Genomic DNA, 225,945 nt, shown 5'->3' with positions numbered 1-225,945 from the left:
TGCCAGACTACTGTGATAAACCAAATAATAACGATTGTACTGACATACAACCCGACATAGATGTTGCAGAATGCGACAGTTACTGACAAGGAAAGTACTTGGGCTCGAATGGGTGAATACGCACAAAAAGGAAAACATGTGTAATCAGTGGTGCCGACGGGGGCTATGACGCAAACTGCGTCATTGAAATTTGGGGAGTTAAGAGGGGGTGTAAAAATTAATCGAAGTTTTTTTTTCATGGAAGAACACCTACGAATAGACAATTGGGGGGTGCGTCATGGACATAAGGGGGGGCACCACTGAGTGTACGGAAGCAAACACCTATTCGTTTTTCTGCAAGATGCTATAAACGTCCACACGAGCAGGGCAAAGTACAGCACGTGCCATAATCACAGGGTGCTAGCTCCCATACCTCGCGCTTCATCGAACTTTGTTATGGTACCCTGCTTGATTGTCTTTAACTGTAGTGAACGATTTGCTTTGAACGCAGCCGTGTTTTCCGTTTTTTTGCTACGTTTTGTAACACGCATTTAATATTGTTTTTTTTCTTAAGTTTCGGGTATCGTTGCAGGAGTTGTTTTTGCGTTGAATCCGTGCACATGATAATCCTCGAATATGTTATCTAGTGTGACATCAGTAAACTGTGTGATCACACTGTCGACATTACACCTTTTCGGCGACGGTTTGTATTCATTTTGGCTACTTTCATTGTCTCTTGCAAGACTTACAGTGTCATTATACGTTCTCATTTCTTCCTCTTCATTCTCTTTACAATCTTCACCACTGCATTCTAACATTCGGAGACTTTCGGTTTCTAACTGACTTCCATATTTTTGCATCATTATTTATTCTAGAAAACATGCAAATGTCTCATCTTCCAGACCAATTCCTTCCTAATGATGTACCTTGCGTCACACTTTCACTCCAACCAATCGCACTACATTCATTAGCTTGATCACCACTTTCCGCGCCATATGACGTCTCACTACATATTCAATCTTTCCTCGTGCGAAGAACTAGCGTTTGCAGCTTCACCGTTGGGAGTAGTGTAGCGGTAGATATGAGGTGGGCTCTCTATGTCACTATGTAGCGCCATCTATTGGTCAAATTTGTACCATCTTGCAGTCAAACTGACATCACCTATCGTTTTTGGGGTACTAACATTATTCATACTCTTATTTCTATGCGCATTTGTTAGGTCTAGTACGTGAGCAAATACGCACAAAGATGAAAGCATGTGTAATGATAGCACCCATCAAGCAAACAGTAATGTCCGGTTTTCTGAAAGCTGATGTAAACGTCCGCAAGAGCGTGTACCATGCCGTCTAGAAATTCTGATCCCGGGCAATTTTTGCTGAAACATTTGGGTAGATGGAAACATCGGCGCACATGTATCCCATTATTTTTCGGGGCACACATGCTTAATGAAAACATATTACCCCAGAGGCCCTTGTAGATTTCCAGGGGGTACCAATTTTCAAATGGTAAGGTGGGTGAAGTAGTATTTCGTGAAAGGTATTGTGGAAAGAAACAAGCGCAACAAGTCCCAAGTCTATATGCGCACCCTATGCAAAACGGTGGTCATAGACGATTTCATGACAACTGTGTTGACATTTTGACCGTCTACCATTTTGTACAGGCTGAGCGTAGAGACTCGGGACTTGCTTTATCTTGTCTTCTTTCGCAATACCTTTCCAACGATACACTACTTGACTCCTCCTAACCACTTGAAAATTTTGGTTGGACCTTGTCTGGGATCCTTCGGGAGACCCTGGGATAACTTTTTCATTCAATATGAGTGCAATAAAAATAATGGGATTTGTGTTCGCATCTTTTTCAATTCACCCAACCCTTTTGTGCAGAAAATCGCCCGGAGTCGAACAGTATAGACGTCCTGTAATTATGGCATGCTCTACCTTTCTCTGCTCTTGCGGACGTTTACAGCATCTTGTAGAAAAACGGATATCACTGTTTGCTCCCGGGGCGCTAACATTACACATGCTTTCTTTTTTGTGCGTATTCACCCGTTCGAGCCCAAATACTTTCCTTGTGGTGCTCGGAGAGCGAAAGTGAACCTGAGAAATGCATTGCCTGTTTTTTAAAATGCCAGTCTTATAAGATGTGCAACGAAAATAATCTGTGTAAGCAGTGTTACTTGTGTTGCTATTAATATATCCCTTAACACACCAATCGGGGTCCTCTAGGGACACCAGAGGGTGATATTTTGTGATACTGCTGCAACTATAAGAACCAATTTATTCTCGATTTTTATATGTGCCCTTCATCCTTTTGGGATATCTGCTACATAAGAAGATCAATGTTACGTTCGTTAAAAACGTACAAAAAATAAGTTGAGAAATTAAAATAATACTTGGGGCTCTCATAAGACCCCAGCTTGGTAAACAACGTTGACGATTTAGGCTTGGTACGTTAAGGGATATAACATGCATATTTCCGCTTTTCAAACACCATTTACTGTATACAAATATTGATAACTCTTTCAGTTACTCATGTGAGCGAGCATTCAGTTATATTCTGGAATCATTTATGCTTATGCCCATTTAAAGGGATGCTCTATTAAAAAATCTTTAATGATGAAATTATCGATGAAATTGGGAAATTTTCCTCTGTCTTTAGAAAAATGGTACTGTAAAAGTTGGTTTGATAAATGAACTTCATTACTCACGCATTTTATAAGAATTACAGAACGCATCAAAAACATGACTGACAAATGCGTTATCACCTCTGTGTTGTCAATAAATATGTGAATTTTTACATCAAAAGTTCGTGCTATTCGTTCCATTTTTCTTAGAAAAACATTAGGCTGTGATGCTAATATATTGTAGAAATGTTGCAATTTAATTAGTGTTTAAGAAGTCAACCAGAAATTATTTCTTATCAAACTCAGCATGCTTTATCAGAAATGTTTTAAAACCGTTTCTCTAAACTTTCTGTGTTTTGTTACGTTCTTTTTTCTCAGCTACATAATTGGATGGTAACTCAATGTTATTCATTATATATGATGTAAACAAATCTACAAAGATAAACTATTATTTTATGCAATAAAATTAAGTTTATTATAATTTATTCACTCATTTGCATGTACCGTTCATAAAAATTGAATTCCTCATAATTTTGAATTTTGAATCTATCATACTCAGATCTCTTTCAATATAAACAGTCACTGCTTTGAAGTCACATATACGATTCATTGCAAATATTTTCAGGCTGTAGAAAATGAAGAAAGCGAAATACTTGGCTATAGATACGCATACACAACTTTACATTTCGGGCGGGGGTTTTGAGATCTAAGTCAAAGCTAAGGGCTTATTCCTAAAAGGGCAGTCCAGACTCCAGACCAACTCGCTATTCATCAAGGCCCTTAAGCATCATTCTTCAGGTGGGCTCTTGTACTCCCAGTCCCCCTCTGTATCACGCAAATAATACGTTCCCTAAAAGGTAAGGTCTACTGCGTATCTATCTATCTATCTATCTATCTATCTATCTATCTATCTATCTATCTATCTATCTATATATCTATATATCTATATATATCTATATCTATCTATCTATCTATCTATCTATCTATCTATCTATATATATATATATATATATATATATATATATATATATATATATATATATATATACAGTATAACCTCATTAACACGAACTCGCTTAAGCCGAACACTCGGTTAGGACGAACAAAATTTCGGTCCCGGCATCACTGTACGTTATCTTATAGGAAGTTTTATCGGTTAACACGAATTTCGGTTAGCACGAATTACGAACTAATTTTTAGTCCCTTGATTCAGTAAAGGTTTTCATTTAACACGAACTTTCAATCCTTTTTTTTTCTTTCTTTTTGGATTATTTTTCTTATTTCAGATTTCATTCCAGATCGGTTTTTGTCATACAGTATTTATACAGACAAAAATTGCCTTGTAAATAAGAAAAAAAAAAAAAAAACAGAAACAGGTATCTTTCATCTTTCCTCTCTTATGAGGTGTTCATTCTGGCCTCCGCCAAGCGCTGAACATGCAGGTGCTTGGCAGACGAGCTGCTGGCGACAGCTCGAGGCAAAACATATTCTCTCCCCTGTAACTCCAAACTGGTGACAGCAGTCATAAATACCTTTCCGTTACTAGCGGTACCCAACCTGCTAGCAGAGTTATCAATTTTATAACTTGACCTGGATTTTCTGCGTGGAATTTTTTTTTTTAAATCTTCGAAGATATAATAATAAACTTACTGTACTGTTTTCACTTTTCAGAGGATAATACCGAGACCGAAACTAGTCTCGATCTCGATCTTAACTCGAATTTGAGACCGAGTCGTGCTTTTCGAAATCGTGACGAAACCGAATCTCTCAGTCTCGTCTCGATACAATTCTGTGGATAGTATCAAGACGGAGAATAGTCTTGGTCTTGTCTTAAATTTGGAACCGAGAGGAGACCAAGACTACTCAGTCTCGTCTCGATACCATCTCTAGTGTTTTCTATGACATACATAATAAACTGTAGTGCGTATATATGGAGAAAATGTATTCGAATAATAAAATTTGGATCCCCGGTTAACACGAATTTTTTTAACACGAACTCCTGATTTTTCAGTCCCTTGGAATTCGTGTTAACGAGGGTTTACTGTATATATATATATATATATATATATATATATATATATATATATAGATAGATAGATAGATAGATACGCAGTAGACCTTACCTTTTAGGGAACGTATTATTTGCGTGATATATATATATATATATATATATATATATATATATATATATATATAGAGAGAGAGAGAGAGAGAGAGAGAGATCATTGTAGACACAATAGTTCGCTTGATTTTAGGTATTAACAGTGCTTTTTTTTTTTTTTGATAATTCGAATCTTTTTCGTGTCCCCTTAGACTTCGAATTAAAAGACTCTGCTACATATACAAGGTAAACAACAATTCTTGCCGATTTAGAGCAGTGGTAAGCAAAGAGCATTAAAGTCAACGGTATGTAGTACCTTTAGGTTTCGAAATAATCTCCATCAGCATCCAACACCTTTCGGCAACGTTCCTGCAGCTGCACAATGCCTGAATGTTAAAACTCGGTGGTCGTGGATGCAAAGAAGTCCGTTGAGTGGGTTCCCAGGCCTCCCTCATTTGCGAAGGGTGGTTGTTGAGGGAATGAAACAGGCGACAATCGACTGGTGCAAATTACGGTGAATATGATGCATGTGTCTCCGAACCAAGTTGCTGAAGGGTCTTCCGGATCCTCATTGGCTTGACATTGTCGTGCAGGACCATCATACCCTTTCAATTCCCCAATGCCGGCTGGCTCCTGCAATGCACGGTGCACTCTTTCCAACTGCTTAGAGTAGAGGTCAACAGTAATGTTCTGACCAGGTGGAAGGAGCTCGTAATGCATCACTTGCCGAAAATTCCACCATACAAAGAGCCTAACCTTTCGTAGGTACAGAGATGGTCTTGAGGTGTGAGAAACAGGTTAGGTGAAGACAACCAATGTCTGGTATGCATAGGAGTGTCATAGAGGACCCACGTTTCGTCACCAGTGTGCAAGCGATCAAAGATGGGTTTGTTCAGGTGCCGACTGAACAATGACAAACAGGCTGTTACTCGTTGTTCCTTGTTGGTTGCCGACAATGTGTGGGGTATCCACTTCCTTAACTTCTACGACTTCCCTATCCCATGCAGGTGCAGTCTGACTATTTCAGGAGACACATGGAACCTTTCTTCAAGTTCATCACACGTTTGACCACTGTCCTCGATCTCTGCGTTCAGAGTGTCGTCATCCAACGTACGCGAGGTTTATCGAAAAGGTTCACATATCCTGAACGGAATTTCTGGAACCAACGCCTGGTGGTGCGTTCGTTCACGGCATTCACTCCAAATGCCTGGCATGTGCGGTGACTTGATGCCGTAACTGGCACGCCCCTTTAAAGTCACACGTGAACAAGCTGCTTCGATACCTCTATTTCTCTTCGACAGTGGACGAGCTATGATTACTATGTGTGCACAATGGAGACACCTCCTAAGGGGAAAGAGGTGTTCAAAAAAATATACAAAAACTAGAGTATGTCACGAGCCCATATGTTAGAGAATTGTTTGAAATAGAATTCCTTGTTAAAAATAAGTGAACGTGCCCATGTTTTCCGAAAACTCCGCTTCTAACTAGGAGAGGAGGAAGATGCAATTTCTATGATATTTTTCTCAATATATTAAAATGATATTGACGTTGTCTCTATATCACGGAATAACGGTTGAACTGTTTGAGATGAATTTTGGAAAACAGCACTTCAGTCTAGTTTGGTTATTATTTCATTTCAATTCAAAAATGTATCCTAGGGAAGAGAAAAAGAGTTCAAATATACCTTTTAAACATTTTCCATAAACCTATTCTGCTCGTGGAAAGAACAGATATTTCACTAGTCTTTCTGTATTGCTTCCTGTTCGAAGGTATACAGAGAGAGAGAGAATTGTAATTTTGTTTAGGAAATGTATATTATGAAGAATTTCCTAAATGAAGCATTTTTTCAGGAGACTGACAAATATGTCATTGAAAAATATAATTTATACCGAAGTAGCTTATTTCTCGTGATAGCAAGTGGATCCTTTTCCTCAAAACTCGCGTTTATTTTTTTACTTCTTTATTGGTATAGTGGCGTATTACCAATTTGGTTTGGGAGAGGTTTTGCTAACTTTATTCGTGGAAATATGAAAATTCTGCAATGTATTTCATTTACTTTAAAATAGTAAATAAAATTTCCGGGGCTTAAGCCCGGAAGCCCCCTTAAATACGCCATTGTACATATATATTACAGAAAGAGAGAGAGGGTAATTCCCGAAATCCATAACAAGGCCTTAACGTAATTCCAGTTCGCAGAAATCTTCGAAACAAAAAGTGTTAATACCAAAGTGCATATGCGCCGAATCACGTGGTGATTTTGAAGAAATCAGGAGTGTCTCGGAATACGTCTACTGGGACAACTTTAAGATTTTAAATGAAAACAGGGGTTGATTTTGGCCCCATTGAAATAATCAGTACATTTTGAACAACTTCGTAAAGAGGAAAGATTTGGCGCATGAACTTCAGTATTAACATAGTATTAATATTTTGTTTCCAAGATTTCTGTGCACTAGTAGCTGCGTCAAGGCTCTGTTACGGATTTCCTGGATCACCTTGAATATATACTGGGTGTCCGGTGAGGAAAGTCAAAGATTTTGGGAGGTGATAGGGAAGGTCATTCTAAGCGAAGATGCTTATGTGAACATAGGGTCTACTCCCCGTCGTTCCGAAGATAGGGGTGGCGGTAACTTTTTTGCCTCTTGCACTTGCCGATTTTCGTTTGAAACATTCTAGTACCCCCTGTAGTTGGGGTTGTGTTGCATATTATACCTCGTTTGAAAGCTTATGAAACAGGCTTGCAGATGGTTTACAGATTGTCCCAGTGCTGCATACAAGAGGAAAACAACGGAGGGAAATTTTTCAAATTTCTCTATAAAATTTCCTTTTTAAAACCATTTTGCACTGTTCTTGAGTGGAAACACTGTCGCTAGAGGAACAGTATCTGATTAAGCAAAAATGATACTGTATTTCAAAGATCCAGGCGGGGTCAAATTTTTAGCTTCACTAGAAACAGTAATAAAAAAAAAAAAGCGCATTCTTCATAACTCGTAATTCTAATAAAATAATAATGTTCCAATTTCCCATAGATGACAATGGTTACGAATATTAATAAACGAATGTTTTTATGCGAAACTGGAAATATAATACTATTCTCTAACATACGATTTCTCGACATTTCTATACGGGAACACTAATTACAATTTTGAACAACAGATGGCAGTGAAACAAAATCCACTTGAATTAAAGTTTTCGTACAATATAGCCTACTATACCAGAATGTCCATTGCAATAGGGTTGTCAAAATCATAAATAATAACTTTGTGGTGGACAAACGCTGTGTGCGTGGGTTTCCTCGGGGTTCTCCCGTTTCCTCCCACTTTCTTCATTCCACCATTTCATTTATTTCACATCTTCACCGTCTCCTTTATCCTAACCGACATAACCGTGGGACGTAAAACTCAAAGATTTCATTTCATTGCGACTAATTTAAAATCGGATTCCTGTTGAAACCAGGTTTGAGTCAAATGAGAATCCTGCGCCCTTACATAATCACCCCGAACAGTGACATGCCCCATTCAGTGTTCGATACATGTAGGAATCATATTGTTTCCCTATAGGCCTATAAATGAGTTATGGACCATCATTTCTCGAGGAACATATCTTCTCGTATGTGAATATTACGCGATCCCAGTTACGATGAATATTTGCCTCAGTAAATATGAGTTACTCGATTTTATGGATATCTTAATTGTTTCTTACGTCCTCGTTCAATATACCTTAAGAAAAGCAGCTTTGAGGCTTCGTCGAGCAATAAGAAACCCGAGAAACGAGATGCCACCACTAACAATCCGGAAGTCATGAAATGGTTTTGAGAGCTGAAATTAATCAAGGCCACATCTTGTTGCTGAGTAGAAACCCTTTGAAGACCGGTGCCAGTTTTCCGAGCTACATTGGCTGTTTCTTTCTACTTCCTCCATCAAGTAAATGGTGTCGCAGCGGGAGCATCGAGTTATTCACCAGCCAATGTTACGCTTGTACTACAATATTCATAAGTTCTTATGAATTGTTTGACCACATACTCCGTGGTTTCTGAATGACGCGAAGAGGCATTGTGGCGAATCATCTGCTAGTAATATCTCCGCCAGCATATACGTACCTCGATAGTACACTAACTTTTTACGAAAACAAAAGCATGCAACAGTTTTTATCGTGCATATGTAACAAACTTGACATAAAGAAGTTATCCAATTTCCCAACTTCAATGTTGAACTTTCGCAGAAGGATTTGACACGCTTCAAAGATAGAGACTGGATAACTTCTCTATGTCTCGGGAGTTCATTACGATTGGGGGCCGTATTCAGGACACAGTAATTTAAAAATACTTATTGTAAAAAGGCGAATTAAAGTATCTTTAATATTTTGTTTAAAAAAGCATAATTTTTTGTCATATTTTACTAGGTGAAATGTTTATTCTTCGCAAGAAAAGAATATTTTTACGAAAAAAATAAAAGGTACATTAAAAACCCTTTCACCGCATTAGTGTCTAATTATGCATTTTAATCGAAGTGAAATGAAAAAAGTTTGTATCGTTAATTACGTTTAAAAATTCATTTTAAACGGTTTAACTATTTCACTACTCTGGGCATTTTATGAATACAAAATAGGAAATTAAAATATAGAAATGGTCCACTATTCGCACTTAGAAGCGGGATTTTCGTATTAAAAAAAAAAAAAAAAAAAAAAAAAACTGGGACACGTGTCAACTTATTTTTAATAGTGAGTTTCATCCACCAAACTTCAGGGATAGTGAGATACTCTATATATTTCCCATGCATGTTGAATTCCCTCCCTCTGAACAATCACTTAAATAAGGGGGGGGGGGAAAGAGATAAACAGGTGACTCGGGAATGGTGTTATGTTCAAAACTTAAGTTCAAGTGGTTCAGTTGTCTTCCCCCATGATGCATAGAACGTCTATTTGAATATGACGAAACAAGTTGTACAAATTACCCCTTGACATCTTAAAAGTGGCAGAAAGACTGGGGAAGTATTTTTAATGAGCATATATACTAAATTCAGTTCCGCTAACTTTAGGGACTCCTACTATATTCTATTTTTGACATTAATTTTGAAGCCTCTTTCCCCTTTAGAATATGTACGAGCGTTGATCCAGAAATAAGGTTCGTATGAATTTTACTAATAGACAATATTTTTTATTCCCATAGCAATGCACCTCATTGGAAAGAAGACACTTTGCTCTATTTTTCGACATAATCTCCATCTTTTTCTACGCATGTTTGTAGATGGTGCTTCAATTTTTGTATCCCAATGTCGTAGAACTCCGCCGCCAACCCGTTAAGGAAGCGTTTCAGCTCGTCTTTGACTCTATTTTTCACTCGATGATGCAGAGGCAGGGATTACTCTTGATTCCAGTAGCTTACTTTAGGAACAATTCGTCAGGAAAAATAATGTATAATAATAACCGCATGCACATGACTGGCGATAGTTCGTGTTGGCCCCTTCGCGATTCTCCGCGACGAATCGAAGAAGCGCGGACCAAAATAAAGCCCTCACTGCTACGCGGTGGTAACTTCAATACTCCGACTCTAGATATCTCTTTCGACTCGACGATCGACATTTACCAGCAAGTGGGCAATAGGTGGGCAATAGGTATTTACGGCATGGGATTGTCAATAGGTCCTGGGTTTGACGGGAGATGTGATGTTTGGCGTTGTCGTGAAGCAGCGTTACACTGGCTGTCAATCGTCCTCGCCGACGGTTCTGGATAGCTCGCCTTAGTTTTGTTAGTGTTGCACAATAACTGTATGAGTTCATTGTCCCAGGTTCCATGAAATAGATCAGTAGATTCCCTTACGATCCCAAAACACACTGGCCACGACTTTGCCATCAGAAGGAGTTTGTTTGAACTTCTTTGCGACTGGTGATCCTGAGTGACGCCATTGTTTGGACTTCTGTTTCCTTTCGGAAGTGAAATGAAACTCCCACGTTTCGCCTCCCGAAACAATGGAGTCCAACAATCCTTTCTTATCTTCTTGACACTTTTGATGAAACTGGTGAGTACAGGCAAGGCGTTTCTTCTTGTGTTCTCCTGTCAACATACGCGGTACCCATCGAGCACAACACTTGTGATACTCCAGTTTTTCAGCCAAAGCTCTTTCCAGTGTTCCGTAAGAACTCCCAGGAATCTGAGCAACAAGTTTACGGACGGTGCTCCTCCAGTTTTGAAGCACTTCGCATTGGACCATCTCGACAATGGCCTCCGAAACTGACGGCCTTCCACTCCATTCTTCATCGTGAACGTCCTTCCGACCGGCACTAAACTCCCTGCACCACTTTCGGACGTGTTGAACGGACATACACATGCCACCATACATCTGTCAACTGACGATGAATATCCATGGGTGGACTCTCTTTGGCGTACAAAAAGTGAATTACGGGACGAATCTCGCACTTGGCGGGAGCAAAAATGGATACCTCCATCTCGGACGGCTGTTGAGCCAAGACTGAGCGGCGCAGCGAAGCGCAAGCGGGCGGAATCGAGAGTGGGGGAACAGCCGCGCACAGCGGTGTTGCTGGATTTCCTGTGGGACTGGAGCTCTTTGAGAACCTTATTTCTGGATCGACCCTCATATTTTATTAAAAGTAATATGATAAATATCCGGGCAAAGCCCGTCTTCAAAAATTCATCTCAATCGTTTTGCAATATTGATGAGACAACCTCGATACCAGTATATTGAGGAAAAAAAATAAAAACACAAATATTGAGAAGTATACAGTATATTAAGAAAGATTAAAAATTGCACTCCTGGCGTCTCTTGAAAACTACATTTTCAAAAATGGGGTATATCTGCTTTTTCTTATGAGGTCATGTACAAAGTTTCACCTCCCTCACATGAGATATTCTATTTTTGGCATATATTAACCCTCCCCTCTTAGGAGACGAATTTAACAAGGTGAGGTGACAAAAACAGTCAAAACCTCAATTCGTTTAACCCTTTTACCATTACAATGTAACAGAAAATGTATTTTTAATTTACATAATATACTAACTAAAATTCCCGTCCCTCGCACGGAATAAGTTTATTGAAAATATTGGAACCTACTTGTCTCTTATGATACGCGTTACAGTGAGTTTATGATAAGAAGCCGTAAGGTATTCCATGTTTGACATATTTTAGAAATCGCTATCTCCTTTAATCAAAGTGGGGTGGTAGAAGATACTTAGTAAGTCCCAAAGGTTATTCAAACGGTTCTGGCCGTTTTCCGGTGATACGATCACAAACAATAGACATTAACTTTTCTTTGACAAAACACAGCAAATATACTCTTCCCTCCTCGTAAATTCGGAATTTTACTAAACGCTTGGACTCGTGTTCACGTATCTGTAATGAAAAGTTTATATGCCGTTTCATCTTCTTGATTTACTCGTGATAAACTGATTATTATTATTTTTTTCGTAAATTTTTAATCGCCCCTAATTCATGTTAAACTGTTAAGTCGTTTTCCCCTGATAGATCACAACCTATCATAGAGTCAGGGGCGGCGATTAGGGGGGGCAGTTGCCCCCCGCTTTTTTGAAATTACCCATTAATGTATATAGTTTCATCTGAAAATATAAAGTTCTGTATGTATTATTGGTTCATAAAATAAAAATGGTGCCATAAAATATTTGTCGTTCCATGAGTACGTATTGGTTGTCTTCTCGTGGAATTAAGAAAGCTACAGGAATTGCGTTTGAACTGCCACTAAAAATGGCCCAAAAATTAACCTATTGGAGCGCCACAATTCGAGCGTACTTTCCAGGGGCGGATTAAAGGGAGGCGAGGGGGCGATTCCCCCCCAAGAGCCCTCCAAAATATTAAAATTACACACACTGTTGCTTGTAGCTTACCGCCACACGAACGAAAGTTTGGGATCGTTCTTGCGTTATTTCAAAAGAGGTTTAATTCTTTAAATTCTATTTAAAAATTTTCTCTGTCCAGCATGCCGCGTTTACGCTAACGATAACTTGAGTTATAAGATAAATTTCAGGAAGAAGGACGATTTTACTTGAGGCCATAACACCAGGAAAACTATCCATGGCTAGTTCTTTCCCATGAGAGGTTTTTTTTTTTTTTAATTATAAATATTGCTTTTTTTTTTTTTTTTTTTTTTTTTTTGCAACGGGTTTGGTTGGGGGCTATCGAATAAACATGCCTTTCCAAACTCTTGTGATTAAACCTTTGAAGAAATTCGCTACTTTCTACGGTATTTTAGAAACTCACAAGACATAATAGTACATTAACGCTGTTGAGGTCGGAAAAACGTTTCTGGAAAACTACTGGGAACCAGTGAAACCAGTCGAGAATCAAATCAACTCGTCAAGAAGACAAGTAATCCTAAATCGCGACAAACTGAAATTAATGTTGTAGAATGTGATATCCTTGGAAGACAAGACATTGCTTTTCAAGACCACAGGAAAGATGCTTGTGCGGAGAATTGGACCTCACAAGGGAACCTTCCGAAAATGATAGTTACAGTGAAAGATGTTACCTATGCCAATTGAAACAGCTGTAACAGAGATGAGCATTCCCAAAAAATTAGCTGCCCATGGCAATAAGTTCAAGAAATATAAGGGGTGGAAGTTCGGGAAACAGCAAGGTTGGACTAGAGGGGAGGAGTGCAAATTTCGCAAAAAAGGGGAGCACGGCCAAATACAATGCTGACAAGTGATGTATAGAAAGAGACTTGCCACAATAGGGAACAAATGAAGGACACAAGTGGGGTTAACAGTGTTGCCAACTGCAATGAAAAGTATATGTTTGCAAAGAGCACAATATGAAGTGAGTGCAATATTCAGTGTCAACCTGTCATGTAGAACATAAGATATGACGTCTATAATCAGTGGTACAATCTAACAAAAGAAAATAGAAAGAACAGAAGTACGAAAAATATACAGGGTGTCCCACCAAATTTTGTGACCTGAAAGATTTGCGAAACCAACAAAAACGTGACGGATCAAGTTGTGCAGGAATGTACTAATGTCAGGGGGCGATAAAAGTCTGTAAGAAGCAAGTGCCCCCAGGATGCCCATTATGGGGCCCCAGGAGCCAGCTTCAAACTTTCAAATGGCAACAGGGACCGAGTGGTGCCTCTTTCGATAGATCATGGAATGTGCAACAACACCTATAGGAAACATTTGCTATCTACGAGCGTGTACCATCCGGAGTGAATTTCAAAGTTGAGCTGATCCCTTCTGGTTGCACGGGTCTGATACAACCACTTGATGTTTATTTTTTTTTTTTTTTAGACCATACAAGAACTTTGTGCACTACGTTACAGAGCTTGTGTTATTAGATACTCACTTTAACATTTGGTCCCGCGAGAATTTTCTGAAACTTCAAGCCTTAACCCCTTACCAGTTTACGGCATGTTTATTCAAGCCTTTGATTATGTTTGCTTTCTACAGGTGTGAATATGTGATAGAAAGACCACCAAAGGTTCCGACACCTCTAGAATACTGTTTCGAGACATTCACAGCGATCATTGTACCATGTGTTACGGATTGGCAGTATTCCGCTGTGCTCACTGCAAATGTATCTTCTGTTTGGACCATTGTTTCATCGAACAATTGCACGTACAATGTTGACGAGCATGCACAAATGATGCGAAGGTTAATTAATGCCTGTTGCCGGAATTTTCTTTTTGTGAAGCGAGTGGCCTAACTATATTAGACTTGTCTGGATTTTCATGGTTAGTGTTGCCAACTTTGTAACTCGATTTTCCTTTTTACTCTAGGTACGTCGGTTTCCTGTATAGTTGGTGCTTTCTTGTTTTGTTAATTCTAATATGCACAGCTCGTGATCAAATGTGGCGCATTATGGCCAACTCCGTCTTTTCCGTATTTTTCGTACTTCTGTTCTTTGTATTTTCTTTTGTTAGATTGTACCACCGATTACACACGTCATATCTTATGTTCTACATGACAGGTTGACACTGAATATTGCACTCACTTCATATAGTGCTCTTTGCAAAACATGTACATTTCATTGCAGTTGGCAACACTGTTAACCCCACTTGTGTCCTTTCATTTGTTCCCTATTGTGGGAAGTCTCTTTCTATACATCACTTGTCAGCATTGTATTTTGCCGTGCCTTTTTCTTTTCTTTTTCTTTTTTTTTGCGGAATTTGCACTTTCCCTCCCTTGTCCAACCTTGCTGTTTTCCGAACTTCCACCCCTTATATTTCTTGAACTTATTGCCATGGGCAGCTAATTTTTTGGGAATGCTCATCTCTGTTACAGCTGTTTCAATTGGCACAGGTCGCATCTTTCACTGCAACTATCATTTTCGGAAGGTTCCCTTGTCAGATGGTGACAGTGTAGAAACTAAGTTCAACGAGGGAAATTTTCGAGAATTGGGCAAATTTAGAATGACTTGTGGTAACGTCTTAAAGAATCACTGGAAAAAGCATCGAAAAGGTCAAGTTTTGCCAATAAAACCACACAAAATGCCCTCATTGTGGGTTGTGGATGAGAAATCACGTCTATAATATTGCCAATCGAGTACGGGAGGGTCAGTTTTATTCTATTATGTTTGATGAGACTACGGACGTTTCGCACACATCTCAGCTGTCTTTGATTCTAAGGTACGAACACATGGGTGAAATAAGAGAAGACTGCTTCAGTTTCATTGATTCTTGATCAGCAGAGCTGAAACGTGAGGATATTGGTTCGAGCTCGGAATCTGAAGACGCAGAACCGCCCGAACTCTCACTGACTGGAGGGAAAATTGGAAATATTGCTCTATCTTTGCTACCAGACTTCTCACTCGACCCGAAAAACTGCGTTGGTATTGGTACAGATGGTTGCACCGTCATGACCTCTCAAAGTCGCGGGGCAGTGCAGGAGATCCAGAAGGAGGCTTCAAACGCGCTGTACTGTTCATATTGCAATCACAGCCTCAACTTGTCCATCTTCAGGTCATCGTCAGTATAGTGCGTGAGGAAATGTCTGGGAACAATGAAAGAGATCATTGTGTTTTCCACCGCATCTTCGAAACATAATACTGTCCTTAAGCTTACGCTTGGTGGCCAATTGGAGACATTTAGTGAAACGAGATGGGTTGAACGGAACGACATGGTGTTACAATTTTACTTGAAATTAAAAAAAAAAAAAAAAAAAAAAAAAAAATAGTGAGGCTCTGCAGTGTGTTCCAAGTGATCCAAGTTAGATACAGCCAAAGCACGGACACTTCTGCCATGCACGACAGCGAGTTTATCGTAACTATTACTTGTCTTCAGGATGTTCTCGCGATAACTCTCTCCTTCATCGACTTTTGCAGAAGACAGATTTAGATATGAGCGCAGCGTCAGATGTCATTCAGGACACTATCGCAGCATTAAACAAGAAGCGTTCAAACAGCAAAGAAGAATTCAAGGCAATTTTCGAAGCAATATCCAGAATGGCTGCCAGTGTCGACGTGCAGATTCGATCTCCTCATCTCACCCAAAGATAAACACATCGTACTCACTTCAGGGCAGATGACACATCTTACTACTGAAGAACTGTCTACATTCCGTTGATAGAGAAAACTTTGTGCCCATTCGTGCCAATAGCAACAAATCCTCTCTGCCAATCACACACAGCAAAAAATCAAAAGTATGAAATGGAAAGTGAGACCTGGCCCCGTTCGATTTCTTTGTTTGGTCGCCTAAAGGCCCACCTTCATTGTATGCGGTATGCCAGTGACCAAGAACTCAATTGGGTATCTGAAACAGTGGTGTAATAGTCAGCGTCCGGGATTTTACCAAAGTGCATTTACGGCATCAAAAGCACAATGGGCTAAATGTGTCACAGCGAATATAAGATACACTGAGTAACATGCGTATGTACTTAAAAGACAACTACACATACAAAATTTCACGGTCCTAGTGCAACTATTATCAGTTATGCCCAATTGTGGAAAACTTTTTGAACGCTCTTTGTATATTGGAATATTGTCTTGGCTCCGGTTGCCTCAACTTTATCCGCAAAATTGCGGTCGTGGGTAACTAACGATGATGCGTTTACTGCGAACGGTAAAGTGGTGGTGTGCCAAGTGTGATAATATATATAAATGGATGTTCAATGAAATCTCAGAACAACATGTACGAAGTGCACTCCATGCAAGAAATAAAAATTTGCGAACTGCAAAAAAACAAGTACTCTTGACACAAATGTATCAAAATACTTCAGTGAGTGAATTTTTCAAAAACTTGTGCCAAGCAATGATAGCAGCAAACATTCTTTGGAATAAGTTCAAGTGCCAAAATACCGTGATTTTCTGAAGAAGTACTGCGGGTGTCGAATTCCTGACGAAGTGTTGTCTCAAAGTTTGTTATAGGGAAGTTATAGTTAGGGCAGAAATAGGTATTTCATATATATTTGGATTTCTGTGAACGAAACAACAGACGTTTTGGAACGTTATGTAGCAAATTTAGTGATTGGAAAGATAAGTGAAGATGCTCCATCTAAATCCTATCTTACTGCGAGTAAATTGCTGGAACGTACGAATCATTCCATGATTGCTCGCTTTGTAAACAATGGTCTTAAAGTGTTGTGGCCGGGAGTAGTTCAAGAAGAACAAGTCCTTGTTCTCTATACAGACAGTGCAGCGTACATGTTAAAAGCGGCTAGAGTACTTAGTTTTTTCTACCCTCCCTTAATTTATTTCACCTGTATGGCCCATGCTCTTCAGTGTGTTGCTGTAGAGGTGAGGGATAACTTTCGCGAAGTAAATCAACTAGTTTCTTTCATGAAAAAATGTTTGTTAAGGCGCCACAACGTGTTCAAGTTTACAGAGATCAACTGCCAGACATGCCACTTCCTCCGGAGCCTGTGCTAACGCGATGGGGCACTTGGATACAGGCAGTACATTTCTACAATGAACATTTTCAAAAAATGAAGCCTGTTGTTCATTCATTTCCATCGGAGTTTGCTGTGTTAATTGGCATTGCTCAGGCTCAGAAACTGTTTAATGACTCAAAAGTAGCGTGTGGTATCGCATACATAGAAAGCAATTTTGGTTGGCTACCTACAAGCATTAAAAAGCTAGAGACTGTTGGGTGGCCTCTTCCGGAATCCATGGAAATCATAGATGATGCAAAGAGACTGCTGCAAGGTGTGTGTGTGTGTGGAGATGTAGGAGAAAAAGTTCGAAAGAAACTAAGTGCAGTGCTGAAAAGAAACCCGGCTTACGACACCCTATTGCCAATGTATGAGATTCTCAGTGGTGAAACAAGAACCCCCCTGAAGATATTTCCCTCAATTACATCCCCCTGTTACCTCATGTGATGTGGAGAAATCATTCTCTGCATACAAGTATATTTTATCCGATCACCGACAAAATTTTACTTCTGATCATTTGGAAATGTACCTTGTAACCCATTGTGCAACAAAACACAGTTGAACTGCAGGCACATCTTTTGTAAGTACTTTATTTCAAATTAAAAATGTTCATTAGTGGAAATATTCCTCAACCTTAATTCAGCTGGTATTGTTTAGAAGATATAGGACTGTTTTTCCCTGCATGATATATATATATAAAAAACAATACATTTCGTCTTAAGTTGCTTTTAGTATTTAAATTTGTATATTGCGTATAATTCATTTCAAGATTGGGCCGTGGTGACGGATGCGCATTTAGTGTAAAAGGTTCTAGATTTGAAACGGGACCACACCACACCACATGAGATTTCTGACGTATGCCGTATGCATTGCTTTTCTTGGGGCTTTCCTGTTTCTCTCTAGCTGATTCACATCTTCCTTCATTCGCGTTTGATTTTTATCATCTTGCGATCAGTCACGTCAGTGACGCATGGCTGTCTCAGCTATTCAAACATTTCACTTCATTGGGGGACTTGCATTAAGCAGGATAAAGTGTAGTAGATTTTCATTTTCATAATTCGTTTAAATATTGCATACTCATACGCGTGTTAACATTACGTTTTCATAAATATGTACCATATGTAATATTACATATTTCTTACATTTTGTTATTTTTGCATATTTAGGGGGTTGATATTACATAAAAGTCCGGACTCTAGTCATGACTTCATCGATACCACAGAACGGAACGATAAACATAACGCTCGAAGTTGTACGAGTGGCATCTGGCGAACTAAGGTGGGAGGTATATCGCTACCTTCGAGGTGGTGTGGGTGCACCTTTCCGACTGGAATATCAAGAACCATCATGTAGAATAAAGGCGCGAATCACTTCACAAAATGGGTCCGAGCGTACAATGAAGTTTTACCAAACCGGTTCATGGTGGTTGCTGGCTACTGCCACCAAAGCATACTGATGATTCGTAGGGTGAAGAACTACAAAATCAACTCGCAGCACTACCAGAAATGTGCAAATGAACATAGTTCGCATCTACCCCAAGATAGAGCTCTCACATATCCCTCGCATTCTACCAGAATGCATAGGAGACTACTGGAATATAGGCTATACTTTTCAATGATACACTTGTGAGAACTCCAGACGTAAGTCCAATGGATATTTAGGGACCTGGACTGTTTAAATGAGATTTTGATAAAAAGCGTGAGACAATTCTGTCTGGATTCTGAAAAGAGAAATGGGACAGAATCCCCCCATAGTTCTCCAACATAGCTTTCTGGAATGGAAACTGCATTGCCGGACCATCATTCGCAACCACGTGACACACATCTGGATTTTCGTAACTAATTGATCACATAATTCGCGGAACAGCCTCTATCAAATCCCGATATATATACGTCATATAATTTGGTGCTCTTTAGAAGTAATTAAGATGTAAGATGCACTAAACTTTTATACTTTCAACTTCAATTCCCTATCAACGGCGGGTTCACGCGAAATCATTTCCAAGGACATAGGGTTTCTATATCACACCTTGACAATTAAAACAATCATTCTTGAGAACTTTTCTGACAAGTGTTAATATCAGATCGGAATGTGAAATACACTAACAATCAAGGGTACTTACACATATATACAGTGTTGTAATGAGAACGTTTTAACTAGAGACCGGATGTTTCGAGACAAAAAGGTGAAAAATATGCGGGTAAATAGACATCAAATCTTAACTAGAAATAACGAAGATATATATTTAGTGGGAAAAAAATAGTTATTACTGTTTAAAAAATCTAGAAACATCCTGACTGATGTTTGTAAGACAGCAGCTTTTGAAGGAGCAAAAAATTTTTCTTATGTAAATCTAACAACGTATTTGCAGCCTATTACCACACAGCTGTCCAAAGTTTTAGAGCATTTTACGCACAGCACTTCAAAGAAATAAATTAATGGTTACTTTTGAATGAGTATAAATTATTAAATATTTTATTTAGCAACATAGGGTTCCTACTGATCTGGAGAAATCTATTTTCCTAACTTCTCCCTGACCTTGTCTGACTTGCATGACAGATGTCGGATGACGTTTACATATAAATAAGGAATAAATAACGGTGAATATATATATATATATATATATCGGGAAACATTTATTCTGCAGAGACAAATAATAATCAATTGCTCATACGTACATTTCACTTACCACCCATAAAAATCTGAGCAACGTTCCATACTGTGATCATTAATGGTTGACTAGGCTGAAATTGGGATGTACAATTAGTTAGAAAAAATATATTTTACAAAATTTCCCTGATTTCCAGTCTTTTTCCCCTGACTTCCTGAACAGTAAGAACCCTGCAACAACGTTACGCTTAACGGAAAGCGTTACAGAGGCAAGCTCACAGATTCAGTTTTTCAGCAGTTGTAGCACTAGACGTGGAAGAGCTTTGGGTTCGGCTGGATGGCGCTACGGGCCACACAAGCTGTCCCATAATTGCTCTTTTGCGCAGTATGTTCATTAATCGTGTCATTTGGGCTGCGCGCAGTTGTGATTTGACGCTATTAGATCTCTTTTGTGAGGTGCCGTTCAAGATCGATGTTATGCTGACGAACCAGAAATGATTCCGACACTTAAGCATAATACTGATCCAGCTATTCGTGAAACTGCGCCATAAAGCATGAAGCATGTACCGCAAAATTGGGTTGACGGTATGGTCTACTGCGAAGCAGCCATTCAAATTAAATTATCCTCTATAGCTAATAGGAAGGGTACTCAATAAAGCAACAAATCTTGAGCCATGCTGAGCATGTGGTGTTTCTAACTACCACTTTTAAACAAAAACCAGCCGATGATCCACCCTTTACAATATAACAAGGTATTTTCTCAAGTTGTTAATACATAACTTACGTCTTCATTAGTACACACGTAGTTTAAAAACGTAATTTTTTTTTTTTTTTAAATTTTATTTCGACGGTTGTAATTAGACATATTTTAAGCGCATAAAAAATGTGTGACTCAAATTCACTTGGTACACACTGATCTTCGAGCACTGTCCAATTGTTTCGATTTGTCCTTGTCAGCCATCCTTGTCACATTTCTTGCGGCGACACTGAAATAAAGACATCTCCCAAATAAAACTTTTTTTTTTTTTTTTGACATTAAGAAATAGCTTTTTGCCTGACATCCGTTCTCTAGTTATATAACCCTTGATGATATACTCCCTAGAAGTATTTCAGAAACTAAGAATAATGATTAAAATTTTCGCACGAAACAGCTTTCGGTACTAAACAATTTTAAGCAGGGAGTTTTGTGAGACCACAAAATAACTTCTTGTTACATTGTACATTATTATATTGAATTGTGGTAACTGCATTCCCTGTTTGTAGTCCAAAAGAGAATGGGAAGGGGGTAGGAATCTATATGGAGAACACTACAAGGAGAGTCGGAGGGGATTTTACTTTTGATAAGAGAATGGAAGAGGTTAAGGATCTTTGAAGTTCTAATGCAAGAAACGTATGATTGAAATAACACAACGAAATAATACTGCATGGCAATTTTTGTTGTTCAAAAAACAGGTCGTTGTAACATACAATTTTCACTATCACTTTGTCGATTAATTTCTCTTTGGAAACATGTGTGTTACACTAAAACTTCACAGTAACACCGAATCACACCTGTTTCACTGGAGAAAGGCGATTTGTTTTCTACTAAAAATCTGAAAATAAATATGCAAAATTCACATGCTTTGTTATTGTTGATTCTGTACACAAGTAGTCAATGACATTACAATCATGGTAATCACACTTCATTCACTCTCTCATTCCACCTGTACGATATCTTTTAATAAGGATTTTTATTTTTTATTCTAGGCCTCCAAAGGTGGAATATGTAAGAAAAAAAATGTCCACATTTGAAACAATTTCCTATAAAAATATATTTATAATACATACAGATATACACAGCTCACACATCCAGTCTAACACCCCAATATGGGGTTATTGAACATTTACATATTACATTGACAAGTATACACTTACTAGTCACAACTACAAAAGAGACTGTGGCAAAATTTACGAATCCAAATCAATTGGATTCACCTCGTATTTTTAATTCTCAGTGTAATGTAAAACTACAATGTTTACATAGAGAAGGACGTTATGCTCGTTACACAAAAATGTTCCTCATGTGCTGAAGCCTTCTACATTATCCTTGTTGTTTTTACAGTAGCAAGATTTCTGTTTTTAATATTTTAAATATAATAATAATAATGACATTAAATATATATAAAAAAATTAGACATAACAAGGTTAAGACAGCTACTCTGCAATCACCATCACAGCATGCAAAGGACATTTTTTCTAAATAAATGTTTTACAAAGAAAAAAAAAAAAAAAAAGAAGAAAACTGAGACAACAATAAACAGTGACCACATTAACTTTGTCAGACAAACTTATCTACCAACAACTAACGCATCTGGCGATGCCATCATATTTATACTTGGTTTACTTTCATTTTTTAAAATCATGGATACAGAAAAGTCGCACAAAAAATTACTTTATATAAATAACTTACAACATTTGTACAGATTCCTGATTTGGAAAGAGTCAATAGTGTGTGGCTCCTTGAACCCTTTATGGCTACCCTTTGCCACTAAGATAAATATATATTTATAGATATTATTATTACATACCCTGCTGACCAAATTTAATGATGTATATAAATATTTCCAAAATAAATAATACCCCATTTTTAAATAAACAATATTCAAATTTCTATTAACAATATTATTCTGTTGCGAAACGTCGGTAAAGAGAGCTTCCAGAGCAATGTACGTATATTAGCAGGATGTAAGTTAAAAGCACAATTTCCACAAATGGAATCTAATTTGATACGTGTATACATTCTATTATATAATGCAAAAAGTCTCTGTAAGTATTTATTTTCCAGATATTACTATTGATCCATCAGCATATTGTTTTCTTCTTATTTTAACTGTATACAAGCATGCTGTTTTACTTATGCCTTTTGGCACGTATTAATATCTTTATGGCAAGACTTTTAAGTATTATCGAAAATAAAGAAAGAAAAACTGGCCTTCTAGAAAATTCAGTCCTTAAATACAACATACTTATCACCGAAGTCGAGTTTTGACCAATAAAGCAACAACAGAAAAATCAGCAGATTCTCTGAACAAATATGCATAATGCATTTCGTTTTCATTGTCAAGAATCCCTTACAATGCTGTGCATGGTAAAGTTTCCTAGATACGATTTTATACTGTTAGCAATTGATGTGTTCTGTGCGGCAATCGATGTAAATATAAAACCTCTTCCCTCGTATATGCAGGAATGTTCAGTAACCATCTCAAGCATGTACTTTTTGAAATATCGAACTGATATTATGCTGACTTAAAAGAAAACCATACGTTTAATTATATTTTAATATTAATTTTTCCAATTATGCATTTTCAATTTTAATATATATTTTTTTTTAATTCTGCATTTTAAATTTCAGTATATAATATGGTAGATTTTACGTGAAGGCCAATGTACCTTTGAACACTAATTCTAGTGAGTGTTTCACATTCGTAATAGTGAAAATAGTAAGCTTATACTAAACTTGGGATTCGTATATACATTATTTTAACCGAATTTATTTGAGCGAAACTACTTCTTTTTATCTCAAATCAATACGACTGAATGCAAGTCAATACGTAATATCCCACTGCAAGATGTAAGTGATTGTTGTGTATAGTTTTCTCTAAATTTAAGTAATTTAACTCTGCAATTTTATTAATATTACAAGCAATATTTTTTAAAAAATTACAAAAATACTTTAATATATAAAGCATGCAATCTATATTGCTCACAAATCAACGCACCAAACTGATGTCACGATTATTTTCCAATCAAAACGAGTAAATTTCTATCCTTAAAAATTGCCAACACACAATGATTGTTCTACAACAGCACTTTTGTTTCTCAATCATTCAAGTACGCTTATTTAAAAAAAAAAAATCATGAGATCACAGTTAAAGAAAATAATGACTTAGTTTTATGTTGGCATCGTAATGCTTATTGCAAAATAAATATGTAAACATCAACGAAAGGAGCCTTTTGTCTTAACCTGTTGCAATTGTAAAGATAGCATACTTTGATCTTAGTTAAGTTTTTTTCACAACCGGCAAGCTGTAATTATAATTCATTTAGAGGTGGTTCTTTTTTTTTTTTTTTTTAAACAAAAGTTAATACTTACGAACTGTACAAGGCATTCATTGTTAATTTTGTTGCAGCCGTACCTTACGTTACAGTGGTTCACAACGAAATTATTATTAAATCTACTTATATTGCTAAGATGGTGAGTCTGTCTGAGTTTGTGTTGATATAGTATTTGTCATAATAGTTTGTGGTGGCACACTAGCTGTAAAACCACTGGAACACGTATTAACTATATTTGTTCCATCACTAGTAGAAAATACAACAGGAGTCTCTACGTTGTTTACTATATCACTTTGTTTCACTTCTGTTGCAACTTGCACTGGAAGTTTAGGGTTCGTTACAACAGTCTGCGCCTGTTGAATTAAGTGAGAATTCACTATGTAACCATTCTGATATGCTGGCATTTGGGGAAACACTGGGCTCACAGTGTTGACAATAATTTGTCCAGGACTCATGGTGTTCATCGTAATACCTTCAGATACAGGAATCCCAGGTGTGATGACTTGGGGTATAATCGTACTAGGAACTTGAGACACTTGCGATATACCACTAGGGAAGTTAGAACCCGCAGACACCTCACTATTAAAAGTGGTACCAGCAGCCACTAACTGAGGAGTCAATACAAAATTCCCAGCTGCTGGAATCAACTGGGTTTGAACAAGGTCTGGGACAAGTTGAACACCTGGGGCAGTAGCAATACTACTTTGAAGGACAGTCCCGTCTGCTAATTGTTGCTGCAGAACGGTTCCTTCCGGAAATATGTTGCTCGATACTACCTGACCCTCCGGACTTTGAGCAAGCGTACTAGCCAAGTTTGCAATCACAGCGTTTTGGCCCATCCCACCTTCCAACGTTGTTGCTACCTGAATCATCCCTGTTTCGCGGTGCATGAGATTCTGTCCAATACTGTTCGTCACATTGTGATTATTTCCTATAGTATTGTGCATCATACTTCCAACAACTGTTGGCTGGCTAATACTCGATACCATACTTGGAGCATGAACAAAGGTATTCTGCACACCTTCCGTCAATGCAGTATTCACAATTGCACTTTGCACCACAGGATCTGAGTTAACACTACAATACACTTGCGACATAGTAGTCAATTCCCCTGATGGCATTGAAGTAGATATGGAATTTATATTTTCCACTGGCATATTTCCCTGTGCTATTTGCGAAAGTGTATGCTCGTCAATATTAGCATTTAATATACTTTCCTGCAATTCCAAGTCTGACAGTCCCTGTGTCTGTGAAAGCTTTTCTAAGGATTTCACATCTTTATCCACAGCCTCCAATGCTCGTTCCAATTCTTCAGTCTCTTCTTTGGTAGGTTCATACTCCCCATTTTTTCCTTCTGAAAAAGAAACCACACATTAAGTAAATTCAAAGCGTGAAAAAGTACGACTAGGCCAGTATCACTATTACGTTATCCAGTCCGCTTCCTGATTCTTCTACAAACATTCATTCTTAAGGTCGATGCTACCCATTCAGCCCATATGGACTGAATTTAACAAGTTCTGTTTTGTTTGGAAATCCAGTACCTATGTTAATGAATGCTTATAATCCATGAATCAGATATTATGTGAGAAATGAAGAAATCGCTCGATTTAGATGCAAATTTACCGAAATTAATAGAATGAAAAAGTGTGATTAAGTGAAGACTCAAACCGCTACCAATTTAGTACGTCTGATGAGTCACCAATTTGTTGGTGGTCAGACATTCAGACAGGATGGAACAGACAGCCTAGTGGTCAGCTCACTGACACAGCAAGCCGGAGATACAGTTTAGATTCTTGGACCAATCTCACTGAATTTTTTTTTAACTACTAAGGATGGCAAAAAAACGGTCCTCCACGTCTCACCTTACACATTTCAACTAACTTCCAATGTCATCAATCGCTAAAGGCATACTATTCCATGCAATGTTTGTTGCTTACCCAATATTATCGGCTACTTTTAGGAGGGGAACTTGAGAAGTTATTGGCTGGCCCAAGAAGAAAAGAAATGGTTAAATGCCAATAAAAACTTTCTGCTGGACACGGGAAATTTCCCTGCAAGGAGTACATCCAAACAGCTAATAGTGTAATAAAGATATATTAAAACTTCGAAGGCTGCTTAAACTTTAACTTCGATTTTCTGGTTACAGAAATAAGCAAACTTGATCGAAGATCATAATATTGATTAAATCAGTACACAACAGTTTGTGCCTTTCTAACAACCTAGTACAATCTGAACTCTTATTCTGCAGAAAGCTTTCTTGTGTTTAATAAAACCTATTGGGATTTAACAGTTATTTGTGAATTATATCGCAAGAGGTTGTTACATTATGTGGACTTCTCTTCTTATTTTTGACAGCATGTAGTATGCAGTTGGAACTAAAGTCTCTATATGAGTATGGAAAAGAAATTACTTACCAGAAAACAGAGAGAAAATATTAAATTTTGGTATAAGCTCACAAATAGCAACTACACACAAAATAAGTCCATGTGGTAAAGAGATCTAAGCAGAAGAATGGTTTTTGTCACAGATTTAGTTATTTATAACCTTGCTTTTCTTAAGAAACTTAAGAGAACAGCCAATTTTTAACTGTTTTTCTCTGCAACAAGACTTACTTAACAGTTATAACATTATGATTTTCACCCATTCATATAATTCCTTTCGCTAAAGTTTTTTCAGATATGGAGAAGAAGAAAACAAAAATTAAAGAACATGAGTCACTCATAAGCCTTCAACTGGTATCTGTATGGAGTCAGATTCCTAAGAACTGAAATTAATTCAAGTATTCTGGTTACTTGAATAATCACTCCTGCACATAAAAAAAAAGCAGTGCCTTAAATAAGGCATGCGTCAGAAGGTGGACAAAAGCCAATACACCTTCAATTTTTTTTTCCAAAATAAACAACTACAAATATGAAAAAAAAAAAAGCGGAAGAAATTTCTACTTTTACGTACCTAGAAATAATAATAATAATAATACAAAAAGATTTCTGTTGTTATTGTTACTGGTACACGGAACTGACATCACGAATTTTTTTTTTTTTTTTTTTTTTTTTTTAATATTAGCTTTCGTTTCATGTACGTGTATATATTGGGTGTCTGCTGTATATACAATATACCTTGGTGGGAATGTTTAAATTTTCTACACATGGCTAAGTCCGGGAAATTTACAGTTATTCAGTTTCCTTTGTTTGTTGCTTTGTCATCAGGGCGTGTAGAATTTAGACTGAGCCTCTTCCCTACATAAATCACATCGTCTACGAATCGGTAGTACTAAATCTTGTAATTCGGGACGGTCTCAAAATGATTTAGTACTGACTTTGCTAAAAGTAAGGATAAGGAGTTTCCCCAATGCTAATCCATCAGTCTGCAACATTCGTTCGAAATGGGAAGCGTTTTTTAGACAGCACTCAAAGAGACTTAGAATTTTTTAGGCTTCAGTCTTATGAACTTCGTGTTTATTAACAGAATTGGATGCAATCTACAGCTAAAGATAAGGGAATTGAGATATACATATTCTTTCAAGGATGCCAACTTTGCTTTAATTACCTCACGTTTATTAATACTTTCGTAACAATTCAGATTCTCGTAATACGTAGTTCGAAAAAAAAAGTACTAAGTTCTTTCGTGGCTAAGCGGTTAGCATACGCGCCTCTGGCGAAGGAGACTTGGGTTTGATTCCCGGCGGGAAATTTCGGATTCCACGTTAAGCTGTAGGTCCACATCTCATGTAGTTTCACTACTGAAAAGGACGCTAAATTTAAAAATCATATCAAATTAATCAACAAAATTACATATAGAGGAAAATATTTAATGTATCACTTCTGAAACAGGGTGATTTCCTCTCATTTCATTCATATGATTTTCTTTGAACAGTTTTGTATTGCTTCTGTAATGCTAACAGAACTACTTGCAACGCACTCAAATCAAGGTTAGCAATAGCCTCTCTTTTTATTTTTCCTCTGACTTCTGTATGTATTAAGAATAGGTCCAGGTTTTTGGGTTTGATGCGGTCTCTAGTGAGCGTATTACTACTTTTCTTACTAAGGTTGGAATATTTAACGCGCTCTGAGCTTTTTTTCTTTTTAAAAATTTTACTGTCATGTGTTTCTATTATTATATTTTTGACTTATTTTCTAGTTATATATATATCTTATATTTATTCTATTTATTCTTTTAACAATTTCAAATCAGAGATGTATCGGCCATTAGTCTTACCTTGACGGGGACAAATAGCTTCGCTGTGCTGACCCCATTAAATATCGAACAGTAACACCAATCTTCTGATTTCTTGCTTAATCAATAACGAGTGCTAAAACACATTAAGACGAAAAAAAATATATTTTCTGTCATCCCATACTTTTATATGGATTTTGGCGACTGGTCAGAAATGTAGGGTAATCGTTTTACGAAGAATATGTACCAGTTTTATAATAATCAACATTTAATTGCATTACCGTTAAACTACAGACGCTAACTGCATTTCTCCCAACAGTCAGCTAGTCAGAATGAGTTAAAAATGAGATCAATTCCCCTCGCTCCTGATTTAATTTCAAGTCCACCAAATAGGCCCTATAAACAAATTTCAAAGAAAGTATACGGTATTTTTAATTAAAATCAATGAATTTTAGTATAAAATTATTTTAAACTAATTCATTAAGTGTCAAAGAAATATATAGTGGTGGAGTTTATATATACAGGTATTTGGAAATTTCATTCCTTCTTATTTGAAGCTCTATTTAAAATACAACTACATTCCATCAAAATAAATTTCATTTTGGTCAAAAGGTTCGTTATTATACTAGCTATATATGCAAATTTCAACGTCTCAAGTAAGAGTTTTATTTCGGAAGTCTCACAGAAAATACACAGAAGTTATCGTGGAACAGATACGACACACAAATGCGTGGCATTTCGAATAGTAGACGCTTAGTTATGCTCGCTTCAATTAGAAGCATACGAATCAAGTCCAAGAGCATAGTTAAGTCATTAAGTTGATAGGGGACCACTTTGACAGAGCAGTAATGCAGGAAGTTGTTTCGCTCTATCTATGATTAATGAGTAGTAATGTAAAGTATAGAGCAGTGAAATATGAAGTAATGGTAGTCACACGGTTATGAAGTACTAAAATCTGCAAGGGTTGTATTCTGTAAAGAGAGGGTTTGGCTATTATTAAACAAGTTATATGTCATTTATTTAGTTTCTGTGATAAGTGTTTCAGGCTATGATAGGATTGTTTGTCGGGAAATGTATTATGTTTTACGTTTTATTTAATGGTTGTTATGGACTAACGAATATGAGTTCTGTGTGTTCACTGCTTTGCATCTGGAGAGACAGAGAATAACAACAGTAGCGGTTCTCAAAATGATCTCTCTGCGACAATGTAAGGATAGTCACTATCATTTAGTTATTAGAAATGTTTCGAAAGGTCAAAGTATGAACAAGAATGCAGGGATATTATGGTAATTCAGTTTCAGCAATTAATATATGAAACTTTAATTTTATCAAACCACAAACGTACGTTATATTTTGAACATCCACAAAATAAACCAGATGTTGCCAACTGACAGATATAATGAAAGAGAGAAAAGAAGTTTTCGTTTTCAGAAGTACTTTAAAACGAAAAGTAAGGTGAAGATCAAGTATTTCACATCATCTGGTTTTATTACAGTCTCAAAAAGTGCTAGGTCTAAAAGAATTTTCACACTTATTTAATGTTTTACCTTGTATCTGGAGTTGAAAGTGTTTTCTAATGAGGATGCAAAAGACTACGAACAAGCTTTTCAACATTAAATTGCAAGTCTCTATTTAAAATATATATAAATTAAAAAACTGTGTTTAGAAAACTACGGTGTTGTCTAAACACTATATCTTCGGCATAAGATCTTACCGAATATCCAGTTATTTGGAGCAGCTGTAACCTTGACAAATATTAAAGATATCATCTTGTTCTGTCAATTGAAGGCTTAGGGGAATACAATAATAGTAACTCTTAGAAATACAATGGAAACATATGAACTACATTGTGGAAGAAGTTCAAGTAAAAAGTTGCCAATATACTGCCATTGTGCTTGAATTCTTTCCAAAATATAGTTCATATAAATGTTTCCATTGTGTTTCTGTACTCAACTTACTTATCAACTTTATTTTAATGAGTGTTACCATAGTTTTTCTCCATGCCTTTATATTTTGAATATGCTGTTTATCATGTAGATTCCGTATGATGCCTTAATGATTCTTAAGTTACACATTTATTACCGGCACTTCATGATTTGAGATAAAATTCACCAAATGTCTTTTTTTCTTTCTCTCTCGGCAATCACACTAAATTTTGATTTACCTTTAAAAACACTAATTCATCTATCTTATAAACAATTTGTACACTAAACAAGACTAGTCTCTCTCAAACGAATATTACACTGCTTACCTATTTCTGCAATATTTCAATATATCGAATTTACGCATTGTAAAGTGCACAATGTCCATTAACGAACTGGTTTCTTTAGTCATTTATTAAGTTGCTGCTATGTAGCCGAAGAAGGAATAGTACAAGGTAATTCCTAATCAAATTCATGTGTTCGTCTATTGATATTTACAGATTTTGAACAGAATCACGACTGGTGCAACTGGCAATGCACAAACTATCATGCAAAATTAGTACTAACAGTACAGGTCATTCCCACCACCCTACCACGATCTCAAAAGATCTGTATTCCACGTCACTGGTCTCGACTATTTACTGGTTTTAAGCAGTGACTTAGTGAAATTACAATCACAAAACTAGTTAATTACATTATTTACTATTAGTGTCTGGTTGTAAGATACATATTTAATATTGTATATTGCAATGCGAGAAAATATTTGTTCATTTTTTATGCATCTATAGGTAGATGAGAGTAACAACTATTTCAAGAATACGTTAAAATATTACTCGAAGTTTCATAAAAGTCTAAAACTCGTCAACCATTATCGTATTTTTCAAAAGTGTCATATTTAAGAAAAACGACTCTATTTGGTCTAGGAATTAATTCGTGCGGTTGGTACGCACACATTGAAGCTGTAGTACAAACACAAAATACATAAATACCTTAAGAAAAATATTGTCCATCGCTAGCCACCACTTTCGCCCATCTGTCAGGCAATGTACGGATTCCGTGGCGAAAGAAGTCCTCATCCTTGGAAGCGATCCAGTCAGAGACCCATGTTTCGATATCTTCTGAAGAAGTAAACCGCTGTCCAATCAAATCGTTGTTCATGCAATCGAACAAGTAGTAGTCCGAAGGAGCAACGTCTGGTGAATACGGCGGGTGGGGTAAAACTTCCCATCCGACATTTTCTAAATAGGTTTTGACCGGTTTTGCGACATGTGGGCGAGCGTTATCATGTTGAACAATAAGTTTATCATGTCTGTTCTCCCATTCTGGTCGTGTTCTGGCCAGAGCTTGCTTCAAACGCATTAATTGTCGATAACGTTCTCCATTCATAGTTTCACCCGGTTGCAGCAGCTCATAGTACATCACACCTTTCATATCCCACCATATGCACAGCATAACCTTTGCACAGTGAATATCTCGTTTTGGTTGTGATGGACCTGGTTCACCTGGTTTCACCCAGGCCTTTTTTCGTTTAGGGTTCTCGTAATGGATCCACTTCTCATCACCCGTAATAATTCGATGCAGAAACCCCTTTCTGCTCTGTCGTTGAAGCAGCAATTCGCAAATGGTTTTTCGTCTTTCAACGTCTCTGTCTTTCAATTCATGTGGAACCCAATGTGACATCTTTTGAATCATTCCCATGGCTTTCAAGCGTTTGGAGACTGTTGTTTGATCAACGCCTAATGCTGCTGCAAGTTGTTCCTGCGTTTGACACGAATCCTGCTCGAGCAATGCTGTCAATTCTTCGTCTTGAAATTTTTTTGGCTGTCCAGCTCGCTCTTGGTCTGCCAAGCCGAAATCACCACTTCTAAACCGTGCAAACCACTTCTGACACGTTCGCTCAGCTAGAGCATGGTCACCATACACTTCCACCAAAATACGATGACTTTCAGTCGCACTTTTCTGTATGTTAAAGTAATGCAGCAGGACACCCCGCAAAAACACTTTATCAGGCACAAATAGCGCCATGTTCACTTAACTACAAACTGGTGTTGTTGACGCTTTAATCCACTGCCCTATACTACGAACGATACGCGATGACAGGGGTTTGCAACACGTGTGTGGATACACGGAACTGTGGGACGCTCCGTTCGTTGCGCCATCTCTTGTCCACCCGCAGGAATTAATTCCTAGACCAAATATAAAAAGGACGGAATTGATATACATATTAACAGCCTAGCAGCGTAGATGATGTCACTGATGAAGTTACCAGAGAGCAACGAAGATTTTGGAAAACTATTTGTTTATCTCGATACAAGGTTACGATATTTCTATCTCCAACAGTTGATCAGATAACGAAAACCTAATATTATTGTGACGAATATTTCCGAAAATGGAGCAAAATTGTACCTCTCCTTAATAGCACGTATACTGTTAATACATCTTATTACCTACCTGTGAAAAGGTCGTTAAAGGCATCTGCAGGTATTTGGTTCAATACATTCGTAAAATCATGCTCCTCTAACAATCGAGATGCTTGACTCGCTAACTCAGCAGTATCCAACGGTAATTCTAAACCTCTGTCGTCACTCATGGTATCTGGAGACAATGGTTCCTCTGGAAGGCTGTTCTCAAACTCTTCAGTCCTTGTATCATCTTCTGCTTCACCTGTAAGAATTTTTGTTCCATTTTACACTATAATATTTTACAGAAGAAATGACCTTTTATTATTTCGGTGGAAAATGAACTTTCAAAAAATATCAATTCTTTTTTCACCGAAGGAATAAATGATTGTCTTGTGATGAGAAAGCTTCAATTCGATTCCTAGTACTGACTATTTCTTCAATTCCATCATGTTTCTTTCCCACACTCCTCTTCCAGAATTGTGTTTTCACCAAGGAAAGCAAATGTTTTTCTTCTAACATAAGCCAATTTACACCTGATAATCAGTTACCGTATAACCAGAAATTGAAATTAAAATACTTCATCTAATTAGTAACAACCATATGTATATACATTTGTTAAACAAAACTGTTATATGAATATAGACTTAAAATAATATTTGGGAAAGCATGAAAAGGTAAATACAAATTCCATTTTATGATACATTAATATATGAGTGCGTCCATGCAATATGAAAATCATACAAATTTTTTGCACAGCAAAGTATACGGCAAGAAAAACTTTCAGATAAAATGACAGAAAATACATCTTCGTAACAACAGAAGTTCAAAAGAAAATATCGAGAGATTAAGCACAGAAGTTTCAGACTACATAAAACCACAACTATACCTAAAGGTTATTATTTCTGAAAACACACTGAATTCTGATAAAGGAATAATGGTGGATTGGTAACAAAGAATGTAAAGAGAAAACTATTCGTAAGTATAAATGCGTAAATGCATTAATGAAGAAACTAGCTACCCTAGTGAGTATACAGTTTTGTATGGTGAATATGAAATGTAATTCTGTTGTTGATATGGTTTTCTGTGAACATTAAGATATCATTTCACTGGAATAATCATTGCATTCTGAAGCATATTCTTAAGCTGGAGCTTACATGATGACCTTATACACTTACGATATTATTTCTGCATCTGGACGTGTGTTAACATTTAAGAGCAGCTGAACAGTTAATATACAACATATAGTCAGTGCCATCTTTTCTCTGATGTTACTCTGTGATAAGATATAACTCAGTATAATCTCGAAAACTAACGCTATATACATAATACATTTAAATTCGCATTTAAGAAAAAAATATTAGTAAATTTCCCGCATTTAACAAACAAACAGAACAAAAATAAAGAAGAGTAACATAGTAAATTGAAAATATTCACGCACATCGCTCATGGAACGTCATATTTACTAGAATAGATAGGCCTACTTGTATATGAGTATTAGATTCATTTGCATAAGCATTTGGATAACTTTTTGTTAGTTTAACATCCCATGATTATGCACAAAGGCTAAGGGAGATGATGATAATGGTGGAATTAAGGTAGTGGGCAGAAACGGAAGAACCCCTAGAAAACCCACATTATGGCGTTTGTTCACTACGAACTACACTTGGTGGAAGTTGGGATCGAACAGGAACCCCGTGCACCAGAAAAATAATGACGTTAAGAGACATGAATATAGTAGATAGCTGGAGTGAAACAATCACGAAGCGGGCATGAAAAAACGTATTACATACCACAAAATACTAAAAAGCATTTCATCAAACGGTTTATCACATAGGTAATATATGTTTGTTTGAAAGTGTTATCTCATTATAAAACTCACTAAAAACGAGAGCGTTCGTTTACAACGGGAGCAGACATTCACAGTATAAAGGCTCAAACTGGTTGTCCAGAAACAAGGAATAAATATAAGCATTTCAGAAAAAATCCATGGATAAATTTTGGTTCTTTTGTCGTTTTATTGCATTAGTTATTCTTGCTGCTACTTTTGCAGCTACCTTTATACTCCTTGATGAGGACAGATAAACAGGATATCAAAGTAACACCAGAAGAAGTTATAACTTATCAGCTTAATATGGCATGAACCACCGTTACTATGCAGAACAGCTCTGATTCCTCGTGGAATGGAGGAACATGTCATAAATGCTTTAAAGAGGAGTAGTGTGCAGCACTCAGTTCCATCAGTGCGGATGTAGGACAATATTTGCTCCGGAATCTGAGCTCCAGAACTGATTAGAGGTGTTCAATAATATTGAGGTCTGGAAATAGAGCGGACCAGGGGGGTTTATCTCAATGTTCATGAAACCACGCCTCAACAGTTCCAACAGTGTGGATTGGCGCATTGCCATCTTGGAATTTGGCCGGAAACAACATCTGACTGAACCCTTAGATGCAAATCTTCTATATATATAAAAGAGAACGCACAAAATCCTTTGTCCGCTCATCACGCTAATACGGCTGAACCGATTTCTTTCATTTTTGGGGGGTTGTTAGGATTTGGACCCTAGATGGTTTTTATCATATCACTTTAATTTTCAATTACCAGTGTCTTGAGATAATTGACCAATCAGGTGTCAATACGTACAAAAAATCCTTTGTCCGCTCATCACGCTAATACGGCTGAACCGATTTCTTTCATTTTTGGGGGGTTGTTAGGATGTGGACCCTAGATGTTTTTTATCATATCACTTTAATTTTCAATTACCAGTGTCTTGAGATAATTGACCATTCAGGTGTCCATACGTACAAATCCTTTGTTATTAGTTCATCATAGGTATAAAAATAAACGTATTTATATGCAACCCGCATGACCCTGTGACTCGGCGGGTTAACATAACTGACAGGCGCTATAAATCACTTGAAAGCGAAAAAGTAAAAATTATCTAAGTAACAAAGTTTATTGCGTTCCGGGATGACCGCAGCGAAGCGGGGCGGGTTGGGGTGACCGCAGCGAAGCGGGGCGGGTTAACATAAATGACAGGCGATATAATGTTAACATTAGTGCAATCTTCTATGGTTTTTATCATATCACTTGAAAGCGAAAAAGTAAAAATTATCTAAGTAACAAAGTTTATTGCGTTCCGGGGTGACCGCAGCGAAGCGGGGTGAACGCTGCTAGTGGTCACATAAAATATCTACATAATCACTAGCAGGACCACGGAATAATAGAAAATGCAACCCTTACAATCTCTGCCACATTTCACGGCAAACACGAGACAGTTCGCATCACAGACTTCTTTCGGTATCTGTCAAATATAATCACATCTTGCAAATAAGGGGAAGAGGACTCATCGAACCATATTATGCATTTTCAATCATTGCGATCCATTCTGCATGTTCTCGGCACTATTTCTTAGTTGTGATCAATAGTTTGGAAATTGCATCAAATTGTGGAGGATATTCACGTTATACAACTCCTGCAGACTGTGATTCCCGTAATAGGCTGTTGCAGGTGCAGGTGCTGATGAGTTTTACAGTCCTCTTCAATGCTCCGCATCCTTGCTGCTGAGTCTTCTTTTCCATACAATATTACTCTTTGCAGATGTTGTTTTGCCTCGTGTTATGTAGGCCGTTATCACACGTAACACACTGGCCACCATACATCTAGACTTGCGCCAACTAATCACGCACCCACAAACTGGACTCATGAAACTCAAGCAAAATCTTTCATTTTGCACCACCAATGTCTGCCGGATTCAACACACCACGAAAAACGACCAAGCACTGCACATACATCTTCAGTTATTATCTTACAGACCTTACGTGATGCGAATTACAGGTGTTTCCATTATTTAGATAACCACTTGTACTTCGAGATTTTCTGTAGGGGAATTTACATCTGTAGCACATTACATATTGAAAACAGTGGCTCTTCACACGTACTAGTAAACCTCACTCATGGTTCTCCAAGAACAATTGTTACAACTGCAGTGCAATCCAATGGATTAAATGACTGGACACGTGTGAAGAGTAGAGATGCCAGAGGCAATATGGTTAGTGCACACGACCAAATCTGTTCCAGGTGGGCATTGATGTGGTTCGGATCCCACGTTAAGATGTAGATCTCTCATATCAGGGTGTCTACTAAAATTCCTAAATGAAATTTCGTGACCTTTTATTTGCCAAACCATAAAATTTCGTAACATCCTCAAAAGGGAATTTGGGTGCGAATTATGCTGAATTTTCATGCATGCGATAGAAGCGTGCTTTGCTAGCGATTTGGTAATGTCTAAAGCCGACCACGGACATTTTTGGTGGTGAATTTTGATGTTTTATAGAACAAAATTTTCTAGTCTGTACTTATGTTCGCACGGGTAAAAAAAATCGTGACCCAAAAATTAAATTTCGTGACTTTTTCTTGACTTTCATGACCATTTTCTGATTTCGTTACTTTTTCGTGACATTCCTGAATTCGTGACCGATAGACATCCTGCATATGGTCTTGGGTGTTTGAAAGTACAATAAACACCAAACCACTAACTAATAATATGAAAAGTGAAAAAAATACGGCTGGTGTATGAAAGACCTAAGTAGCGGTTAGCGTATCTATACTGTAAGCTAGCTTCTATTCTCTGACAAATCAAACACACTATTTTGAATTTCATTCCGACAATTTTGAAATACAAACTTGGCGCTAAAAGGTATGGAGTGACGAATACGAATATTCGTTAGTTTCTTACATATTGTTCTGGCATATTATAATAGGAAAACAATTTTCAATAAAAGTGAAAAAAGAAGTCATAGTTTTACTTTCTACATCCTTGAGTTGTAACAAATAAGAATTTCAATGATACCTTGTTCTTCCTCCTCGGCAGTTCCTGGGTTTTCAGGTCCGCTAAGCCTATCGATGGATTCTTCCAAACTATAATGGCTTGTATTGTCCGCTGGCGATAACACTTCTTCAACATTCATATCTGCAATAATTAATTGAAAAAGCGTAAGCAGACATACATAGATACATACATACATACATACATACATACATACATACATACACACACACACACACATACATATATATATCGATCAAATACTAGAAAATGGGTTTATAATCTCTTGGACATTTAAAGAAAACCCGTAAAAATACCAGCTGTACTAAAATAAAAACATAAGATAGAATCAGATGGAGAACAAGGATCCGAAAAGCCGACCCCAGCTAACTGGGAAAAAGACTTAGAATACGACTACTTAAAATACAAACATGAAAATCGAGCAGAACGCCTATAACAAATGCTCATGAACGCAATAGAAAAATTTATTGGTTGATCTATTTCTAAACACAGATATAATATTAACTGGAGATAACTGAGTTTTTTAGTAGTAATCAAAATGCAGAGTGGTACTGTGTTAGCATTATATAGTAAACTAACAGGAAATTACTCAAGGCACACGCGCTAGTCATAGGACCAGTGAGAAGGGCTAGACACACAATATGGAATTTGCACTTTATTTACTTTTCTCCCTATTTTAATATTGTTAATTACAATTTCTGTTTGGGCATTTTTCTTGGAAGAGGGTTAACGATTTGGACCACGACAAAATGTTGGAAACTAATATTACAGGAATTTGTAAAGTACTCCTTTATTTACTACGTCTAATATTTAATGTACCAGCTCAAAAATTTGCGTTAAGTCCCTTTAAGAAAAAAAAAAAAAAAAAAAAAAAAAAAAAATCTCCGTAATTTTTCACATGAAAAAGATTTTTGAAAGAAGAGGATTCAAGTACAAGGAATTTACATTATCATATTAACAAGTGTTTAACCTCTTATTGTTTACAGTGAACACGAAACACTGCACGGAAGTCTTTCTGACGTGAGTTGCCCAGATGCTGAGGAAGATGTCACTGAATATCGAAACGGTACATGTAAATATTAGACGCAGTAAATAAAAATGTACGTTTACAACTATAAACACACATCAATTCACATCTTTAAATAATTATTACTATAGAAGTTTCACAAACAAATATGAAATTAGTGCAATTCAAATATATATATATATATATATTTTTTTTTTCTTACCAGATTCTTCAGGCTGCTGTGAAACTGCGAGATCCACTACGGACGACGATTCAGGAGACCTGGGGCGGGTATTATTTATACGACGCTTCTTTTTGCCTCGTTTGCTTGGACGGGTCATAGCTGAGGGTTTGGCCTTTTTCCGGGCCTTCTTTGGTTTAGTTTCTGCACACATTTTATCGTAGTTGTCCTGAAACAAGATATTTATTAATTTCTCTACAACACCTAATCACACATAGAATCTTATCTATTTACATTTTCAAACAACTTTTTATCTAACATACTTAATATCTAGGTTAATTCAATATTATGATATATATATATATATATATATATATATACATACAGTGAAACCTCTCTAAAGCGGACAGCCGTGGGGAATCAATAATTGTCCGCTATAGAGAGGTGTTGATATTTTCTTACGTAAATTAGTAAAGAAGGTAATATGCAATTAGTAACAATATTTTTGGATGAATCATGTATTCACGAATATTACCAAAATGTTACTGTACCTGTGTTGTTCTCTGCTGTCCAATACTCTATGTTCGAGGCACAAGATGGAAATAAGATGTTATAGTTCTCGGCACTTTACACTTACGTTTTAAGTATGTCGCTTTAATTTATGAGTTAATTGCAGTCCAGTAGTGTCATTTTGTAACAATATGCGTACCCGCGGGCAAAAACTACCGAACTTGTCTTCTGCTTGGTTAGATTCCAGCAGGAAAGTAGAATAACGTGTTATTCCAAACGGCGGGCAACTGTCAATCACTTTTGTGTCTTAAACAGCTTGGGTGGGAGTGGAATGCAAGTAAAGGACATGAGAGTGTTGTTAAACCGAGACTCTTCGTCTGGATTGCTGAGTAGACAGTTGAGAAGACAAAATGTCACAATGCTTTCTTGGTGACACATGTATGAATTACTATAATTTATCTTTTACAATACTTTTCAACTTATTTATAGAGAAAGTGTCCGTAATACGGAGGTAAGTGATACCTATAAAGGACAGAAAAGACTGTCCGTGTCCGTACTACAGTGTCCGCTTTAGAGAGTTTGCCAATATGTTTTATCCTATTACAGTGTTTGGGAATTACAAAATATGTCCGTTACGGGAGGTGTCCGCTTTATAGGGGTGTCCGTTAGTAGAGGTTTCACTGTATATATATTCTCTCTCTCTCTCTTACTCACTCATACATTAAATTAAAGACAATTTTATGTAGAATACAAATCTACTCACAGAAGTTACGTATCTTATTGATGATATTTAACAAAATGTGTGGGAAAGGAAACACAAATCCGTCATGCTAAATGTTTATCTAATGGATGACTCGATTGCTTTCAGTGAGGTCCGCGCTCAATAAGGTTATCCACGTTCCAAGCATGCAGTATGGTTTCCGCTTCCTTACTTGTTATATGGGTACTCTGGGTTATGTAATTGTGTTGTTTTAGTAGTGTTACTTTTATTGACAAATTTGAAAATGATAGTTTTACCCATAAATACTGATTTACCGTTTATAAATTATTGATATCGGACATGGGTAAAACGTGTGACATTACACCACAGAAAACCATTAGAATTAAAACATTAAGTGAGTGTGGCAAAACTAATGCTGAAATAGCTCGGATTATGCAACTGCATAAAAGTACAATGGATAGGCAGCTGGCCAAAATTCGGGAAGCAGGGTGCATAAAAAGTGGATGAATTGGCAAATGTGGTCGAAAAATGAAATCCTTGCCTAGATAGAACAGTGCAGTGCGACGGTTGTGTCTTGCAGACAGGTCTGAGTCATCAGCAAATCTTGTTAGAAGTTAGAGGGGTAACATCTGGTGTCGACGTTTGTCCGCGAACAGTGAGAAACAGGTCAGAGTGTCTACTATAATTCAAAAATGAAATTTCGTGACTTTTTCATGACTTTTTTTTTTTTTTTTTTACCAAACAATAAATTTCACAACATTCTCAAGAGAAAATTTGGGTGCGAATTAGGCCGTATTTTTATGCATGCGATAGAAGCGTGCTTTGCTTGCGATTTGGTAGTCTAAAGCCGACCATACACGTTTTTGGTGGTGAATTTTGATGTTTTATAGAACAAAATTTTGCAGTTTATACTTATATTTGTACAGATTAAAAAAAAAAAAAAAAAAAAAAAAAAAAAAATCGTGACCCAAAAGCTAAATTTCTTGACTTTCGTGACTGTTTTCTGATTTCGTGACTTTTTCATGACTTTCGTGACCGATAGACACCCTGCAGGTTAAAATCAATGGGTTTACGTTCACATAGGTCGCCATATCTTACATCGGAACAACGTAAAAGGCGCATAGAATGAGCCAAAACACACAAGGATTGGACAAGTGACCAGTGGCGCAAAGTTCTGTTTAGTCATGAGAGACGAAAATAACCATTTATGGCAATAATTCACGCGCTAGAGTTTACTGTATGACTGGTGAAGCACTTAATTCTGCGTATACTGTAAAAACTTCCAGGTACTGTACCAGTGTAATGATTTGATGTTTTTTCTTTTAGTGGAATTTTTAAAATTCATATTTGTGATGGTGTTGCTAATGCACAAACATATATTCTTGAAACTATAATGATACCTGCGGTAGATTTATTCAACGGTGGTTCCTTTATTTTTCAATACGATTCTGCCCCCTGTCATCGTGCCCAAGTTATAATAGACTATACGCTGTCCTTACGTCATGTTATCCAACTTTCTTGGCCTGGTAATTCGCCCGACTTAAGCCCAACTGAAAATTTATGGAGCGTTTAAGGTTAAGGTTCGTGCAAGATATCCTACGACGAAAGCTGAGATAATTCAAGCAATAAACGACGTCTAGCAACACTGAATTTCAATCGACACACAAGAAAACTTAGTAAACTCCATGCTACAACGATGCAAAGGCGTTATTACTAAGCTTGGACATCCAATCAAGTATTAGCTTGAGCCAAAATCAATTGGGTACGTTTCACTTAACAATTGACGTCATAGTTTGTTGAATATCATCAATTGTTGTAAAGATACGTATATATCTATCCTAATTGTTGATACATATATATATCATTATATGTTTATGCATATTTACGTAGAAACTTCTTTGAAATTCTTATAAACGCGTAAAATTCCAAAGAGTTCCAATTCATTTTTCCATGACTATATATATATATATATATATATATATATATATAAAATTTAATGGAAACACGTCAGATGTTTGGATTGTCACCGGTCAGGAGGGAGCTGCGTCAGGAAGTTGGTTGGTGATGGTGTGTTAGGGCAAACTTTGTACTACGTAAGATGAAGTAAGACGGCAGTGTGCAGTGAACTGAGCAGACGGTGATACTTTTCGGATTTTCAAAGAGAGTAAGCTGTTGGCACTTGAATTATGTAGTGAAGAAAGTGTGTGTTGGTTATATTCCGAACCACGTGTCCAAGGTGATGACAGCCTATAAAACTGTCTTGCAACTATGGCGCAAGTGACGGAGGAACTCAAGCAGCGCCTTCAACAGCCTGAGACCATGTGATCACAGTCCGCTGCGATTTAAAAGATATGGGCATACGAGGTCACGATGTACGTTCGAAACTGTTGGTATGGGACCATAACGCTTAGTATGACGCCAATGGTGCCGCGAACATGCAATACACACTGGTGATGACTGAAAATGTGTAATATGGTTGGATGAGTTAGGTTCATCTTATTTAAAACCGTGGCCGTGTCTGTGTGACATAGACGCCGGAAAAAGCGTATGATTCGCAATGTCTCCACCTAATCATGAGCGGCGGTGACTTTCTGATGCTGTGGGCTACACTATCCTGGTTTTCAGTGGGTCCTGTGCTTACCCTGACCGGTCACGTCACTGGCCGTGATTACATCGCCATTTTAGGTATCATCTGGATCCTATGGTCCAGATCTGGTTTCTGGATAATATGGTCCGATGGTTTCAAAGATAAGGGACCAATCACACAGTCGGAGCTGTTGTAGCATGGTTTGAGGAACATCGGGATGAAGTTGAACGCCTTCCTGGGCAGCTCCACACTTGCACATAACTGAGTAGCTGTGGTCAGTTCTGGAGACACGAATCTGGCGCAGATTTCCGTGTTCTTTCACAGAACTGGCTGATGCACTGCACGCTACCTGTTGTAGTATTTAAACTGCTATCATTCACGACCTTCATGACTCGATTCCATGTCGCATCAGAGTTGTTCTGAGGGACAAAGGTGGTCTCAGCCCATATTAATCTGGTTAGTTGAAGTTTGTTGAATGTTTCCATTAAAATGACGAATGTCTGTACCTCACCTAATTATTCTGGGTAGAAAATAAAAAAGCCTACTACTACCGAAGCAGAACTTCTATATTGTAATATCCCACGTGGTATTGTGTACAATCCGCGGCAAAAAACCTGCAACATGAGGATGTAAGTTTATTGTGAAACTACGCCTAACAGCACAGGGAATGAACATAACGTCTAAGTGGAATGAATCACGCCAGGATAAAGCTTGGCCTCCTCCCGTGCACACTTATTTTGGAGCAAAAGACTTCGCATGTCACAATAAACTTATATGCTCATGTTGCAGATTTTTTGCCGCGGATTGTACAAACAACACTTGACGCTTATGATTATAAACACCACCACATGCTGTTACGTGAAGGTACTACGCATTACGTGGATCCACTACAACCAGCAGACGACGGACTTCTGGTTCCTCACACGGAGACGACATCGGAGCAGCAGCGCCACCGCCGTCTGGGGATCTATACATTCGGCAGCCGACTGTGGACCAGTACCAGTTCACTGGTGTCCCTCCTACTGTTTGCTTCGGAACATTAGGAGTAACCTAACCCCAAGCCTCTAGTCTGCTTCGGGACCCTTGGCTTTTCCTTTCACCTGGCTTAACCAGCTTCGGGACTCTGTAATCACTAACCTCCTCACTGCTTGCCACGGAGCTTTGGGAAAGCCTTCGCCACTCTGCCTAGCCTGCTGCGGGGCTATGTGGAGATCCTGTCTGCGACCTCTCGGTAGTGGGAGTCGATTCCGGTCCGGACACTCTTTTTTTATTACCTCGCTCTACCTACATCTTATATGGGAGGGACAGAGTTTTACAATATGCACAGATTTTTCAAATGAAGTACACTAAAGACAGAAAAAAATGTATTTATACTCAACTCTTTTTTTCGAAATTCATTTCATAAAATACTTACCCTTTTTCTTGCGTGTTCTATACAAAGAGGTAATTCATGACAGATATCAAAAACAGGTACACAGCATTGGGTATTATCGGAAAATTTGGCTGTACAATGTTCAAATAAAAGTTGGTCAACGTTATACATGATGTGTCGAACACAATGCCACGTACACGGAAGAGCTGGGTTTGTACATGCGTCATTCTCTCCTTTCCTATAGCAACATATCCTTTTTACTAACATCGTCAGTTTCGACCTGTAAAGAAAAACACAATCAACATGACATAATTTTTAAACGATTTCATTCACATTTGTAATTCCTAGAACATTTCGACATAGGAAGTTCTTTGAATCTATGTAAACTGCACAAGCAACTCAAGTGTCATTTAGAGGCTATGACTGAATATTATATTGACAGTTATACGTATATTTAAAATAATAATAATAACGAATACTTGAGAACAGATATTGATGCATTTCCTGCAATTACATACACATATAGTATCAAATAGTTATCACGTTTATTAAATTCCAAATCGAACAACAGTTGGAAACAGTATTAACAGCGGTACTTTCGTGTAATGTCCCAGTGATTTTACTTCCTGTTGGTTAGAGACGATAATATATTTACATGAATTATGGAATCTTTGATGAAATGATAAGTTACGAGAAACATGAAAATTCTGAAAATAATAATACCGGGGATACCAATGAGGTTCGGATTTAACGTTAAGCTGCAGGTCCACATTCTACATAGCCTCAATACTGAAATGATATTATTTAAAATATTTGTTCACCAGAATATAAATTGGATCGATAGAAATACATTCATTTCTCTATATCACAAAGAGTAGAGAAACGAACTGGGACTCTATGTATTTTTTCTTTATTCTTCCTTGGAGTCAATATCTAAAATTACCGAGTCAATGGCAATGAAATAATGCTTTCCTTAATTGCTGCAATTATTACGAGAGATATTACCTATTTTTGACTTTTCGGTGGTCTTCTTTTCCTTTGTTTTGTAAGAAAGCAGCTGCTTTGTTAGGATGTTTCCGAGCTGCCTCTACAATAGCTTTCACTAAACTTTCTTTCACTTTCTGATGTACAGATGTAAATTCTGCACGGCAGAGTTGGTTATATCTTCTCCGGATTTCAGCCCTAATTTGACTAAGTTTGTTTTGACGTATTAATGAAGACAAGTTGGTCCCAGATCCATCTGATTCCAAACGAGAGTTTTTTGTACACTCACTTCGTCCACTTTGAAGACACAATTCAGAAAAATGACCTGAGTCTTTGGTGCTATATGGGAAGAGTGCTTGTGAATCCGACAGAAACACTTCATTTTCCAACGAACTGTAAAACCAGTGCCGCTGCACCACACACTCAGATTCACTATCACTATCATCACTTTCTGATACTTCCAACCCTGGAAAATAAAAGATGAAACACCCTGTAAATTAATGTAAATCATAATGTACGTACATATATCAAATTGCTCATGAATTGTAACTGATTAATGATGATCTATAACATGTTATAATATGTCAATCTCCACTAGCATATTAGGAAGAATACGTTATTTATCTATCAATATATATATATATATATATATATATATATATATATATATATATATATATATATATATATATTTAATGAATTTTACGACTCTGACTTTAACACTAGAGGGGAATCCTCACACAAAATTTTCAGCAATTGACTACCAAACTCAGAACGTTGTCTTTCGTAATTACAATTTTTATGTGGATTATTTTTAAAGCTTTATCAGGCACAATTCCAAAACAGTCTAAGGAATGCAAAATCATAATACCAGACTATAACTACCTAGTAATATGGAATTACTCAAAAATACATAAATAAATAAAAAATACTACAGCTTGGGAATAAATAAAATATAATTTCTATAGCCTGAAACTGAATTATCCGTAATTTGAGAAAAAAAAAAATATCTTGTTTTTCATGATTAGTAACCGTAACGTTTGATATGCAGTAGAAACTATTTTAAATGCGTTTCTACGAATTGGAAGTAAGAAACTTAACCGCTGAGTGATTTTCACGGGCTTATCTCTTATTTTTCTACACGTATTTCAGCGAAATATAAACTACACCCTTTTTTACGAATATATTTTAACAATTTCACACTTACTGGATGAAACTGTTTAAGTTCTACTTTTGTATATTCGCACTCCTTTTATAGTGAACTAACAACATGTAAAGTATTGAGTTAGATATATAATACTGCAAAATGATCTATCTGTAAATTTAGAAGCACGGGTAGAATCACTTATAATTGTCATCAGAACTTTACGAAAATTCTAAGACCGGTTACGCTTAGATACCGTATGTTTGACCCAAAATTGACATGCTGACTCATATTCCCCTCTCTTATTTGCGCCACTTTCTGCTGTTTTACTTCGACGTAAGGTGAATTTCTACTTCCACTAAGTGGGACGAACATTAACAAAGCGAAAAATGTATATCAATTTCGGTTACATATTATCAACCATCATGCGAATGTGGGAAATCGCTACTCCAGGTCAACACTAATATTGTATAATAGAAGATTTCTAGACTATTTTGGCCAAAAACTTGGAAGTGTAGTTGGGAAACTAAGAGCTTAATGCATCTGGTTCTGCAGATTAACGCTTCTCGCCAGAAAGTCTAAAATAAATGCAGCTTATTACCAAACATGTTTTGAAGCCATTGTATCACCATAATATTCCACCCCCGTATGGCAGCGACATATCTCGCGTTGTCACTCACCAAGCGTCCAGTCACGCGGCGAAATCAACGGTGACGTACATGGAACGGATAGCACGTGAAAGAATTTATGCAATTACTTTTAAAGACAATCCTGTGAATTCCCCATGGATTTCTGTGGGTTCCCACTGTTGAAACGAACGTTCTGCCGCTGACAGCCGCGCACACTCGACAGTCTTTGAAAAGTCTGTCAAGAGAAATGGAACAGGTTTGATCAAACTATGCTTCAACGCAGCCTTCTTGAGTGGAAACTGACAAGTAAACCTTACGTTTGGGTGTTGCTGACTGAGATACATATAAGAAAGTAGTACTAATTGTGGTCAGTATTTCAGTGAAGTTATAGGTGCGAAGCTCCAGGGGCTTAGGAGATATAGCTACCAGAACATCACATGGAAGTACAGAATAGTCTTCATACAGTTGGAGGTAAAAGCTCTGTAAGACCTCTTGTAACGACAAAAGGTGAATAAAAAATATATGGGTACATATTAGGACTAGGGGGAAGTCATATAGTAAGGGTATACCTGACGGCGGCCATCTTGAAATCCGCCATTTTGAATTAAGGTTAAGTTTTTAAAATAGGAATAGGGTCATGTGATACATTATTTAAGGCGCAAATTTAATCAGAAGAACAATGGTGACGTTAATTTTGATTTACACGCAATTGGTAAGAAGTTACAGGGAAATTAAATTTTGTTTTAGCACATGTATTAGTCCTTTACCCCACCTTGTAAATTTTGTGTTAATGATAATAATTAAATAAAAAGCAGGTGGATAAATATTAGGTCTATGGTAAGAGTTGCCTTGATGGCGGTCATCTTCAAATCCGCCATTTTGAATCAGACAAAAGTTTTAAACAAAACGCATAACATTGATACCTTATTAATAGCAAATTTTACCATAAATCTAACGGTATAACAATTTTTGGTTTATCATTAACCAGCATTTATTATCGCATAAACAAGTTGATAATTTAAGGAAAAATGACCAAAGTGGAATTGAGTCATAATTGAGCTTGGGTCTTTCTTCCAGAAAAATCCTCAATTAGTACAATCAATATGTAGTTCAGAAAAGAGAGCATGACTTGCACAAATGCTCTGCTCACAGTGAGCACACCTGACAAAGGCAATCGAGTTACACTTGACACATTTGTCGTTAACATTTCCGTCAAAGCAGTAGTCGTAAGGAGCGATCCATTTAATTTTGTGGTGGTTAATGATAAAGCAAAAATGGTTATACCGTTGGAGTTATGGTAAAAATTGCTATTAATAAGGTGTCACTGTTATGCGTTTTGTTTAAAACTTTTGTCTGATTCAAAATGGCGGATTTGAAGATGGCCGCCACCAAGGCAACTCTTACCATAGACCTAATATTTATCCACCTGCTTTTTATTTAACTATTATCATTAACACAAAATTTACAAGGTGGGGTAAAGGACTAATACATATGCTGCAACAATATTTAATTTCCCTGTAACTTTTTACCAATTGCGTGTAAATCAAAATTAACGTCACCATTGTTCTTCTGATTAAATTTGCGCCTTAAATAATGTATCACATGACCCTATTCCTATTTTAAAAACTTAACCTTAATTCAAAATGGCGGATTTCAAGATGGCCGCCGTCAGGTATACCCTTACTATATGACTTCCCCCTAGTCCTAATATGTACCCATATATTTTTTATTCACCTTTTGTCGTTACAAGAGGTCTTACAGAGCTTTTACCTCCAACTATATGAAGACTATTCTGTACTTCCATGTAATGTTCTAGTAGCTATATCTCCTAAACCCCTGGAGCTTCGCAGCTATAACTTCACTGAAATACTGACCACAATTAGTACTACTTTCTCATATGTGCCTCAGTCAGCAACTCGATTCACCCAAACGTAAGGTTTACTTGTGAGATGCTAGACATGCATATCGAGCACAATCACTAGTGGCGTCGCGTACTTCTTAAGCTGATAGGCGTCCCAAATTCGTTACCATAAATCTGAAACGATCTGCAAAATGTTCACGTAATCATTAGCAGTAATTCCTTCTTCCCGGGTAATAATACGGCCACAATAACACCATGAAATTGTGATCTACACCGACAAAGAACTACTGTTGTGTCTAACGATTAGAAGTAAGTAGAGTGGAGCAAACGCCTCTTTGAGTGTCCGGTATATATAAACCAGCCCTGCTATTGGAAACAACAAGAGGGATGTCTAGATTACTCTGTTCCAATCATCGGCGGTTCTTGTATCACCTTCTTGATTTCATATTTTCTGCGCTGGAAACGGTATTCAGAGGTTTCGAAATCATGACCCGACCGCAGTTTTCCCCACTCCCCTGCGTATTACTATTACCCAACACAAGATAAGTAAATTGCACGAAGGTTCAGTAGTATTTAACCCTCAACTTCATACATTGCAGCACACTATCGCTTCCATTATTCTGACAACTACTGCACGCACGCACGCACGCGCACACACACACACACACACACACACACACACACACACACACACACACACACACACACACACACACACACACACACACACACACACACACACAGATGATACGTAGAACTCCTTCGTGGCTGTATGGTTGGGCGTAAGTGGCTTTGCCGCGGGAGACCCAAGTTCAATAGTCGGTGGAAGCTCACATGATTTGGATACCAGGTTAAACTTTAATTTTCGTCTCATAGCCTCGGTGTCGCATGGGACGCTAAATCCAAATCAACTAACGTATAACACGTATAAAAATAAAGGGTGTGAAGTAGGAAGAAATGACAAAAAACAAATAAGAAACTAACAGTCATTTTGGGGGGACGCCACGATGGTAACCTCCATCACGTGACAATGTGTTCAGATTAAAAGTGAATCTACTACAACGGAGGAAGTTAGTTTAACGTCCTAGGTTAATGATCCGAGGGTAGGAGACGGTGATGATAAGAATGAATGAAATGGCGGAGTGAATAAAGTGGAAGGAAACAGCTGAACCTCTCCAAGAAACCCATACATACGGTGTTTGTTCACTTCAAAGTCCACTTAGCACGAGCTGGGATCGAACCAGGGATCTCGCGCACCAGAGATGAGCGCTCCACTGCTTAGCTAACCTTGTCCACAATAGAAGTTAGAACTGATAGAACAGGGTGTCTACTAAAATTTCAAAATGAAATTTCATTACTTTTTCGTGACCTTTTCTTTACCAAATCACAAAATTTCCTAACATCTTCAAGAGCGAATTTGGGTGCGAATCAGGCCGAATTTTCATCCATGCGATAGAAACGTACTTTGCTTGCGATTTCGTAGCGTCTAAAGCCGACCACAGGCATTTTTGGTGGTGAATTTTGACGTTTTATAGAACAAAATTTTCCAATTTGTACTAACATTTGTACAGTTAAAAAAAATCGTGACCTAAAAGCTAAATTTCGTGACTTTTTCGTGACATTCGTGACTTTTGTGACCGATAGACACCCTGTAGAACGCCTGATGGATAAGAGTACAGGAAGAAAATAATAATAACAACCAATGGTGAGAAAAAAATGTTACCTATATATACTGGAGGAAACGTATTTCACTCTTTATCTGGACATGTAGCTTATGATTGACACCGACGCACGAATGATAACTTCAGTGATCGTTTAATAAGTAATATTGCTTTCATACAACAATTATATACATTACTTGCGGATCACATGTTTAAATAGCTGTAATCTTTGTCAATAGGGAGCAATCAAATTTAGTACTGCAGAAGCTTTCCCGACTGCTACGGAGTGTTTTATTTGTGGTTACTTGTTCTGTAAGAAGATATTTCAACGTAACTTTTGCTAATTATTCCTTCTGAGAAATATTCCTAATTACAACTGTCTATATTACGAGCAACGTTATTCAGTAGCAATACATGACTAGATATTTTGCGGGGCAATTTGCTTGGAAGTAAACACCCTGTACTCTTTATATATATATATATATATATATATATATATATATATAAACAAATAAACCTTTAAAAATTACGAAATCATGATCTGGAAAACGTGTTTCAATCATAAAAGCAAACCAAACTTCACGAGAATTTTTCAATGCTTGCCGAATAAAGGGTTAAGTATGGCACTATACACTGTACGATGTGAACAAATTTTCATACTGCACAATGTGTGTGAAGGGCATGCTGCTAGTGCTTTGAAGTCGATGGACAACATGTGTATGGAACATATTCTGTTTGTAATAATAGGATGACGCCAGCATACCCGTTTTTTGGAAAAGCCCAACCCACCTGGGCCCATAAGTTTTTTTTTTTTTGGTATTTTCGTTTTTTTTTTTTTTTTTTTTTCGAAATATTTTAATGTCTTTGGGATAAAAGTGTTAAAATGTGATTTATATTTCAAGATTATCATTGTCACAATTTGCAACAATTCTATATTCACTGCTGTTTTGAAAAAAAAATGGCCGCCATTTTGATATACATTGGTATGCCGCCAAAATCTGTACAGGAAATTTAGTGTGTCTCGTGATTGTACCCTGAAAATTTAAACTTAACACGTTCGCTCCCAGGTGGACATAAACTTACGATGAAAATAAACTATCTGGCATATATATGTGCCACAATAACACCATGAAATTGTGATCTACACCGACAAAGAACTACTGTTGTGTCTAACGATTAGAAGTAAGTAGAGTGGAGCAAACGCCTCTTTGAGTGTCCGGTATATATAAACCAGCCCTGCTATTGGAAACAACAAGAGGGATGTCTAGATTACTCTGTTCCAATCATCGGCGGTTCTTGTATCACCTTCTTGATTTCATATTTTCTGCGCTGGAAACGGTATTCAGAGGTTTCGAAATCATGACCCGACCGCAGTTTTCCCCACTCCCCTGCGTATTACTATTACCCAACACAAGATAAGTAAATTGCACGAAGGTTCAGTAGTATTTAACCCTCAACTTCATACATTGCAGCACACTATCGCTTCCATTATTCTGACAACTACTGCACGCACGCACGCACGCACACACACACACACACACACACACACACACACACACACACACACACACACACACAGATGATACGTAGAACTCCTTCGTGGCTGTATGGTTGGGCGTAAGTGGCTTTGCCGCGGGAGACCCAAGTTCAATAGTCGGTGGAAGCTCACATGATTTGGATACCAGGTTAAACTTTAATTTTCGTCTCATAGCCTCGGTGTCGCATGGGACGCTAAATCCAAATCAACTAACGTATAACACGTATAAAAATAAAGGGTGTGAAGTAGGAAGAAATGACAAAAAACAAATAAGAAACTAACAGTCATTTTGGGGGGACGCCACGATGGTAACCTCCATCACGTGACAATGTGTTCAGATTAAAAGTGAATCTACTACAACGGAGGAAGTTAGTTTAACGTCCTAGGTTAATGATCCGAGGGTAGGAGACGGTGATGATAAGAATGAATGAAATGGCGGAGTGAATAAAGTGGAAGGAAACAGCTGAACCTCTCCAAGAAACCCATACATACGGTGTTTGTTCACTTCAAAGTCCACTTAGCACGAGCTGGGATCGAACCAGGGATCTCGCGCACCAGAGATGAGCGCTCCACTGCTTAGCTAACCTTGTCCACAATAGAAGTTAGAACTGATAGAACAGGGTGTCTACTAAAATTTCAAAATGAAATTTCATTACTTTTTCGTGACCTTTTCTTTACCAAATCACAAAATTTCCTAACATCTTCAAGAGCGAATTTGGGTGCGAATCAGGCCGAATTTTCATCCATGCGATAGAAACGTACTTTGCTTGCGATTTCGTAGCGTCTAAAGCCGACCACAGGCATTTTTGGTGGTGAATTTTGACGTTTTATAGAACAAAATTTTCCAATTTGTACTAACATTTGTACAGTTAAAAAAAATCGTGACCTAAAAGCTAAATTTCGTGACTTTTTCGTGACATTCGTGACTTTTGTGACCGATAGACACCCTGTAGAACGCCTGATGGATAAGAGTACAGGAAGAAAATAATAATAACAACCAATGGTGAGAAAAAAATGTTACCTATATATACTGGAGGAAACGTATTTCACTCTTTATCTGGACATGTAGCTTATGATTGACACCGACGCACGAATGATAACTTCAGTGATCGTTTAATAAGTAATATTGCTTTCATACAACAATTATATACATTACTTGCGGATCACATGTTTAAATAGCTGTAATCTTTGTCAATAGGGAGCAATCAAATTTAGTACTGCAGAAGCTTTCCCGACTGCTACGGAGTGTTTTATTTGTGGTTACTTGTTCTGTAAGAAGATATTTCAACGTAACTTTTGCTAATTATTCCTTCTGAGAAATATTCCTAATTACAACTGTCTATATTACGAGCAACGTTATTCAGTAGCAATACATGACTAGATATTTTGCGGGGCAATTTGCTTGGAAGTAAACACCCTGTACTCTTTATATATATATATATATATATATATATATATATAAACAAATAAACCTTTAAAAATTACGAAATCATGATCTGGAAAACGTGTTTCAATCATAAAAGCAAACCAAACTTCACGAGAATTTTTCAATGCTTGCCGAATAAAGGGTTAAGTATGGCACTATACACTGTACGATGTGAACAAATTTTCATACTGCACAATGTGTGTGAAGGGCATGCTGCTAGTGCTTTGAAGTCGATGGACAACATGTGTATGGAACATATTCTGTTTGTAATAATAGGATGACGCCAGCATACCCGTTTTTTGGAAAAGCCCAACCCACCTGGGCCCATAAGTTTTTTTTTTTTTTTGGTATTTTCGTTTTTTTTTTTTTTTTTCGAAATATTTTAATGTCTTTGGGATAAAAGTGTTAAAATGTGATTTATATTTCAAGATTATCATTGTCACAATTTGCAACAATTCTATATTCACTGCTGTTTTGAAAAAAAAATGGCCGCCATTTTGATATACATTGGTATGCCGCCAAAATCTGTACAGGAAATTTAGTGTGTCTCGTGATTGTACCCTGAAAATTTAAACTTAACACGTTCGCTCCCAGGTGGACATAAACTTACGATGAAAATAAACTATCTGGCATATATATGTGTCACCTGGGAGCGAACATGTTAAAAAGCCGAAACTGGTACCCTGTAGTATGTATGGTACAGGCAGACCAACGAACAAATGTAGATCGAATCATCCCAGGAGCCTCAGTGATGTTCGCCAAATATGAACACCAAATAAATTAATTTAAAACAAAGATATAATTCATGTTTTATAAAATAAATGTTTCAAAATGTCTTATACGACATAAATATTTTCCAGCGTAAAATAAGTGGTTTTATTGTTGAAGTTCATTTCCGATACTTTGTGTGTTCAATTACGGGAATTTCCCGAGCACTTTTGCAAGACGGTTCTTACCAGCACCTATGGCCTTAAACCCATCGAACGTATGATGGATAACGTCCCTCGGCGTCACTGAGTCGACGAACATATTCTTCACGGAAAGTATTTTCTAAAATATAAAATTCCATATTTTACTTCAAATAGGCTATAAGCAGAATCCATACATTAATTTGTTCTATAATTATCTCAAGCTGAAGTATTTTTTTAAATTCATTCAGTATTGTATAAAGGTCTTATGTTGAATGTTGTTGACGTGAAAGCATCTAATTCGCCCAAGGAAAGTCCAAAATCTGATAAAAATCACTTTCAATATGATTACCTTAGTTGTACCAATAGTATATTAACAAAAAGCTCAAAAACCCAGGTGGGGTTTTTCAGATGGGTCCAACCTGATAAAACCCACCGGACTTTTTCGGGCTGGGCCCACTTGGGCAAACCATGCAGCAAACGCCTAAAGAGCAATTAAGTCATTTCAAGCGTTCCTATATAATAGAGCTGCAACAGGCCACGTAGTTGTTCAGCAGAATTGTAGCTCGACTGGGATGCTTGTTCATCGCTTGCGAAGTTTTCAGTTGTTGTCGGAAGGCAATGTAATAGTAAGGCAAGTGGAGGACGTAGGAATTCAGCAATTCGACTGATTTCTTATCTCGGAAAAAGTGACGGCTGTGTAAGTTAGCGAAAATTCATTATGATATACAAGATTTACACTTAGCACTCTGCAATATCAAGCCTTAAGTTATATATCCCTCTTACCTATAGTCTTCATTCAAGTGAGTATGACTAATGCGTGTACATTTGTGATGTTGAAATCATGCTCTAACAACGTTACCAAGAGCCGATTTTACAGCAGGAAAAAAAAAAAATCTCCATACCGCCAATACAACCAATGTGTTCTACTCGATATACATATTTCATACTAGTCTGATAGGCCTCCGTACCTAAAGCGCTATTGTCCCACGTCAATCCATTTGAAAACATTTACTAAAGATACCGACTTTAAAACTTGTGTAGACAAAGTTATATTTAGAGAGTTGAAAACAAGTATTTATTCATTTTGTTTGAGAGGCTATTTTGTTTAAGAGCGTCAGCATATGCTGCTCTTTACAAAAGTTTGCGGTAAAACGTAGATATGTTATTTTTAAAGATATTGAGTTCAAACAAAAAACATTTGAGCCTAATACACTACAAAATACCTTAAAAAATTGTTCGAAGTTTGGAAAACGGGAATTGTAATTTTTAAAATAATAAATTTTAAAGAAAAAAATTTAGATTCACCGTTAATTTTTTCGTAGATACTTTGTGAAACTACTTCCTAAAATAAAAAGTTTGATACCTGAAAGTCTTATCTTTTGTTTTTATGGGTCTTCAACTAAACTACAATATATATATATATATATATATATATATATATATATATATATATATATATATATATATATATATATATATATATATATATATATATATATAACATATAGTTCAATTCAATTGTGTATGTTGTTTTATTCAAACAATATTTAGCTGAAACAAGCTAATTGTTAATTATGTTTTGAAGAAAATAATTATTAAAAATATAACGGTGTTCTGTCTTATGAAGTTTTTCAGTTTATGCAATTCAAAAAGCAGTCAAGATCAGTTTATCAACACGAGGCTCTATTTAGCTTACTGTTTAACCAAAATACAAAAGAGTAAATACAGAAAACGCTTTCCTTAAAGTCATAGCGCCCAAACGATTTTTCATTGTTTGATTATCTGGTAATAATATATTCCTATGTTTTATTATAGGAAAAGTGATGATACAATTTACTGCAAGTTCATGTGTGATCGTGTACCACACTACTGCTCTAGTATGACACTGGTCCTGTTGTTGAATGGATTTAGGATTTAGATTTCTGGGCTTTCGGCATCTATGGCCATGTTAGCTCGTCACGTTTGAGGGATAACGTCCCTCGGTGAGCACACTATTCGGGGAAAAGGAAGGAAGCGGCCTGGGACATATATATATTAGGTACCACCCCCCGCCATTTGCCTCGTGTGAACGAAAGAACTCAGGAAAACCTAATTCAAAATGGCTGGCCTGAAAAAGCTTTTCATACTTTTTCACCGAGTGCTGATATTGAATGGAATTTGTTTCCTTATATGGGAAAACCACAAGTGATGGGAATAAGTGGTACCACAACAACCACGTAGGGATTCAATTTTAACAACTGAGGACACCGTCATGAGAATGTATCAGGCATCCATATTGTTCATGTACTATCGGAAGAAATGTAATGAAACAACATGACATTACTGAGGAGATTTGATTATTTCAAGCAATTTCCATAGACAAGATCATTTTAAAACAAAAAATCAGAAGTTATGTATATTTACATTGAAAAGAATTTACTGATTCTAGAACTAAAGAAGTTCCAGAAGAAAGTGTGCTGTCAATGAAAATATAACATGTAATTTGCATTTACAAGAACTGGTCGGTTGGGAAACTGAAGAAACAAGTGAGGAAAACAGCGACCTTTTCATCCACATAGCAACATAACTTCTTTCTAAATCTCTAAAGATGACAAAGTTTGGGCGCCAATCAGTAAGGTCCTAAGGAAACTATCACCAAGAGAGTTCACAGCAGCTACAGGTTGAAACTATAATATCAGCGAAAATGATGTGCAGATATCAGTCAATATTTGTCAGCAATGACAATTTAGGAAGGTAAAAAGAGAAGGATTATCAATTGTTTGTCATTTTCCTTAAAATATTTAATATATAAATAAAGTATATATTAAAATAGTGTTATTAATGCATTATTTTGCTTCACGACGCAGTTTTTATCATATTTGCGCAGCGCACCACTTCTTGTTATTTCACCACATAAAAAAACACTGTACTAGTCAAATTTTAATAATAAACTTTTAACTACCTCTTATAACACAAGCAATAATCGTTTTGTGAAAATTAGAGATTTTAAGTGTTTCTTTTAGATATTTTAGTTTGAACAAGCCGATTTTCGAAAAATCTCAATGGCTGAAGACCAATAAAAAACAAAGGATAAAACTCTAAGGTATCAAACTTCTTTTAGGAAGTAATATACCAGTCTATACCTAGAAAAAAAGTTAACAACGAGTATCATTCTTTCTTTAAAATTCATTGTTTCAGAAATGAAGATTTCCATTTTTCAAACTTTAACTTACAACATTTTTTAAAAGGTAGTATAGTAGGCTTCAATATGCATAGGACATAAACTGTTGCATATTTAATCCTTTTTCAAATGATTTTTGTTTGATAACAATTATCTTCAGGAGTGCAAGAGCTATAGCGTTTACAGTAAATCTTGGTAAATTACGGCTCTCACAAAATTTGAACATCTAAAAAATGAATGAATACTTCTTTTCAACTCTCTAAGTATAGCACAATTTTTTGTACAAACATTACAAAATAATACATTTTGCCAGCAACTTACTGGGTTATTTTAAATGGACTGACCTGCATGTATTGAATGGCACCTGATCTACAAATAGGCTTCGGCACCGACCATCGTCCAGCTAATCTACGATCTATGGTAAGCGTCGATACTATACCGTAGGAACACTCAGAATCTGTAATGGTGGATATCTGCTTGTACGGTCGTTCAGAATGGTTAAATGTGCAGTTGAGTACTGTATGTTCTTTGAACAACCTGTATTACATGCTTACGATGTTCCATGGGCATAATGTGACCTACCATCACTTTTTATTTACTTTTTTGTAGTAGCAACATTAGGGCAAACCAGTAATTCTTCCTGGAAATTTTTAATTGAGTTCACCACCATCTATGAACAACCTGTGATATCTCCACCTCAATGGCTTCAATTGTAATCGTTTCAAATATTCCTTACCCTGTATCATAAACATTCGGGGAAAATCTAAATTACTTCAGCTCTTAAAATAATTACCTCAAGAACGTTTTTCACGTACCTTCCAATTCCCAATCTCATCTACAAACAAACAAATCCACTGCACAAAAAAGTAAAATCCTCCGATTCGAATTTCCTCACTCAAACGTAAAAATTTACGTAACACAACACAGTCTCAATTCTCCACAAGAGCTTATGAACCCTGTATATTATATACCCACTATATTACAATCAAAAATTCCATTCAAAATCATTTACCGAAAAGCCCCACATCTCGGTATAAGAACAAATTCTGAAACAACTCTTCGGACAAACAACGTTATCTACGACAAAAAATACCAGTAACTCAGATGTAAAATCGGTCATAATATTCAACACGAATCCTATTCTACTGTCCAACATTCATTCAGAAACGTTTTACAACTCTGTTCTTATTTGTATCTACCATGCATCTGTTTTAACTCCTCTTATTATGAATAACTATCACTGATACTTCTAAATGTTCCGATATCTATAACGACTCATCTTACATCAGTCTCTCCATATATATATATATATATCGGGTGTTCTAAAAATGGCACCCACGGACCACAGAGCACTATTCTACAAGTCAAAATAAATATATGAAAGTCTTGGAGCATTGTTAGTTAAGAATTCAGGAGGAAAAATAATATTCAAAAATATATAATCTTATCTTACCTAAAGGATACAGGTCCTGTTTATATTCGTGTATCGTAGCACAGATCCGATGCAATTTTGACAATGCGGATGGGAGCACCTCAGACTTGGAAGAGTCTTTCTGAAGTGTGCGTTCTGAACCCTGAGTTTGTGGACCTTTGGTACGACCTCGTTTGGCTGGAATGGTGACAAAGCTAGCTTGGGAAACACTATGATGTGATCTGTATGTTATTGGATGACGAGATGGTTTCATTATCTGAAGAGATGGTGAGTGTTGTGCAGGAGACGATGATGTCTTATGAGATGATGATGGTGACTGAAGTGGGGTTCGTGGCTCTTTCTTCAATGTAGAAAGAGATGAATGGGTTGAATGTACAGACTTATTTGTATATATACTTCTACACGCCGAGCTTACATTAGCTTCCGATTTCAAACCTAGTAATTGTTCTTCTAACAAACTCCGTTCCCGCCGTGGTTGCATATCTGAAGTAGTCCTCAAGTACGTTTGGGGAATACTTGAACTTTTCTTGACATGGAGATGTGTCGAATTTGGGCCCTGACTAGATGAGCATATTTTCTTATGTTTTCCTATAACTTTGTTCTGAGCTATCTTCGCTTGAAGTCTATTCATTGTCTTGGAACTTTCGTCATCAGATACTTTGGTTTCACTGGTTCCAACGGTCATTAATTTGTGCACTGGCGAATTCGACGATAGTCCAACTTTAGCATTCGTTACATGCGAATTGAAGTTTGGAGAACCAGCTCTCAAAGGCAAAGAATGTCCTAAAGACGCAGATAATGCAGGATATAATGTGGCCATATTTACATTGGGTATTTGACTATTCGCATTACTGCTTATCTTAACACTTTTAACCTCAGTCTTATCACTGTTGTACACTGGAGCTTTAACACTTTTAGCAGACACTTGATACACTTTTGAATTTAATGCCAAATTTTTCTTGGAATGCACTGCAGAGGCATTCTGATATAAGCGTAGAACTTCTGGCTTAGCAACGGGTTCTGGTTCACTGAAGGCATATGGGTCTTCAGGCTCGTCACTACTATCCACAAGGGTAGCATTGGCATTGCTCCCCGATTTCAGAAGAGCCTTCAGTCTGTCACAAAATTTCAGTCTTCCATCCATTGAGGGAGGAGGTAGTTCTTCTTTACTGGGAACCATCTTGTCTTTTTTACCCCGACGTTCCTTCTTTGGTGCCATGCCAGCCACCTGCATGTGGCTGTTACAATATCTGTAAGAAATGAAAAACATCATTAGTGTATATTCATTTTTACTCTCAAAGCCTGATCTCTTATCTACTTTAGTAACTACATTACGTTTACTCACAAGGAAGTTCATTTTTCTCTACTTTTAAAACGTTGTTAGTAACTAATACTATACTGTTGTGACGAGGACGCAGACGAAGGTGTACTTTAGAAATTCTGCTAAATTAATGGTTTAAATGACTATATAGCTCCAGTAAGAATCTGAAATATACGGTCACTGGAATAACGACTGCTAAAGGTAATTGTTTAGTACATTCGACCTGTTACAATAATACGTATATAATGCATGTATAGAGTGCAGTTGTTAGTACCAGGCCCTCAACTCAGCACTTACTACACATATAGTCTAGCATAAACATGATACGTCAAATTGTAAGTGCAAAATTTAGTAGTGGATTCTGAACTTCCATAACGGACTGGAAGTAGTCTGTTTCGACCGGAAGTCGAAAATCTTTTAAGTTTTACGTCCCACGGTTATGCCGGTTAGGCTAAAGGAGACGGTGATGATGAGAGATGAGTGAAATGGTGGAATGAAGAAAGTGGGAGGAAACGGGAGAACCCCGAGAAAACCCACGAGCACGATGTTTGTCCACCACAAAGTTCACTTGGCGGGGGCTGGGATCGAACCCGGGACCCCAAGCACCAGAGGTGAACGCTCTACCACTGAGCCACCGCGCCCCCGACCGGAAGTCGAACCTTATGAAAAGTGGCAATTTTTGGTCCCTATTCGGAAATGCACGCAAAAGCACTTTTGATTCAACTTTTTTTTTTCTTCCCAAGAATGCTTGCTCCCTTTGCACTCAAAATGATATTGAAATATGAAGGGTCTAATCAGACTGGAAGTCGAACTTTTTAATTGGAGTAATACTGTATTATGAGACGCGCAAATGGGAAGTTTGAGCGCTGTAGGAATATTGGTGATTGTCGACGCGACTCGAAAGAAGAGTTACGAATGTTGCCAACATGGAAGGCTGGATTACAAGAGATTGGCAGAATTACAACTATCAGAATGGTTGAATATTGGTTATCTTCGTGATGAGGTGATGGAAGGTATGCTAATATCAAATATAGGACAAGTTTTACTCCATTACACGTGGCTTCTGACGTCTATTCAGTGGAGTTACGGAGCATTTGACGGAACCCATTCTAGTAATATGGATGTGAAAGTAAGCTGAACCTGCGCAAGTTAATTTAGTGCAGGTCAAGAAAGTCTTTTGGGTTTTGGATATGGTGATGAGAATGGAGGAAAACAAAGATTCGTTAATTTGTATAGAGATTAGTAGTGTGAGGAAATTCGATACGATTAAGTAAGAACATCCTGAGTAGATAAAGTGGCTTCCTTTTTCCACGACTGAATTGTTTCCTAGTAAGATCTAGGGGGTAATCCCGATTGGAGAGTCTGACACGATGATCTTAAAGTAATGTTGAGGCGTTGTAATGGAACAGATACGGACTTCCCGAATGACCAGGGCATAAGATAGGAAACGTTTGATGTAGAAGGGTGGAAGCTCCTCAAATGGATGATCCACACTGTTGGAATTCTTATATCTGATATCCACATCAAGGTTAAGAGAACAACCAGTTTAATTTGACTCACCATTTGTTATTTACGGACTGAAAGAATAGTTCCAGTGTTGTTGGCTATGAATTTAAGGAAAATATCTGTGAATCAAAGCCTGAAGAAAAGTTGAAAGATGACGAGCGGAGTATTTATTCTTCCACGCAATCCATGAATAGGTTCGCAAATGAAAAGTGGACATGGGAGTATGCTCGAAGACTATGATTGTTTTTTGATGTGAATAGCCCATGGTTATGAAAAACTAGGCACTTCCATGCCCTTCTTTCCTCTGGCTTCGGATCATGGAAATTTTCTAATAATACCCGGCCAACCAGCACTGGAATTCTTTCTAGACTCTAAACGAGTGGCTCTTCTCCAACTATAGTCACCTTCATTGATGTGAACGCGAGATCTGAGAATGTGATGTTTCAAGACTCAGGTATACATCAAACCTACAAACAGTATATATGTATCTCCACTTCAAGAGCTCGAACTTTCACCACATTGAACTTCTCTACCTTACTATTTGGTCATTCGAGAAGTTTGCACTTTTACAATCTTATCTTTAACTATAGTCTTAGAATCTTCTCTTCAACACACTCCAAACGTGGATATTCTTGAACCATGTCAAAATTGACTGAAAGAGAGAAAAATCTGCCACTGCAAAAATTCTCTACTCAACGCCTAATGTAAACTCTTCACAAAAACAAATGAATTTTATTTACCTATACTCAATCTCTCGAGCCCGCACTAAATTCATTTATTGAAGGCCTCCGAACATTCACACCTTCATTACGATATGTTCTATAATCAATATCAGTTTACCATCCAATATGCCATCAAGAAGTAACAGAAAGTTTTAACCATTCCACTATCTGTGATTCTTTCCATTTCATTCACTCTTTACATGCACGTACTGCCCAGCATTCTATGTTGGTAAAACTCTAACTTCTCTTGCGATTTGCACCAGCGATCACCGATGGTTCTGCAACGCTCAAATTCCGCATCTACACAATAATACAAAACCCATCACATCAGTACATTTGACTATATCTACCGCGTTAAGCAACTTCAATATCCTTTCCACAGACCCTTCTATTTCTCTCACAAACGGATGGAAATACATATTACCACCTATCCACTAACTGCTTCTTGTCTTAACCGCCTATAAATACCTTACCTTCAGTATACTCAGTTTGTTTTCCATATTGCTTGCCGATTTATTTTTTTCTCTCGTTATTTCATTATAATTTCATCTGCTATCTATTGTTCTTTTAATTTCTTATTACTTTACTTAATAAATTTTATATTTTTTTCTTTTCTTTCTACTTCCTACCCTCTCTATCTGATGTGGTCTATAACAAGAGCGATTGTAGCGTCGAAGCGGGGCAGTTACAAAAAATCAATTTATGGCAGTTGTTGTTATTTTAAAGTTTTGTATAAATATAATAACGTCTGCTGTTCTAATCCAATCATTTTCCAAATTGTAGATCTTTCCAGGATTACAGTGTCACGTTTAACTCATTCTACACATACACCGAAAGGAAATTATCTACAATAATTTACTACAAAACAACATAAAACAAGAAAACAGCCCAGTAGGAAAGCATGCAATACATATCAAATCTACTCGTGAACATAATTGAAAACAATCGAAAACACTTTGTAATTATGTGAAATAGACTTAATTTTACTGTCATACACTAGAGAAAGTAAATAATTGTTCAATCAGATATGTGGGAGTTGGCAGAGCATTGAACAGAACTTGTCGTACTCAACAGGACAAAAAAGCAAGAAGCTGTAATTTGTTTTGATAATAGTAATGAAACGGTATCTCACAATTACCCTATATCCAAAACGAATTTCCGTTCTTCAGTCATATGCAGACATCTGCAATTATTGTTTATATATATATATATATATATATATATATATATATATATATATATATATATATATATATCATAAATACTGTCACAAGTTTGAATGTGAATAACACAGAGAGTATACCACCAAGGCAATTTATTTTGGTCATGTTTTATATTGATATGTTGTACACCTGAAGCACGAATCATCTTTCGAAATGTCCCCCCTTGGCCTTGATGCAGCCACGAAGTCTCTCCGGCCTCTGGTCAATGGCATTACGCACCACGTCCATGGGAAAATTATGCACTGCTCGGGTCAAGGATTGTTTCAGACTGTCGACAGATGGATGCCGTTTATGGCAGACCTTTGCCTGAAGGACTGCCCAGTTTGTAGTCCAACGGGTGAAGGTCCGGGCTGCTAAAAGGCCAATCAGCGGTAGAAATGAAGTCGGGGACGTTCCGTGCCAGCCAGTCCTGGGTTGTTTTCACTTTGAGACCTAGAGCGGAATCCTGCTCGAAGATCCACCTTTCTCCAGGGAAAATGGTACCAGACAGTGGTTTACTATAGGTGTTAGCACTGTGTCCTGGTACACCTTGGCAGATGTTTTAATACCTTGTTCGCAAAAATGCAGCTGGGTTGTGCCTAAGTAGCTCACTCCCCACCAAACCATCACTCAGGCAGGATGATGTGCCCTCTGAACCCTTGGAGCTGCCTCAGCAGCTGAAGTAGATGACGTGGCATACACACGGTCATTTTGGGTGTTGTAGGCCTGCTCAATTGTGAACACTTTTTCGTCAGTGAACAGAATCTTTCTGTGCCGATTGTTAGCGTAACGCTGCAACTGTCTCTCTGATTTAAGGACCCTCTGCGACATTAATGTTTAGGTCAGAAAGTAACCAGTCCGCCTCTTGTACGCCCGTAGATGTAGGTCACTCCTGAGCACATGAGACATGGAATTTCTGCTGATGTTCATCTCAGCAGCCATCACACTTTGTGTTCGAACAGGATTTCTTCGAATTCTCGCTGCGACTGCTTTCTGGACCTGCGGGGTTCGTACCGTTCGTGGTCTGCCACTCCTTGCGCGGTCAGCTGCCGTTTCAGTCTCGGCGTATCGCTGTATGGCGCGATACACGAATCTCTTATTGATTTGTAGGAGTTTCAGGAGGTTGAAAATCTCACCTGCTGTCCTCCCGACCTTGTGTAGTGCAATTGCTGCTACACAATTTTCGCAATCGCTCCACTCCCATCAGAACTCAGTACAATACCAACGTATGTCATGAACAGTCAAACACACACTACATGCATCTTCCGCTTTATACACAGATGGCAGCTCTGTGCCACTCCGGATGCTTACAGCGCCACTTCAAACTTTGTGGCAGTATTTATGATATAACTAGGTATATATATATATATATATATATATATATATATATATATATATATATATATATATATAAAGCACACTGCGACTTCAGAATTAAAAAAAAAAAGTTTGTTGGACTTGTTTAAAATAAAAATCACTGTTCATATAAAGAAATTAAAATATATCGTCTTGTTTCTACTTAGTCAAATTTATTGAGTATGGCTGCATTCAATGAAATGCCGACCCTTAGCCTTGATAAGAGCTTTACAAATTCCAGACACTTGTTTAATTCATTTATCTAACTTTGTGAAACAATGCGGCTTCAGTAGCTCTGAAGAGCCTTCCACACTTTCAGTATTAGCTGGTATCTATTTATGGTCTGTCCTTTTTGTTGGTGATGCAAGCGTCTTCTTTGCATTGCAGATAATTGCTGCATAGCTTGGAAGAATGTTTGGGACGGTAATACCATTGTAGTACAAAGTTACTGCCCCAAATCCGCGTTCCTGATAGAATTCCATGCATCACTTAAACGTTATGAAATAAGTTTTTGTTCATTATTCCATTAACTCGAACTAAATTGTCAAGTTGGTAGTCTGTAAAGCATCCCCAAACAGTGACTCTACCTTCTTCGTGCCTTGCTGCAGGTATTACACGTTCGGGACGATGACGCACAAACTTCAATCATAGAAAGGCAAAAAGTTAGAATTTAGATTCGTCGGTCCAGAGTGCCCTCTTCCACTGTTCATCGTTTCAGTCTTTATTTTATTTTATTTTTCTGGCCCAGAAGTATCGTTTGTAATGCTTCTTGCTTGAAGAAACTGTTTCCTTACCGCATTCCTATCCCAAAGACCATAGATTTCAAGGTGCTGGGTCACCGTCCTATTTGATACCAATTGGAAATGACTCTTCCATAGTTCTATTGGTTTTTCCGGAGCAGTTAACGTCTATTCCGTTTGCTTGTTTATTCAGTGAACTTGTTCTTCAGAGATTTTTTTTTAAAACGATTAGTGCGTCTCCGTGTAATATTTACACCAGTAAATGATTATCTGTCAAGAGTCCGACGCAATACTCCTCCCGATTTCTGGGCGATTTTTCGCAGAGAACACATCTCTTCTCTCACAATAATCACTTGAGCACGTGCTTCGACTCTTAGTTAATAGTTGCTCTTCCGCATTTTATAGTATCTGCACATTCTTTACACTATGAAACTGGTTTTCGGGAATGGAAACAGTAAGATTACATGTCAGAGATTTGCATCCAATTCTGTCTATATTACGGCACGACTGAATAGCGCATACACAACTGTTCATTGAAGTTAACAGACAACTACTGTCTCGATATTAACGAGACCATGATTTTCGTATTTTTATATGAACAATGTTTTTTTTTTTTTAATGAACGAGTCCAATAAATATGATTTTGTATGGGCACAGTGTCTATTATTTGGAAAATTTTGAAAAATCAATAGTGTGCTCATATGCCATTATTTATTATCAACGCGTAAGAAATATATTTAATTCACGAAAATACTGTTTAATCCTCTTCTAAGCATCAATTAAGTGAGACACGGTCTTATAGGTTTATCTGGGACGGAACCAGAGTCCCCAAAGATATCTACTAGAATAAATACAGAAAGCCATTACTACGTAACCGACTGATTTTTATGAGAGTGTTTTGTATTCAATTCTCTAAAAGGCAAAATGTGATTCATATCTCCCTTTGTTATGTACGTTAACATCTCACCATTGCATATACGAAAAAGGAGCATAAGTACCGAAAGAAGTTGTTACAGGAGGGTAAATTAAAAATAATGTATTTACTTATTTTATGTAAAAAAATCCGTTGATGCAGTTACGAAAAAAAAGCAAATAATGGATCTACACCTAATGAGTTTGCTGCTAAGAAACACTAAAATTGAAACGTATACTAGCTTAGTCTAGCTTCACTAGTAACACTTACAGCTTTCAGTTCTGTTTTTTAAGAGAGACTATAAAAAATATCGCATAACAAAGCTATTACAAATCGGTAAGAAATTAGGGTTTGGGTGATATTTTATTGTTTCGGAAAATCACTTTGTCATTCCAGAAGAACGTATCATTAGTTGCAAGATGAATCTGAAAGCACAAAAATTTACTAGTACTGCATATAATATATAAGCGGTGATGTTTGCGCAATATTAACAATGTTTTGGGATTTAGAGAGTGACAAATGCGAGTATGGTGCGGATTACAGTAAATGGCATAATTATACTCTAAATATGCAATTTGGGGATTTAATTTACAGTACGAATATTTCTCACACCAATAACTTGAGTCTAATGTATGCCTCTGTGTTAACTATTGAGAGTGTTCATGTGAACAATTTTCATATGAATCGAAAAGCTTTTCTGGAACATTCAGAATTAATTATTACAATTAACTTGAAAGAAATGTAGGTAATATATTTTCATAATTATTTTATCAAGTTACATGGAAAACTCAACATAAATTACAATATATAGCCAATACTAAATCTATTATAATTAGTATAACGTTCAATAATAATAAAAAAAAACATACAACACCTACCGTAATACCGGACCATAACTTGGTTCACTTTTTGCTACAGAATACACAAATATCGAAAGAATACTTACCAAAAAACTCAATATACCATTATAGTAGAAATGGTTAGAAGAATAGTATACTGTGTCTTAGAAAATACCCTCAAACTACCCATCATGCAAACCATCGTCATTGCGCTGCTAACACGAGCAGTAAGTTCTCTAACATGCACAGGAAAGTTAGACAGTAAGTGCTATCAGCTTTAAGAAATATATAAATAAATATAAAAAGGAACTTGGTTAATACGTATATCGAGGTCTATCAACTTACAATACTGGTAGAATATTTTTCGTCCGTAAATTTCCACGACTAATTTACGTAAATATTGCAAAATTCCGGTTGACACGTGTAACTTGTCTTCAAATTTATAATTTGCCTGAACTTTCGTTCCCTGCTATGACGCAGCAGAATAATTCTTTCAAAAGTTACGAAAATAAAAATTATAATGACTGGTTGGTGAAAGTAGTCTCCGCCTGAAGCCATACACTTCTGCCATTGGTAACGGCTGCATTCCATGACGATATGAAGATTTCAACCTCACGCTTCACTGTAGGTCATCGGGGAAGTTTTTCCTCGGCAAGAACTGACTGAAATGTCGGAAGAGGTAGCAGTCAGTGGAGATACCACTAAAACATGGTGGGTGAGGAAGGGTTTTAAACTGCAACTCATGGAGAATCTCCAAAGTCTTTTGAGTCACATGTTGGTGTGCAATATGAGCACACTATGTTTGCTAATTGCAGGGTGCTTGAGCAGAAGCAGGAGGTGCATTTCATGAAGTTTAGCAGTGCAAGCGTGATTACACATAGGCGGCAAACTGTCGTATCGGCGTAGCAGATCTATTTTGCCTTCACATGGGCAGTGAAAGGCTACCTGGATACCCGTACGCGCCGCGTCGACAGACGGCACTTCTCGCTCACTCCTAATTGAGTATAGCTTAGTACTGATGCTGTTAATTTATCGAAGATAGAAAATAAAAACAACAATGCGTTTCTGGGTGCATCCAATTATCCCCGATTATATGAGAAAAAAATTATAACTTTACAAGGCTGCCTCGAACATGGTTTATTGAGATTTAAGCGCCATATCAGACAAATTACCTGCAGGCATAATCATAAGCAATAGTATTTGTCCAGAAATATATATATATATTTATATTTGTCTCTGTATGTTTTGTATGTTCCTCTTAACTCCACAATCGTTGCTACAACCAAAAATTGTTGCTGTATATTTCCAAATGGTTTAGGTAAAAACTTGATTGTGCAGATTTAGATTACGTCAGCATTAAAACAAAAAATGTCTTTATATATATTTATTTAAAAAATCCTAATGCCGTAGTATATTATATTTTATCAATGCGACTTCGTGCAGATATACTGTAGATAAGCATAAAGATAATTGCTACAAATAGCATCTGTTCTGTTTGAGTCCGAGAACAGAGTCAATCTCGTTGAACAGAGAACTGGGGTAACGAGGGCAGTGAGGCGAGCGTTCCTTAAAGTCACTTTCCTTTACAGTACATCATACACACACACACACACATATATATATATATACAAAAGCCATTCATAGGTAAGTGCTTCCGTTACGACAATTACGTGTAATTTGATTTATATTGCACAGCAATATATTTTCACGAAAATACAAATATATCATTCACGTACATATATGAAGTATGGTAACACAGACGGGATAGGGACTTGGGGATTTTAAGGTTGGGTTAAAGGATTAAAATAGATATAAAAGCCCTCTTGATACACAATAAATAAATACCATGTTGACTTACGCAAATTTTTGTAAATTCCGCTTGGAATAGGGGAAACTAAATATGCAAAATCAATATGATGGACATAAAAAGAGGGAGAAAACCTTTTTAAGAATCCCTGGGAATACTGCCACAGAAAAAAATACATATTTAATGGTTCTATAGACTTCCAAACTATGCTATTTGTAAGTATGGAAAGTTTTGGAGAATGGATACGTCACTGAAGACGCTAGAAGGGGAAAGGGGACGCACCACACGGTGGCATTCTTCCCCTCCCGAGTGCCCCTCAGGCATGTTGTAATGTAAGTGAAGTCATTTAAAACTATTATTTTTGGTGTATAAAGGAATAGCTGCCCCCCAAGAAAATCTCTACTCCGTCCACCTGCCCTCCCAAAAAAAGATAGCTGGCGTCGTCACTTGACTATGTCTGTTCGCCTGTTTGCCTATTAATATATGTCCGAGCACAAACGCTAAAACATAGTGACAAAACATTTTCTGGTTTATACAGGGTGTTCATTTATTATGTAGCCAAAATCCGCTGGAGAAATCCTCACATCTAAACGCTAAAAAAAAAAAAATAAAAAAAAATAAAATAAAAAAAAATAAAAAAAAATTAATATGAAAATAGGGCAAAGTTTACCTAAATAACCATGATTCAGAGTTGGGTTGTGCCGGCGCACATGAGAGAGAGAGAGAGGTGGAAGAGCGAAACCTATACTGCAGCTCCCTCTATAAAATCCATTGCGCCGATACGTCCCAACTCTGAAACATGGTTATTTAGATAGATAGTGTACTAGTTCCTCTATTACTTCTTTAACCGCCTTTGATCTCCCTCCTAGTTTTCGAGCTAGACAGCCTCAAAGTTACAATTTTCTCGATTTCGGCATTTCGTAACTTTGAAACAACGCGTTTTTCGCCCTATGTTCATATGGTCTTTTTCTTTTTTTAATTTTTTTTTTATTGTTTAGATTTTACCAGTGAATTTTAGCTACATAAATGAACTCCCTGTATAGACAGTGCCCCACGGATAAATTATATCTCCATCCTTATCTCTGTATTACACGAGGAAGTGGTAGAAATCTATCAATTCATGTTTTAATGTCGATCTCCACAGAGCAAAAACGGCAAAAGAGAGCGAGAAACTGTTTTCTAATATGAATTCAGCGTCTCAACAAATGACACCTTATTCACCTTTATCACTCGACTGGAACCGAAGTGGTTACAATCTACTTCAAACTTCCCGTTTTAACATTAATCTCCATAAAATACCAGAAAGTTTCGCTTCACTTTGTGAAAATGATGTAGACTTTCTAAGTCTGGGAATTTAGTACTGAAACCGGAAGCAGTAGGTCTCTCACCAAGAAAATGACAATCCACGATTCTCATCCACCCCTTTATAACAGTATATATTTGTTTCCCAATCCAGCTTCCTTTTCTTGCATTGTAATATTTGTGATGCCCCTCAACTTCATCTAGGCTAAACAGCTGTTATGTGATATCCAATGTCATCGTCATTGGCATCCAACAGCTAAGTGATCAATTAGTAACACCAACAGAATTACTCCATTGCAGTTTGTTATTATTAGCAAGAACTGAAATTTTAATTCAAGCCACAGCGAGTGTGTGTATGTATTTTTCTCCAGTTGTAAGTGAACATACAATATAATTAACTCTTTCCATCACCGAGGAACTGCGTCTTAACGTGAAAACTGAACTACATGAGCTTCAAAAATATGCCCTTCGCATCGAAGACGGTAACAGTCATTTGTTTAGCCATGAGTGAGCTCTACTGTTGAAATAAAATAGCGTAATGACAAGTTTACATTCATATAAGAGTGATTCCACGAAAGAGGGAATATTTTTGTCACGGGCATTTCTTTCATCTACTACTAGAAAGTTTTTTTTTTTTTTTTTTTTTTTTTTTTTTTTTTTTTTTTTTTTTAAGTAACCGTCAGAGAGTAGGTATACCGTGTATAACATTTTGCAAATGCAACACGGAACAGAGATAAAAAATAATAATTTTTATCCATATTTCTCAACATCGTGGGCTGTCACAGAATACAGTTGACTGACTTTAATCAGTAAATTACAATTGAAGTCACAAATCAAACATCATTTAATGGACATTAAATGGAAGAGAACTCATCAATATTTCGATTTTATGGAAAGTAAACCTTTACTACAATCATTTTCGAAGGCTTGACTATGCTTAGTTTCTGTCACTTCTATTTCGTCTCAACTCCATGGCATTAGAAAAAAATGGTATTGCTCTTAACAGATGGCATGGTCGTCCACATTGGCAACACCCACAAGAAGACAAGGCAGACATGTTTGATTGAAGGACAGAAAACATTGTGTGCAAGTGTCTCAAGCTATAGAAGAAATATTTTTTGTGTGGAAAGCAGGTGCGTATATTAATTGTTACTTAACACCATGGTTTTTTATTACTGAATGTATTTGTTTGGTATATACCTAATTTTCTTCAAGAAACCTATGTCTTAACGTATGAAATTCGTACACGTTTATTCACATGTACTGGTTAAAAGGTGTGCCGATGAAGGTAAATTATATTCAATTTTCTCAATTCCATGTCCATCTGAAAACTAAGGAATCCACGGTGTTGAGACAAGTTCACGGAGTTGATAATCCTATAGTGTTTGTTATGCTCATGCTGTTCTAAATATTTATTCTTTCAACATACTGATAGAAATAAAGCTTGTTCATGGTCTAATTACTAACACGCTCGCCTTTCGTGCGTGGTTCTAAGTTTACTTCCCGATGGAAGCTCAAAAATTGATGATGTTTACTTCGCACAGTGAGGCAACTGGAAAACTACTTGTTTAGAGATGTCGTGAAACCTGGTTGCGCAGATCAGCATAAGGGCCGTAGTAGCGGACATGCTGACTACGTGTCATTCACACTCAAAGGCCGGCTGGTAGGTCCTATAGAGGAGCCAGCAAGAGAACGTCTATGACAGCTTGCAGTGGCGTTGCCATCGGTCCATCTATAATGCCAATTTAAATAACGGTATGGGAAAGGTGCTTCCGATGGGGTCGGGGCCACCCTTAAAAGAACTGCCGACTGCCTTATTGCTCAAAGGTGTGATGTAGACAACTACGCAACATTAACTGAACAAATGAGAAAACAATGCGGAGGTGTCAAGATATACAGTAAAGGAAGAAAATTTATCTGTCGAATAGCAGCTTCCTTTCACCACGAAACGTTTTGTAAGAGCAGCAAACGTGCTTCAAGTAACATGGTGTAGTACATCGCCACAGGTAATTAATTTCCACTATCTTTTGTGTTTTACATGTTCAGCAGCAGATATCTGCATTCATTTCCATCTCGGGCAACTTAACTACTATTCTCCACCATGAATGGCAACAATTTCTTCAGATGTAAACGTTTGTAGTGAAGTTCGTTTAACAGATGACAATCCACCAAAAACTGGAAACTGGGTTGCAGTTATATACTCTGATGAGTGATACCCAACTAAAAATCAAATTATTATGTTTTAACATTTAAAGGCACTCTAAAAACTCTCGCATCTATTATTATTTGACCAAAACTTCCTACTATTATCGTATGATCAGCTAACTGTTTTCTCTTCAGGGATCGACAGTCAATTTCATGACGTGGATCGGCAAGAATTTCTCCTGGTTCATTAAACCTGATGTACAAAAAGTGTTGGCAGAGGACATTCTGTGTAGACTATAACAGCCCTTCCCTGTTTCCTGAAGACATTTTTCTTTCATTGGAGTGGAAAATGTAGACTACTGAACACAGAACATCGAATTATCTAAAGAAAACTGAGAAACGATGAGTGCCTTACACTGTTATTTAGTGTTCACTATATAGATACCAAATATACAAATACACTTATCAAATATTGAAAAAGTATTGCGCTTTCTCGACGTGTTGACTTGATCACACGGTTCACATAAGCTTACAAAACAAATGAAGTAGACAGTAACAGATTTAGTGACTACTTCATTTGTTTCCTGAGCTTATGTGAACCGTCTATCCTCTCTGTGTGATCAAGTCAACACGTAAAAAGTGCAATACTTTTTCAATATTTGCTGTGTGTATGTGTATTCCTTTTTTCTTATTACTGCATGTTACATATTCACATATATATGTACACAATTTTGGTACCTTCATTAGATATATTTTCATATGTTTATAAACAGTATTTTCCGTAGTATTTTTGTATAATAAATTACTTGTCATCTATTTTGTTAGTATTTTATTCAACATAAGGATAATATATTTAAACTTACAAAAATTACTGGCAAATTAAACAGATTTTTGTGTGAACTATAACCGTAATCGCTCATAAAACTGATCACGCAGGTGCATCATGTTTCTCAACTCCACAGCAATTTTTCAACTTCGTGTTAACTAATCTCAATTTCGTGACCTATAGTCTCAACTCCGTGGGTGCTGAAAAGTTTATTATTTTTTATTTCCTTCACGAAAACGATTCAGCTCTGCTGAACACCTAATTAGCATGTATTTAATGGTAGTAAGTGCATCTCATATATATATATTTCGCAATAGGCGACCATCAACGAAACAAAAATTTTCGAAGTGAAAATTTCCCTTTTTCGTGGAATCACCCATAAATGAATTAATGGATTATTTTGCATAAACAGAGTGACAAGAAATATACTTCTTCCGTTTCAAAACAAAATATAGTTATTTGCCATTTACACTGTTCCGTAATATACTATAGAAATACTACAGTTTCTTCCGAAATATTGTACCTATGCTCTAGCACTGCTACGAACAGCACTCGTTCATTCGTTGTTCTATATTTTGTTACATATATGTTCTATTACGCAGTACCAAGTCCACCTTAAGTGCTAGTGGTGGATTTAAAGAACATAACATTTATGAACAAAATATACAGAAGTCCATGCAGTGACCCTAACGAAAATGAACTAGAAACCCTCTTGAATGCGAGTATTACGTAGTAATCCTTCTAGGTTAAGCACAATTGCCACAAATTTCCTTGTTTCTAAAATGGGTAATAAAGGAAGATGACATAATTACAGAATTTAGACATGGAGAGAGTCATTATCTCGAGAGGATATTATAGGCAAATTCATAACGAGATTAAATCAGTGTACAAGAACAAAAAACCATGGTATATCCAAGTGAAAAAGCAAAAAAGCAATTCCATATTGTGCGTGAGGCATATCGGATGAATAAATTATGTCACTTTGACGGAAAGAGTGAAAATAATGGAAGAGAGAGAGAGATAATCATAGGAGGGTTTTAATTGTGATTGGTTAGTTGTGATCTCTCTGGGAGCAACTATATCCTTATAAAGTGCCACCACAATGTGTGTGACATTCAATCACTCCTTTCTAGATGAGGATTTTTCTGCTGACTAAATACACTACATGAAAATAAATATTACGGAGTAACACATTAAGTTTTACATACGACCATCGGTTGGATTGTAGTTTCGCGTCCCTTTCAACAAGGACGCTATACTGGTTCGGATCCCGCGTCAAGTTGTAAGTTTACGTCTCATATAGCTTCGGCGCTGAAAGGGACGCTAAACTTAATCCGACCGAAGAAACAAGAAGTTTCTCAGCCCTGAAAAAATTCAAACATCGACCATTAACGTGACACTATTTATCTGCCTTGCGACGGACTCTCGTGACGGATTACTTGCCACAGGTAAACGTATTTATTTCTTTGCTCATTTACATGAAGAAATAACATTGAAATCGTGGGAAACTGCAAACAAAAGGAGTACTGCTGTTGGTAGACAACGCACCAGCCAAATATAAACGGAACTTTAGATGTTGCCTTACCCTTCACATTACAGATCTGACACTGCAACAAACAACTTCTTAGCAAAAAACTCCACTTTAAATAGGGACCGTCATTATCGAGATAGCAGTTTCAGACCGATAGTGCAGTGTTCTGTAAAAACGGCTCACGTGATGTGAAATACTATTGACATATATTCTACCAAGAACAGCAATTATGTAGAAGAAAACTAATTCTACAGGGTGCCATAGTTATCTAAATCGTGGCTGTATTTACTTTTCGGCACCTTCTCATATAATGTAAGATTTTTATCGTACGGAATAGCCTAGAACATTACTCGGTTTTAACTTGTCACCGTGCAAGGTGCAAGGTCCACTTTTTCGTAGTGCTTCTACTACAATGAGCTCACTGAAGTACAAAGTATAGATCTGCTACTTTAAGTGAGTCTATCAGTTCACATTCAAATTTCAGTATGATCCAACGTTATTCCCAAAATCACAATATCGTGACTTTTCAAAGAATAATGCATGCACGTTTGAAACTTCATGCATGAAATGTTTTGAAATACTTTTACGGCAATTTCCACTTCACAAATGTTAATACCATACATATTTATTGTACTGTCGATATAGTTATGTATTCTCCGTGAAGCCATCGTGCTTCAGTATACATGCAGTGAACTTCGATTTACGCACCAAATCACTTCAAGCATGTTAATAACAACAAACAACACTGTTTATCATTGTTATTTGATAAACCAAAAATTACTTTTAATTGGTTAGGCAAAAAAGTACGCTACTGCATGTTAGATTATGTAAAAATCAGTATAATATTGCCTACCCCCTTTCTTCATTTGAAGGAATAGGATTGGTGCATTTCTGGTTGTTGTACTTTGCTACATAAGCACATTGCTTGAATGGAGCAGACTTGTCCTCCAGAATATGCCTGTTAAATACAAACAATTCGATTGAAAGGACAAATTATATTGTGACAAACGAATTCAAAACCACAAAAATGTACATAAACAAAAAACAGTCAGGGAGGAAAGTAACTTAAGATTGTTCTACGAATCAAATAGTGTGTAATCTCCAAAAATTAAAACTGAGGCCCGATAGAGTCGATACATGATCAAATTTATTTTCCCAACAAATTATATATACCGGTATACATTTAAACATACAAGCTGTAACACTATATAGCTTTTTGTTGATTATTGTTCATGTAAAGCTATATCACTCGTGAAATTACTGGCCAACCTAATAATAAGGAATTACTGGTGCACCTAATAATAAGGAATGTTTTAAAAGTTTATTAAAGCTTTTGTACTTCATTTTCAACTGGCACTTTATTTCAAATAAATTCATGATAGAAATGAGGCTGAACGAAAATAACAGTATCGTGGTAAGTGTCCATCCTATATTTCTTTACAATACTTATATCTCATTGTTTATAACTATCTACTATCTATATAAACATGTACCCCTATCAAACAAACACGCTGTTCCTAAAAAATGATATTACTTTTGTGATTTTAGATAAAACATGTGGTTTGTGGCTATCTACAGATAACCATCAAATTTCTTTATTGCAGGTCTCTATTGACATGGCAAGTGTTAGGTTCTGCATGTATGAAACTAAAATTTAGTCCAATATTACAGAATCTATTCGGTGGTATTACAAATAAACTATCAAGAAATAGTTTGGTAAATGTTCCCATATTAAGTACAGGAAAGATCCACTTCGGTGCAGAAAGCGTCAAACAGTATGAAACTCATTAAAAGACATAATGGTTGCGATCCCGTGAAAATCAGCCGGCCACCAATGGTGAAAAGGAATATTTTCATGTTTTCAGTAGTGCAATATCATTCTCTCTTTCTATTAAAAAAAATTGTTGTGCCTTGGTTGCCAATGAATCGCACATATAATCATGTTTATGTTCAGGATAAATGTAAATTTTTCAGTGTGATTTGAATTTGGAATGGAGATTCTGATAGAAACTGATCATATGTCTGATACATGTTTACTTTTTGAACAACACAACGCGTTTCATTTCTCCAACAGCGAAAAGATTATACTAGAATGTGGCTCCGATAATCCAATATTTATGTTCAAGCACGACTGATGGCCATGCTTAGTGCTCTTTAACACATAACGGAATTGTGTGTTCTTTCTCTACGCTACACCTACTATCATAATCATGTGTGTCAAGATCCTGCACACCATTGTGTTTCCGTTGCAAGAGACTCAACCAGAGTAACTCTTCAATAACATACAAAGACCATCCTGAAAGAAATGCCTCCTCTGCCGGGGGAAAAAAGAGTGAAAATAGTTATATATGCAAGTATGTTGGACTGCAAGTATCTCACATACTTTTAAAAGAAATGTATATCGGAGAACAAACAGCCATATCTTTTAAAAAGTTTTCTTTCTCAAGGCGTGTGCAAAATTACAACGTGCTACCGTTTTGCAAAGATACTTCTACAAGATTCCGATTATTCACAAAAATAAACTGCTGAATATGTTGTAAGCATTATATGGAAGTAAAATTACTTTATATACATTACTTATATTACTTTATATTCTTTATTTACAATGTGTCAATACATTTAATACAGAATTATTGGAAATAGCGAAAAAATATTTTGTTCCTTCGCTAATTTTTAGACTTAATTAAATATGACATAAATTCCGTTCGGTCTACGCTCCTACATAAAATCCGATTTTGGTTCTTGACACACTTGACTGTACGTAAGTGGTAATTATTAGGTGGAACTACAACTGTTATATCCCTTCAGTTATTGCCAACAAAGAAATATTTTAACGAAATATAATTATTGTTAAATGTTACTACACGTCACTCATTGGAACAACTTATCGTGTCCACGATTTGAGAGGTCCGGAGCCGACAAAAAAGTCTTAAAAAATCAACTATTTTATAGTTCTTACGATTTTTTTTTTCAGTTTTGTGATTCTATTCATTTACTGGGTATAACTGCTCCTGACAACACATTTCAACAATGCAGAAACTAATATATCAGACAGATTTTACTTAAATATGACCCACGTATGCCGTAAAAAAGGCAGATTAATAAAAACAAACTATGACAATTGGTGATACTGGGAAAAAATGGAAAAACCCTGAGAAAACCTACGTACACAATGTAGTACACTACACGATCGGTTGACCTGGACTGGAGCACATAGTTTTTAATAAACAAGTGCATATACTCTGGTCAGAAGTGTTTATTATTTCTTTAGTGAGTTCCAGAGTCGTGATGGATAGAGTTGCATGTTATTATTCTACCACTGAGCCACCGTTTCTACACAAGTCTGCAAGTAGTTTATTGGTCTACAAAGGGGTCTCTCAGGGAAGTCGAGACTTCTAGGGAAGCCGCAAGAGGAATACATGGGGGTCGCGAAGGGAAATAAAAGCCCATGGATACAGTGCAGTACACTACACAATCACCTAGACTGGAGTGGAGCACAGATCTTGGTACAAGATGTGATTATTCTACCACTGAACCGTTTTCTTCACAAATTTGCAAGCAGTTTATTAGTCTATACAAGGTCTCTCAGCCTGGGAGACCGGAACTCCTAGAGAAGTTGCAAGAGGAAGAACTTGATAACCACTATCTCACAAATTTTACAGGGCTGAAACAAGATCGCCGCTTACCATGTTATTCTTCTGAGAGCATTTTTTTCTTACGTATCTCTGAAATTATAAGATTCCCTTTTATATTTCATCATCACGTAGATCCCAAGTCTACCAACAGAAATTACTACTAAACTGAATATTGGAAAAACGGAGTTATCATGTTCTGCCCCTGGGCCTTTCAAATTTAATAAGAATCTAGGAGCAGAAAAAGATATTTTTAAAGATTATTTTGAATTTTTAATTTTGACACCCTTGTTAAACTGTTATTCCTGCTATCTTTACCCTGACATAAGGCTTACATAATGTAAAACTGTAAGCGATAAATAATAATAATAAAGAAAAAAAAAAGTTTATCACAAACCGGAAACTACTTATGGAGGGCCACTGTAAGAGAATGTTACAAAGAGTGGGAGTCGTGATATGAAATAGCTTGAGAAAGCCTGATCTCCACAATAAAATGGGCCATTTTTAAAGAATATTTTTATTTATTTATTCTTTTATTGAGGAAGGTATAAAAGCAATATGTTGCGAAATACTAAATCGGGTTTAAACAGACATATAATTATGTTTCCAAATTATAAAATCGAGTTGAAGAAGAGATTGGATGATGTGATTTCATTGGCTACATTATGCATGCAATGCCTTTGTTGTTGCCTTTGTAAATTCCTAACGCAGCTGATGGCGTTCATGCCTAAATTTGGGATTAAATATCATCGTGATTGTAACCTAATAGCTTGACGAAGCCAAAATATGGATTCGACCCTAATCTCAGTCGTCTGAGACATTTCATTTTTCACCCTTTCTTACCCCCATGCCGATGAGACTGAACGTGGACTTTAACGCTACTGGGAGTGTAATTATTAATCTCAGCAACACTGAGAACTATGGACACAACACCTTCCCCACATCCTATTGGTACAAATAGGAGTTCAAGTAACTTCAATGGTATAGGGAGTGTCGCCAATCAACATAGGGTCCCCGAAAACTACGGATTCGATACTAATATCGGTTAGTTTTATTTATTACTTTTTTATTTTTTGTTATCCTCCCCCCCCCCTCCCCGAGGTACTAATGGATGGCTAGCTGAACTTAAATGCTATCGGAAGTGTAATTATAGATCTCAACGAAAGTCCGATCGTTTTCAATCATTTTTGTCTCCCCCTTTCTTCCCTATAGAAGCACTAGGAGAGTCTTACTTCAACTAGGAGCTCCTCTCGGATTTAAAGCGCACCAAAACGGTCACGTATCAACTGAGGAATCTAGAAAACTATGGATCTGAAACGGATATTGGTCGTTTTCAATTATTTTTACATGCCACCATTCCTCACCTCAGGAGTACTTTTGGGGGCACTGGAAGTGTCATTGTTAATCTTAGCGACACGGAAAACTACAGATTCGAGTCTAATATCGGCCGTTTTCGATCATTTCTGTGTCTTTCACTACACCATATTATATATATATATATATATATATATATATATATATATATATATATATATAAATTAGAAAAGACATATGTTTCCGAGTTAGGCAATAACTGTCACTTATTTTAATTTCTTAAGACATAAAGCTGCAGTAAGTGCACAAGTCTGACTCGAACTCAAACTCTACTTGATACCAATATCACATCAGTTGGACTTCGATAACGCATCAATATTATTATCATATCAGGCATTTCACTGAGTTTTTCTTCTGGTTTTCGCTACTTCTCTCTTTTTTAAACGAAAGTTTTATCATGTTAAGTGAAAAAGCACAAGAATGTAGTTAATGAAAATCTTTGAGTTAAAAGTGAGAGAGATACTTCTGCTTGGGAATTTAACGGCAGAACTATTAAGCTAAAGAAAACGTGCAATACAAAGAAGAAAAATGAAAGACTACTTCAGTAAAGTTCCTGTTTCGCACAGACAGCTGTACCCGAGATTAAAATTTGGAATATTAGGCAATATATATAGATTTTAACTACATATTAGCAGTATTACACGAGAAATGGATAAAATAAGCGATTTTTTCTTACATCGCGTTCTTTATAATTATGAATTTCATAAAATTCGAGCACGACTGCGCTGGAATTCCCAATTTTTCACTCTTTGAATTTCATTGTCAATACTAACCACTGCTGACATAAACAAAAATGAACTCAGTCAAAGGCGCATAGTGTTACCGTCTCCGTAGTTTTGAAATTATTACCCAACTTAAAATAAATGAACTCAGTCAAAGGTGCATTGTCCAGAACTTTTAGTAAAAATTTACAATCTCATTTGAATTATCCGGGTAAAACGGAATCTCTATGCAGTCAGTGGCTACAGAAATGCCACAACGGACAGAAAACTGTCCACTACTAAAAGGAATTACTGTATTACTATAAACGTGAAAACTTGTTTTCTATTCTAGGTGTCTTTCTTTATTTCTCGTTAATGGTTGGGACCAAACATGTTCTTTCAACATTATATTCTTCTAGGATATACTTTTGTAAGACATAATAAAGCTTGCACTACATTATCTCACTGCTTGGTTCAAGACTTTACGAACTTCTAGTGTTTAGTGTATTTTATTTAGAACAAACTTAAAAATGAAAAATCAATAAAAAGTGAGGGTCCGTATTTATCATATGATCTTAAAACAGAGAAAAAGAATGTTTACCTAACCCAATGTACAGATGGTGATCAGAAAAATGGAAACACCTGTAGTTGGCAACACGTCAGATGTATGGGTTGGCAGTGGTGTCGTGGCGCCCGCAGCGCCGGACCGCTGGTGGTGGTGTGTTAGGTCGGTCTCCATACTACGTCAGGCGCAGTGGAACAGCAGTGTCCAGAAGCTGCAGCAGACGGAAGTAGTGTAAAATGGGAGACCTCTCAGATTTTCAAAGAGGGCAAATTGTTGGTGCGCGGTTATGTGGAGTGAGTGTGACGGCAGTGGCTACTGTGTTAGGTGTGTCGCGTGGGACAGTGTCGAAGGTGATGACGGCCTACACAACACACGGGAAAACCACATCGGGGAAGCGGAACAATGGGCGGAAGAAAATCATGAGAGACAGGTCACGCCGGGTATTAAAGCGCATTGTCACGCAGAACCGTCGTGACACTGCGGAGCAAGTGACGGAGGAACTCAATCAGCACCTCCCCCACCCTGTTTCGATAATCACAGTCCGCCGCGAATTACATGACATGAACTTACGGGGTCGTGTTGCACGGGCCAAACCGCTCATCAGGGACCATAACGCTTTCGCACGCCGCAAATGGTGCCGCGACCATGCAACTTGGACCATTGAGGACTGGAAACGTGTGATATGGTCGGATGAGTCATCCTTCACCCTATTCCCAACCACGGGCCGTGTTTATGTGTGGAGAACGCCCAAAGAAGCTTATGATCTACAGTGTCTCCGCCCAACTGTGAAACATGTTGACGGCTCGGTGATTGTGTGGGCCGCCGTATCATGGTTTTCATTGAGTCCTGTGGTCACACTTAGCGCACGAATCACTGCCAACGATTATGTCGCAATTTTACGAGACCACTTGCATCCTATGGTCCGGATGCTGTTCCCGGACAATGACGCCACCCATTCACACAGCTGGCGTTGTTGCAGCGTGGTTTGAGGAACGTCGGGATGAAGTTCAACACCTCCCCTGGCCCGCCCAATCCCCAGATCTCAACATAATTGAACATCTGTGGTCCGTCTTGGAAACACGACTCCGGCGACGATTTCCACCTCCATCCTTTCTCACAGAACTGGCCGATGCCCTGCACGAGGAATGGTGTAAAATTCCACTTGCTACCATTCACGACCTATATGCCTCCATCCCAGTCGCATCAAGGCTGTTCTGAAGGCGAAAAGTGGCCCGACACCATATTAATCTGGTAAGTTGCAATTTCGTTCAGGTGTTTCCATTTTTCTGATCACCATCTGTATGTGTTATTTATTAGAAGCAAAAGAGATTCACTGAACTATCACCTTTCTCAGTTGCCGAATCTTCGTGCAGAAATACTTCTTACATTCCTGATACCTATGACATTATCTTCATTTCAATTAGGATAATGACAGTTGTCATTAACCTTCCGTAAGGGTAGAAACTTGGGTGTGCTGTTTATTTATTCTAATAAACTACCTAAATATCTTGCTATCACAGCAAATCTTCAACTAAGTATTTTGCAGAAAGCTCCGCAAAATAACATTTTAAATATCAATATTGGTCACAGAACAACCACAGACTCGTAATAATGAGCAGCATGGGTCAATATTTTAGTTACCAACTAAATTCTGCATTCATAATTATACCTGGAAACTTTCACCCGTGGTGCGTACTATCACTATAACCTGTAGTTGTTCTGTAAGCAGTATTATGTTGAACTATTTTTGCAGTACTTTCTATAGAATATTTAGCTGAAGATTTTACAGTAATTACATTCTCAACTGATGCGAAATACTTATAGTTAGTGTATCGGAAGGAACAAAAACACCCAACTTACAGTGAACAAATGTCTGCACTTACATGTATAACCGTTATCAGGAATGCGAGAAGCATTTTGCACGAAAATTCGCGAACTGAGGAAGGGACAGCTTTCACTAAAACCGTTTTGGCTTTCAATAAATAACACGTCGCATTGAATAAGCATACTTCTTTTCAATAAAATTAAAGAGTACTAAGATTTTATCTCATCACCTCATTGGACTTATAGGAAACCCAATCTTATAACAGAGTTTTATTTGTTTCGATTTTTTCTCTCTCTTTTTAAGCATATGGCCGTACGAGACGTGAACCCTGAGATGTTAAATCTTGGATCCAAAGAATATGTATTCCTACTGGGAAAAGACCTTGGGTCTCGATCGCCGAAGGCGAGAGTGTAATAATTTTATCATGATGGTAAACTGTCATCACATGATACAGCTTCTTACGTTACATGTGTTCTAAATTCTTATTAAAGTAAGACATTGTTTGTGTGAAAAAGGAACTTTAGGAACTGAACTGAACTCCTACGTTAAAAAACAAGTATAACAGAATACAATAAACAATTGTTAAAATGCAACACCGCAAACTAACACCCGTTTTAGCTTGTTACCTTTCACACTGCGACGTGGCTGCAAATTTTTACGACTCAAAACAAAACCAACACTTCTTACAATGTCCGACTATAAGCATCTTACCTTATACAAAAGGCATAGCCATTAAGGCGATGTTGCTTGCAAAGTTTATTAGAATAAGAGCACAAAGGTTTATTATCTACTGGGCTGAAATGGATATGTTTCCCCTCAAACATCCTGTACCTGAATCTCCGTATCCATTAGGCTGCAATCCATTAAAGGCTTGTCTACAAATAAACAATAAGCGTCAGATGAGTCAAACATGTACTTAAGAGCAGATATGCACACAAATCATATTAAAAAAAAAAAAAAAAAATCTTGTTCTTGCTTCGTGATTCGCCAATCACGCATCAAGAATATGAAGAACCTATAGCAAAAGTAAAGACATCAGGACCATGGTATAACACGATACATAACAAAGCTTATTAAATCAACAGTACTATCAGAAATACTAAACAGAAGCAAATGAATTTTCCATTTCCTCAATCTCTTATTTATTTACATTTATAACCACTTCCGGCACTAGTTGCAGCCAGTTTACTTGAATGTACAAACAGGACCTGTACGCACAATCTCAAATCTGATTAATAATGAGTAAGCAAAATTTTGGTTACTTCCTACACTTATTATAGAACTTGCTTACAGCAATGGCGGAATTCAATAATGAACTAACGAGAAATTAAGGATAATTTCTAGATTATTAGCGACAAGTTTCTCTGTATTAACCATCACAATTCTATATTGATTGAAACAGAGTGTATACTAATTTACACGCAATAATAAGAATGTATTTGCACTTCTTAACACCTCAACATAAGATACATATAAAAATAAGTAAAATACAATCAAGTTAAGACACTTTCTAAGCATCATAGTTTAAACCGCACAGTTGATGCTGTGTTTAAAATCACTGTCACTCAGTGTTAAGCTAAGGAATGAAAACAAAAGACACGAACTGAAGCTTGAGAGATCCATGTGACTTCGAAGAATTCATTCGTATGAATTACACAGGAAAATAATCATTTACCTTATAGATATATTTTATTTTGTTTATTATTGGAATGTTCATAAGAATTCAACATACAACAATTTAAGGAAAAGCAACTCATTTTTATTACACAATATCCTCAAAAGATGCGAATTTAATGGAACTTAGGACTGAAAAATAGGAGACTGGACAGGGAAAAGAAGCCGGATCTCTAGCAACCATGCTAATGGACTAATAACTACGATACTCAGTCCACTTCCTGGCCAGCCACACGTTTTTCTCTTCAGCTCCGTGTTCAGATCATCCAGATATATGGTTATGTCACAACTCGTTTGTTGTGCATGGACAAAATCTAATGTTGATATTGAGTGCCTATGACAATTAAATAAAAAATGAAATGAAATCTGAGTTTTACGTCCCAAGGTTATGCCGGTTAGGCTAAAGGAGACGGTGATGATGAGTAATGAATGAAATTGTGGAATGAAGTGGGAGGAAACGGGAGAACCCCGAGGAAACCCATGCACACGGTTTGTCCACCACAAAGTTCACTTGGCGGGGGCTGGGATCGAACACGGGACCCCAAGCACCAGAGGTGAACCTCTACCACTGAGCCACCTCGGCCCCCACAATTCAATAAGATATTCCAACAAGCTTTTGTCACACCATCACCCTCAGATGCTGATCACCACGCTCAAGACTGGAAATTTAGGGTTGGCAGGAAACAGACTGTTTAGCGTAGTGGTTAAAGAACTAGCAAGATAATTACAGATCTGGATTTTTCCTAGTGTAGTTGCTTAATTTACACTCTCAATTTTACGGATTGAATTAATTTAATTCATAAAACTCGCTGTAAAGCTTTTAAATACTTCTGATTGTGCACAAGATCTTAAAATAATTTTTAAAATATAATTACTGAAATAGCACTTTTTTTTTCTATTTTTATTTTCACTTACTTTGTAATCCTACTTCAATGCTTGATATAAAATTTACGTTATTTTATTCACAACAAGATTAGAATTGTTTGAAATTTTGCGTGTACGTAAATGTTAAGTGAATTTCACATTGCTTTGTAAACATGCATCTGAAGTGAGTGATACAAAAGTTATAAATGGTATGGCCCTTGTTTAATGGAGAACTCTGAACTACTTAAGCTCTCATAGAGAATGGAACCCGATCTCCTATACTGAAGGAGTGTATACTATCATATAACTGTAACGGTATTTATATACTTTAAAATGCTTGGTAATATTACGTGTTATGTTGCTGATTCTTTACTGTGTGTTTGTTATAGGTCAATACAAAACACATTTAATAAATTTACCATGGGTCTTCATATTATTATTATTATTACTCTGCTTATTAAAAAAAGAAACAAACTTATCAAGGAACTAAACTCCCTTCATGCCTCCAAGTATAATAGGTCCGCTGCTTCGGAACATAAGGTACTATACTTTCGTCGGCACAGGTATCTTTTCTCTTTTACTAGGAAATGTATTATGGTGAAAATTTGGTTCTTTAGTTTCCAATTGAAACCAAAATAAGCGCAATAGGTCAAACAGTAGTGATTGCATAGCAGTTGAAAGACAAGCATATACATGGACCCCTTCAAGAATCATCAAAATGAAACAAAAAACTACCAAAACCAACCATTTTTATTCAGAATCAGCCATATAGAGTACATGTAGATCTTTTTTGAAATAGGTACCATTGGCAGCTAAGCAAGCGTCCATATGCTCCTGCTACTTTATGAGTGTCTTTGAAAATTCATCGTCAGGTAGTGAGCTGAAGAAAACTTGCACTACGGTGATCACGTCTTTGTTCGTCATGAAATGCGACCATGTGAAACAGCCTTTAAAGGTAGAAATACCCAAACATCGCAGAGTGCAAGGTTCGGATTGTATGCTGGATACAGGAAATATCTAATTTGTCTTCGTCGCGTAATACTGAAAAGCTCACGTGGTATGCGTGCGTACGTTATCGTGGTGTAATATGCTGGAGTTCTTTACACGTGGCCTCTCTTTTGCTATGTGCTGGCGCAGTCTCGACGACTCCTTAGTAGTACACTACATTCACGGTTTGCGCCAGAGGGACAGCGTGTTTGTACATTATTCCTCTTCGATCCCAAAATGCGACTAGCATCACCTTACCCGTGCTATTCTGTTACTGAACTTTCTTTATGCGAAGCGACTTCCATGTGCTGCTTTCTTGTTTTGTAAGCGGGTCAAAATCCATGTTTCATTGGTAGTTATGATCCGACCCAGTATGAGAGGATCATCATCCACACGTCTCTTCCACTGGGTGCAAACATCCACATGCTGCTGCATCGATTGTTGTTAAGAAAATGCGCAGATCTTCATTTTCAAATGATCACACAAAATTCGGTGGACGGTCACAGACATATGCCTACTAACACGAATAATTGCAGCAGCAGTATTCTCTAGTGTCTCGTTAATTACGGACGGTCTTCGTCTAGGATGCGGACGCAAGGCGCCTGATTCGCGCCCATCTTCGAACAACCTGTATTATCGGTGCACTGTGATTCTACTCAGTCTGTCTTGATCGGATACGCCTGTTGAAACACTGAATGTTTCCAACGCATTTTTCCCTAAACAACAACAACATTTTATAGCATATCACTGTTCATCTTGAATACTCATCGCGAAAAGCAATCTTATACAAAAAAAAAAAAAAAACCTGGAGAAGTAAATGAAACACATTCCATGTAACTCAACAGAGCTGCTCATTAACGTGGTTTAGAAACACGTGACAACTTGCTACGGACCCAGAATAGTCATCCTACTAGTGCCAAGATCATAGCAACTCTGACTAGAGATACTAACACTTTATTGGTTTGCAAATAGTAAGTCTTACATACTAATACTTCCCTGCAATTATATTTCTCGTATAACAGTTTTTCTACTTAATACAACGATTTGTCCATCTGTGCCATTTACTTCACATTTGACATTCAATACTGCCTTGCATACGTAAAAATTAGGACAGATGTCTAATAAGTTTTTGCCTAGTCATATGTGCTCTTAGGAGTTACTGAGTTCAGCAGAAACACATCTTACATAATTCTGACCTCCCTCTAAACCAATGACAAATATAAAAGATTTTTCACTAGTTCTGCATCCTTTTTTCCTTACAAAGTTTAAGATATCTCTCAAAATTTCTTGCTTCCACAGCCACTAAAGACAACACTTCGATCCGCGACGGCAACAACTAATGCAGTGACCAGACTTCAACTTACCCTCTTTCTTCACGGAAATTCCTTCCAACAGCTCAGCATACAATCCGATGTCAACTACATTAGATATGTAAATTCACGCCAATTAAATTACCACAAACGTGTTTCTAATTTCATCGTGGTGTAAATTACATAAACAAATGGGAACAGTCACAAACATCATTAACAAACAGTTTAGAAATCTGTAGGGGAAAACTGAACGTTACGTAACCCCAAGAATCTCAAACACAGCACCATCAAGACGGTTCTTTAGGCAGATCTCATACCTTCTACAATAGAACACCGATTTAGCAAGAGAGATGTTAACATGTTCTTAAGCCCAAATGTCCATTAATATGTAAATTTTTTGTGCCAAACCTGAAATCATTTTATTGGGAATCACTAACAACCAATTTCAGATTTTGAGATTTCTTCGATAAATAGCACCATCCAAAATTTTAACTTAGTCCTCGAACTGTAAATCTTCGCAACTAGAGATCTTAACTTTATACACAAATCACCGGAGACTTGATCTTTTAATTCATCAAAATTAAAAAGTGATTCATCTTTTTGAGATACAACATTAAGTCAATATATATATATCTGAGGTTCCTATACTTTAACATCCAGCAGATATCTGCTCAAAATTTCACGAATCTGTTTTCAATTTCTGGTAAGTGACAAACTCAAAACCGAACGTCTGCAGTTTCAGAATCATGCGGGTAATGAGGAGGATCCAAGTTCTTTAAAGTCAATGCACTTTACTCCGACATTATCACAATGTATTAATAACTTTTCTTCCTAACAGATAATACGAGAACTGTTTGCATAAGAACAACACTGCCAGCAACTTTAGTTGGAAAATTGATAACGACATCTCATGAGGTTTAATACGCCTGCTAGCGTAATCTATTACATTCATTTCCCGTTGACCTTTAGGATGCTATGCAATATAACTAGTTAAGATTTCGGATAGTGGCATCAGTATAGATATAAAATGTTAAATTGAAATCTGGCTGAGATAATGCAAGCGGAAAACTCAATATGATTCGCAATTTGCCGTAAGATTCTAAGGCTTCAAGTATCCATTCAAACTTTCTTTCTTTAATAGGTCATATAAGGAAGATGTTAATACTGAAAAGTTAACAAAAGTATCTTGAAGTGCTTCTTAGTTTTGGGAATCGGAAAATTTCGAATTGCTTTATGTTTACGATTCACCTGAATCGAATTTCCTTATTGCATGATTTTAGAATTACGGTTTCTAGGAATTTAAATTCACTTAAAGTTCACACAAAAGTTTCCTATTCGAAAAACCTCTAACATTCTTTCCTAGTCAAAACTACTGACAAATATATAACATTTTTCATTAGTTCATTAGCCTTATGAATTTTAAGATTTCTCAATATTACTTGCTTCTACAGTTCCGAAATGCAATGCTACGATCTGACGGCAAAGACTAGTAGCCAACAGACTACAACTTGTTATCTTTCTCCACGGAAATTCCTTCCAAAAGCACAGCATACAACCTGATGACACCTACTTGAACATTTGTAAATTCACGCTAATTACATTACCACAAACATGTTTCTAATTCCATTATGGCTCAAACTGCATAAACAAATGGGAACAAACACAAACATCATTATCAAACTGTTCAAAAATTTAGGGAGAAAAACTGAACGCTACAATACCACTAGAATCTCTCAAACACAGAATTCAGTTTTGAACTCAAAAATGATGTCACTAACACGTTCACTATCAAGGCAAACTCTTTCTAAATCCCAGACTAAAATTAGCAACCTTATGGCACTTTTTTTTTCCTTAATAGTTCCGTTTAGTTTTAGAAATGAAAACTAGAACAGATCAGTCTTTACATGTATGAATAACAGCCGACAAATGTGCAACCTACTGTACATTAACACATGAAAAAAGTAATGTTAACAAAAACCAAAAGGTGTACGAGTATAAGTTAAGTATAATCGTAAATAGCTGCAAGAGGATGTAGTGCATTACTATTTGCATTAATATTACCGTATTGGCCCGAATGAGAGCCGTACATTTTATCCAGATTTCAATTGTAAAAAATTAGGACGTGTGTTACATTCGCGACATAATTTTCAAGAAATTCAATAGAAATATATATATTTTAATAGGTTCTAATCTAAGCTGAAACCAAGCTACAGTCTACAGAAGAATTGTATACCGTGTTTCGATATAAGCACACTGGATAATAAATTATGGAAAGCGAGACTGGAAATTTGCAGAATCATAAATTAATGGGACTTCTGAATCATCTTAGCAATGATAGTACAGAACTGTCAATATCCTTCGAATTTTGCTGCTGTAAAACATCAGTTGGTCATGGGCTTACAAAGGATTTAACTCTATATTCAAGTATTGAAAAATAAAAGAAGCAATCAATAATTTTTGTACGGTGTGCTTACTATATATATATATATATATATATATATGCGTCAAACTTATGACACACTAAGCAAAAGATCGTATTAACAAATAACATGATTTAGAAATACCTGAATTTACGTAAGAAGTTTTGACTGTTTCACTCACTCACCTTTCTACTTGTAAACACTTCATTACTGCGAACAGAAATTTCACTAGTCTCAAAAGCAATCAAGAAGCCTCACACACACACACTCACAGACACACGCACCGAGACTTTCTTTTTACTTCCAGAACGCAAGATGAGGCGAAGTCTGCTACCCGTCCCTGCAATAAAAATAAAAATATAAATGTAATACACGCGTGAATCACAGTAATTTTATCGCAGCAATCACAGCAATTGTTTTAAACTTAAACACACGTGTTCGTTGGCATTAACAGGTCATCCAGTTAGTCTGACGTACTCAGCTCTAATTGTTACAGTACTTCGTTTAATCACTTATTTTGCAACTTCTTGATACTTCATACAAGGCATATTTCCAAAGTTCTGGAAAGCTTGTTTTAAATATTTAACTTTGTTATCTTTTGTTTATGTTACATTGTAATTTCTAACGTAAAGTTTAAATGTATTCGCTTCTCTCAGGAAGAAAGAAAGGTTTTCAGGTTATCTCCCACGAGCTTTTCGAAGTCTTCATTTATTCACTGCTAGTTCTAAAATCGCACCGCATACCGAGTTTACTTTAATTCTAGGAGGAGAAATCCTAGAAGCTAGATTAAGAATGGATGGACATGGACAACAATTCTAGTGCAGCTCATTCCAAAAGTATAACAAATTATAAAAATGTCTTATTTTCTTGTGTTTTGTGCATGATTTTTCTTTCTCTGTTTTCTTTACGGCCTACAGCTAGGGAAAGAATTAAAATTTGGGAAAGCGACAACGGAAAGATATATAACTACGATGAAGAATATTTGTGGATTTCACGAACTCAACTGGCTCGGGAAACCGTGGAAGTAAAAATTCACATCGAGAATTCAGCAAAGTTGACAAAAACATGTACACAGAACAAGAAAATAAACTAAGTTAATCTTTATAGTTAAAACGGTGTGTCTTTTGGAGATATTATGAAATTACGAATTAGATTAACGCTGTCTGCAAATATAGTTCTCCAAGCCACAGCCAAGGCGAAAGTATAAAGGTAAGAAATGTAATGTGTGTGTGTGGGGTGGAGAATCTCACATTTGATATTTAGTTTTTACAAGTATTCAAATTAAACTCCCTAGTACTACAACCAACGATGAGCTATATGATTTTTACCTTATATAGTCGGAAAATGAAATGAAAGCTTAGTTTCACCTCTTTACACTACAGAAGACTCGTTCATTTATGAAAGTGAATGAGAAAAAAAAAAAAAAAAAAAATCTTACCTAACATATTTATAATAAATTATACTAGAAGGCGGAAGTTGATAAAATGTCATCTTTTTCTTGGTATCGCGAACACATGCACATCAAACATACATATTACATACCCTTCGTTCAAAAACAAAAATGTTAACTGTAAAGTGCTTTTCCTTTTTTCAACTTTCAGCTTCTAGGTCATTCTTTAGTCATTTCTCGTAAGCTTCGGTTAATTTTCATTTTCACAATTTTGGTATGATTCTCGACGTTTTGCACCGAGGTAAATGCAGCAGCAGTAATTTTACCAGCAGCAATAACTGTTCTTGAGAAGCAATGAGTGAACATCAGTGAGCTAGCCACTATACATCGATTATAGTCAGTTTTGACAACGCCAGAGGGGCGGGGACTCCTAGTTGCTACGTCTGAAACCCTACAAAACTACCATTTTCGGCATACAAAAGCATAGCTGTCCACGATATACTTTCTTTGCCGCTCCCCTCTTCCTCCCCAGAAAATTTATAGTGTACTATAAAGGAGAGGCAAAACAGAGCATGTCAGTTATGTTGTAATCTTGTAGTATCTTGAACACAACACAACGGTTAAGTATTGCTTCTAGCAGAAACTGTGTTCTTGAGAAACCAGTTTAGACCGAAAAAATACTATGTGATTGATCTAGTGCTCTATGCAAGAACAAAAAGAGCTTTTATAAAGTTATGCTTACACAAAGCTGATTTTAGCACAGGCTGAATGGCGTTTTGCAACAACAGTTCATGGAAAGGGTCCTTGTAATCAGGTTGATGGCACAGCCAAAAGGTTGGCAGCTCTAGCAAGTTTGCAGCATCCATGTACTGTAATAATACAATTCTTCACCCCAAAAGCTTTTTGACTGGGCAATGCCAAACTAGTGAAGAGTGTTTCACATTTGTTGTTCAAGAAGAGTTCAAGAGAAAATTTTAAGAATTATGGTTTTTGAGAACACCAAAGTCAAAATTTTGATTTGATTTTCAAATAGATAAATAAAAATAAAACTACAGTGTTATGCATCATTCGAAAGCTCACCAGACGTTGTTTGGAACAGTGCAGGCGGACTCAACCTAGAATATGACACGTTTCACGTCATTCAACGTCCAGGTTTTATGCTTCTGACACCATAGAATACGCCTTGCGGCATTTGTGCTACTGATGAAAGGCTTCGGTATTGCAACCCTGCTATGGATGTTCGCAAGTATCGACAGACTGTTTTCGTACACACAGGATCTTGATATGTGTATTTACTTCTGCGGTGATTACCGATGCGGTGGTTTTCCGTTCTCGTGCAACAATCCTAGTCAATACCTGTCGTCCCTTTCAGACTACTCCCGTTTTCCCCCTGCAGTTGTTACTACTGGATGTGGTTTGTCCTTCCTGTTCGTAAGCACACATCACCCTGGATATTGTAGCTCGTGAAATGTCACAAAGTACTGCAGTTTTGGACACAGATGCACCTGCCAGACGCGCCCCTATACGATCTGCCCTCTTTTGAAGTCGGATATGTTCCTCTTTATACCGTTCTACACACACGATTTGACGTTCACTGAGGAATCTCTTTCTACTATAGTGACTACCAAAGACCTGCACATGTGACTCATTGCCCAAAAGTACGATATAACCTATCAGGTGGCTCTGGTGAGCCCCGCCGTCATACTATACTATTTCCGCAGGTGTTTCAGTTTCAATGTCCACTATCTGTCTCCTTTGACCTCGGTGAACAACCGTGGATGTTAAACTAAAAGAAAGGAAAAATGTGAAGATGAGAGTAAAATATAATTCTGTAACATACATTGTTAATTAAGAGGTTGGTGGAGATCGACTTTAAACGGTGTTGATTTGGTAAGTTACCACAACTACAGAGAAAGATACAGGGTGTGGTCAGGTTTTAGGGTATCCCCCTTTTTTTTTTTTTTTTTAAAGCACTCTATGCAGATGGAAGAGTGCAGTTTATCTTAAAATATACGGACACTATAAATTTGTGATATAGAAGGCAACAACGTGCAGCACTCGGAGTTCCTATAACCACCTCTAGAGCAAGGTTTTCGATACCACAAATGACGATGATCAATGTGCAAGAACAAGGTGTGATCATCCACTTTCTAGACCTGTGTGGTGCAGGACCTATCAATATTTATCGACAACTCTGTGAGAGACGCGTAGGTGTAACAGATGTGAAGAGTGTGCTTTCGTGGGTATGAAGTTTGAAGGAGGTCGAACGCCGTATTACAAATAACCCAAGTAGCCTAAACTAGGGACAAGCAGCAAGCAGGACCGTCATGAGTTGCAAGTGGAGGAAGTTATGAAGGATCACCCATTAAACGTGCGTGATATTACCTCTATACTTAAGCATTTCCAAGGGATCTGTTGCGACCTGAAAATACGAAAAGTTTCTTCAAGGTGGGTTGCCCGACTACAACGCTGTGCGAGTAGTAATGTCTCAATTAATGCTACCGTGAGATGCTTTCCTTCGGTTATCACAATGAATAAGACATGCGGCTATTGAATCCTGAAGGGAAATGCCAATCGTCACAATGGATGCATATAGACTACCTGCCACCAACGGAATTTTGGATTACCACCAATGCTCAAAAAGTAATGGTTGTATTGTTTTGGGGCAGCGAAGGCGTAATCTCTACTCATTGTGTTCCAGAAGGCATTCCCTTGAAGGCTGCATCTTACCAACATGTTATCAAGCTAAGCTCATTCTAAGATTGTAAGCAAAACAACCTGAGAAGGTTGCCCACGTGCCTTTCCATCAAGGCAATGTCCCTCTAATCGAATACTAGTAACTCAACACTTTTTTTTTTTTCTTTACAACAACTATGAAGTAATGTCTCACGATACCTACTTACTAGACTTAGTTGCTCAGGATCTTTGACTATTTCAGACAATGAAAAACACCCTGCAAGACGTAAAATTTCCAGTGGGGTTGCTCTGGCATTAGCGATTTTCCAATGGTCAATATACACCCTAAAGAATGGTAGGTATGGCATCATGGCGTCGACGTTGCGGGAAATGCGTACCTCTAAAGGGAGATTACGCTGAGAAGTTACATAAGTTCCAACTTCCCGTACCTAGTAAGTAGTAGGTTGTGAAATAAAATACGAGACTTTAGGACTTCTTTCATCCTCTGTCTTTCAATGTGGGAAGAACAATTGGATCACATAATCTCACATAATTATTCATTTATGCTTAGTTAAATGTAACACGTAAATAACAATATTAAAGTCGAAACGGCTAATGAATTTCCAGCCAGTTACCTTCGTACTTAAACGAGCCATAAACGACACCTTCATGGTGCTTTTGTGATGCGTTGTTGCTACAACTACTGAAAGGAAGAGACATCGCTGCAATATCCGTCCCATTTGAGAATAGAATATAGGTCAAATTAATTGTGTACCTCTTTCTTTGACGTCGTCTGGTAGAGTTTGGCCATAGAGACTTGTATTAACTAGCGAACTAAGAAACTGTCCGAAAACTCCTGCGTAATCAAAGTATCGCAAAAATTTCAAGGGTACACGTGAGGGAGATTAGATTTTTAGCTCGCCAGCTGACTGTAATGCCATTACTAACGTTTATAATCAATTAATTATAGACGAATATCTAGTGAGTACACCGTCCTTCGTGCCCCAAGGAATAAGGATGAGAGTAGAAGCGGCTGCAATAAATAATCTTGTACTGTGAGATTAGTTGTATCAGTAAGTTTACACTCTTTTAAATGACCCACAACAATATAACAATTCTCCTACAATATTTAGGTGTATTTCATTAGTTTATCTTTGAATGAATACCTTTACCTACCATAATCGTGTGATACACTTGGAACTATCATACATATTAAAATATAATGTTCCTTAAATGCTCAAGGATTTACTTCCGGTTGAATGGAAACTAGCTAGCGTCCCTTTTCTGGATCGAGACTATACAAGACCTGGACCTAGTTTAAAGGTGGAATACGGGTTACAGCAGTGCGTTCGAATTTTAAGGTCTCTACCGGGAGTGGAACCCAAGATCCCATGCACAAAAGACAAGTGTGCTAGTCATTAGACCACCAGCGAGGGGAGTTTTTAGTTACTTATATGGGCCCACACATCGGTTTGCTTTCGCTATTTCTGAGTTTCAATCAGTTGAGGATTATTTAGAAAAACTTACTTTTGAAAGCATCTTGTTTTAAAATCTCCTTAGTTTCAAAAAGTCCGTATGTTCATCGACGGTTGTAAAATTCATGCTACAAGACGAAATCACGTACTATGATAAAACAATGCCACCTTACACTTTATAATGGTGTCTTACTAATAGCTGATGTTCCAATTTATCCTTTCTAATTTTTTATGTGTACACTTAACTTTCTTATGTAAGTAATTTAACACAAAATATGAACTTTCTAAAAATCCTCTGAAGGTTGTGCAAAATCACTCACCCTATGTTTTAAGCTAGTACAACACCAAACTACGTCTGAACAAAATCGATATATAGCGCAAGATTAAACTACTCTATCATATGATATGATACATATGAATTTTAAAGCAGTCAAAGAGGATTTACTGCAACTGTATGGAGATGTCAAAAAGACACTTAGAGGAAGTATTTGCAAACGTTAACATGTCACAATTTCGTTCTTTCAAGTGATTAGTGGACAATAACTTGCTCATCAGTCTCGATGTATACCGAGAATACGAGGAACACTAGGAAAGTTTTGAGTTGTGACAACTGGAACGCAGGAAGTGATCAATTTTTCCGTTGATGGGAACTCCCCTCATTTACAAGTGAACTCAACCAGTTTCGAAACAATCACGCCACTTGTTAGGAGAGAGGTGTTGCCAAGCAGCTGCATTTGTCTTAGTTGAGCTGCAGACATGGAGCTGTAAAGGAGAGATTTTCGTGCAATGATTTTGTACGACCAAAAAAGTGGTTCAAATGAATCATAGTGCCTTGAACGTTTGTCTGCTGCATTTAAGGACAGTGCACCATTACGTGCAACAGTTTCTCGCTGGTATGATGAATTCAAAAGGAGTCGTGCCTCACTCGATGAGGGGCGCAGTGGGAGGCCGTCCACAGCTACAACAGAACAAACATTGATGCTGTAGAGAAGATGCGCGTGTGACCTACAGTGACACTGAGGTGCCCTTGGTAATAGTTTACCGAGTGTTTCAAACATTTTGCACAAACACTCCTGTGTGAGGAAGGTTTAGTCAACGTTAGGTGCCTCACAACTTCACAGATGCTCAGAAGCAGACTCGTGTCGAATGGTGACAAGATATGCTCAAGAAACAATGGTGATTCTAGGAGGGTGTCAGACATAGTTATTGGTAACGAAACATGGATACATCAATTTGATCCCGAAACAAAGCGCTAATCGTCTGTGTGGTTGTTTCCTGGTGAAGCAGTGCGCATGAAAGTTAAAAGGTCAAGAAGTGTTGGAAAGAAAATGGTTGCAACATTTTTCTCAGCAAGTGGACATGTGGCCACAATTCCTTTGGAAAATCAACGAATAGTTACAGCAAGATGGTACATAGATGTTTGTCTTCCAGAAGTATACCAGAAAAACAAGGAGAGTGGCCTGCGGGGAATCATGCTGCACCATAACAATGCATCTGCTCACTCAGCAAACATCACAATTGAATTCATTGAAGACAGTCGTGTTGAACTTCTTAGCCACCCACCCTACAATTCTGACCTGGCACAATATGACTTTTTCTTGTTCTCTACGACGAATACAATCTGCAATAAATGTGGTGCTATTGAAGTTTCTATACATCACATGATGCAAAATCTACAGGTAAATTTCAATACTCTGCATGGGAAAGCGTGTTTATATGGAACAAACTTCTGCAAATGGCATAATTAAATAGTAAATTATATAACTGTATTTTACGTTTACAAAATACAGTTACCTGTGTAAAAATCACTACGACGATTAACATAAATGACTACATGTGAAAGATGACCGCATTAGATACTGTTTTTCCACCAGCGGGTTATTTCTCCACAGCCTTGCTAGAAATGCTGTATTTTATGTTTACAAGCGTGCGTTAGTAGTGTGAAACAATTACAAGTATTATAGGAACACATATCACTGCGAAGGCCCAGGCGTTGTAACTATTCATGTTAAACACGTTCGCTGCTGAGAACGCCCATCGGCGTCCAGTACTGATTTGGCATATGCGCCGGACGCCTCTCGGCGTTTGTCCCTGCAGCTGATTCACTTTCCCGTCAGCGCTAGTGCAGGTATAGGCGGGAAAGTGAATCAGCTGCAGGGACAAGCGCCGAGAGGCGTCCGGCGCATATGCCAAATCAGTACTGGACGCAGATGGGCGTTCTCAGCAGCGAACGTGTTAAGCACGGGGGCTGCGGTAGAGCGTTCACCTTTGGTGCTTGGGGTCCCGGGTTCGATCCCAGTCCCCGCCAAGTGAACTTTGTGGTGAACAAACACCGTGTGCGTGGGTTTCCTCGGGGTTTTCCCGTTTCCTCCCACTTTCTTCATTCATTACTCATCATCACAGTCTTCTTTAGCCTAACCGGCATAACTGTGGGACGTAAAACTCAAATATTTCATTTTTATTTCCATGTTTAAGCACCGTCGTTGACGCGCCTGCATTGTTTGGGGACACTTCATCAGCTTTGCCCTACCTTGGCTCCGTTAGATAGCATTCATGCTTTTGTGTCCACCTAGCACATGTTGATTTGTGTTTTTTGCACTGTATTCAAGTTTATTGCACATATTTGGACGCTGTATTTATAAGCAGATCATGAAACAATTGTAAATTTTCAACAATTAGTTCTAGTGGCCCATTTCAACTCAATCTACGCTAAATCAGTCTATTGGCAGGGTATTTGTGCCCAGAACAAATCTTTTGGAGGATAATAAGAAGGAAATTAGTGAAATTTTTCAACAATTACTGCGAGTGGTGTGCCTGCCTAAGTTGACCTGCACGATAAATTTTATGACTATCCACTAAAAGTGTGTGCATCACAAAATTAACTCAATGGACTTTCAACGCAATACTCACCTAACACAAGTGTTGGGAGTTAACTGTAATTGCGGGGGAACAAAAGTATGCACGAAACAGAAATTTTACACATGTGAAGCGAATGGAATGGAAATACATTGTGTGCAAAGGAAAAACAACAGTGAAACAAGATAATATAGTGCACACCGTTTTGAAAGCCACTACCCATCTCTACAAACTATGAAGGTATGTAGAACGTAATGTAACGTAACCAAAATTAGTCTAGAAATGAAAAAAAAGTGTGGATATTTACGAAAAAATTCTAACGCCCAGTAATTAGAATTTATCCCAATTTTGTAGGTACTTGAGAAAATATTCAATAACAACTCAAATGCAACTAAACAAGGTACCACAGAATCTGGACTGGGGTTCACTGAAGAAGAACTACTCACAATATGTCTTACTGCAGTATATATAAATTATAAAATTATTGGAATCTATGTGCCTACTATATGGGCACACAACACATCTTTTAAGTAATAAGTTACCCATTTTCACACTTAAGAAACAAGAAATAAACAAAACCTCTTAACAAGATGACATAGCAAGTGAATGTAAACAATTGATCTTACTTTAATACAAAGCCCTCACGTGAAAAAAAGCATGCTTAATATTATTAGTAACATCAGAAAATGTTACATCCTAGCCATTTAAGAGTAATTTAGCGATACCTGAAGGTATACAAACGAGAATTACATGAAATTACCTTATATTGCCATTGCCATGCTAAACATTGTTGACTGTCAACTGTCATTACAGTTCGAAGCGTCTTTTACAAATAATGCCCATAAAAGGCTATTTTCTTAACACCAAATAAACGTATGGGAAAAACACTGCATATTTTACTTTATTCTCTGATCTGTTCGCTATATTCACGTATAATATCTGAATATTCCGTTATTTATATACACCGATCGCACAGATTAGGCTTAAGTCCCTTGTCCAAAAACACACCAATTTACGGAAATGCAATCACATCTGCAGAATACATTCTTCTACGGACAAATATTATAATAGCATACTTTTCTAGTCAAAAACAGCTTGAATTATATTACGTATAATATTCTCTATGCATTATATCACAACAAAGTCACTCCTAGTTGTAAAGCTTAGCAGGTTAGCTAGCTTCACAGGAAACAGAAACAACACTCACACCTCACTATAATTTTTGTATAAGCAAGGAAGAATTCATTTAAGTGATATACAATCACAAAACGGTGCAATGTTCTTCATTAACGTAAGATAAATCACTAAAACACTCGTATAATATGTTGGAAGAACCTTAGCACAGAAATATGCAGCAAAATGGCTGCCGCGCAGGAATCCATTATCATGTGCAGTGTGGCCTCAGGTCAGCCTCAGTACATCAAATTATTACTTCTCCTTTGTCTGTGCGTTTTTATTTGTGTTAATGATACAAGCTAATTGTTTATTATAGGGTAAACAATCTAAAGCAATTAGGTATTCCAACAACTAACAGTTAATATCCTAATTTGGTGTAATAAGGGTTCTACAAGAAACACACAAAAACTACATGCGCCCGAAGAAAATAATTAGTATTTCCCATGGCTTTATTTCGGAGAATCTCACTATCACGGGCTTCTTGATATACAACAGAGTGTATAAAAGAAATAAAATAATCATTAATTTCACGTGTTATTATAAAAACAGTAGTTTTTGAAAAAGAAGTTTGTCGTGCATGAGGGACTATATTTTTAAGGCCTATTCTGAAAATTTTCTGGACAGCCATGCGCGTGTTAGCGGCCTTGGCCCAAAAGGACTCATCAGAAATTGATTCCTTCCGTAAAAAAATAACTAATATTCGTTTTTTATAAACACTTTTGGCATATATTTTATTAATGATATTAATCCTCTTGAGTGACAAGGCATAATTATTTTCTTTTTAACTGGAATCATTTCGTACATATGTAGAATTTAAACTTTAAATATTCAATACCGCCCTTCCATTCTACTCTGCATTATCGGCCATTCCGTATAGCACGCCTTCTTCATGTGACGTAACACAATGGGATATGTCTATTGGCTCTGCTCAGAATCAATAGTTGTATTTTTATCGTGATTGACAGGCTAAAGTTGGCACTCGACGAATCATGTAAAACAAAATAGGAAAAGGCAAACGAGATAAAGACATCAGGAAAATTCAAGTCAAGAGAATTGTGGTTTAGACAGTGCGGGAAAGGAACAAAGGCGAGTACATTAAGAAAAACAACCATGCATTTGGGAATGTCATTCAGATTTCAGAATGTGTAGATGAGTCTTACATGTAGAAGGAACAGTAAGAATCGTTCTAATTTCGTGCTTCGGTTCTGGTTTCTCATAGCCTATTAGAATTATATAACTCCAGTGGACCTGTATTGAAAGCAAACCGAATAACGCATAATCATACTGATTAGTTCTACATTGTGTGTTCAAGTAATGCTGGTTGTGGAGACGTTTTATTTGGGTATTTTCTTAATGTAGTTACGTGAGAAACCTGAGGTGTAAATTATTATTAACCCTAGCACTCTTACAGAAATTCATGTGATCTGAAGGAAAACCTACATCTAAAAATAATTTTGCAGATATCTGTTCGTACTTCAATAAAACTTAACTGAGTATCCCCAAATATTCATGTTTACTTTGGAAAGCAATTAAACACGTGGCTTTCATTATTGAGTAATGAATGTTGAGTGGTAAATTTTCCACATTGTAGCTCGGGCAAAGTAAAACAGAACCCTAGAATCAGATATAGCACAGGGGAATTACTTCCAATTACACTCACGAATTTTGCACCCCATACTTAAGAAGTGCAAGGGCATGGTTTAAATTTCTACCTTTCTCTTGTATGTATGACGTATGAAAAGTTATTTAATAAGTGCTTTTTCATGATGCGAAGCTCCATTCCAAGTAGTATTGGATTAAAATGTATTATATATGTTAGCCCCTTTCATGTGTTAATAGGGTAACACGGCATAAAATAAGTTTGGTATATATGAGGCGTTCAAGGTAGTAATCATTAACGAAAGTACATGCAATCTGAATCTCGGAAATTGTATTTGAGATTTTAAGTATCCTTCTGTGGTAGCTAGTTCTCGTGCTTGTAGTTTGTAGCAGACCTTCCTTACATAATAAAGTTTCAAAAAAAAAAAAAAAAAAAAAAAAAAAAATAAAATTTTGATCGTTCAGTGATAGTACAGTTTCAGAAAAGGAGCATTTGTTGAGCCCTCCCATACTACCTGAAACAACTCAGCATCGTAGGCTAATTTCCTTGCACTCACAAACACTGGGTGGCGAAATACGGTGTTTTTCTTTTCTCTTTCTCGGGGTTATCCTATTTTCTTAATTCCCATATTTCCCTCAGCCTCAATGCTTAAACATCCGGACGTTAATAATAATAAAACGAAAAATTGTCTCGCCCGAAAACTTCAGTGCAAGATACCTTACTCATTCGTGATTTAAGTTCACATTCGTGCTTTGAGTAGCGACCACTCTATGTAATCGCAGACAGAACAAAGAAATAAGGAAAACTTCATCAATCACAAGTATTTTCATTTATCCATCGGAATGAAACAATCTAATGGAAACTCGATCCGAAACACTTAACGCTGTATAGAGGTTATGTGCCGGAGTATAGGTCCATAAATAGCTCTATTGAAAATTTACAGAATGGTAAATCTGATTTTCTTCATATAATTCGTACAAAGTACAGAAGTTCGATGTCCTATTTGTGAATGTTAAAAGATTCATCTTGTTCATACTAGGCCCTATTTTCAGTGGACATTGCCCACGTCAGACATTGGAGTGTAGTGTGTCAAATAGTTCTTCGAATTCAAAGATGGTATCGTAGTTGCATATAATAATAAATGTAACATTACTATTTTCACTTTATAATAACATATGTTGGTAGAGAAGACGGATTATTACGTTTCGTGGGGGCACGGATTATTGAAGTAGAGCAGAAAGTCGTAAATATGGAAAGGTCTGAAAGCAGCTAGCCTAACCTAACGTAGTGTTTTAACGACATCCTTGTTTACGCTTATAGCCTACTCACCTACGCTGACGCGTCTGTTCGCTACGGACTTGCAACCGTATGGGCCCACCAGCTTCATTTTGCCCCTGGTTAGGTGGCATTCCTGCTATTTCAGTGACAATGTAGCACAAGTTGGTTATTGTCTGCGTTTCTTGCTATGTAGCTTTTATGACAGGCTATGGCCGGACACTGCATCTATAAGCAAAACGGGAAAGCCGTGCTAAAGGATTCTGTACCAAGGAATGCAACTCATCAGAGATTCTTTTTAAGGTAGTAATAGTGTCTGGCGAGTCAGTATGGCTTTTTTTCTCCTCCTCTAATCCAAGCTAAGTTAACTTTTTAAAGAATTGTCTAGAACAAAATCCATCAACACATTTAAAGAACATAGTTAGGCCTATCATGTATTATTCTTTACAGTAAAGTACCAAGATAAAATAACGTCTTTCTCATACTGTGTAATCCATTCTTAGAAGAAGAAATTACACAATAAAAAAAATTTGTAACGTCTTTTATGGGCTTCTCAAGGAATTTTTGAGTTGCATTGACTATCTCTCAAAACACTTCTCTTAACGTCTTTTATGCTCTGATCCTCTGTACTATTCGTTGGCTTGCGCTGCGTCATAGTTCTGTGCTCCAAACTGTGTAGATGTATTTCTTAGAATATAAACACGCATTAGGAAGCGAATTGTAACCGGCCAACGAAAATAAGCATCTTTCGGGCAGCTTTCAAACGTTATTGCATACTGGTTACTCAGATGAAGTGGTCATGTAAGTTTGTGTACACATTCCTATTTATTGCGTGACGTTCATCGTCCGTATTGTGAAGATTATAGGCCTATTGTGCCGTTGAGTATTTGTCACATACTTGTAGAATGTCAGGAATAGTCGGAACTCAGAAAACGTTTAGGATTGATTAGTAGTCAGGTGTTGAGGGATGACCTTGTGGTTAATGACCTGACTGTATTCTGCTTTTGTGCAGTTTGATTTTAGATTATTATTTATTTATTTGTTTGTTTATTTATTTGAGGACAAATATCCTCGAGTCTGACGTCCCTATGAAACATACCATACGCACCTCCAGTCTAGATTCCAGGTTCAATTCCCGGTGGAAGTCATGTAATAGATCAAACATCTAAGCTGCAGATCCACGTCTTATATGGCTTTAGTGCTAAAGGAACACTGGACTCCAATCCAACCAATCAAATTCTTTAAACACAACCAGTCAATCAATCTTAGTCTTCAGACGCACACTTTTCTTCCCCCATATTTGAGTTCATATGAGTGAAAGATAAATTGATATTCCCCAAAACAAAAATGTCTTCGTACCAAATTCTGTGATTTTATGTCCAACACTTAAAAATAAGATTTGTAAATAGAAATATACTTCCTCTTAACAGAGGGTCATTCCACGTCAATTCAACCAAACTTTTGTGGAAATTTAACCCAATGTCGCAGATTTGGATGAAATTTATTAGTTATGAAACTTTTTATGCTGATTGCAAGTATGTAAATTTTATTGCAATAGTGTCAGCGGTTCAGAAGTTATGGGATTTCAAAAATGAGAAGAAGCTTCATTTTTAACGGTCGCGACATGATATTTCCGCATTTTGCAAGAACACTATATATATATAAAAGGTTCCTATTAATGTTAGAAACATGATTTTGTTTTTATTCCGATTGTCTTGAAGTTGTTTACCATGAAAAAAATGAAAACTTTTCGTAGACCTGATGCAAAATTTATAGTCATTTGAAAGGTAACATTTTGAGGGAAAAACTAGAACGCCATTTTGTAAATTTCAAACCTTTATTTCTCAAAATCCCCATTATGGATTTCAATGAATTTGTTTTTGTTTGAAAGCTTATTACATCTAGTTTCACATATGCAAAAATTGTGATGGGCCATCCAAGCACTGAGGAGATATCCGTCAGTGTTGCCAACTGATTGCAAAGCAGACTTTTTCCAATAACTTCTATACGATTTAATATATCCACTCCAAAATTGGTATAAGTACTCTTTGGTATCCTAGAAACATGTCTGTGAGCATTACCACTCCTCTCAAGCAACCTAGTTGTTAGGGTTGCTAAGCAATTGCAGGGTTACCTGTCATCGAGTTAGACGTACCTGTGCCGTATTTAGCAGAAGCTTATTGCATCTATCTTCACTTTACAGAAATTGTGATGGGCCATCCAAGCACTGAGATATCCCAGTGAGTGTTGCCAACTGATTGTAAAATAAACTTTTTCCAATAACTTCCATACTATTTATCATATCGCTCAAAGTGGGTGTAAGTACTCTTCGTTATCCTGGAAATACGCCTGTGAGCATTACCACTCCTCCCAAGCAATCCAGTTATCAGGGTTGCCAACAAATTTCAGGGTTGCTTGTCAGCGTTGGACGTGTTGTACCGATTTCAACACCCGGTAATGTCTTGAAGTGTTCAGTATGAAACGAAGTATACATCATCAGAATTCCTACTGACCTGGAAAAGTCGGTGAATTTACGGAAAGTACGAACGTTTACTTTTCAGAGCTCATTTTTCTTTTTGCCTTATCCTACTATTTGCTAGCAGATCTTTTATATAATAAATTAGTTTGTTTTGCAAAACTCTACCTATATACACACTATATACATGCACCTACATCCATAGTAGATGAAGAAAATACAATTGCTTATAGTGACCTGCAATAGTCAGGAAATTCGTGCTCGCTAAATAAATGGGAACGATGATTACTGCCGAAAACATGGGCGAGTGTTGAAATGATATTACAAATTTTTAAAGTGCATACAAAGTAAGAGATTTTTTCCATTAATAAATTGTCAAAGCTTACCTCTGCACCCGTGATCCTCTTCTTTAGATTATGTTGATATTCCGACTCGCTCTCCGATGCGCGAATTTCCAGAATCCACCAAAATTCTTGACTCTGCACTTCGTTTACAATTATTACCCGTCCACTAACACGAATAGGAACTGCTATTTCTAGCAATAATTTTGGTATCAAGTGGTGATTTCTCTGTTTATTTTTACTTGTTACTACGCACACGGTGTTCGTGTATACTTACCAGAAAAGTGTTCAAACGACATTGAATGTCGTGCGTAGCCAGAACATGTTTTTTGTCGACTCCAAACTGTGATAAGTTTTGGATATAATTTTTAAAAAATCTGGAAGTAAACCCGTGAAGCTTTAGTAATAATAATAATCACGTCTATCGCAAACATGACATCAGAGCAAGTCGAAATATAAACAGAAACTAAAAGAACAGGATCACGAATATGAAGATAGGCTTTGCCATTTTATTAATTTAAGATGCACCCCATAACATCTAGATTTTTTTTTTTTTTTTTTTTTAATGTCGATTTCACATTGAAAAACTTCCTTATCCCTATGTCATAAAAGAACTGTGCTATTAAAACTCAAGGTTTTTTAGTACACAGTTTTAGAGGGTTTTAATGAAGAATGTGAACTACACACGAGATTCTAACAATTTGCATATACACATATTAATTTTCTTTTTCAGTAAATTCAATATATGTATATATGTAGAACTTTATTTTCAGAGGTGCCAGTGTGGGGCTTCACTTATCATTACCAAGACCCATGGCAAGTGGGTTCATTGTTATCCCAGATCCCCGTATCTGGGTCCCTGCAGAGCCTCTAACTAGGCCTCGAACTCACGACTCTGAGTTTTGCAGAGAATGACCAACTGGAAAAGACTAACACAGACAGCAGTACAACACTTGGATCACTTACCTTACAGATGTTGTAACAAATAAAACTATGCAAGTGGAGCATATACTTGTATTTGTCTATATTTAGTATTATTTATCACACTATAAGACACACACACTGATAATTTCTTGGAATGATCACTTCTTTGAATTTTAGGAACAAACGCTATTAGACTACTAGACTAATGAATTCACAGTTTAGATTATGTAATTTGATAATTTAGATATCACATGTGTCTGGGCTCTTTTGTTTAACACTTTATTTTCGGATCCAAAACGAGAATCCATCACTTCTCATTGCACAACACACACAGAATAAAGTATTGGGTAGTTTTGGTAATGCCAGCCGATAGTTCAGTCCTCAATGTTCCCTTTGTAATTTCACTTTCTCACTCTGCATCACAGCACTGTGCACTGTTCAACAAAGATCTCATGGATAAGATATTCCGTAATAACTTAGCGTTTTCATTATTATTATTATTATTATTATTATTATTATTATTATATATTACTTCGAGTGAATCATACTGCATTCAATATCTGGTGTAACATTTTATGATCTAACATGTAGTTGGCAGTTCAACAACACTGAATATATTACTTTTTTTATTTTTTTTTAACGATATTACACTCTGTCACTGTGACATACTTTCTTAATTCAGTATTTCAAACTGTATGACCACTTGATACAAAGCAAGTATTAATATCAGGTAGTTCTGCTTCTTTTGGTAATATTTCATGATATGTATCTAAAACAGTGCTACACTGTACTCCAAACAGTATAGCTTAAAATACTCTATATCTTTTCGGCCATCAAACACACTGAGCCTATGTGCCGTTGGTTCCGCTTAACTATCAACTAACTACTTGTTTGGTGTTGGATAGTTTTTCTTTATCCACAAGTAACGGTACTTTTCGAAGATTCGCTCCTCCGTTCCGGCTTTTCTGATGTACCGAGCGGGTTTCCTTTCTTAACCAAAACAAACAATGATAGTTTTGGATATTTAACGATTATTATTGCTAGACACAATGACAACATGAAATACAATTACATATGTATGCTAGGATAAATTTCTGAGTTTTCAAAACAACGATATCAAAATTCCATTGATTCAGAATGCCAAAAGAAAAAAAAAATCTTGGATTGGAGTTGTTTTCATCCCGCGTACATTGACCTTCACGTGATCGGTGGTGCCGCCTGGTAGCGACTTTCCTAAAGCCTCACAGTGGCGGTTGCAACAAATTATTGTAACTTCCAGAAACACACAATCTTGTCTCCAAGTACAGCTTAGCAAACTCAATAATTTTCCTAGTCTTTCGGTAACTCCTAATGTTATAAACGTCTTCTTTTTTGTAAAAAACTTGATTTTTAGGCTTTACTGTACTATGAAGTATGCAACATTGCTACAATAGACATCTGTGTCCGCAGCTGTGTAGTTAATATTTCCTCAAGTCTTTATATCTTTGTGAGTTTAAAAAAAGAAAAAAAAAGACTGTACTGTTTTTGTGACTTCTAAACCATACTTAATATTAAAATAACACTTGATATCTTTTTTTTTTTTTTTTTTTTTTATTTAACTAGATACCAGTAAATAAGATACACTAAATATACTGAACACACTTTGAATATACTAAATTTCAAATTTTCTAAAGCTAAATATTCATGGATATAATTAATACAATAAACAGAAAATGAGACAATATTAAAAAAAAAATAGTTTTATGCAAATAATGAGTATTCAATAACATGGAAATAAGGAGGGGTACAACTGTCCTTCTGCAAGAAATCGTTTCAGTGTATAGATAATGTTAATTTTTATTTTTCCTATTCGTTTTATCAATACCAGTATATACATGCAGAGCATGCCATGTGAACCAGTACGATGTGTATTTTGTATAAGAAAATTTTTCCGGAATTAAAAATACGTAAAAGACGTGACAGTTTTTGTTTTGACTACACGAGTGACAGACAGTGGTTTTAATTCCCATTTTTCATTATTTACTTAGACTGAAATTCGTGCATTTTTCATCCAAATATGAAAGTGATGAGTGGAAACAGTAATTCCGTTGATTGCTTGCTTTTGTAAGTTTTTACTTGACGGTTCCGGCTACTTACACTGTATCCTTGTTCACCAGGAATGTTACTCGCATTAACCTATTTATTTGTTAGTGTCTGCAGGACTCTCATGGTGCCAATCTTAAATTTTACATAACCAATTTAACAAGATCCCTTGTACTGAAAGTGTAAATTACGTATTTATGAAGTGATTTGATCTTCAAGTGACTAACGTAACCAGGTGAAAAAGGCTACAGCTTAACATGTCGAGGCCATCCAGTAAAAATCTTACGGACACAATCAACGGAATTAGTGTTTCCACTCATCATTTCAACATTTTCAGTTAATTATACGAGAGCTGGAAAGAAAAAAGTGGCAACACTGTCCCATCTCCACCAAAAAGGAAATTTTGAGCGAGCTGCAGTTGGCAACACTTGTAGTGGGTGGGTGGAACTATACAACGCGGGTGGTGGCGCTAGTGTAGGCGCGGCAGTGATCGTAGTGAAGTGTGTTGAATACAGGTTGGCAAAGCACACCGCTCTAAATGTGATGTTTTCCAAGTTAGAACAATGTTCATGGATAAAGATCGAAGTGGCCCGTGGTAAAAACGCCACGGAATATAACTTCGGACTACGTGAAGCATGCGGGAATGACGCATTGCCCTATCGGACTGTGGCACGTTGGGTAGCAGCGTTTCGTGCAGGACGTGGTAGTGTGCATCAGGAACCAGGTGGAGGACGCCATGCGGTCGACAACCGAGTCATTGAATTTATGCAATCGTTGCTGCATGTGGAAAGAAGATGGACTGCAAGGGAATTGGCGAACGAGGTGGGAACATCCCATACCACAGTGTTGAATGTGTTGCACAATGCCCTCGGGTACGGAAATATTGCATCCCAATGGGTACCGTACCAACTTACAGACGTTCAGAAATGGCTGAGATACGCCCTGGCAGGTGATTGTTTGGCACGGTACAGACTGGAAGGTCGCGCTGGACAGGATTATCGCACTTGACGAAACAGGATTATCGCACTTGACGAAACATGGGCGCGCTCGTATGAGCCAGACCTAAAGCGCCAATCAAATGAATGGCGTCACCCATCATCTCCCCGCCCCAAGAAGCTGCGTCAATAACCTGGAAATGTGAAGGTAATGTTGATAGTGGCATACGATGTACAGGGTGTCATTTTACGGCATGCAGTTCCTCCGAACCATACCGTCAATGCGGTGTACTGCCGCAGGTTTCCGGAAGAACATCTTCGTCCTGCACTCCGCAGGAAACGACCCAACTTCATCAGGAATCTACCCATTGTTTTGCATGACAACGCCCGTATTGTGAGGGACCTGTTTGCACGATGGGGGTGGGAGGTTCTAGAGCACCCACCCTATTCACCGGAAATGAGTCCATGTGACTTTCCTCTGTTCCCTTTGATGAAAGAACCACTGCGAGGGATGCGTCTCCGCAGCAGAGATGCCATACTTCGAGCTATAGGGCGCTCTCTTGCAGACATCAACAAAGAGGGCACCGCTGCTGGTATCCTGCGATTTTCCCACATCTCGCAACGGGTGCAACATGCTGCAGGGGATTACAATGAAGGCCTGTAGAAATTTCATGATTGTCCAATAAAGGGTTCGTGAACGATTTGTCTGTTGCCACTTTTTTCTTTCCAGCCCTCGTAAGTATCGCGTAAACAAAAGAAAGTGCATCCTGCAATCAGCTAGGATAAACTCACCTCTGTACCCTATAAACATATTTTGTTAGTGTATGTGTCTTTTCTCTGAAACTTCCTTCAGCATCAATTCTCTTTGTAGTACTTGATTCTTTATACAGGGTTCTCACAGACCTAGAATATCAGGGAAACTATTGAAAAATTCTTTAATGTGAGGGAAACAAAGTAGTCGTTCTTGATAATAAAGGCGACTTTGAAGTAATAATGCTGTTTGAGATTTAGAGGTCATACAACTCAAGAATATGGATTTAGGATTTAGATTTCTGGGCTTTTGACATCTGTGGCCACTTAGCCCAACATGTATGACGGATGACGTTAGTAGTACTCCCTCTCTTGGCGCGAGTTTGGACTTTGATCCCGACCTTTGTGACGTCATAAGTCAAAGGTCAATGACCTTGGTCCGGGGTACTTAGGACCACCCCTTTTAGATGTTGACAGGGGTACCTTGGTCCACCCCTAAATTTTGGCAGGGGTACATGGGACCACCCCTTAAATTTTGGAAATTGCCAAATCTAAAAATTGGGTATGGTAGCCTAGGACCATAGATATTTGGTCTAGGAATTAATTCGTGCGGTTGGTACGCACACATTGAAGCTGTAGTACAAACACAAAATACATAAATACCTTAAGAAAAATATTGTCCATCGCTAGCCACCACTTTCGCCCATCTGTCAGGCAATGTACGGATTCCGTGACGAAAGAAGTCCTCATCCTTGGAAGCGATCCAGTCAGAGACCCATGTTTCGATATCTTCTGAAGAAGTAAACCGCTGTCCAATCAAATCGTTGTTCATGCAATCGAACAATTAGTAGTCCGAAGGAGCAACGTCTGGTGAATACGGCGGGTGGGGTAAAACTTCCCATCCGACATTTTCTAAATAGGTTTTGACCGGTTTTGCGTAATGTGGGCGAGCGTTATCATGTTGAACAATAAGTTTATCATGTCTGTTCTCCCATTCTGGTCGTGTTCTGGCCAGAGCTTGCTTCAAACGCATTAATTGGCGTCGATAACGTTCTCCATTCATAGTTTCACCCGGTTGCAGCAGCTCATAGTACACCACACCTTTCATATCCCACCATATGCACAGCATAACCTTTGCACAGTGAATATCTCGTTTTGGTTGTGATGGACCTGGTTCACCTGGTTTCACCCAGGCCTTTTTTCGTTTAGGGTTCTCGTAATGGATCCACTTCTCATCACCCGTAATAATTCGATGCAGAAACCCCTTTCTGCTCTGTCGTTGAAGCAGCAATTCGCAAATGGTTTTTCGTCTTTCAACGTCTCTGTCTTTCAATTCATGTGGAACCCAATGTGACATCTTTTGAATCATTCCCATGGCTTTCAAGCGTTTGGAGACTATTGTTTGATCAACGCCTAATGCTGCTGCAAGTTGTTCCTGCGTTTGACACGAATCCTGCTCGAGCAATGCTGTCAATTCTTCGTCTTGAAATTTTTTTGGCTGTCCAGTTCGCTCTTGGTCTGCCAAGCCGAAATCGTCACTTCTAAACCGTGCAAACCACTTCTGACACGTTCGCTCAGCTAGAGCATGGTCACCATACACTTCCACCAAAATACGATGACTTTCAGTCGCACTTTTCTGCATGTTAAAGTAATGCAGCAGGACACCCCGCAAAAACACTTTATCAGGCACAAATTGCGCCATGTTCACTTAACTACAAACTGGTGTTGTTGACGCTTTAAACCACTGCCCTATACTACGAACGATACGCGATGACAGGGGTTTGCAACACATGTGTGGATACACGGAAATGTGGGACGCTCCGTTCGTTGCGCCATCTCTTGTCCACCCGCACGAATTAATTCCTAGACCAAATAGTATGTACCTCTATTAGTATTGGGGGTCCACCTCGTTCCCTTTCATGGGTAAAAAATTGCCAAAAATTCTAATTTCGGGGGGTTTTGATCTAATTTATCCTCTTTGATGAGGTATTATTACCTTATATAGTTATATGGGCGTATACAGGGGTCCATTCGCTTTCATAAGATATGGGTATATTGATGCACCCCTTTAAATTTTTGGGAAGGGTACCTTGGCCCACCTCTTCAATTTCGGAAATTGCCCAATTTAAACATTTGGTATAATAGTATAGGACCCTAATATGTATCACTATAAATTTGGGTGGTCCACCTCGTTCCCTTTCATGGGTACAACTTTCCAAATTTTAGTACAACCACGTGTTTGGTTTTTGGCCCAATTTATCCCCTTTGATGAGGTCCTATTACTTTATATAGTTATATGGTCATGTATAGGTGTCCATTCCCTATCATAAAACATAGGCACATTGATGCACTCTTTAAATTTTTGGGAGGGGTACCTTGGCCCACCCCCTTAAATTTTAGAACTTCTAGAATTTAAGCATTCGGTATTATAGTACAGGACCTCAATATGTATCATGATAAATTTGGATGGTCCACCTTGTTCCCTTTCATGGGTAAAAGATTGTTGAAAATTAGTATGACCACGTGTTTGGTTTTGACCTAAGTTATCCCCTTTGATGAGATCCTATTATCTTATATGATTATATGGGTATGTATGTATAGGGGTCAATTATCTTACATGGGAGGGATACCTTGGCCCACCCCTTAAATTTTGGAAATTGTTTAATATAAGCATTTGGTATTATAGTATAGGACATCAATATGTATCTCACTAAATTTGGGTGATCCATCACGTTCCCTTTCATGGGTAAAGAACTACCAAAAATCAAATTTCGGAGGTTATTGACCCCCCCCCCTTTGATGAGGTCTTATTGCCTTACATGATTATATGGGCATGTATAGGGGTCTATTCTATTTTTAAAGATATAGATACATTGGTGCGTCCGTTGAAAAATTTGAAGGAGTACATTGGCCCGCCACCGTAAATTTTGGAAATTGCCAAATGTAAACATTTAATATAGCACTATAGGACCCTAATATGTATTAGTAAAGATTTCGGTGGTCCATTTTTGTTCCCCTTTATGGATAAAAAAAATGTTAAAAATTCAAATTTCGGAGGTTATTGACCCCCTTTGATGCGGTTTTATTACCTTATATGAATGTGTTCAGGGGTCTATTTTCTTTTATAAGGCATGAGAACATCGATGCTTCCATTTTAAAATTTGGCAGAGGTACATTGGCTCACCTTTAAAGTTAGGAAATTGCCCAATTTGGTATAATAATATAGGTTCTTATAAATTTCGTTTCCTTTCATGGGTAAAAAATTGTCAAAAATGTAAATTTTGGAAGTGATTATTTCCATTGGTAAGGATGAATGAGTACAGAGGTTTATTACCTTTATATTTTTATTTTCCCTGTTAAATTTTGTTGGAGTACATAGAACCACTTCTTAAATTTGGGAATTATCAAATAACAAGTAGATGTCCATCTTATGGACAAATATTCAAATTTTAAAGGTTATTGATCTATTTTATCTTTCTGGATACGGCTTTCTCATTGAATGAGTACAGGATTTATTACTTTTTTCATAAGACACAGGTATATTTGTGTACTAATCTTAAATTTTGGGAGGGGTACATTTCTTATTGTTAAATCAATAATTGGTAATTGTTCTTAAAATTGGATGGTATCTCATTCTTTGGGTAAATCAGTCAAATATTAGTATAATCACGTGGTCAGTTATTGACCTATGATGGGATTAGGAGTCCAGGAAATTGGTACATTGAAACTTTGTAGGATAATTTGAGAATTGTCAAAATGGAATTACGTCATTAGTTTTGATTATTCCCGCCTATGGACCAAATATAAACGTAAACAATACGATGTACCACGTGATTGACCTTGATCAGGTAGTGTACAGGGATTCATTTCCTTTGTTGTGGTACTTTAAGTTTGAGTACACACTTCTAGAAAACAGTTGGTCCTACTAAAGTAAACAATTGACGGACATTATTGACCTTATTGAGCATATAATGATATGGTTAATTTTAAGACAGGTATATCGAGAGAAGTATTCTTTAAATTTGGGAATTGTGATAAACAGAATTTTAACATAAAGCGCGAAATTTGAAACCATACTTTGAACTTTAGTCACAGCTCATAGTCTAAGATCATTGGTGGTGGTTGATTTGCCTTTGAGCTTTAGAAATCTGATAGCTAACCTTATGGAATCTTATGACTTATAGTCTAAAGGCAATACATGCTACAAAACTGAAATTTAGTAACAAGGTGATGTAATCTGACACTGGCAAAGTTATTGTTGATGCAATTCTATTGAATGATTACTATCTTTCGTGCAGTCTGATTGGTTGATGATTTTCAAATCTTCGCTGCATTAATCTTCCTGCCGAAGGCGAGAGTGTTAGCGACTATGCCACGGCATCGGAACTGTCATTGTTCATCTCAACGACCCCCGAAAAGTATGAATTCGACACTGATATTGGTCATTTTGATTTTATTCCTCCTCTCCCACAATTTTTGCTGGACTGAATTTAGATTTAAATTGCATCAGAAGTGTTACTGTTCATCTCAGCGACCTCAAAAACTATAGATTCGACACTAATATCGGTGATTTTCGATCATGTGTAAATGTCTTTCCCCTCCTTTAAGTTACATCGTCAAAGTGATATGACAAAAATAATCTCATGTTCGAACTTCATATAGGTTGAAAATTTGATCGAGAACAGTCCGGTGGTTCAAGAGTTAAGTTTTATTTATTTTTATATATCTCCCCCTCCTACCTCCTCCCCTAAGTTCTATCGTCAAAGCGATATGATAAAAACCATCCCAGGTCCGAACTTAACCGATATTGAAAATTTGATTAAGATCGGTCCTGTGGTTAAAGCGTAATGAAGTCACAAAAACAGTCACTTTTATTTTTATTCTTTTTACATATATCCCCCCCTCCCCTTCGTTGCACTGTAAAAGTGAAACGAAGAAAACATTGCAGGCCCAAGCCTTGTTGAAAGTTTGATCGAGATCGGTCGGGTGGTTCAAGAGTTACCAAGCTTTATTCATTCCCCTCCCCTAAGATATCAAAATGAAATGATAAAAAACTTCCCAGGTTTGAACTTCATATATGTTGAAAAATTTGATTGACATCGATCGGGTGGTTCAAAGGTAATTAATTCACGAACATAATCACTTTTATTTGTATATTTATTGATTTTTATATATTTTCCTCTCCACTCCCTCCGCTACGTTGCTCTGTCAAAGTGAAATGATAAAAATCATCCCAGTTCCGAACCTCATCTACATTGAAAATTTGATCAAGATCGGTCGGGTGGTTCAAGAGTTATTAAGTTTTATTTATTTTTTCTATGTTCCCCACCTCCCCTCCCCTAAGTTATACTGTTACAGTAAATAGCTAAAAACACTCCTAGGTCAGAACCGCATTTACGTTGAAAATTTGATCGAGATCGGTCGGGCGGTTCAAGAGATTAGGAGTCACAAACATAGTCACTTTCAATTTTATAATATAGACTGTCAAAAGTCTGAGCAGACTAATAATTTTTTCAGAATTTTCCAAATGAAAGACAGTGTTCATACAAACCATGTTTATTGGACCTGTTTTTGAAAAGAACGTTGCTCATATAGAGATACGGAAATTCATGGTCTTGTTGACATTAAGAGAAATTTATTAAGGAAAGCTGCTTGGCAATAGACAGTTACCGGTAACTAGTAAACAAACAACTAACTTTACGCATTGTTTGATGATACATCGTTTCAACGACACTTAGTAGTGTGTCTATAAACCCTTGTCAGTAGTTGTCCCTTTACTTCAACGAACATGTGTGTATGCTCATTTCAATCATGTAATCTGGACAAAATTGGATGCAAATCCAAGAGATGATAATACTACTTCTATTGACATGAACCAGTTGAATAGGGTGAAGAACATGCAAATATTATATAATGCGGGTCCTTAAGTTGTTATTTTGAGAGAAGAGAGTCATTCTGTGCGAAAAATCGCTCAACGATCGGGAGGAGCAATGTGTCGGACTCGTGAAAGTTAGTAACAAGATAGTCTAAATATTGCGCGTTAATGCACTGATCGTTCAAAATAACTTTCTTATGGACAAGTTCCGTGGAAAAACAAGCAAACGGAATAGATATGAACCACTTCGGAAGAACCAATAGAGGTAGGATTACGGTTTAAAAAAGAAAAAAAAAAAAACATTCCTTCAAGCAGAAAATATTACAAAAAGATACTCCTGGGCCAAAAACTTAAAATAAATAAAGGCTTGAACGACAAACAATGGAAAAGGCCACTGTGGACCCACAAATCTAAATTTATGCTTTTCACCTTCCAATGCTAAAATTTTATCCATCTTCACAATGAGCGCTTTCATCGCGCATGTAATAACTACATCAAGGCATGTAGAAGGTGCGTCACCGGTTGGGGGATACAGACTACCAAGTTGATAATTCAGTTTGGAATAATGGACAAAAATGTTTTTCAGAACACTTAAGTGAGGTATGGAATTCCATCAGAAACGCACACTTACGGCAGTATCTTTGTACTACAACAGGATTAGCGTTCCAAACATTTTTCGAAGCTATGCAGTAATTATCTGCAATACAAAGAAGATTCGTACATGACTAACAAACAGAATAGTAATCATATCACTGGATTTGTTACCCATCGTGCCCTCGTAAAATGACCTTGACAGAGCAGTCCGTAAATAGATGACAACGAATACTGAAAGTCTTTGGAAGGCTCTTCAGAGCTAGTGGAGTCGCAACAAATGCCTGGAATTAGTTAAGCTCTTATAAAGGTTAAGAGTAGGTATTTCATTGAGCGCAAACATACTCAGTAAATTTGTCTCAGTTGAAACAGGACCATGCGTTTTAATTTTTTAATGATGTTTATTTTGCAAAATATTGAATTTTCGTATGGATACCGATAGTTTTATTATTATTATTATTATTATTATTATTATTATTATTATTATTATTATTATTATTATATGCGAATGAATTCGATATATGTTCACAGATTTTGGTGATTCTTTTTTGTTTGAAAGAACATACCTTCCCGTTTGTCCCATATATATTTGTTAGGATGTAATTATAGTCTTCGTAGCTAGACCATGAAATACCTCAAGGTGCCGTGTGAAAACCGTATCTAACCGACCTTAATATGTGTATGTTCACGCATAACTTCAACAGAGATGCATCTGTTTTAATTATTATTTTTATGTGAAATATTTTTTTCTAGTAATTTCATATAAATTTCTAAGGATTTAATAATAAGTTTTCGGAACTAGATCATGAAATTTATCACTGGCTGACATTGTTCATATCATGATTGAAGGGCATGGGGGGAAAACAATAACAACACTGACATGACCTGTATTGTCTAAAGAGTTCAAGTTTGAAACAACAACGTATTTAGCATACTTTGTTTCTAACTTGAATTATTTCCACAATTCAGTTCACACGAGTCTTATCATAGTTCTTCTGCAACCAACTTGCTCGTTTTTAAAGTGAGGGTTACTATTATTTTCCCCAATGACCTTCAATTGTTTGCACGATCACGCATACTTTCGACACAGGTGCATCAGTTTTGTTAATTTACTGTTGGTTTGAAAAAGTATGTTCCCATAGTGGTTTCATACAAACTTAATTAGGATCTGATGATTGTCATCGGAACTAGAACATAAAAACTTTTCAGCGGTGGATATAATTAACCAACTTCATTGTGAGCATGATCACGCATAACTTTTAACACAAACATACCGATTTAGATTACTCTTTCTTAGTTTCACACAGTTTGCTTTCTCGAAGGTTTCATATAAATTTCTACAATTCCGTGTTAACAATTGTATTTAAACAATGGGTTTGATAGGATTTTGGTTTTGAATTAATTAAGGGAGCAGAAATATTGAAAGATAAGCATCTCTGCCTGTTCCTAATTCAAATGTGGTGTTGGGTAATATTAAAGTAAAAGGCAAACGTTTTCTATTCGTTTTCTTTCTTTTCCACAAAAGACAAAGCTTTATTTACATATAATTATAGGATTTAGTTCATGAGATAAAGGAAATAGCTAACATAGAAGACAGCTTTTAGCAATTACGAAATGCTTATGGGGACCAAACGTTATGCTTTGGACTCAAAGAGTGACAATGTTTTAGTATACAAAAAAGAAAATCCAAGCTTACATAAAAAAGGAAGGTTGTCTTACGACACCACCAGCTTTGCGATGTCCCATTCATGTTCTCGTCTTTTCGAGCTAGGGTCCGAATGTCCTTTTAGTCTGTTGTGCACCTTTTTATGTTGAACAATTTACATTAGTTTGAACCCTGAGGTTCTCTAGAATTACCTTTTTTTCTTTCTTTCTTTTTTTCTTACGACACAAGCGAATATGTGATCATATTCAGGCTTTTGCCTGAGACCTAATTATCAACACACTTAAACTGTTTACTTATTTTATTTTATTTTATTTATTTATTTTTTGTCGTCTAGATATCCATCACCTAATTAACGAAATATATTCTGATTTTGAACAATTCTCATTTCTAAAAACAGTAAAAAATAACATTGGTTACTACTTGAATGTCGTTTTTAACATTGGAATAATTTATTAATGAGATTTATAAAATGTGATTTTTTTTTTGCTCTGTCCTTATAATTTCATTGCAGTTGATAGTCTTGATACCGTGTGTACACGTATAATTCTGTATCACGTAGACCAAGTAAATATTATTTATTGTACCTTTTCTAAAATCGGATATTTTCAACATCAATTATCTCAGAAAGGCCACACGTGAAAAATCCCGAATTTGCACAATATACACGATAGTTGTGTAGTAACAAGTGGTTAAAATTCCTCACTGAGGCTTAATGTGATAAAGTGCTATGAGGCATAGATTTAAATTTGTAGCAAAAGTAAAAATAACATATTAGTATTGTTCATTAAGAAAATTATGATTAATTTTGAATTACAACTTAAAGAAAGAAAGAAAAATCTTGTTTCTTTTCTTCCTATAGCTCTGCTGTTAAGACATCAGTGATGTAAACAGCTGACTAATTTCTATACGAAGTTTTTCATTGATATTGAAGCTAAGACCGTAACAGTTGTGAATTTTGTTGGTGTTAATTTTCGTAGGACCTTATTGATTGGCACCCAAACTCTGTCATTCTTAGATTTGGAGAGAGGGAACGAAAAGATTGTTATTTTCCTGACTGGTGTCTTCATTTCTCCTATGACACACACTTCCGCAAGTACTGAAGTATTGCAGTCAGAAAATTCTTCTGATTGAGTGCTCATAACATCTGATTTGGGTTTCAGTTACATATCTATGATATGACCTGGTATTGACAGTCCATTTACTCCAAAGTCTTGCTGTTTGACTGCACTTCTTCTGATGAAACCTAGCAAAAATGTAAGTATATTATCAACACAAAACCTGTACATTTATTCAGCTGTTAAAATTTTATTGTCATATGGATGCTGCAAGCATGCCTTTGACACTAGTCTTTTTGTTTTACCGCCAATCCAATCGCACGCATTTTTGCCGTATGGGGATGCAAGGAAATCAAAATCGACCACCAGATCAAAATCAGACGTATAGGGACATGTTGAAGTTTTTATCTATCTATCTATCTATATATATATATATATATATATATATATATATATATATATATAGTGGCCACTGGCACCACCACTTTATATATGAACAAAGTTCTTTTGAAAACTGTTTTTTATTGTTGTGTTCACTTGTAATTTAAAAATTCTGGAACAAAATTGATACAAGCCAATCGCGTATTTCACTTCATTGAAAAAAAAAAAAAAAAAAAAAAAAAAAAAAAAAAACTAATAACTCAGACACTAATAAAGTCTCAGTGATGAAATTTAACCACTTGTTACTACGCAACTATCGTGTATTTTGTGCAAATTTGGAAATTTTCACGTTTGTTCCTTCTGAAATCTCTTTTCGAATTATTGACGTACGTCTAAATGTGCACATAACACACAAAATTACGCATTTCATTCTCTTTCACATGGTTTTAGTTTGAACTCTGTATCTTGAAAAACAAAGTTTCAGAGTTTCACGCACACCTCTGTAAAGTGCAAAATACGCTGACGCGACTATACAAAATGACAACTATTTTTTTTTTAAATGCCTGTTTTCAACTCCCTAAATGAAGTACTAACTTAGGTAAAAGTAAATAAATAATTAAAATGTTGCAAGTGACCATCATTGGTCAATTTGGATTGACTCTTTACAAAAATTATGGGATTCGTGCTTATATAACATCTTCAAGAGTTGTTTTCCTAGAAAATTTAAAGGATAACAGGATGATCAGAAAAAACACTGAACTTACATGTCACTTGTTATCACCTGCACTTATTCACATTAGGAAATCTAACTCAAAATCAAAATTTCCCAGAGTAAGTGCTAGTAGTATCAAGTGATACACAAGTTATCGTGTTTTTGTTTAAATTTTTCAGGGAAACAACTCTTGAAGTTGATTATGTAAGGAATCAAGTACCACAAGAAGAATTGGTGCTAAAGGAGGTTCCAGAGAAAATTGACATCATGCACTAATAATAATAATAATAATAATAATAATAAAAACAAGAAAAAGAAAAAAAGATCACAGGATTCAGAGATAAGTTTATCATTTATGTGATGTATTCTAGAGTGCCGAGTAGTATTTTTTTAAAAAAAAAGAAAACAAAAGAAGTGGAAATGTCCACATTGTGAAAGAATAATGACAAAGATAGAATAGATTCGTCAATAAACCAAGTTTTTACTGAAGTCCGCACCAGTATTCGTTATATAAAATCAAGTTACCGTGTAACGTGCTGTATTTTAATGTGGCTTCATATATCTTTACTTTTTTGTTCCTTATACAGGGTGTCTATCGGTCAGGAAAAAGTGACGAAATCAGGAAATGGTCATGAAAGTCACGAAAAAGTCACGAAATTTAGCTTTTGGGTCACGATTTTTTTTTAACTGTGCAAATGTAAGTAGAGTTTGGAAAATTTTGTTCTATAAAACGTCAAAATTCACCACAAAAAAATGTCTATGGTCGGCTTTAGACGCTACCAAATCGCAAGCAAAGTACGTTTCTATCGCATGGGTGAAAATTCGGCCTAATTCGCACCCAAATTCGCTCTTGAAAATGTTAGGAAATTTTATGATTTGGTAAAGGAAAGGTCACGAAAAAGTTACGAAAATTCATTTTGGAATTTTAGTAGACACCCTGTTGTAATTTAGTTGTAATTATTGTCAGGTGTATTTCGTACGTTACAATGCTGGAAGCCTGTTACGCTCGAACTGCAGAAGTTTTCACAGATTTGAAGTGGTTTATTGCGCAGAAAGCTGCGTTTGAAAATTTTCTGTTCTGTTCGAAACATTTTCTATGTTGATGTCAAATTGTCAGTGGTAGTAATTTAAGTGCTTTTAATTCTTTGAAGAGTAGGTATTCTTGCTTTGATTCTGTGTTAATTATAGTAGTTTGTTCTAAAATATTTCTCGTTTGTTTGTTGGTTACATTCTGATATAGTATTATATCGCTTGTGACGAACGCATAGAAAAATCGTATATAGAAATACAACTGTATTAATATATAGCCACATGGCTCAACAATTTTATTTACGTAACTTTATTTTACAGGTCAATGCAAGTGCAAATAGAAGTATTTTTGTATATGTGAAGAAGTTGAAGAACACTGTAATTCGCCATGCCACAGGATGTGGGCCAGAACACTTCTGGGAAACCGCCGAAAAGTAAAAGAATTAACATACCAAGAGTTCGTAGTGGTACAGAAAGTGATTTGCAGTCATATCAATATTCTTCGTATCGTGGAGATATAGATGGCGAAACACTTATGCCTCCATCGTTTAGGTATTTTATATTTATTATTTATAAAGAATATGAATCATAGAAGACTATGTAGCCTAAATTAAAGTACTAACGTTGTATCCCACCAAAAAAATGTGGTGTTATATTAAATTATTTGAACCCTCTATGGAGATTTCATCAATAGCTCTTCTCCGGTAGCCATGCTTATTGATTGATTGTTAATCCACGTGGACCACATTCTTGAAACACAAACATAAGATTTATTTAGGTATTAAAATATATATTGTTTGCACCATAGAAAAATAGAAGGCCTCATGAGAGTTTTACAATTGGCCACAAAAATACCTCTGCAAGAAGACAAAAATCTGTATCTTTACTCTTATTGCTGGTATTTCTTTGCAAAGTTGGATCAAAGTTCGGGGTTAAGTTTTCTGTAAAATCTGGGACCCTTTTCGAAATCACACTTTCCAAATTTAAAAATTTCTATAAGGACGAGTCAGCAACTTCAGAATATTTTTTTTTTTTTTTAAACTTCCTATATAGATATGGTCTATTAGGCCTTGTTGTCATAAAACAACAAAACACTGGGCAAGGCTATGTGATAAAAATAGTGTGTTGAAATTTGTTACGTGATTATGTTTCTATATATTTCTATCACATAGCTTTGCTCAGTTTGTTGTGTTTTAGGTATGACTTAAAGCAACATTTAAACAAATGAAAGAACATGTGAGTGATTCAAGGAGTGAGGATCTTCCAACTTAAGGTTTTTGTAGGCACTTAAAGATAACAGGGTATCAGATTGATAGTACTAAGATACTTAATCCTTAATTCTTCAATATGTATAAATCGTATTTGAGTCCTTTTTCATCCGGACCAAAAAAGTCTATTACTCATTGTTGAAGAAAGTAATCTGGGCCGTAAATGGAATTACATTATAGATAAATATAACAAATAATTATTTTTAAAAAGTCTCAAATGATCATTTTTTTCATCCATAGCAGTACAATACATTACAAAAAGTTTTTTTCTTTGTACATAAATAAATTTGTTTCTGGTACTCCATTTTGCTCAATGTTTTTCTTGAAGCAGAAATAACATTTTTTCCAAAGTACAGACTACTGAGGCATCAGAACGTTTGACAATAAGTGACTTTGATATAGAGCATGGAAGCGTTTAATGTGCTGTTCATTAATGAAGATAGTATATATTAAAAATTTTTACAGATAAGTTCTTTTTAGTTATGCAGAAAAATTGCCAATACCGAAGTATGTTTATGTAAATATTTTTGCAAAGTTTCGTTGGAACAACGTGTGTGTTTTAACATTACACAAAGAATATGCGATCATGGCACTCGTAAAAAGTCTCACGCTTAGATAAATTTCTAGTTGTAATTTTTATATAGATTTGAGGACGCTGAATCAAAAGCAGCTATTTTAAAACTTATCAGTCTATGGCGTCACGAGAAAAATGACTTCAGAGTTGAAGTCTTGGAAATACCGCTTATGCCAATAGTGAAAGTACAGCTTCGATACATTTCTAATTACACTGACTCTATGGCCTATGGAATCTGGAGGTTCAATGCCGCGTTCACAAAAGCTCTCAATCGACTTCTGTCCTTAGCCAACTGGATACAGTTTCTACTTTGTACTCCTATTCGTGCGAGATACGTCTTAATATTGTCCTCCTATCTGCCCCTAGGTCTTTCTAAAGATAGTTTTCCAATTGGACTTCCAGTTAAAACTTTGTAAGCGTTCCTGCTTCTTCCATTCTGGCTACGTGACCTGCCCACCTGAGCCTCCTAGACTTGATGATCCTAACAATGATTTGTAAACGGTATAAATTATGCAGTTCCTCGTTATGAAGTTTCTGCCGTTCGTCTTGGGTCCGAATATTCATCTCAGGATCTTTTGTACAATCCGCGGCAAAAACCCTGCAACATGAGCATATAAGTTTATTGTGAAATGACGAAGTCTTTTACTCCAAAATAAGTGTGCACGGGAGGAGGCCGAGGTTTATCCTGACGTGATTCGTTCCACTTAGACGTTATGTTCATTCCCTGTGCTGTTAGGCGTAGTTTCACAATAAACTTACATCCTCATGTTGCAGGTTTTTTGCCGCGGATTGTACAAATGTTTTGTCTATGTTCTTCCCTCAGAATAAGCGGCTCTGTTTCGGAATCATATAGCACAACATTCATGATTATCGTTTTTTAGATACTTTAAGCTTCACATTCCTCGACAGAATTCGCGACGACAAAAGATCTTGAACTGAACAATAATACGGATTCCCTGCTTTTAGTTGACATTTAATTTCTTCGTTCCCAAAGGTAGAAGTTAGTGGTTGTTAAGTATGGAGATCGAGGAAGGTATTTCGTAGATTCCCTCGTCCTGTTTATGTATATGAGATGTCGATTGAGAATATCATTAAGTTTAATTACGGGCTTCATGAGGCAAATCAATTAGATCATACAAACAAAACCATCTTGTCTGATGCATGTATAAGAACTATCACAAAATTTCACGTACCTGTCAGGATGATCCTCATATAAGGTATTCAACATTTCATTGGAATGTGCTGTTCTACGTTATACCATCTCGCGAGCGTAATAGCTCACAGATTTCATCGAAGCATGTATGAATTTTTGCTTTATCATTTCATTTTTTTCCTGTCGATATTTTTCTCCACACCGACCCTTACATTTTGCTTAAATTTATTACGGGTCATTCTAATTTATAATTGCGTTGGTGAATAAAATTCGAGATACTTAAGTTGTTGCAGCCATTATCCATTTCTCAATAACACTTTAGTATCCATATCTGTTGTTCAAAGGACAATTCTGTCTCCGCCATGATGTGTTAAAAAAAAATGCATTGCCATTTGAATGGTGCAAGGTGGATTCTATATATATATATATATATATATATATATATATATCAGGGTTCCCACTCGTCCTGGAATTCCTGGAAATGTCCTTGAAAAATGCTTTTCTGTACTCTGAGGGTCAGATTTTTCATAATTGTAATGAAGATTTTAATTGATTGCTATTTTTATTGTTAATCATGAAGGAGATTCTGGTTTTGTCTCATGGACAGACTGCTATTGAACGAAACTACAGCATAAATAAAGATCTGCTTGTTGAAAATATGAAGAAAAAATCATTGGTCCGTTTGAGATTGGTGTATGATAAAATTTCCCGTAAAGACCTTAATTCAATCAACATCACGAAAGAAATACTGCATCATGCCTTCATACAAGGCAGTGCTATATGGCAGAACTGGTGAAAATAAGGACTGTTGAAAGAGAAAGTCAAGCGCAGAGCAAGAGGAAAGAGATAAGTGAAAGTATACAGCAGCTGCAGAGAAAGAAAAGGGAATTGATGGAAACAAGTGAAGCTTTGGAGACTGATGCAAACTAGTTTGCACATGAAGTAGAGCAGAAGTCTTGCTTTACCGTGCTTTATTGACAAAGTCAAATGCTATCCGTAGAGCAGCTTTGCTAAAGGAAGAGATTATATTTATAGATGAGGGAATCACACAACTCCAAACTCAGTTGAAAAACTTGTAATATAATTCCATTTTTTTTATCCTGATTATATCTGTCACACCGTTACTCAGTGAAGATGCCATGTACAAAAAATAGATTTTTGTTATTTGTAAATTCGTTCGGAGCACAATTAAAATCTCATGTAGAAAGAATGAAAATACATGTGCTGGATGTAGATGGATCGGGTGGCTATAGGGGAGTTGGGAGAAAAAGAGCACATTATTTCCGCTTTGTGTATTTAATTATTCTATTGTGTATTAATAATACACTTGCTTTAATATTCACTTCATAAGCTACTGTACTTTTCATTTCACTGTTGAGTTTTGAACCTACAGTTGCAATCCTGTTATACCTTTCTGTGTCAAGTCCTAGAAAATTGGTGATTTGTCGTGGAATTTTTTTGGGGAAAAAAGAGTGGGAACCCTGATATATTTAAGCAAGTAAAAATAAATTCGGACAGAAATAACTGCACCAGAGCTAGAGTATAATGGTAAGGGTGTTTTCAGAATGTAGAATTGGTACTGTATGATTTTCAAAATGTAAAAGAGGTGCCATAAATTTCGAAGATGGAAGCTCTGAAACCAGGTAACATTGTCATACCAGCATCGTAGAACATGACAAAATTACGTAAATGTGCGTTTTTGAAATTTGATACATGTGGGACACATCCATATAGGTATCCCTTTTAGATTTATTTCCTTCCCCCGTTTGCTACTTCAAAATCCTTATTGTGAATTCTGTGTTATGTGAAAAACTTTCAGGTGGTAAGTACAGTCATAGAAAGAAAAAGCATCTGTATAAAGATATGTTAACGATCTGCTACGAAATACCTTGTATGTAGTATACTGATAATATTCTGTGTTATTTTGCTGTTTAAATATTTCTATTCTAAAAGAAGCTAGATTAATGATTGTAGAGATCAAAAATCTTTCGTACACTTATTTGTGGAAATAAAACGCTAGCTAATACCACGTATGTATGTTTGAGACTGGTGTATTTCAGTTCAAAACTTACTGTGATTTTAGATTGAAAGTTTTATTTTCTTTCTTGATATTTATAGTAAATGCAGAAGTAAATATACATTTATTTCAGAGTTTAACTTATTTCTGTTTCAATCTATTGCTTTTACGTGCCTTATTTTTTATTTATTTTATTTTATGCATTTGAACACATTGTAGCAATAAACTGAATTAAATGCGTATAGTCATTGTTTAAGTGACGAAGTCGATTTCTTTATTACCTTTCAAGACAAGTGTATACAAAATTATTTATTTATTTTGCAGGAATAGACTGTATGAGTTGTTTATGCAGATTGAGAAGGAGTTTGAAGTTTTGTATGCTGAAAATATATCACGTGAGTTTTTCTCGAATATTTACATTGAAATTATGAAATAATTTGTATAATAAGGAAACTTTGTTCAAGATAACAACGAACTTTTTCTTTGAACAGAGTGGCGTGAGAGGCCCTCTTCGATTCTCGGCTGGAGTTCCTGTGATTAGGATCTCACATTAAGCTGTAGGTCTATATCGCATATAGCCTTGCTGCTGAAAGAGCTGCTAAACTAATTCAAATCTTTGAACAGAGTTACGTGGGGCAGTTACGGCAGGTCAGCTTAAACCGTAACTTTAACTGCTTACATCCCACAATAATATCCTTTATTTTAATTTTGAAAATACCATAATAAATGTAGGTAACTTCCACATTATTTACCTGGAGAAAAATTCTCTGTAAGGGAAATTTGAGATTTGTTTTTTGAACTCCCTACTGCTAGAATTGCTCCAGCCGTTTGAAATTAACCCTTTTAAATTATGATGGCACGACACCTGTGCCATGGCGTCGACTTTCGGAGTTTGTTTTATAAGTCTCTAGCTTTTTAGATCGTTTTTTTTTTTTTTTTTTTTTTTTTTTTGCATTCATTCAAATATGGAAGCATAATAGAACATATTTTATGGGCATTTTGCAGCCTCGCGTGCTCTGTCTGGGAGCTGTGACGTCACAAACATGGACGATGGGTTTAAAAAAAGGGTATATTTGAGAAGTTTTTTCAAAAAATCCCTGACATATTATTATTTACCCTAGAATCATGGTTTGTACCTCGTTGGTTTCGTTATGAGACAGGCTTTCAAAATGTAGCACTCAAATTTCCCTATCGTGTACTAGAAGCGGGAAAATCTCGTCCAAAATGGAAAAAGGGATTTTTTTTAAAAAATCCCTTTTCCCATTTTTCTCTTCACAGGTACACGATAGCGAAATTTGAGTGGTACTATTTGAAAGGCTGCCTTAAGGCTGAAGAAAATGAGGTATGACTCATGTTGCTAGAGTCAACAGACGTGTGTCAAAAAAATCTCGATTTCTTTATTTTTTTCATTATTTACACATTTTTAGTCAATTACTTTAGTAAAGTATCTACAGTATTATCACTATTTGTTCTATAGTCATGATACGTACTTCGTTTTCTTTGCCATGAACCAGTCTTTTGAGATTTTTGGGGGCTCTGTGGGTTGACACAGGGGCCGGCCAGAGGGGCCCAAAATCGGGGAAAAGGGATTTTTTGACAAATTTCTCTAATTTTCTCCACCATGGTACATGCTAGGGACATGCGAATGGTACCGTTTAAAAGACTGATTTTGGCCAAACAAAACGGTGTATCAATCATGTCTCTACGATAATTAGGGATGAGTCAGGAAACTTTTATATAAAAATGGGTTATCCATTGCTCACATAGGGGAAAGCTGATACTGTTTGCATACGGGGCAATATTTTTTTCCTCTTATTTTTCAAGGTATAACATTGAAGCTCCGTACAGTTATTACACATAGTATGTAGTATGTTTGAGATTTTTTTGGGGCTCTCTGGATTGACACAGGGGCCGGCCAGAGGGGCCCAAAATCGGGGAAAAAGGGATTTTTTGACAAAAATTTCCCTTTTTCACGAATTTTCTCCACTATGGTACATGCTAGAGACATGCGAGTGGTACCGTTTGAAAGACTGGTTCATGGCAAAGAAAACGAGGTACAATACGTGTTTCCACAATGAACAGTCTTGATGATGATAGTATAGAAATTCACTAAAAAGGTATTATCAAGGGAAAATATGTAAATCTGCTGTAGCATCAAAACTATTCATCCCAGGGCCACTCTTTGTATCTCATTCTCTTCACCATAAAGCAAAGTTTTTTTAGTAGCATTCGCATGATCGTATCATATACCAAAGGAGAGATATTCGCGATAAAAAAGGGATTTTTTAAAAAGAAAATCCCTTTTTCCTACTTTGAGCGGAAATTTCCTGCATTTGATACACTTTTGGGAAACTTTACGGACGCAGTTGGAAACACTGCTTTACAAAACGAGGTATGAACCATGATCCTACGATAAATAGTCTTGACGCAGTATATGATTGAGTAAAAGTCTACAAAATACCTCAAAAAACGCCATAATTTAAAAGAGTTAATGGCAAAGTCTCCTAGCTTCTATTGTATTTACAGTGCACTCACTTTTGGGCAATCATTTCATAGGCCTGTTTTAGTCCTTTAAAATGGTGTTCGTAATGTTTTCTATCGATGTTTATAAGGAAGTTATGGATAAAAGTGCCAGATAGTACAAACAACTGTTGTATAGTTATTGTCAAAAATCTGAGCACAATACTGATTTTTCAGAATTTTGGAAGAAAGAAAAAAAAAAGTATCCATTCAAAACCTGGACTTATTCTGTAAAATAAACATCGTTGCTCATAGAAAGAAATTGAGACTATGATCCTCATTCCACTGAGACAAATTTATTGAGTATGTTTGGATCAATGAAATGACTACTCTTAGTCTTTATATGAGCCTTACACATTCCGGGCATTTGTTTGATTAATTTATCCAATTTTGACGAAGTTACGCAACTCCAGTAGCTCTTTTAGGATCTTGGGTTTTTGGGGTATTTTTTAGACTTTCAGTCAAGCAGATACTGCACCGCCACTATTTATCCTAGGTTCATGGTTCATACGTAATTCTCTTCAGAATAGAGCAGGCTTTCAAATGGCACCACTTGGATTTCAAATGGCACCACTTACATGCCCATATCATATACCAGGAGAGGGAAAAAGTGAGGTCAAAGGGAAAATTTCGGGGGAAATTTTTGTTTCACACTTTGGGCCCCTCTAGAACGGCCCTGTGTGAACGTAGAGATCTCAAAAAAATCTGGTAAATACTACTCGGTAGACCGAATGTTTGTGTGGCAAATTTCAAGCTTCTATCTTTAATAGTAAGGGCGGGAGAAATTTTATCATGAATCCCCACAATGCCCCAGATTGCCGCAAAAGACCCTGATCTCAGGTAAAAAAAAAAATCCTGAGACATCCCTATTTACCCTATGATTATAATCCGCCAATCATTCTTTTCAGAATAGAACTGCTTTCAAACAGTATCATTTACATGTCTCCATCATGTATCTGAGGCATAAAAATAGTGAAAAAAGGATTATTATTATTATTATTATTATTATACCTTTTTGCCCCTCTGGACCCCCCTTCTGCTAATGCAGAAATCTGAAAAAAAAATTGGTAAATACTACTCGGTAAACTGAATGTTTGTGCAAAATTTCAATCTTCTACGTGAAAAAGTAAGTCCGCCAAAAATAATGAACATAGGCCTAATAAAAGAAAATATATTGTTTAAAGTTACGACGTCATCACCTCCTATGTCTCGACGCAGGAAGGTGTGAAACCATACGTAACGCGTTCTACAATGGCTCTGGACGTGAAGAAGAAAAAAAGAAAGAGAAAAAAAAAAACGGAAGAAAAAGTTCAAATAGGAGAGTTATAACGCAATGTACCATGAAACACCCTTATGGTACAAATTGTACCATAAGATCCCAAAAGGGGTAGCTCTGAACAGGCTTCCAGAGACCTTCAGCATTCGTTGTCAACTATTTACGGACTGTCCTATCAAGTTCATCTTAAAAGAGCTCGATGGGTAACAAATCCGGTGACTATGACAGTGGCTGCTATTCTATTTGTTGGTGATGTAAGCGTCTTGTTTGCATTGTAGATAATTACTGCATAGCTTCGAAGAATGTTGTTGTTGTAATTGAAAGTTACTGCCTCAAATACATGTTCGTGATAGAACTCCATGTCTTACTTAAACGTTGTCAGAAACGTTTTTTTCCATTATTCCATTAATTCGAACTAAATTATCAATTTCATAGTCTGTAAAGCATCCCCAAATAGTGTCGCTGCCTTCTCCGTGCCTTGCTATAGGTACTACATGGAGGGGATGAAAGCGCTGTTCGGGATGACAAAGCACAAAATTTTTGCATTGGAAGGCGAAAAGTTGGAATTTAGATTCGCCTGTCGAGTGACTTCTTCCATTTTCATCCTTCCAGTCTTTATTTTATTTATTTATTTTGCTCAGAAGTATATTTTTTTAATATTTCCTGCTTGGAAGTGATGGTTCCTTTACCGTAATCCTACCTCCAAGACCATAGTTCTGAAGGCACTGTGTCACCGTTCTATTTGATATCGATTGAAAATGGCTCTTTCGAAGTTCTTTTGGTTGTTCCGGAGCGGTTAACATATTTGTTTGTTCTTCCAGCGAACTTGTTCTTAAGAGAAATTACCAATTTTTGGACGATTAGTGCGTTTCCGTGTAATGTTTACACCACTTTGTGACTTATTTTTCAAGAGTCCGACGCACTCCTCTGTCCGATCGCTGAGCGATTTTTCGCAAAGAATGACTTTCTTCTCTCAAAACAATACTCAAACACGTGCTTCTATTCTTAGCTAACAGTTTCTCTTCCGCGTTTTGTAGTATTTGCATGTTCTTTCAATGTTCATTTTACAATGTTCAGTTGGTTCACAAGAATGAAAAGAGTAAAATCTCATGTCTCAGAGTTGCATCCAATTTTGCTCATATTACAATTGAATAGTGCATTCACAACTATTCGTCGAAGTAAAAAGACGACTACTGACAAGGGTTCACACACTACTACGTGTCATTGAAACGATGCATTATCGAACAAAGCTGAGGTTAGTAGTCACTTCGTTAGTTACTATTTATTGCCAAGCAGCTTTCCTCAATAAATTTCTTTTAATGTCAACAAGACCATGTATTTTCGTATCCTTATATGAACAACGTTGCTTATATTTTCAAAAACAGGTTTAATAAATATTGTTTTCTATGGTCACAGTGTTTTTTGAAAAATTCCGAAAAATCAGTAGAATGCTCTCAAACCTTTTACAACAGAAACAAATAAGTAAAATTTAACCATAAAAACTCAGGAAAAAAAAAAAAAAAAAACTTTGAAACTCTTAGGCTTCAACTTACTTAAAGCATTTACGATTCCTACCTATTTTAGAATATGTAAATAGGCTATATTGTTAGCTACATTAAGAGACTTGCTAAAGGCACAACGTAATTAGCGACTTCTCAGTGAAAATTTGAGTTCGGATCTATTCGGTAAAATTCATTTTGATACCTAGAAATGTATTGTACATTTTCACTACCATTTCGCTATCTTGTACTATAAATAGTCATGTTCATTTAGAGTAAGAGGATGAAAAAAAATCCACTTCACTAGATCGTTACCCAAAAAAGAAATTCTTCAGTTGTAATGTAGCTATCTGTCACAGATATTTATAGATACATCCAAATTCAGCAGACCTTAAATGGAATAAAAATAAGCGTTGTTTTGATACATTTTCTAACGCTGCCATAATTACACCATCATTATTATTATTATTATTATTATTATTATTATTATTATTATTATTATTATTATTATTATTATTATTATTATTATTATTATTATTATTATTATTATTATTATTATTATTATTATTATTATTATTATTATTATTATTATTATTATTATTATTATTATTATTATTATTATTATTGGCATAATTGCCCTATAACAGAACAGAATGCGGCAATTCTAGCACCCCTCGTAAATTATATGATTTATTGTAATAGCCTTTTATAGTACATCTTACATTACGAAAAACATTTTTTTTTAATTGCTAGCTTAAAAGTTCACCCCAGGCAAAGTATTACGAAATCCCCATCCGGCAGATGGAAAGAGTTTCTTTTATTGCATATAGCAGCTGCTAAAACTTTTTTTTTCTAACAATTGTGGTTGCCTTGTATGTGTGTTTTTATATGTATTATAATGGTGTGAGCTTTAAACTAAAATATGTAAAATTTATAGGCCCTTATGAGAATTAACTCCAGGTCTCTCTAAGTATTATTATTATTATTATTATTATTATTATTATTATTATTATTATTATTATTATTATTATTATTATTATTATTGCCTATATTTAGTTGCAGTAGAGCAATATATAATTTCTTCAAGGTGGCTATATGGTTAAATGAAATAAAAATTCATTCATTCAAATTAAATGAAATGATATTTTTAGTTGAACATCCCACGTTTATGCCGTTTAGGCTAAAGTAGACGGATGATTAATGTCAGTGCATTTTTGTGTGTTTTCCCACCGAGAATCGAACCCGAGCCAACGAGCGTCTAAAGTTTCTTGATAGACTATTTCAGTATAGTATTGTAGTGCTCTCTTGTGGCTATATGGTTAGCGTACACACCTTTAGCGCCAAATTGCCGGTGGGAGTTCTTCTGGATTCCACCGTTAAGCTGTAGGCCCATGTCTTATGTAGCCTTGGTGAAAAAAAAGGAACACTATAAGGCCGGTAAAGCCTAGTTTATAGTTTAGTATGGGTGTCACATCTAGGTTATGTGGAGTGATCAGTTGAAAAATAAAATATAGTACTGTAAAGCGAAGAAATGTGTTTCCAAATATATTTAAACTGCTGATTCGGCACTAATTTTCAACATGAAGAGATATAGAAAGTAAGTTTAAAGATATAAGGAACGATATGCAGAATTTAGCAGTTTTACCAATAACAAAATAATAGTAGTAATGTAATGAGGTTCAACGCACGCACGGCTAAAAAGGTATTTGTGTTATGATTGGTCCTGGTGATTTGGTGTTCGGACTTGGTAACTTCTTTTAAATATAAAACTAACTAATAACTCATACTGTATCCTGCTTATTTTATTAATATGAATATTTTAAATGTGTCTTCTAACTTCTGGTTAATACACAATAACACCCTTTCACTTTTACCTTTTCAGTACAAGAAAAGATAGATAATCTGAACGAAAGATTGGAGCGTGAGTCGTTTATAAGTGATAAACAAAGCTACGATTACGGTGATTTTGATAATACGTCTTCTAAAGGACTCGCTAAACAGAAATGTAAGTAAAGCATGATTTTATTGTATGGTTATGTAATTCTGAATACATAACAATATTGAATTTTCAGTATGAATTCAAATGAATTTTTACAGTATTACAGGAAGGAAAGTTTTTTTTTTTTTTTTTTCTATGGGAAAATTAATAAATACGTGAAATAGAAACCAATAAAATTTGAAGTCGAGATCAGACCGAGTCATGTGTTCGAAGGAGAGAATCTTGAAGTGTAATTGTAGAATATTTTGCATAACGAATTCTTTTCTTTTTGTGATGTTAGTAGAGAAAAACTCTGTTAAATTTTAATGTTTTGTATAAAAGTAATAAAATGAGTCATTCAATAGGTCTTTATTTTCATTTGGTGATAGTGTATTTCGCTTATTTCAGCTGTGTCTCATTCCTCACAGAAAGTTAAGACAGCTCACAAACTAAAGGCACAAACTAGCAAAATCGTGTCGAGCTTCAAAGGCCCTACAGTTAGTTGCTCACTAGTACGAGAATATTTGGGACATAAGGATGGCGTGTGGGAAGTATCAGTATCACGACTTGGTCACCCCATCATTGGAACGGCGTCAGCTGGTAAGTTTATCTGTAGATACTTCTACTAATTAGACTTTAAAATTTCAGATATTTTTTAAAGATAAGAGAATTTACTGGACAGATACTTGCGACGAGTTGGTAATGTAACTCGCTATTTGCATGGCTTAAAAGATGTGATGTTCATTGCCATGGCTCAAACCCACCACTAGGTTTTCTTCAATGTCAAACCAATCATTGTACACGTATGATTTTCTATCTTACCACATATATTTTCTCAAGGAGATTCCTGGTGACTATATAACTTCAGGGTGGGAGATCCGGGTTACATTTCCGGTAGGACCCAACGTGGTTTGATTCCCTGTTAAGCCGTAGGACCATGTCTCTTTGTTTAAGTGCTGAAAGAAACGTAAACTTCAATGTAGTCAGCCGACTCCTGTAATCCAGCTTCTTGGGGGGTGAAATAGTGTGGAGAGAAACGCTTAACCGTGAGAATTAATATTGCATGATGGTCTGTGCACTTACTATCTACAACAGATTTAAGCGTCGGTTGCCCACGTTAATTCAAGCGAGTATAGCGAAGCTTTTACCATTCGTTTCGATGGGCATTTGTATTGTGTCCGTCCGTCTGTTCCACGATAACTCACGTAAAACGTATCCGATTTTAATAATACTTAGTATTTGTTTTCCTTCAACTAGCAGAAATAACTCTTATTGTTTGGATATAAATAAGAAAATAACTTCCACGTACCTTGCGTATGTTCCTTTTTATTTAAATCGTAATAATTTCGATGCCTGTTTGAGCAATCTGACATCATCTTTTGAGGACTTAAGCTTTTAGTGTATAAATCGAGACTTCACATGATTATTATCTCATTTATTTGACAAATACACTGCTAAAATCCTAATATTTTAAATTGTCGCAATTTAAATACACTCGAAAACTGCTGCGAGTAAAGTCATATTTTCTTCCTCATGTATACTCAAATTCAGTTTTTCGTAGATTACAGTTGCTAGTCACTACAATTAGACAGTGCTTATGAACAATTTTTAAAAGTTTTCTGCAAATATGAAAATTCTTATACCTATTCTTGACAACATAAAGTTATTTATTGTAGTGTTGTCTAGCTTAATGATATAATTCCAACTTCTATCAAGCGATTCCTGAGCAAGTTTTGGTTCCGGACCCCTAGTCCTAATGTAGTATAATTCATAAGTGGTACTCTCTATTTGTGACGAAGTCTTTTGGAGAATTTAACCTCATTTATGATGTACTTGCTCAAGACAAATGCTTTGATAATTTTGATACCGCCTGGTCTGGAAATTTTTCGTCTCTTTCTTGCTTTTTAGTTGAAGTTCAAACATTTCTTTATCTTATTCTTATATAAGTTTGTTTGCATTGAAAAATTGCCAGAATCGTGCTTAAAGAATTGAGATTATCTACATAATAATATTCGTGCTTGAAGAACTGAGATTATCTACATAATAATAATAATAATTGTATCCTGTAAAGTTACTTTCTAATTTCATCGGTGACTGTAGCGCTACTTTAACTTTATACTTATTGGCAACTTTTCGAAGTCTTTGTGAGAGCTTGTGCCACAAAGGGAGAGAAATCCATTTTGCTGGATTATCTTAATCCTTTATTATATCTTGATTTTTTTCTAACGTAACCTGACGTATCCATTAAGTACAGCTAGGTTGTGAACCAATTAGAATAACAGTTAAAATGGTTAAATTGCTTCATAGAACTTAATTGCAGATTGAAAGTGCTATGTATTTACATCATAATAAAGAGCTTGGCGAAGGTATATTTCAATATCAGTTCAATATTATTAAGAACCTCAGTAAGTGGTAGGGTTCTAATATGGCATCAATTTTTAGGTTTACAGATTTTATTATTTTTATTTATTTATTTGCTTATTTACTTTCTTTCTTTCTTTTTCTTTTCGTTCGTTCGTTAGTTAGTTTCATTTTTTATCATTTGCCCGAAAGTTGCACATTAGCTAGCACATGTTCAGTTGATTCATAGTTCAGTTAGCTGCAAATAAAAGATAGTATTATTATATGTGTGAATTCTATTGCAGTCAGATAAAAATTCAGAAGTTATTAAACTTGAGGCAACAATTCCAGTATTTTCCTTGAGCACTTTCTGTTAGTAGCTAGGGTGACACCCCGGTAATTGACAGTGCACCAGTAATTGACACCTTTTGAAAATTTTGTCTGTAATAAGATTATGAAGAAATGGAAGTTCCTTTACTGCCGTCTGTTGGTAGCCACTAGACTTCTCTATGCCCTGGTAATTAATGTTCTGGCCAATAGATTGTCCTGCTTGTTTATTTCTGTTGAGTCACATGGTGCTGCAAGGAATGTCTGTATACTATGAATTCTGCTCCTGATAATGTCACGGTAACTATCAATTGTATCCATTACTTTTTGTTACAATCTTTGAAGTTACATCACTGTAAATTGATCGATCAGTACTAGAGAGTATTTGTCACATTATTAATTAAGTATTTAGTGGAAAATAATTATTCAGGGGGGATGTAAATCACTGGAAGAAAAAAGTCATAATTTTCTAATAATTGACACACCATGCCAACTACTGGTTTTATCACAGACATATATGACATACTTTTAGAAGCAAGTACAAGCATTAATAATGCACATAAAAACATTTAAGGTTAAAATGTGCAAGTATACCATAATTGACATAGCATTGTCAATTACTAGATCCAGCATATCAACCACTGGTGTAAGATCTAGAAAACCACATTCAGAGGTATTGCATTTCATTAGTACGGAATCTTTTATCTCTCCAGAATTATTGACTCGATTTCAAGACAAAATTATTGATGGCAGTAAGTGGGATGGTGCTGAAAGTGCTCAAGAATTGTACAATGTATGGAGGAAAGTTAAAAAGGCAACCATTACAGACCCACAATAAGAAACTAATAAACAATTTATTTCCATCTAGTAAAATGGAAATTGAACCTTATTGCTCTGTTGAAGAAAGAGAGAGAGAGAGAAAAAAGCCAACCATAACTCAAGAAACTGAGTTCAGTAGGCCTAAGGGGACAGAAAGTGTAGAGACAAAATTTGTTGTCCAGGATTTTTAATATTAGTTGTATAGGTGGCAGTCAAGTTGTTATAATGACAGATTAATACTATGGAGTCATTATTCACTCATCAGGAAAACGTTGTTTCATCTAGCACAAAATCTTTGCCTGCAGGTGAAACCACTGATTCAGGTGTTGGTTTTCCTTTCAAAAGAGCTTTATTTTGGCCAGAGCCGAAGCAAAAGGAAAGAAAATAGGGCAGGAAACATGGAATGAAAGTGCCAGCTGTGGCAACATCTGATGAATGGAGGAAGTACTATAGAAAACTAGAGGAAGAAGAGGAGGAAAAAGTTACAACGCAAACTACAAAGGGAGGAAAAGAAGAAGGAAAAAGAAGCCAAGCAAAGACACATCCTGCATTCCAAATGTGATTAACAAGCCAAAAAAAATATAAGGTAGAAGATAAACATAAAATTCTTGAATCTGATTCTAATAGTCTCAGCATTACCTATAATATTTCTGATTCTTGTCCTAATATTGATTCACCACATAGTGAAGAGGAAGAAAATGAGGCATTGAAAAGTGGACCAACACCTCCTAAAAGTTTAGAAAAAGAACAGTATTATGTTGTTTATTATAAAGAGAGATTCTATGTAGGTCGTATTATTAGAATCGATGAACCAGTTGTCAAGTTCTTAAGGGAAACGTATGAAAACACATTTACTTGGCCAGTAAAAGATGATATAGAAACTGTTGATAAGTTTATCTTCTTTGGGCCCTTGAAGCTCATTGGCAACAATCCTTTTATATTGTATATTCCATCTATAGATGTGCAGTTCGGCAAATTGTTTGAACTTCCCCTGCTGGATTTTACAGCAGTATCTCTTCTAATACAGTCCCTGTCCATAAGACCCGTAGGAAAGTCATGTCTGACGGCTGTTCTCTTCAAATCCTGTTAGTACATGTCTAAACAAGTGTAAATCACGAGGGTAGACTTTTTGACTTATGGGCAGTTTTTTTCTACAGGGGCGTAATTCTAGGGAGCGGCTCCCCTTTTAAGTTGCTGCCGACTTTTCTTAAAATGATTGTAGCTGCCATTGTGATTGTAGCAGAACAATGAATGAGGGTTGTTTCCTTTCTAAATAGTCCACAAAATAAACCTAGATATAGATTTTTGGCGTAGCCGTACAAATAGAGGGGGAAGAGGGGACAAAGTCCAATTTTGGGTAATTTTATAAAAGTCTGTTTTCATTTTCTTTCCATAATGTCCAAACGGTGATATCTTGTGTGACAACGATTTCTTGGCCAACACTTACAACAATCCTCTATACAAGGACGCAATTTTTGACAAAAATCTTCCAAAAGTTATCTCCAAAAAAAAAAAAAAAAAAAGTAATATAGTCAGATGCGCGAAAATTTTCAGAATGTAAACTTCCGTGGTTTCGTGTTTGCTTCACTACACACATTGCAATTCTAATAGAAGTAGAAAATTATTAACACATCGTTGTATTATTATTCACGAATTCTAGAATAAACAACACTGATAATGCTCTGTGTGATATTCCTGCTCCAAAAAGTACATGATGTACAAGAATATTTCTTGGTATTAAGTGGCTTTCTTTGTGAACCTTTTGCTAACTGTGGATTACTTTGTTTTCATTTTGTGAATTAATAATGAGTTTCAATGTAAAATGTCTCGAATTTTACCTCTAAAACAGAAATTTTGTCGTATGTGAATTTTCCAGGTTTTGTTTACATCAGCTGCTAGAAAGGATGGAGACAAACGTACTGATTTAGTGTGCCTTACTGGCTGCTATCTCCAATTAAAAAAAATAAAAAAATGTTTATGCATTTCAGGTGGTGATGTTATATTCGCTGCAGGAATAATTTTGAATGTATTCATGTCTAGTCTAGTAATAATGAACTATCTTTTTTCTTGGAGATTACTGATGTAATAATTTTCTGAAAGGATTCGAAGTTATTCTGGTGAAGTAGTTATGGCATCAAGTGTGGGAAGTTCTTTACGTGGAGTGATGTTAACACAAGGAACTAGTAGTGATTTTGACCTTACAAAATGTGTGATTTGCCAAAAGATAGACAAAGGTCACAAGACTACAACTTCAGCAATTGGTAGAAATAATATAAAAATGCTGCTGAAATCAGGCAAGATGAAGTGTTGCAGAGACTTCGTTCAATGGATTCTGAAGTGGAATTTGTGTATCATTGCAATAATACCTGCTACAAATCTTACACACTGAAAAAATCGTTACTTAAATTACAAAGAGATAGTGATGTTACGATTCAAGACTGTGAGGATGAAGAATCGCCAATTAAGCAATATACAAAAAACTACGTTCAGACACACTATCCCGTACAGAACCGTCATGTTAAAAAAATCCAGTATGCGAAGTAACATGCGTAGTGTGTTGCCTCAATAAACACGCTGGCGTTAGGGAGAAGCACAGAATTTGTGAAAGTAACTGAGCTCTTGTCTTCCTCGAGGTAGCAATGTTTTTTAAATACGATGTGTATACGAGAACTTGTGATCTAGAAGATGAGTCATCAGTTTTTGGAGCAGACTTATACTATCATAAAATTTGCCTAGAAACATACGTTACTAAATTCAGAAGTTCACAGGAAAACAAAAGCACTGAAAGAAAGTCCCCTAAAGAAGAAACGATGAAAGAATTTTCACCTGTAATCAAATAGCTTCTGGAAGATGGCTGCGGTGTGACTTTGTCAGAAATACGAGATTACTTAAACGGTAAAGGGACAGGAATCGTGATAAGCAACAAAGAGGTCAAGCATTTTTTACTGAAGATTTTTGGAACTACGATTAAATTTTCTAAACCTACTAAAACCAATGAGTCTCTTATTGCCTATTCTTCAAATTTGACTACTAAGACACTAACACGGACCGTCCGGAACCACAATGCTATAAGAGATGCCGGAATATTAATAAGAAACTCCCTTAAAAGCTGCAACTTTGACCTTGACAAAACAATTGGTGATGCTCAGGATCTGAAGAAGTCATGGATCAATACCCCAGTTCCACAAACACTGCTTGATTTTTTATCAGAACTTTTCCAAGTAGGACGATTGTCTCTTATGTGAAGCTCCACGGAAGACGTGGATTTACTTGAAGACGATGGAGTCGTTGATAGTGAGACCACTGATAAAGCTGAAGATGACGTACTGACAAAAAATTCTCTTTCTTGTAGAACTAAGTTAATTTTTCTGATTCTTTTCTATAACGTGCATAGAGGCAAGAAAAAAACACCTTTGCATCTTATGACAGCCCATGTTATACATGAAAAATGTAAAAGTAAAAGTTTGATAACATCTTTCAATATACTTGGTGTATCTGCAAGCTATAACCAAGTTATGCATGCACGTGCCAAATTAGCCCAATACACTGTCAAGTCTTGTTCTGACGGTATTTCACTTCCAAGTCGCTTTGTTAGTAATTAATTTACAGTGGGTGCGATGGATAACATCGACCACGAAGAAGCTACACTTTCAAGTTTGCAAGGAAGTCATGACACTGCTCTGGTAATATTTCAAGAGAAACCTAAAGAGGCAACAAAAAGTCCTATTCACTGGATATTGTTGAGAAGAATTTCTTGAAGATTTATTTGATGAGGATGTAAGTGAAGTGGCATTAAGGGAATCTGTGATCAGCATGATGAAAACTTTGCATTCACTCAGTGATAGGGACGTTAATATAACCTGGGGGGCTGTCAACGCAGTGATATCGAAATCTGAAATACCTCTTCAGCAAGTTGGGTTCTTACCTATATTGCCATACCCTAATACAGCATACGACAGTTTCTATTTTGCAACGAAAAACTTCCAGTACCTTCTCAATCATCTTCATCAACCCGCTTTACCTATAGCTTGTGATAATAGAGTTTACCACATTGCTGCAGAAATCCAAATTACTTCAAACGAGTTCCCGGACATCGTCCTGATGATGGGATCTTTCCGTATGACCAAAGCACTATTGGCGTGCATAGGTAAATGATATATCAGGAAGTGGATTAGAAAACATCCTTATTGAAAACTCAGTATTTGGACCAAGAGTAGTCGAAAGTGTACTGAAAGGGAGTAACTACATTCGTTCTACAAAAGCAATGTTCATGCTTGCTGAAGTAATTGAAAGGCTGAAATGGAAAACATTTTTAAAGGCAATGTCAGTGCACCTAGTAAAATAGTCACCGACACATTGAGAGCAAATAAAGATAAAGATATTGAAAAATCACAACTCCTGTTTCAAGATCTTACTAACAATCCTATAAGCTTAATCCAAGGGATGAAAGACTTCTCTCAGATGAATGAGGAGCGATCAGAAACATGTAAGTACTTGGAAGGTTTTTTGTTTCTTGTGTCTCTTCTGAAGAATCTTATTCGAGCAGACAGAGAAGGTAAATGGCTTCTTCATTTGAATACCGTTCAAGAACTCCTTCCAGTGTTCCACGCTTTTGATAGAATCAATTACTTGAGGAGGGCATCCCTATATTTAGAGCAGATGCGAAACTTGGAATTTCAACATCCACAAGTTTTTGAAAAATTCATGAAAGGATTCTTTGTAGTCCGAAGAACCACAGGAAAATTCAGTGCGGTTGGCTTGGACATGGCACTGGAACAGACGATAAATAGATCCCAAAAAAGCACAAGGAGGAATAATTGGCCAAACAAAAAGAAAAGAGTACGTTGTTGAATGGCAGTTAATCTGCCACGAGATTCTTGAAATAAGAAATGCTTTCCGATCATTAATAGGCGTTGACTACGAACGTCAGATACATCACGAATTAGTAGGGAAACAGAGTGAGGTGCTTGAAGCAAGCATCCAGATGATGTGCTCTTATATTGAGGATAGACAAAATCCTTATGATACCACTGGAATGATGAAACTCCAAAATCTATCGACAAATGAACTTGTACCGCCACATAATGCAAAATCAAAACTTTCCTTTGCTGCAAATGGGAATGCACTTTATCTTGAATTTAGGAGTGAGAGGTTTGTTTCCAAATCAAAAGCACTATCTGCCCCCATACACAAAGTGAAGTTGTCATCTTTCAATTGTGTTGGTTCAGAGGATGCAAAAAATGACAGTTCTAATTCAGTTACAGATGTCATCTATGCGCAAAGACTTGTTAATATTTGTAAGGAGAGAGGCATGTTATTGAGCGAGATTCTAAGTTATGACATTTTACCAGTTACAACATTGATGGATAAAACAGTGCAACCATTAAACCGCAGAAATCGGGTTTGATGACTGCTTTGATAAGGAAATTAGACGATTCCGAGTGCAGTTCTACTTTTGAAAAAAATCTACCGACATATTTGATAGTGGATGTTATGAACCAAATCCGAAGGATGCCTCTAAAAGAATTTTATACTTTCGGTGACCTTTTCGCTGCCCTCGTTGAAAGCATGAGTTCCATTGACCAAGAAAACTCATGAACGGATTTTGATAGCTACGTAACAAACTCGATTAAGAACGAAGAAAGGGAACGAAGAGCTAAGGTTCAACCAATAACTGTATCTAACATTTCAGCTTCTACTCGATTGCCTGTTCAAATGAACAAATTTTGGGCGTCCATTAAGTTTCTTGAAGTTTTTTTCAAACGAAAGGTCTTCAGGCTCTTTGATTCCGAAAGTCTTCAAAAGAGTGAATACCAATTCACACGTTAGCACGAAACATTGGCACATTATGTGACGTTATTCTATCAGTGCATTTCCTTACAGGTTCAAACGTCACTAGTAAACTGGGGACTAAGTTTTTGGCCTTGAAAGAAAATCCTGAAAAGTACCTTCTATATTTTGGCCAGCAATTACCTTCAAATCCGGATACATTTTGACTAGCAGAAAACTATCTTGTACAGGTGTTAAAGCCTGGGAGTCCGTCTGCAACGTTTGATCAGCTACGGCTCGAACTATTTTCACATTCAAAGACTCCAAATCTGCTATCACTACCACCTACAAGCTTTTCATTAAGTGCACATCTTCAGCGTATCTTTTTCATGGTTTACACTTGCTCTTGTGTATTGAGTTCACTGTTATTAGAACATTATGGTTGGTCAGTGGATGACGACGGTACGATAATTCCTCCATTTAAACTCTCATTTGAACTTCCATTCCGCCAAACTCTCATTTAAACCTCCTCCCAGAATATCTCTTGATTACTTGTGGCTGCAAAATGAAATGTACAAAACGTTGTCGCTGTATCTCCAACTTTGTGTGTTGCATAGACTTCTGCAAGTGCTGTGAATTCTGTGAAAATCGAGAGAAAAATGACTTCTAGCTACTTTAACGCATTTAACAGAGGTGGGTGATTACGTTAACAAAAATATAAAATTTTAAATACTGTAGGCCTACACATATATTTATAAAGAGGTAATTCTTCACCTAATCTACTTACGTAATTATTCTCCAATAATATAACAACATATGATATCATTCAAAAAGGAAAACATCCCTCTCGAATAATGTCTCCTTGATCCGAAGAACATTATCAGTGTTGTTTATTCTAGAATTCGTGAATAATAATACAACGATGTGTTAATAACGTTCTACTTCTATTAGAATTGCAATGTGTGTAGTGAAGCAAACACGAAACCACGGAAGTTTATATTCTGAAAAATTTCGCGCATCTGACTATATTACTTTTTTTTTTGTGGAAATAACTTTTGGAAGATTTTTGTCAAAAATTGCGTCCTTGTATAGAGGATTGTTGTAAGTCTTGGCCAAGAAATCGTTGTCACACAAGATATAATCGTTTGGACATTATGAAAAGAAAATGAAAACAGTCTTTTAAAAGATTAGCCAAAATTGGACTTTGTCCCCCTCTTCCCCCTCTATTTGTACGGCTACGCCAAAAATCTATATCTAGGTTTATTTTGTGGACTATTTAGAAAGAAAACAACCCTCATTCATTGTTCTGCTACAATCACAATGGCAGCTACAATCATTTTAAGAAAAGTCGGCAACAACTTAAAAGGGGAGCCGCTCCCTAGAATTACGCCCCTGTAGAAAAAAACTGCCCATAAGTCAAAAAGTCTACCCTCGTGATTTACACTTGTTTAGACATGTACTAACAGGATTTGAAGAGAACAGCCGTCAGACATGACTTTCCTACGGGTCTTATGGACAGGGACTAGACTATTCCTCCCCCTATCCCTCTTTTGACCGCATTTGCGGGGTTGCAATGTCGCAGCACCCACTGTGTCTCGTGTCTCTTACTCTCACTCCCAATACTATCACTAATGTGAAACAGATGTCAGGCCTTCACATTTCGCTATAATCGAGCATAATATATATGTATAAGAAAACTATATATGTTGAACAGCAATCTTCTAATCACGGACTGAAAGGACAGCGTTTGGAACTGTGGCAACTAAGTACCCCACGTGGACTTGACGAGCGGTTGTCAAATACTAGAAATGAGGGTTCTGGTTGGCCATTTAGTTATCGGGGGTGTTTTCCTCGAGTTCTCGCGGACGATGACATTTATGGCACTAGCCCCCACACATAGAAGGCGGGATCTTTTATATACAAACTGCATATGTATAGATGCAATAGAGAATACTTCCAGTAGGAGTAATGTACAATATTAGGTCTAGCTACCGAAAATGTAAAACAAATGTGCAGTCTGCACACAAAATTTAACAGTTTGAGTTCTGATTTCTTATTGTAGATCATATTTTGTAGTAATAATAAGCACAGAAGTTCTTTAGAACTTTATTATTGTATTGTAGGAATTGTAAGGTATTATGTTCATCCTTTGTGGCATTTTGTTTTTTTCTTTTTTTAAATAGAAAAGGCTGTCAATTACTGGATTCAGCACTGTCAATTATTAGATTTTTGTACTTTACACGGTGTCAATAACTGATAATATTGCCATGTGTGAGTAATGATACTATAATTGAAAACACAAGAAAGATTTTTAACTGCATATAACAAAAAAAAAAAAAATATTTCAAATGTTGTCTCTTTCTGCAAAGTGAATTAAAACTAACTAACTCTATGGCCTATGGAACCCGGAGGTTCAATGCCGCGTTCACAAAAGCTCTCCACTGACTTCTATCCTTAGCTAACTGCATCCAGTTTCTACTTTGTATTCCAATCTCTGCGAGATCCATCTTAATATTGTCCTCCCATCTGCGCCTAGGTCGCCCTAATGGTAGTTTTCCGATTGGTCTTCCAGTCAAGACTTTGAAAGCGTTTCTACTTTCTTCCATTCTAGCTACATGACCCGCCCACCTAAGCCTCCTAGACTTGACGACCCTAACAATGTTTGGTAAACCGTATAAATTATGTAGTTCCTCGTTATGAAGTTTCCGCCATTCCCCATTCCCGTTCCTCTTGGGTCCGAATATTCATCTCAGGATCTTGTTCTCAAACGTAATAAATATTATTACAGAGCTGTCAAAGTATTATTTGAAAAGCAAACCTTAACATGTCAATTGAGATAGGAAGTGTTACCTATAGCTTTTATAGAAGGTAGTAGTAAGATTGAAAATGTTAATTGTAGTTACAGCTTTTATAGAAGATAGTAGTAAGATTGAAAACGTGTTAATTGACAATTTAAAGATATAGACAATCAAACTAAAGAAGAAAAAATATTTTGTGTTCTTACGAAGGGATAAGGGCGTTGTAGCATAAATTACTTGACATGGTAATCATTCTTACAGTATGAGAAAGATACTAACACAAACAATTTTTTCTTCCAGATCATACAGCATGTATATGGAGCATAGAAAGTGGTCGGTGCTTATTACAATACCAGGGTCATACTGGATCAGTTAATTCTATTCGATTCCATCCGTCCCGTGATCTCGTCCTGACAGCAAGTGGAGATCAGACAGCCCATGTGTGGCAGGCAGCAGTTACGTGGGATCAGCCTGTAAGTACGATATTAAATAAAGTAAGGAATTAATAAACTAATTAGATGCATATCAAATTTTAAAAAAGTTTGTGTTCACTGAAGTACGTTTTTCGTGAAATTCGGCATTAAGTCTATGCAGAAATGACTGGGGGTGTACACTCATAGTCGACTCCATGTTTATTACCACGTGCATTTTTATGAGTACTTTTTCATGTGTTTGTGGTGCTAATAACATACAATCCGAACCGAAGATCTAAATACTTAGTGCAAGACTTTGTGGCTCAAGAATTCAACACAGTGGTTGCTTTATTCTTATCACAATTTGTGGTACACACTTGTAAATAACGAGATCATGGTGACTCAGTGGTAGAGCGCTCACTTTTGGTGCGTGGGGCTCCTGGTTCGATTCCATCCCCCGTCAAGTGTGCTTCGTTGCGGATAAATACCTTATGCATGGATTTTCCCGTGGATCTTCCATTTCCTCCTGTTTCTTCATTCTACCATTATTATGTGCCTCATTAAAAAAAGTTTCATAGTAAACAAAAAAATAAAGTCACAAAATCAAATTACAATATAAAATTTAGCAGTGTCCTCATAAAAGAATAAAAATATAATTGGCATGTGTCTGTCGGTTATTCGACTGTAAAGTTTGTGACATAGAATTTTCCGAAAATTTACTTAAAAATTGCGTAAATGTAAAATATAAAAACTTTCATTTAATAGATATAATTGAGAAAAGATAGGTGATTATGGTTATAAATTTTCACTTTCTTAAATAAAGAAGACATACTTTCTGAAAAATAGCTAATGCACAGAAGCTTGTAAACTAGACATTTATTAATATATAAATAAATAAACAGATTTTAGAGTTCTTTGTATACTGGTGGGAATCTATTAATGAAAAGAATAGATTGTGCTTTGTTGAATAAGTACTCTATACATTAGGTTGAAAGATACTGCTATAAATAAATCGACCTAAAATGTGTAGGATATTTGACAGCCTACATATAGAGTGTAGCCAAAAGAGATCCAAAATACTATGGGAGTGATTCTAGAGTACATTGATAAATGTCATACAAGCATTTATTGGGAAAAAGGACAAATACATGGCGTACCTTGCAGAAAATCCGCTAATGTACCGTTCTTAATGATATGCTAACAGGATCAATCATCATGGAAATAAATTGTGTTTTCCGTGAGTCCCTATCGCCTGCATTTTGAGGACATAGCGCTGGACCTAAAATAACAGATGCACCTCCAATTAGAGCAGCTCCAACCCAGTCGACACAGCAAGTGACTGCATTTCTGTCTCACTATCCAGGCCGTCAGATTAAACGTTATGGTTCGTTTAGTGGCTGCTCAAGATAGTCGAATTTACTTGCCGTAGATTACGTGTGTGGATGGGTGAGAGATGAAGTATAGCAACGTGAAACCTGACTACGTATGTACACAGTCCTCAAGAGAGGTCGGAGGAGATTCTGAGTATCTGTTGTAAGCAGGAATCTCAAGATCATCTTCCCAACGTCCTGAGATGCAGGAACTGCTGGTCGAAGGTATATTCTTTTCGTTGTTTCCTTCTCGAGAACTGTTTTTCCCGAAATTCGGTATGCTTTGATGTGTTACTTATATAGAATCACCCCCCGAAGTATTTGTATTTTTCTCCTGATACACCTGTCTAGGATAAATTTGTAGAAAATAATTAGAAAACACGTGGACTTATTTATCTTTCTTAAATTTGGATATTAATAGGATAGGCCTTTTGTTTTGACAGAAAACTCATTCATCGGAGGACGAAGTAGATTCTTCAGAAAAGGAAGATTACCAAGAAGAGGAACAACCAACAGAAGGGACTCCAACTCTTCGTACACCTGTTTCCGAATTAATTGGTCACTCTGGAGTTGTTATAGCTGCTGATTGGTTGCCCGGAGGGGAACAAGTAATTACAGCGTCATGGGACCGAACGGCGAATCTTTACGATGTTCAAACTAGAGAACTTTTACAGTCTCTTAGTGGTAAGAAATTTCTAAAGTTTACATTTTCTTTATAGATTTAAATACCACTCTTGCATACGAAAGTAGTTTGAATTTTACATACTTTTGTTAGATTACCCGAGTTACGTAATATACGCTTAATAAAAAGAACTAACTGTATTAAATTTATGTTTTGTTTATCTCTGTAAGATGTTTCAAAAATTCTTTTCCTTCATACTAATGTGCGTTGAAAAACCAACACTAAATACACATACCTAGTTGTCCATATTAAATGCACAGGAAATTATTATGATACACACAAGAAGGCATTACATAGTCAGTTTTCACGAAAACCCTCACATAACTGATTTATTCAAATGCCACACACAAGTGTATTAGTGTATCACTTAAGAGAATAAAACCAAAGTCCATACTGTACTTCACATTTCCCCCAAAAGACCAGTTGCATTTGAGCATTTGCATTCTCGGTAATATATTTCAAATAGTTGTTTTTTAAAGTGAAACTTGAGGAATATACTCTCCCAATTCTTCTCCAGGTTCTACTTATCGAGGTTTAGTTTAGGCTTCTTTGTTCTAATGAAATAAGGTTCATACATATTTCTTTCGTGAAATATCTCGCAGAGATAAACAAAACAGGCATAGTACAGTTAATTATCAAGTTAGTAATAATAGTAACGACTCTAGGGGAGAGGTTATCATTGAAAAAAGGAAATAATTATCTTCTGGTAACGGACTTAACGAAATTAGAAGAGGGTCAGACAAGAGGGGAATGCCAGATTGAAATTTCAAATAGATTCTCGGTTTTAGAAGGTACAGAATGTATTAGTGTTGGGGATACTTGGGTTAAAATTAGGGATAGTATTAACATTCCAGCAAAAGAAAAACTTAGGTAAACGGAGGTACATAGCAAAAGCCATGATCCGACCAGAATTCACTAAACTAGCACAGAAGAGAAAACAGGTAAAACACTGTGGCTGCAAAATCCGAACGATAGAATTTCACAAAATTTCATTGACATCAGGCGGGAAACCTTCAAAACTTTCGGAAGAAAGAAATGCTTTTTTTTTTTAAGCTAAAGTTATTGAATTTAACGGTGACAGTAAATAAAAAGTATTTGAAACATACATAAAAGGCATCAATAAGTTTAAGGAAGGCTATCAACCTCGCGTTTATATATTAAATAAAGGGAACGGTACAATTCTTACGGACACGAATAATATTTTGAATAGGTGGAAAGACTTCTTTGACAGTTTGCTAGACGTCCAGCCAAAGAACAATGTTCGTGAGACAGTGCAATTCATACAGCAGGACCGTATATTCCATATCCTAACCAAACAGAAATAGAAATTGCTATAAAGAAGTTAGAGAGAAATCTCCGGGTATAGACGAAGCCTCCGCTGAGTTTATTTTAGCTGAAGGGGAAAATTGTGGAACAAGATACATAAATTCATTCTCGTATGGAAGAAACAGGAATTACCACAAGAGTAGAAAGGATCAATCATTATTCCAATTCACAAGAAAGGCGACAAAACTGATTGTAATAGTTATCGAGGCATCCCTCTTTTCGCACCCTATATAATCTTCTCAGACATTCTGTTAGCAAGATTGACCCCATACGCAGATGAAATTGAAAATTATCAATACGTATTTAGACGAAATTGATCAATTATCGATCAGATATTTATTATTCGTCAAATACTTAAAAAGAAATGGGAATTTCAGTACTCCAGTACATTATTTGTTGATTTCAGAAAGGCTTATGACTCGGTTAGGAGGGAAACATTGTATAACATTCTTACCGAATTTAGAATACTGGAGAAGTTAGTTAGATTCATTGAGAGAAATTTAAATGAAGCGAGTAAGAAAATACTTGCCCGCGAGTTTTCACATTGAAAATAGCCTAAAACAGGAAGATGCGTTGTCACTGTTATTATTCAGTTTTGTTCTAGAGTACGCTATAAGGAGAATTGATAGCAACCAGAGCCTAGAGCTGAGTGGCACTCACCAGGTTATGATTTACCTTGATGATGTCAGTTGATAAGCGATGATAGGAGGACAATAGAAAGAAATCCAGACGTTTTATTAAACTCTTGCAAGGTTATTAGTTTAGAAGTAAATGTGGAGAAAACCAAATACATGAAAATTTACTGTGACCATAATACTGCACACTGTGGATACGTTAAAATATCAAGTAATGCTTTCGACAAAGTAGACACTTTTATCAAATTCCTGGCATCAACATTAACAGGCCAAAGCTATATCCACGAGGAAATTACATGTCGGATGAAAGGAGGGAAGTCATGATATTCAATTATTTTGTCTTCCCGAATTCTATCGAGGAATTTGAAGCTTAAAATACGTAAAACGATAATTATGCCTGTGGTATTGTACGATTGCGAAACTTGGTCACTCATTTTCAAGAAAGAACGCAGGCTAAAAATATTGCAAATAAAAATCCTAAGGCAAATATTTGGACCTAAGAGGGACGGCGGAAACTTCGTAACGGGGAACTGCATGATATCGTCCGCTAATTGCTTTGTTGTAACATGAGAATTGCTTTCTTTAGTGTCATTAATCAGTTACAACGTTTTTCTTCATCTTTAATTTAATTAATTTTCCACTCAAAATTATAGCTACAAACTGATTATATTAAAAAAAAATCTTAAAAGTCCTCTTTAACCAGTGAAAAAAACATATACAAATTCCCGTTTCTCAGAAATGGCTCAAGATAACGTGCAACAGCTGGGTCATTTACCTCAGAAATTCTGGTTTTTTACGTATGAACCACCAAGATTTCAACTCGATTCGTTGGTCTGCAAGTAAATGAGAAGAAAATTGGTTTTAAAAATCAAAGCTAAGGAAAATATATATGTAGCAAATTAGGAACATAGAAGCCCATAGGTACATTTTATAATAAACTTCATAATGTTTAGTTTGTTATAGCGTTGTCCTATACATACTAAAGTTGTTTATGATTTTTTTTTCTGTTGAGAATGACGTGTAGTTGACTAAAGTACTTCCTTAAAATATATTACTTTTAATTTAGGGTAAACAGGGACATTTAGATGAGAAAGCAACTACAAATCCAGAAATCTATCAAATTTAGGTAATAAGTCAAAGTATGCAACTGGCGCATATTGGTAAGTTAAAGAAAAAGAAAGTCCACCATACTATGTTGACTTCTTTAATAGTTAGTTCTGAAACTTTTTTTATTGATGCTACAATTTTATCAGTTAACAAACTTTCTTTGGAAATGCTTTTTCGATCCAAATCAACCTTGACTAATCGTTAGAACTCAGTACTAAATTATATTGCAGTGTAAGGAATAAAACCATTCCTGGTAAATTTATTACAGCTCTTTACAAAGAGTGAAAAAGTGACCTGACTGATCCGGGATTCGGCATACCATGCTGATGCGTTAATCACTACGCACCCAGTCCGCTTTCCGGAAGAGCCAAACACTCCTGCATCGATGCTCTCCACTCAGACTACATGGCTTGTACCGCAGCCTAAGCTGCTGTGCTTGGACAATCCAGTGTCCATATATTGACAACACCTTTTAACGGTTGTCATTTCATATATTAATATTATATATTTCATATGTTCTGGGAAGCGGACTGGGTTGCGTAATGGTTAACGCATCGGCACAGTATGCCGGAGATCCCGGGTTCGAGTTCCGGTCCAGCCAGGTCACTTTTTCACTCTTTATAAGTTGTTGAATTCGCGCCTACAGAGGATTGTGATGTGTAAAAATAAGTTTAAATCGGTTGTTTCCTCTTTTCATTAATTTATTACAGCTCTACCAAATTTCGTTAGTTTAGTTGAAAATGAAGCCTGCTTAATAGATTAACCATCATTGACAAAGGAGAGATTACAAAGATAAACTAGTATCTAAAATTAACAATAAAATATCTTACTGTTAACAATAATGCGCCCAATGAAGTCACATGAAAGGTAATAATTTTAGTCGAATCGTGGCTTATTGATAGATTAACGAAAAGCCTACACATGGATACTCCCTCACTACTGGTTAGATGCGGCTTAGTTGGCGTTTTTCGTAGGTCAATTATCCAACATACAAAGTAGATGAATGATTAACTAAACACAGAGTCGTTTTTAGCTTGTATTAAGAGGCTGACTAACACGTGATGCTAACTTCCGTATTTAGTAACACGTAAGTGAAGTTAAACAGATTCATATCGGAAAGTGCTAATCTTGACTTTTTCGCAGGGTTATCCAATACAATAGAGAAATCAATATAAGGAAGAATAAGACACACTTGACTTAATTTCTCCAAAAGTGTTTGGACAATTCTATGAAAAAGTCGAAGTTGGTCTTTCCCGATATAAGTCCTTAACTTCACGTATGTTACTAAATACAGAAGTTAGTATCACGCGTTAGTCAAGCTCTTAAAACAACGCTAAAAACAACTTTACATAAGACCCATTAACATTTGTTAATATTTAAGTATATTCCATCAATAATAACCAGGACCTGCAAATGGAGCTCTGCGCTTTAGTAACACAGATCAATTGAAAATAGCGTCGATATATATAATTCCTAATGGTCGTTTTCCGATTGGTCTTCCAGTCAAGACTTTGAAAGCGTTTCTACTTTCTTCCATTCTAGCTACATGACCTGCACACCTAAGCCTTCTGGACTTGACAGCCCTAACAATGTTGGGTAAACCGTATAAATTATGTAGTTCCTCGTTATGAAGTGTCCTCCATTCCCCATTCCCGTTCGTCTTGGGTCCAAATATTCGTCTCAGGATCTTGTTCTCAAATACTTTCAGTCTATGTTCTTCCCTCAGAGTAAGCGACCATGTTTCGCAACCATACAGAACAACAGGCATGATTATCGTTTTATATATTTTAAGCTTCAAATTCCTCGACAGAATTCGCGACGACAAGAGATTTGGAACCGAATAGTAACACGAATTCCTTGCTTTTAGTCGACATTTAATTTCTTCGTGAATATGGTTTTCGTCTGTTAACTGCTTAAAACTAGTCTACACGAAACAATATACAATATCGAAGAAGTATATATTAAGACCAATTTATACATTGCCTTCTCCAGAGGAAAGCTTTCCAGCAATTGTAGGCACTCAGATGCTCCTTTCCTGGTAGATTTTTTTAGTGTTTGAGGTCACCTACGGAGTCCAAGCTTAAATATAGTAGTTTAAATTTTCAGCTGATGCATTCCTATGACTGCTACATAAAAGATTGTGTTTAATTCTCGTGGTGAAGAGGATTAGATTAGGCAAAATACAGAAGTGATGCAATTTCTGTTTTGAGTATTTTATTTATTTTAAATGTTTTCTAAATGCCAGAAAATACAGTACAATGATGGAATTATAAAAAAAAAAAAAAAAAAAAAAAAAAAAAAAAAAAAAAAAAAAAAAAAAAGCCAGCATGCTAGTCACTGTAGTTGACAAAACTGTGAGATTTAAATATGCATAAGAATGACTGTTTTGTTTATTATGTAATAAAATGCGTGTTCTACTGTAGCTGAGATTAGGATTGAAAAGGCTATATCTGAGATTAGGAATGGAAAGGCAACCGGAATAGATAACATACCAATTGAATTCATTAAAAATATAGGAGACAAGGGAAGGAAAGAATTGCGGCGACTATGCAATGAAATATATGAAACAGGAGAATGGCCAAGAGACTTTCTGAAAACGATCATGATACCGATGGCTAAGAAATCGAACCCAAAGAGATGTGAGGATTATAGAACTATTAGTCTCATATCTCATGCAGCTAAAATTCTGCTCCGAATACTGAACAGAAGGTTATATGGAAGAACAAATAAAGATGTTGAGGAGGAGCAGTTCGGGTTCAGAAGAGGCAAGGGCACAAGAGATGCTATTGGATTATTAAGGGTGATCGGTGAAAGATTTATAGAAAAAGGGAAAGAGGTGTATGTTGTATTTATTGATCTAGAAAAGGCTTTTGACCGCGTGAATTGGGAATTGTTGTTGGGAGTTCTAACAAAGATAGGGTTGGAATGGAAAGATAGAAGACTAATAAGAAACTTATACATGAACCAACAAGTAAGTGTTAGGATAGGGGAAGAACTGACGGAAGAGAGTGCAATTGGAAGGGGAGTTCGACAAGGATGCTGCCTCTCGCCAACACTATTTAATGTCTATCTACAAGAGATAGTGAAAAAGAGCCTACATGATGATGATGGCATTTCGGTAGGAGGTAGAATGATTAGATGCATAAGATTTGCAGACGATATGGCCCTTGTTGCAGAATCTGAAAAGAAAATCAATAAAATGTTAGAAAAAATGAGAAGGGGCTTTGAAGAATATGGGATGAAAATAAATGTTAGAAAGACAAAAGCCATGGTGATTGGAACGAAGGGGTCTGTGTCAAATATAAAAGTAGGAGGGGAGAAAATAGAACAAGTGAATAGTTTTCGATACCTGGGTAGTGTTCTTAGTAATGACATGAAATGCGAACGTGAAATAAAAGCAAGGATAGGAATGGCGAAAGAAGCCTTTAAAAGAAAGAAAAGTCTGTTTTGTGGGACCTTGAACAAAGAGTTGAGAAAAAGACTCATAAAATGCTTCGTGTGGAGTGTTGTGCTGTATGGGGCGGAAACGTGGACATTGCGTAAGGGTGACGAAAATCGACTGGAAGCCTTCGAAATGTGGGTGTGGAGAAGAATGGAAAGAGTTAGTTGGGTCGAGCGGAAAACGAATGAGAGAGTGTTAGAAATGGTGGGTGAGAAAAGAACACTTTTAGATATTATTAGGAAGAGGAAGAGAAACTGGTTGGGACATTGCCTAAGAAGAGATTGTATCATGAGGGACGTCCTAGAGGGTATGGTGGCGGGAAAGAGAGGGAGGGGGCGAAGGAGACTACAATTAATGGATGATATTAAAACAGAAAGATCATACGCGAAGACGAAAAGGTTAGCGGAGGACCGTGGAGCATGGAAGCTTCTCAGCTGCGGCAAGTGACCTGCCAATAAAGGCAGAATACCTATGATGATGACTGTAGCTGAATCATCGTGTTGGTTGCTTCTGCAAATTGTCAGCAGGTAAGTGATGTGTAGCATTTGGATGAATAAAGCGTCAGAACACACACACACACACACACACAAAATTGCCGTGTCACTGATTGCTCAATGATTAAGTAATGCTCAATAAGTGGGAGGTTGCAGTTCTAGTTCCCACCAGTGGAGTGTCCACAGTTTTTTGTGTAATTTTATACAGAATTATGATTATTATTTTAATATTCCCAGGTTGACTCTCTCTAATTAATTTATTTTGTAATTTTAGGTCATGACCAAGAATTAACTCATACATCAGCGCACCCGTCACAGCGTTTAGTAGTGACATCGTCAAAAGACACCACATTCCGACTATGGGATTTCCGAGAAGCTATTCATTCAGTGTCTGTATTCCAAGGGCACACGGAGTAAGTAGTTGAAAAAAATAATGAAAGCTTACCTCATTTTGCACAGTGAAGTTCTTTATGTCTGGGGTCGTCGGCCAACGTTTCATGATAGTCATGATTCTATAGTGATAACCTCGCGAATTTGGAGACTGAAACTCGGGTACTTCGTTTTCTGCATCTTCTGCTGCTTCAAGGCGTATTCCTTTTAGGATATATACAAGGATGCGATACAAATGATGATCTGAAGAGGCGAGGATGGACTATGTGTGGCATGTTGTACCAATTTGAATCCCTACAATACTTGTTTCTAGGTAACTACCCGTGACCGGTGACACAGAGCGTTATTGACCTGCAGCAGAAGTCTCTTCCTATTGATAAAAGCCGGGTGTTTCTGTTACATAACACCGTGCACATAGTGTAATTGTTAACGTAAATATTTCCACCTGCTGCATAATTGGCCGCAGGGAGTCCACAGAACACTGGTTCATGCGTATTCCACCATAACCACAACATGACCATTGTTTCAAATTTCCATCTTTATATTGTAGACCTAGTGTCCTTATCACCGATGACTGTCGGCAGAATATCACGGAAAAGAAACCTTTTTTCATCACTTGTGATAACCCGACACCTTAACCTATTGTCATCTGGATTCACCTAGCGGTTGTTAAACAGAATGAGTCTTCGGCCTGTTATGGGGTCAGCTCGTGGAAGGCAAGTCGAGTCCGTCTTCAGACAGCATACAGTGCTTGAGATGATCTAATCTGTTTTCCAGTTGACATGTACTTGTGCGTGTATTTGTCGTTACAGTTTACTCCAGGAGAGCCGTTGTTTATTTCAACAGGTCTTCTTGTCTGAGGTGTATCCTCAACGCTCGTGTCGCCTGACCTGAACCGCGTAGACCATGTTTGGTCTGTCCGAATATTCATAGCGGATGGCTATTGTAATGGTGGAGGCCGATTAAGAATTTTTTTTTTCCATACTTAATTATAAATGATGATTGCGGAAGGTCAGGAAAGTCAGAATTTCACTGTGAATCTTGATCTGTTTCTTACGCGGATAATGTTTGCGGAAAGTCAGGAAAATCAGTATCAGAATTTCAGAATGAACCTTGATATCTTTCTTACGGATATGGATGAGTTAGAGAAGACTTTTGGGGATAGGCATGGTCAAATGTGCTGTGGTGGTGGTTTCTGTGTTTTGGGACGCTACCCTAGGAAAATTGAAAGCTGCAGAAATTCATTATACGAATTGAAAAAGGAATTACGAGAGTTTCCCCAACGTAGGATACATTTAAGGATATAAACGCGGTTTTAAGAATCTCAAGTACTTGAGTGGTTAAAAGTGTGTGCTGTCAAAGCGAACGGAATATATGCCAGTTTTTACGTTTTAGTTTGACATTTTTCCGGTGGAGGTGCTGCAGGATGTTTGAAGGAGTCAATTCTCATAATGAGAATAGGGATGTTAGAGTTCTTTCGGTGAATGATTTTAGGGCGTGTTAGAAAAACCTTTCTATTTTTAGGGAAAGTGAAGTAATCGAAATACATAGTTTCTGTAGGGAATGGTAGGTCAGTAAACCTGAATTAAAAGGATCTTACAGCGAAAGATTTATTATTATTTTGTACGACGGAATTATTAGGATAATGGGCTAGTGGGCTGATAATGTCAGTACATCTGTTACTCCACCGACAACGCTTAAACGAAAGCGAATTTTTAACTTTTGTTTTTCGCAATAATCAGCTTGACCGATTATTCCGCCCAGGTTGGTGAATGGAGCCAATCTGTTAACATCTTTATGGGTAGCAGTGGCAATTAAATGTAACTTTTTCATGACCCTCTTTACTGTCTTCACAGTTTGTTTTTTTTTAAATCGTCGATAAGATTGAAGGGTATCCTTATTCCTCATTTAAAGAGTACTGACGAGAGATCCTGAAGTAGTTGGTGAGGGACGATGTAGTGGGACAGTTAAGTGTTCTCAGAGTTGCCGAAGCATAGGAACTCGCTTCGACGCTTCACAGCTAGTTTTTGTCCTTAATTTTTCTTTTCCTTCCTGCTTCTTCCCCTTCTGTCTGATGAAGCGCTTGTAGTGTACCGTGTAGTGTATATGTGATTCTTTTGAATATTGGGTTCGATTTCAGCCCCCGCCAAGTAAACTTTGTGGTGGACAAACACCGTGTGCGTGGGTTTTCTCGGGGTTCTCCCGTTTCCTCCCACTTTCTTTATTCCACCATTTCATTCATTACTCATCATCACCGTCTCCTTTAGCCTAATCGGCATAACCGTGGGACGTAAAACTCAAAGATTTCATTTCATTTTCTTTTGAATATTTTCTGTAGGATTTCTTTGTTTTAATTAATATCAACAACTGTCCAAACACACTGTATAGTTGAATTAAGACATTTTCTTCCTTGCTAGACACTTACATTTATTATTATTTTTCAGAACTGTCACGTGTGCTGTTTTTACCAAAGAAGATAAAGTTGTATCTGGATCAGACGACCGAAGTGTAAAGGTGTGGGACTTAAGAAATATGCGATCACCTTTGGCAACTATAAGAGCGGATTCATCAGTAAACCGCGTGGCAGTGTCAGGCAATGGTGTGATAGCAATTCCTCACGATAATCGACAAGTTCGTCTTTTTGATTTAGCAGGACAGCGGCTAGCAAGACTCCCTAGAAGTAGTCGACAAGTTAGTATTCTCATTTAAACTTTTTCATATGGCTATATATAGCAGAAATGTATTAACCCTAGAAATCCCAAGAGGAGGGGAGATTCTCGAATCCAAATTTAGTTTTTGCTTTTTTTTTAAAAAAACAATCAAACGTTATCAGCCCGTTGTTTATTTAGTTGAGATTAGTTAGACAAGTTGCCATAATGATATAAAAAATTAGTTCACATGTAGCTTAGAAAATAGGGTAGTGGGTCCAAAGAACCCCCTCCTCGAGATTACCTGGAACCATTTCATTTGAATATCTAACGTAATTTAAATACAAAACTATTATTTGGCCAAAATATCGAAGTTAATTTTACCTCCCATGCGTCCGAATTAAGTAAAGTATGTAGTTGGTAACAATTTGGTAGCAGCTGAGTTTATTATGTACCATATTAGTTACCAAAGGATATTGTAGCTTCTTGTAAAGAAAACTGAACAAATCTAACATGTTTTATATACGAGAGTACATGTGTTAAGAAAATTTACAGTAACCCCGTTACCTTTAATTATATTAAAAAATATTACTTAGTGACTTCGAGAAGCTCCCTCCTTACGATGACCTGTTACCTAAAATAACGTGGAATTCCTAGGTTTGTATTTATAGATCAACTAGCATTAATTACCCACTTTGCTGGGTTAAATTAAGAAAAAATAGTAATACGTTCCGTTAGTCAGTGACTTCGTCCTATTACTAAAACGATCTTTGATATCGGTCATTTTCGATGATTTTCTATATATCCACCTCTCCCCCCCCCCCATGTTGCGGAGCACGGCATCGGAAGTGTCATTGTTCATCTCAACGACCCCGAAAACTATGAATTCGACACTGATATTGGTCATTTCGATCCGGGACTGAATTTGGATTTAAACGGCATCAGAAGTGTCAGTGTTCATTTAGCGACCCCCAAAACTATGGATTAGACACTAATCTCGATCATTTTTAAATGTCTTTTCCCTCCCCCACCTTTAAGTTACGCTGTCAAAGTGATATGACAAAAAACATCTCGCGTTTAACTTCATCTAGGTTGTAAATCTGATCGAGATGGGTCGGGCGTTTCAAGAGTTATTAACTTTTATTTATTTTTATATATATCCCCTCCTATCTCTCTCCCCTACAGACCCGAACCTCTTATTTATTTTTAACTCCTCCCTTCCCCTCCCCTAAGTGCTATCGTCAAAGTGAATAGATAAATACCATCCTAGGCCAGAACCTCATTTGAGTTGAAAATTTGATCGAGATCGTTCGGGTAGATCGAGTGATCAAGTCACAGTCACTTTCACTTTTATTTTTTACATATATATATCTCCCCCTCCCCTACCCTATGTAGCGACGTCAAAGTTAAATGACAAAAATTATCCCAGGCCCGAATCTGATCTATGTTGAAAATTTGATCGAGATAGGTCGGGTGGTTCAAGAGTTAAGTTTTATTTATTTTCGTAGACCTCTCCCCTCTCCTCCGCCTCCTCGAAATTCTACCGTAATAGTGATATGATAAAAACCACCCCAGGTCCGAACCTCATCTATGTTGAAAATTTGGTAAAGATTGGTCGGATGGGTTAAGCGTGATGAAGTCACAAAGACAGTCACTTTTATTTTTATTTTTTTAACATATATCTCTCCGCTCTCCCTCCCCTACGTTGCACCGTAAAGGTTTGATCGAGATCGGTCGGATGGTTCAAAAGTTATTTTTATTCATTTTCATATATTTCCCCTCCCCCTCCTCTAAAAGATCTACCGTCAAAGTGAAATGATAAAAAAAAAAGATAAACTTTCCAGGTTCGGACCTCATCTATGTTGAAAATTTGATTGAAATCGATCAGGTGGTTCAAGAGTTATTAACTCACGAACAGTCACTTTTATTGTTGATTTTAGTATATCCCCCCATCCTCCCCCTTTCTTACGTCGCTCCGTCAAATGAAATGATAAAAAACATCCCAGGCCTGAACCGTATCTGTGTTTTAAGTTTGATTGAGATCGGTTGTTTGGTTCAAGAGTTATTAAATTTAATTATTTTTTTATAGTTCTCCCTCAGGTTTTACCGTCAAAGTGAATAGCTGAAAACACTCCCAGCTCAGAAGCACATCTACGTCAAAAATTTGATCGAGATAGGTCGGGCGGTTCAAGAGATTAAGAGCCACAAATAGTCACTTTCAGTTCTATAATATAGATAATGGCCAAATGGCAACCTGCGATAATGATTTTTTGCTACATGCATAACAGGAAGAGTAGCTGGCCATGATAATATACGAGGAGCTTACTAAAAGTCGTGAGCAACATTTTTCACAATCGTAATCTTTATTTGTAAGTGCAACCAAATATACCATCTCAATCTACAGACCTTTCTTTCATTTTCCCACATAGTCTTCGTTTTATTGCACTAATTTTTCCCATCGTTCGGCAAGTTTGAAAACACCCAAGCAATAGAATTACGTTCCAGCTGCTCGTAGACACTGACGCACTGCTTACCGAATATCCTAGCGATGGCCTCGCATCTGTTCCTTCACAGAACCGAAAAGATGGTAGTCGGTGGGTACCATGTCGGGGCTATAGGGAGGATATGGAAAGTTTCTCGCCCAAATCTCCTGATCTGCTCCATAGTGGCACATGTAGATGAAAACGCACATTATCCTGTTGAAGGATGACCTTTCCAGGACGTTTATCACGCAAGCCACGATGTAGCTTCAAAAGTGTCTGGATGTAGCGGGCAGAATTTGTGGTTTGTCCAGGCTCAAGAAAGTCAACCAAATGCAACCTTGTGCATCCCAGAAAACGCTCCCTACTTTCCCTGCCGATTGTACTGTCTTCGTTTTCTTCTTCGGTTGCGAATTCAAGTGGTGCCATTCCATATGTCATTTTGTTTCAGGTTCATAATGATGGAACTAGCTTTCATCTCCAGTCACAATATTCGTCAAAAAGTCATCACCTTCAAGTCGAAATCTTTGAAGAAGGGGTTTGGGCAATGGTTGGTTTGGGGAAGGGTTAGTCTCTGACGTTGTGGTCCTCAGTTAATAAACATGGGACCCAATGGGCACAAACCTTCCTATAACCTAAGGTGTGAATCATTGCTTGCACCGCACAATGTCCAACATCAACTCTTACCTTATTACGTTCCGTGAAGGCAGTTCAAGGACGCCCGTTGCGAGGCTTATCTTCGATACTCGTGTTTCCAGCCTTAAAATGTTTCATCCACCTCTTAACACTGCTCGCACCCATGCACACATCTCCATAGGCACGCTGCAGTCTGCGGTGAATTTAAGAAGCAGATTGGTCCTCTTTAACAAGGCATTCAATCGCAGCACGCTGTCAAAACGAAACATCGTTGCCTGCCATTTTGGAAATCCTGCCTGTGCTCAAGTGCTAACAACAAATAGCGTCAACGTCTGGAAAGAAAGAAAGGAAGGTCTGTAGATAGAGATGATATACTTGGTTTCACTTACAACCTGTGAAAACATGTTCACGACTTTCAGTATACCCCTCGTACTTTAGTCGAGACTTCCATAGTGAAACAGTGAAAATATTTTTTTTTGAATCTTTTGGCTACTATGACCATCCTGGAAGGTAAGGTCCGCTACAACTGGCCGATTTGTAGAAAAATGCTCGTAAGATTTCATAGAGTTACTTTCAAATGCTCGTAATTCAGGTCCTAATAGGACTGGACACACAAAACAAGAAGTAAGATACACAGAAGAGAACAAAAATTTGGAAAATGTATAACGTAACGCAAATTCAACGAATCTTTATCTCAAGGGGGAGAACAAGGAAAACTGAAAATGGCCCCCACGTATGGTTCGCCCTCAGTACATTATAAATTAACCATCATTATTATAGATAATATTGTTTGTTCTGTATTTAGTTTGAAATTCGTCGGACAGCAGATCTCTTCTCGGTATCTTTCTATAGCTTTCACAACTAATACTTAATCTCCGCATATGCTAGTAGTGTTACTACTGACTATCGGATAGTAAGCTCTCGAAGTCTAAACTAGGTAGTCTTACATTTAAGAGGCCTTTCTTCCTCCATTATAAATCACTAGAAGAGTTGTATTATAAATTAATAAAATTTGTTAATCTTGCTCCTGCTTATTGTCTGCCAAGTTTGTTAAGCAGTTATGAATAATCTAAAGTTAGCTACACCTTTCTACCTAGCAGCATTTTCGAAACCAAAGTAGGAAAAGAAAAGGAAAAAGAGAAAGAGAGATAGGATAAATTAATTTTCATTAACCTCACTGCATTGTTCTGTATTGCCGTAAAAATAAAGAAGATTGAGAAATTTTGGCTATTTAAGATCTTAAATAAATCTGCAACGCGGCAAGAGGTGTATTTCTCTTTATTTGTAAGAGGACTAATTCATTGCGTAGATTTATGTCAATAATATGAGAAGAGAGACAAATTTCATCGTTGAAGATTTTGTGATTTCAAATTTTAAAATTAAATATACACAATTGAAGGTATTTCGCGTGCAAGGTGTAAGTGTGAAGGAAGTTGCATATTTTACTGAACTCATGTTGTAGGGAAACAAATGTGAAGACTGGACAATTGAAAGAAGTTCTAGAAATGCCACTAGCAATAGGAATTGAAGTTAAGATTATAGCAGGTATACTTTCGATTTAGGTTTCTGTTGTAACTAGTACTTTCAACTGAGGAATTTTTAAATGAAAGCTTTTTCTTTTCAGCATTTACATGATTTATATTAAATTACTCTATTTCTAGGCCTTCATTTTGAATTTCACATTGTTACGTTGATATTTCGTGGTTTTTAATAATGAACATTCCTTCAGTAACATAAAGTGTGTTTCATCAGAAGTAGAATGCTGCCTTCCTTACTACACCTTGGATTTTTCCCTCTTAAAACAAGTACTTTTAGGTATCTAAAAGAACCCCGTAAAAGTATGAATTTAAATATTAAACTGTACGTACTAAAAGATACATTCCCTATTTGATGTCAAGGAAAAGCATCTGCCTTAAATGCCTATATACAGGGTGTTTCAAAACAACAGCGACAACGTTTGGGAGGTGGTTCCTGACACCAAGATAAAACAAAAAATATTGTCCAACCTGGGTGCACAAATGCTTCCTTTCGGAGTTATAGGCTGTCGAAAACGTGAAAAAAATGAACTTTAAAGGTCCATTGCTCCAAAACTATGGGAACTACCGTAGTCGGGGCAAGACTTTACTAAGGAACTAATATGTGCTGTATCCAAAAATACATGCTTCAGTATCCTACAGTACTTCCGCAACCATTTTTATAGAGGTAGTTAGTGAGTACTTCAGATTATGTACCTGTACAAAAATTGTTGCGTGAGTACCTTAGGATTCTTCCATGCTAAGTTTACATGGGAAGACTATGACGTTTCCTTCCCAAAAGCGATTTTTTCGGTGCATTTTGCCCACTATAGCACCTTCTCTTTGCAACACAACATCGGAGAGATTGAAATACGTGTCTGTATTTCTGTTACTCTGTGAAATCAGATGTCACTGTCTGCATATTGTTCGGATGGAAACTTATCAGCATCTATATCATCATAAAATATTAAACTAGTCACTGTTTTCAGTTTATTGTGGCCACCTTCCTAAATTCTTGATGTCTCTTTATAATTATACATATACGAAAAACAATATATACAACACGTAATTATATGCAAACAATCTTTAACTTGTTTTTATTTAGTATTTTTTTAAAACCAAGAACTTAGAAAAACAACATGGTTCAATGTTTTATGAGAATAGGTAAGTTGAATAGCACAATTTTTAGAAGGAAACAACTGGCACGTAGACAAGTTATAGCTCAGTTTAAGGTTCACTATATTGTACAGCTATTATGAAGAAAATATAATGTAGTTCACTTTAAAAATGAAGATCAAAGTATGTATTATGTTGAGTGGAAAGACCATTCCTTGTTAATTGTTTTCATTAACTTAATTAATATTATTCCATCATATCGTCATATTTTGTGGAGATACACAATGATATTAATTAAGTGTGAAATAAATTAGTAAATGAGTTTTAGGAGTCAGAAATGAAACAAAAATATTCGACCCATACATATCGTTGTTGGTGTTCGAAAAATAAATCTTCGTAAGTATTTTCGTTCCTCCGAAACTCTTAGATAGCACAGAGACAAGAGGGACTAAGACTGATATTATAATAACATTTAATAATGTGCTATGCAGTGAAAGATCATTATAAATTTTCATATCCAGCATCTGCTCGGGTCTCATTCTGTACTAATGATTTCCAACGACGTATTTTTTCCACCATTCTTCATCCTGAACAGTTTCCCCATTTTTCTGCTCCCCTTCATATTTCATGCTACTCTCTATTTCTTAGTCTTACTTGTGGCCACTTTCGTGTCATTTTGATGTGTGAAACTCCTTAGGTGCTCCCTTTTTCATTCTTTCTGCATGTCCATACTAACAGTCAAAATTTTTCTGCTCTCCCCATTAGTTTAGTGTATTTTTGAAGAAAGAAAAACAATATTTTTTCTGGTTTCCGAGAATGTTTCTAAGAGTAGATCATTTCTGTTGCCTGAATACTGCTCCAAGGTTTTTTTGTTCTACATTTTTCTCCCACAATATAAGTTACTATGGATATGAAATACATGTGCTACATTTTAGCTCTCCTAGGTATATTTTCGAATCTGTATCAGGTGTTTCGCGAGCCGGTATAAATCTTGGGTTTTGCTATAGTCTCCCTGTAATTTCTTCCCTCAATCCATCATCGTTCATCATTTCTGAACTGTGGACTTTCTGCTATCTGTAGTGGTTTTCTCCGTAGTTTCACTTGTCCTGTTGATATTTGTTTCTTATTTCGATACCTCTTTACAGCTTCCGACATCTACGAAGACGTCACCTTCGAGTGTTTAAGTCAAGTTGATGCTACATGATCTTTTTACCATTATTTGATGGGGATACCACTTCTTAAAGTTGCTGCACATTATCGTAAAGCTCAAATTGTCATATAAATTATATTTGAAAACTGTTAAGGTGATCTGGTACCCTTAGCAACCTTGAAAGTTAGCCTATTTAAAAAGCATAGCTAAATTTTTCACTATTTTCTTCTTTATTATTACAGTTACAAACGTCAAAATTTGAACAAACCTAGAGGAGATACATATCTATGCCCTACTTGATTTAGATTTAAAAAAAAAAAAAGTGAAAAAGTTTCCATCTTTAACTTTGAAAACATGGCAACAGTAAGACCTAAACACCCTGCAGGCGTATAGTTTTTCTTTTCCGCCCGAGTCGAGCGACAAGTTTAGTTCTCTGCCTCGCTCAAGTTGTTCCAATCAGGTAACTCATAAACAGTGGTACAACCAAAACCTTCTTTTCTCATCTCTCTCCCTCCCTCCCTCTCTCTCTCTCTCTCTCTTTTTTTTTTTTTTTTTCTTTCTTTTCATTCTGCGAATTCCTAGAAGGGTAGTTGTCACTGGTCAGCTTACAATTTCGGCAAAATAACATAGTACTGATATCAGTTTGTGATCTTTGGGAAAGATTATAGAAAAAATATTGTTGGAATCAATCTAGGACTAAACTATCCTTTGAAAGCGAGGTCAAAACACTGTCTTCAGAAATAATTAAAAGATACTTACATGAATATTTTTTGAGGAAAATACTATCAAGTGAAATGGCATGTGGACAAAATTCCTGAGCCCTGCTTTTAAAAAAATCACTTTCGTTCTTTGTTGCCTGTCTACATGGCCACTTCTATACTATCTAGATCTATAACTTTTTTAATTTTTCATGCACATATGTCCGGTGACAATACAACATTTTATAAATTACCGTATACTCATGTGTAATGTCTGCATCTCTCTTTTCCTGGAAGTACAGAAGGAAAAAAATATAGATCATGTAATGTTCACAGTAGCATTTCCTAGTTTTAGATTTTTTCTAATAAATGAATTTCACTAGGCGGCTGAACGCTTAAGATTGTATCATGTGCATAAGTACATCCTCGATCAAATTCATGTGAAATATCTTGTGCAAACTTTCATTGTGAGTTCGAACAGAAGAGAACCAAGTTTGGTAAAGCTGGGTAACGGCTTACGCAAAATTTTATGTTCTTGCAACTAAATGATGTTGGCTTTTATTAAAATTGAGCATGATTTAGTAATAAATTTATTTTGCATTATACAAATTTGTTTAAATTATGTAATACCCTGTGAAAACCTTGTTGACCAGGCCCGCAACCAGCTACTGAAGTTTGGGGGGACATAAATATGCTAGGGGGGCAATCGTAGAAATTCTAGCTCTCTTTGTATCAATATCAGGAGAAGATTTTAAAGGGAGGGAAGGTTGGGGAAGATTTTAAACAAAGAAACTTCATTTCCTAGCCTTCTCAAGATTACAGGGGGGTGCCTACAGCATTGTGGTATGAGGGGCTAAAAAAATGGTCCAGGCCCCCTAGCCCCCACCGTAGTTGCGGGATTGTTGACGACTATGAAAGTAGATTCCTCAGTACTTTATTTCGCAGCAAAAAAAAAAAAAAAAAAAAATCACTACGTTGTATAAAAATTGGATGACTGGACGGGCCAACGTGCGAATTGAATATTTTTTCCAGGGTAGATGTATTTCACTCATATACGCACCAAGCCATCTCACACGTAAGAGAGGGTAAAAGTTATTCCTGTCTGGGATGAAAATTTTCTCCTGTAGGGAATAAAGATTTCTCAGAGGAGAAATCCCTGGCATCCCCTCGTCAATTAGCACACTAGGACGGGCCTCCCCCAAGTTATAAGGAAATCGGAGCAAAAAGCTGTAAAATGACATTTTTCATACCCTTTTTTTTTTCACATGACATATTTTCGAGTCGAGACGACAGTGAAGGGGGCGCGGTGGCACAGTGGAGCATTCACCTCCGGTGCTTGGGGTCCCTGGTTCGATCTCAGCTCGCGCCGTGTGGACTTTGTGGCAGACAAACATCGTGCTCGTGGGTTTTCTCGGGGCTCTCCCGTTTCCTTTTGTTACGCCCAGAGATGTGTGTAAAGAAATTTTGGTTGATGTTAGGGGTGTTTTAGGAGGTTGAGGAAGATTTTAAACAAAGAAACTTCATTTCCTAGCCTTCTCTAGATTACAAGGGTGCCTACAGTCAGGTTTTGGGGCACAGGTTCTCCTATGTTTTTTTTTTTTTTTTATTTTTTTAATCTTTTTTAGGAGGAGGGTTCATAATTTGTCATTGAAAGTGGAACAATCAAATTTTAATTATGCCACAATGATGCTTTTATGAACACTAAGTATAAAGGAGAACTTAGCATGAATAACATTTTAAAATAAGTAATTGTCATAATAAAGAATGGTAAATTTGGGGGGAGAACGGTAAATGGGAAGAATGGTAACCTTGACGGGAAAATGGGGACCTCTGCCTGGGTATGTATATTCTCTAGCCATTTACATTTTCTAAACATTGTGATGTATCGTCGTACGTATATGTAAGTCCCTTCTCTAAACAAGAATATTGTTGTTGATCCAAGATGAAAGCAAAAATCTTCCCATTTCAATAGTATATGAAAGACTCAATGGGAGGGACCTGCACAACACCTCTTGATGTATGCGACTGTTTGAAGGTATTTCTTTGCAAATGTACATACTTTTCAATCTAACTATATATATATATATATATATATATATATATATATATATAACATCTGTCTACCTATCTAACAACCGTTCAATTTATCATCTTTCATTCAACATTCAAATATTGTATAGAAATAAAGCTACATAGAAACGCAAGAAATGACCACGGAAATATGAAACACAACAGCGCTTCTTTCTTCTCTTTTCTTATGTTTCTGAAGCCAAAAGCTGGTGTGATATTTTTCCTCGGTCGGCAGGAATATCTTGCTTTCCGTTGTCTTTTCATGACACAGATATTTGTACTGCTATCCATCCTGCTGTCACTCACAAAGTGATTATCCGTCAACATTTACATTTCAAGCAACCACGATCCGAAGGATAGATAGAAAGATGACCGCTAGACGCGGACAGAGAGGTTCACACAGGAGTCAATAGACATTTCAACAAAAGCAGGCATTAGCTCAAAATTTGAGTGGGAGGGTTACAGCTGCGTTGCCAAGTTTTTAAAGTCGAACATGGAAGCTTTTCTACTGCGTTTTTTTCAAAATCTAAAACAAGTAGGGCATAGATATGTGTCTCCTCTAGGTCTTTTCAAATTTTGACGTTTATAACAAAAAATAAAGAAGAAAATAGTGAAAAACTTTGCTATGCTTTTTAAATGGGCCAACTTTCAAGGTTGCTAGGGGTACCTGATCACCTTAAGCATAAGTATTTTTTTGCATGTATATACACAATTATTGTTCTTGGTAATGTAAGTTGCCAGGGTCAAATACTGGTAAAAGTGTCATGTAACATCTACTTAATTTAAACAATCAAAGGTGACTCTTCTGTAAATGATCTCAGGAAGATGTAAGAGGTATTATAAGGATCTACTTAAAACAAGCATACGCAAGGTACATAAATATTTATTTTCGTATGTTGAGTAGTCTTTACTTTTGTTTATTACTAGTGTGTAAAACTCATGATTTATATAGGCGTAATGTGATATTTGAAATTTAATTGTGGGATCTCTTAAGACGCAAAATAATGCTAATACTAGTAAATACGTGGTCTTTTACTGTTTATCTCAATTTTTTTTTTATCATAAATTATGCGGTAAACTATGGTAGTTGTGAATGCTATAATGATAAAGTTGGAGAGCCAGCTGTACATCCTAAGATTTTATTCTGTTCAGTTGTACTTATTTTCATGTTCCAAATAGTTGCATCAATTAAAGGAAACGAGATTTATGTTACATATAATGTAGAAGTGAGAACATTAAAAAAGACACGTCCTCTCATTTCTAAGTAAAGAAATGAGAGGATTGTGTGTGTTCCGTGCTTTATTTGGATCGTTGAAAACTGATTTTGGAGGGAAAGTAGTACCGATTGCTTGGGGGGGAAAAAGTCGAAAAAGTAGTAGGTTGTTAGTTACCAGTATAATTGGATTTTTTCTTTCCCTTTTAGAGATATTAGAAGTGGGTAACTACCTTAGAACTGCTATGAACTTGTAAAGGAAAATATTAACTTATTGAAATAACATATCATGCAAGTGTATAATTTACACGTTTGTTCATTGATTTAATTTTATTTCAGGGTCATCGTCGAATGGTTTGTTCAGTAGCGTGGGCAGAAGAAGCGTGTAATTTATCGTGTAATTTCTTTTCTTGTGGATTTGATAGACAGGTCCTTGGGTGGTCTATACAATCATGTAAGGATTCGAAAGATTAACTTAGAGCTGCTGTAGGTAAGAAAAAGAAAGTGTTTGTCGTATAGAAATTATAAGTAAATAACCTTTTATTTTTCAAGTTGCCACGAAAATAAGTAAAGAGCAAGTTCATGTATGTATAAAAAAGTGAGAGAGTTTTTGTTGATTTATTTGTTATGTAATAAAATGTATTATTTCCGATAAACTTCAAAAAATTTGTTTCTGTTGTAGTTACTTACTATGTTGTCTCTCACAAAGCGAGAGCTTCTACATTCATAGTTGTGTATACTTTATTATTATTATTATTATTATTTATTTCTATTGTTGTTTTCCTAGTATCATTAAAAAATAATAAAAAACAGACTAGGTGTCGTGTTACTTTTTAATAATGGGGCATTGTTGTTGTTAGATTTCATCTTTAATATTCCACTTGCCTCAATAAAAGAAAGAAAGAAAAAGTAATAACACTGCTGTAATATATTGTTAACAATCATTAAATGGTCAGTTCATGTTGTATTTATTAATAATACAAGTTATTCACTAAGCTACATTACAAGTGTTGTTCTTTTGTGGAATTACTAGAAGTAAACAAAAGTTTAGTATTCTTCAGTATATGTAATGACTAACATTATAATGAAGTCTGGGAGGATGTGTTTAATTAGTAAAATCTTGTTTCAAAAAAAATTGCCCATTCATCTATTCGTTAAAGGCTTTCTACTTTCAACCACAAACCCAGTGTTTTATTAATGAAAATTGCGACAAAGGATGAAAAGAGAGAAAGTTGGTATTTATTAGGTACAAATTCCTTTATAAAAGAGGTCCTGGGTTCAAAGCCTGCTCCCGCCAAATGAACTTTGTGGTGGACAAACATCGTGTGCGTGGGTTTCCCCGGGGTTCTTTCGTTTCCTCCTACTTTCTTCATTCCACCATTTCATTCATTGCTCATCATTAGCGCCTCCCCTTTAGCCTAGCCGGCATAATCGTGGGACGTAAAACTCAAAAATTTCATTTAATTTCTTTTATAAAAGAGTTTACACAACTTTTCGAAGTGAGATTGGTGGCTTTTTTTGTTTTTTTTAACATGACTGTACTTAATAAATATGAACTACAGGTCTGTATTCCTATATTTGGTTTTTAGCGTACAGTCTTATTTTAGATTCCTAGTGGTTTAGTAAAATTTTTATTTTTAAACGTATCATTCTCTTATATTAATTGCAATTGTTATTCCGGTGAATTGTCGGATTTGCAATCAACCAAGTCGTATATTTCGGTTTCAGAATCCAGAATAGTAAGTTACACCCAACATTCAAGTGGTAAATTACAGAGTTCATGGCCAATCGAGAAATTCATTTGATAGCTCTATAAGTGTATTGTTCAGTTAGTATGATAGGAAAAATCATTTTTAAGTGTAGGTTGATTGATTGGGACTGTTGAACGGGGACGTCAGTTTGATATAATAATCAAAGAACGGTAATTCCAATCTTTACATGTAAGAAGTAAAACTAATAGTGACAGTTTAGTGTGTCAATTAAATTGCAAAAAGAATTTTACACGTGATACCCCAATAAAATAGAATTATGCTGGTCTGAAATGGCATTGCCGTGTCATTACTACGTTAGTTTGAAAAAATATGAAGTGCCCATGTATGTATAGATCATCATTCTCAGGTCAATAGCAGGAAGGTAAAATCAATGAAAACAGTAAAAGTTATCTCAGTTCCCTTCAAAACATTATAGAAAATCTTAACCATGTTTGAATTCATTGCATGAGTGATAATGATTAGGAGAATACGGAGGACAAATGATAAGAAGTTGCTAGATTAAAATTCACACACGAGAAAGAAGGAAGAGAGAAAGAAAGAAAGAAAAAAAAAGAAAAGAGCCTAAGATCAGTCTCGTGTTATAGAGACTACGTGGCTAGCTTTTGGTTGTCAGATTGTTGCATTAGTGCTGAGTCATTGTACTAAGTATTAGAAAAGCAATATTTAGAATATATATATATATATATATATATATATATATATATATATATATATATATATATATATATATATATATATATATATATATATATATATATACAGGGTGACTGGTAATTCGATGCATTCCTTGCAAGGGGACATTCTACAGGTAATTTGGAACATTTTCACTTATATGAACCGGGGGTCCCAGATCAATAGTTTCTGAGTAATTGAACATGTGTGACTTATTTTAAATTTACCTGCTAACGAGATATGCACGAAAACATTTTACCCTCACCCACTTTCACATATCGTAGAGCGATGAAATTTTACATGTGTAATTCTGCATACCTATGTAGGTCATGTGGTAATGCACAGCTCGTAACTCTGCACCGTTGCTGTGCTATACGTTCAAACGTGAAGTAAGGTGTAGTGGTATAAAATCCATTACTGCAGCTCAGAAATCAGCGTGGCAATATCGCATATGTACTTGCCCTTAGAAAATGGCTGCATGGTTGGGAAGAGATGGAATGAAGATGGTGTGCGATAAAGAGAAAACGCGAACAATGACGGATTTCATACCCAGGGTCGTGCATATATCGCCGAGATTCGGGCAGTGAACGGGAGCGTTGTTTGCCAGGAGACGGGACACCTTTTGTCAGCATGCCACGCTCTGGGATTTCACAGAAACCCGCAACGAACGCATCAGTGATGCATAATATATCCTGAGAATTGTGGTACCCTTTTCCTGGAAAGCAAGTAGTTATATCCCATGCTGATCACAAATAAAAGAGATCATCACTTTGGTCGCTCAGAGTTGAACATAGACTTCCTTTGGTGGTGGTACGTCGTCACGTTATCATTGATGGTTTGACTAGGTTTTCCCTCGTTTCCTTCACTCCCACAAGATGAAGGCCGGAATTGCATCTTCTAGAAGGCTAGGTCCAGTTCCTTCCCAAATCCTAGAGCCACCTAAAACACCGATGAGACCCTGAGGTTGGAGGTCCAAACTCTTCCTTGAGTAATTCATTTGCATAAATACATGCATAAGAACCTAGTAAAGTCCGAGTTAATATTACCTGTACCAGAAGTTCTTTGGAATGAGAGGGAGAAGAATTGAAGGGATAAGAGCTTCTGCAGGACAGATTATATTTGACAGAATAAAGGGACACGGTTTATATTATGAGAAAGGAAAAATATACGAAGATTTGGGGAGGGAAGTACAAAAGAAGGCACTGAAAGGCATCATCCACATAATACATTGTTGCCGGATGTATTGTTTTGTGTTGATTGTACTGAAGACCAAAAACGTTCTGGGTTGTTCCTGTCTGATTAAGCAGTTGAGTGTATATTACATGATAGTCTTGATACTTAAGTGTGCAAAGTTTATTGACATGTTTACGTAAGCTAGCAGTTACTGGACATATATTCGTTGGGGCAAGATCGACAGTTTCTATGTCAGTGTTTTGTTACTTTAGTACCTTATGTGCTTCTGTAATAAACCATAGTGAACTTTTCTAGTTTTTGATTTTCTTAAGAGGAACTAAGTCTAACTGCAGACTCACTGTGAATAGATGAATAGCTTCGTTTGTTCTTAATTCAACAAGGTTCAGGTAAATCAGTTCAACATGATTTATTTCACTCGAAGGCATCCTTTCTAGAAACTGTCTACTACCTAATTTCACGTTAGTTTTTCTGTAGATGAGCTAAGCTAAAGCTAACATATTGATCTTGTGAGCAATAATCAAAGCGAAAAAGGTGGTACACTGGGGGGGGATTGTGCTGACATCATAACTAGGGTTACTATTATAACTGATATTGTGCATGTTGATTATCCAAGGCCAAGTCCACGTATAAAATTGTCTATTAAATAAGTGTAATTGGAATGTGTTGTAACGTTTCTGCAATTAGTCTACAGAATCGAGAAGTTGGTCATTGTAAAGAAGTACTTTTCGGTTGACTCCTACGTCCATCATCCGTCGCTATAAATAATGTGCAAATTCTTAATTACAGCTTTTCGGTGCGGTATATTCATAAGACATCTCATGCAAAATTTTCAGTTTATATATGCACAGTTTGTGGTCAATTTTGACGTGTGCCCGTTTCTCGAATACAGGCATAATTCAATTTGCCGTTCTCAATATTTCAGGCAAAACAATGGACGTACTATTGTACAGACATCTTGCTGTACACGCTTAATATATCGGTGCATGTAGTAACCATAATTAACACACATTGCATGAACCTACCACTGTACTATATAGTATCAGTTTTCCACGCAAAATAATGATAGCGGAGAAACCTATCAATATCTGATTCTAAGTATACAGTGAATTACAGAATTCAGAAAATTTAGTTAAGAATTGCATTATTTTTGAATGTGAAAATACAAGAATCATCGTTTTGTAGCGTAGCCAGCAAATTCTTTACGCAATTTCATAAATTCTTAGTGCTTTGTTAGATTTCTGCATGTCTCGGTAACAACTTTCTTGTCCATTTTGTGCTTTTACCAAGCATTGTGATTTTTGAGTCATGGCCCATGGCACACTCACAGATTAGTCTTTGTATAAAAATTTCATCAGGTACCCGTATTCTTAACAGCTTTCCATGTAGGTATTGTGTAAGTTCTTGAAAATATTAATTTGAAATTTCGGTTAAAGATCCTTTAGAAATCTTCACAGTAGATAGCAGATTTGTTTCTGAGAGAATAATAAGTTTGCATTGTGACATTACAGGTGATGTAGAGCACATTTTACCTATATTTAGAGCTATGTCATTTCATATCGTAATTACAGTAAATACTTTCAATATTGCGTAGTAATTATTACTACTTAATTTTTACTTGAACAACTTTCATCCACCACTTACGTGTATTTAAATATCTCCCAACTTTCACATTAAAGTTCACATTAAAGCCGATTTGTTCAGCATATATTAATGTCAAATCATGTGGAAACATGTTAAGATTAATGTTTTCTAGTGATGGGTTGCAACTTTTTTTTTTTTTCGGTGTGTGTGTGTGTGTTGTAGATTCTGAAGATGTACATGACAATATCGTATTGTGATAGCTTCAGTGTTTTTCCTTACATGTCTGATAATATATTTTAAAGTAATGCAAAGTAACTTGTCTGATTCAATGTGTGTGTGATCGACAAGTCTCAGAGTGGATTAGAAGAGACTGAAATAGTGGTGTCGTCATTTCCTGTCCGTTACCAGGTGTTAGCACTGTTTTCTGTGTGATGTGTTCTGCATTTTATCGTGGCTAGATACCCATTCTTTATTGTCTTTCGTTTTTGCTTTTATGTGTTCCAAATCAGACACTTTTCAGTACCATTTTCATTGTAGTACATAGAGAGGACCCAAAAATCACTGCCGCGACGGTGAAACTATGTGTTGTCTTATCACGCCGTTTTGTAGTTTCACATTCCCCTCTGCTGAGACTGGTGGCATGGTTCCGTTATCCAGCTCTTTTAGAGGCGTGATAGTGTGATGGTTGATCTTACAAGATGATTTGTGCATCCCCCCCCCCCCCACTGCACCAGATTTAAGGCCCAATGTTAGAAGTAATTCCCGTCCTGCATAACCTCGGTGTAGCATGAGCATGTAAAACGGAAAAAATCAAGCCCTTCTCGGCCCTTGGTACAACAGGCATTCGATTCATTGGCACTCTTGAGATAGGTGTAGCCCTGTTGTATATCGTTACATTTTCTTTTTCACTGAAGTCATGTGGCAACTTTGGATGATATATTTTTTTATACTGTTTCGAGCAACATTGTTATTCCACAGCTACTACCTAGTGTTGTCAACGGAAGACAGAATCACTATAGTCAATCATAGAAGGGTGTTGATGGAAAGAAAGACAGTCCACTGCCACTACTATTTTCAGAACAAACTATTCGGACAACAGAAAACGAAAGGCAAGTCTATTTCTGTTTTCTAAACAGTAACTGAATAATATAAACTTGTAATTTGATGCGCTGTAGTAATTATTCTATATATTTAATTGGAAATGCTTCCTGTCGTGGCAGAGACTCATGCGTTCTGTACGATACAATTAAGAACGTGAAGCATTATCTTCTGACTTTATTTTAGTCATTGGACCGCGTCTTCAGAAACATGCGCTTCCTATGGTAACGTATAGAATCTGACGTCCCGTTATTCCAGTCCGTACAGGTGGCCTTAAATCTTTATATTAATAATTGTATCAGTTCTGTGTGTATTTATGGTAATGTCTTCATGTTTTGTTATTAGTGATATTTTGTATTCATTGTGCTCAATTTATTTTATTACATGTTCATATTGGTAACTGTAACTGATGGTTCCCTTTGTAGCACCCGTTAACATTTTTCTTTAATTAAAATATAAATCAACTGCATTTTCCTAACAAGCCGGCTTTTTGAGCAGGTTTACGTATTTTGATCTTCACTTCTATTTCAGACAGTTAATTCGTATATTTACTAACCGTAGTAAGCCAAATAGTTTAGTGATTTCTGTTAATGGATTTGTTTTATAGATATGTATGATACAGCAACTCATATAGTAAGTTCGAAACTTTCAAATATTTATACAGTTGGCTCAACTAGATAAAGAATATCCGTTGTCATATACGAATTGGTGAACGTAAAGTCAGTGTTAAGTTCAGTTATCCTTTCACTTCTGAGAAAGTAGCAAGTAATATGTTTTTGAAAAGGGGTCTTATGTTTCAGTTTATACTGGTCAAATACGCATTCCTGGGATGTTTCAACTTTTCTTCTGAGTTAGTGTGTTCTATTTGCTACATGATTTCAGTAACTGGAGAATTAACTTATTAACTTGGATGACATATAAAAAGTTTTAATTCATTATAATTTTGTCACCGGATTGTTGTTACCAAAATGTGTGTAATATCTCGCGAATATTCTCGATAGTCTTTTCCTACAAATATTCCATGCCTTGTAAACTGTGCCGAATACTGATATCTAAAATGCCTCCAATGTCAAATCTGTACTTTAAAGTTTGCTATTTCGTACTTGCGTATTTTACCATTAACACACCTCACCAAAAGTTTGTAATATTGTGGTATTAGGCAACATATATAGTAGCCATTTCCTAATACTGACGTAAAGAATGGAGAAGCCAGCAGAATATATACAGTGGACTCTTTTTAATTCGAAGTCCAAGGGAACACGAAAAAAATTCGAATTATCAAAAATTCGAATTATCCAACAACATTCATTTTCACATATATAACAACAAACAAACCAAAGTACTGTGCATCAAAAACATATTCATATGGTGTAGACTTTACCTTTAAAGCAGCTTATTATTTGCGTGATCGAATACCGCAAACTAACAAACGACATTGACTCCACATAATTCAAACTACGTGTACAATGGAAAATATATTTACGTACAACACCACAACATACATTGAATAGCCCAAACAATTAAACATCCAGTAACAATTTGAATATTCTGTTCTCACTTTTAAGAAGTCGTGAACCTCATTTGCTTAAATTTGATTGTTTTTGTACGCTCAATAAATCTTGAATTTCATGTATTGCGTGGAATACGATATGAGTAACATTTGGTTGACTTTATCAATAATTCATCTTAAATTTTGCAACCAATTCTGAAACAAGATGAGACTGGCACACGTTCTCTATCTTTACTTCTTACCTAACTCACCTTTATCCTTATCATTACATAGATTTTCTTTTTATCTTTTGTATTACTCTTCCCTATGGCTGCATCTGGATAACTGAAAACACGTTAAAACTGTATTTCTGTGTTTACGTCTGTTCAACATTAAAATTTTTTAACTGTATTTACTTCGAATTATCCAAAACATAGGTTCAAAAGTTCGATTTATACACGATTTTTTACTATTGTTTTCAATACAGTTTTCAAGGGGAATGGACTTCTGTTCAAATTATCCAATATTTCGAATTATCCAAGTTCTAATTAACGAGACTCCACTGTACACAGTTATATTTTGTATCATTCTGAATTAAACAAATTCAAGAGACATAAATTGCAGTGGAAGACAGTTGTTTGCACCATTCACAAACTTTAGTAATATTTCAAGTCTTCATTCGCGTTACCCAGGTAAAAAAGGAGCTTCGTGCAGGAATCAGTAGTAATAAGCTGATCATAGAAATGCTATGACGCCATGGGAACTTGAACAGCTCTAAAGGTGGTGCTAACATACAGTCGAAACGTAAAATCTGTATCGTTTGGTTTATTGTTTTGATTTGTTATTGATAGTAGACGACCAAAAATGTTCTTGGCAATCACGATTCCACTGTCCATTTCAGCGTCCTCAACCATGACATCAGGATTGATGATTCTCTAGTTGATAATTCAAACAACAAAGCCCGACTGTCCACACTGTGACTCACATTATCACAAGATGTAACGTCTTGCTGTCTTACTGGTAGGAGATAAATTGGCACGCTGAGTCTGAAGAATGGGACAGCTGGGGTAAAATCGGTTACCAGCTGGGGTAACCAAAGTCGGTTAATTTTAATGTGTGATACCCGGAACATGTTAGCTGGCTTTGTCATGGAAGGTGATTACACCTTGGTGATTGACGAAGCCAGACCGTTTCGCAGCACTGCTCTTCTATCCAACTTTTCATTGTAGAAGGTGACATTAATAGTTTGATTAGGACCTAGAACGTCTCAGTGAATTATTACCTTGATATTCTGTTACATGTTTAACAATACCTTCGTGGGATGATCTGGTTTGGACGTCAATGGCAGCGGTTCAGAACGCTAGATACAGTTCTGTGGTAATGCGTGGCTACCATTTTTGTACTTCGGAAGCAAGAAACTGCAGGTCGCGACTGACTCCTCCCGTTGATTTGCACTCAGCTTGTGTGAAACCCAGTGATTGAACTTTGTGGTGAAACCGAGCCCTTTGAGACATTTATTGACCGTTGTTCAGTGTACTAGCAAGCTGTCCACTAATTTCTCTACGATTGGCTTCGGGCTGTTTCTTATGGCGTGATATGCATCCTCTTCAGAAAAGACATCTGGATGTCCAGATCATGGTTCAGCTTAACAATCTGTGTTTCTGTTGCTGAATTTTTAACACTAGCAACGATATGCGGTATCGTCAACTGCGTGAGTCTAATTCACTTGCGAATGTTGGTGGCAGGTTGTGACCGCAGTCCTGCCTTCACCGAACTCAAAAAGTATCTGTGTCTTATGTATTCCTTATTGATCTTTGTTCCAAGTTCCAACTAGCCACTATTCTATTCCCTAAGATCTTCTCGTCTACTGTACATTGTCATTATCTTGCTCAGGATATTGCAAACTTTCTGTGAGGAGTATAGAAAGTATACTTTATTATAACTTTGCAGTAATCCGGGTAATTGCTATACTTCTAAGGGAAAGAAATCCTATATGTGACTATGCATGAATAATTTACAAAGTAATGAGCTGTGCAACTTGAAGGGCTTTCTTCTAGTAGTAATAGTTTAGGATCATCATCCTTGGAGAGGATTATTGTTCACGTGTACTTTTCTGATTTTTCAGTAAAACATTTAACCTTGAGATGAAAATGAAATTTCAGAATTGAAGTTTGTGATTGTATGTTTTAGATTCAGTATAAACTACTAGGAGAAAGAGAGAAACAAACAAACAAACACAGCGCTTCCTGGTTAAAAAAAAGTCATGTTTTTCATTTTTAATGTTTACTTCTCTCAATACTTTTATCGAATGTAACTAACTTAAAGTACTGTTTTTGTAAAACTTCACTCTTATGCAGTTAACAACGTAAACATGTATTAAATATTTCCTGTTGTCAGAATTTCTCGAACATATCAAATATATGTATATTTTTGTTCTGTGAAGTAACAATTCTTTTATAGCACTGTACCACTGCTATTTCTTGTTTAAGGTGTAGTTCTGAAAGAGATAATCAAATTGTACCTATTTAGTACGAAAGACTTGCGTTCACCCTTAATTTTTTGTAATGACTTACTGTATAGAAGTTTCAGGTGATATACTACAATTATATTCATAAAATTTGAGCACTCACTTCTCTTTCAAAACCATGGACAGTGGCCAGTGAAAATGTTTTCAGTATTCGTAATATATACTGCAATATAAATGTGATCGATTCGAATAAGGTTTTTCAGCAACAAATAGAGATTTTTATACGGAAAAATGTTAGTTTGAGTTGACAATTCCAAAGACATTAATAAAAATTAACATGTATGGAACGAGCGTTTTGCTGGCGACTGTACTATGTTCAAATCGTATTCATTTCATGTGTTCCTATAAAATGGTATCTCCATATGAAAATAGATTTTCAGGACTATGGAAATCATTATTTACAGCTCGGCGTTCATGTTTATTTGAACATTAGTTATACGCTTTCACTGTCTGTTACTTCAAGTCTGAACAATCATTACCAACTTCTGTATTAACGAAATTCCAAACTAAAATCCCCTTTTTTAGTGTCTTTTAATATAAAACACGTTTTTAGAAAGTTCAAGATAATTATATATGTATAATAGTTTGTTCATATTACGTACTATGTGTAAGATATATATATATATGTGTAGAAGTTTGTACAGTCAATGGAATTGGAATGTAAATATTCTTGTATGTATTTATAACAACGTTTGAAAAGTACGTTGTATTGCAGCTGTAATATATGATATCTATTTTTCCGCAAATAAATAATTTGATGTTTTATTTTATGTAATTGAGTATCATTCTAAATAAAATAATATAAGAGGTCGTGCTTTTATATTTTAAAGAAAGTGTTGAAAATATAAAAGCAAAACCAATGTAAGGAAAGTACGAGCGTTATTTTTTTATTATTTTTTTAAAGTAAGTGCTGTTTATGAATACCATTTGAAATTTATCATGCCCTTGAGAATGAGTGTACTTGCAGGATCGTGGCATCCTTTCTATACAGTCGGATACCATTTACATTCACAGGGTCAGTCTATATGCCTCGTGGTGTGAGGGTAAGTAGTTTAACAATCTCAATCGGCCCACCGACTGTAAAGTAAGCCAGTCAACCGATTTTTAACACCAAGAAACGTGACAGTTGTGAATATTGTAAAACTTTGTCCCATATAGATTTAGGTAGAGCGTTAATAAAAAGTGTCCGAAATCGACTTTCCCTACCGGTTTTTATTAAAATTTTTCACTATAAAAGTATTTTTACAAAATACTGGACAAATAATCTCTCTGATATACAAGGATAGTTATAGATGGTCTTTGACCGTAAGGTTGCAGACAGGATCTCTACAGAGCCCCGTAGCAGGCTAAGCAGAGGGGAGATAGGGATCCAATGCTCCGTGGCAAGCAGAGGAGGGTTAAGTGACCAACAGATACCCGTAGCAGGCTAAACCAGGAGATAGGATAGGCGTAGTCCCGTAGCAGAGTAGAGGCCTGGTGTTAGGTTACTTCTAATGTTCTGTGGCAAACAGTAGGAGGGTCACCAGAAAACTGGTACAGAATTGCCGTCGTCTAGCGAATTTATAGGGTTCCTTGGGTGGCGGTGGCGCTGCTGCTCCGTGGGACGGGCCAGAAGTCCGTCGTCTGCAGGTGATTGTAGATCCATCTGGTGTGAAATCCTCTTGCCAAACCACGTGGTGGTGTTTGTAAACACTGGCGTGTAGAATTGTTTTTTAATTACATCACGTGGGACATTACACCCCCTGACTTGTTTAAAAAATAAACCGAAGGGTTATTTTTCTTGTAGGAGCTGGCAACACTGAGAGATCACACACACTAAAAAAAACATTAATAACACTAACAACACTGAAAAAATTTACTTTTCGGAGCACATAATAAGGCAGCGGAAGAAAACACTAAACATTTATTCCCTGTTACCTCATTTCGCTCGAGGTAGGGCTGTTTTTAGCTTTGACGTTAATATATATACAGATGGTGATCAGAAAAATGGAAACACCTGAACGAAATTGCAACTTACCAGATTAATATGGTGTCGGGCCACCTTTCGCCTTCAGAACAGCCTTGATGCGACGTGGGATGGAGGCATAGAGGTCGTGAATGGTAGCAAGTGGAATTTTACACCATTCCTCGTGCAGGGCATCGGCCAGTTCTGTGAGAGAGGATGGAGGTGGAAATCGTCGCCGGAGTCGTGTTTCCAAGACGGACCACAGATGTTAATTATGTTGAGATCTGGGGTTTGGGCGGGCCAGGGGAGGTGTTGAACTTCATCCCGATGTTCCTCAAACCACGCTGCAACAACGCCAGCTGTGTGAATGGGTGCATTATCATCCTGGAAGATGGCGTCATTATCCGGGAACAACATCCGGACCATAGGATGCAAGTGGTCTCCTAAAATTGCGACATAATCGTTGGCAGTGATCTCCTAAAATTGCGACATAATCGTTGGCAGTGATCTCCTAAAATTGCGACATAATCGTTGGCAGTGATTCGTCCGCTAAGTGTGACCACAGGACCCAACGAAAACCATGATATTGCGGCCCACAGCATCACCGAGCCGCCGCCATGTTTCACAGTTGGACGGAGACACTGCAGATCGTAAGCTTCTTTTGGAGTTCTCCACACACAAACACGGCCCGTGGTTGGGAATAGGGTGAAGGATGACTCATCCGACCGTATCACACGTTTCCAGTCCTCAACGGTCCAAGTTGCATGGTCGCGGCACCATTTGCGGCGTGCGAAAGCGTTATGGTCCCTGATGAGCGTTTTGGCCCGTGCAATACGACCTCGTAAGTTCATGTAATGTAATTCGCGGCGGACTGTGATTGTCGAAACAGGGTGGAAAGGTGCTGATTGAGTTCCTCCGTCACTTGCTCCGCAGTGGCACGACGGTTCTGCGTTTAATACCCGGCGTGACCTGTCACTCATGATTTTCTTCCGTCCACTGTTCCGCTTCCCCGATGTGGTTTTCCCGTGTGTTATGTAGGCCGTCATCACCTTCGACACTGTCCCACGCGACACACCTAACACAATAGCCACTGCCGTCACACTCACTCCACATAACCGCGCACCAACAATTTGCCCTCTTTGAAAATCTGAGAGTTCTCCCATTTTACACTACCTCCGTCTGCTGCAGCCACTGGACACTGCTGTTCCACTGCGCCTGACGTAGTATCGAGACCGACCTAACACACCACCACCAGCGGTCCGGCGCTTCGGGCGCCACGACACCACTGCCAACCCATACATCTGACGTGTTGCCAACTACAGGTGTTTCCATTTTTCTGATCATCATCTGTATATATTAATTCACTTATAGTGAGGGGTGTTGAAGTCTGTGGATTCGGTTGCTCTTTAGGTGTGTGAATGGTATTAAATGTATCCATTGGAATTGTAGAAGATATATCTAAACGAGGTCTTTTGGATGTTCTTGGTACAGAGCGAAGACTGAGAGATAGCTTGTATAGAATAATAAGAATTACGAATACTAAAATAGTTGCAATTATCACGGATATAAAGATAATTTATAATGGAAAGTTCGTGATACGAACGGCATGATTTCTTGGTCACCTTGTATAAGGTGTAAAATTTCTAAAATATTTGTACTGAAGATATGTATTTCAATAAAATAACCCAATTTTAAATGCCAATGATGATAATGACTGTCCTGAATTCCTGGACATCCTGTAGTGGTAAGAGTGGCCCTTGCTTGGAATATCCTGTATAATATTTGTTTCATAATGTCGGTGACAGTATGTAGTTCACAATGGAAAAAAAGAAAGAAAATATCCAGGAAAATGTAAAATTATAGGTTAGCAGTCCTTGTAAAGATCATTCGCCTTTCAAATGCGGAAATGCAAATTCAGCATTCTTTCATTCAGTTGCAGAATAAATGAATCAGCTTTTTGTAAAGCAAAGAAGAAATTTTTGTATCCCAATGAAAAGTGTTTTTATCTATCTGAATGATTGTCTTCGTGTTTCCTCTTCCTAATGGTGAGTACTTTAATTTTTCTTTAAATTAAGAAGCGAGAATGATTAAAATGTTTTTATGATATTCAATGTTCTTTACCAATTGATTTAAATAATTTACATGAGTTTATTTCGTTATCTTGTTTATTTTTTTTTTCGTGCTGCTAATTGAAAGAAGAGAAATATGTAAAAGATTAGATATTCCAGATCATATAGTATATCTTGCGCTCTGACTTGTCTATTACATACATTTTTTATAGATATCTTCGCTCGTGTAGAAAAAATAGCTATTTATCCTCGTGCTAAGTGTCATCTATATCATCATAATATAGTTTAATTCTGTTTACAGAAATCTCCTATATGGATTGACGATATGAGTCAGAAAATGTGACCTTATAAAGATTAGGATTAACTTTCGATAATTTCTAAAGGTCCGACGTATCTAGCCGAGAAAGTTTCTGGTGTTCCAATCTGACGATTGCGAAAATAATACAAGTACCTTCTGGCCCTTATCAAAATTAGTCTGTTGATGTTTAAGGTCGTAATACTTTTTATGTTTGTTAAAATTTCCAATTAGATTATCCTATACAATTCCACGTATCTTATTCAGGTGTTCTTTGTCGACGCATAACGTCGGAGTGGATGCTAACGGAATATCAGAGATCTTAGGTTCGTATCCGTGCATAAGGAAAAAACTTGAATATTTAGTTCCAGTCTGTACGAATGTATTAATTGCAAATGTTATATACGGGATTAATTGTGGCCAATGATTTTGATTTTCCTGTACAAAAAATTTAAGAGCGTTCTGTATGATTCTGTGGAATGTTTCCACTACACCTAGAGTTTTGTGATCATATGCTGGACAAAATTTGAGTTGTAGAACTTTGCTAGGTTCTGCAACCTCTTAGCATTATGTAAAGGGTGTCCTAAGGTATAGGTAGGAAAAAGCTCCACGTTTCAGAATAAGGTCATATATAAGAAATTGTTCAATTTCTTCGGCTGTGATGTCTACAACCCTGGTCTCAGAAAATCGTGCAGGCATTTCAATAGCGACTAGCATATGTTTGAATTTTCCTTCTCCGACTAGTATATTTCCAATTGAATCGTACTGCCAGGCAGTCGCAATAGGAATAGGTGGATGATGGAGCAATTGGTCCGCTGGCTTGGCTGGTAACTTCTTGAGTCTTTGGCAAAGATTGCATGTCCTTATTCTATTTGCTATGTAAGCTTTCATATTAAGAAAATATTTTCTGAGTGCCGACTGGTACGTCTTAGTATACCCAAAATGGGGTGCCATTGGGTTGTTATGGATAGCATCAAACCATTTGCTTAGTAAAGATTTCGGTACACAAAGTAAATATAGTAGTCCTAATTGAGGGTGTTTCTGAGTTATATGTAAGTCCATTTTTAAGAGAAAATATTTCGCCGCACGGAGTGTAGACAATTTATTGGGTTCTTTATTTTCCAAAACAGTAATGATGTCTGAAAATGAAGTGTCGTTCCTTTGTTCATCCGCTGAATTATGTAACGTAATGAACTGGTCAATTTGAAAGGTGTGCTCCAATGAGTGCGAAGCAAAGACTTTAGCGTCCTCTGTGTCCGAGAAGTTATCAACAACTTGATTTTCGTCCCGCTGTATATTTTGCTTGTCTTCTAAGCGATTAAGAATGTCTGCAGGATACTGTTGACTTTTAATGTGGTGAATTTTAAAATTATAATCCGCTAAGAATATATGTTAACGAGTAAATTTTCCATCTGTCAGGCTGGGTGTTGAGTGAAGTCAAGCATTTAGCGTCTATAAATAACTTAAATTTTCTATTCAGTAAGAAATTTCGAAATTTTCGAAGAACATACATCAACGCATAGGCCTATAGTTCTTTCTGCCATGTTGAAGTCTTTCTCTCGGTCTTGGTAAAGCGACGACTACAATAGGAAACAACACGTTCTTGATTATTGTTAGGGTTGTAACATGCTAGTATTCCGCCTGCTGAGGTGAGGATACGTCGGAATACGCTCGGATTTCCAATGATGGATCGAAATGAAACAAAGATGGAGCCTGTATAATATCGATCTTAAGTTCTCAAATAGCTCGTCATGCTGAATTGTCCAAAAGAATTTGAAATGGTTCCACCTTTTCCGTGAAATTTTTGACATGACCCTCAAATAAGAGCAGAGTCCTAAAAAAAAAAAAAAACTTCAAGGTCCTTTCAGAGGTAGGTTTCTTAAAATTTCGTATTTTATTGGCAATTTTGGGTGAAATTTTGATTTCCTTGCCGCTAACTGTGAATCCTATTCTGAGTATAATAGGTGGGTCTTATTCGAACTTGCTCTAAAATCGTGTTTTCTTAGTCTTTTGAAGAGCAATTCCAAGTCCGATAGCTGCTGTTTCCAATTTTTGCTTCCTATCACAAGGTCGTCAGCAAAGGCAGTTATGCGACGTGGTAAACCCTTTAAAAGTATGCGTACTGCTATACTTAGCCCGGCTGCTAATGTGGGATGCCTCATCGCACAGCGTTGGAATTTATACGCCTTCCTAGTATGATTTTTGACTTTTAGGATGCAATAATAGCTGGAAATAGGAAGACTTTATATCGATAGTCGAGATGCAAGATTCGCCTCTAAGTACATGCAAAATGTCTTCTGTGGACTGGAATGGAATGCTCAAATACTTTGTAAACTTATTGCACGCTTGTAGACTCAAAATTAGGCGGAATTGTGAAGTACTTGGTTTCCTAACTATGAGAAGTGGCGACGGAAAGGAACGAACTGTCACTAGTTTCTTTAATAATATTAGCTTCTAAAAGCTGTTTAACAGTTGGGCAGAGTTGGTGGGAGGATCGTAACATAGAGTGTAAAGTTTTTTTCTTTGTTGTTTATTATGGATTGGGATGTCCTCTCCCAGATTCCGACTGGCGCCACTTATGCACCCTTGGACAATTTTCAGTATGACGTCACTTATGCACCTGCCGAACTTAGGTAACAAACGGTAATCAACACAAGTTCTATCTAATTCACTAACAGTACACAATACTAGAGTGATATTTTCAGAATAAGATGTGGCCTGTCCACTTCACAATTTGGACCATTCTGGTGATCATAGGTGGTATGATTATGTCACAATAATATTACAAAAATAAGACATCTATATTTTTAATGATTTTCCATTTTATTAATTTGTATACACAACTTACGTTATCAAATTTAGGTAAACATAATAAAAGTCCAGCTATACAAAGCACAGTATTACATGTATTACGAAAAAAAACTTGAATTCGTTTAGGTATGAACAGGAATAAAACTTCCTTTTGAAATTATAACCGAAAACTAACACTACTAATAAAGCATATTAGAATCTTCTTTCACATATAAAGCATTATACATTTATCGCTGTTCTACAAGTAAAACAAAAATTAATAAGTTTAAGACAAATCACTAAAGCTTTCATCGTTATAATCACTATACTACTTTTATCAACATCGCTTGTAAGGTCGTGATAATCAGAAATCGGTTTGGTGTACACATTCATGCACATATCAGTGGCTCCATACTTGCAATAAGCTGTACACGATTTACAACTGCAATTACTTTGCTTACAACATCTACATCCACATCCACAGGGCAAAAGCTCCATTACTTCTGGGGGTCCAACAGTTGTTACTTCAGTTCGTGGAAGACAAATATCATTTTCAACTTCCCATCCATAGTTATCCAGGCATAACTCGGAAGGAGAGAGTTTGTCTGCCGATTTCCAATATATCACCTGTAAGTGGGCATGCTTCACATGTTGCTGCATGGCCTCATCTGTGGGTGGCAGTGCCTTCAGGTTTGTTGAAGCACCCTTGTTAGTGGTGAAGATATGGTGTTGCAGTTGATTCATAGATTCGCAAGTTCTTGCTCCGTACAAAACTCCGAAGAATTTATTACGAGCTTCAAAAATCTCATTTTGATATATATACATGGATATCTCCAAATAACTAACCCAAGGCTTTCGTGTTTCAGTAAAAGTTTGCATACAGCAGCTTTACCTTTACGATATGGACAAGAGACTGAATCACACCGTATAAGAGTGTATAAAGATCGTATTTCCTTGAATTTTCACCCAAATGAATGACACTCGCATTGGTGTCAATTATCTTGTCATTGAACTTTTTCATGCAGAAAAGGGCATCTGGCTCGAACACATCCGTATCATCACTGAGAAGCTGCACACTTTTCTTTCCATTTTGGGAAACCATCTGCAGAGCGTAACTGATAAGTGTGACTCTGCTTCCTCTTGCGTAAACATGGCTCTATCACTATAAACTTTACATGAGGGTTAGAATTTTCAATAGAGCACAGAAGATGAATGAGTTGTGCCTTATTATGCACATTACTAAGAACAGCACTTCGCGCGAGCAGTGGTGTCGAGAGAGTCAAAACAAGTTGCACTGCACCACCAGTTGAAGTCTGTCTTATTCATAAGACTTTATAGATGGAGTCTTATAATTGTAGAAGATTACATACGTACAGTCATGGGAGATTGCCTTTAACATGTTGGAATAAAGATCTAACACACTACCCCAACTGGCTATTGCACATGGCATAATAAAGCATTTCCATCCTCTAGCAGCACATCTGGTCTTAGGTCTGTTGAAACCATAATAGCAAGCTTATTTATCAGTATTGCTTTGTTACCCTTTCGCATGTTGCCTTATTCATCAAACAGGGAGAACGGTATAGGAGAAAGTTTATATTGAAGAAGAATATTAAGATCTATATTCCTATGTTGAAAGATAACCAATAATCGAGCATACAGCTTTTTACACCATATAACTTTTTCTGCGACCCTGGGAGTTTTCTTCATTGATGCCATGGTGATTACTTCTTTGCGGATATTGTCAGAATCCATCTGGGAGTTTGTTTTTAAAAGCAGTGTCCATTCTGTGACCAATTACTAATGCATCATGCATATTGACTTTTTCATCAGCTTTCTGCCCACTAACGATGTTTATTACAGTTTCTTTTTGAACCAGCAGCGGGTGTATGTACTTCAAAATACCTAGCTTTTTTTCCGGTTATTAGCATCTAAGTCTTGACTGCGTTGTCTGATTTCTTTATGTGTACCACACTCATCATGCCAGGTCTTGTTATTAGATGTTTCTAACGGCTGGGATCTGACCATTTAATTAATCTTCATTAATCATTATTACTATGTATAGCTGCATATCCGCACATATGTGAATAAATGATTGTCCATGCTTACTTCTTCTGACCTCTCCCCTAACTCTCTTCTTTGTTTCTGCTAATACTTTGAAGCCGCTGGCACATAGCAAATGAAAAATCACGAAAAGGTAATTTTGTTGAATTTTCACACTAAAATTCCCTCTATTATTTCCCTCTTATACGTATTGATCTCATTTGCGTTACATCATTTGAAAGTGTTTTCTATTGCAATTCAACTGAAACATAATTTGTACCACTGTGACATCTACAGACTTAAATTGTTAGCTATTTTTAAATCGAACATTTAGATTCTGGATGAAATCCCGAAAATCTGAAAGGGTTACAAGAATTGCCCACGAGTGCCAAGATGGCACCCGTCATAATATAAAGGTTGAAGTACTTAACTATCATAAAATGCAAAGAAGAAACTTTATAATAAATGTTACGGTGTCGCAAATTTTTACATGGGTCACCTCCAGACTATAATTTGCAAATCAATTTGTGGCCTTACTGCCAAAGGAATGGGAGGTAACCACTGATGGAAAGAGGCTCCTTTATCTATCCTTATCTTATGTACATTACCACGAAAGTAGCCTATGTGAGTTGGTGTATATGAAAAGACATCCCTGTATTTAAAAAATAGATCATGTACAGCCCTTTTCTGTTCAAAAGTGGATCCTTTACGATTTCAAAAGTGGTTTGAACGAGACACAAAGCCTTGACTATTTGCAGGGGGCATTTTGGACCTTGCTCCTTCCCGCGCTACAATTTTTCGGTGGTTTGGTGAATTCAGAAGAGGCCGGAGATCGCTTAAAGATGACGAGAGAGCTGGACGTCCGGCAACAGCTGTGTCAGATGAAAACATTGCCGCTCTGGAACAAATGATTCGAGAAAATCCTCGAACAACTTTCAAGGACATTGAATCTACAGTGAACATTGGATCGCCAGCAGTAACAAAAATTCTTGATGATGATCTTCGGCTCATAAAGGTTTCATCTCGTTGGGTGCCTCACACTTTGACTGAACAGCAGAAGCGCATGCGTGTGGAATGGTGTGAAGAAATGCTCGCAAGATTTGATGGAGGCAATTCTCGACGCGTCTCTGACATTGTTACTGGTGATGAGACTTGAATCTATCAATTTGACCCTGAAAATAAACGCCAGTCTACAGTTTGGGTCTTTCCAGACGAAAATCCACCCACGAAAGTGAAGCGACCGCGAAGTGTGGGGAAGGAAGATGGTCGCAACTTTCTTCTCCAAATCTGGCCATGTTGCAAATGTTCCACTTGAAGAACAAAGGACTGTTATTGCTCATGTTACACCACTGTTTGCCTAACAAAAGTGTTCCATAATCTTCGGGAACGGCGTCCAAGAACTGGATTGCATGGGATCCTGCTTCATCATGACAACGCCCGCACACACGGCCAACATCTCAATTCAGTTTTTAGAATCTACGGAGGTCAAACTTATGACTCATCCGCCGTATAGCTCTGACCTGGCCACGTGTGATTTTATTCTGTTCCCCAGGATCATGATCGCATGCGTGCGAAGAGATTTTGCAGGCCTGAAGAAGCTGTAGTGGCTTACGAGAATGAACTTTCAACACTTAAAGAAAAAGACTGGCAACACTGCTTGCAAAAGTGGTTTTCGAGGATGCAAAAGTGTGTACAGTGTAATGGTGAATACTTCGAGAAAATGTAAGTGTTAAATTGATTTTAAGTATGTAAGTTATTTCACATCTCAAAACTTTCGTAGTGATCCTCGTACTCAGTATCCATTTTCCGATTCTTGACATTAATTGGTAAAAAGAAATGTGACCTAGCTGGTATGGTAATCTTTCGAGTAGTAAATACGTCAGCCGATTTATGCTGCTTTATTGTATGAATTACGCTTGCTGATAATTTTTCTTGAGCGTCAACTTCAATTGGGTACGGCGGTGGCCGTGATTTCTTGTATACTGATAATGTATTATTTTGCAAATAAAGTTTGGCCTGTAAGCGATTTAGAATGTCCTCTCCAAATAAAGGCAAAAAGTCTCTCCGTGCCAATTTTTAGGCCATAAGCTCGTCGAGCTACTTGTGTCAATGATTACGGATATTTTTCTTTGTTAATTCTTACATTAATTAATTTATGTTCTTGATTTAACAACTTAATGTTTACTCTCCTATCGGATAATGGAGCCACCGTATAAAGCGATGTCATTAACTGCTTATTAGGGCTAGTACTTGCGACTTTTGTTGCTCATTTACTTCCTGACTTTCGGCCCTCAGAACATGTTCTTGACAGGATTTGTCCCCTCTAGGCGTTTCCACGGTTATTATTCTTGCAACATGTGCTGGAAGAATGACCTTTTTTATAGCACGTGCCGCAAACTGCGACTTCCTGGCCTAGGAGTACTATTATTACTTTTAGAATTGTTTTTCTTTCCATTTCTGTACTGGTTGTTACGTCCGCCCCGTCTAAATTGTTAATTCTTAATAGTATTTTGGGCTGCCAGAAAAGAGTTCGGCCATTTTTGATTTGCTAATTTACTTAAGTCCAATGAATTATTTGCGCTAGAAGTACCAGATGCACTAGGCGCGGGAAGTTCGGGAGGGGGATTCGGATTACCAACCTGGGGGGAGGATTTGGAGGTAATTGATTTTGTGATGCACCCTGTAGTTGTGATGCTGAAGGTACAGGAAGTACTGGGGCAGGTTGTTGGTATTGATTCCAATTAATTGGCGGATTACATAATGGATAAGTTAATTGTTGATGATGTGTAGGGAAGGAAGCGCCAGGGACTGCCGATGAGTTTTTAAACTGCTTACTAGTGAATTGTAACTCTACGTAATCACGTTTCTTCATTAGGCCATGCGCCGTTTCCAGGTTATGTGTGTCTGTAAATCTTGAACTGTTGTGAATGTTTCTAACGCGATCTTTTGCAAAAAGTTTTTCTTTAATCCTAATGATAAATAATTTATTTTCTGTTCCTCAGTGGCCTGAGGCAGAACTTGTCGTATAGCTCTCAATTTCCTTAGAAAATATGCATCAATTATCTCATTTTCACCCTGTTGGACCTGAAAATTTTCAAACTTCGCCCTATAGGCAGGTAATTTTGGTCTACTCAAGTCAACTAACTTGGTCTACTCAAGTCAATAATTACAATATTTAATATGTGAGGTATATGGCGATAATGCAGTGAGTAACAGTAAAGTCCAAAGATGGATTACTCAGTTTAGGGAGGCGAGAAAACGTCTATAATGTGAAATTCAAGATTTGACTGGCACGAATTCGATCATCCGCCAGTCTCGCATCTAGACTATCATTGCGTCTAGTTCTTCCGCCATCTTTATAAATTCAGGAAATAATGTTTTTAAAGAATGCCTGCTTGCTTTGTTTTACTGCAAAACGGACCTTACTTAAAAAAAAATAAAATAACTCTCGCAAATCAACTAGAAACGAAACTTTCTGGGTATTGTGTCGATTGTGGATCGCAAACCATCTATGAATACAGCACTTCGTATATTCACACCTTTGTTCTCTCTCCAAAGTTTTAATAGGTAACAAAATGAGTAAAGGAATTACGAGAGAGTAGGTCTATTGTAGTTACTAGCAAATTATGTTTCGTCAATAAACGAACTGACCAACTGGAATATTTTCCCGAGTTTCATTACTATTATTTTTATTTAAGTGGGATATGTATACTCATCTTTGAGTTTGATGTGTGTTGTTGCTACAAGTGAATCAGAAGGAAGTACGTTAGTTTCGAAGTTTGTTCAGCGATTTGATGTGGGTTACGACCTTTCGTATTTCATTTCTAAGTTTCTTGGAATTTACAAGGATTGTTCAATAAGTTTTCGCTACATTTTTTTAAATTGTTGTAATGCGTAATTATACCCTCAAATGAAAGCTTGAACCTTCTGCTATACAAATATATCCTTTCAGGTCACCTCCACTGACAACGACGCAGTCGCAAGATTAGTGATGGACTACATGAACAACTGGTTAAAACAGCGGTCATTAAATTCCTGATTGCGGAAGGTGTGACATCCATCAACATCCACCGTCGCATGAATGCTGAGCATGGGGATGCATGTGTAGACATAAATAAGTGAGGACATGAGTTTGAACTTGCACAGCAGAATCCAGGCAGATCATGTCTGCATGACAAGAACCACAGTCGACGGCCAACGACTATATCCACTCCGGAGAAAGTGGGACAGGTTGATGTACTGTTCTCGGTGATCGATACATAAGCAGAAGGTGATTGTAAACATTACTAACATATTATTCGGAACAGTGAATCACATCTTGTTCGAGGAGCTTGGCTTCAACAAACTGTGTTAAAGCAGGCACGTAGCCAGGGGGCGGGTCCGGGGAGTCCGGACCCCCCTTCGGGATCAGAAATTTTAAAAAAAATTAAGGAAGGATGCAAAAAAAGAAACGAGGAAAACAAGAATCAGCGTTAAAAAATAAAGCTACAGCAAGCGTTTCGTTAATCTTTCTTCTGAGTAGCTTCGTGTGGAGCAAACGGGGGGTCAAGTTTAAAATGGATATTATTGTAACGGAGCATTCCTAATTCCATCTAGCTCCATGTTAATCCTATGGACTACAAATCACGATCGATAAACCGGTTCGATCAGATAGACTGTCAGGTAGAACTTAAGAAATGCCCACAATCACCAATAATGTGAGCCTGGCTACATAGATTCCAGTTACACTTATTAATGAAATTTTCAGTTTCGCGGCAACTGAATCCATTTTATAGAATGTCTTTACTGCCGAAAGAGATCTCGTTGCTGTCCTTGGCGGTATTAAACGAAGATAAGAAAAAGAAGAAAGAAGACAAGAAGAACCGAGTTCGAATTACCTCAAAAGACTATCTTTTTCAATATGTTTTTATATTTTTTTACTCGAGATTTCTCCATAGTTTGTTATTAAAATACTTACTAACATATTCTCATTTTAATGTCCTAACAAACCAATATGGGTACTACAGAACCCCAAATAGTAATATTAAAGTATTAGCACACAATTTAGATGAGATAGGGCCTACTGAAAAAATTAACTACCCCAGATAATAAAGTAGTAGTAATAGGTGACCTGAATGTTAATTTTTTGTCAAGCGAAATCGATAGAAACGTACAGGTTCTTATTGATTCATACAACTTAACGCCAGTAGTTAGGGAACCCACCAGAATAACACCGACAACAAAAAGCGCAATAGACCAAATGCTCCTAAACAAAGATGTCTTAGAATATTCCGTGAAAGTTTTCAATACCGGATTTTCCGACCATGAAGCTCAAATTTTTACTATTCTAAATGTAACCAGTAGCAATATTAATAGAATATCGAAAAGTATCACTAAAAGAAATTTTAGCGCAGACAATGTGGTTTACTTCAACTATCTCTTAAGCGGTGAAACATGGGAGGATATCTACAAGCAAACTACAGTAGATAAAGCCTGGGAATATTTCCTTAACATATATAGTAACTATTTTAATGCAGCATTCCCGACTACCACTCGTAAAATTTACACACATAAGACAAAGTTGTGGATAACTTCAGGAATAAAGAAATCCAGCAAAACAATTAGAGAGTTGACACAAAGAGTCAAACAAGAGTTATCGAACCCGGAACTTAATAGATATTACGCGAATTACAAGCGCATATATAGACGTGTAATAAAAATGGCTAAAAGAATGGAATATGACAAACAAATTGAGCGTTCAAAAAATAAATCAAAAACACTTTGGAAAATAGTAAAGAGTGAAACAACTAGTAAAGCATCTTCTAGGGAGATAGGAAACATTGAATTGAATCATGTAGATACAATAATAACTGACCCAGTATTAGTTGCTAATATTATGAACAACTATTTTACTGAAATCGGAAATAAAAGTGTAACGGGTACTAAATTCGAAAAAAAAAATCTACGGAAGATAGGCTACAAAAAACGATGTTCCTTCAGTCAGTGATACCTAACGAAGTTGCTCAAATAATTTCAAAGCAAAAAGACAAATGGTCAGTAGGTTTTGATAACATTCCAATGACAATAGTGAAGAAAAGCTCCGCTTATATAGAGGAACCTTTGACATATCTTATAAATCTTTCCTTTTCATCAGGACAGTTTCCTCAAAAATTAAAATTAGCACGAATTAAACCAATTCATAAAAAAGATGATAGGTATAAGGTAGAAAACTATAGACCCATTGCCTTACTTTCGCCCTTCTCAAAAATCATTGAATCAACTATGCAAAAACGTATAGTAAACTTCTTGGAAAAATATAATATAATAGACATTGCTCAAAATGGTTTCCAACGCAAAAAGTCAACTGAGACGGCGATATTTAATTATCTCGATTATATTCGGGATGCATTAGACGACAGGAAAAAATGTACTGGCATTTTTCTTGACTTAACTAAGGCATTCGACCTTGTTTCGCATCAAATACTCCTCGAAAAACTAAACAATATCGGTGTAAGAGGAGTTGTAAATAAATGGTTCCAAAGCTATTTAGAAGATAGAAATCAAGCCGTAGAAATTGATTACACGGATCAGCGGGGTACAAGTTTCAAATATACCTCTGACATCAAACCAATAAAATGCGGGGTGCCACAAGGCTCTATTTTAGGCCCTACTCTCTTTATAATTTTCATCAATGATTTTCCAGCTTACATAAAAACAGCCAAACCAACCATGTTTGTTGACGATACAAGTCTAGCCATTACTGAATACACTGACAGTAAAATGAAAGTTAGTATCGAACAAACAATAGAAGAATTAAACTCATGGCTTGAAAATAATAACTTAAAATTAAATACCGATAAAACTACAGTAATAAACTTTCATCACTCTCGAAATACACATGTAAATAATCCAATCATATCTATTAAAAATAAATTTATAGATAACGTTAAAGCAACGAAATTTCTAGGACTCTGGGTAAGTGATACACTAACGTGGGATAGGCACGTATCTGTACTCCAAAAGAAACTTTGTAAAGTGCACTATGCCTTAAAAAGTGTGAAGACATCATTCAACATATCAGCATTAAAAGTAATTTATCATAGTCAGTTTGAGAGTCTACTTACGTATGGAATAGTACACTGGGGAAACGCAGCAGAAAGTAAGACAATTTTTAAGATTCAAAAAAGAGTACTGAGAACAATGAAAGGTACAAAATCAAGAGTATCATGCAAAAGAATATTCCGTGAGCTTAAAATTCTCCCACTGCCTTGTCTTTATATATTACGAACGGCAATCTTTACAAGAAAATACCTGAAACCGTCTCTTAAATGCAACACTGACATTCATACATACAATATCAGAAACAAAAGCGATTTTGCAATTCCCATTCATAATACAACACTTTACCAAAAAGGTCCAAAATATACAGGAATACAAATTTATAACAGCTTACCCATCAACATAAAAAACTCACAATCTGATCACCTCTTTAAGCAAAGACTAACAAAGTACCTACAAGAGCACTGCTTTTATACTGTCTCGGAATTTTATGAACATGCTCAAGCTAGAAGCTTGTAGTTGTATGAATCAATAGTAAGGTATTTTATTTTATTATTACATGAATAGTCATATTTATTTATATATTATTATAATCAAATATCTTGAATACGTGTTTCCTAAATACTAAATGAAGATAGCATAATATAAAGAAAAAACTATAGATTCTCGCACTACGAATAAAATCAGGTAGATGAATAGATAAGGTATGGTATTTCTATGTACATATATGTATCATGTTGTAAGACTAATGTGATGTATAAGGTAGTGTAGTAGTAGTTTATTATTTAGACAATAATAGAATTTGACATGTTCTATACCGCATGTACAAATGTACAATACTGTGGTCTCTTGAATGCAAAATAAATAAATAAATAAATAAATAAATAAATAGTTCAGACTGATCGAGTCCCTGGTGTGTAACCACAGTATATCATGTTACGGCCCCCCCATGTATGTTGCCAGTAAAATAATTTAGAATGATCGAGCTCCTTGTGTCATAACCATAGTATTTTGCCACGGATCCCCCCTATTACAAAATCCTGGCTACGTGCCTGGTTAAAGGCGAGTTTTTCGTCAGCTTATGGTGGAAATGAAAGAAGCTATCAAAAGCACGTGTTAACAAAATTTGGTTCATTTCAACACCAAAGAAGAAACTTTTTTCATGCATCTCGTAACTGGTAATGAGACTTAACAACAGTCTATGGAGTACAGACTCCATTGTCTCCCCGTCCTAAAAAGTTCAGAACGTAGCCATCAGCAGGGAAAATAATGGTCACCATCTTTTGGGACAGTGAAGATGTGATGCTAATTGATTTTTTGAAACGTGACATCACTGTCAACTCCGAGCGCTATGTGCAGACATTAAGGAAGTTGCGTGCACGTCTGCCTAGAGCTTGTCCTTACAAATGTGCTATCCTTCAACACGATAACGCATAGTCGCATACAAGTCAAGTGACCACTGCTACGTTGAAGAAGCTCTAATTTGGGGATATTTTGTCGCACTGACTTGGCGCCAGGTGGCATTTGACTGTATCCAAAGCTTAGGAACATCTGAAAGGCCAGCATTTTGCACCCAATATGGAAGTCATGAAGGCAGTGCGTTGTTTGTGTCGTCAGTAACCGGCCTCATTCTTCACCAACAGTATGTAATTACTAGTGCACCGTTGGCACAAGTGCGTCGACGCTGGTGGGGGATTGTATTGAAAAGTGAAATACTCCTCAGAAAGCAGAAGGTTCAAACTGTTGTTTCAGGGTAAAATTATTCACGTATAATAACTTAATAAAAAGGTAGAGTGAGGCAAAACTTATTAAATAAACCTCGACCCCGTAGGATTTCATGTTAACAACGTTAGTACAGGATATTGGCAGCAAACAAGGAACAAAGCATTCAATAACGTCGTAGCTACTGTTCAATGTTCGAATGCAATGTCTTCAAAATGAAATTGCTTGAATCAGTCACTCAATCTGAGCTTTCAAGTGTCTCCTTACGAGGGCTGCTGGAAAACCTTCTGCTAGCTAATAGCAACAGTGGCGGTAGTGTTCCGCTATTATAAAATTCGGAAGAATAAACGTTTTTATATTTAAATGTTTACTTGTTTGTTTAAGCATATTCATTTATTTTTCCTAGCTGTTTTTTGTAGTACTGTTTTGTGAGTAATAGAACTTCTCACTTTATATTATTTTTTTATTTTTATTCTTTTATTATTTTTTCTTCTTTTTTAAATGGTATTCAGTCCAGTTGAACCCCGAAACAATGCATCGTGTGACCTCATATGCTGTTGGGGATGAAACAATTCAAGAGGACTGTGGTTTTTCAGAATTCTAGCTTGGTAGCATATTTCTCAGTTATGAATTTCGTGAAGGTTGTCCATCCACGTTTGTTGTTGCAAGTAATGTTGCTGTGCGTAAAATCATTAACACTTCGGTTTTTGACTAAAATAGAAAAGAATGGTGACACACGATGACTATCTTATTGATATTCTCAATGAGATACATCCAGAAGTAAGCATAGAAAACATATTATTTATTTTATTATTTTTATTTATAAACACTAAGACCATTAATATGTAATATTAAAAATATTCATTAATATAATAAATTTAATGTCAGTATTTCTAAAATAATGAAAGAAACTAAAGATTACTGTCACTCTTAGGTTTTAAATTTGATTGTAAAATAATATTGGCTATGATATCTTTCGAAAATATCTTCTTAGGAGAAGACCGCTCAAAGTCACCCACACTTGGAGCAGATAATTTACTTTCGGATCTGTGCAGTACACACTTTCCACAAGCATACTTTCGACATTTGTAGCATATGTCAGCTGTTTTCTTTTTTTACACAACCGTTCTCGACATTTTTTCGCTTCTGTGTGGAAGCGCAGTGACATGGACAATCAAATCTTCGGCCAAACGTTAGAGATATTGTCACCTACTGATTTTCTTTCCAGTAACTTCTCTGTACTTCTTCCAGGAATAAATGCGCACAACTCACTTTGTGTTTCTTCACCATTTGATCCACGACGTCCACACTTAACTTCTTCTGATTGTAATACATTATAGTTACGTTTTTTTTCCTTATAGTGTCCTGAAATTGACACTGACTCACACATGGAACTCAACACACAGACACTTTTGTTGCTTTTATGTTTGTAGACAGCTAATTCATTACCACTATGATCGAGGTAAACTTCACAGTGATACAGGTCTTTCAGCTAGTTCGCTTGTTGCGAAGAAGTTATTCCATTTGTCACATTTATTCCTTTTCCAGTAATAGGATTTATAAAACTAGACACTAGAATTTCACCTAACTGTGTCCAAGCATGACGTTACAAATAATTGCCCAGACATGGAAAGCCATTGAGGATAAACTGATTGTGCGTCGGCTAGTAACCAGATTTTGATGCTGAATTTATCGGGTTTATTTGGCATATATTACAGAAATCGAACTCTGATTTTCGTAGGATAAAGTTGCTCGTTAAGTACACGTTGTCATATGGTTTGTAACATTTTATGCCGTTCTGAATAAACTCATCCCACAGTTCCGATTCGAGTGCAAATTTGATTCCTTGACGTCATGCAGATCTTGTGCCTTTTCATCAAGTATCAAGTACCGTTTTATTTCACAGAACCTATCCCTACTCATCATTTTCCTATAAATTGTGACCTTGTTGATCTTTCCCACAAGACTCTAGTGAGCAATGCCGAAACACCTCTATAAATAATAAGGCCCAAATAAGACTATAGTTTTGAAAGAGTTAAAAGTCCATGTTGCTGACTGCAGTTGCCTATATGCTTCAGAAATGGAGCACTTTAGGATATGACTCATCATAGATTTATCAAATAGTAAACGAAAAGCACTACTAGATTTTTCATCAGACACTTTCCACTTGGCAAAATTTGTCGGTCCTGGAACTTCGCGAACAATATTGTGCTTAGATGTACGACCAACGCCACCTTATCCCAAATCCAATTTTTCCTACAATGTTCCATCTGGAGCAATAAAACTGTCACCACTACTGGCGTTGTCATCTCCATCACTGTCTTCCTCTCCTTCATCACTGGAATATAAAATGTTCTCTTCGGGTTCAGAATCACTCCAGTTTCCATACCCTTCACTCGAATCCTCAGACTCATCTTCTAAGAGATCATGTAATACTCGAAGTATTTCTTGAGTTCTCATCGTAAAATGTCAATGTACACGGTTCAGCTCAACCAACTCCAAGTGCACACTATCATGCAGATATTGGCCACTTGTATCTGAACTAATTCGTTTGTCGACCATAAAACACTGAGAGATACCTCATAACACAGTAAAAAATATGAAGTTATAGTTGGAACTATGTATTGCAATATACCTAATAAAACAATAAGTTATCTTAAATTTTTCACTCTCAAATTACAATGAATAAAGGTTTCATTTTTTCTTTTATCTAGAAATAAGAAATATTTAATACTGCCACATTTAACTTACTAACAGAAACACTAATTTCCTATACTCTTTATAAGACAGTCAAAATGACTGCTTCGTGCTTCTAGGTATAACTGACAATAGCGCCCCTGTAGAAAGAAGCATAAACTTATTATTAATGCTATCAACAAGTGGGCACAATAATATTAAAAGTCAATGAATTTCAGGGCCTTAGCGAAAAGATTACAGAAGTGATACGAAATTATATTTCTTGAAGCAGTCAAAATGACTGCTTCGTGCTTCTAGTATTTTAATGGAGAACGACATGTGACATACAATGAGATTAAGAATCCTTGAACATTGACATGAAAGCAATACGTACTATTTTACTTGGTCGCCTGAAGTATGGAACTTTCAACCCGTTGAATCATATACTACTTGACTGAAACTCAAAAACAGACTCGTGTCAGTTAGTTTAAAGAAATGATCAAGATACTCAATAGAGGTAGATTCATTTGGTTTAATCTATCATTCGAATGGACCAAACTTGGATCTATTCATACGGACGCGAAACTACACAGAAATCCATTGTTTGGTTGTTTCAAAATGGGCCTAAACCAACAAAAGTTGTTCGTTCGAGGAGGGCTGCGAAGGAAATGATTGTTTATTTCCTGGGTTATACCGAACATGTAGCAGCGATAGTTTAAGATCGAAGGACTGTAAATGTTGAATGGTATATTACGATGTTTACCTAAGGTCATCAACGTATAGCGTAAAACAAACGCAAATCGTCATTCTTTCCCCCAACAACACTGGTTCCCACTCAGCACACCAAACTGTTGATTTTTTGTCCAGTAAAAATGTCGAATCAATGACTCAATGCCCATACTCATCTGATTTATCACCTAATGACTTTCTGTTCACACACATGAAAAATAAGGTGCGTGATAAGCGATTTGTGTTGCCTTAAGCAGCTCTTGCATTCTGTACAGCAGTTTCTCAAAAAGCAGCCTCACAATGAAATTGTTTCGGTGTTAAATTGCACTGAATATCACAAAAAAATATTGCCTGAAAGTGAAAATTTCCCTTTCTCACATAACAGTAGTACTTAAAACTGCCATGAAAAATAAATGAATAAGCTTAAACAAACAAGTGAACATAAACACAGAAACGTTTATTCCTCCGGATTTTATAATAGCGGAATACTACCGCCATTGTCAGTGGAAAAAATCATTTCAAAATTGGTTTGAACGTACGCCAGATTGTATCGATCTTAAAGGTGTATATTTTGAAAAACAAGGGAGGCTCTTCCAGAATTTCACGTGTGTTTTTTTATATTGATTGCAGAAACTATTCCAGCAGCCTTCGTACAAGCAATTCGATAAACATACTAGTAATTTGGATAAATAAGTGATAAGACAGTAGGCCCTATATACTTTTTCTTCTGCTATGGGTATATAAAATCTTGTTTTAGGGCAGTGTATACTTTATTCTGCTGATCTATAAGATTTTTTTTCTAATCCAAATTTTGGTCATACATATTGAGAACTTAAATAAGACTGTATATAAAAGATGTATGTATATTGTAGTAGCAAATACTCCCACATGTTAACTGCGAGCTATCTCTTACGATTCTCCTTTTGTATCTTTCACATAGAATTCGTCTGAAGTCGAAGTTAGCACGGAATTCGAACGCATCTATGGAGATCTTAGTTAACCACTTCAATCCATTTTCTTTCCTTCTAATTGGAATAATGTGTGTGTGTGTTACAAACTTAGTACGCTATAGTGTCACAAACAAATTTTGTAGATCTCTACAAAACAAATAACGCAAATGAAACGGACGGGCACTGTATCCTAAATACCTTAGCGTAGAATACTGTATCATGATATGATGTACTTTGAATGAGTAGGGGCAAAGTTACAAAGGATTGAAAATTCGAGATTAAAAAAAATATATATATTTCGAAACAGTGCGTAGGTAAGTAGCAAGTAGCCTATTTTCAGCACACGTAAAGATCATAATGCTGTTTATATAAGTTGATATCTCAAACCGTTCCTGAAATATGATAAGCATGGTTAAAGTTTGCAACACTGTTTAAAATTATGCAATTAGAGATCTTGTAATTATAACTACCGAAAATTGTTACTGTAGTGCTACAGAAGCAAAGGAAGCAACAACCATTTTTAAAATTTCCCACGAGTAAGATATCAGTTTAAGCAATACAGCAATTTCTACTCATACCCCCAGAACGGTTTGAGGTATATCTATATATATAAAAGAGAACGTACAAATCCTTTGTCCGCTCATCACGCTAATACGGCTGAACCAATTTCTTTTATTTTTGGGGGGTTATTAGGATTTGGACCCTAGATGGTTTTTATCATATCACTTTAATTTTCAATTACCAGTGTCTTGAGATAATTGACCATTCAGGTGTCCATTACGTACAAATCCTTTGTTAGTTCATCATAGGTATAAAAATAAACGTATGTATATGCAACCCGCATGACCGTGTCACTCGGCGGGTTAACATAAATGACAGGCGTTATAATGGTTTTTATCATATCACTTGAAAGCGAAAAAGTAAAAATTATCTAAGTAACAAAGTTTATTGCGTTCGGGGGTGACCGCAGCGAAGCGGGGCGGGTTAACATAAATGACAGGCGATATAATGTTAACATTTACTGCAATCTTCTATGGTTTTTATCATATCACTTGAAAGCGAAAAAGTAAAAATTATCTAAGTAACAAAGTTTATTGCGTTCCGGGGTGACCGCAGCGAAGCGGGGTGAACGCTGCTAGTTGTAAATAGCATTACAATTTCTACAACTGTTGAAAGCCATTTATGCGATTCAAAATAACAGGTCTCGAAAAAGGTCGGGTTTTCAGTTCCTTGTAACTTTGTTTCTACTCATTCGAAACAAGTCACATTATGATCACAGTATTTGACATTATGATATTTAGGATGTGCGTTGCATTTGCGTTATATGACTGCCATAGAGGCCTCGAAGATTTGGACGTTTGTTACAACTAGGTATAGTCGCGTCCTTAGCTTGCAACACTGAATAATAAATGAGATATTGTAAGTTTACGTTTAGCAATTAAATAGAAAATATGTAATAATCTGAACTTTATTTTGGGTTGTCAATATTATTAATCTGGTAATATTGCAGAGTATGTCAAACAACATTCTCTTTCGATATTTGGATTGTTTAAAAATTTCAGCGTTTTTTATCTGTTAGTTTAAAAGTTACAATTCCAAACGTCCTTCCATAGTAGTACCTTACGTTATGAATCCTATGTAGTGTCCAGATTTCAAGTCTTTAACTTATTAGTTTGACCTAGGCGTTGGTCAATCAGTAAGGACAACTTTTTTATATAAAAAATACGATTATCATAAAAATTTAAAATGTTCTTTTATTTTCAAGAATTTCGTTCTATATTTAATTTGATTTAAGATACTTGTTTCCTATTTTCCTAAAACATAAAAAGGTTGACGTAGTTCCATTGAAAGAAATGGATACAAACTTTGCTCAAGATTACGGGTAGCTATCTTGCTTTGGTCGTACCTGAATATCTGAAAGTAAATTAATAAGATATTAATACAAAAGTCTTTCGGTACTCATTATTACTACAGTAACTTTTCATGATAATATATTTAATATATATATATATATATATATATATATATATATATATATATATATATATATATATATATATATATATATATATAGGCAATAATATAGAGCCCGGATTTATATGCAAAATGTATGTTTATAATAATATGCAGAAACGTATTGGAAGTATTTTTTTCTTTCCGACGGACCTATAAGGATTCGTGTGAGACGCATGTGATAGCGCATGTAAGTGCATATTTTGAGTGAATTTCGATGTGCATGTATATTTCGTAAACTTTGCAGGATACTGTATATTTTCGAATTTTATTGTTGCATACTGGCATATTTTAGAGTATATCAAAAGAAAGTAGGTTATGTTTAAAGTGAACTGAATCACTTTGTACATTCAGATGTAGAATAAAATTTATTTTATGAAAATAAATAAATGAAACGTTGAGTTTTGTTGCATTCAATAGCAGTTAACTTGTCTTGCACACGGTCTTCATCGCGTAACAGAAACAATCAGATGCTAATATCCTTAAGTAGCCGCACTTGCATCAAATGTAAAGAAAGTATTTGTGAAAGCTCCATCGCACATACGTACCTTTCGCGAAGTTGTGAAAAATGTTCCGCTACCTCCGCAATAAGTTTTAACCTGATGGGGCTTGTGGCTAGAAGCATGTGTTGTATTATGCAGATAAATTAAATCAAGTGAAGACAGTTGTAGGCTCTAAATCCTGATGATGCAGCAAGACATCAGGCGCAGATTGTGTCACAGAAATGTTTCTCTACAAGTGGCATTGAGAACAAAATTAAGTACATACACAACCACTTCTCGCGAACACCTGAAATTATCAGGCAGTTAGAATTCCATGAGAGTGTGAACTTCACTCTCCTTGTTGCTTTGCAGCATTCACTCTCTTTGTTGGACTAATTATCGTTGACTTTGTCCAGTGACTCTTATGGTGTTGCGAAAACAGCGTTAGATAAACTTTGTCAAGTATAGTCAAAACAATCTGATATTGCAAATGTACTTAATAGAAAAACATGAATTGGAAGAGAACTAACACAGGAAAACATTTACGATCTACAAAACTTTTCTTACTGATAAACGCAGAGGGTTCACAGAAGAAAACCTAAGAAAGACGTTCATAGTTCATTGCCACAGTCATTAAGGTAAGATATTTTTGTAAGAAATTGAAATTTTACTTTATTAGCATGTGTCTTAGCATATGTTAAATTTTTAAATATTTTTCGTGTATATTTGCAGGCATATCTCGGGGTTGACTTGTGCATGGAAATCCGGGCTCTAATAATAATTAAAATTTATTTCTAAGAGGATTAGAATTGATGCTATTTTAACAATTTTGGAAATGGCTGTTAAACGAAAACTTAGATCATGAAAGTACATTGATGTTTAAAACTTAAGCGGAATTACTGTTCTAGGACGAAAGGCAGAAAGAACGTAAATAAATCCCACCAAAGGAAGCTACCATACTACTCTTTAATCCATTCAATGCAAATGGATTAAATGCACGCTGGAATATAAAACATTGGCGACACCGGAAAAAGGTTTATACGGGATATGGCCATCCCTAATGGTCACACATGTCTGGAACCAACGCTCCATATTGAAGATTATGTTGTTGAGGAGCTCTTCTTTCAGCTGATTCCACTCCTCACGAAAAGCAGTATAGAGCTTTCCGTGTGTTCTGGAGAGCAACTGGCGGACTCCCACACGTTTCCCTATTCCATCCCAAGCATATTCAATTGAGTTAAGGTTGGGAGATCTCGCTGGCCATTTGACACGTTAGATGTCTTCCGTCGTTAGGTATTTGTCCACCAAGTTGCCTCAATAAGTTTGTTATAGATGATGGGCGTTGTTATCTATAACAAAGTTTAGGCGGACTGCGTCCTGAAAAGCCGCACATAGACATGCAGAAGTTCATCACTTTACCTCTAATCAGTGACAGAGTCTTCATCGAAGATGTTCAGGTCAATACGACCACTCATCATAACGATTAATACGCCACTACTACCACACAATTCCTTTTCACAATGTTCATGATACACAAGCTGGTTCCTTGTTCGCATTAGATCAATATGCGATAGCAATCGCTCTGGGAACTCTCACTGGTGATATTCTCGACATCACTGTAAACGCGCCCTTTTGTGCATTAGAATAAGCGAAACACATGTTCCTGGTCGTACAAACCACTCTCACTTAGTTGGTGTGACACTATCACTCCTGACGCGGTTGCAAGCTTCGTTTTCAATTGTCTTGCAGATATTGTTAGGTTGCTACGCGCAGTTGCGGTCAGATATCGGTCCTGTTGCGGAGTTGTCCGTAGACGGTCTGCACCGGGCCTACAGCTGACACCTTTTATGTCGAAAAACTGTTTCAACAAATTGGGCAAGACATTTCACGGCGCATTGATGGTTCGTGCTTCAGTTGTCTACTCGGCAGTACCCTCCGCTTACTTAAATAGATCTACACAGACTGCACACATTTCAACTCCAAGCATTATTTTCGATTTCTTCCCATATAGGGCCAGGCTGACGCTTGCCACAGCCTGTTCAATGAACCTTACAACAGTATGGAAATGTGAAAAGAGATGGAAACACGGCTACATTATTTTCTCCTAGGAGGGACGAAGGAGGGGAATAATGCAATTGTGATTCTTCCTGAGATAAAATAATCCCCCGTTCGGATCTCCGCGTGGGGACTAACCCTGGAAGAATCATCAAACGAGAAAATAAAAACTTTCATTTCAGCATAGGAATTTGGAAGGTACGTACTTTACGATGTGCGGGTAAAGTTGAACATTTAGAAATGAAAATGGAGTGAAGTATGGTGGTCAGAAAAAGATGAGATGAAGCACTACGACACAAAAGAGACCATATGTGTCATATGACGATCTCTGCGGGACGTCAACATAAATTGACTCAGTGATGGTGTACGACATCTTCCACACGTATGGCAGAAGGTAATAAAGATGGGAGGCAATTACATTGAATAAAATATAAAAGATGTTCTTCTGTGTATAATCCAAGCATGAATTATAACAATGTTGTCACTACTTTTTATTCACTCCTTGTAGATCAATATGAGTATTAAGTTACTCAATTTTTACAACACTATCAATTTCCCTAAACGTTAACGAGATAAATCACTTTTTATTCTTACATTATTTATAGCCACAGCAGGAACTCCTCTAAGTTTCGGACAAAGATTATTTGTGATGTCTGCATAATATCTTGTCAAGATATTTACTCGATCTGAATGCATACAGGCTTCAATTGGTGCATAATTCATATTTAATCTTCTGGCACACTGGAAAAGAAAGGAAACATTGAGAGTAAAACGAATGTTCTGTAGAATATATTTAGTTTTTATCATTTATCTACAGTTTATATAGTCTAATAAGCCCAATAGAACATACAACTGTCAGTATTGCGTTGAACCTCCATGAACAATGGACGTCAATAACTTCTTCAACATGGCGAATCATAGAGAGCAAATGTCATCTTAAAGCAGGGATGTAATGGGGCATATACGGGAGTATACGGCGTATACCCACCTAAAATTTTTATAGTCCAGCGTATATTCACCTTAAATTTACGAAAGAATGAGCGTATATTGGGTGCGTATACGCCAAGTAGTCTTGCGTATACGCTATACTTTTGAAAGCGATTAAGCGCATACCTACAAAAAATTTTAGCATTACATCACTGTCTTAAAGTATTACATGCCTTATATATAATGCCTTGCCAAAATTCATCTTCTGTAGGCTGGAGGTTCTCTCTTTTCCGAACCGCTATAAGATCATGTACGATACATAATTTCTAGGCAAGAGATCAAATAAATGTGTTGATGAAGGAAGCATTGTAACATGGTTTCTATCCAGAAATGTTGAATAGCATTGCATCTCACATGCTATCGCGCATTATTATGTTGGAAATGGTCTAATTCGCAACTACAGAAGTGGAACTGCAACAGACTAAAAAATTTCATTCTTGAGTAGTGACCGATCAACGTTCCGTTAATATATATATTAGACGCGATCAATGGCATCGCATACCATAACGATCGGTGCCGGAATAATCTGATGATGCGAAGTGCTTACCCTCTTTCAGTTTATCGCTGCAGTAGCGCCAGTCATAGTGCTATAAAGAGAAGCAGAATATCTGAAGAGATGACATGTCATTCTGTCCGCTATGCACGTCTTTCGCAGCGGTTTTTCAGCTGCTGTTACTTTGATGCACAATGAAAGGGAGTTACATCAATGAAGGTATGTACATTGCTCTGAATAGATTCCGTTCAACTTGACACAAATTTCGGGAAAGGAATCCGCAGACTTAGTATGTCACAATCCTGCTGCGATCACATATGGAAACCTGATGATATGACGGCCGCATTTGCTGACAATGTATATTTCAACAGTTGAAGCGTACAAAAGTTTTGAGTAAACACGCTTTCATTATGTAAGTGCTGCTCTCTTTCTTTTTCTCTGTAACTGCTATCTAGGATATGACCGACACACTAATGCGCGACTGCAGCACGGCTGATCAAGTTAATCCTCCTTTGCACTATACATTCTAACAATCTCGATTTTATCAGATGTCTCCTTTCTGCTTTCTAATTTTAATACCATCAATCTACACTTAAGTGTATGATTCAATCGATATCGCCCAAGCTTTCATTACACTAAACACTTGTCAACATGCGTTTTACTGACTGGTACAGCGAGATTATGTTGTGCTACTTTGAACAGTTTGGTGTACAAAACACACTGCACAATTTACAACAATTACTCTCTTTCGAATTAAGTGTTGACACAATAGATTTAAAGCAAAGAACTCATTGAATAAATCATTTCCATAGAAATTAATTTTATTCCACCCTCACCTTAGTCAAATTATTACATGGAAACAAGTGCAAAAATGAATGCCACGCTATAATACAGGCGCAACAATGAAATTAAGTTGAATCTACCATTTTACTACAATGCAGTCAGTGTTGCCAATCTAACCACCAGGCAACCAAGCAACCATTGGTTTTTACACATGACGAAATTTTTCGTGGGATAGTAATCATTTCTGCCGCCAGGGGTACTTGTATGTGACGGTGTCTGAAAGCTGAGTCATTGGCACGTCGACTAACGCAGTAACAGGTCGCATTCGACAGTTCGAGATCAAGTATTCGCAGTGAACCATGTCTGTATCGAACGCAGTAATCAGGGCTTGTTTACTGTATGAGTTCAAGTTGAGCACAAAAGGTGCGGAAGCAGCAAGAAAAATATGTGCAGCGTTTGGAGAAGGTACAATTAGTGAACGGACAGCTCAAAAGTGGTTTCAGACCTTTTCGACCGACGATGAGACACTTGAGGACAAACCTCGATCGGGCAGACCAAAATCTCTAGATTTGGACCAACCCAAGCCAGCAATTGAAGAGGATTCAAGTCAAACGTATCAAGAACTCGCTCAACGATTTGGGGTAAGCGATGAAACCATTTGCGTACACTTGCATGAGTTGGAAAAATCGTGGAAACTGAGTGAGTCCCTCACGTGCTGACTGCTGCGAACCATCTCCAACGACTGAACATTTACTATTCCTTGCTGACTAGGAACAACAACTGTCCAATTTTGGACCGGATTTTGAGGTGTGATGAAAAATGGGTAATGTGCAATAACAAAAAAACTCTTGTACCATTGGCTATCGTCAAATGACTCCATGCCTTTAAGTGCAAAACCTAATCTTCATCAGCGGAAGGTGATGCTGTATGTATGGTGGAATACTGCTGGGATTGTGCATTATAAGTTCTTAGAAAGTGGTAAAACCATAACCAAAAAGGTGTACTCAGCACAAATGCAAAAACTAGACGAACAGCTTGCAAAAACAACCTGCACTAGTGAATAGGAAGAGTGTTCTTGTTCAGCAAGACAACGCTAGACCTCATACAGCAAAGATGACCCTGGAGGTGATTTCTTCTCTCGGTTGGGAACTTCTGCCACTTCCAGCGTATTCACCAGACATTGCTCCATCAGACTACCATCTTTTTTGTCTATGGACAACCATAGAGGGGTATGCGCAATCGACAATTCAAAACTCTAGAAGAGGTTGAAAACGCGGTGGCACAGTTTTTTGGGTCCCAACACAAAGATTTCTTCAAAAATGGCATCTACAGGCTTGTAAAACGATGGGAGAAGATTGTAGAAGCGGATGATGGATATTTTGCGGAATAAACATAAGATAAACGCATTTTCTTTATGTATTGATACCACATGAACTTTCTTGGTTACTTGGTATTTTATGTGTAAACCTATACATGGTGTTTAGCCAGTAAGGACGTGTTTTAGCTATTAGTTATAATTTTTGCCAATTCTGTTTCCAAATTGCCTATTTCTAGCCATTTATGTTCAGCAGTAGTTAATCACATTTCGCAACCAAAATTTCCTTAAACATTACGAATACACCAAAGTATTCTTTGCTACTTAGATAATCATTCTGCTCATTATAGAGAGTGGTCCAAAAGTATGAAAACACCCAAATAAGATCAAAACCGTTCAGAATTGGGAGAAAAAGGGAAAAATGATAATAATAGACAAAGAGGAAATCTTTTGAGTCATACAGCACCATCATCCGCCATCTTGAAATAGCGGGCACTTCTTTTTTTTTTTTTTTAATATGGGAACCCTATCGCGTGAAGCATCCAATAGGACTGAAAATTTTTCAGGAATCCAATGGTGAAATGTTTTCGGCTCTACGTTCAACCGTTGCAAAGTTTTAACCAATTTTCTGTACTTAGCGGGATATAACACTGCGTGCAATGTATGCACCACTGACCAATGTTACAGCAATTATTCAATGTGTCCTCCCTCCTGAGCAGTCGTTAAAAGTATCCGCTGCTGCCAGTCACTCATTATCCTGCCCAGTATATTCTCAGGAATGCTGGCACACACGTCAATAATCCTGCCTTAAAAGTGGTTAATGTCCCTGATCTTGGTAGCATACGTAACGGATTTCACGTAGCTCCACAGAAAAAAACAATAGAGTGAGATCTGGGAAAGGCGATGGCCAATCTACAGGTTCTCGCCGGCCTATCCAACTCTGTGAGAATTGCTTATCGAGGTAATCACGAGCACATAATCTGAAATGAGATGGTGCTTCATCATGTTGATTGAACAAAGGGAAAGAGCCATCCTCTAATGCAGCGTTTCCCAACCGGTGTGCCGCGGCACACTGGTATGCCTTGAATGGGATGCTGGTGTGCCGCGAGGAAATCGAAACAAATTATTAATTCTATAGCAATCAAATTGCACGACAAAGAAAAATGTATATTTGTATTTCACATTATTATGAACCTCTACTATGAATCTACAACTTTAAGTTTCATACCGTGTTACTTTTCTGTTCATTTTTAAAGTTAAAAAAAGTATTTGTTATCATTGTTACGACTATTATTGCTTCTTTATTGCTGCAGACTATTTCGTAACTTGAAATTTTAAAATATCATTCAATCCTTTCGACAAAGCGAACATGCATACAAATTACCTACATTTGTTTTAAAACTAAAAGAGATTTGTTTGTTCGTTCGTTATTTAGTGATCTTTCTTCTTAGTGAAAGGTTGGATACAGTTTTCGAAAAAAAAAAAAAAAGCTTAGTTTTAAAAACCTGAGTCCAATATTTCATTGCAATTGTTTTCTATTTTTAAATTAGAATTAAAAATAAGCATAATGATTTACCACGGGGAAGAACCAGTGATTGAGCTTTCTTCTCTGTGAGAAGGAGACCAGTAATCACAGAAAAAAATACCACGGTATTATATATATTTACAAATAATAATAACTATGAGTGTGCCGCGAGAATTCAAGTTACACTCATAGTGTGCCGCAAGTTGAAAAAGGTTGGGAAACGCTGCTCTAATGCAACGGACGGCAGGATCTCCTCCTCAAGCGTGTTAAGTAGGTAATTGCATTTAAATTGCCCTAGATGAAGAATGGGACCACCACACGGGTATCCCACACACCTTACCACACCATCACTTTATCAGAGCCAACGACTCGGGAATCGTCGTACCTGTGTGGATTGTTGTCACACCAATATCGTTGATTTTGCTTGTTCACCTCGCTGATACACACACACACAAAATGGCCTCGTCCGAGAAAAGCACGTCATATGCGAATCGAGGATTCTGTTTGATTTGTTCCGCGGCATACTCACAATTCGACTTGGCGGTTTGGATTATCTTCGATTAGATGTTGGAATAGCTGTATCTTGTATGGGTGCCATTTATGTACAGACACGATTCGCAGGATGGATGTACGGAATACATCACATTCTTGGGCTAAGTGACGGTACTACGGGTGAGACTTTTCGCGAATGATGCCAACACACCAGTGGACATAGCTTTGCCCGTCGCTGTGAGAGGCCTGCCTGATTTTGGTTTGTTTTCCACCGACCTTTTTCCTTAAATTTCGCTATAACTTTCCACACTGTACTATCGAAAATGGGTTCCCATTCTGGGTGACGAGCGTTGATATCGTATGCAATCTGTCTACTGCTACGCTCTCCTGAGGTCAACACGACCTCTATCCGCTCATACATTGTTAGTGGCATTCCGTGTTACGCCACCTGAAACAAAAGAAAATCGGTTAAAACTTTGCAACGGTTGGTCGTAAAGCCAAAAACATTTCACCACAGGATTCCTGGAAACATTTCAGTCCTATTTGGTGTACCACACGATAGGGTTCCCATTTAAAAAAGTTCCCGCTATTTCAAGATGGCGGCCGATGGTGCCTTATGTCTTAAAAGATTTTCCTCCTCTTCTGTTATCATAACTTTTTTTCCTTTTTCCCAATTCTGAACAGTTTGGATTTTATTTTGTATATCCTCACTTTTAGAACACCCTGTAGTACATAACGCGTACAATTTATTTTACTACCTTATTTATAATTATCGCTTACAAGCACAGTCTCATGGCGAAGGAGAACAATTCAACTGAAATATAGCCAACATTACCACAAAGATTGCCCCCCCCCCCAAAAAAAAAAAAGAATTCAAGGAATATGAAGCAGCTAGTCAATGAATTAAGCACAACGTACTGCAAATATTTTAACTTGTAAACTATTCATTGTATTTAGCTTTGGAAAATTCAAGATTGCCAATAAAACTCCAACGTACCAAACCAGTATATCTTTATTTACGTAAAAAATAGTTTATGTATAGGATATGGATGAATATGTTTGATTCGATAATAGCAGGAAGAATATTGGAGTATGTTGTAGCTGTACAGTAAACTATCGCATAGTTTGCTTGCTTTACTGTTCAATTCTACTAGTTACGAATTTAACTGTAATTTTAAAAGAATTTAGCTATTTTAAGCTATAGTCTGTGCATCATTTAACTATTTTATTTTCTGAAGCCACCTGCTGCCTGCCAACAGTAAACGTAGTATTGAAATAGGTGCTAGCTAGTCCGAAAATGAATGGTTGGCGTAGCTTCCTCCCATAACAAACGACGTAAAAGTAATTTTAGGCTGAATGTTTTTCGTGCAACTATTGGCATCCACTTTGGAGATCTATCGAAAGATAAGCTATAAAATAGAACGATGTGTGATTTTGTGTTATCTCCATATGGAACCTAATACTATGTGTGTACCAGCACAGTATTTAACATTGTTGCCGCTCCGAACCATTAGAAAAAATGCCTCCTCGTCAATATAAATAAATACTAGCGTTGAAAAATTTAGACAGTGTAGTGCATAATCAACATTTAAGTTGAAGTGGAAAGAAATAAAATTAAATGTAACTCTCGGTACCAATTCATAAAATTATGGCTGATTTGATTACAATAGGATTGATAAGCCTTAGAAACAATAGGTAATTCTGGATGTTAATTAACTATGGAAATGTTTTGAAATTACGATGTAATAGTGTCCATATACTATTAGTTTTAACCGATCGTACGATGAACTGAACTGATAGTGTGTGGAACACAGTCAGTTAATTGAGCTCAGTCCTTCAGTTCCTTTACTTCAGTTACTTCAGTTTCATCAGATATTCTGTGGAATGCACTTCTAAGTTTCTTGAAATACCAAAGCTTTGGAATGTACACTTCCTCACCTTCAGTCCCCGATTTCTTGGATTCGTTCACTTTCCGCAGTTCCTTCCTAAGTGCCGACTGTAGATTCTTTATATTTTTAATAACATCATCTCGTGTCGCTTGAGGTTCCAACTCTTCTACTTTTGTAAGTAACACATCATACGTCTCCCCTCTTTTATACCTGTTCGCATAATCCACATTTTGCATGTCCCAAAGTTCGGGATGAGCACGGTAGGCTTTAATAAAAGCCAACAATGCCTCACTTATATTAGCTGCCATGATGACAGGACCTGAACTGAGAGAACTGAACTGAGAAAACTGTGTATTTCCTTCAGTTAATAGCACAGTTATCGTTGCAAAGGAGGGTTCGTTTGTTCAATCCAAATTACCGCATGAAGAACTGACTGAACTGAAAGAATTCCTTCAGTTCGCAGTTTTCCTTGAGTTCTGACGTCACGATCAAGTTTTTCTCCAGTTAAACTAATAGTGTATGGATCCTATATGAATATGGTATCATTAATGGAATAATAATAGTAATAATAATAATTGAAAATAAATTCATAACTAAAAATGTTAATTACCTCTTTCTAGTCAAATAGATTATTGTTGCTTGAACATCCCAAACTTGAAAATCCCGTGTAACATACATATGAGCGTGCATAATAAATTTCTGAAATTTTCACAACTAGAGTATAAAAATACTGATTCTAGAAAATTTACCGTCCCTGTCATGGCCCATCTCGGCTCACGTATAAATACAACCCTGTTGTATACCTGCTTTCACACAGTATGCATTTAAAGTATTGGAACTTCATATTGGATAACCTGTATTTAGATAGATTAAAATATCATTTTAACTGTAATATTATCTATAAGTAATTACAATGAATAATGTTATTTACCTCTGGGCCAGTTTGTTCAGTGTATTGCGAAGTCATTATACAGTAAATAAACTCAACAATTATGGGCTGATAAGGGAAAGCGTCTATAGCACAAGCCTGCACACTGTTTCCATGACACTCTAATATTCCATGCGGACATTCATATTGGCATTCACCAACAGGCTGAAGAAGAGAAAGAAAAAATCCAACCAAATATTTAATAATTTTGATTGGAAATTACAATTTCAAAATAATTATAACAATGTTTTTGTGGTTATTGTGTTGTTTCAATGGAAATTATAATGACGTCGTTCATTTTATTTCTTCATAGCAAAATTCGCACGATATTAAAAAAAAAATGTAAAACAAGAGATCAGATTTGGAGGATATAACATCGTTGAACTTGTAATGTACTAAGAAATACATTTAAGCTATTCTTATTTAAGAAATACAACAGATATTAAAAAAAATGTAAAACAAGAGATCAGATTTGGAGGATATAACATCGTTGAACTTGTAATGTACTAAGAAATACATTTAAGCTATTCTTATTTAAGAAATACAACAGAGAAGTGTATTATGACAAAGCATTACTACATCATAAAGTAATCATTACGTTTCTTGCATGGGAGCCATGGTGGATTAGAGAAGGAGCACTCATCTGTAGTGCATGGGATCCGTGATGCTGAATCCAATGACATACTCGTCCATGTGATCACGAGAAAAATGATCTGAAAGTTGGTATCTTTGAGGTACCGCTTATGCCACTAGCAAAATTGCCGATGCTGTCATATATTTCTAATTGCGTTTTTTACACTAATTTCAGAAAGCTAAATCTAATGGAACTACCCCTCCATTAAATCTAGAGAAAGTATATCCAAGTTGGGATATTTGCACTTATTTATATCCCAAATTTGAGATCATTTTCTTAGGCACCCCAAGGGTGCATATGTTTAAAAATAACTACGTTTGATTGTGTCCTCAAATTAGAGTAAAAATCGAAATTAGAAAGTATTCAAACATAAGAACTAGTAACTGTTCATGCAGCTAGGCATCTGGCTATGGTATACAACTGCTACTTCTCACTGGCATGCATCTTCTTATGCACCGACGACATGTACACTCAGTCACCATAATCTCCAGCACGACGATACACCTTCCTATAGTAGCAGTAAGATAGTTCCAGTACAAAAGAGTATACGGATGGAAAAGCAAATAATAAACGCGAGGCAACTCAGAAACTACTGGTTGCCGGCCAAAGTCAATGCTTTGATAATAATCGATAGAACATAACGATCGAGGCATTTGAAATCTCGAGACTCGTCAATGAGAGGAAAGTGTAGAAACCTCTTACATAAAATTTCTACCGGTAAGTACAATGTTCATACATATACAAATAAACCATACATACACAGTTAATACATGTAAATATACAGTGCTTATACATATACACCTTAAATAGAAAACTTTGCTAATTTATAAACAATGTAAGCAAACTTTAAAATAATTACAATAATAATGTCTAATAAGTAAGGGAATTTTGGTTTTATTAATGATTAATGTTTCTTTTAATTTTCTTCAGATCCTGCATCATTGGTCTACGTTGAGATCCCGTGTTGGATCGTTAAAATTCTCGTACAGAGTCTATAAGTAAGGTAAGGTAAATATTTCTCTTTTTCTCTCTGTTAGGTTAGTGTTTAGAGGTAATTATGTTTTCCTGAGCTGTAGCCTGTAGGTTAGGATAATATTAGTTAAACAAGGTGACCAGAAAGTTTCTTTATACCCGAACTAAATGAGTGTAACAATGTAAGGTGTTATAATATTTAAGATTTGAACCTCCCATCCTGATCATTGATATGCCAACAGTGCTCTTCACGTGAATTACCACGTGATTGCTATGGAATTGCTAAGTGACTGCCCTCGGAACGAGGAAAATGAAGTCTCTGCATTGACCAGTTCATTGTCTCGTCTTTCCATGTTTAGTGAACAACAATGCCAGATACTACTGACTTCATGTTGATGCAGCGCTTAGTGGCAGGTGTGTGTGTCTTTGAACGGAATCACAACAACGAAAGTATGCCATAGGTAAAAGATAGGTTTCGTAAACGGTTCGGTAAGGATCCATCAAGTTGTCAGATTTTGATCACGTGCGGAAAGAAAACTTCTCCTGAGAAGTATTTTGGATGTCCTTCGTTCTGGTCATTTATCAACCCGAAAGGAAACGTGTGCAGAAGTTAGAGAGTCAATGATGCGTTCATTCTGCAAGTCGCCCAGAAAGCCTTCTGCAATACTTGGAATTGCAAGGAGCACAACGCAGCTACGCATGAAAATGGAGTTAGACCTGCACATGGGAAAAGGAAAACGCATATTTTTTTAAATCAAAAAATTAAGAATAGTTCTCCGCACGTCCTTCTTCGGGCGGTAGTAACTGAAAACTACCTCTTCGGTTCGTGCTTCTTTGAACGTTCTATGAACAGGTTATTTATCTGGATGTGTTGAATGATTTTCTTCTTCCAAAGATGCAGAATTTGGACATCAACAACACAGTTGTTTACCAACACGATAGAGCTCCCACCCATTTCTCACTTGCTGTTCGTGAACACCTGAACGCACCTTTCCTTGGCCCGGTGGATAGGACATCATTTCCCAAATTCACCAGCTCTTTAATATTGGCCACCTCAAAGTCTGGACCTTACGACACCAGATAGTGCCCTGTGGAGTATAATCAAATCACATGTCAGGAACAAGCGATACATGGACAGTCATGCTCTGCGGGCAAGTGTGTTTGAAGCCTTCCAACTTGTGACGCCGGAACTGCTAAAGTGGATGAGTAGCAGGACATGGAGGCGTATAAAGATATGCAGGGATAATGGAAGTGCACATACGGAAGTTTTGGACAAATAACTGTATTATTAAGTATTAATAATATAGGGATGAAATAAGTGCAGGTGTAAAGGGACTTTCTGAGCACCCTGTAGTCAGATGTAAGTTTACATTTTGGCTAAATTAGGTTATCCAAGTTAGGTTATCCAATTAGGTGTTAAATATATCAATTGTACAGAATGATCACAAAGTCCCGTTACTTCCTAAGTATTACATAGATGTTAATGAATTGTTGATTCTTATGGTTGCAGGTGATGAGATAAATCTAAACACATTAACCCCTATGTATTACATAGATGCTAATGAATTGCTTTTTTGTTAAAGCAGGATGGACGTGATTGTGCCCATTTGCCTGCATCTTTGTAGTGGCCGCCCGTAAGTTCTGATCGGCAATGCCTTATGGGGATTAATTAATCAAAAGATTGCTGCCACACGTTACGAGACAGTTGACGAACTTCCGAATGTTGTTCGACGTGCATTTACTGCCATCACGCCAGCAATGTTAAGGAGAATTTCACATCTTACATAGAGAAGATTCATACTCTGTTATGAAAACTATAGTGTACACACGGACACTTTGGAATAAATAGTAAAGAATAGGCACACTACCTCAAAGTTGTCCTGTGCCATGACTCCACATTAATACAATGCGACAATCTATGAATATGACAACACACAATAGGGATAATGGGACTTTGTGATCACTCTGTATATTACTGGTATTTATAGAGATCCGGGAAATGCATTCCTGTAGCATTCTGTTGCTAGACGTAGAAAATGTACAGCGAACTGAGTCACCATCTTACACTATACATTCAATCATAATCAATTATTGTATTCCATTTTAAAAATCGCTTTCATATAGCTTAATAATTATCTTCATATCATGCCTCTTCTGTTATATAATGACTCAATTATATTCAATAACTGTCAAGATTATTCATATTTCCAGTATATTAAAGGGAATTAATATATTAGTTACTTCTTATTTCCTTTATAGGTTTCCTCAAAATAGTACAGCTGGTTTTTGTAAACACAGTACAAATACCCTCTACTTTCATTACGACTAAATTGATGGTTGCAATAAGATGTCTATAAACATAATACAGAATACAAACTTTAGAGTGAAGGCAGTATCGTACTGCAATTTTAGTCTTTCTAGTTAATACATACTTAAATTAGGCATCAAGAAGCTTACAAGTAGACCTCACCACTTCGCCGTTGCGTTAGCAAAAGGAAACAACTACTGCCCTAATGTAGGTTTGAATATAAGACTCTGACAGAAATTTTAGCTGCTAATGAGCACTAGAAGTATGGAAAAACGAAATAGAAACTAAATGTGGGAAAATCATCTACAATATAATTTGATAGTTGCAAGACCGATATTTTTTCGAAATAGATGGAGGAACAATAGTTATGACTTCAGCTATGCAAATCGAGTTAGGAGGGATGTTTTTATGACATTCCGGATCATGACCGCCATCTTGAAATCCGCCATATTGGATCGACGTCATTTTTTTTAAATGAAAAGAGGGCCATGTGAGGTATCAAACAACAATGATTTTTTCCGCCCAATCACATTCACTAATTAGTTTGTCCATATCTAGAACGGTTTACAACTTACAGTTCCTTGAATGTTGAAAAATTCGTTGTTTGTAGCAGATAACAGATAAGTACAGTGACAATGAACATTGCTCCAGAGACAGAATTCTTACAGAAAAAAAATTACGGCAATGCTAGAAATGCAAATCCTCAGCATTCTTAAAGTGGTTCTGACCTCGCCACTTCGTGTGTGCGTTTGTACAGTCACGAACATTAATAAAGGGAGGTTGGAGCCATAAGAAATAATGGATTCAGCCTCCATTTATTAATGTTCGTGACTGTACATTCAAACTGAAACTATAAGCAGTAGGGAGAGCACGATTAGGAGAATAGCAATATTGGTTGCCAATGGCATTCCTAGTCGTAGCAGCTACGGTATAAGGTAGGAGGTTACGTGCATTGTGTACCATTCTACAGCGACAAATTCTTTTGTAAGGAGACAAGTGCAGGAAATATTTATTCTCACTGTCTGTTCTACCCGTGAGCTCGGAATTGTTTGAGAAATAGTTATTTCGTTTATTGCATTGTGCTTGTAATTCTGTGAAGTGGGTGGGCGTGTGTGTTAAGGAGAGTGGGTGCAGGCAACAAATATAGACTAAAAACAACATAATATGGCGTTAAATAAGGCAAACATTGCCATGTACCTCTTGCAGCAGTTGCAAATATTAGACTATCACGCGAAAAATAAAAGACTATCACGCGAAGTCAAGCGTTCCCTTTTACAGGAGGCATTGTACGTGCAGTTTATCCACGCACATGAAGTGCTTTTCCAAACGGTATCAGACAGTGATCTTCAGCGAATGTCATGCCACGTTGCGCGTGATATTGGGTATAAACAGTTTAAAGCCTATTGGGGAGGTCGGCCTACTGAACTTCAAACGACATTATAATATCGGGCTACGGAAAGAGACAACCTTTAAAACAACACTTCATCATGAGCGCCAGCCATACCTAAAGCAGACAGATAAAGACTACGTTCATAGTATCAAACAGACGTTTCCTAATTTTGAGTTTAAATATGTCTGTAATGCTGACCAAAGTGGTTTTCACGCCCGAGAACTTTGGATATAAAAAGCAAAATCAAAATCGAGGCCCTTGCAATCATGCCTTTAATTAATTTAAAGGGAGAGTTAGTTGGTAAGCTGTTCACTGTTCTCCAGGAAAAGAACGGACTAGTACCTGTAAGATTGAAGTATATACTGATCAGTATATACTGATGATCCAATCGAATGGTAGGAGGCGCCGAAGAAGTACGCTTTCAATATTCCCGGAATTAACTTTTGTGATATTTCTGACGCTTCATTTTTTATTAGGTGCTCATGGTGCTATGCAAAATTCTCTTTTGACCATTTTATGAATGCTGAGGACTTGCATTTTTTGCATTGCCGTAATTTTGTCCTGTAAGAATGCTATCTCTGGAGTTACGTTCATTGTCACTATAGTTATCTGTTATCTGCTACAAACAACGAATTTTTCAACATTCAAAGAACTGTAAGTTGTAAACCATTCTAGATATGGACAAATTAATTAGTGTATGCGATTGGGTAGAAAAATAACATTGTTGTTTGATACCTCACATGGCCCTCTTTCCATTTGAAAAAAAAATGACGTCGATCCAATATGGCGGATTTCAAGATGGCGGTCATGATCTGGAATGCCGTAAAAACATCCCTCCTAACTCGATTTACATAGTTGAAGTCATAACTATTGTTCCTCCATCTATTTCATAAAGATATCGGTCTTGCAACTATCAAATTATATTGTAGATGGCTTTCCCACATTTATGTTTCTATTTCGTTTTCCCATATTTCTAGTGCTCATTAGCAGCTAAAATTTTTGTCAATATGTTATATTCAACCCTACTCTAGGACAATAGTTGTTTCCTTTTGCTAACGTAACGGCGAAGTGGTGAGGTCTACTTGTTAGTATTTCAACTCGTTTGGTTAATTGATTTAGTTATACGTAGTGCAAGTATATTCTCCCTGTTTCATACGCATCAACTTGAAACTACAACTATTTAGATTACCTACACTCAATTTTGTAGAGCCAGAAACTGTTTGGAAAATAGATAAGTATTTCTTTCCAAGGTTCAAGTTAGATTTAATTTGGATAAACATATATAATCTGCCTTGAAATTCTCAAGCCAAATCACTAAATCATGTAATTTACTTTCCCTAAGAACATTTCTAATAATCCTGAATTGTGTCATCACTTTTGCTATGCACTATTTTGATTTTTCAATTTATTTATTTTCTGCGTCGATATCATCTGACTGTGAAAATAAAGATACCAAATAAGTGTTGAAGTAACGATTGTCCTCATCACGTTAAACAGATCACAACGCACTGGACACAATAAAAACTGTGACTAAAGAAAGCTATATGTAGTGGACAAGAATTGATTTTGTAAACTAACGAAATAAATAGATTGAATTCTAATGTAATGCATTTTATAAGGCGTGATTTTTGTGTATACATATACGACAATAATATTTTTTAGTACTTAACCCATTTTCTCTCATGAATTACAATTGTCAACAGCTGTGCAATAGTCATAGATTCATAGTCAGTCAGCTGTGCAAGTGTTAATTACTGTTTATTGTAGTACGTCAAATAACACCCCTTCATACGCAGACAACAAATTATTTACGTAACATCAAGAAGTTTATACCGGTTATAATTTCATCAGATTTATAATAACCAGACCTATTTAATGCAGTCCTTCTATTTGATAAACTTATCCTTCCGGACATAAATAATATTTTCATTATTTTATTATATATATTCATATATTATCTTTTATAGTATTGCATTATATTCAACTCAAATTGACTTCCAAGAAATCCAGTTTCTCTTAAGTTAATACCGGTAAACAAATCGTGAGTCACCAAGTAGACATTTAAACCTGGTCTGTAACGTAATAAAATTAATTAATTGGTAGGGATATGTAATTGGACTTATTCGTAAACAGCTAATTATTATATTTCATCTAGGTTAATCAAGTTGGCTGTGAGTAGTACATTACTGAAGGTATAATAGATACAAAATCATATTATTTAGATTAAGTTACTTGATATGATGCATATATAATGGAACTTTAGATAGGAAGCATAAATGGATTCAGCACATGATACTAACTATTTGTAGCGTCATTGTGAAGTGAGAAAATAACCTAAGCCCCCACATAAGTTTTTATCCAGACATGGATGTAAATTTCATGGATATAGAATTTTCTTCATAATTCTAAATTAGAAAATATTTACAATTAATGCTAAATCTCCATTTGCTTGTTACGAATAATCCTTTTAACTTCCACTTTTAACGCGGATAAAGGAAATTTAGTCAATATTTATAAACTTTTTAATTTCGATCTGTCTTTCTAAGAAATAATTATATATATATAAACAAACTATGTATAATTTAAATTAATGCAAGGGACGAGATGTAAAAAAACTAAATTAATTTAAATGATTTTCTTCTTCTTCTAGCCCGTTATAAAATTCATTTATATTCTAACATTTCGAAATTAATTATATTAGTATTATCTGGCACAGATATATAATATGGTAACTTACAAGGAGACTTACGGAAGTGTCACTCACCGATTTGAATGAAACTTTGCACACTTGTAGAACATCGAAAAATAATCGGCACATATTTTTTGTTTCGGCAATGGTGAAGATTCAAGGGTGAAAATGAGCCTTTGAATGTTAGGGGTGGTCTCCAGGTATAGACAGAAAACAATCATTTAACATAGTAGAAAACATAAAGCCAGGGTGGTTTTAGAACAGCTGATTCAGAATCTGACGTCAAAATTACAAAATTCAAAATGGCGGATCCAATATAGTGATTAGAAATACAAAATGTCTCCTGGTTTGAAATTCTCTGCACTAGCCAAGAACAATTATAGTTGGCAAGAGTTAGTACGAGAAGGTTGCAGACCAATTTGAAACCCCTTTCTGTACTCATTTTAATGGGATGCTTGATTAAAGTGAGTCTCTGCCCCTCTCACTATAGCGTTTACAAAGACACAAACATTAGAAAGTGAGGCACAGTCAATAAATCTATGACTCACAACTACACAGGTACACCATACAACCTTTAATCTCTGAAAAATGGTGTTAATTATTTTGCAGGAGAGGAATGGAACATTTGGCCCTATAGTCCAAAACAACCTCTTTTAATCTGAAAATGTCCTTGAGAAAGCATCAAATTAAGGAAAATTAACATCAGGTCTTGTGAGATCATGATTTCAAGAAGTTTCTCTCTCAGCTTATAATGCAAAGTTTTTTTGTTATTAAATTCGTAGAGTGGTCACAATTAGTCAACTTTTCAACCTATTTTACGAACAAAAGAGTATCCCAAAATAGAAACCATTTGGCACTAACAACTGGTAGGATTCAGCTTCTTGCTTGTGTTTATCTTTAGGCCGTGAAAAAACTTCTTGAGACATTTTACTGATATTGTCCTCTACAACTATAACATAAATTTACATCTCCGTAATAATATAATTTAGATCCAAATAATTGATTCATAATCAGTTTTCTACTCCCAGATTTTCAAATCTTATTAGATATGTATGATGCAAAAACAGTTATTTGGAAGAAGATTGTGCTGCATTTTGCGATTTGTCACAGTTATTGCTGTTATAAGGTAAGCTTGGTGTAAACAATGTTTATGCATCACACACTTTTTTTTATGAGATATCATTACTGTGAAGCGTTTTCTCAATAAATTCATAATTATAACAATTGAGAATATGTGAAATTCTGCCATAATAACAGGCGAGGGAACTTACTATACATAAGCGCCCCGAATAGGGTGAGGTGCAAAGACTCACTTTAATCAAACATTCCGTTAAACTAAAGGTGTTTCAAGTCAATAGAAAGGGATTTCAAATTGGTCTGCAATCTTCTCGTAGTAACTCCTGTCAACTATAATTGTTCTTGGCTAAGTGCAGAGAATTTCAAACCAGAAGACATTTTGTAATTGTAATCACTATATTGGATCTGTCATTTTGAATTTTGTAATTTTGACGTCAGATTCTGAATCAGCTGTTCTAAAACCACCCTGGCTTTATGTTTTCTACTATATTAAATGATTGTTTTCTATCCATGTTTGGAGACCACCCCTAAGTTCAAAGGGTGGTTTCCACCCTTAAATCTTCAACATTACCGAAACAAACAAAAAATATATGTCGATTATTTTTTAATGTTCTACAAGTGTGCGAAGTTTTATTCAAATGGGTGAGTGACACTTCTGTAAGTCTCCTTGTTAGTAAAAAATGAATATTAGTTGATCACTTAACTAACAACAAATGCACTTAAAAAGAAGTGAACAAAACTGAAAATTAATCAAAATTGGGCAAAACAGGAGAACGAGATCTTATTTAGGATCAAAAACAGAGTGGTTCATTACAAACTTTTACTATTAGCATAATCGATAGTTCAAAGATACTAATTTTGAGTTTTTTTCATGTTCCTATACACAGATATATTTCAAAATAGTTCCATTGGATTAAGTGTTCTCAAATTAATATGAAAACTGCAATTACAAATGTATCTAGCCTGGGTAATTTTGCCATTTGCATAAACGTGGCTTTCAAAGATTCCAACTGAAAGATCGGTTTTTATCGTAGCCTTATGTACGGATATATTTTGAAATAGCTTCATTGAATTCAGTAGTATCAAATTTACGGATACCATACGTGAAGAAATCGTTAAACAAGAAAAAAATAATTTACACAGTCTATTTCTTTTCAACAAATATTAATTTAATAAAATTCTACTTCACAAGTGAAATACTGTTAAATCGAAAAAATAGTATTAGTTGTTTATTAAATATTATTAATTGAAGGAATAAAGCATCATCTTATACATGAAATAATAGTTTAACCAAAATTACTTAGAAGGATTTTTGTTTTGTGCCGTACTAATAATAGTATTAGTTTAAATTTAAAATTAATATAATTTATTGTTACAATAGCTATTAATTTTAAACAAATTTATGTTAAACGTAAAGAAAATATAAATAGCAGTCAGTAATTATACAATTTATCTTCTCTGTATTACATAAATATTTTTAGTTTAAAACGTGAAACCTGATTTCGTACGTACACTCATGTCCAAAATGATAGTCGCATATCTATAACTGTCTTCTTCTGTGGCGAGCACCAAACTAGTGTAAATTACTCTTGTAGTAACTCTTACTTCTTTAGTCTGGACTACTTTAGTAAATTACTTCCGTAGTAATATACTCTTTTAGTAACTGTTGGAGAGCTCAATTTCTATTTACTTCTTTAGTTGTAACTAAAGTAGTAACGCCTTTTTACTAAAGAAGTAAGCCATTTCTGCCCACTGATGGCACGTGCATTTCGTTTCCTATTGGAAGCTGAAGCTTATCAGAAGAAGTGCCCATGAAAAAAGGCGCTACATGCGATTGTAGTGAAGAACAGCAGGTTGTTGGAAAAAGCAGACGAGCTTCGTTCGTTAAAAATGTGTTTAATACGAGGGGAATATAATACAAAAATGTTGTTAATTGAAAGATAAAGAGAAATCGTGGAAGACCATAACCTTAAAATGGAAGTTATGAATAAGAACGAATTCAAGAACGAAATGGAACAGACTTCAGGTTCCGGTTCTTCAGGCAATGTGCTCCAGAAATTTATGCTTTTATAAAT

General features: G+C 36.5%; 4 protein-coding genes across 10 annotated transcripts in view; 2 read left to right on the top strand and 2 right to left on the bottom strand.

Annotated features, from left to right (window-relative positions):
• Nucleotides 1–21,553: 21,553 nt before the first annotated feature.
• On the bottom strand, nucleotides 21,554–100,329 carry LOC145668357 (INO80 complex subunit D-like). Of its 4 annotated transcripts, none has more exons than XM_081736121.1 (11): nucleotides 99,419–100,329; nucleotides 90,447–90,601; nucleotides 83,718–83,881; nucleotides 75,763–75,867; nucleotides 58,721–59,949; nucleotides 44,960–45,404; nucleotides 43,997–44,234; nucleotides 38,807–38,993; nucleotides 37,581–37,700; nucleotides 32,780–32,992; nucleotides 21,554–25,587 (listed from the first exon to the last, which is right to left on the bottom strand). In XM_081736121.1, the coding sequence occupies exons 3-11, from the start codon at nucleotides 83,828–83,830 to the stop codon at nucleotides 24,365–24,367; spliced, it is 3,873 nt and encodes a 1,290-aa protein (XP_081592247.1). In that variant the 5' UTR covers nucleotides 83,831–83,881; nucleotides 90,447–90,601; nucleotides 99,419–100,329; the 3' UTR covers nucleotides 21,554–24,364. The 4 variants fall into 4 exon arrangements, with proteins under 4 accessions (XP_081592247.1, XP_081592250.1, XP_081592248.1 ...); XM_081736124.1 differs by having other exon boundaries at nucleotides 83,838–83,881; XM_081736122.1 differs by lacking the exon at nucleotides 75,763–75,867.
• Nucleotides 100,330–100,658: 329 nt separating this feature from the next.
• On the top strand, nucleotides 100,659–180,351 carry LOC145668359 (WD repeat-containing protein 37-like). 3 transcript variants are annotated; one of them, XM_081736125.1, is made up of 11 exons: nucleotides 100,659–100,920; nucleotides 121,848–122,078; nucleotides 126,863–126,933; nucleotides 133,716–133,838; nucleotides 134,220–134,411; nucleotides 146,165–146,337; nucleotides 148,091–148,331; nucleotides 155,608–155,746; nucleotides 158,168–158,414; nucleotides 169,588–169,738; nucleotides 177,956–180,351. In XM_081736125.1, the coding sequence occupies exons 2-10, from the start codon at nucleotides 121,915–121,917 to the stop codon at nucleotides 169,720–169,722; spliced, it is 1,485 nt and encodes a 494-aa protein (XP_081592251.1). In that variant the 5' UTR covers nucleotides 100,659–100,920; nucleotides 121,848–121,914; the 3' UTR covers nucleotides 169,723–169,738; nucleotides 177,956–180,351. The 3 variants fall into 3 exon arrangements, with proteins under 3 accessions (XP_081592251.1, XP_081592253.1, XP_081592254.1); XM_081736127.1 differs by lacking the exon at nucleotides 177,956–180,351 and having other exon boundaries at nucleotides 100,659–101,008; nucleotides 169,588–170,620; XM_081736128.1 differs by lacking the exons at nucleotides 100,659–100,920; nucleotides 177,956–180,351 and adding an exon at nucleotides 101,041–101,176 and having other exon boundaries at nucleotides 169,588–170,620.
• LOC145667680 (histone-lysine N-methyltransferase SETMAR-like) lies at nucleotides 109,076–109,540 on the top strand. The gene has a single exon (XM_081735139.1). The coding sequence runs from the start codon at nucleotides 109,076–109,078 to the stop codon at nucleotides 109,538–109,540; it is 465 nt and encodes a 154-aa protein (XP_081591265.1).
• A 23,221-nt stretch (nucleotides 180,352–203,572) lies between the features above and the next one.
• The window catches only part of LOC145668356 (uncharacterized), a 104,995-nt gene continuing 82,622 nt past the window's right edge, over nucleotides 203,573–225,945 (bottom strand). For both annotated transcript variants that reach the window (XM_081736119.1, XM_081736120.1), the window contains 3 exons: nucleotides 214,804–214,965; nucleotides 206,983–207,129; nucleotides 203,573–203,752 (listed from right to left, as the gene is read on the bottom strand). In XM_081736119.1, coding sequence (XP_081592245.1) covers nucleotides 203,645–203,752; nucleotides 206,983–207,129; nucleotides 214,804–214,965 — 417 coding nt within the window. In that variant the 3' untranslated portion in view covers nucleotides 203,573–203,644. The remainder of the gene's footprint in view (nucleotides 203,753–206,982; nucleotides 207,130–214,803; nucleotides 214,966–225,945) is intronic.

Source organism: Thermobia domestica, chromosome 13 (genome assembly GCF_964235325.1).
Source record: "Thermobia domestica chromosome 13, izTheDome1.hap1.1, whole genome shotgun sequence".
Classification (NCBI taxonomy): domain Eukaryota; kingdom Metazoa; phylum Arthropoda; class Insecta; order Zygentoma; family Lepismatidae; genus Thermobia; species Thermobia domestica.
The sequence above is the reverse complement of the archived record's forward strand: the minus strand, read 5'-3'. Positions and strand labels throughout refer to the sequence as shown.

Bases quoted from the DNA above. Each gene is read 5' to 3' on its own strand.
- LOC145668359 (XM_081736125.1), top strand. From the start codon at position 121,915: ATGCCACAGGATGTGGGCCAGAACACTTCTGGGAAACCGCCGAAAAGT. The intron at 122,079-126,862 runs GTATTTTATATT...TTTATTTTGCAG, and splicing joins CTTATGCCTCCATCGTTTAG to GAATAGACTGTATGAGTTGT. The intron at 126,934-133,715 runs GTGAGTTTTTCT...TTACCTTTTCAG, and splicing joins GTATGCTGAAAATATATCAC to TACAAGAAAAGATAGATAAT.
- LOC145667680 (XM_081735139.1), top strand. From the start codon at position 109,076: ATGTTTTCCAAGTTAGAACAATGTTCATGGATAAAGATCGAAGTGGCC.
- LOC145668357 (XM_081736121.1), bottom strand. From the start codon at position 83,830: ATGTTTGAGGGGAAACATATCCATTTCAGCCCAGTAGATAATAAACCT. The intron at 45,405-58,720 runs GTAAGATAAGAT...TTTATTTTCCAG, and splicing joins ACAGGACCTGTATCCTTTAG to GGTTGGAAGTATCAGAAAGT. The intron at 44,235-44,959 runs GTAATATCTCTC...TTTTCTTTACAG, and splicing joins CACCGAAAAGTCAAAAATAG to GTCGAAACTGACGATGTTAG.